Source organism: Emys orbicularis, chromosome 2 (assembly GCF_028017835.1).
Source record: "Emys orbicularis isolate rEmyOrb1 chromosome 2, rEmyOrb1.hap1, whole genome shotgun sequence".
In the NCBI taxonomy this organism is placed as follows: domain Eukaryota; kingdom Metazoa; phylum Chordata; order Testudines; family Emydidae; genus Emys; species Emys orbicularis.
The window spans coordinates 113,689,458-113,960,404 of NC_088684.1; the positions used below are offsets into that span (position 1 = coordinate 113,689,458).

The 270,947-nt window shown below is 42.9% G+C and overlaps 6 protein-coding genes across 15 annotated transcripts; 4 read left to right on the forward strand and 2 right to left on the reverse strand.

The window, feature by feature from the left end:
* The first annotated feature begins 3,373 nt into the window (after positions 1-3,373).
* CAP2 (cyclase associated actin cytoskeleton regulatory protein 2) lies at positions 3,374-82,628 on the forward strand. 4 transcript variants are annotated; one of them, XM_065399016.1, is made up of 13 exons: positions 3,374-3,468; positions 4,557-4,576; positions 7,392-7,492; positions 35,502-35,579; positions 54,792-54,935; positions 55,447-55,532; positions 57,531-57,636; positions 74,818-75,007; positions 75,984-76,159; positions 77,544-77,667; positions 77,904-77,986; positions 80,646-80,786; positions 82,545-82,628. In XM_065399016.1, exons 1-13 carry the CDS (start codon positions 3,374-3,376, stop codon positions 82,626-82,628), a joined length of 1,428 nt encoding a protein of 475 aa, XP_065255088.1. The 4 variants fall into 4 exon arrangements, with proteins under 4 accessions (XP_065255088.1, XP_065255087.1, XP_065255089.1 ...); XM_065399015.1 differs by lacking the exon at positions 4,557-4,576 and having other exon boundaries at positions 3,374-3,497; XM_065399017.1 differs by lacking the exons at positions 4,557-4,576; positions 35,502-35,579 and having other exon boundaries at positions 3,374-3,497.
* An 11,719-nt stretch (positions 82,629-94,347) lies between these two features.
* On the forward strand, positions 94,348-114,762 carry FAM8A1 (family with sequence similarity 8 member A1). Its single transcript, XM_065397828.1, has 5 exons — positions 94,348-94,726; positions 97,754-97,874; positions 108,953-109,076; positions 110,129-110,268; positions 110,800-114,762. The coding sequence occupies exons 1-5, from the start codon at positions 94,348-94,350 to the stop codon at positions 110,942-110,944; spliced, it is 909 nt and encodes a 302-aa protein (XP_065253900.1). The 3' UTR covers positions 110,945-114,762.
* A 2,700-nt stretch (positions 114,763-117,462) lies between these two features.
* NUP153 (nucleoporin 153) lies at positions 117,463-184,686 on the reverse strand. Its single transcript, XM_065397743.1, has 23 exons — positions 184,582-184,686; positions 181,814-181,819; positions 162,555-162,771; positions 160,310-160,558; positions 158,806-158,945; positions 158,595-158,723; positions 153,788-153,904; positions 153,614-153,658; positions 153,468-153,521; positions 150,476-150,622; positions 144,988-145,040; positions 139,775-139,907; positions 137,592-137,729; positions 136,229-136,321; positions 135,907-135,994; positions 133,182-133,301; positions 132,161-132,784; positions 127,854-128,048; positions 126,498-127,346; positions 123,934-124,302; positions 121,158-121,448; positions 120,004-120,163; positions 117,463-119,396 (listed from the first exon to the last, which is right to left on the reverse strand). Exons 1-23 carry the CDS (start codon positions 184,684-184,686, stop codon positions 119,312-119,314), a joined length of 4,407 nt encoding a protein of 1,468 aa, XP_065253815.1. The 3' UTR covers positions 117,463-119,311.
* Positions 184,687-192,512: 7,826 nt separating this feature from the next.
* On the reverse strand, positions 192,513-205,918 carry LOC135873241 (tRNA selenocysteine 1-associated protein 1-like). Of its 6 annotated transcripts, none has more exons than XM_065397628.1 (10): positions 205,849-205,918; positions 203,985-204,169; positions 201,269-201,338; positions 200,056-200,132; positions 199,826-199,965; positions 198,974-199,105; positions 197,792-197,911; positions 194,684-194,876; positions 194,042-194,087; positions 192,513-192,910 (listed from the first exon to the last, which is right to left on the reverse strand). In XM_065397628.1, the coding sequence occupies exons 4-10, from the start codon at positions 200,083-200,085 to the stop codon at positions 192,774-192,776; spliced, it is 798 nt and encodes a 265-aa protein (XP_065253700.1). In that variant the 5' UTR covers positions 200,086-200,132; positions 201,269-201,338; positions 203,985-204,169; positions 205,849-205,918; the 3' UTR covers positions 192,513-192,773. The 6 variants fall into 6 exon arrangements, with proteins under 6 accessions (XP_065253700.1, XP_065253701.1, XP_065253703.1 ...); XM_065397629.1 differs by lacking the exon at positions 205,849-205,918 and adding an exon at positions 205,538-205,609; XM_065397631.1 differs by lacking the exon at positions 205,849-205,918 and adding an exon at positions 205,364-205,441 and having other exon boundaries at positions 199,826-199,962.
* PAK1IP1 (PAK1 interacting protein 1) lies at positions 205,568-218,975 on the forward strand. 2 transcript variants are annotated; one of them, XM_065397625.1, is made up of 10 exons: positions 205,568-205,761; positions 207,218-207,380; positions 208,076-208,196; positions 208,288-208,362; positions 209,855-209,907; positions 210,873-211,018; positions 211,104-211,201; positions 213,184-213,283; positions 216,254-216,380; positions 217,645-218,975. In XM_065397625.1, the coding sequence occupies exons 1-10, from the start codon at positions 205,636-205,638 to the stop codon at positions 217,791-217,793; spliced, it is 1,158 nt and encodes a 385-aa protein (XP_065253697.1). In that variant the 5' UTR covers positions 205,568-205,635; the 3' UTR covers positions 217,794-218,975. The 2 variants fall into 2 exon arrangements, with proteins under 2 accessions (XP_065253697.1, XP_065253698.1); XM_065397626.1 differs by lacking the exon at positions 205,568-205,761 and adding an exon at positions 206,098-206,159.
* An 8,074-nt stretch (positions 218,976-227,049) lies between these two features.
* Positions 227,050-238,002, forward strand: LOC135874008 (transmembrane protein 14C-like). Its single transcript, XM_065398681.1, has 5 exons — positions 227,050-227,130; positions 228,381-228,457; positions 232,257-232,358; positions 236,835-236,922; positions 237,163-238,002. Exons 2-5 carry the CDS (start codon positions 228,382-228,384, stop codon positions 237,218-237,220), a joined length of 324 nt encoding a protein of 107 aa, XP_065254753.1. The 5' UTR covers positions 227,050-227,130; position 228,381; the 3' UTR covers positions 237,221-238,002.
* The last annotated feature ends 32,945 nt before the right edge of the window (positions 238,003-270,947 follow it).

A 270,947-nucleotide genomic window follows, 5' to 3' on the forward strand; every position in this document is an offset into this window, starting at 1 on the left:
ACACAAACTCACCGCCCATACTCTTTTCCTTTTCTTCCTCCTACTCTTCTTCCCTCCCACCCCTTTTAAGGTGATGGAACTAAATAGGTTCTGCTGCACTTAATTAGTCCCATTCTTCCTCTCCCCTTCCCCCGCCCCTTAGTGTCTCTCTGACTGGGAATTAATCGCTAAAACCATAAGCCATTGGTTGGCACAGTGGGGGTCTCATTTTATGAACAACCTGTGCGTGGGGAGCAGCAAAGATTTGGGTTCCTCACCAGGCAATACCAACACACCTGTAACAATTTAAAGGAGGTTACATGTCAATTACAGGGGAAAGTAGCTATTTTTTGTATTTCAGCTTACATTGGCTGTGTTTTATGACAATTAAACTATGATTGGATGCTCCTCCAGTTTGAGAAGAATACCAGGAACATGTTGTGATGTTTCTCCTAACTTAGTATATGCTATACTGCTTTCTTAGCTAGCAGATGAAACAAGCCTTCCTGATATAGATTGCTACATACTACTCTAAACCTGTAATACCTTTGTGGTTGGCTTTAAGATGCTACCTTTTTAGAATACTGGAGGCTTGTTTTTTGTATAGTTTGTAGTGCAGTTCCATCTTATCAGAGAGCAAATGCATGGGTCACTATAATTTGGAGACTATGATAGTGATTTTTCCAAGCAGTGCAAGGGATTTAGTTGCACAACTTCCAAATTGCATCTCATGAGGTTGCACTGGAACAACCCAGGGCAGAATTTGCCCTGCACTATCTATAGTGTGGTGGAGATATGTGAGAAAGAAAGGACCCAGCTTGACTTTCAGATCCCAAGCTCATTTTGAAGGGGCTGGCAGCTAGGGGGGGAAAAAAACATCTTTGTAATTTTAAACTGAGTGAATATGGTAAGGAATCAAAAAGACCCACTAAACAAGGAACCCTATGATACTATTTTTACAGTTACTTTTCAGAGTAAAACTACACTTAAGAAAGGACCACCTTTCTTCTGTTCAAAACTGGAATCTTTGCTCTTCTGATTGTCATCATATTTTTTCACTTTTTTATTTTCTTATGTCACTGTGCTACTTACCCTCATGGACTCATTATAGCTTGTTTCTACTTGAGACAAAGCAATATGGTTTTCTCCCATCAGCCATACAGAATGATAGCAGGAGCAGGCCCATTTGTGCTGCTCTTTCTTTGTTTGCTAGGTTGGCAAATATTTGAGATGAAGAGTGTCAAGAGAAGTTATTCTGCAGTTTTGTTCTTTCCTAGGTTACAGACATAAGTATATTTGTAGGTAGAGTCAGATGGGGGTAGTGGAAGGAATGGTGATTCTATTTTAAGGTCTGCCTATAAAATATGCTCTGCCCATGTCTACATAGGCTGTGCTAGGCTCCTTGGGCTTGGAGAAAAAATAAATGGTGACCCCTTGCCAACACCACCCACTCGTGACACCAAAATGAAATATCACAGTAAATTATGCAGGTCTATGATCCCCCTCTCCTTTCTTACATGCATGAAATAGTTAACATTGTTGGTATTTAATTATCATCATTGGGCATCTGAGTTAACACCCTAGTGAGCACCTTTCAGAGATATTGTTCCAGGCTTTTTCCAGGCTCAGGTAGGCTATGTCTTTACTGGGAAGAAAAAGAAAGCTGTGTTTTTTACATCAGATAGTTGTCTTGACTTAGACTGTAGATGGTCCTTATTTCAAGATAATGAGTCAGCCCAACCTCACTTTAGAGTATTTTACAACTTTACTTTTAGACCTTAGCACATGAGATTTGTGTAGAATGTGGAAGGAAGAGAGTCTGTAGTTTTTTTTAGGGGTAAACAATACTCATTTTAAGAAAAAGTTCTTATGTTTTCACAAAATCTTGCACATTGTGGAATCTCTCCTGGTGCCATCTATCTTATGTCATTCAGACAAAATACCCGGTATGTTAAAAAACAAACAATTTTTGGAACGTTTATGTCCAACTCACTCACTGGATATGCAGATTAAATTTTGCAAAAAGAACAATGCACACATCTATTGTAAGCAGGTTGAGTTCCCACCCTGCACCTAGCACAGTACACACGCACAGTGGATCTAATCCAAGCTTACCCATGTCCAAGGATTTGCCTTTATTGCTAACATAAATAGGAACAAAATATAAACCTCAACCAACACTTTTTTCTGAAAATGTCTGTTCCTAGGGTTTTTCCCTGTAGAATCCACTGGCTTTGCTTCTAGTTCCTTGTTCCCCAGTCACTCACAAACCTTATTAAACTACTAGGGTTGAGCTAAAAGGACCCATTAGCCTGACAGCCAAGTTGAATCAGCAGAAGAGCTCTGCATCTCTGTGTAGGATCCTAATACCCTGTTACATCTTTTTAAAAAATTTAAAAGATGTAGTAATAATAATGGTAAAAACCCTCTTTGCATATTTGGCTAGTACTTTAGACACTCTTCCCACAGTATGGGGACCGGTAAGTAGCACAATGGTGTTTGTTCTGGTTGCTAGTGTAGCTTAATAAAATGTAGTTTGTTGGAATCTAGTATTACACATGTGGTATCTCTGAGGGATTAACACTTTTAGCAATTATGTTTATTAGGAAATAACATACGCATACCCTGGATGTCACTTACTAGGATAAAATGTTCACAACCTTAAATGGAACATGTGTGCATGAAACCTGCTAAGTAAATGATGAAGGGGGAGGGGTTCCATGCTTTGAAACCTAGCCGTTTATTTGATTTGTTCACATCATGTACTTTTAGAAGGGAAAGAAGACAACATTAACTGATGAGAGGTCAGATCTTAAAGAAGCAAATACAAGACCTTCTTGGTTTCTTGAATTGAAGCTGTATAGTCATTAGTAAAAACAACCAAGACAGAATCTTACCACAGTATATACAATGATTGGAAAGATCTAGGAAATCCAAGGAGAGAATGTACATTCACAACCTAACTTTTAGTCCAGACTTAACTGCGTTCCATATTGTATCTGTAAATAGCAGGTACAAATGATTGCAGGCACAACCTTATGCCAACAATTATTTACAACTATATTTCAGTCACTTGGATATCCAAGTACCTAATTTGCAGGTGCTGTCAGGCTGTGCAAGTAACCAAAATTGCACTGACAGTCATTTGTACCTGTCATTTGGAGATGTAAAAATAGAGACCACTCCCTTAAAATATAACAAATGTACTGGGGAGGAGATTGTTTTTCTAATGTTGCGATGATGCAAGCTAAGTAGTTTTTATAAGGGAGATCAGTAAACCTGTCCTTAGCCTAGAAATTGATGAAAGTTAAAATCACCAAAAACTACAGAAGAATGATAGTGCTGTAAAACCGTGCTCATATGCAAATATCTAACATTGCTTTTGTCTTTCAGAATGGCGGAGACACAGGTGTTGATGGAAAGGCTGGAAAAAGCTGTAATTCGACTTGAATCATTGTTTTCAGATTCACACAGATCCATTGGAATGGAGTGTGGAGCTGTAAACGGAGTCAATGGAGGTATGAGTGGCTCTTTCAAGAACTGCATGCCTTTTTTTGGAATGCCAGATATATAGCCTGTAAGTGGAGCATGTTTTTTGTTCCAAGAGAGAAAGAACAATCCCAGCCCCTTGAGAGCCGCACATTAGCAGAAAGCAATTTTTTTCTTTTTCTAGACTCAGTTGGAAAATGTCAGGAGGCAACCTTAATCTTAATCTTAATCATACATTAGCATGCCCTAGAAAATTCAAGATTTGAACTAGTCTTAAATATATAGTCCATATTTCAAGCTTTATTGCTCTTTCTGTTTTACTGTTTATATTGTTACAGAGCACTCACCAGTTGAAAATGTCTGCTGAGGCTAATTAGCAGAAGACATGAGTGTTCCTGAAAAGTCAGAACATACATTTTACTGAAGAAATCAGCAATCAGGATTTATTTTCCAGCTCCTGAATTGAATTTCACTGTGCGGAAACACTGCATTGAATAGCTTGATCCCCTTAATCACAGCTGAACTTGTTCATAAGCATTTGCTCACTAATTGCTGCCACCATCGCAGCATTGGCCTTATTTGACACTCTCTTTCATCCTCTGCCCCCAGAAGTGCATCTCCAAAGCCCTCCAAACAGAGGAAGGAAGGCTAGGATCCCAATCTACCCACGCTTGTCTGTACCATGTTGCCAAGCCATACTTACTCACATTGTGCAGATCTTAAGTTAGACTTTTGGTTGTCTTTGACATTTCCAGGTTAAGCAAAACTGCATGAGCGAATAGTCAGACAAGAACACATGACCCACACAGAAGCTGGGAAAATAAGTAACTATTAAGAACTATGTATTTTCAAAACATAGGCTCCAATCCTGCAATGAGCTCCATGAGGGGAAGACCCCTGCATCCACAGAAAGCTCACTGCAGGATTGGAGCCATTGTTACTAAGGTCCCTGTTCTGATTATTTTAATTGCAAAGCCACATCTACCCATTACATTTGCACAACCCTGTGCCTATGGGGCCAGCTACATCAGATGGAGGATTCACCGCTGGGGAAAGTGCTGCTTTTAAATCCTGGCTGGGCTGTGCAGGAACTCAACCAGCAAAGCCTGTCTGTGAGAGGTTGTAAATCAACACATCTCCCAGCTGGTCTGGCCCTGCCTGTTCTGGAGGCTGCATCTGTCAGTCCCAAGTTTCCTGGAGGAGCAGGGGCTACATGATGTTCCCTGTATGGCACTCCTGCCACAGGCAATTACCACAGATGTGAGCCCAGAACCTAGGCTGTGCTGGCAGAGTGCATAGAGCCCACATCATGTGCAGTGTCTCACTCAAGCAGTCCATGAGTTTGGAGAGATGTATCAGTTCTAGCAATAGTGTTCATTTTAGGCCATTGTTATGTGTGTAGTGCCATGAGCATAGCTATAAGTTATATGCCTGTGGTGGTATGTTTCAGGGCAGGTTCTCACATTCCAAATAGTCTCTATGGCTAAACATGATGGCCCAAGTTCCTCACCGGGGATGAATGTGGCTCAGTAACATGACACATAGAGTTCCCTGTCTGTATTTATTCACACCACTTTCCTTAACGGTGTCCCTCAAAGATGGAGGCTCTGGGCATACCATGTTTTAAGCCACGTTATCGCTCAATAGTCAGAGCTTTACAGCTGCACCTGTTTTATAGGCTAATTAGCAGAAGACATGAGTGTTCCTGAAAAGTCTTTATTTCCTTTAAAACAGGAACTCATGTAAAAGAGTATGTGTTCTTTCATAGCAATGACCCAAATAATTTACCATTGCTTACTTCAGAATATATGTGTGATCATTTAGGCTTGAATGTATATTGTATTCCATCTTAGTTGGTTAATATTTTTATCATACATGGCACGGGGGAGGAGAGTACACATTTTGGTCCTGAAGATCATGGTGGCAGGCTTGCAGGAAAAACATGCAGTTTCTGAATTACAGAGAGGTCCACAGCAAACTCTAGGATATGGTCTCAGAAATCAGCAGCTTTGCTTCCTAAAAATAGGTATAGCTGTGTTCTGACTTTCTACAGTGTTAGTGCACTTGATGGGCTGCTCTTTGAGTCTCTGTGCTCCAAAATAAAAGCTTAAAATGAGAGCCTTGGAGACTGGCATGGATTTTTACAAAGAATATAAATGGGCTTTGGAAAACATTTTCTTCTCCACCATAAAAAACTTTGTGCGGTAGGTCCCACAAGAAACTTACACATAAACATTTCAAATGGATGAAAGCCCAGAAATTCCTTAGAATTAAAGGTGAGAGGAAAAGTAAGTGACATAAGGAGAACAGGACAGCCTAGGCATTCCATCAAGCAGCTTAAGCACAGAACGCTAAACACAGACAATTCCAAGTCCTCATTGTCAAAGCTAGTGTTTTCTGTCAAAGGGCCAAAATGCTGTTACTGCAAAAAGAGCTTTCAGGGTTATTAATCAGGGTTCTGCAGTAGTGCAGTGCCAACTGGTTAAGACAGCATTGGGCAAAGCCTGGTGTCCCTTCAGAACAGGCTTTACTTTTTACCAAGTAGAGGGGAAGCTCAGGGAGAAAGGAAGGGGAGAATTTTGACCCTGATTCTGCAAAGCACTTGAGTGGCTTAAATTTACACATGTGCTGGATGAGGGCCATAGAGAGGATATATCTCCATAGAGAGGATATATAGACGGCATATCAGGGAGCGAAAAAGGGACTGGAAAATATCCAAGAAAAGATTACTTTCTCTGGCTTAAATGATATATAAGGCTATTCAGAAAGTCAGTTTGGTGTAAGAAACTGATTCTTACCTGGGTTTCCCAATAGTCAAGACAATCCACGTCCAGTTTAAATAGAATCCATTGTATCAGGATACAGTAGTATACTCTATATCAAAAATCGTGCTTGTACTCATCAGCTTGGTATGTTAAAGGTCACATAGTCATTGAGATTAATGATTTAGGGCACGTCTTCACTACCCGCCGGATCGGCGGGTAGCAATCGGTCTATTGGGGATCGACTTATCGCGTCTAGTGAAGACGCGATAAAATCGATCCCTGATCGCTCTGCCGTCGACTCCGGAAATCCACCGCGGCAAGAGGCGGCAGCGGAGTCGACGGCGGCGCGGCAGCGGTCGACTTGCCGCCGTCCTCACAGCCAGGTAAGTCGACCTAAAATACACAACTTCAGCTACGCTATTCACGTAGCTGAAGTTGCGTATCTTAGGTCGACCCCCCGCTGTAGTGTAGACCTAGCCTCAGTAAAGTTAGATTTTTTTCCAGTGACTGGAGAAGCTTTTATCATTAATGGAATTTGCAGTTTTGCAAACTCAGACAATGAAACAAGGAGATTCCAATGCTGTGCTGATACTGATCGCTTAGGAACTGGTTTCCTCATATTGTAGAATTGCACTATTGCCATATTGAAGCCCCATCTTCCTAGAAATTGACTTATTGTTTTTTAATGTCTGCCAAACAATTTATAAAGCTTCAGGAATGGGTGTGTGGAATAAACATAGCAGTGGTTCAGTACAGATTCCTTTAGGAGGATGACACTTGTTTTATGTATATTAATAGCACTGTGTCAATAAAAAGGTCTAAATCATGCTTACCTGGCCATTCTGACTTTGCAATATTGAAGAATATTTATTTTAGCACCTGTTATTTTAGCACAAAGGCAGCTAGCCACATACAGTATATAGATTACATTATTTTCAGGCGGCTAGCCAGGTTCCGCTGGGAGCAAAATTGTTTGGTTGATGCTGGAAATAATGGTTATGCATTAATTTTTACTGATTTTACAAGTCAGTGAATATGGCAAAATATTACAACAATTTTTTCCCATTTCTACAGTATTTTTCCCTCCAGCAGCAAAGGACAGTATTACAAATTACTCACTTTATGAACCGGTTGTAATGAAATGCCTTTCTCCCAAAGGTGTAGCACCGTACGTAGAAGCCTTTGACAGACTGTTAAATGGGAGTGTGGCTGAGTTTCTCAGGAATAGCAAGATCCTTGAAGGTGATGTGAAGATACATGTGAGTATTTTCCCATTTCCCCCCAATATAACTATGGTTGTCTCTAAATACACAAAACCTCCTCTACCAGTCTTGATTGTGGAGAGGGCGATGGAATTCTCATTTCTGTTGCTTTAATTATTATTAGTAGTAGTTCCCAGAGATCTCTATCAGATAGAACCGCATTGTGCTAGTGGTCGTATGAACACAAAATATGATACAGTCCCTGTCCCAAAGAGTTTACAATCCAAGGCACTAATGTAGAAAAAAAAAACCTTACACATATGCCTTAGCATACACAATATGAGTAGTCCCATTGCATACAGTTCAGCAAGAGCATGAATATTTGCAGGATTGGCGCCTAATTAAAGACAAGGTGCAACAAATGAGTAAAAAGCAATATGAAGTAAGGAGGATCCAGCACCAGTAAGATCACATGAGTACAGAGGGTATTAATGTGCACAACTCGGTTCTGGATCTTAAGTTTTTTCTTTTTTTTTTTTCTTTTATTCCTCATCTACTTTCTTTATTTTCAGGACTTTTGCCTATTTTGTTTTAAATTATTAAATTGTTTTTAATCTGCCCAATTTTTATATCTATGCCTGTTTCTTTTTTCTTTTGCAATAAATTTTGTAACAAGGAATTTTTATAAAGACAAAGTTAGTTCACACTGAATGTGGTCATGTTATGTGCTGACACCTCCCTTTTGTGATCTGGGTTTTAATTTTTTTTAAACTGTCTTTTCTAAAATTCAGTGACAATATACTCCTATTTATCTGAACCCTATTATCCAAACCTCCACATTATCTTAATCCCTCCTGGTCCCCCAGCATGAGATACATAACTCTTTGTAGCATGTATCTCATGCTGAGGAACAAGGAAGGGATTCGGATAACGAGGAGGTTCTGATAACAGCACAGAGACTCCTGGCCACGACTGCGAGGAGGAGCAGGAGGAGGAGCCCCCTGGCATGCTGCTCATGGGAGTGAGGGGAGCCCTCTGCAGCCCTGCTGTCATGGGAGTGAGTGAGCAGCACTGCAGAGGACTCCCTGTGCAGCTGCAGGGCCAGTGACACCCGAGCCCTGTAGGCGCAAGGTACAGGGAAGGCTGCGGTCCTGGCAGGGCAGAGCAGAGTCCTGTATGGGGATCTCTGCTGTGCCCCACCAAGACCGCAGCCTCCCTCCCTCACCTTGCACCTGCAGGGATCAAGTGTCACCCGGTCCATGGCAGTGCAGGGAGCTCCCGGCCCTGGGGGAGACCACCCTGCTGCCGAACGACTGAATGGCTCCTGCCCTCGATTATCTGAGATAAAATCTGTGTCCCCCACGCTGTTTGGATAATCAGGAGTATACTGTATTTTCTGTGGCAGAGGGACAAAGGATGGATTCATCTGATCACAGCTTGCAACATCCTGTCTATCCTGGTAATGTCATAAAGCTACATGCAAATGGGGGGCTCATCGCTCAAAGTCAGTTAGCTGATCTGAGTTGGGGGTGAAAGAGTGTCAGGAATTTTCCCTCATCTCAATAGAGCTGTGCGTCCATGCCTTTCCCCGTATGAATTAATCCTTGCCTAATTCATTGCTGCTGCTACTCTACCCCACAAACCCTGCAGCAAGGAAAACATGCAGCTTCCACTGAGTTTGCAAAGCAAGGGTGTCTACTTTACCCCCACCTTACCGGCTGAGAGCATCACCTTCAAAAGACCCTTACACCCAGTCTGCTCGAGGAACAAGAGTTCTGAGGTTGCTCTCTGAACTGGGTCTCTTGTATGGTTTTATACATTATTGTCCAATAGGGTTAGAGTGCCTCGGTCAGGAAGCTCTAGCATATTGGAATGGGTCAGGAGATCAGGTGGATCCAGAGTCTGATTGTCTTTAGAAATTGCTGCAAAACTTTGCTCTTCGAAAAAGTCTTCCTACCATAAGAATGACACTCCCAACACTTCTAGCCTGAAGCCCCTACCAGCAAAAAATAAAACAAAACGAGAAAAAAAGAGAGGGGACTCCTAGGTGCTATGGGAATACAAATTATAAAATAATAATAAAATATTTTTAAAAACAAAAACCAGGCCCTAAGCAGAGATTTGACCTCAAAAATAGAGAAGTGCCAGAGCCACCATGAAGTTCACTATGAACTTCACTGTTGCAATTGATGGGCAGCAGTATAAAACCCCATGATAAATAGGAAGACTTGGTATTGCATCCTAACAAACAAACAAAACAATGACATGGGCTAATTTACATATGGAATCCCAAATCTCCTCTATGGTAATGGGTACACTGCAAATCCAGCCACAGAACTCTGCTAATTGAGTAAATCCACTCTAATCTGGCCACCATTTGACATACCCAATTTAGTCCACTTAAAAGAATACTTAAATGAAAAGATTTAATCTTCCTGAATGTGTGGGCAGTCCTGGCATATTGTGGGTGCTACTGGAATACAAATACAATAATAATAAAGAGTGTTTGTTCAGAGCTACAGAAACGATTAGCAAGTTTCCATCATATAAAGAAAATGGGATTCTGTTTGTAACCTATTAAAATATTCTGAAATTTTAGTCTCTGAATTTACTAAATGAAACGCAGACCATAGTTGCCTTATGTTTCTACTTGCTGCTGCAACAACATCTGTGCTTTACCTTAACAAGCAGAACGAGGAGTGTTTTTCTTCTGGGTGTCTTATAGACCATGTGTCCTAAGCATTATGCTTGCAGCTGCTGTCTCTTTCACATAATGAGCTGAAGGGAAGGTTGTATTTTGTTTCAAAAAACACCTGTTGCCTAGAAAACCTCACATACCTGATTGATCAGGATGGTAATATGAGAGAGAGCTCATAGGGGATGTTATATTATGCTAAAGAAATAAGGGATTTAACGTGATGCATTTCTTGTTAATTTCTGTAAGAACGGTGTGGTTTGTGTTTCTGATGAAAGGAAGAGTACAGCTACATCTAATGTCCGCTGCAGTGCCCCACTCCTATGTTTTTCTGAGCTTACTGTATGCTAGTCTTTGGAAAGAGAACAAAATAAAAAAGAGGACTGATAACTAGCTTTTGTAAGCCATGCTGAACATAACAGCGCAGTGGATTTCAGAAAGATTAGTTCACTAAAGAAGAGTTTGGCATAGACCCAAGCCAATTAGTAGTAGAATGGTTTTGAATTCAAACTATAGCATGTCTAGTGATGATTATTTTGGGAGGTCAACTGCATTAAAATAGCTAACCACATTAAAAACCAAAAGCTAGGATTTTTGTATAGCCTATTGAAAACAAGCTATATTAAACGTTTATGGCCAGATCTTTGGCCTTGCTCTGCTCCTGTGGTGATGCATATTGGCCACAAAACTACTGTAACTGTCTATCTGGGTATTTAATCCATGCCTCTCAGAGCCCCTGACATAGTGAGGCTGCTCTAACTTGAGTCCAAGGATGAAAAGATCCAAGGAATCAGGGGAGTGCAAAGGTGGCCTCCTGGTTTAAATTGCACCTGTGGAGATATTCCAGCAGCTACAGATAGCCGGAGCAGAGGTGCATCAGCTATATCCCCTTTTGCCTGGCCATATCCCCTCCTCCCAGGACTGTGATGAGGGTGACAAAGAGCCAGCTATGCCAGATCTATTCTACCTAGTGATTCTGTTACATTGAGGAGACTGGTCAAGCAGTACAAAGGGGCCGAGGACCTGGCTTTGTCAAATGTTCAGTAGGAGTCAGTTTATGTTGGTTATGTGGGAGTCTGATATCCCAGGCTACGGGATGCTTTGGCTCAAGCAAGTTAGAATAATGATGTACAAGATAAGATGTACAATGTAATGATAAGAATAGAACATACAAGTAGAGAAGTCTTCTGAGGTAAGGTGTGCATACCGTAAGATTGGCATATGACAATATTTTGTAGGACACATGATGGAAAAGAATTACAGCCTCCTTGTCAAACACATTGTATGATATGTGTTACTGTATTCAAAGAATTGGTTATCTGGTTAACTCTAATCATAGTTCCCTTTCCTCACATTCCAACTTATTTAGTCCATAGAGGAAAAGGTTACTGGTCTCTCTTCACTTCCAGGTTCTATTGTTTCTGCCAGAGAAACAGTCTGCAGTCCCTGGTGGCACAAAGTGTATCTGAAAAGTGGCTGCAGTGTCTCAAGACACTTCCTCCACCCTCCTCCCCCCCCCCCAGCAGGGGTCCTGGAGCCATCCGGGAAGAGGCATGGAGTATGCCCACAGGCTGTGCTGATTTAGCCAATCCTTTGAGCAGCCTCTGCTTGTAGGGCTCCTATGGAGCCCTGGCTGTCCTTCAAAGCTGCCTTCCCTTGGCAGTACCCCTGGGATGAAGCTGTCCCTGCTGGCACGCAGGGGAGGGGATGGGGTGATTTTTATACATACATACACGAGCAGAAATTAATCAACCCCCCTGTATATTGTGTGTGACATTTAAATTGGGTTTCTATGTAGTTTCTTGAGAAGAAAGATCTTGAAGTCATTATGGATAGTCCTCTGAAAACATCCACTTCATGTGCAGTGGCAGCCAAAAAAGCTATCAGTGTTAGGAACTGTTAGGAAAGGGATAAATAATAAGACAGAAAATATCATAATGCCTCTATATAAATCCATGATACTCCCACATCTTGAATATTGCATGCAGTTCTGGTTGCCTCATCTCAAAAAAGATCTATTAGAATTGGAAAAAGTACAGAGAAGGGCAACAAAAATGATTATGGATATGGAACAGTTTCCGTATGAGGAGAGATTACAAAGACTGGAACTGTCCAGCTTGGAAAAGAGACGATGAAGGAGATACATATCCAAGGTCTATAAAATCATGAATGGCATGGAGAAGATGAATCAGGAAGTGTTATTTCCTCCACATCACACAAGAACTAGGGGTCATCCAATGAAATTAATAGACAGAAGGTTTAAAACAAACAAAAGGAAGTACTTCTTCACACAACACAGAGTCAGCCTGTGAAACTTGTTGCCAGGGGGTGTTGGAAAGGCCAAAACTATAATGGTATTCAAAAAAGAATTAGATAAGTTCATGGAGGATAGGTCCATCAATGGCAGTTAGCCAAGATAGTCAGTGATGCAACCCCATGCCCTAGGTGTCCCTAGCCTTTGACTTCCAGAAGCTAGGAGTGAACGATGGGATGGATCACTCGATGACGGTCTGTTCTGTTGATTCCCTCTGAAGCACCTGGCATTGGCCACCGTCGGAAGACAGGATACCGGGCTAGATTGACCATTGGTCTGATCCCGTGTAGCCGTTCTTATGTTCTAGGAAGGTCTTGTAGTTAAGACACTGGCCTGGGACTTAGAAGATCTGGGTGCAGTTCCTAGCTCTGCCACAGATTTTTTATGTGACCTTGGGTAAGTCACTTAGGCCCAGATTCTCAAAGGTATTTAGGTGCCTAACTCCCAATAAAAATAAATGGGAGTTAGGTGCCTACATACCTTTGAGGATCTGGGCCTTAATCTCTGTTCCTCATCTGTAAAATGGGGATAATAATCCTTCTCCCCCACATACTTTCTCTATTTAGATTTTAGATAGTTCAGGCAGGGACTCTCTCTTGCTGTGCATATACACAGCACTTAGCACAATGGGTCCCCAATCTCAATAGAGGCCGCTAAGCACTACTCCAGGGCTGGAGCACCCATGGAAAAAATTAGTGGGTGCTCAGCACGCACTAGCAGCCAGCTCTCCCTTTACCCCCAGCACCTCCCGTCTGCTGGCAGCCCTGCCAATCAACTCCTCCCCCTCTCTCCCAGCGACTAATGCGAGAAACATAGTTATGTGGGAGACAGACAAGATTGTCCATGATCTTTGCAGGTTGTTGTATCCTTGCTTTGTGCTGTTCGCATTTTTCACAGAAGGTATTAATGCGCCTTGCTTCAAAGCAGTTAATGGTGACATGACATATCTGCAGCCATCTTGCTCTGTCGTGGGCTGTTGCTTCCCAGTTGTTGGAATCAAACTGATATACTTTCACGTTTGACTTCAGTGTGTCTTTATATCATTTCTATTGGCCACCATGAGAACAGGTACCTTGCATTAGATGACCATAAAATATGGCCCTAAGTATTCTCAAGTTGACAATAGAACGAGATGCCCAGACTAACGCAGCTGAGCGTTTATGAGCATGCTTTGAATGCCAGACATCTGACAACGATTCAAGATTTTGAAATTGGGAATCTTGTCCCACCATTTGCAAATGGACCAAACACAGCACACGTGGAACTGATCAAGTTTCCAAATCATTAATAATAATTAGACTAAGATAAGGTAACTTTCTTTTTCTTCATGTTGGTAACTACTATAAACAAAATAAGTAATAATCTACATCTGTTCATGACAAGCATTTTACTGAAAGATAACACACTCCCTGTACTCAAATCATCTGTCCTTTATAGGGAGATGTGTAGAAGTAGACAATGGACTTTCATGGTCATGATTTTTCAACAGGATCTCCTCTCTATGATGGGCAGAAAACACTGTTACAATTTATATTGCCTAATTTAACCATGCACTATCAAACCTATTATTTGGCTGATTCCTCATTAACAAGGCAATGTGCTTACAGGGCAGCAGAATGCACATGTGTACTCTCGTGTTGATCTTGCTGTGCCCACAGGCTGTGTGGTTTCAGGCATTGTGCTAAAAGTTGAGTCAGGACTCAAAGTAGAGAATGATGTCAGTCTGCCCAATGAGAAGCATGCAGCGGGGCTGTCTCTCAGCTGTTGAAAGCAAACACTAGATAGAACCGTTTTTAGGGTAGGGAAACAACAGAGCAAAAGAAAAAATAATGAAGCAAAAATATTTTTAAAATATCCAAAATACACTTTCATAAAATAAAGAGAAAATTAAATAAAAAATAGTCTTAATGTAATGTTGACTGAAAAAAATTAAATATTAAAAAAATCCAGAAATTCTCAAAGTTCCCAATGCAATACCAACATTAACGTTTGGAATTTCCTGACTTTTGATTGCTTGGAAACAGCTCCCATGGAAGTCAATCAGAATCTTTCTGTTGATTTTAATAGCAAATTGGATTGGGTTCTTTGTTGGAAGGGTTACCTTAATGTTGCAGTAATGCCAGTTTTATCTTAAAAAGGAGGAGAAAAAAAGTCCAACAGACACTGCTTAAAATCTTGGGAAATGGTGCCCAGCATGCCTAGCTGTGCATTGCTGGCACCAGAAGCATGCACCTGTAAATTTTAAGAGGGGGGGGGAATTCTACTGGGAGTGCTCCAGATGGCATTTAAGTCAAGTCAGAACATTAAGAACCCAAAGACAAAAATAGTCAATCTATCAACAATTCTATACAACAATCTGCTTCCTTAGGCTTGGATTCTGCATAAATTTACACACATGCTTAAGCATTTACATTGTCCCACTGAAACCACTGGGACTGCTTGAGGGAGGCAGTAAGGTTAAACACATGCATAAGCGTTTGCAGGATCACGACCTTAGACTGTAAGCCTCTCAGGGTAGGGACAGTGTCTTCTTCTGTGTTTGTACAGCACTGGATATTGTGGGATCCTTATCTCAAAATGGATATTGACAAAATAGGGAAGGTTCAGACAGAGGCAGATTAAGGTTTTGTGGGGCCCTGGCCAGAGCAAGTGGGGGGGCCCTCCCAATGGTCCCGCCCCCGTTCCGCTCCTTCTGCTTGTGGCCCCGCCCCTGGCCCCACACCATTCTGCCCCGCCCACTGCGGCCCCTGTTTGTTCCTTTCTGCCACCCCCCACTGTGGCCCCAAGACTGGAGAACTCTGTTCCCCCGCCACGGCCCTGGGGCCGCAGTGGGGAGTGAGAACTCCCCCAGCCCTGAGGCTGTGGCAGGGAGTCAGAGCTCCTCCATCCCGGGGCTGCAGCCAGGGTCTGGGTGCTGGGCGCTTCTTCTGTCGGGGATTAGGGTCAGGGTGTTGGGGCTTCCCCTGCCCCGTCCGCCCTATGGTATCTGCTGGAGTCTGGGCGCTGGGGCTTCCCCCACCGCCTTGTGCTTCTGCCAGAGAGTGGGATTGGGGCATGGGGGCTTCCCCCCCCTTGCCAGGGCTCCGGGCTTCTGCCACCCCACAGCAGATGTCTGCTGGGGCGGGGTGACCATTTTCCAGGGCCCCCCAATTGGCTGGGGCCCCTGGACACGGGCTCTGTCGGCCTGTTGGCTAATCCACCACTGGGTTCAGAAAAGAGTTACAAGAATGATTTGAGATCTGGAAAATCTGCTTTACAATAAGAGATTAAAGAAGCTTCATCTGTGTAGTTTATCCAAGAGAAGGTTAAGAGGTGACTGGAAGCTAAAGTAGACAAATTCAGACTAGAAAGAAGGTGCAGGTAACAGTGAGGGTAATTAACCGTGGAAAAATTTAGGAGGGATGTGGTGGATTTTCAGTCACCTGAGGTCTCTAAATCAACATTTGAACTTTCAAATTTCAGCAATTTTTGAGGTATCTCTTATGATAAAAATTGGGGGTGAGAATAGAAAATAATGTCAAGTTTTTTTTGTAAGTCCCAAAACAGCTGAACATAATCAGCTTCAGTTTAAAACAAACATCTTCTGTGCAGAAACCAAGCATGTAAAATATTAGCCGATAAGAAGAATTTTGGGGGAAGTCACAAGTGAGTAAAAATAGGGGTTGGGTGGGATTATGGTGTTCTAACTTGAGCCTTTTCTGCATTCTTAATTCTAGAGGTGGCATCCTCAACCCTGCTCTGTCTCCTTTTTGCTTGGTTAAAGGGCCTGAGTTTCATAAAGGGGTCCTAAAAGCCCCGGTTGCAGCTGGGGGAGGGTTCCTTTGGCACACGCACTGCAGAAGACAGCTGTAGGGTTGCCTTCCAAGGAGCCCATTCTAAGCCCCAGGATAGGGGGCTTGTCAGTGGTGGCACTGCAGCAGGCAGACTTTGGAGGTTCACAGCCATTAGACAACGGTTCCCAAACCTTTTCCCTGCATGACCCCATTTTCAGATGTATTGTTTCCTATGACCCCAGACAGTCTGAAGGATGCCATTTTAAAACCGTGTCCTTGAACAGCATCACCTTGTAGGTGCAAGATCAGGCTGCATGGAGGATGCCATTTTGTTCTACGCACCAATGGTATCCACCATGGAGTCTGATCTCGCATACACCATACATACGAGGTCATGCTGTACGGAGGATTCCATTTTACAATCCTGCGCACTCAGGATTGCTAACGAAGCGACCCCACTAGAGGTCACGGCCCATAGTTTGGGAGCCACTGCAGTAGGGTAATCCTCCTTAAAGCTCTCCTTTGCTGTGATGCCTGTCAAAAAAAATTGACAATGGTGAGGCTGCTTCGAGTTCTCAGACCACTGCATATCATGCTGACCAATACTGTCTCATTGTTTCCTTGCACTCCCCTATCTGTCTGTATGTACCTATTGCTTGTTTCTTGTCTTATACTTAGATTATAAATTCCTTGGGGCATCTTTTTTTCCCTGTGTTTGTACAGCGCCTAGCGTAGTGGGGTCCTTGTCCATGACTAGGGCTCCTAGGAGCTATGGTAAAATAAATAATAATAAGTCCTGAGAGGCCATACCTTAGACAGCCCCAAGGCTAACTTATGCTGGGGACCTCTTCAGCCCCAGACAGCCCAAGATTGGGAGAGTGCAAAGGTGGGTTAAAGCCGCCATAGCCATCCATCCTTCTAGGATGGGAGTTCTGTGCCTGTCACAGTGCTAGCAGACTCCTGTGGAGTCCTCACCAAAATAGAAGCTGCCCTGATCCAGCAGAAAATCTGAGGGAGAATGGCAGAATCAGTATTACCTGCCCTCCCCATCAGGGCGAGCTCCCCGCATCAAGCTATAGTTGACAGCTTCTTGCACCATTGAATCTGTCCCGTGGTTTTAATTTCTCTCACAATGAAGGAGAATGTATTATTATTTTTTCATCTCAGAGCTGTAGTGCTACAGTACTGAGCCCAGTTTTTCAAGTTGAGAATAATATACCCCTCAGTGTCCATTTTTACAGCTTTTCCTCTGATGCTAAACAGTGGTTCCCCTCTCTTATGTTTGATTGAAGTTATTTGTTTACAGGCTGTGAACAAGCTTTTTCATTAATTTTCAATCTCATTTTCTCCAGGAACCACGTGCCCTCACTGCCCTGCATAACTCCTCTCTCCCCTTCCCCCCCACCCCTTTTTTTTTGTAGTTGGTGGCTGCAACTGTTTGAATCGCCTAGAAATGCTGGGTTTGGAAACTGGGGGTTATTCATTGCAGTCAGCAGATATGCAAACAATGAGTTCAGAATCTGGCTCTTCAGTCAGTTTCTAGAAAAAAGGAGTTCAGTGAATAATGAGCATTAACAAGGCACAAGAGAAACTGATGTGCAGTTTGAATGTTGTTTTAAAAAAGCTGGGAGTGATGTTGCAGGAGGGGGGAGCGACTGGTGTTGTAAATGTGCATTTGCCTCTCTTTGTTCAGATTGAAGCATATTATCAGTATGTCCAGTTTCATGAATGCTGGAGAGTTAATTTGGGTGGAACAATCCTGTTGTTGCTAACTTCTGTTATCATATGACATCATAAACTAAACTATGTCACTTCATAATCAATCTGAACTATGCACACATACACACAAAAACACCATTGGGTAATGCCAGAATTTATTTAGTTATTTACAAATTTAATTTCACATTTCTCCCCAACTCCTGGAGGTGCAGTAAAATAGATTGGTGCAGGGTCTTGAAGTCAGTAGTTAAGTCTGAAATCTTTTTATAGCCTCCTGTTTAAAGAATGACCTTAGGCCAAATTCTGCTCTCAGTTATATCACTGTGAACCTGGAATAAATCAATTTAATTCAATGGAGTTACTTTGAATTTACATCTGGTATAACTGAGGACAGAATTTAGTCTCATGAGCTTATTCTTATAAAATACCTGTTTAACAGAGACCAAGGGTGGTTGCAAAACTGCATATTTAATACCTTTCTTTGCAATCGATACTGAAAATTAAATCAGAGCCCAAAATATTCAAACATGATGCCTAAAAGTAGACCCTACATTCATAGTTAAATACCTAGGGCTGGTCTACACTACAAACTTGCATTGGCACAGCTGCATTGATGCAGCTGCACTGCTGTAGCACTTCTGGTGAAGACACTCTACGCCAGGGGTAGGCAACCTAGGGCACGCATGCCAAAGGCGGCACGCGAGCTCATTTTCAGTGGCACTCACACTGCTCGGTCCTGGCTAACGGTCCGGGGGGCTCTGCATTTTAATTTAATTTTAAATGAAGCTTCTTAAACATTTTAAAAACCTTATTTACTTTACGTACAACAATAGTTTAGTTATATATTATAGACTTATAGAAAGAGACCTTCTAAAAACGTTAACATGTATTACTGGCACACGAAACCTTAAATCAGAGTGAATAAATGAAGACTTGGCACACCACTTCTGAAAGGTTGCCGACCCCTGCTCTAAGCTGACGGGAGAGAGCTCTCCCATTGACTTAAAAACTCCACCTCTGTGAGAGGCGGTAGCTATGTCGGGAGAAGCTCTCCCACCAACATAGTGCTATCTACACAGGGGTGTTAAGGTCAATATAACTATGTTGCTCAGGGGTGTAGATTTTTCACACCCCGAGCGATGTAGTTATACCTAACTAAGTTTGTAGTGTCGACCTGGCCCTAGATAACTGGCCTGCTTTAGTGCTTTTCAGAGATCCTGAGCACCCGCAACTCCAAGTCAATGAGAACCCTGGGTACACAGCACCTCTGAAAGTCAAGCCACTCTTTAGCAGAAGGTACCTAAATATAGTTTTAAATGTCTTAACTTTACACACCTACGTTTGTAAATTTGGGCCTGGGCGTCTTCCAAAACCATATAAATGGAAATCAAATACAAAGGAGCCAGGATTCTGACACCATTACTCACTTTGAATGGTATCACTGATTTCAATAGGACAACTCACAGAGAAAGTTGGGTAAGGGTGTCAGAATCTAGACCTAGGTATATAGAAAATATAACATACACATGACTGAACAACGTAAGAATTCATTTGTCGTGGATTTCTTTCTGAAGATAATACAAACGAGAAAAAATGAGCAATTATCTATTCTTTGTACTGAGGCATTTTGACAGATTTGTGATTAAATAGAGAAAACCTCATCCCCTGTGTGTTGTCTTTCAGTTGGGCCTTTGGCCATCAGGAAGCCCAGTGAAGGTAGCAAAAAAAATATTTACGAAGAGAAACCTCAAAGAATGCTGTAACCTTTCAACTTTACACACATAATAGCTGAAGTTCACAGAACTTCTTTTGACTAAGTCTTCTCACAAAGACATGTTAAACTACAAATACAAGTGTCTGCAAATCATCTAATATTGCATTTCAGAGAAACCAATTGATCTGGGAAGCAGATCACACTGGGGCCACTGCTATTGCATATCATTCCCCACCTGCCTCCAAAACTCATTGAAGCCCCTCCACGGGAGTGTTGACTGTTGACCTCATCTTGGAGGGTCTATAGGTTTGGGTGAAATATCTATTTGCTAAGGATGCTTCTGGAAGTCATAATGGAGGTTTCTGAAGCTGTAACAGCAAGTAGAAGAACTAAAATATATGTACTAAAAATAGACTTGGCTATAGATTTTAATCATTTAGTGTTAGAGACTTAGTAGAAGTCGCCTAGTAGAAGTCGGTATTATGTGCTTTCCAGAAGGTCATGAAATTTAGCAATATGTATCTTGTGATAGGTAGCAATGTATTGTATAGCAAACAGGTAAACTACAAAAGAATATATGATAGCATTTTAGGGGCTTTTTGCAATAAGAGCTAATGGCATTGCTATATCGAAACTATGGGAAAAGGGACTGACACAAATGGTTGGGTTAACTGTCTGAAATGTAATTAGGGTCAACTGGAATACCAAATATGCATAGGGGTCTGAGTCTTAATGAGATATGGTCCTGGATATATGTGGGGGGTGGAATTGAAAAAGGTGTAGGAAAGGTTGTCAAACTTATCCATAGCTGGGACACCAGGATGATCACATGCGGTAACAGGGTAGGAAGCCTGGCCCAGCACCATCCTCTTGTGGAGAGCTCCAATGATGGTTTCTTCCATCTTTGTTTCTAATGGTCTCCTCCCTAAGGTTGTAAGTGTGCACAATGTAAGATTGTAAATATGAACTATGTAGGAAACCACTTTACTGTACTTATTCTTATGTGCATTGATTTTTCTGTTATTTCAATTATATTTGTGTATATTAACTAAAGCTCAAAGTTTCCGTGTGCACTTCACCAATTTCATCTTCTTAATTAACTCTAAGTAGCCACCTTAATAAAGAACTTGTTGTTTGTGATAGTTGCACATTGTACCCTAGATTAATCCCAGGCTACAGGGAGTTGGCCTGAATGTGTTGGAAGGGAGCAGGCTGGAGGTGGGAGCACATAGAACAGAGGAATGGCTGCTCTTCACATCAGCATTACCCCTCCTGAGTTTCTCCTCTACGGGTTGGAATCTTCTCTTAGGCCTGGTCTACACTAGGAGTTTATGTCGAATTTAGCGCCGTTACATCGAATTAACCCTGCACCCGTCCACACCACGAAGCTATTTAGTTCGACATAAAGCTCTCTTAAATTCGACTTCCGTACTCGAAAACGAGAGGAGTAGCGCTAAATTCGAAATGGCAATATCGAATTAGGCTAGGTGTGGATGGAAATCGACGGTAATAGCTCCGGGAGCTATCCCACAGTGCACCACTCTGTTGACGCTCTGGACAGCACTTCGAGCTCGGATGCTCTGACCAGCCACACAGGAAAAGCCCCGGGAAAATTTGAATTCCTTTTCCTGTCTGGGCAGTTTGAATCTCATTTTCTGTTTGGACAGCGTGGAGAGCTCAGCAGCACTGGCAACGATGCAGAGCTCTCCAGCAGAGATGGCCGTGCAATCTAATAGAAAGAGGGCCCCAGCATGGACTGATCGGGAAGTCTTGGATCTCATCGCTGTGTGGGGCGATGAGTCCGTGCTTTCAGAGCTGCGCTCCAAAAGAAGGAATGCAAAGATCTACGAGAAGATCTCTAAAGCCATGGCAGAGAGAGGATACAGCCGGGATGCAACGCAGTGCCGCGTGAAAATCAAGGAGCTGAGACAAGGCTACCAAAAAACCAAAGAGGCAAACCGACGCTCCGGATCCCAGCCCCACACATCCCGTTTCTACGAGGCACTGCATTCCATCCTAGGTGCGGCCGCCACCACTACCCCACCAGTGACCGTGGACTCTGAGGATGGGATATTGTCCATGGCCGGTTCCTCGTCGGAAATGTTAGCGGACGGGGAAGATGAGGAAGGAGATGAGGAGGACGAGGCAGTCGACAGCGCTTGCACCGCTGATTTCACCGACAGCCAGGAGCTCTTCATCACCCTTACCGAGATCCCCTACCAACCGTCCACAGCCGTTACCCCGGACACCGAATCAGGGGAAGGATCAAGCAGTGAGTGCTTTAAACATCTAAACATTTAATTTTAACATAACTGGAATATTTATAATGTTAAGAATGGCCTTTTCATTCACTCATTTAAACATAGAAACTTTTATTTATAACAAAACAGGAATATAAACTATATCAGCAATTTGGTGTTCATGATTTCTTTGGCTTAGTCAACTATTTAGTCCCAACTATGTACAAAAAATCAAATAATGTCCGGATATTCATGATTAGGCCACCACAGGAGGCTCCACTCTGAAGTCCCTTCTACTGCAGTTAAACGAAGAGACGGTCAATGTGCCCGGGAATGGACAGACAGTCCTCCTGGGAGAGCTCAGCATAGCTCTCCTGGAGGTACCGCTCAAGCATGCGCATCAGGTTCCGTGGCAGGGCGATCTTGTTCGGTCCACCGTGGTAACACACGTTCCCACGCCATGAGTCTAGTAAGTAGTCCGGGATCATGGCACGGCACAGCATGGCGGCATACGGCCCTGGCCTCTGCATGCTCTCCCGAAGCATCCGTCCCCTCTCGCTCTCCGAGATCCTCATCAGAGTTATATCGCACATGACGCCCTGCTTTAAATTAGGGAGGGGAATGTTAGTATTGGGACTGCTTTACAGCCACGCGGTGGAGGCGGCAGAGGGGCAGCATACAGGGATCTTTCCCGGGGACAGCCGCGAGGTGGTGGGACAGGGGCAGAGCTCATGCTTCCCTGATTGCTGCCAGCAGAGAGTGGCCTTGCTTTCAGTGCGAAAGGAGACCAGTGCTACTATTACATTTTTAAGCTGCCACAAGTCTACGGCTTACCATGTTTTCCTGCAACAAAAGTAGAGGTGTCCTGCAACGCTTCTCTGATCGCAACTGCAAGACCCCAGGCACTGAAGGCGAGGGCCGAGAATTCGACCTTGTCCTGAGTGCGCATGTGAAAGGTGCAGTGCATGGTGTTGTTCACAGAGAAAGACTATGTTCTTTGTTAGCAACTTCATTTATCTGTCTCAGGAATTCACTCCCTTTTTCCCATTCCTACAGACACATCTGCGACTGTCTCCCAACCCAGACTGTCATCACACTCCCAGAGGCTAGCGCAGATTAGGAGAAGGAAGAAGAAGACGCGTGAGGACATGTTTTATGAACTTATGGACTGCTCACGAGAGCAGGCAGCCCAGACGACACAGTGGAGGGAGAACTTGTCACAAATGCACAGAGCAGTCATGGAACGGGAGGAGAGGTGGCGCCAGGAGGACCAGCAGGCTACTCAAACCCTGCTTGGACTAATGAGGGAGCAAACGGAGACGCTCCGGCGCCTAGTGGATGTTCTGCAAGACCGGAGGCAGGAGGACAGAGCCCTGCTGCTGTCTATCTCTAACCGCCCTCCCCCGCCACCAAGTCCCACACCCCCCTCACCAAAAGTCCAAAGAAGGAGGGGCGGCAAGGGCCGTTAAAACTTTCAGTCAGCCCCTGCACACTGCTGCAGCAATGTAAGGCTCTCGTTCCACAAAGTTTGAAAAGTCCTTTCCTACCCATCTCACAGAAGCCCACGTCCAAGTTTCCTCCCCCCCTTTTCATGTGCGGTTCATAATAAAACATCTGTTTCTGTTAAGTACTGTTTCCGAGAGTGTCTTTTAGAGGGGATTCTGTCTGAAGGGGGGGAAGGGGTTTGTTACTTGGACAGGACAGTCACCTTTAGCAGGCTACAGAGGCGGGGGCAGGTCCAGCATCAGGACACATACACAGTGCAGTCACCAGTTACCCTGGTCAGTCTGGGAGGTGGTTTTCATGTTCTGGGGTGCGAGGGGGTTGATCTGTGACTTTGTGGCGGGGGAGGGCAGTTAGAGATCTTATGCCGCGGTCCTTATCCTGGATCACAGAGCCACGCAGCAGGGGGTCTGTTACCCTCCGCCCCCTGCCAGAAAGTCACTTGGCCGACACATACACGCAGTCCCGCCCAGGACTGCTGGCAGGCTGCGTTGAAACAACCAATCCAGCACTGCGGAGCCTGTCATTCCCGGAGTTTAGAAGCATCATTTGCATCAGAACAGTAAACCCGCCCCCCGCCACAGTCTGCGTCCCCGGTTTAAAACATTCCCGCGAAAACAGTAAGAAAGAGAACCTTGTTCATTAACAAAACGGAACAGATTTTATTTGTTGGGAAGGTGGTGAACGGGGTATGTAACTTGGAAGGATAGTGAACAGTAACCGGGTAAAGAAACGGGGGCAGGTTCAGCATCTGTGTCCACAAAGTAAACAGTCACTGGAGACCCTGCTCAGTCAGGAACCTGGCTTTCAAAGCCTCCCTGATGCACAGCGCGTCCCGCTGGGATCTTCTAATCGCCAGGCTGTCTGGCTGGGCGTAATCAGAAGCCAGGCTATTTGCCTCAACCTCCCACCCCGCCATAAAGGTCTCCCCCTTGCTCTCACACAGATTGTGGAGCACACAGCAAGCAGCTATCACAATGGGGATATTGGTCTCGCTGAGATCACAGCGAGTGAGTAAGCTTCTCCATCTCCCCTTGAGACGGCCAAAAGCACACTCCACCACCATTCTGCACTTGCTGAGCCGGTAGTTGAAGAGTTCTTTCCCTGAGTCCAGTGCGCCAGTGTAGGGCTTCATGAGCCAGGGCATTAGCGGGTATGCAGGGTCCCCGAGGATGACTGTAGGCATCTCCACATCCCCAACAGTTACTTTGTGGTCCGAGAAGTAAAGACCTTCCTGCAGCCGTCTAAACAGACCAGAGTTCCTGAAAACCCGAGCGTCATGAACCTTGCCAGGCCATCCAACGTTGATATTAGTAAAACGTCCCCGATGGTCCACCAGTGCTTGCAGCACCATGGAAAAGTATCCCTTTCTGTTTATGTACTGGCTGGCCTGGTGGTCCGGTCCCAGGATAGGGATGTGAGTCCCATCTATAGCCCCACCGCAGTTTGGGAATCCCATCTCGGCAAAGCCATCTATGATGAGCTCCACGTTTCCCAGGGTCACTACCTTTGATAGCAGTAGCTTGACGATTGCCTTGGCTACTTGCATGACAGCAACCCCCACGGTAGACTTGCCCACACCAAAGTGGTTAGCGACTGACCGGTAGCTGTCTGGCGTTGCAAGCTTCCAGAGGGCTATGGCCACTCGCTTCTGGACAGTCAGGGCTGCTCGCATCCGGGTGTCCTTTCGCTTCAGGGCAGGGGACAGCAACTCACACAGTTCGAGGAAAGTCCCCTTCCGCATGCGAAAGTTGCGCAGCCACTGGGATTCATCCCAGACCTGCAGCACTATGCGGTCCCACCAGTCCGTGCTTGTTTCCAGGACCCAGAATCGCCGTTCAACAGTATCCACAAGACCCAGTGACACCGAGATGTCCTGGGCGCTGGGTCTCATGTTTTCTGAGAGGTCGGAGCAAGTGTCCGACTTCATGCCGTCACCGTGGTGCCATAGCCTCCTCTCCTGATTTATCTGCCTCTGGTAAAGGTGGATGAGAAGCTGCGAGGCGTTGAGAACTGCCACAACTGCAGCGATGGTCGCAGCGGGATCCATGCTCGCACTGCTGTGGCGTCCGCGCTGTCAGTAATCAGAAAAGTGTGCGAACTGATTTCCCGCCGGCGCTTTCAGGGAGGGAGGGAGGGCGGGAGTGACGGACGGATGACGACAGGCACCCAAAAGCACCCTCGACACATTTTTTTACCCAGAAGGCATTTGGGGCTCGACCCAGAATTCCAATGGGCAGCGGGGACTGCGGGAACTGTGGGATAGCTGCCCACAGTGCACCGCTTCCAATGTCGACGCTTGCCCCGTTAGTGTGGACTCACAAAGTCTCACAAAGTCGAATTACTGTCCTTAGTGTGGACACACACGCTCGACTTTGTAATATCGATTCCACATAGTCGAATTAACTAAAATCGAAGTACTCTCGTAGTGTAGACATACCCTTAGAAAGGTTTCTGCGGTAGTGGCTGGTGAGGGATTACATAGCAGCACAGTTCTTGTGGAAGCTAACCTGTCAGGAAATGATGAGAGCCATAGAATCGTAGAACTGGATGGGATCTCAAGAGGCCATCTAGTCCAGTCCCCTGCGCTCATGGCAGAACTAAGTATTATCTAGACCATTCCTGACAGGTGTTTGTCTAACCTGCTCTTAAAAATCTCCAATGATGGAGATTTCACAACCACCATAAGCAATTTATTCCAGTGCTTAACCACCAACAGTTAGGAAGTTTTTCCTAATGTCCAACCTAAACCTCCCTTGCTGCAATTTAAGCCCATTGCTTCTTATCCTATCCTCAGAGGTTACGGAGAATAATTTTTTCTCCCTCCTCCTTGTAACACCTTTTATGTACTTGAAAACTGTTATCATGTCCCCTCTCAGTCTTCTCTTCTCCAGACTAAACAAACCCAATTTTTTCAGTCTTCCTTCCTCACAGGTCATGTTTTCTAGACCTTAAATCATTTTTGTTGCTCTTCTCTGGACTTTCTCCAATTTGTCCACATCTTTCCTGAAATGTGGTGCCCAGAACTAGACACAATACTCCAGTTGAGGCCTAATCAGCATGGAGTAGACCGGAAGAATGAACCAGTGCAGAGCACAGGGTCCCTGTGCGAATGACTCTAGACCCTTTGGTTTCTCTGAGATCTCTGTGGATCTCAGGTGATCTGCTAATTTTGGGGTCCATGCCCCTGTTCATTCTGCGGAGGTAAGCCCAGCCCCTGGGAAGGATACCACATAAACATTATGAGGAAAAGCTCATCGGGTTTTCAATCCCCTACATGAGTAATTCCCTAATACAGGACAATCAGGCCCTCAAAATTAAAAATAGAAGTCTGCACTCAGGTTTCCATGGGGAAGTGAACTGGAGTTAATGATGCTCATTCCTTCTGCTTAAAGTCTTTGAGCTGCTTGGAACTGGGGCTGAATGGTTTTTTTTAACGACTTGCTTTTAATCTGTCCCCTGCGTGCACATGATTTTCATTCACTTCAGCGGGAACTGCATGCTTGCATGTGGGGATGGAATTTGGGTCCCTGTAATGTTATATACTAAACTATTTGAATATTTGTGGGAAATAAGAAGGCATTGGGTACAGCAGTTTCCATTCCATATTGACCTGTTGGGGTAGTGGTAGTTTTTTTCCTCCCTTTATTCCCCTTTCACTGAACTGGCTGCCATTCTAGCCCACAACATCCAGTCAGAAGGAAGAGAGACATAACCTTTCCCAAGATGCTGTCTATGCTGCTCTGTTGATGTATTTGCAGGCTGTGATGCATCTGTCCATCCATCCTTTTCTACCTGCTATCCTCAGGAATGATTCCAAACAAATCACACTGGTGTCATGTTTGCTCCCTATAACCTTTGACATGGGGTCCGGAGGTTATTCCTTCAAAGTCACTTTGTTAAATGATTTCTGCTTGGAAAATCACATGCTATTCTTGGTGGTCACTATTTTATAGCATTAGCATTTCACCTCAGGAATCTTGGTGTCAAATCGTAGGTGGGTCACGAATGAAATAGCTATTTGCCCTTATCCACATCACAGAACTCATATTACTTGCCATGATAGACAGACTTTCTTTAGTTAGGAAAAACTGAGGACTAGAATGGCAGGATAGTGTATATTAGTAGTGAAGCAATCTCTTGTACTGTGTGGGGAAGCACTGTAAGTGACTCTAGCTGTTGCCATCAGGTTCAGTTTTATGATCATCAGAAATTATACATTGTATAATGTGACTTTCAGAGCACAAACTTCTGCAAGGTTGAGAATTAATTTTGAATATATCAACCAAAATATTACCTCAGTAAATAAGCCTCCTGGGTCAGATCCTGAGCTGGTGTAAATTGTCATACCTTCATTGGCTTAAACTGAACTACAACAGTTTACACGAGGTGAGGATCTGCGCCCTTGTACTCTGCAGCGAGATGAATCTAAATCCTGTAACCAGGCTCCTGCAGCATGCATGGTGCTGAACTTAAAGAGCAAACTTAAATTCTGCAGCATTTTCAAACAAATTGAAAAATAGAGGGTATTTTTTTTAAAAGTACTTAAAAAGTGAACATGAATCTTAATTACGTAAGGATCCCCCGGGCCATTTATTTTCATAATTAAATTTTATTTATTTTGTTTGCTGCTCTAGAGTTGTCATTTATCGATGTGTTGCAGATTTTTGTATGGACAACTTAAAATTTCATTGTAGAAGTTGAGGAGACTGGAGGTGGAGAGATCTGCAGATTGCTATTGTGCAAGGGACATTTTGCAGTCAAGAACTGTAAGAGAGGACCTGGGTGTTAGGGGCCCAGGAAAGAGTTGAGACTTTTGGCTCTGGTTTTCTCATTCTCCCTAGTGAACAGAGGCACAGGCCATTTGAATTGTTTTGGGAGGGTTTGGACTCCTTGTTTCTCACCACCGCAAGACTTGACAGCAATCAATTGCCCCACTGTTCCCCCAGCCAAGTGTTTGCCACTTGTCATTCCTTCCCTATTTGAATGGGCCTTTTAGACAGCCAAAATTTCCTCTCTCTTTTAAACATATATACACACTGCTCCTTTGCTCCCTGTATTTGTATACAGACCTTCCCTTCTAGGGGCCCCCACGAGTCCCTCTCTCCCCTCCCCCTGCAGGGAGCTGCTCCCGCCCCAAGTCCCTTTTTGGCAAAGCTGGGCATTTATCCCATTTGCTCTTGCCAACCAATGATGGACAAATGCCCAGTTTTGCCAAAAAAGTCAGGACGTCCAGGGCAGGGCTTAAAAAAGGGACTGTCCTGGCCAAAATAAGACGTATGGTCACCCTAGACTGTAATAAAAGCTGCCCAAGGACCCTCCACCTGCCCTGGGCGAGGAGCCGGGGTGCCTGAGAGCGGCCCCCAGCCCATGTCCCAGCCTCCCAGGGTGCGCTGTTCAGGACTCCCCACAGCAGACCAGGCTCCCTGGGCAGCTCTTACCACAGCCCAGCTTCTGGCCAGGCCAGGAGGCAGGGCCATGGGGGGAAGGGGAGGAGCAGGGGACAGGGCTCCATGGTGTGGTGTGTGTGTGGGGGGCAATGTTATTTGTGCCCAGGGCCCCAGTAAATCTTAATCCACCTCTGTCAAGGCCCCAGATGACGAAGGTGAATAAATAGCTTCCAGACATCCTGGGCCTAAACAAAACTCCTATGCAATCAGTGTCTGCCCTCCCTCGCCTGGGCTTAAACTCCTAGTCCTTCCCCAGGACCCTGTCCCTTGTACAGGAGAGCAGGCTCCAGGGTAATTCCCTGACCCTTTTCCCCAGTAGCTCTCTACTGCTTCCCTCACCAGGGGACTCTGGGAAGCTCCATGCAGCTCTCCCAGAGAGCTTCCACCAGTACACATGTACAGCCACGCATTCACTGTCCTAACTACTGCAAGGCTCTTTATAGAGGCCAGGTATTCTCTCTGAGGCCCCATTGAAAGACAGCTAATTAATCACAGGTGAACTGTATCCATTCCCTCTTAACGGGGCCAGTCATCCTATGACAGGATCCTTGCTATCCCTGGCCGGACAGGATATATAAGGAAGAAAAAACTGGGTCATAGGGGAAGAAGACTGTGGCCTCTTTCTCCTTGGCTGGTTGAGGCAGAAAAAGCCTGGGGATGATGAGCAACATTTTTCAGCTGAGTTGTTATTTTGTGTTAAACTATCTACCATGCAGGGACTGGGGCATGGAGTTTGCTTCCCTTTCTTGGCTGCTGGAACAGCCCACCAGCCTACAGCACTCATATTCCCAAACTCAAGGTGCAGGTATGAAATGTATACAAATACAGAATTTATAGTTTGCAAAGATAATAAAGAACAAACATTGCCCCAAAACAAAATGAATTACCACCACCACCCCCAAAGCCTGAGAGAAGGGATGGACTTACCATTCCCTAGGGCCATGTCTGCACTACAGAACTGAACTGTTCATAACTGAATTGGTTCAAGCACAAATGGCTCAGCGTGACCCTGTCAGTTCACATTCTGAACCAATGAAGCTTTGCCCAGTGTCCAAACTAGCACTATTCTAACCAGTTCAATTGCAGCATACTCCCTAGGCATCACTCCCAGAGTTCCTGGCACCACTACTAGAGCAGTGCATTCAGGGAGATGTCAAAAAGCCAGTGGTGGACAAACGTAAGAAAGGCCATGCCGGATCAGGCCATTGGTCCAGTATTCTGTCTTCTGACAGTGGCTGGTGCCAGATTCTTCAGAGTGAATGAACAGAATAGGGCAATTATTGAGTGATCCATCCCCTGTCATCTAGTCCCAGCATCTGACAGTCAGAGGCTTAGGGGCAATGAGTTCCACAGGTTGTCTTTGCATTATGTGAAGAAGTACTTCCTTTTGTTTGTTTTAAACCTGCTGCCTATTAATTTCATCGGGTGACCCTTGGTTCTTGTGTTATGTGAAGGGGTAAATAACACTTCCTTATTCACTTTTTCCACGCCATTCATGATTGTGTAGACTTCTGTCACATCTCCCCTTAGCCATCTCTTTTCAGACAGTCCCAGTCTTCTTAATCTCTCCTCATAGGGAATCTGTTCCAAACCCCTAATAATTTTTGTTGCCTCTCTCTGTACTTTTTCCAATTCTAATACACTGCTAACTCGATATAACGCGACCCGATATAACACGAATTCGGATATAACGCGGTAAAGCAGTGCTCCGGGAGGGCGGGGCTGCGCACTCCGGTGGATCAAAGCAAGTTCAATATAACACGGTTTCACCTATAACGCGGTAAGATATTTTGGCTCCCGAGGACAGCGTTATATCGAGGTAGAGGTGTATATATATTTTTTAGATGGAGTAACTGCACGCAGAACTGCATGCAGTATTCAAAGTGTGGGTGTACCAGGGATTTATTATCTATCACTTTCCTAATGGCTCCTAACATTCTGTTAGTTTTTTTGACTGCTGGTTCACATTGAGCGGATGCTTTCAGATAGGGTGACCAGATAGCAACTGTGAAAAAATGGGACAGGGAGAGGGGGATAATAGGCGCCTATATAAGAAAAAGTCCCAAAAATGGGACTGTCCCTATAAAAACGGGACATCTGGTCAACCTACTTTCAGAGAACTATCTATGATGACTCCAAGATCTCTTTCTTGAGTGGTAACAGCTAATTTAGACCCCATCATGAGGGTGCACTGTGGGAGAGTGGTTTGAACCACTATGATTAGGGCAGTGGTCTCCATCTACACTGGCACTAAAACAATGCAGTAGTTTAGACTGGCTAACAGGAAATTTAATCCAAAATGGAAGTTTAACCATTCGGAGCACTTTTGTATGTGGACATGAGATATTTTACAAGTCTGCTAGGGGAACTAAACGTTCTTTGAACAGTAAAATTCTCTAGAGTAGACAAGGCCTTACTTGGCTGGATAAGGGAGAGAAGTGAATTCCTTAATCAAGGACCCCCTGCTGAGAACACGCCGCCACCAGCCACTGTGAAAATACATGTATCCTCCAGATGTTGCAAACATATGTACTGATGACAGCCTTCACTAAAGCCTGAATTTTAGCTAGCATCAGCCCAAATATATACCTATTTGAAATTGTAGAGGTAGCTTCAAAACCGTTTCTCACACACACACACACACCCATATAGTTTATTTAATCTCTTTAGTCAGCTGTCATGCACAGAGCTAAGTTTATGCTGTGGCAGCTAGGATGATACAGGTATGCTGTTTTTCCATCATGCTTTCTCCAGACAAGGGGAAGTTCTGGCCAGAACTAGGCCACAGTGCTTTTTAGATGCATAGTTTACTCTACTGTACTTGTAGATTATGGAGCAGATTTTCAAAACTGCTAAGAGCTCAGCAGCTCCCATTGACAGCCGTTAGGACCTGAGTTCTTTTTAAAATCCAGCCTCTTATTTAGGATCTTAAATGGGAGCTATTGGGTGCTGAGCTTTTTTGAACATATGGTTCTATGTATAATGTTCCTGTACAGCAATCTAGCCAGAATTCTGCAGTGACCTTTTGTAAGACAAATGCAGTGTCACTGTCTGTAATATGCCATTGCTCTTCCTTTTTAAACACCTCACAGCCTTTGGGACTGTTTCACACATTTCATCGTTACCTATGTGTTATCTACCTAAACAGACAGCATTCTTTTTACAGGGAGCTGGTCCATGAATAGGATTCTTTATTCAATATGCAGCCAGCAGAGTGAGTGGAGCATAGGGAGGAGGTGTTCACAGTGACCTATGCGTCACTATTGCGAGACCTGGGTATTGATAAATGTTACTGAGAATGTACAGAAGGACTCACTCCTTATCTGATTATAGTCAATGGAAGCACTATAGACGTCCATAGGAAAGGAATTGGCTTCATTGTTTGTTTGTTTTTAATGCTACTTGTCATTATAGCAATTTTCATCTTCAGAGCACTGTATAGTCATCAACTAATTAGTCCATACAACACACCCTGAGGTTGGTATGTAATAATATAATGTGTCATCATCCCCATTTTATTCTTGGGGAAACGGAGGCAGAAAAGTTAAGTGCCTTGCCTAAGGACTCACATCAAAGCCAGGATTAGAATATAGGCAGACTTTGGCATCCTGGCCCATAATCTGTTAATCATGTTGCCTCACCTCTTGCTATGAAGTGTTTTTTAACACCTGTAGGGCAGATTGCTAGGAAGAGAGAAGTGCTTTGATGAACCTGCTTCCTCTGTAACATACACCTCAACTGAAGGCACCTGCCCACTAATTGTGAAATCTGTGCACCAGCCTTGAACAGACTAATAGGACTCCCAAAGATTTTGCATGCCCAGAGAGCCATGGCTGCAAAATATGTGCATTGGCACCCGCAGATAGCCAGACGTTGTGCCTCGTCCTGTAGGACACAAATCTAGCCATGTTTACCCATGCATTTATGACCTCCAGACTGCATTTCATATCTGGGAAGGAAGCCAAATAAAACTTAAAAAGCTTCAGCTGATACAAAATGCAGCAGCCCATCTGCTCAGCCACAAAAGTCACTGTAAACACATCACCCCTGTGCTCACTGTCACTACACTGGCTGCCTATTGAATAAAGAGTCCAATTCAAGGACCAGCTCTCTGTAAAAATAAATGTATCTGTTTAGGTAAATAACTAGTTTGTTAGAACCAGGTAGGTAGAGGCCTGCACGGATACAAAATGTGAGTCCGCATCCAATCCGTGAGCTGCAAAAATGGTCCGCGGATATAAAGTGGATATCCACGGATTTGCAGGGCTCCTCAGGTAGGTGACAATGAAATGTGTAAAATAGAGTTCCAAGCCTGTGAGGTGATTAAAAAAGGAAGTGCAGTGGTAGATTACAGCCAGTGACACTGCATTCTCAATGTGAAGAAGCATTTGTGTTACTTCGCAGGGACATGGTGGAATGAAATCAACACACCTCCAGAAACATTGATTTGCAGTAGAACTCAAGTAGGATCATCTTTAAATATTATTGCCAGGAGAAGGAAGGAAACAGTGACAATAAAAGGCCTTATAAAAGTATACTATATTAATTGCAAAGGCTATGTTAACGCAACCTTTCGGTCAAGATTTAAATACTCATGCCAGGAACATGAGCATTCTGGTACCCGCAGCAGCCTGTAGTATCTAAAGCCAGATTAATTCCTGGAACAGGAAATCAGCAACATTACACCACAGACATGAATTCGCTCACAAAGTATCTGAGATTACTAGGTATGATATTAAAGGTAACATTCATGTGTGCAAATGTGTCTGATTTACTGTTGCTATAACTTTGAATTTCCTGACTCTCATTTAAAATCTCAATCAAAAGTTATATTCCCATGGACTTTTTTAATTTCCTTGTTTTATTTTTAGATGGGGGGGGGCAGATAAATAGAGGAAAGACAATGGGGAAAAACAAAAGGACCAATATGTACATTCCCATTTGAAACTACAGTTATTAGGTTAATTTAACCTAGTCATCCTGTTTTTCATTTATTGATATTATTACTCAGTTGTAGTATCATAGTGCCCAAGAACCAAATTCAGAAACCAAGACCCCATTGTGCTAGGTGCCATAAGATGGTCCCTACCCCACAGAGAGCTTACAGAGACAATGGCTGTATGCAGACAGACCAACAGGGGAGTACAAGGAAACAATGAGACAAGTATTAGTCAGCATTATACACAATGGTTTCAGCACACCAACAGCCTAGCTGTTGTCAAGCTTTTTGTAGGCTTGACGGTAAAGGAGAGTTTTAAGGAGGGTTTTGAAGGTGGATAATGAGATAGATTTGTGGATGTTTATGGGAGCTCCTCCCAAGCATGAGAGACAGTGTATGACTGGGGGGAGGAGGGGGAGACAAACTACGGCCCGCGGGCCATGTCCAGCCCGTCAGACCTTTTAAACCAGCCTTCGAGTTCCCACCGGGGAGCGGGGTCGGGGGCTTGCCCCACTCCGCGTGTGCCGTGACTCCGTGCGGCTTCTGGAAGCAGCGCCATGTCCCCCCGCTGGCTCCTACATGTAGTGGCAGCCAGGGGGCTCTCCAGTTCTCATTGGCCGGGAACCGCGGCCAATGGGAACTGCAGGGGCGGCTCCTGCAGACAGGGCAGCGCGCAGAGCCGCCTGGCCATGTAGCTGCGTAGGAGCCAGAAGGGGGATATGCCGCTGCTTCCAGGAGCTTCTTGAGGTAAGCGCCGCCCAAAGCCTGCACCCCTGACCTCCTCCTATGCCTTGACCCCCTGCCCCAGCCCTGATCCCCCTCCTGCCCTCCGAACCCCTTGGTCCCAGCCTCCTACACCTCAAACCCCTCAGCCCCAGCCCAGAGCCCGCACCCTCAGCTGGAGCCCTCACCCCACCCCACGAGTCCCAGCCCAGACTCCTCAGCCCCAGTCCGAACCCCCTCCGCATTACAGACCCCACCTCCTGCACAGCCCCAGCACATTCCAGACCCCTCAGCCCCAGCCCAGAGCCCCCTCCCCCACACCCAACCCCCCTGCCCCAGCCCAGAGCCCCCTCCTGCACCCTGAACTCCTCATTTCTGGCCCCACCCCAGAACCCGCACCCCCTGCCAGAGCCCTCAACCTCTCCTGCACCCCAACCCCCAATTTTGTGAGCATTCATGGCCCGCCATACCATTTCCATACCCAGATGTGGCCCTCAGGACAAAAAGTTTGCCCACCCTGGCTAGGAGAAAGCACAGATATGCTTGTTTGAAAATGTAGCTATATGTATTTATGAACTGTTTGTTATCTTCTATGCCTGTATTGGATTCTCCTGATCTGCAGTTGAATGAGGATTAGATGGTACATTCTAGCCCATGTCAAGTTTTGTGCTTGTTTGTGCATGTTCAAAAACACAGAGGACCCATTGCTAGCAGTAGCTGAGCACCTCCTGTAAGTCCTGCTGGACTCCCCTACCGCCACTGTCTTGTGGCCAGTCTATACTGCTGCAGGGAGTTAGACTAGAAGCAGAAAGAGAGAATTAAGTCATAACACTTGACTTGGAGGTACCAACTAGAAGAATGAAGGCTGTAGGGGGGAACTAGGGCATAAAGAAGGAACAGAATAATTGTTAATGCTAAAAAGATGAGGTTAATGTTACTATTAACAATTATTTTCCTTCCAAGATTAAAATTTAATTTGTTTTCCTCTTCTTATAGGCAGAAATGGTACGTGCTGCTTTCCAAGCACAGAGAGCCTTCCTGTTGTTAGTGTCTCAATATCAAGAACCTCAAGAGGTAAGAAAATCAGTATAACATTTTGGGAGGCAACCTGCTAGAATGTCTGTGCATGTATAAATGGCAGGACTCAAGCTCTGGTGCATTCACTGCTCTGTATTTAGAGCCAATATGTGAAGGTGTGGTATAAATGCTGTACTGACATGAGTTTGGGATGGGAGCAGTACCAGTGGCAAAGCTAGAAGTGGGTGATGCGGCTACTCTTAAATGAGTGCTGATATAACCACACTATTATTTATGCTGTTTGTCATACGTATGACAGAACATTTAAAAAATATTTTAGAGAGTTTTAGAACTTTTTTCCTAGGACTAGTTTTTGCAGCCCTCCACCTGTAAAGCAAGGTACCTTAGTAGCTAGAAATTCCATTGCACAGGGATCAGAGTAAGCCATAAAATCCCCCAAATGCCCTAAAACAGTTTTTCCATGCCTAAAAGTGTCACAATACTAACGGGACCTTTGGACCTTCTGGGAGTGGAAGTGAGTGCTGTGTATCTCATTGGGAAGCTGGAAATCTCCTGTTTCCCATGGAATAAAACTCCCATTTCTAGCCCTGCAGGGACACTAGGTAACAGACTTGAAAGTCAGAACATTTTTTATGTATAGAAACATTATTATTGGCCCAGGGCTGACTCATGCCCTGCCTAAAGCCCAGATTACACTAATTTTGGGAGGAAAATACTACGAGGAGGTAGTATTATGAGGAGAAGGAGGAAACATTTCTCTGTCAGGATGATTATTTTTTTAAAGGGGAGTTATTTGAATCCTTCTTCACAATTTGAAGCTAGGGCTTGGAGCAGCCATGCACTTGCTGTGGAGCCTCTATTGCAGATTCTGTAATACACTAGGCTTTGATTTGTCTGTATCAAATATCCCAGTCTCTCCACTGGCCCACCCTCAAATCCTCCTTCATGGAGCATGCAGGGAACGAAGAGTCCCTGTGCACAGTCTGTCCGTGGCCTGCAATCTCAACCCCCTTGTTTTGGCTCCTTGCTCGATAAATTGTATAATCCAGTAATCCCTCAGCAGGGCTTCTAGTCACTAGTCTGAATTAGCAAGGTTCTGCTGTCACTGACATTCCTACAGATACAAATAAAAAGATATTTGAATCAGTACTTTTAATGGTGTGGGCACTCCAGGAGGAAAACAGGGCCGAACCTTGACACATGCAAACTCCAGGCCAGACCTTTGATTTACACAGCCCAGAGCAAGAAGGGATCAGGCTGTGAATTGTATCCTCATCTGGCCTTGCGCTCAGAGGGTAGAAGTGGGTCATGATTCCCATTAGGGCATGGCCTCAAGCAATCATTTGTCCTGCTTGCAAGGCCAGCCCTGCACGAAGCTATAGAAACTCACAGGTAGATCAACCCTTTACAATAGACAGATTCCAATTCATTGTTGTTATATAGGCATCTCTGACAGGAGTAAAAAGTTGATTATTTGGGATTGCTATTGTTTGCCTTTTTAGATGTTGGGGTATCAGAATTATTTTCTCTGTGCTTTGCTAGTGAGAACTGTGGTGGCCTTTCCCTACATTGAGCCATAACAACTTTCAGGCAGTGCTCTATAGTGCTCCATAGTGCTCTACCATCCTGAAGGGCCCTAGAGATTAAACCTGCCCATGGCCTGCATTAACTCTATTTCAGTTTTAAAAGCTTTTTACTGAAGTCAGAGCCATACAGTTTATACAAATCAGCCTGACACACACTGACAAGATACATTCAGCTTGTGCATAAACTTTGGACTTCTATTTTTTCTTACCTTGTGCTCTTGTGAATAAGGGGACAGGTATGCAATGGATTTGAGACTAATTTCCAGCAGCTCCCATTGGCCCGGAGCGGCGATCCGTGGCCAGTGGGAGCCGCGATCGGCCGGACCTGCAGACAGGGCAGGTAAACAAACCGGCCCGGCCCTCCAGGGGCTTTCCCTACAGAAGCGGCGACCCCTGTTTGAGAAACCCTGTTATATAACAACCAAGGTAGGTATGACCCTTTCCAGGTTACCCTGGGTTGTGAGGCACCTCATTAGCATCTGCACTTCGCGTGAGGAATCCTTGTCTGTACCTGCCAGGGGTCAGCTCCCTGAAACCACCAGCCATAGGTAGCGCACATCCTCCCCTCTCAGCCCACGCAGGCTGCACTGTCTCCTCTGCGGGTTAGCGATAGATAGGCACACGCCAACCCCTGAGTCCTCTGAGCATCTCCATGCAGTATCCAGGCCCCAATACACTGGGCACTCACAGAAATCCTAAATCCTCTGCTCCCAAGGGAACAGTACACCCAAGCGTACCCATTACACATTAGATCACAACTTATTACTGTCCAAAACCACCTCTCCTGACACCTCAATCTGGGACAGTTCCTCAGATTTGTCACCTAAAAATAATGGCTCATGTGTGGGAATCTCCCTCACATTGTCTGCAGTTAAGACCAATGCAAAGAATTAATTTAGCTTCTTGGCAAAAGCCTTGTCTTCCTTGACTGCTTCTCTAGCACCATGGATTGTTTAGCAGGCTTCCTGCTTCTGATGTACTTTAAAAAAATTGTGCTGCCTATTTATACTTTTCCACTTGACTTGCCAGAGTTTATGCTCCCTTCTATTTGACTTCTTGTCCTTTTGTCTCTAACTGCCTCTTTTACTCTCTTGTTTAGCTATTTTTTGGTCCTTTTACTGTTTGAGGTATACATATAGTATGATGTTCTAAAAAATTTCCTTACAGGCATTTCATTCTGCTGACTGTTCCTTTTAATTTCCATTTACGTATCTTCCTCATTTTTGTGAAGTTCTCCTTTTGAAGTTAAATGCTACTGTGGTGGGTTTCTTTGGAATTTCCTCCCCTACAAGAATTAGGGTGACCAGATAGCAAGAAAAATCGGGATGGGGGTGGAGGGTAATAGGCACTTATATAAGAAAAAGTCCCAAATAACGAGACTGTCCCTATAAAATTGGGATATCTGGTCACCCTAACAAGGATGTTAAATTTAATTACATTATGGTTGCTATTCCTGAGTGGTTCAGCTATATTTACCTCTTGGACCAGATCCTGTGCGCCACCTAGGACGAAATCAAGAATTGCTTCTCCCCTTGTGGGTTCCAGGACTAGCTGCTCCAAGGAGCAGTCATTAATGGTGTCCATTAACGACTAACTTCCATTGTAAGACACCTGATACACAATGGTCAGCCAGGGAGATAAGTGTCTCCTATCCCTTGTCTGAACAGAAGCTGTTTATCAGCTTCTGGTGACCTGTCTTACATACCTTAAGAATGCAGTTTTCAGTATATATACACACATTATCTCTTCCATATTATCTGTAATATATTTTGCAGTGATTGTGATGAACAGTGTGAGACAGGCTTTCAGTAGAGACCTTACATGACATTCTTTGGCACATTATTATCCATATAACTGATTCAGGGGATCCCTGTAAAACTCTATGAACCCCCTTTGCCCTCTGCCAATTGGTTGATTGCCAGTCAAGAGGTTCCTGGGTCACAATAGGTTAAGCACTAGGCGTGCAGTATTGCTAACCTGAAAAATGATGAGTCAGGCCCACCCAAAAGTTCATGATTGGCTTTAAAAAATAATGGATTTGGGGGTTCTTTTTGTTTGTCTTCTTGTTTCTGAGCTTTTAGCATAATTGAGTCACATTTTCAGGCTTTTTTCTAGCCCTCATGGTTGCTGAGAATTTCAATTAAAAAACAAACAAATAAACCCCCCCTAAGATTCTCATGTAAATCACCGCTTTCCAGGAGCTGGGACTTTAAGGAACACACCACATATTGCAGAACTTGCAATACAATCACAAGACTTGGCAACTTGGTGCATAATTTTACTTGCACTTTGGCTGGCGTGACACAGTTTTGTTTACCTTGTTGAAACCTACACTAGGACTTACATGGTCAAGGCTGGAATGTTATAGCTAAAGACGGAGGTCCACATAGTAGGCGAACACCATTGGAAAGTTAAAAATGTCATAAGTATTGAAAAATCAGTAAGGGTTTTTTTCTGATCACTTTTGAGGGAGACCAAGCCCAGTGCATTTGTTGGTTTTAATATCAAGAGCATTAGACAGCATTGCTGATATACACATTTATTTTGGTGTGCCTTCATAAAAAGGATATTGCTGTTCATTCTGATTTTTTTTCAGACCCAGTTCTTTGCATAGCTTTACACTCAGCTATCCTGTGGGCAGACCTGAACACTGCTGACTGCTGCTTATTCTGTGCAAAATGTAGTTTGCATGGCAGCAGCTTGAATAGTATTTTCCATTGCAGTCCATGCAATTCCAGGCACTACTCTGTCTTTTCACATCTACATGTCAGTGGTAGAAAAAAAAAGTGTTACTAATTCTACACAGATTAATGGATTTGCAGATTGTTTTCTGCACCACATATGAAAACTGGTGAGCATAGAATAGCCCAAGAGAGGGAAGGAAGGGGAGACCCCCCATGACTATATCAATGTGATGTCATCTGGGTCTGCTTGTATTTATAGCCTAAAGCTACAAAGTCAGTGTGGAATCCAAACAGGAAAGCTAATCATTAGTGTATCGGAATGCACAGGGCAGAGAAAAGCAAATGAAGATAACAGGGTATCTGTAAATGCAAGAGAAAAGCGAGTAATTCTGTCATTCAGCTGTCTAGACTGTTTGCTTTAGTAATGTAAAGCTGTGAATGAGCCAGTGAGTTGCAATTATGGCATAGTAGCTTTGTAGATATTCAGAGACAGCGGTGTGGAGACTGAGAGGATTTACTGAGTTCCTGTGGTGTTGGGATGTCGCACATGGTGACTTTTTAAGAAAAAAAAAAATAAAGAGAAAAAACCCTGAAAAAACAAATTAGCTCAGCTGTCTTTGCTAAAGAAACTAATGAATTAGGCAATCAGCATTAAAAAGATGCCTGTTGTGGTGATAATATTATAACTTTGAGGGTCAGAAAATAGAAATACATAATGTGTAGAAGCTGGGATTTTTCTCTCTTCTCCTTTTATTCAAATGCTGAGGTCACTAATTAATTTAGTTCTTTAATATCTGTAGTCAGTGTGTTACTATCAAATGCTCTTCTAATAGTTAAACTCATTTAGCTTGGTTTTGTTCAGATTTGTTTCTTAATATTAGCTTCTAAATTTTTTCATCTCGGAGCTTGTTGTGGTGCACAGCCTTCATCATCTGTATATGTGAAAATAGCTGTTCCAGATAGCATACCAATCCTGCAGCAACTGCAATAAATTACTTAGCAGAGTGCACGTTCTCCTTACTTTTTATGGTCATGTTCTATATTTGGAGGTGCAGTGGAAAAGATCACATGACAAAACTATCATTTTATATCAATGTTTGTCTCCCAACTAGTGGCTGCTGGATACAAACTAATTCTATAATTCTTACATTCATCCACTTATTGGAAGTAATTTTCTGATGCTACATTTTAAAATGTTATAAAATGTAAAGCGGTCTACCATAAATTATTTATATATGGGAATGGAAGGGGGTGAAGAGAGAGCAAAAGAGGCGTGTGTTGTGTTCTGTGAGAAATTATTTTAAAGGCATTTTGAGTACTTCGATTTATATGTTTTTTGAGCTGTTCAAAAAATTAAGATAACAAAACATTGTGAAACAGTTTTGAACTCAATTTCCTATTCCACATATTCTACTCCAAATCTAATTCTGAATCAAACAGCATATTATTTTGTGGCATATTTAAAGTTATTTGTTTCCTTGAGTAACTATCTTTTTAACAACATAATTTTTTACTTGTGATCTTCAAGAAATGCATTCTTGTTCCAGAATGGTACCATTCAAAGTCATAGCAGTAAATATTCTATGAATGATAAATTTTATGCCACTGCTTCTTCAGTAACTGTTTCTTTTCACTTCAAGAGTTTAAATATCTTAAGAAACTGCTTTGTCAGTTTGGTCTTCTATTTGTACCACTGTTCCCACAAAGGGGATCATTAATACGATAAATTTGCCCATGAATTATTATAAGTATAAGCAGTATCAGCTTTAGATCTGTGTCAAACGCATTGCTGCAGATAGTACTGGACTGAGATGTTGCAGCCCATTTTATCAGGAACCTCTCATATTAAAGTTTATTCCTCAGATATGTTGTGGGAGACAGAGGCTGCTTCTTTCATGATGTAATGAATGGACTTGCCATTATGTCCATTCATTTAAAATTGCACCACAGCACTTCTGAGGTTAAGCCCTTTACATTCAAAATTTAGTGTCCATACAAACAGGCACAGCTAGAAATGTAAGAAACTGTTCATAAGAGATTATCACAACTAGATTCAGATGACAGATGCAGTTCAGACTATAAATGGTGCTAGAATATAATTCCTCACACACACACACACACACACACAAAAAGTGCTGATTGAATTCATATGTCTGCCAGTCCCCAGCTGGTCTGATATTAACATTCTGTAGACAAACATTCCGCTCAAATACCTGCCTTTAATGTGCAGATACTATAACCCAGTAGTTCTCAAACTTTTTTTTTCGTAGACCACTTGAAAATTGCTGAGGGTCTCGGCGGACCACTTAATGATCTTTCCAAATGTTGTTTGTACCGTTAGCTAACTATTGTAAAGCACTTTGGATAAAAGCGCTATATATAAAAATAACTTAATTAACTTTTTTTATTCTACAAATAAAAGCACACAACTCATATTTTAATATCAGTAGTCTAATGTGATGGATCTGCCCTCTCTTCCCCGCCGCGGCAGCCCCTGAGCTGGGGCTGGGAAGGAGGGAGGTCTCCAGGCACCTAATTAGTGGAGCCAGGCCTGCGTGGCTCCACTAATTAGGTGGGTGTCCCTACATTCTCTCATGTGCGGCCACCCAGGCACGTACCTTAGAGGGAACTATCCACAGACCACCTGAATGGAGCTCGTGGACCACAGTTTGAGAACCTCTGCTATAACCAATTTGGGGGTGGGGAATGGGAAGGGCTCACCTAGAAAAAAAATAAATCACAGTAACCTGTACTCAAAACCCCACAAAAACTAGGGAAGTTAGAGTAGAATCGTAGGAGCAAAATTTGAGGTTTTAAAGGGCCCTTTACTCCAGGCAAATTCCCACTGACTTTAATGGAAGTCATGCCTGAGTAGAGACGGAATAAATGCGTCAAAATTTAGTCTATAGAAATTAGAGATGAATGTTTCCAGCCAGCTAGTTCCTGCAAGTGCAGGATTGTTCGCAGCATCATATTCTTACGTTTTTCTCCAGTCTATTTTGTTCAGATTGAAAAGAAGTTGAACACCATTCAGATGAAGCTAGCATCTCAGAAACGTTCGAAAACATCAAATGGTATGAATTCAAGTCAATTGAAGAAACCCGTCTTCCAACTAAACAGGTCCCACTCTCTTGGACGGTCACCCAACATTCTCTAAGGTGGTATGGTCATTTGCTTCTAATGTCCACCAGCTTCCCCTGAGAGAATTATTTTCAATTTTATCCAATGAAAGCAGGATAGAAAAGACCCCTCGGAAGACCTAAAACAAAATGGCTGGATAGTATCAACCGAAACCTGTTGCTCATAGGCATCTAATCCAGTAACCTGCCAGATTTGGCTCAGGACAAAACATTATGGAGGCATATAACTTGTTCGGTGGCCTCTATGCTCTCCAAGCAGTAGCATGGGAACTAACCTATTTTAAAATGACCCCAGTGATAGGATGGCCACTGTGTCCCATGGGAGACTACTGCCTCAAGTAGGAGATTTTTCCTATTACTTATGTAGAATTTCTCTTTGTTGATTGTCATTCCATTACTGATTGCTCCTAGATATACTACCCATGGACCACCTATTTTCTAAATACATCCCTCCCTCTTCAGTTATTGCTCAGCCAAACTAAATATTTTAGGTCAAGATCTGCTGTCGTTTTACTCATTTGGTTGACTTCAGCAAGGCTGCACCTTTGTAACTAGAAGTAGAATTTGGTCCAATTATTTTTTCTTCTTTCTTAAATCTTTCTAGACCCTCAGGGCACAATCTTATAAAAAGTGTGGAGGTTGAAGTGAATGAGAGTTGAGAGTGCTGAGCACCTAATAGGAGACACTCAGTACCTTGTATCATTAGACCCTTATTTCTCCCCCTGCCGCCCCCCCCCCACACACACACCCTCCCCCGGTTCTCTGAATTCCTTCCTGATTGTCAGCATGTTTCAGGTATGAATAAGCCTAGCACTGCGTGATACCTGTGGTCTCATTAATGCCATATAAAGAGGGTCAACAGGCAGCATACAGTTCCCAGCTCCTTCACATGATGCCTTTTTATATGCAGCCCAAAACTGCATGGGCTCTTTTTTTGGTCAGCATTGCAGACTTCATCCAGTTGTCCACCACCATCCTTGGTTGTTTTTTGGTAAGTATTATTGTTTTCCAAGTAGCTACCCACCACTGATTGCATATTTCTCACTTTTTTTCTCCAGATGCACTTTACCAGCTTCAGACTCATTTTATTTCCTGCCCACATAGCTAACCTCTCTAGATCCCCTTGTATGGTTTCTCTTTCCTCATTGGTGTCTGCACAACCTCCCAAATTAATGTCTTCTGCAACTCGATGGTTTGAGGTGTTTGAGATACAGCCCTGCATTGCAGGCAGGGCACTTAGCCTCGGGAAGGCATAATGCCACCTGGAGCTCCAGGGAGTACAGAAAGACTGTGATTGTTGTGCTGCCATTGAGGAAGTCCATTCTCTGTACCCTACCAGCTCTTCTGGCCAGTGCAGAAGGGGGGTGGGGCTACAGTCCTGCTTCTTTACACCCCTTTGAGGGGCAGACACCACCACCAGCACTAGCCTCTCACAGACCTTGCACTTCTCAGTGTGAGCACTGTCATCATGTACGCATGCAGGGGACCGACACAAGTAAGAGGGAGGCTTCTTCCATCTTTGACCCCCTAGCACATCCATGTAGCAGCTGAGCACCATCTTACCATTTTAACGGATATGCTAAAGGATCATGAGTGAAATAGTAAATGCCTCGGGACACAACACTAATAATCCCTGTAGCACCTTACTGGATACCTGCCTGAAACATTTCCTTTTAGGATTTATCCTTTCTCCATAGTCCTTCAGCCAGTTTTCAATCCCTGCAGCTATGTTCATACTCAGGCCCTTGAGCCAGATAAGCTTACATGAAACCATTTTGATGTAAGCATTCTGGTAAGAATCCCTAATCCACTAGGGACCATGTTCTTCATTTTTTGCACACCCAAAACTGAGGTAGCTCACTCCCTTGGCCAGCATGTCCACCCACTTCCCAGCACTTTTGGGCTGCACTTACCCCCACTACATCTTCTGGCAGGAGAGACAACGTGGCGATTGGGCACTGCTGCAATCTCCACCTCTTGCAAATTTGCTACCACTAGTGACCTGGGACTTGGGTTTTTGCCATCATAAACACAGGATGAATCCGGTTAGTGGATTTTAACAGTGGCAGACTGGCAGTGTTTAGAGAAGAATGATCGTCCTTCTTAAAGCCAGGGCTGGCTCCAGGCACCAGCCAACCAAGCACGTGCTTGGGGCGGCACCTGGTAAGGGGCGGCCAATCTTAGGGTGGCGGGGGGCAGCTCGACGGGTGGGGGGGTTCCGACGGCACAGCGCTCGGCGGGGGGTGTTCGGCGGCACGGCGCTCCACGGGGAGGGGTTCGGCAGCTCGGCGGGGAGGGGTTCGGCGGCGCTCCGCACAAGGGGGATTTTCAGCAGCACGGCACTCGGTGGGGATGTTCGGTGGCGTGGCGCTCCGCGGGGGTGTTTGGCAGCGCGGCGCTCCGCAGGGGTTTCGGCAGCGCTCCGCGCCGGGGGGGGAGGGGCGGTGTTCGGCGGCAGTTTCAGCGGCGCGGCGCTCCGCGGGGGGCGGGGGTTTCGGCGGCACGGCGCTCCGCGAGGGGTGTTTGGCGGCACTCCGCGCGAGGGGGTTCAGCAGCACGGCGCTCGGCGGGGGGTGGGGGGTGTTCGGCAGCGCGGCGGGGGGCGGGGGCTGTTCGGCGGCGCAGCACTCGGCGGGGGGGGTATTTCGGCAGGGCAGGGCGGTGCTGGGGGGGGGTGTTACGGCGGGGCAGCACCTTTTTTTGCTGCTTGGGGCGGCAAAAAAGTTAGAGCCGGCCCTGCTTAAAGCTGGAGTGTCCATGAATGCCCATGGTGGAGTGGTACTACAGCATGTGATTGCTTTTTAAAACCTGAGAAGCTTATATAGCTAGTCAGCTCAGTCTTCCTGCGCACTTCTGTGTTTTCAGTTAGTGCACGTGCCCTTCTGCAGCCATTCTCTGTCCTGAAATTTGCTTCAGTGTATTGTTAGAACATACAACGTAGGGCATACCATGTAACAAACAGAACCCAGGATTACCTCGAGCAGCAAAAATTAGGAGCAAATCAAAAGCTTGATAACTGCTCTTGCCTGAGTATCAGCCCACAGTTAGGAGTGGAATCTGTTCAGTTTGCCTGGGGTAGCAGAACACCTAGATGGGTCTGCACAGTTTGACTGTAGGAGTGTCTCTTTGTTGGATATACAGTGCGCTGCCTGGCCAGAATGGCCGCAGAGGGTAACGCGGTATGCAGTAGCATGCAATTCTAATTATAAAAATTGTCAGACTGACTCCAGGCTCCCAAGATAAATATATTGGGCCTGATTCTCTGTTGGTGTAACTTGGCACAGCTCCACTGAAATTTACACCAGCCCCAGGTTTCTTCACTGATTAGGAAGCTATTGATCTTTCATGTTCCTGGCTGTTTGCTTTCCTAACATTTTATGCATAAAAATAAAAACCACAAGTGACTAAAATAGTAATTTGTCAGTTTTGACAGAACACCTAGTAGTTATTAGGTTGGGATTGCTGTGGTTTTTAAGAGAAATACATCAATTGCCATTTAAGTCACTGCTGAATCACATGCTTCTGTCAATAGACAACTGACTTGGTAAGGCCAGGAATTTTTCACCACACTTTTGTCGCACCTTGTTAAGGCCCTCGTCCTGCACTATTAAAGTCAATCGGAGCTTCGCCATTGACTTCTGTGAATGCAGGAACAAGCCCTAAATGTACAACTGTGTTGGAGACACATTTAATTTAAGAAAATCAGAAAATTCACTTATATATGGAGGGTCTGCACAAGGCCCCCTGCATGGAAATATTGCTCTAGCCCTCCGAGTGGATTGGTCACACAGGGTGATCTCTGAAGACAGATCTGTACTGATTCCGAATAAGCTGGTGTGGTGAGGGCCTATAGGCCCAGGGTGGGGGAAGTTCTACTGAAGCTGCAGCTGCACATATTTAGCAGTAACCTACTTGCTCCCCACTGCACAGGGACAGAGGATGCTATTCTGGCCCATAGGCTGAAGTAGCAGATGCAGAGGGGCTGAAATTTCTTCCCACTCAAACCTCGCACAAGACAAAGCCCATTTGTGCAAGGAGGGGTGAATCATCTCGTTCCATGGAGGAGGAGGAGTGTGCAAAAGGAACAGTCGGGCAGCTGCCTTTGAAAGCTGGATACATTTTTGCTAGGAAATAAACAGAAAATTGTAACCATTCAAGGGATCCAGATATTTCCCAAGCAGCAAGCCCTGGAGTTTCAAGGCTGTTTAGCAGCTTGTTTGGGTTCTATTTAGATTCAGCTCTGAAAATCATTGGCCAGCCTAACACAAGCACCACCTCAGTTGAGTTCAGATTGTTAATAAAATAGAAAAATTATTCCATCACAGTGCTGACATTCTTGAATGTCAAAAACAAAACAACCTTTCATGTCTTCCTTATGCATAATAAAAGAAGGGTCCAAGTCCAATTAAAAAAAATGCTCTTTACAGATTGCCTTTAAAAGAAACACACACATTTGAAAGTATGGAAAAGCACAGTTAATGCACCCAAACTCTGCAACTGTAGTTAGGCCAGAAACTCTTAGATGATTTTATCCATCCATAACAGAGTTTCATCTCATCAGCGATAACAGAAACTACAATGCCTTATTCTTCAATACACGGTGATATCACTAACTCTGGCCTACCTTATGGCCATACACAATTCACAGTAAAAGAAATACTGTACTGCTTGGTGGAGGTGCAGGGAATTATTCTAACTTGGAATCCGAGGTGGGAAGGATCTAGGCTGACCAGATAGCTGTGAGGATGCAGCATCTCAGGTTACAACTCATCAGATGCTAATCCAATCACTCTGTGTAGCTCCAGCATTGTTTCGCAGTGACCACTCTGCTCTCACTCAAAGTCAGGTAACCTGGATGCTGTAACTGGAATGTACTAACTCAAGCTAACTGTTGCAGTGTGGACAAGGTTGGAGAGAACTCAGGGTATGTCTACACAGCAGCTGGAGGGTGCTTCCAAACACAGTTATATAGACACATGCTAGCTCTGCTGGAGCTAGTGTGCTAAAAAAATAACCGTGTCCCTTAGCAGCACGGGCAGTGGCTCAGACTCCCGCCTGAATACAATCACACCCAACCCCACGGGTATGTAGTTGGGTGGCTAGCCTGAGCCGCTCCTGTGCTACCCCTGGCTATGTGGTTATTTTTAGTGTGCTAGCTCAAGCAGAGCTAGCATGTGTCTGTCGATCCATGCTGGGGAACACCCTCCCAGTTGCTGGGTAGATATACCCTAAGTATTGCCAACCCCAAGCATTTTTTTTTTTAAATGAGTCAAGCCCCAAAACACTATGACATTAGCTTAAAGTCATGAGACTAAAAATAATACGTTGGCTTCTTTTTATTTGCCTTGTGGTTTAGGATTCACATTTTCAAGCTTTGTTCCACAACTACTGCGGGGGTGGGGGCAGGGAGGTAGAAACTTACTTTTGTTTTTAAATTAAAGCTGAAATTTTCAAATAATCACCTTGATTCAGAGGCTGGAGCTTTACAAAACCACCAAATATTGCGAGACTTGTGCTAAAGTCACCAGAGTTGGCAACACTGATATATGTAGATCCCATTCCTGCAAGCCAATGCAGCTATGGGACTTCTCACGTGAATAAAGTGAAATGTTTCCAGGAGCAGTGACCTGTTCAGCAAGGTCTGCTGAAATAAACAGTGCATCATGGATGTGCACTGCAATTTTGTAGGACTGGGGCAGAGTATGTTAAAATAAACCCCTGAAGCCAGTGTTTTGCGTTCAGTGACTTCTTTGGAGTGTTTTCAGCTACACTAACCAATTCAGTAGCCTTATCACTCTGATTTAGTTTTTTAATGCAGAATTATATGGAATGGATTAGTTTGGTTTAGGTTAGATTTACTAATAACGGTAAGAGATTCTTGTCTGGCATTACTAATTATTATAAAGGCTGAAGGGTAAGAGAGAAGCTAAGAATTATATTTGGTATTTTTCAGTTGTTCTATTCTGCATTTTTAAAATTTCAGTAAAATGATGTTGTAATAGGAATGTATCTAGTGTTTATGTACCAAGAGTCCTAAATTACCTTGAATAACTGTGCCGTCTTACATGACAAGAAATTTAATGTAGCACATGCCGAAGATATGTTGAAGATTTTTTCCAACTAAATTGGTCAGATTAATCTCTTTGAATTGATTTTTTGTTACAGATACAGTATAGAGATTCACTTTATTGCAATGAATATTAAATCAGCTGGTTCTTTTAGAATCCTGAGCAGATCCATATTGCTCCTATTGTAGAGCCAAATCAAGAGCTATTACTGCCAGAAGTAAGAGTCTTTTATTAATTAATTCCCCCTCACCATATAGTCAAATGCACTATATATCATTCGTCTAATAGTACATTTAATTCATTTAAAGACATTTGAATGCTTAGGGCTGGATTGTGACAGACCCTTGCCCAGATGCATGAGTAACAAGAAGACACACACACACAATTCCTTAAGAGCTGCATCATTTCTTACGAGCAACACAAAAGTGATGGAACAGGGCTGAGGATCTAGCCTACTGTGGCTGCTCTGTTTCCATAGCCACTACGCTATCAGTAACTCATTATTTTGTAGACTGCTCTGAGACACTTTGAGGATGAATATAGCTGCTGTATGAATCCAAATTCTGCTCCTTTCAGTTTTTCTAGCACTTAATATTTCATCTTTAAAAGCCCTACGATGGGCTTAAATAACTCAACAGAAAATGTAAAATGGACTACATTTTTAGAAATATTTAATATGTAGTGAAGTAAAAGAAAATATCTCTCTCTCCCTACATTCAAAGCAACAGAAATACTCTAAACACACGTAAAACGAATGGACATAATCTTTTACTGAAGTCATGGGAGCTTTTCTGTTGACCTTAGTGAAAGCAGGACTGAGTCCCCTGCCCCCAGTAATAATAATATTTATCTCTTATTTAGGGCTTTTTATCCTTGGGTCTCAAAGCATTTTACAAATGAAGGTAAGTATCATTAGCCCCATTTTACATATAGGGAACTGAGGCACAGAGAACTGAAGTGACTTTCCAAAAGTCACACAATAAGTCAGTGGCAGAGCCTGGAAGAGAACTGAGGTTTCCTAACTACCAGTCCTGTGCCCTATCCTCATGACCATGCTGCCTCGATATGCAAGGCCTTTCTGGAGCTACATGTTCTACTCCTGACATTCTCTTGGGTTGTTTGGATCTGGGCCATGAAGGTTCATGATGAGCTAGAGACTGTAAACATTCCTTAGACTCTAGGGGCAAATTGGCACAACACAAAAGCAGGGCAAATACTTTATTTTTTTAATTTCATTTTTGCTAACCACTGTTATACTCAGATTCCTGAGTGTTGTATGAAAAAATAAAAATTGTAAACAAACAAACAAGAACTTTCCCAAACTTGATATTATGGTCACGCAACCAATTTTTAAGCGATCGCAGGGTCTTTTTAGACTTAATGACTTGTAGTTGGGGAGCCAGAGATAAACAAGAATCCTTTCTGATCCAGTTAATATTGTAAATATATTTTTTCCCTTTGTGGAGGCAGGCCAGATATCACCAACTTTACAGATGCACTGGTCTTTCTCAATGTGACAATAATAATGTTTGAGACTGACTCCTTTAAAATTTTTGAAACCCTGATTTTCCCCCTGTTGCTGGGAAAGCCTTTTGACCACGTGTTGATTTATGGTAACTTTGACGCATTTATTTTAAGAAGGGGGAATATTTTAAGAAGCTTAGGTCATGTGGAATGGCTTGAAACACATGTTAAAGAGGAGGGAAATAAACAAGCAAAGCTTACTGCTGCGTGTTATTTTTTACAGCCATCAGAAGTCATGAGCTATTGTTACCCAATCAGAAGTCATGAGATATTTTAATGGCAAGGGAGGAAGAAGGTCATCCTGTAAAGGTTTTCCTCAGCTGATCTGAGGAACATTTGAACTTCTCTATGTTACAACTCTCCCCCAACACGGAAAAGAAAAACGTGTAGCTCTCAAGAGGCCATTTAGGAGCTTTCACCTTTTCCACTAATCCCACTTTTGGATACATCTTTTGCAAATGAAGCCACTTACAATCAATCTTTTTTTGCTGACTGGAAAGTCTTTCTGCTAATTAATCTCTCTGTTACACTATCTACCTATTTTAGGAATTGTATAGCATCCATCACTGTAGTACTTAAGCACTCTGATATACCAATTTCTTACTACAGAATGCACCTGCACCTTGACTGGGCAGGTAATTGTACAATAACGTGGCATGGTAATGCTGGTCCTCAAAGTATTCTGAAAAATGAATTTTCTCCAATAAACAGTTAAGTCAGTCAAACAGTTACACTCTTAGGAAAAGTGAAAAGAAATATCTGTCTCAGACAACTTTGTCCGTAAATACTAGTGGCCAACTTCTCCCCTCAGTTATATTTGAGGAAAAAGCGTGGGCACTGAGGAATGGTGCTCTCTCAAGTCGGTCACATGTCAGTGTGTGGCATGTGGTAGGTGACTGAACTTTCAAAATCAAAAACTGAGCCACTTTTGTGGCAACATATTTTAGGGTCGCAAGATAGTTTATATTACAGATAAGAAGATGCGGATAGATTCTCACTCTGCAGCAACATGTGTATATTACTGAATGTGGTAAATTTTCCAGCAACAATGTTCTGAATGAGTTTACCTGATACTTGTCCAGTGTATGATTAATATTCACGCTGAATAAAAGAATAGCTTAAATGATGTCTGTGCTCGTCCAGCTTTTCTCTTCATTGTAAACGCTGTTCATCGCACTGAGTACTCATTCTATTGGACTGTTTGATGCTGGTAAACACAGAGCAAATTCTACTTGGTATAGCAATACATCAAAACAAATATTTTGTACTTCTAAAAAACAAAATCAGACAAAATACATTTTGATAGATAAAATGAAAACCCAGGGCATTCCAAATGTCCTAAAGAAGTTTCTGGAATATCATATGGAAAAACTGTCACAGTAACTCCAAGATGTAGAGTCATTTTAGGAGTGGGGTCCTGTGATCCAAGAATCACTTAATGCCAGCTGATAAGGTTATGGGCATATCCTGATTCTAGTATGTACATTTTGGTTCACCAAAGAATATCACGTGAGGTCTCAAGTTAAAGTCAGTGTCACACTGGTCATTACTATCATAGTGAAATGTATGAAGAAGTTATGTATATATACACTGAAAATATGTTTAAGTCTGTATGAAGATATTTGTCACCAGCAAAGGTGAAAAACAGGTTTTCCTCCAAACGGGAGGTAAGAAATATGTCTCTCTCTCTGTCGGGATGTAAATTAAGCATTGTAAACTAACACAATGGCTGCCCATTTACATATGAAGTCAAATATTAATGAAGAGATGTGAAGCAAACAGGGGAGGGGCACACAGGAAAAAAGACAGTCTGTGGGAGGTTACCCTGTCTGTGAATAAAGACCATGAACTTCAGGGTATATCTAGAAGACAAAGAAGATACCCCTGTGAGGGTTCAGCCACAGAGACCCCCTTGGGACTGTCACCTGATGTGCTGAAATTACCTCTGAGCCCGTTTTCCCTGCCAGCTTGAGACTCCAGAACCCTGCCTTGTTGAGCCAGACACGCTAGCCTCCTGCAACACAGACTCAGGGTCTGGGCCATGCCCCCAAAGCTGCAGACTTTAACCAAAACCAGCTCAGCAGGTTACCTCTTCAGCACCCAGACACCCAATTCCCAATGGGATCCAAACCCCAAATAAATCCATTTTACTCTGTACAAAGCTTATACAGGGTAAACTCAAATTGTCCGCCCTCTATTACACTGATAGAGAGATATGCACAGATGTTTGCTCCCCCAGGTATTAATCACTTACTCTGGGTTTATTAATAAACCAAAGTGATTTTATTAAGTATAAAAAGTAGGATTTAAGTGGTTTCAAGTAATAACAGACAGAACAAAGTAAGTCACTAAGCAAAATAAAGCAAAACACGCAAGTCTAAGCCTAATACATTAAGAAACTGATTACAGGTAATATCTCACCCGCAGAGATGTTCCAATAAGCTTCTTTCACAGACTAGACTCCTTCTTAGTCTGGACCCAATCCTTTCCCCTGGTACAGTCCTTGTTAGTTCCAGCAGACATCTCAGGTGGTAAGCAGGGGCTCTCTCATGACTGGCAGCCCCCTTTGCCTTGCTCCACCCTCTTTTATAGGTTTGGCACAAGGCGGGGATTTTTTGTCTGTGCTTGGCCCCCACCCCTCCTTCTAAATGGAAAAGTACAAGATTTAAGATGGATTTCAGTATCAGGTGACATGGTCTCATGTTCCTGTGAGACCTCATTCTTCATTACCCACGGGCTGGCCCACACGTACACAGGAAGGCTTGCAGGTAAATAAACCCATTCACAGTTCATTGATTCTGAAGCACCCTTAATGGCGTCCACTTAATATGTTTACATCAGTGATACAAGTTTATATCTTATTCTCTTAACTCCAGACATAGAAATAATACATGCAAACAAATAGGATGAACACACTCAGTAGATTACAAGCTGTCTAATGATATCATACAAGAGACCTTTTGCCTAAAGCATATTCCAGTTACATCATATTCAGACTCATAAGCATATTTCCATAAAACATATGGAGTGCAACATCACAACCTCTTCATCTTGTACCTGGGAAGTAAATGAATATGTTTATATTCATGAAAATGGGATCTCAGCCAGCCTTGGTTGAAAATGCTGAAAATCTTTAGACAGGAGGTTAATCTGTTTCTAGAAAGTGTGTTATGATATTGTTTCATATGTAACCATGTCTCCAGTATCCTTGCTCACTATCTCCTGAATATCTACTATTTGATAATAAACTTATTCTTGTTTTCACTATAAATATATCTCAGTGCGCTGGTGTTAAGCAAATGCTGGTCCTGAGCTGAATCTTACAAGCTGGTGTATGCTTATGTGTATGTTTGTTTTCTCGGTGTGTGTTTTCTGAGTGTGAGTGTTCTCTGTGTCCTGGTATTTCTCTGGGTGTTTAGTGGATATGGGGCTAGACAAAACAGAAAATGCTCAGAGAGAGCTTGGCCGTTAGTGTGTGCCAACCTGCTCAGAGGGAGTGAAGCCTACAGAGGCCTGGAAGGCAGTGCTTGTACTGCCAGAGGCCATTGGTTTCAGGGAGCTGATCCACAGTGTGAAGGAGTCTTGTCTGTGTCTGCTAAGGGCAGGTAGTGGTGAGGTGCCTCACAACCCTGGGTACCCTTGGGGAGCATCACAGGTCTCAGGAAGCACAGGTCCCTGTTTAACTATATAGCAGGGTGGCCAACCTTACTGGCCCTCTGAGCCACATACAAAAAATCTTCAAAAGTTCGAGAGCTGGAGCACACTTGGCAGGAGCCGGGGCTCGGGGTGTCAGCCCCGAGCCCCGGCAAGTGCGCCCTACGGGGCTTCAGCCCCAAGACACCCCCCCTGCTGGACAGAAGCCCCTACCCCACTGCAAGGCAGAGGTCCTGAGCTCCCCCCCCAGTCTGGTAGGCAGAGAATGGGGGAGGATGTGGGGGGCTTGCGAGCCGCACTGTAACAGCTCGCAAGCCACAGTTTGGCCAGCCCTGCTATGTAGGTTGCACATATCTCAGACACTGCCGGTGCGGACTGTAATTTACGTTGAAATGCACATCAGTATTTAATGGGTGGATGTTTTGCTGTTGTAATTGGAGTGGGGCAAATGAAGCTGTGTGGTGAGCTTACAAGTGATACAAGACATTGACCTTTATTCCTTCCCTAAATCGATGGCACTACGCAGAGAAGTACTGAGCACAGAGTGCTTCCAGTCTGCCAGTGGTAACAATAGTTTCATGTTTTACTGCAGAGTGAGATGGCCGTGCTGCTAAAACCAATATCTGACAAGATCCAGGAAATCCAGACCTTCAGAGAGAGAAACCGAGGAAGTAAAATGTTCAACCACCTCTCAGCTGTCAGCGAAAGCATTCCTGCACTTGGGTGGATAACAGTGGTGAGTTACACACAGACTAGGGCATTTTTAAACACACTTCTTAATGGAACTCCATAAACAAATAATCAAATCAGAGCAGTCCCTAGTATTATTTAACTCTGCATTCCCATCTCCTTATCTCTACACTCAGGCCTTGTCTACACTAGGGGAGTAAGTCGACCTAAGTTACGCTATTCCAGCTACGTGAATAATGTAGCTTAGGTTGACTTACCCCAGTGTGTTCACTGCACTGTGTCGATGGGAGATGCTCTCCGGTCGACTTCCCTTACTCTTCTTGGAGAGCTGGGGTACCGGAGTTGACTGAAGAGCGCTCTGTCATCGATTTAGGGGGTCTTCACTAGACCCGCTAAATCGATCCCCCGCTGCATCGCTCGCAGCCCCGTTGATCTCCCCTGTAGTGAAGACAAGCTCTTAGTCTAAAATACTGATGGGGGGTTTTGACTAATGTTTTAAATCTTCTCTTCTTTCATTTTTTTCTTGCTATACTTGGGTGATGGTGCTGTTCTCTTAGTCTCCTAAACCAGGCCCTTATGTCAAGGAGATGAATGATGCTGCTACCTTTTATACTAACAGGGTGTTAAAGGACTACAAAAACAGGTATGTTGCCTGGTGTTAATGTCCACACTTTCTCTATGGATAGTTTAGAACTAGCTTTACTGAGGTGCTAGAGAGTACTGTATTATTTGCAAAAACATCACAAGAAAGTGTTTTGAAAATTAAAAAGCATTCAACACATGAACTTATTCCCCCCCCCCCACACACACACACACACAGAGGCAACTACAGCACTACCCTGTCTGACTGATACACTGCTGCAGAGATGGAATTCCCTGACTGCCCATCTTGCTTTTCTGCTTGAAAAATTGCACTTTGGCTCTATCACCTGGAGTCCAGCTCCATGCAGTTGAGACTTTACTGCCCCTTGATGCAGTGTTTCCAAAGGGGCTCTCTTTGCGCCAGTGCATGGCGATCTTAAGGGTGTGGGCACAGGGAGGCATGTGGTTGCAGCAGCAGATACGGTGCAGTGCTACTGGTGTTCTGTGGCCTGAGATAGAGAGAGGATGACTCCTTTTCTGAGCCCCTTTGGAGAACTCTTGCACAAATCCCATTCGCTTGGCCTTTGCAGAGGGGTCAGTTTTTAGCCGTTAGTACCATATTGTTACTAAAATACAATACCTGCAAATTTGTTTTTTTTTTTTTCCCTTAGCCATCATCTTCCATGACAAATTAGGCTGATTCAAAACCCATTTTTGTTCTTTTGTAGAACATACCTGATTTAAGTCCTTATATCAGGTCTGTTGCTACACATTTTCATCCACACTGGTCAGCAGAGGTAAAGCAGCTCACAATTTAATCTTTTGCCCAAGTAAAAATTAATCTGCAGATCTGAATTTTTGTGAAAGTTCTTTTAATTATAGTTATGAATTGCCTGCTGGAGCCCCAAATTATCTACTCTGGGTAATTGCTCCATTTCAGAATGTACTTTTTGAAGGGGCATAAGCACCAGTGGGGAAAGTGCACCTTTTTAAAAGGACTAAACTATGTGCATGATTTTTAGGGGTGAAGTTTGTTTAGTATTTCACACCAAGATATTTCTGAGTATTGGAGCTGGAAAAGTTATATAAAAATAAACAAGCAAGACACAGGATTTAAGTGTGGAGATTTTCCTCTGAGGCTTCATTTACTTTAAGACCTGATCCCACTGCCAAGCAATGGAATCAATGGGAGTCTTTTCATTGACTCCAGCAGGCCGTGGATCAGGCTTTTAGTGATCACTGTTATTATCTTTAACTAGATTTTCACCATTAAGGGCTCCATCCTACAAACAGTTATTCCCGTGCATATTCTTACTTCCACTCATTGTCCCATAGCAGTCAATGATAGCCATCCGGGTGCTTGGAGTCTAGGAAAATTAGGCCACTTATTTAGGTGCCTAAATAATAATTTGGGAACCTAACTTATTTTTGAAAATCTTGGCTTATAAATATGAGTCTAACAGAAATTATAATGTGACACCATATTATCTAGCCTAAAGATACACATAACCTTGCTTCCTGACCACCCTTCATTTATGACAACTCCTCCTTTTCTTTTGAGATTAATATTTTGGTTGCGTTTAAGAGTTTATAAGGTGCTGGTTAAAATGTTCCAAGGGGAAAGGGTAGCAGAGCACATGCTGGGTTGAGAGGCATAAAGGAGAGCGACAAGCTACCTTTGGACTCAGAAGCCAGGACACTTTACAGAATACGCTGATCTTTAATTTTCTAAAAATCAAAACACTGAGGGGAACCAGGTTTGAATTCCTGGCACAGGGCCCCATCTTGCTTTATTACTGCCCTGGTTCACTTTGAGCCTGGGCAGGAAGCATTCTGTCCTGGAGCCCTCTTGTTCCCTTATCTCTCCTCCGCAAGGATCTCAGTCTGCTAGGCCTCACCGTTTGCTGGGCTGCCTGTCTGTCAGCAGTCTTGTAACTTAATTGTCTGTGGCCAGTGACAGATGCAGTATCTAGTCCGCTTTAAATACAGGGTAGCAAGTATCTATATTTAAACACTATAAATCATACATAGAAATATTTCCTTTTTTTTTTCCTTACAGTGACTTACGTCATGTTGATTGGGTGAAATCATACTTGAACATCTGGACTGAGCTTCAAGCTTACATCAAAGAGCATCATACCACAGGCCTCACCTGGAGTAAAACCGTGAGTGCTCCTCCCCTTTCACTGTCAGAACAGAAAAACAACACTAGCTGATTCTGCTTTTACCAGATTCTGGCATTACTGCAGTGAGCCCAAACATTATCTCTGGGAGAGGAAAGGATTTAAAAAAAAAAAAAAAGACATTTCTGTATTTAACATTTTAAAAATATTTTAAGAAGGGGATAAGACAAATGTGACACAGGAAGAAGATTCAAAACAAAAGCTGACAGTGCAAAGCAGTGAATGTTGTAGTAAGCCTAAAAAGCTACCTATGTCTACACTACAGACCTTACAGCGGCACAGCTGTACCACTGCACTGTAAGGTCTCCTGTGTAGCTGCTCTAAGCCGGCAGGAGAGAGCTCTGCTGCTGGCATAATTAAACCACCCCCAATGAGCAGCGGTAGCTATGTCGTCAGGAGAGCATCTCCCACCGACATAGCCCTGTCTACACTGGCACTTTTGTCGGCGGAACTGATGTTGGTCAGGGGGGTGTTTTTTCACACCCCTGACTGACAAAAGTTTTGCTGACAAAAGCTGGTGTAGACAAAGCCTTAGTCTCCTAGTATGAAAGATCTAAAGTTGGTTGGGTGCATTGATAAAATAAAATGGAGACCTGAGCGGGCGGAAGTGGACATCGTAATCAAATAGTCATCAGACATGAACAAAGTAGGCTCAATGCCCGCTGGCTGCAGGACTTTTCTTTCTTTAAATCTGCATTTGTGGGTAGTGCCATCTCTACCCTCATCTTTCCTTTCACTTTGCCAAAGCATCACGACTGATGGGCCCCAGGGAGGTGAAGCCTCCCCAGAAATTTTATATCTTACAGAAATCAGAGACAAAATAGTGCTGGCTGTATTGCTGCACAACTGTGCTTCTCCAGGGCAGAGCAGGCAACAGTCACAGCTCACTGTTCTTAGCCAGTAGCAGAAGTGACCTTCTTTTTGCTCTCTGCTGAGAACAGCTGAAACATGTGCGAAAGATGGATGGAACGATGCTTCAGGACAGTTGTGGCCTAGACATTTGGGGAGGGGGAGAAATTCTTTGGGCTCCTACTTCTCAGCAGCAATGAGGGAGGAGTAGGAAAATTAGATTCTCCAGGTCCGGTGCGCCATTGCTGGGGGGGATAGAGAGCAGAAGAAAGATTAAGAAGGGGATAAAAATTAAGGAGAGAGAGTGAAAGGTGGAAGAATGGGAGGGAAAGACAGAGAAGAGGGCGGTTTAATAATGAGAAAAAGAAATACAAGGGACACGTACCACGTTATTATAGTATAGATAATTTTATTTTACTATGTTATACGAATATAAATAATTATTGAGCTCCATGCTGTGTGTATATATATTGTGTGTACATATATACAATATAAGTACATTTTCATTGTGTTACAGCTATGATGTGTAACCGCATGAGAGGATCATCTGGCAATCTGTTGTCTATTCTTCTCTTAAATAGGGTTAAACTTTAAGAATAAAGAATTTGCTGTGTTTGACACACATGCAAGGATTTTGATCCCCTGTCAATATAAAAATGTAAGAGTCTAAGATTCTTCTTGGGATTCTAAAGAATGTACTCACATACTTATTATCTAGTTAGAGGAATTCTTGATGTGAGTCAAAATGTCTTAGGCCCTGAAATGTCATTAACAGTTTTTTGGTTTTGGAGTGTCTTTTTTTTTTTTAAAAAAAGCACACACATACAATATTGTTCATAGTTTCTTTTGTGTACGCAAATAAAGACAGTTTTAAAATTTGTAATTAAGTGGGATGGGACAAGTCACCAGAATGTTACCGTTTCAGGCCAAAACAGTTTTCCAATCCAAAGACAGAGGAGCTAAAATAATATTTTATAATGGAGGCTAGCTTTAACTTCAACTATGAAGAGGATACCTCTCTCCTCCACCCCCAGTATATATGACACATATGTAGAGGTGAGATCCATGTGATAAACTGCATCTATTTCTAACCTTTGATGCCTGCATCCTAACCACTAAGCCACCTCTTCTGAGACTTATTCTAATATTACAAACCCATGGTTGCCAAATCACTACAGCCTAATAGTAGGAGTCAGGATAAAGGCCCTGATGCAACTTGTATTGTAGTCAATGGGAGTCTTTCCACTGACTTTAATAGGAGTTATGTTGGCCCAGAGAAAGAAACACGTATTAGGATGCCAAGGATCACACTTGACATGTCTCTTTAGACACATACATTCACTGCACATGCTTTGCACTCAAGGGGTTTGAAACTTACTTCTGTTCAGGGAAAACAGCTGTGCTTAGTACATCATGTTACTTGTGCCTAGGGATAGCCTTTGCTCAGATTTGTACTGGACTACAACTTTGCACTCTTTCCTGAGCACCATGCAAGACCTTGCAGCATAGCAAGTTCAAGTTCAAACAAAGAAGAAACTAGCATTTGCTGAAATGTGTGTACTTTTTGGTCTGAACCAAAGTAAAATATTAAACTTTTTTGAGGTGTCTGAGAAATTAGCTGCTTTTTTGTGGGGTTCTTTATTTAGCAAAGGTTTAAAATATTAAACTTCACTTTCTTTCTCAGTGTTTGGTATAAAATTACACCCTTGCTGCATCCTATTCTATTTTAATCCAGTCAGTGGGTGTGAGAAGAATTATCCATTTTGAAATGATTATAAGACAGGGCTAAGGAACTCTATTACCCTGTTAGCAGAATGATCATTAGAATAAGGGCCAATTTTATATCTGCTAATATATAAAAGAAATAATTTTAATTTTACATAATGGAATTTTACAAGTATGGAACTAATATTATAAGACAAAGCTATCTCATTTGCATTTTGTCAAATAGGAGTCATTTTTAGCTTTGTGGGCACCTGCAAGCTGTCCCAGAATAGTAGCTATTGCAGGATACATTTGACTGGTTGTAAGACAGCATCTCAACCTCCCACCCAGGGTCTCTCTGTTTCCTTTGGTTTAAATTGTCAATCAGAGTGCTGTATGCAAACAGACCGAGACCCACTATTTGTTCATATCAAATATAACTTCTCCACAGACAGTACTCAATCCATCACAGTTGGTTAAAGACGATTTACTTCATCCATAGTATTATTTGTTTCACTCACTTGAAGTATGTCCTCATATCTGAAGTGGGTTATCCTGAAAGTATGGTTCCGTTAAATCTCAGGTGACCTGGGACTCAAATGTCAAATTCTAAACATATTTTCTTATTGATGTGATATGTAATTCTTTTGACATACCAACAAGTGAACCTTACAAAGTCAGAAGTTTAATAAATTAGCATGTATCTTCTCTGTTTAGATATTTTCCACCTGTAACAAATCCATGAGTTATTAAAATGGTAATATGATTTTTCTTTTACTTTTTAAAGTCAGAATTAAACAGTCACATATCAATGTTTTTGGATAGTTTTCAGTGAATCCCTGAGTATATACTCAGGCTTTCAAAAGTCATATACCTAAGAGTGTCGGCCAGGCATAAAGTGACTGTATCATAAAGATACTGCATTTAAAAAGGGAACTTTTGACCAATTTAGCACAGGTTTAACTCCCAGTGAAATCAGTGGAACTATTCACAAGGCCTGATCCTGCACTATTGAAGTCAATGGGATCTTTGCCATTGACTTCAACAGGTCAGGACCAGTCCCACAGTGCATAAAGTTGGGCACATGCCCAGGTGTTTGCAGGATCAGGGTCTTAGATAGGTATTGTGGGACTATTACAAACAAAATTCTTAATCCTTGCAAGGAATAGGATCCACTTATGTGCATAAAAGGAAAAACTGGTAAGTTGACTAGGCATTGAGAAAGAGGAATGTTTATGGAAAGAAAATGGTGGTACAGAATTGCTATTGTGTATAGAAAAAACTTTTGAACAACTTGAATGCATATTTATAAGTACTATGTCATACAAATAATTTGCCTTTGGTATTTATAAAACTGGACAAGGAATGCTAGAAATCACACATACACACAAATAAAATAAATCAATCAGTGTGTTTGGGGTTTTTAAAGAGAGAAAAAGTGTCTTGGAAAATGATTAGCAAATTACTACTTTTTCCCCAAGCAGTTTGCAAATATCTTGGGAAAATGTACAAAAATCAAGAAGATAGGAGTTACCAAATTAGATCAGACCATTAGGGCATCTAGAACTGTATCTCTGTCTCTGGCACTGGCCAGTTCTGGATGCTTTAAGAGGAAGGGTCCAGATAGGTCTTAATGGAGTACAGTATAGAGGCACTAGTACAGGGCACATAAGGGTGAAAGCACACACAAGCAATCAGCCCTCATAATATAATCACAGGAACTCTAACAGCTTTTATTATTGTGCTTACACTGATAAATATAGATCTGTACAGACTGAAAGATTTTGATAATGTGCCCTGTTCTGTCACCCTTATTCACTTTGGTCTTGATTCTGCAACCCTGTTGAGTAATACCTTATTCCTCAAGCAGTCCCACTGAAATGTGTGTAATTATTTGAAGACAGGGATTGTTGGAAATTCCAGGGGTTCCTGAACCAAGGCAGGCTGCTCTTCCTGCTGTGCCCCCAATGTACCCCACAGACCAGACAAAGGTGGAGCTAATAGTCAGCCTGATTGCCTTTGAAGCATTCGATTGGGCTTCCCTCCTGTTGGAGCAGAGCAGACCTGTGGTCTCTGACTGTGACTCCTTCTTGCAAGCCTTCTCAACCATCTTTGATGACGCACATTGTGGCTGCTCTGCAGAGGCTGCCCTCTGGAAGCTTCGCCAGGAGCAAGGGCCAACCACTTATGTTGGCATTTCCAACAGTGTGCAGCGGACGTCCAATGAATGATGCTGCCCAACTACATCAATTCCGGTGGCGCTCAGTGAGTATGTAAAAGATGAGCGACCCTGCCCCACCTGCCTACAGGCCTCTACTGAACTCACATCAACTCTCAGCTGTGTGAGTAGCAGGAGGAAATGAGGGGTGGCTGGATGCCCCCATGTCCACCCTCTACACCAAAGCCTGTAAGACCCAGTCCTGAATCCATATAGGTCAACGAGGGTCACCAACACCTGACCTCAGGAGAAAACAGACAGCAGTGAAGCTCTGTTTTTACTGTGTGGTGCCAGAACACACCCTTGCCTCCTCTCCAGCTCAGAAGAGCTCAGGAAATGAACCAGACCAGGCCCAGTAGGGGGGTACAGCCTGGGCACCACCACACCTCATGCTCTGGAACCACCCCCAACCCTCAAGTAGAACCCAACCCAGAACTGGTGGGTGGGGACTAGAACCTGGACCATGAGAATTCTGGGCTGCTAACAATTCAACATCGTCATCGGGAGCTTAAGCTAGGTTTTCACTGGAGTGCCCTGTGAAGCTAGGCACTGCAGGAAATACTGCCCAACAGGGTCTGAGTGGCAGCCCCTCACAGCCCACTGATTGTCTCATGCTGGTATATAAACCAGGAAGCCATCATGGGGAATTGTCTGAGAAATGACAGACTGCCTGCTTGCTTCTTCTCCAGACCTTGCCTTGCTGTGGAACCTAGACTCTGGCTTCTGACCCTGGTTTGTCCCAGACTCTGCTCTTTGCCTGCTGTCTGTAACTTGGTGCCTGACCCTGACTCCCTGGTGTCCTTACCCAGTTTGACCCTGACTCATCTCCTGACTGCAACTTGGTAATTGACCAGTGCATACAGGCCGCCCACTGCTCAGCCCCGCTGACACCCATGAAATAAAATATAGAATTATCTTTTCATCATGATATGCATGATATGCAAGCATAACTTCAATGAATGTTAACTCAAAGAGGCTGTTCTTGCCAGTATGATCCAAAATAATTCAAAGTAAGGTTTTTGGGAGTCATTGAATTGATTGGAATGTGTGAAGTTTCAGAAATCACGTGAAAGGGTGGGAGTCATGATACCTGGTTCTACTACACATTTCCTATGTGACCTTAGGTAAGTCACTAAGTGTTGTGCCTCAATTTACCCATCTGTATAATGGGGATAATAATATTTATTTACCTAATAGAGCTCTGTAAATTTTAATTAATTAATGTTTGGACATTTTCAGATGTCAGAAGAGACTTGAAGTGCAAAGCCATTATTATAATGAACTGTTGAAAATGATCAGCATAGCATTTCCCCCACACAACAACTGCTCTGTTTTGTGACAGTTGCAACCATGTTTCCTTGTTACCACTTTTTGAACTCTAGACGAAATCTACAGCTGTAGTAATAAACTGTTCCTTCTTTCAGTTGTCACTGGTGAAATGCAAGAGACTACTGAACTACCTTTCTCTCCCTCCCCCCACCCCACTTTTCCCCCCTCTTTTTTGAGAAAAGGACTGAACAGCTGTAGTATAAGCTATCAGGAATGTCTCATAAAAGTTTTAGTTTGCTGGAAGGGTTGAGTGTGTTGGGAGGGACCAGGGAAACAATGCAGGTTTACTTTATGACCTGAAAACAACTGGCAATAAGGAGAGTTTGCTGTAGCTAACTGTACCTCAAATCAGTGCTAACAAACAAATACTGCTTGAGGATTATTTTCCAAAACATTAATCTCAAGTTACTTGTGTAGAGTTGGGATAAATTGTTTTTTGTAGACCATGGTCATTTGGGACAAAATTGGCCAGTTTTCGATTTGATGAAATAGTCTCAAAATAGTAGTGAATTTAGTGATAATGTTCTCTTTAACACAATCTCAAGGAAACACTAAACATTTTCCCCATTTATAAATCAAACACAGATACCTAGGAGAAAATCTTCAATTTACCAACAGTTTCAAAATTGAGATTTATTGACAGTGGCCCGATCCTACTCCCATTGAAGCCAATGAGAGTTTGATCTGTGTCTGCAAGTCTTACCTCCTAACACATATTTTTCTAAAATATTAATAATGGAATACATAATATTTTTAAATGTTCTTTAAAAAACTGAAATGTTGATTAAAACTTCCATAAGCATCTTCAGCGAGAACCAGAGATAGATCAAACAGTGGTAAGTACTGCAGCCCATAAATTAGCATGCCAGTCTGCCCGTATATTAGTCCCAATACAATCATTTGGCATTTCATTCCCAGCTACATAAGCCTCCTCTAGACATTCTCTCACGGAATCTCCACCATTTCCTTTAACACCTCAACATTTTCCCATAAAACTTTGTCTCGTCCCTACCATCTGCATGCTCAGATGAGGAGGCTGCAAAGGCTGATTTTTGCAACCAGCAACCTCATGCTATCTTTATAGTATATCTGTCATGCTAGGTTTAGTTTGACCCATTTATCGAGAAGCCACATAGCCACGTCCAGGGGGAATTATAAGTCTTGCATTCTTATGTGGAGTACAGTTCATATTTCTTTTCTGACCACCCTCTCAAAAGAAGAGATGTTGGGAAGGTATAAACACACGCCTGATGCAATTCCATGTTTCCAGCAAGAACTTCAGAAAATAAACGATGCACCCACCATTGCCAGCGACACTCATCTTTAATAAAACAAGGGGTTAACATGATCAGGCTAAATTCTACCCCGAGTTATAGCTGTGCAGCTCCACTCACCTCAGTAGGACTGCACAAATATAAGTAAGGGCAGAGTCTGGACACAGTGTTTTAATTCTCTAGGTCTTGGTAAGAGAACATGGCTTGCCCCGCCCTTCCCCCCTGCAAAAATCTTTTCTGGGACATCCTTCTGCCCCATGTTGTATTTCCCTCTCACTCATTTTTGCTGACCAGCTTGTATCACTTTAATGTTAGCCACTTCCATTTCACAGAACACGCTGTGCTCCGAGACTTGCTGGTGCAATGCCAAGCTGGAGATTGCCTGGCAGAGGTTCCTGAAGAAAACTTCAGCCGTCACCTTTCCCTTGTAAGACAGAGTCTCACCACTGAGACACTAACATTATAGAAACTGCCATGCAGGACATTCAATGTAAACATGGCAGAACACCACCCAGTGCTGAAATCAGTTTCCCCACTGGTGTAGATAGGGTCGGTTATATCCAACACACTTGTCCTTGCTCACTCTTTCTAGCAGGGGTTGGCAACTCTGTATACTAATTTGACCCCCTCTACACCATTGGCTGAACATTATTCAGCCCCGGTTAAGGGGAAGCCTGGGGAGACTTGTTTGACACCAGCCATCAAGTGCAGCTTGAGCTGTAGTATAAACACAGCCATAGTTTCCGGAAGCAGGGGGATGGAATGGGAGGACTGAACATACATAGAGGGAAAAGGAGAGAAAGATGTCTACTAATCAATGTAATAGGTTACAAAAAGTATTTCCACATTTTTTTACTTTTAAAAAAGAAGCAGCTTAAATAGGCCCATTAAATTACTTAATGATAGTACATCATCATTCAGCTCTGGGGTGATTTAGAGAACCCAGACTTTGTAAAGCGTCTCTGATTGCGTGATTGAATGGTACCATTGCTCCGTGGCGACATAGGCCCTATGTTAAATCCCGAACAGGTGATAAATGGCACAAATGCATAAAAGCGGCTTCAGAGCCAGACAGATAAATAATCCTGCCGAGCACCAGAAAAAGAGGATTTTTTTTTAAATTCACAAAGACTGCAGCCCCTGCACATCAGCTGTTTCATCTTATAACTTCCATATCATTGGGCAGCATGAATGCTTGCAGACAGGTGGCCTAACATGTTGTAGTTAATAGGGCCATAACATTAAGCCACTTTTATGGAAGAAACACCTTAACAAAAGATCTGTGTCTCTGTGTCATAGTCCACCTGTTCTCAGAGGCGGTTACATGATATTTTGAGCTCTACGATCCTCATCTTTGTGCCTGCATGTGTATGAGGAGAACAACACAGAGCAGTAATCATTTCAGGCATGTAACTAGGATTATAAAAAGGGAGGTGGGGTATCCTTTTATGAGGAGAAAGTGAACCTCCCCATTGGGAGTCCTATTCATCTGTTGCCTTGAAAAGGAAAGTGTTCAATGAATTTCAGGGGATTATGCCCCCCAAAACCACTTGTCTCATCCTCAGTTAGATACCTGTATCATGGAATAGATATACAAGGATACATTTTATTTCTAACTTATGTCAGTTATATACAATATAATTGTATGTATTATTTAGAAATGTCTAATTATACCCAATGTCTTTCCTTACTAAAAGCAATCAGTAGACTACAAAATGAGATGTGTTCCCATTTAAATGTTCCGCAGCAATCTCTCACGACTCTGGAACCCTCATCCTCCCATCTTCCTTGTTATTACACATAAAACCCTGCAGTAGATCACTAAAAGCTTGAACAAAAAGAGAGGCGTGCCCATGTCTTTATGTGTGTTTGTACAGCACCTAGCACAATAAGGCCTCACTTCTCATTGTGGCATCTGGATGCTACCATAAGGACAGATACCTTTCTGTGGCTCACTCAATTTGAACTCAATGAGTGACAGAAGTGAGATCCTTTCTGCTTCGAGCCCTACAGAAACTTCCTAGGAACTTAACCTTGGGAACTAGCAGCAAGAGTGACTGGGTAGGTTGTTGTAACGCCTGCGTTGGGACATAAAAATAAAAAAGATGAGACATGATTTAGATCTAAAAAGGTCATAACCAACACCTGGAATTGCCTGTAGCAGCAAACAGGTAGTGCCAGGGCAGCACGTGGAGCACTGATGGTATGTGCATACAGCATTTAACGTGACTCAAGAGATGGGCTGTTGCTTTGTGTTCTAGATGAATCCATAGGTGCTTTCCCCCAAGTAGAGAAAGTTCTTGTAATCAAGACCCAGACTCCTACAGGCATTGGGCCAAATTCATCTCTCATGTCATTTCACTGAATCAAAGGAGTTGCCGCAGGAATAAATTTGGCCCTCTGTGCCTGATGCCATTGTACTTGGAATGGCCAGGTTATCTCAGGCACATTACCTGGCTTAAATTACACTCCAAGAGCTACCATATAGAAGCTACTCAGAATAAAGAGCTTTGGGTCCAAACATCCCTTCCCACTGATCTGCACATTTGATCTCACCCCTCCAGCATGGTGTGGGGATATCAGCTTCTTCCATGCAACATTCTACTCCTTCTCCTTCCTGGCCCATCCGGGGGGGGGGGGGGGAGAGGGGGAAAGAGGTAGGTCAGGAGGAACATGTCGTAGCTCTGTGGAGCTAAGGATGGAGAAATAATACAGCCACAGTCTCTATTACATTCCTGCACCCCTTCCACAGCAGCATCCCCCTTTTACAGAGACTCCTGGGGCATGCACAAGCTGCTGGAGCTTTATAAGCATGACTCCACTGGAACTGTGTCACTGAGGTACAGGGGGCTGCTGGGGAGCCAGAGGCAGTATGGAGACAGGGCCTCTCTGCAGATGACTCTGACCTACACAGGGTCAAACCCTGACCCCAATGGAAGGCTGCAGAGGAAACACCATGAAGATAATCCCGTGGAGGTTACTGTCCCCTACATAGCTATTTCCACATAGAGCTAGGTTCTAGCCTTTCCAATGTTCATAGGATCTTACTCAGACAGCTACAAAGAATTCCTTGTCTAGTTATATAAATCTTCACTAAAGCAAGCTTTTAAACCACATTGAGATTGCTAGTACTGTATGATGAAACGTATATGGGTTTAAAGTTACGGATACATTCCCTTCTTCTCAGATGTCTTCCTGTATTTGTATAAAATTGTCATTTTAACTAGCTAGTGCTGAAGTCAGTCATTTCCCTAATATTTCTTACAAGGGGCACATTTGCAAGTGATGACACCATTTCAACAAAAAGGTCTTAATTACAAATGGAAAATGACCACCCAAAGATGCAAGTGGGAACAAACATCCCGGAGCATAATTTGAGTGGATGTATGTAAACCAGGGCACTGAGGAGAGCAGCTGTTACCAAGGAGAACAGCTGAAATGAAAATAGAAGACAGGGGCTTGTAGATAACAGCCCTCGCTAGTCAAATGGCTCTTAAATACTCTTTGTGTAAAGATACATTGTTGTGGACATCTGCTCAAAGTTAATGTAAAGAGTTGTTTGCAAATAGCAAGCCTTTTAAGCACCTGCTGTATTAGAAAAGATGAACTTTTGTGAGCGTATAATGTGCTGTTTTTCCTATTACCAGGGGCTCACACATACACACACCACGCAATACAAAGCACAAATAAATGGGCTTTGTGAAGGGAACTCAGTGGAAATTGGACAGGAATGGAATTCACCCCAATTCAGGGACAGGTCACCCAACCGTAAAATACCCCTTACATAGCTACTACTCCAGCTTGTATGGTGATTCCTGCCCCACTGTCATCCCTATGCAGCCATTCCTAGGTACTAGAGCAATTTATGGATCCATTGGACCCCCTAACCCAGCCCACTCCAAAACTGCCCTCCATACCAGCGTATTTGGAAGCAGCACAAAACCCATTGCCCTGGTAGGCTAGGGATGCAGAGACTTTCCTGCGCATCCAGTCTGCTTGCCTGCTCCCTGTCCCCTTGCCAAGAGGTATCTCAGGGATTCCACGGCATGAGGGCCTTTCATGGTGTGATGGTTCTCGGGGTACCCAGGACTGTGAGTCATCTCTCTTACCCCTGCCTCCAGCAAGGCGGAGTTTTCCTTCTGGTAACTAGGCTGGTGGTGTCAGGGAGATGACACCCGTCAGCCATTCAAGCACTCTCCTCTGGACTATGCCAGCCCTGTCTTCACCCTGCAGGGTAACAATAGGTGCACCCCAAGCCTTGAATCCCTTTGAATCATTCCCTTCTCCCATCCAGCCCCAGACACTGGCTACTCACAGAAATTCCAGATTCTCGGCACCCAGAGGTGCAGTGTACCCCAGTTCAACCTTAAACCACCACTCCTGTAAACCACACAGCACTTGTGAGCACTTACAATAAAACAAAAGGAGGTTTATTTAAGAAAGAATAAAGATTTAACTAGAAGTTAACTAGAGAGAAAGGGATGGAAACAACTGGTTACAAACACAAAACACTCGTAAAACACAAACCTGGGTCTGTGCTTACCAATAGTTACCTTTCCTATACAATCACGTAGGCTTCCCCCCAAAGCTCAGCTTGTTGCAGAGCTGGCTGGTTTCCCAAGAACTGGGATCCAAACGTTCATGAAAGCCCCCTTATTAAAGGGTTTCCTCAGTGAATGGGTCCAGAGCGCCTTTCCCTACACTCTGTTATACTGAAACAGTCTTTTGTCTTTATTCATAGCCAGGGCAATCTCCTGCCTGCTAAAATGTTCTTTTCCACCTCCAAGTGGTTTTGATTGTTGGCATTTGTCTTTGATGGTTTTCCATTGACTGTTGTGCAATGTGGCAAGGGTAGGCAATAGAATCTTGCATTACCTCACCAGCTGACGAGGGAGGGGTGACCACTCCTGCTTGAATATGTCATCACCAAGACTACCCTGGTGACTAATTTTTGCTCCAAGTTGATAAAGCCTAATTTCAATATAAATACATTATTCCTTAAATATTAGCCATATATATCTTGCAAAGATTAAGCACAGTTGCTAACTTTCATGTGGTAAATAAGCACCCTGACTTTCACAATAAGCCAAAAATCAAGCTAATCCCATTTCAAAACCAAGGCCAAAACAAGCCAATCCCTAAGAACCCCAGCACTCTCTGTGACTAGATCCCCCCGGCGTGCAGTCTGGGACTGTGGTGGCCCTGCTGTGCACCCCTGACTCTCTCGCCCTCTTGCCCCAGCTTGCCGGGAGCCGATCAAAAAAAGAAGCAACAAGCTACACGCCAAAAAACTAGCCAACAAGCAACTCACAAGCCAATTAAGCCAAAAACAAGCCCAATTTCTGCGTTTTTCCCCAGGGTTTGGCATGTCTGGTTATAAGCTTTCTGTAGATACCTTACATGTGGCTCTTTATGGCTAAATATCCTGTAAGACATGTGCTTCGTGTAGTGAGATTGTCAGGTTTGAGGTGAGATTGGTTTTAAAAGAACAGGAGACTCTTGGCCAAGGAGCCTCTGTGCTACACATGGGTCCTCCTCCATGGAATGAACTTCATGCAGCATGAATATTTACTTGATCTCAATTGGTCAACTCAATATTGCACAGGTTAAAAGAGAGACAGACACACACAGTACACACAGAGACAGACAGTTGACAGCAGCACCAGTGTTTGCAGTACGTTTCTGTATGCCTCCTAATTATTTAAATTTGTCTGTCTTTTTTCTTGTCATTCTATCCCAGGTGTGTTCACTGGGTGTGTTTGGGAACCTCGGCTGAGTCCCTCATGCCTTGAGATGTGTACGTACACTGGAGCAAACTCAGCCCTGAGTTATACCCCAGCAATCTCATTACTTTAGATTTGTTTTTAGATATCTCAATGGCCTAAATTATGACTGAAACTCACGACAGGTTAAAAAGTGGGACTGATTTTTGAGAATCTCTTCCTATGCATAAATACGGGGACAAATTCTGCTCTCACATATACCCATGTTATTCTGTTGATTTTTATAAGATTACTTGGCTGTAACTCTTCTTCTTTCTAGACCAGTGGTTTTCACCTGGGGTCCACAGACGGTCTAAAATTTCCAAAAGGATCTGCACCTCCATTCTAAATTTTTTAGGGGTCCACAAATGAGAAAAGGTTGAAAACCACTGTTCTAGACACTTCCCTATTCGGTGTCAGCAACTTTTATAGCCTTCTTCCAAAACCCATGATTGTACTCCAGGCTGTTGTGCCGATTGATTTCTCTGCGGTCTGCTGATATTCTGTCTATGTTGCTTGGCTGTAATTGAGAAGAGAATTTGGCACACAGGAAAAAAGTTTGCAACAGAAGTTCAACTTAACTCTTGAACTTCCTTGATTTCTGTTACAAAGTTGATTATGATTTTCTCTTCTCCCCTTCCCAAGCCACCTAAATGTGCATAAAAGTAAGAAACAAGAGAAAAATGCAGCTTATTTACCATTCAATCTTTGATGGCTCAGTGAGAGCTGCTATGAATTCTAGGAGAATAGTGGAAGTATAATGATTTTTGTAACCTCTATTGTTTACTTAGCCCACGGAGCAGGAGGAATACAAAACACTGGTAGTTTTACAGTGTTTAGAGTTCTGATCTTTTACTCACTACATGAGTCATAACTTGTATGCAACGATCTTATTCCAGACGGAAACGGTGGGAAAGTACATTACAGAGGTAATGTTGGTTGAATATATTATTAGGGTTAGGGTTTTTACTTCTGACACAATTGCCAGAATGCTTCCTTATTGTTATAGGGCCTGATCCAAGGCCTGCTGAACTCAAACGAAAGACTCCCATTGACTGCAATGGGCTTTAGACCAGGCCCATAATAGGATGTGAGGCAGTTGCGCAGCATGGGGGGGGGGGGGGGAAATGATCCCAAAACCACACAAAAAAGTTATCTTTTCTCTAATGGAGAAATTTACCCATCCCACATAAGGCTCAAGTATCTGTGCTCTATGGGAGTGGAGTGGCTGTGGAGGTAAAACCCACCTTCCCATCTCAGGTTTTGTGCAGCCCAGCCTAGCCTTCACCCTCTTGACTGCTATTCTAGTCTATGGGCTGGAATAATTCAGGGACTCTGCTCACATGTGAACCTATGGCCTTTCCAGCAGCCTCATCCCATTGTAGCCTTCCCCATTGGATTGTGCTGGACCCACACAGATGCAAGGTACTCTTATGAATCCATTCTCCTAGCAACCCGCTTGTGCAGCCTCCATGCAGGATATAATTGGTACAGAGGGCCTCATGCTACTTCCATATAACCAGCCTGGGCTGCTGCTTCTAGGTGGTAGTTATGCCTGAAACAATGAGGTTTTCAGGTATAGATTCCAAACGTCTGATCTTCCATAATGGATCCTATAAAATATAGTCTTTGTCCTCCTCCGCAGAGGTGCTGTCCAGATGAGGGATTCTTGGAATCAGAGTGACACTCAGTGAGTGGTCAGACAGAAAAAAGGAATCCCAATTCCTTTGATCCTTCCTGACTTTCCTGTGAGTCAGGCAAATTAGAAATCTAAGATCTGAATCTGATTTTTTTACTAATAAAGCCGTTCTGTTTCTTTTCATAGTGCACTGGCATAGACATATAATTCAGACAGACCAATACCGTGTACTGCTGATTATACAAACCAATTGCTAGAAAGAGTAGTTTATTCAAACTATATCCATGTCCCTCATTACAGTATGTGTCTATAACTTACATAAGAACGGCCGTACTGGGTCAGACCAAAGGTTCATCTAGCCCAGTATCCTGTCTACCGACAGTGGCCAATGCCAGGTGCCCCAGAGGGAGTGAACCTAACAGGTAATGATCATGTGATCTCTCTCCTGCCATCCATCTCCACCCTCTGACAAACAGAGTCTAGGGACACCATTCCTGACCCATCGTGGCTAATAGCCAATGGACTTAACCTCCATGAATTTATTCAGTTCTCTTTTAAACGCTGTTATAGTCCTAGCCTTCACAACCTCCTCAGGTAAGAAGTTCCACAAGTTGACTGTGCGCTGTGTGAAGAAGAACTTCCTTTTATTTGTTTTAAACCTGCTGCCTATTAATTTCATTTGGTGACCCCTAGTTCTTGTATTATGGGAATAAGTAAATAACTTTTCCTTATCTACTTTCTCCACATCACTCAATTTTATATACCTCTATCATGTCCCCCCTTAGTCTCCTCTTTTCCAAGCTGAAAAGTCCTAGCCTCTTTAATCTCTCCTCATATGGGACCCTCTCCAAAGCCCTAATCATTTTAGTTGCCCTTCTCTGAACCTTTTCTAGTGCCAGTATATCTTTTTTGAGATGAGGAGACCACATCTGTATGCAGTATTCAAGATGTGGGTGTACCATGGATTTATATAAGGGCAATAATATATTCTCCGTCTTATTCTCTAGCCCCTTTTTAATGATTCCTAACATCCTGTTTGCTTTTTTGACCACCTCTTCACACTGCGTGGACATCTTCAGAGAACTATCCACTATGACTCCAAGATCTTTTTCCTGATTTGTTGTAGCTAAATTAGCCCCCCATCATATTGTATGTATAGTTGGGGTTATTTTTTCCAATGTGCATTACTTTACAATTATCCACATGAAATTTCATTTGCCATTTTGTTGCCCAATCACTTAGTTTTGTGAGATCTTTTTGAAGTTCTTCACAGTCTGCTTTGGTCTTAACTATCTTGAGCAGTTTAGTATCTTCTGCAAACTTTGCCACCTCACTTTTTATCCCTTTCTCCAGATCATTTATGAATAAGTTGAATTGGATTGGTCCTAGGACTGACCCTTGGGGAACACCACTAGTTACCCCTCTCCATTCTGAGAATTTACCATTAATTCCTACCCTTTGTTCCCGGTCTTTTAACCAGTTCTCAATCATGAAAGGACCTTCCTTTTTATCCCATGCCAACTTAATTTACATAAGAGCCTTTGGTGAGGGACCTTGTCAAAGGCTTTCTGGAAACCTAAGTACACTATATCCACAGGATCCCCCTTGTTCACATGTTTGTTGGCCCCTTCAAAGAACTCTAATAGATTAGTAAGACACGATTTCCCTTTAGAGAAACCATGTTGACTTTTGCCCAACAATTTATGTTCTTCTATGTGTCTGGCAATTTTATTCTTTACTATTGTTTCGACTAATTTGCCCAGTACCGACGTTAGACTTACCGGTCTGTAATTGCCGGGATCACCTCTAGAGCCCTTTTTAAATATTGGCATTACATTAGCTATCTTCCAGTCGTTATGTATTATGAATGCACCTGGAGCTATTGTGTTAGAAACGTATAGAAATTTAAAAAAAATAAAAAGCAGTCAAATCAGAATTCTGAAATATAGTGTTGAATTTAACAGCCTGAGTCACCACAGCCTTACACCATGTTGCAAAGTATATGCAAAATCCGAATGGTAGCATTTTATACCCACTTTGCATATGTATAACTGGCTGGCCAAGTTCCACCCTATTATTCATTGTGTTATCATCACTGGAAATTAAAGTGAAATGCTTTTTTATTTGTCTGGCCTATATTGAATGTGCATCATTCTGGGTTTTATTTTACCTGGGTATTTGGGGAAAGAAGAAACCTTCTTCCTTACACTATGAATCTCTCTTAATATGCAAGTTCATTCATTGGTGCCCTCAATTTTTCCCAAGTCCACTGGTGGCTGAAGTCCAACTCCCAGCGGCATTCAAGGATGAAAAGTAGTAAGAGATTCCATAATAGAGGGTTTTCTGAAAAACTGTATTAAACATATTTTCCATCTCTCTCACACATAGGGTCCAACTGCATCAACAGCATCTGTGTTGTCCACTCTAACAAGTGGGCAGTGCCTCCCACCACCCCCACCTCCACCGCTGCCCCCAGGACCTCCTCCTTTCTTCGATACAGACAGTGGAAAGGATGAAGCAACCACGTCTCGCTCAGCCTTGTTTGCCCAGCTTAACCAGGGAGAGGCAATTACCAAAGGTTAGAGGGAAATAGTTCAACTTGTCACTCTTCAGCCAACTGATACTAGCTACTGCTAAACGTACTTAGCCAAATTCTCCCTTCAGTCACATCCGTACAGCCTAGGCATCTAAATTCATACTGAGGCACCCAAATAAATAGCCGGATTTTCAGAGATATTGAGCACTGGCAACTCCCATTGAATAATTAGGATCTCATAGGTGCTCAGCACCTTTGAAATTCAGGCCACTTATTTAGATCCCTCAGTGTGAATTTGGGCACCTTATTATAGGCACCCAAGTTTGACACTTTGGGTCCTAGTGACTTCAGTGGCAGTGCCCAGATGTCACTCAAACCAGAATTTGTCCACTCTGCATTTTCACACCCAGTACACTGATTTGTACGGAGACATTGGTTTAGATAAGCAGGTACCGATTGCTATACCGCTGTATAATGTTGTTGTAAGAACACCTAGATAAAGCTATTAAGCTTTTCTCAAGAAGACTGGACAATCTTAATTAGTGTACACAGCTTTGAGTTGAAATATACGCAGTACAGTAAAGTTCAGTCTTTGGCCCTAGGTATTCTGAGGATGGGTGCATTACAATCAGATTAGATAGAGAATCTAATTTTCACAGAGAACCTATAAAATGAATGGAGTGGCAGCATGCACAGATCACTACAGATATAGTGAACCTTTAGATCTATGTACAGAGAGATGCCAATAGACATTGCTAAGCTTATCTGTGAAGACATAACACCAGCCCATTCACAGTAAAAGAACTTTTATTTAAAAGTATGAGGCCAGACAGTTCCTTTTTGGCTAAATACCTAAAGCAGCATAAAAGCGTGTTGGACATTTTAATACAATTGTAATCAAACTAGCTATGGTATTCTCTTCCCTGTTTTAATATTAACCTCCCTAGGGGCCTAATGCTGTGAGAGAGACTCTTAGGCATATTAGCACCTCTTTGTTTATTTTTGTTTGGTTTTTTAGGGCTACGACATGTCTCAGATGACCAGAAGACCCATAAGAATCCCAATCTACGTGCTCAGGGTCCGCCAGTTCGTTCTCCTACAAAAAGCCATACTCCAAGCCCCACTTCTCCCAAAAATTCTCCTCAGCAGATCCATTCTCCTTTGTTAGAACTAGAGGGAAAGAAATGGAGAGTGGTAAGTTCAGCTCACATCTCATATACACGCGTACTTGTGCCTGGAATATCCCTAGAGGGATTGTACCTGCCTGAGGCACAATCTCTCCAGTGCTCCTCTGGGGGCACAGTGGCTCTGCACTTAGCCACAGCTTAGTCCTTAATATTCTTGTGGGATTTATAGCATGTTCATTTGTTGGTGAGAATAGTATAATAATTTACCTGAACTGGAAAATACCGTTATAAGGTTCAGAACCAATACTTTAGTTCTTAACTCAGTCAAAAAGTCCCTCAGCAGGAAACCCAGAGGGAGGTCCAATTGAGTAAGGTCCCATCGTGCAAGCCATTCTTACGTATGAGAGATATAGTTGTTGTGACGCAATGGAAGTTCTCATTTATTAGCCAGTGGAAGCACCGCTGTCTAGGTACAGTACTCATATCATCACAATATCATAGTATTTACAAATAGAGAGAATGATTGTTCTCCATCTTATTTCCCAGCCCATAGAAGAAATAGATTAAACTATCAAAGGGGTTTTTGGGGGGGAGGGGGGGTTGCATGTGCATGCAAAGAACTTATTAAATGGAAAATTACGTTGTTTATAAGAGGGGGGAAGACAAGACATGATTTAGTCAGTTGGTAGCTTACATAGGCCCTTGTTTGCATGGGTCACAGTGTGCATGAGGGACAGCCTTTGTTTACATGGGTTGTGCTATGCTAGTGTTAGAATATTCCAGGTACTCTCACTGAGACAGGAAAGTGCAGTAAAGGCAAAACATGGGAGAGCCCCTGTGTACATGCGAAGTAGACCAGCATTTTGCTATGAATTCTGTTTTACCATGCTGGGACAGGCAGCGTATAGCTTACGTACCTCAAGTCTCCCATTGAAATCAATTAGAAGTCTTGAGCACAAAATGGGCCCTCAGTGTCTTACAAATAGAAGGGAAGGTCTTCATGCACTACTCCTTGTTGGATAGTGCTTTGCTCACACCTAATCCTAATGAATTATATAACAGTATGGCACCAACAACTTGTTCTATTCCTGAAGGCGCCTACTTGTTCTAAAACTGGGTGGTAACCAAGCAACAACTTCACTGGAATAGTTTTAAATAGTTGAGTATATAAGAACCTAGTACCAAAATAAACATTTTTTTGTCTTGGTCAGTGTTAAGATCTTCACAACACAGACACTTCAGCTCTAAGTCATGCACACACAGCACTGAATATGTGCCCTCATAAACCCAATCAGTTAGACTCATCACAGGCGGAGATAAATGTGAATCTTTTTTCCCCCCCTTCTCTTTCTATGTGAAGATGCAATGACTGTAATAAGTTGTGCTTAAAGTCTACTTTAGTGCTGCCTTACTAAAGATAGTGAAACCAGTATATGCGTTTTTTAAAACAGGAATACCAAGAGGATAAGAACGACCTTGTTATTACTGATACTGAACTCAAGCAAGTGGCTTACATTTTTAAATGCAACAAATCTACACTACAAATGAAAGGAAAAATAAATTCCATTACAATTGGTGAGTGAACAGTCTCACATATGAGCTTTGGGGCAGTAAGTCCTGGAAAGATTTGCACATGCAGTTAACTTTATGGACATGAATAGTCCTGTGTAAAGTTACTCACATGTGTAAGTCATTGCAGGGTGGAAGCATTTTAGTTTTTAATGTGGTCGTGTAATTTTTTTTATTTTTTTTTTAAAAGACATCTTTTTATTTTGCCTTCATTTGTTTGGGGTTTGTTTGTTTGTTTGTAGACAACTGCAGAAAGTTTGGCCTTGTGTTTGACAACGTCGTGGGTATCGTGGAAGTGATCAATTCCAGGGATATTCAGATTCAGGTAAACATCCAGTTAGAAAAGAAGAAGAAAAGAACCAACAACTTCAAAGTGGTATTCGGCTAATCGAGATGATTTCAGCTTCCCTGGAGTATACAAAAAAATTCTATATTTCCAAAAGTTACCTTTTAGATGCACTAAATTCTTCTAACTTGTCTAGAAAAAGGTTGAGAGTTACTATTGTTTTTGCCTTTGAGTTTTCAAGTGCCACTGATCAAGGCTCCCTTTCGAGAACACCTTTCCTTAATGTTCTGGTGCCGTAGTTGAGATCAGCAGAGGTATTTTCTGATAGTCTGGGAACTGTTACTTCTGGAGAGTGGTGGTCAGGTTCTCTCAATGAACAGTCCCCAGCATCCTGGTCCATCAGTGCCAGAGTTTGGCAAAGCTTCATGGCATAGTGCCACTCATTTTTGCCTAATTGGTGCTAACGTCAAGAAGGTGGTTGTGAGGCTCAGCTAATTTTCTCCATTTGCCCACTGAGGATGTTGGGGTAGATTTTCAAATGGCACCTAACTCTCAATTACTTTAATTGAGAGCTAGGTGCTGCACCCTTGAAAGTCTACCCTGTTAGCAACAGAATGGAATTGAAATGGCTTCTCCGGCTTTGCTGGGAGAAGGGCAAACAATGGCTTTTCTTTAAAATATCAATAAAAAATAAAACCCTCGAAACATTCATCAGCTCATATCCTGCCATCAGTCTCGAGGCTCACATTCCTCACTGAAATCAGCGGGGTCTTCTACTTACATGTAGATGGGCTGATACAGCAGAGTGAGTGACATTAATAAAGAAGAATACTGTACCATGCTTCAGAAATGTGGCTCAAAGCCACCACAGGGAGAGGAACAGCAAGATATTTTGTATCTTTTAAATGTTAAACAAGTGGATGCCATTACTACTAGCTACGTGTCTACTTCTGAACATTAACCAATAATTTTATTGGTAATTACTACATTTCCTTTTGTGGGAAAGAGGCAGTTGGGAGAGAAAAAAGGGCATGATTATTTAGGAAACAGTGATCTTTTTTTCAATAAATAGAGGATTTTCATTGTTAGCACTAGAACTATTCACCAAAGCTGAAAAATCTATACATAATGAATAGGAATGCCACATCTTGTTAAAATTCAAATAAGGGGGAAATATATTTGCTAAAATCAAAATGCTTTTGATGATTCAGGCTTCATGAATGTTGCATAAGATTTCAGTGCCTTATAGCATGGCTGGTCTTGCACTTAAAGAAAAGTATGAGTCAGGCTGAACAACAGCTGCTTGAAGCAGGCTGCGGTCTTCTTTCTGAGGGTTTGATCCTGCAAGGTGCTGAGCACCTGAACTCTGTCAGCACTTCGCAGGTTTGGTCATATGAATGATATGTTCATGTAACAGATCACTGGAATTCACAAGCAGATCTTGCCATAAATAGCAATAATAGTGCAATGCTCTTGGCTCTTGACCCCCACCAGTATAACTATTTACTGATTTTTTTTCCCTGCTGGGTTAATATTTAATCAAATAAAATATCCCCAGTCATACATATGATCCATATAGGAGCATGCTTTCGCCTCAATGGAGCGCCATTAAAATCAATCTAGACACAGTGCTCCACTTGCATAGACTAGCCATAGAATCAAGGCCACGGTCACTTAACACTCTGTGTTTATCAGCATGTTGTTCAGGAACTGAATCTGAAATGTATTAATATGAATGATGTGAGCAAACACTCCTTTTTATTTACATGAGAATATATATCCCTTGCTGCTGCTGTCTTCTGACCCTAACTAACCTCTGTCCTTTTGATACCTTGGCGAGCATATACCATGGGGCTCTAGTTACTGCTTTTGGGGGGGGAGTGGGGCAGGGCAGAGAAGGGGATTCTTACTGACAAACAGTGACTCAACCACTTTGTCCTCTGGAGTTGTTTACAACCCCACAGATGCAAAGAGGAGTTGGCTTGTTTCCTCTTCTCGCCTCAAGTAAATCTTGCACTTGCTTTCAAACTGACTTAAAGAAATGTCTGTTTAATTTAAATTGTAATCAATTTCAGTACACTTTTAGAGCTGTACCATAGCTGGCAGGGGAAGACAAAAAAAAATCCTTTCTTACTATGTGCTGCAATACCTCAGAGACCCTTCAGGCTGCAGAATGTTTTATGCAGAAACTTATAGAGCATCTCTCTAGTGAAGGAGTATTTGCAGTCAGTCACTCTGTATGTGTGTGGGGGAAGGTGGGGGAACTGTTTCCCCATAAGTCCCACTGACGTACATGCAAGCTATGCACTAGTACTGGTGGGAGTGTGTGTGTGTGTGTGTGTGTGTGCCCCATGACCTTATCTCCTTTGGTAAAGAGTGCCACGGGGTAGAGAGAGAGAGAGAGAGAGAGAGAGAGAGAGAGAGAGAGAGGAGTAGAGGCTTGTAGTTTAAAAGTTGATGTTTTAGAACTTCAGGGCTAAAGAATAACATTTAATACAGTTAAACAGTAGCAGCCTTCCCACCATCTATTAATTGGTCAATGCCAGTCTGTTTAAATCCCCAAATGTAAATGCAGCTGCCATACATCAGAGGTTGGTGTCCAAAGCCAGGATCAGAAGGTGGATGGGGGTTTTGTTATCAACTGTTACTTTCACTGACACAGTGACATTTGGTATTAGGAGCATTTATTGTTCTTCAGGTAATGGGGAAAGTGCCAACCATTTCAATTAACAAGACAGAAGGCTGCCACATATACCTCAGTGAAGATTCATTAGACTGTGAGATTGTGAGTGCCAAGTCATCTGAAATGAACATTCTCATCCCCCTAAATGGAGATTATGTAAGTGGAATATTTTTTAAAGACTCAATTTTCTCCCTCTTAATCTGTGTAGTGATTAGCCTTTCATATTACTAGGCAATTAGGAGTTATAAAGTGCCACAATTTTCCCCCCAGCAAGGTGTGATTCAAACCATAGAAATAAACCCTCTTTCATACACCAATAGTCTCAGCTACAATCCATCAAAGAACACCTTTTCCTGGGGTGCAAGGTAATTCTGTACATTAAAAGAGCCTTTATCTCCTTCCATTGTGATGGAAAATAATTTAGTGTCTCCTATGTCAATTTAGTCTCTAGACTGTGTGAAACAGATTTCTAACTATAATTTCCTGCCACACATTATAAGAACATTAACTCAAAGGTCAGGAAATGCCAGTGTTAAGGTCAACATAATCCCATATTAATTCTCAAATAATACAATGTATTTTTAAATACTATACACTTACAAAAAGCTTGTATCTTGTAGTACTTCCTGCGCATGCCAGACAGAGTCCAGGAAAGCCATTCATACATAAGGTGCACGTTACCTGAAGCAAGGGCTCTGACTCTTCTACAGAGGTTCTCATACTATACTTACGACTGCAGTATCTCAGCACCTCCTGTGGAGCCGTGCCTCATTCACTGCAGGCAATACAGTAGCAGGTTATCCTATAGTTAGACTGTGTTGTAATACAGACACACAAAGGGGCAGGGTTAAAGTTGTGTATGCAACTTTATGGAGGGCTTAACCAGGCTACCTTAATGTTCTCTTAATATTTTTGTGCTCCAATTCCATTGGGGAGTTTTTTGTTAATTTAAAACAAAAACAAACAAAAAAAGCTGGACACTATACCCTAAATGTTCAGCAGTGACTAGTGGTCCTGGGTGCCCAACTTCAGACACCTTAAAAGGGCCTCATTTTCAGAGGATGGTTGCTAAGCACTTTCTGTAAATCAGGCCCCTTTAAACGTGTCTTGAGCTGGGTACCCAAAATCACTAGTCATTTAAGAAAATGTAAGTCTACTGAATGCCCTTGCAGGGTCTGAAGAAAGGAGCCCTCTCTTCCACATCTTAGGAGTATCACACAATTTTTACCATACAGGGTGTGCATAACCTGAGGCCAGGGCTCCAACAGAGTCCCTGGCCACCTTCACAAGTGCCCACTGAATGAGCTAAGGACTCCCGTGAAGTCCTGCATCATTGACTGTACATATTGTGTCTTTTGGAATGCTTCACTGTTAAAGTGGTAATGTGACAGTGTTTTTGTTACATGCACCTTTGTTCATCCACCCAAGACTGGTGAACAATTATCTTGATATCTGAGATTAAATCTGCCACCAAATTCTGGGGATTGACCATGGGTTTTGCTCTGTAGGACATCACTTTTCTCTTTAAAATTCCTGTTAGTCTTGTCATTACCTTACCAGGTTTAAGTCCTTCTTTTCTACATTCCCATCCAGTTAGCTTGGCTGCCTGGTAATGGAGTCCATAGTCTTTTTTGAAACAAGGTATATTGACGTAGTTTGCCCAAATAATGAGGAAAGGGGACTGTTACAAACTAGCACATGAACAAAGCTATATGAATTATGGTAGTAATGAGCTTATTTTCTGTGTGGCATTGAAACAGTTTCCTGCACGCAATGAAGAAGGCCTCTTTGTAATCCAGGCATGTCTGAGTTATAAATGCCTTGTCAATCATGCAGCACTAATAGTACTCCATCAGTTTTTATAAGATATCCACTGTTTATCTAACAATTGTTGTTGCTCTTTCCATTTACCAGAAAGAATTTCCTGTTCCTGAACAGTTCAAGACAGCATGGGATGGATCTAAGTTGGTCACTGAACCTGCAGAGATTGTAGGTTAACTTCCTAATGCCATACAGCACCTGCTGACTATGATCTCAGACCAAGGTCAACCTAAATAAAACAGCAACATAGAGAACTAGAAGTAACAGTAGCTCATACTGCTGCAGTAGGTCTTCAAACAGCAGCTCTGTACATTAGAAACAATGACATGTCTGGCACGCTTTTATTAGGCATTCTGTTATTTTTAAAGTTTCCACACAGTTTGCCTTCATTTACGGTTTTAATTCTACATGATGTCATGTGAACGTAAGGGATTTAAAAAAAAAAAAATACTCCATTTGCGTTATTGGCTATTACACTGCACACAACAAGCCAAAAATATTGCATGATATACTTTGTTACAATCATGTTTCAGTGCATTCCTTTTTACGTTTCTGCTAATCAAAAATAATCTTAAAACAGTTAAGATGTTTATTTTACCTTTTAGACAATTCATGTATGATGTGGTGAACATGTACCCCTAGGAAGTGTGTGATTCTTGTAGATCTGTTCTAATCATCATGGGGGGTTTTAAGATGCAAAAGTACAATTTTTCAGCAATACATTTTGCCAGTGGACTATAAAAACAGGATATTTTAATCAAACATTTTTCTAATATGTATATGTAGAGTATCCCTCAGCTTTCAGTTTACACAGACCTGTTGTATCCCTTTTGGTTGTAAATTATTAATCCTAATATCTTCTAGAAAACATTACTTAATGTTCAGCATATCATCTGAAGGTTTTTCACTTCTCTGATTTCTCTTGTGTTCCTTTATTTGGGGCTAGGGCAGGGTGGGAATTGGGTTTTTTTGTTTATCTTCACACAGTACCTCACAGCCTGCTCTGAAAACTGAGGGCAGGTCTACACTACAGCCAGGATCAATGCTCTGAAATCAATCCACTGGTGGTTGATTTAGGTGGGTCTAATGAAGACCCACCAAAATCAACAGCAGATCACTCTCCAGTCGATCCCTGTACTCTACCCCCAATGAGAAGAGTAAGGTAAGTCAATGGGAGAGTTTCTTCCATCGACACCCCGCGGTGTAGACCCCGCGGTAACTCGACCTAAGGTACATCGACTCCAACTACATGTAGCTGGAGTTGCATAATGTAGGTCGACTTTCCATGGTAGTGTAGACATAGCTTGAGATAGGGTTGTTTTATGATTTGGGGCACATGCTAAGTGTCAGATGCCCTATACCTGGTTTCCTTGCTGATTTTGTTTCTCTAAAGTATTCTAGTGTATAAGCCGTCTGTTGGGGATGTAGTCCCAGGGTTTGTTTTTTTTGTTTTTTAGCCACTTGCAAGATTTGCATACTAATCTTCAAATATGTCCATAAATAAAAGCCATAGATGTATTCCATCTGAATTCTGAACCCAAATTAAAGGGACTATTTCTTGTTTAAGACCCTTGATTCTACGTTACAGTTCTTATTTACATGCTTTTTTAACACTAAGGTGGAGTGTGCTATACGTTTTACGATTTCAGCGTGTAGTAGTCAAAATTCAGCATACATTTTTGATCACTTGTAATACTTTGTAAGAGTGAAATCATGGTTATATGGTTGCAAAGCTAGTTACAGGATATACATTGTGCCTACTGCACCTTTTCGGAGTACATAAATTCCTTCAGTTTTAAAGTATCTGATTGTACTACAACCAATAGTGCTCATACAATAAGGTTTTATTATCTGATGTTTTATCTGTATGTATAATGTTGTGGCTTTAGTACATACCATTTTTGAACAGTAAACCTATTCTGAAATAAAAAAAGGAGTCTGTACTTGGTTTAAATACAGCGAGTTCAAAGTGCACTTCATTTAAGTGTTTTCATCCATTTTCCTAAATGCCATTTCAAAAGGTTTGAATGAGGAGAGGCAGCTCTGACTCCCTGCTGTTGACCGAGTGTCCTTTGTACATCATATCCAACCCTCCCCTCTCCCAGAGGATAGCTTGGATAGAATGTATTAGTGATAATGGGCAGACTTATAGTTTCAAAATTAAAGCCTTAGTGGCAACCACAGAACTTCAGAGGCCCTCACTTTAAATAATTGCATTGTATAACATCACTCTCTCTTTTTGGTGCACCTGTATGTGCTATAGGTTATGTCCTGGAAATGACCATGTTCAAGTCGGAGTTACAGAAACTTTGTTTCTAGTCTCAGCTCTGCCACTAACTCATTGTGGGCCCATGGGCATGTCCCTTTTCGGCCGATTGTCAGAGATGCACAGCATAGCATCATCCACTAGTTGTGCAATGTATTTCACCTGGATGTAGAGCACATACCTAAAGAAACAGGCGGTCGGTGTAGGTCATGACAGAACAGTTTATTAACATTAAGAACACTAATAATTTCTGCCGTAAAACAATCACACATAGGAACATTCTAAACCTGAGCCACTGACTTCTCTTCTAATCCTGCATCTGATATTGATACTATGTATGTCATCACTCAGCAATATGATGCCAACCAACCCTTTGGACTGCTGAAGCAAAACAAGTGTTGAATACTCAAAAACAACAGGAAGCAGATATACATCTCTGACTTATGGGAGGCAGGCAAATAATTTCAAAATAGCCCCGTGAGGAACCAGGGATACTGATTCTCTCCTGAAATAAGTGGCTGTTTGAGGGGCTGTATACTTGTATGACTTTTCTCCTAAATATTTGCAGGGAAAACACCACTATGGTATGGCTTTCTCCCTATGGATTATGTTCCTGCAAATGTTTTACAAATATTGCAGAAAAGGCATTTCTAAGAAATTATCCTATTAACTGTTGATATCAGATACATGTGCCCTTGCTACACTTTTTTTAAAGTGCAGTTTAGTTTCCTTGCCATGCACTCTCATGTAGGATGGGCTGCACCCTGCCCTACAGTGGAAACCCATCTTTAACGTATATATGGGACGTGAAGGAAGAGGATCTTTTTTTAAAAATCCCAGCTTCTGACTCCACCTAATACACATCAATGTACAGATGCCTCTAAAGAATAATCCTCTACTGAAAATCATATATAAAATCATGTTGGTAAAAAAATGTACATGCCTCCATCCTTCAGGCATTCTGCATAATGACAATCTGATGAGTTGTGCCAACTTTAATCGATTGTCTGCAGGTCTGAGCTACACTTAATGCCTTCCCCAGTTCTGTTGCTACAACCAATATATCACGACTTTAGGTGAGGAATAAGCAGGAATGAGCAGCCCTAATGTGCAAAGATTGTTTTGCATTATCTTGTGCCGATTCCAGCTATCTGTGTCCAAGTCACACCCTCATTGTGCTTTTCTGTACCAAAATTATGGTTATTCTTGATATTAACTGTTGCACCAATTTAAATTGTACAGCACCACACTAGCTAGAACCCACTTGGGTGCATACAGTGATCTTGAGAGAACAATTATTTAAACATGTGTGCTATCTATGGGGATAATTGTGGCATGCAGGACAGTTATCGCCTTTTTGATGAAGAATTACACAATCAATGTAGTGTGATTTTCATGAAGTTTTGCACCCATGTAAATATTGGAAATAATGCAGAGAACAGCCCCTTTTGAACTTTAAAGCCTTTATTCTCAATGTTGTCATTCTCTGTATATTTTTGTTTGTTAATGGAAAGAGATGGGAGTTATGAGGTGGCCAAAATAGCAGCTTCTAGTTTCAGTGGCTGAAGAGTTGTAGCTTTAGGAGTGAAGAGTCAGCCTTGTATCCAAGGTAATAAATACAGGACACAAGGTTGTAACTTCTTTTCATCAGTGTAACTATAGATAAATGTGATTGTTATCATTTTACTCCTAGAGACAATATCTAGACTTTGGAACCACAGGTTAAAATCCTTCTGGCATCAATTCCGCCCTTTATCCTTCCAAGGTGTATAAACTGAGAACCATAAGTTGTTTACTGTGTACGTCCTTTTTTATTATTATCATACCTTCCCTGAGGGCCTGTCTGCTTTGCATGGATGTTAGAGATCCTATGACACTTTCCACAAAGTAGGGGGTTGCTTCATTGTTCTTAGCCAAAAGTGTCCCTTCTCCCAGGGCTGTCCCTAGCTATTCTGGGGCCCTATGCAGCTCCCCCCACCCCACGACTCCACGGGTTGTGTGGGGCTGGGCTCAGGCCTCCGTCGGGGAGGGGGGGAGCTGGCTTGGGGGGAACCACCCCCCAGCACTCACTGGCTGCGTGGCTGCGGCCAGGTCCCTGCACTTCCTGCCGCCGGTGAGTGCAGGCCTGACCCTGCTGCACTCCTCAGGGGCGGGAAGAGGCAAGGGGGGGAGCAGAGCAAGGGCAGGGACTTTGGGGAAGGGGTGGAGTGGGGGCAGAGGTGGGGTGGGGGCCATGGGGAAGAGGTGGGGCAGGGGCTAGAGCAGCACGCAGCTGTGCAGTGCACCAGGAAATTTGGTACCTCAAGTTTCCTGGTGCCCTACGCAGCTGAGTATTTTGCGTTTGGGTAAGGACGGACCTGCCTTCTCCACACTTTTGTGCCGTTTGTTGGCTGGCTAGCCGGCCACTGCCATCCACTCCAGAAGTGACTGCATTTCAGTGATACTGTAAGTATGTGGCCAAAAGGACACATGCAAGGTGTGTTGCCAAATAATGAAAATAATTACTGCATAATACAAAGTTTGCATGTAATGGTGTTAGAATGATCAAGTTTGTAGAAAGCCCCAAAATAATAAAGGTTTCATTGCTTGATACTGTGGGGCAACATCCCATATGAAGTTCATCACCCTTTGTTGACACTTAGCCTTTGTCTCTACTGCCTTGCACTTTGTGTAGTATTTGGGCCTAGAGAACCTGCTCTTGCCAAATTAAAAACATAAGTTTTGCCATGGATTTTAATGGGATCAGGATCAGACCTTAAGTACTTTAAGGAATATGCAATTCTAGAAATAATCCCAACATTATATAATAGAATCTGTGCCAATTTTTGATACAAACTGATGACAGGATATATCCCTGAAAGCAGAAACTCAGGTAGTAAATACAATAATTCCCCAACCGTTATCAAGAAACGGTGAATTGGCCCTTTGTTTCTTATTATCTTAAAAAGGAAACTCTGTAAAAATCCTGATTTAATTAATCATACTTATTAAAAATATAGGAAAACATAAGAGATTGTAAGTAGTGAGGTACTGACCCTATATATCCACCAGGTGGCAGAAAACTATTATGGTGCAAGCAATTCCAAGCTTTGTTGGTAATCAGACAATGTAGGAACTATACTATTTATATAGAATACATGTATTAATTTAGAATTGCAGCTAATCCAGGAATTAGGAAAGTTTACACTCCAAAAACAAGGCAAAATTAACATTGTTAAAAACAAGAAAAGATTATTTGATTCTGAAAATGATCATTTGAGTAAATCCAGAGTTATAAAAGGATTTATTTTTTTTAAGAAAGTGCCGGGGGGAGGGGGAGAGAGAAAACATCCAGTTCTAGGTATCAGTGAATAATTCAGCTCATCCATTTTCAGCTAACCTTCTATAATAACCATTTTAAAAATAGATGCAACAGGAAATACCTAGTTGGCTTAGAACACTGAAGTCTAGTGAGCAGGGTTATTAAAGAAGGTGACAGGGGAAATAATTTCCAGTCTGCATTTGAAATACAGAAATCTTTCCAGTGTGTTCAACCAAAGCATTCATGTTATTATTAATTATTAAGTGTGGTTAGGGTGCTCGGCTTTGTACAAGTCACATGCCCTGTAGACCTTGCATCCAGTATTTAATTTAGTGCCATTGTAATATATACATATCCCAGAAATACCTACACCTGAAACCCCAAATTCTACTCCCAAACATCAGTCCATATCATGTAGTCAATGGAGATCTCCAGCCTAAGAGCTAAATAGCCTACATGGGTGAAATGCTGGTACCATTGACTTCAGTGGGGACAGGATTTCTCCCCATATCCCTTGCACCTGCAGAGGGTGGGGATGAATGGAAGATCCACATGGTGGTAGAAAGACTCTGACTATTACTCCAGCCTCTGATGCCCTCTGATTACTTAGCAGGGTGAGGGGAGATGGCGTAGAGGATCCAGAGGGCAAGGGGTTCTCTGGCCTGGCCCAGGCTATCCCCAAACAGCTACTATGCATAGCCACTTAGCTCAATCCAGGGTCCTCTGCACCCACATAATAAAGGAGAGATATTGGAGTAGATAGTAGCATTTGTTATTTGGTCTATATAGTAATGATTAATAAGCTGATGTCTGTGAAGTATTTTAAACATATAAAACTTTATAGAAGTCACAGATACCATTATTAATAGCAGAGGCATAACTAGCACTATGTACTCAGCCCTCTTTCTACACAGACACTACCACTCCTTTCTACATTGGAGTTCTTCCTCCAACTAAAAAAATTAGTCTGGCATAAAAGGAAATTAAAGCATTTTAAATGTTTTTCTTACCTTGTCCTTAACTGCATTCAAGTGGTATTTTATGTGCCTCAAGTTCCATTCCAGATGAGTTACTACAGATCTCCAGGGAAAGAGTCCATTCCTTGTAAAGGAGGGAAAGCAAGAGCTCTCAATGCCTCAGCTCCCCTATCTGTACAATGGGGATAATTATACTGCCCAGCCTCACTGGGGTGTTGTGAGAAGAAATATATTAAAGAGGTGCTCAGATACTATAGTAATGAGGATCATATAAGTATTTAAGATAGGTAGAACCTAGTGTGAGAGACTTCCACTCCTTAGCTATTGCTACCCTGAGGAAGACAGAGACTGAGAGCTTTCCTCTAGGTCTCAGCTCTAGAGAAGAAAATAATAAGCTGTTAAAGGCCATCCCCTCCTATTTCTCTTCAAATGGCAGGTTGGGCTACCAGAGGCCACTTCCCCCTTTTGATTTTCCTTCACAAGAGAGTATAGCTAACCCTTAGACAACGGAAGTACTCTGTTATTTATGGATAAGGGGTTGGGTCCCAATCCTGCAAGTGCATATGTGTTTAACTTGAGTATCATGAGTAGTAATTTCAATCAGTATTCACAGTACTAAAGTTAAGCACCCGAGTTTGCAGGGTTGGTGCCTGAGAATCCAAAGACCAAGCTGAGCATTACAAAAGTGTTCCAGGGGAATAAAATTACTTCATATTAATAACTCACAACACTCAGAGTGCACCTGATTGTGAGCACCCCACAGTGCAGGTGAATTACATGTTTTCACCAAGTTCCATTAACTTTGCAAGCAGGGCCGGCTCCAGCATTTCTGCCGCCCCAAGCAAAAAAAAAAAAAAAAAGCCGCGATCGACGGCGGCAGTTCAGCGGCAGGTCCTTCGCTCCTAGAGGGAGTGAGGGACCTGCCGCCCCCGAATTGCCGCAGGTGCCGCCCCTCTCCCTTGGCCGCCCCAAGCACCTGCTTGTTAAGCTGGTGTCTGGAGCCAGCCCTGTTTGCAAGGGATTAGTGCAGTACTATTCTGAAAAGTGACTATGTAAAAATAGCACCTTCTTATGCAACAGATCTGTTCTCTGTGTGTATTCACAATCCTGTTTGCTCCCTTACATAACAAGAGGATGTTTGTAGCTGCTTTTTCAAAAAATTTTGTCAGCCCCAGAGTCAACACAACTGTGGGAAAGTGATCTGGATTCTGTTTCATGTTGTGCCTCAAGAGCAGAATTACGTACAAAATTCCAACCAGTTACACCTGTGTAAAACCCCTGAGGGCAATGGGATTGCACAGGTGTCACTGAGGGCATACCTGAAGCCTGGGAGGTTGCACAGATGTAACTGGAGGTCTAATTTGGCCTTCAGAACTCTTTATACAAGTGGTAATGCCCAGGAAGGAAAGAACTAAGTTGGACTTCTGGAGGCTAGTTGAATTTGCAGGGCTGGAAGTTAGAAAACCTATTTAAAGCAAAATTAAAAAAAAGTACAGTTAATATAAAAATTAGTGAAAAGTAATGAACAAGGGGCCCTATGATACCAATTTTACAGTCCCTTTCCAGAATAGATCTCCATTTAAGGATTAATAATCCACTTCAGGATCTCTTAAAAAAATCCCTGGTCTTGCTATAGTCATTCAGCAGCAGAGCAGCTCTCTACTGTAAGAGTTCCTGATCTCGCGGTCTTCCATCCAAAAGGTTACCTTACATGAATCACACTGTGCAGTTCTTGTCTTCTTTACCTCCTTTCTTATCTTTTCTCCTTTCCCTCTCTCAGTGATTAAAGTGCACTGGGTTAGAGGCCCAGAAATAAAATTTCTACAACTCAAGCAGGGTGACATTTCAGCCCTGCCTGCAGGGGGGGAAGAGGGGAATATGCCCTGCTTTCCTCTCCTGCCCAACTCCTGGGGCCACTCAATCAGAGCTGCTGCAGGAAACAAGCCATGCTCTCTCCCCTTCCTTTCAAGAGCCAAAGCCCTTCTCACTGGCGGGAGCACAAAAAACGCAGGGTAGCTCCACTCCCTCTTCCCCTTCTGTGAACCACCCTACCCCCCAACAAATGGGTTTCGAATGGAAAGTGTATGGGAGTGAAGAGCACCTGGAGCTGCTTCCTCCAAGGAGCTTGGAGAGGGGACCCCAGTGCAGCCCCTGAGCCTGGGAGAGATGGGCAAAGAACCCCAAGAGTAGGGTGACCAGATGTCCCAATTTTATAGGGACAATCCTGATATTTGGGGCTTTGTCTTATGTAGGCGCCTATTACCCCCCACCCCCTGTCCCAATTTTTCACACTTGCTGTCTGGTCACCCTATGCGAGAGCTGCAGGACCAGAGATGAGGCAAGGCGGGGGGAGACCTGATGTGAAGGGTTGGAAGGACAGAATTGATGGGCTGCAGAGAGACAGGCAGATGTGATACCACTTTCAGTTCTATAGAAAATAATAGACCCACACAAACACTTTTTTCATACCACTTTATGCATTACCCTCGTCTCCTCTTATCTTTCCCCATTATGCCAAACTTTGCAGTATAAGAAGGTCTCAATTCATCTGCCTAATCCAATCTCTACTTTTCATCTGGGCTATATTAGAAAACATGCACTAGTGTGGATCTTCTTACTACAGATGTGCTTAAACTGATTTAGCTAATGGGTCTATCCCACTCAGTTAAATCAGTTTAAGCATGATTTAAATGTGTTTCAATCCATCTGTATTAGGGACTTGCAACAAAGTAACTCAATCAATATGGTTTAATCCCTGTGAGGTTTGTTTTGGCTTTCTTATATAGACAGCTACTTCTCCAATATTGCTGAGCACTGTCACTTGGGCAGCAGGAAGATGTGTTTTTTCTTTGATGTACTGCCGCCAGCCCTGTTGAAGGTGGATCTTCGGAGGAAAGCCATCACTTCCTACTGAAGAGTGGCTGTCATGCTCAGCAAGATCTGGAAACCAACCAAGTAGTTTAAAAATGTAAAGTTAATTTTAGACAGCTGAATTGGAAGCTGCTGTAAGGCTCCCAATTTAGTTTCTTACACTTCAAAATTGTGCAAAGAGAGAAGAAGAGGGAGACAGAAGAGATGAGAGGCCGAGGACTCAAGGGAAAAGATACTGTCTGACTTAGATACCAAGGTGACAAGTGCCTTAGAAACAACTAGGATATATAGAAAAATGGCAACGTTTAGCTACCTCCCATCCTCCTGAGCCTTGATGCCCCTAGCTAATTCTGTGGCCTCTAGCTAATTTCAGTTTAGAAAATACAACTGCAAAGCTAATTCAGTTTTCAGAATAGAAAGTGATTTGAAAGTAGCCAGAGGCCACAAGCTGAAAGCAGATGGGCAATGGCAAGAACAGAGAAAATTCAATTTATCCAGCTACATCTGCTCAGAAATGTAGAGATAGGGTGAGAGCACATTTTAATCATGTCAGTAGCTTTATTGGCATGACAAGGTAGCTGTTGGTAAGACTGATTCATCAGTGATGTCGACCAAATTCAGAGGTAAGTTTATGGAAACCTGAAGTGGTAACTTATGCCCTGCCCCCTTAGCACATCTGTTATACCAGCTTAAACTCAGTTCTGAATTCAGAATGGAATTTCAACATGGTAATGGGATTTGTACAAAAGATCCACTCTATCTTTTACACCCCATGTAACACCATTGACTTCAGTAGAATTGCATGTGTGTGATGGAGGACAGCACTGGGATGAAAATACCTTAAATTATAGGAACAATGAAATGAAGTCATGCTTGCTTATCAACAGAACAGCCCCAAATGTCTCACTCATTGACTAAAGAAACTTGTTAACTAAGGAATACAGCTGAAGGCCTTTGGGAATGAAGGGTCTATCTACACGTGTTTCAGCTAGAGGTTAACATTCTCACATAAAAACAAAACAAAACAAAACAAAAAACTTTGTGCACATGGTCTCTGTGGCTTGCAATGCAGGCAGCCCCGAGACTAGGAGGTCATTTGAGAAGATATTAAAGGAGCTTAGAGTGTGAAGTTGTCTCCCTCAGAAACTCTGAATACTAAGACATTTGATAAAGAAATCAGAACTCAACTACACAGATTTCTGTTGAGAAATCTTTCAGCAATGCTCTCACCATCACATTTGCTGCACTCTGGGCTCTCACCAGCATTAGTGGCATTATTTTATCTTAAATGATTTACAGTGGAAATTCCTGTAGTCATTTCCCCGCACCTTTAGCTGCGGAGTACTGATCCGTACATAGACCTATCAGACAAAAAGACTACCTCACACTGCAGTGAAATGTGTTAAGACTCACGCGAACTCTAACCAAGTACAGTGACCATAACCTAGAGGCAGAAAGCAGGAGGCACAAGCAGTCTAAACCTAGTGGGGACCAGAGAAACACTTTTTACTCAAGGAGGATAGGTCTATCAATGGCTATGAGCCAAGATGGTCAGGGACAGAACCCTATGCTCTGAGCGTCCCTAGCCTCTGATTGCCAGAAGCTGGGAGTGGACAGGATCCATCACTGGATTATTGCCCTTTTCTGTTCATTGCCTCTAAAGCACCTGGCACTGGCCACTGTCAGAAGACAGGATACTGGGCTAGACAGACCATTGATCTGACCCACTATGGCCGTTCTTATGTACTCACTAGGAGGAAGCACGAGAAGGATATTTTTCTCAAATCAGCAGACACCACTAAAGACTTCTCCTCAAAAAGCAATGAGGCCAAACTGGAAAAAGGAGAGAGAAAGCTGAGGTGGCCACGTGCACCTGCCTCGGGACCACAAAGGGTCAGCAATGACAGGACACAGGTGACAAAACCCACTGCCAAGCAGGTCCGACCCTCCTCTGAGAGCAGTGGCGGGGGGAGTTAGGGGGGTGCGGGGAATCTCTCTTCTTTGTCACCAGGTGGGCAGGGCAGTCTCCTGGGGGCTCGCCATGAATTGGGTAACACGTTTCGGGAGGTGATTTCCCTAGACCCGCCCACCCCGGTGACCCTGAAACGCTCAGCATTAGGAACCATCCTCCCAGCCCCAGCCGGGTCACCTGATTTAGGGGCGGCCCCATTGCACTGAACCTGGGCGGATGGAAAGGGGTGTCGCTACAGTGCCCCGCCCCCCGCAATTCCATTCCCGGGACTCCGAGCTCCCGCGCTCCGCCCCCCCAGCCCCAGGAGCTCCTGCTTTATCCGCTCAACCCTGGACGATACCATCTCCCCGCAGTAGGGGGGGGGAAGGGGAGAGCTCTTCCGTTTTTCTCATGCTGCCCCCGTCCTGGCAAGTGGATTGGCTGGAGCGGCTCCCCGCGCCTGCGCAGTCAGGGCGGGAAGTCAGGGAACGTGTGTGCGTCACAGGGAAGGTAGAGGAGGGGACGGGGCTATGGCGGAGGTCGCGGCAGCCCCGGGCGAGCCTGAGGCGGCGGCGGGGGGCGAGGGCTCCGAGGCCAAGGCGCTGAGCGCGGGGGAGTACGCGCGGCGCGTGCACCAGTGGCTCTGGGACTCGTACTGCGGCTACTGGAGCTGGCAGAGCAGCCTCCCCGCGCTCCTCGCCGCCGCCCCCTACGGCAGCCCGGGCCCGCCCGCCGCCCCCGGCTGCCCCCCGCCGCCCGCCTACTACGCCCCCTGCTACCTCCTCGCCGCCCCCGCCGCGCCGGGACCCCGCGCGCCGCCCGCCTGGCCCGGAGCCGCGCGCCTGGCCGCGGTGCCCAGGCCCGGCCCCGCCGCCAGCAGCGCCCCGAGGGAGAGCGGCCGGCCGGCAGGTGAGATGTCGGGGGGGGGAGACCCAGGCCGAGGTGAAGGCTCAGGGGCAGCTGGGGAAGGAGCCTCCTAACGAGTGGTTCTGGCTCGAGCGGGTGGCCCCGGCGGGATCTCTGAACTGACTGGCCGGGGTGTCCTGGGAGTTCCGTCGCCCCAGTGCTGTGAGTGCAAAGCGCTACCCTTGCCACCTATCCCACGCCCGGTCCCCAGGCAGATTTTGGACCAGGCTTGTCAGCGATGGGGCTTTGCTGTTCTGGATTAGGTGGGATTATTGGACTGGCTGCTGTTGGGGGGAGAGACAAGTTACACAGAGCCCGTCTTCGGCTCTAATATTTAGCGTTTTATATTTTCGAAGCGTAGCGTTGTGGTTGGCCTGGGAATGGGAGCTTCTGTATTTCATTCCAGGCCCTGCCACTGGTTTATGATGTGTAGGCAAACTTAATCTCTGTGCTTCAGTTTCTTCATTTTACTACAGGGAACTATGACTAATGAGGTTTAGATGTTAAGGTTGCAACGCTTCTCAAAATCCTCAAAGGGCTTTGTAGAAGCACAGATATTATTGGGATTGTTTAGTGCCTCTGAACTTGGGTGCATGACAACCCCTTTAGCTGCCTAATGAAAGAAATGGTGATGATCCCAGGGGCAGCTCTATGTATTTTGCTACCCCAAGCACGGCAGTGAGGCAGCCTTCTGTGGCATGCCTGTGGGAGGACCGCTGCTAACGTGGATTCGGCGGCATACCTGCGGGAGGTCCACCGGTCCCGCGCCTTCGGCGTGCCAGCCGCCGAAGCTACGGGACTGGTGGACCTCCCGCAGGCATGCCGCTGAAGGCTGCCTCACTGCCGCCCCCACAGCGACCGGCAGGCCGCCCCCCACGGCTTGCCACCCCAGGCACACGCTTGGTGCCTGGAGCTGCCCCTGGGTGATCCAAATACTAAATAAAATCAACATTTTATTCTTGAATCAACAATTTTATCCTCGTCTTCAGAAGTTAGTACACTAATCTGCTATGCCAGGGGACAATGTGTGGAATGACAGATACTTGGTACTTTGTGTTCTACTGGCATCTGAAAGTGATTTTGAATATCAAGGATAGTTGTGACCACAGTCAGAATTTCATGGAAGCAATAAAATAATTCTTCTTAATGTACCATAGACAGTTATCCTCAAAGAATAGCATATGCAGTATTATATTAGTAGCACCATCCATGTTAATAGATTTAAGAATTTGAAGACACTTTAACAAGTGTGTCATATTTAAGTCCTGACTTTCACAGTCTTAACACTTACCGTTCATCTTAACCAGTTGTTGCTGCATTTAATATATTAGTGTGGCTATAGTCAGAAGAATAAAATGAGAGGTTCCATATCACTAACTTTCATATTAAACATGCTCATTTTAGAAAGTTCATTTGATTTCTACCTTCTGGTACTGCATGCTCAACTTGGTGTGAGGAAGTCAAGCTGTGTTCTTCACATTCTTGCGTCATCTTTGGTTAAAGATTGTACAATTAGAATTTATTTGACAACTATGACAATGCAAGAATGGGAATTGAATCTGTTTTGCTGCTCTTTAGCATTAATGAGAGTAACTTTGTCAGTGAGGTAAGCAGATATAAAAGGAAGATGCGCAGAAGCAAATATTAAGAAGGTGCCCTTCTTACCTAATCACTCTTCCAACTGTGTTTGCCATTTAAAAACAAGAACACAGAGGCTGAGAGCTTTGTGCTGCTCTCAAGCAACTTGTTGAGGCTAGTATTCAGAGTGCCATTTGTGCAGCTTCTGTGGATGCCTTGTGAAGATGGCTTTTTAGGTAGGAGAGGTTATTGTGGTGAAGTTTTTTATGGGGGAAGAAGTGGAATAGTAAAGGGTTCCTTCTCCCTTCCAAAATATACTTGTGTGAATTTTAACAAATATGGTTATATTAAGTCAGGTGGATGAATATTTTAAATTGTAATTGTTAGAATATAAGTTTCATACAGGCGCTTCTGTAAGTGCTGCTGAGGAAATACAATGTGGAGAATCAGCCTAACTACAATTCTTTTATATGACACTTGTCCTTTTGGTTTAAAAAAAAAAAGTTTCTCGTATTATTACTATCACCACCTGTCTACTTCTCCTGAAGTTTAAAAAAATAGACAACTTCTTGGTCTTTGGTTCTGTTTTTAAAAAAAAAAAAAAAAATCTGGTGCCAAGAGTGGCTAGGCATTTAGGATACCTGATTTTCAGGAACCTGACTTGAGATATCTAAAAGGACCCTGCCTGATTTTCACAGGGCTGGTGCTCAGCTCTTTCTGAAGTCTTCCTCTAAGGTAGAATGAGTGAGTGGTGGGAAGGAGGCAGTTTTAATCCCAGATAAAAAAATAAATTGCAGGAAAACATTCTATATCAAGTTCCTTGTAAATATCATAGTAGAATGCAAAAATGGTACACTACAAAAAGTAAGCTCTTCAAGGGTGGGACCATGTCTAGTTACTTAGGTGTAATATGTGACTCAAACGGAGCAGGGATGGGATGAGGAAGAGCAACAGCAAAGATATGTTACTTGGTTTAGGTACATGCTTAGGTAACTTGTCATCCAATTCCCATTGTATCAAAGTACAGTATTGGGGAGGGGGGAGATAGCTCAGTGGTTTGAGCATTGGCCTGCTAAACCCAGGGTTGTGAATTCAATCCTTGAGGGGGTCACTTAGGGATCTGGGGCAAAATCAGTACTTGGTCCTGCTAGTGAAGGCAGGGGGCTGGACTTGATGACCTTTCAAGGTCCCTTCCAGTTTTAGGAGATGGGATATCTCCATTAATTTATTTTATTTTTATTTACATGTTAAGGAGGTAATTGAATAAAAAGGATATGGGCTTTCATGGGTCAGAATAAGGATTTTAAAATGTTCCCTGCAGTGGGACAATGTGGAATACCATTTTAATATTGCCTCTTATTCTGTATAGCGCAAACTAATGTACGTTCAGGTTTAAGTTATAAATTGCTTTAGCACAGTGAAATTTTGGGTAATTAAATGTTTTTGTTACAGGTCGGGAATACATTATCCCATCCTTGGCACACAGGTTTATAGCAGAGATGGTGGATTTCTTTATTCTTTTCTTTATAAAGGCAACCATTGTCTTAAGTATTATGCATCTCAGTGGAATAAAGTAAGTTAAACCATTTAAGGCATTATTATATAAAGCTTTTCACTCTTGTGATTAAAGAATATATATATATAATGTGCATTTTGGAGTAGCTAGGGTTGCACAGAGGAGAAGCACATGCTGGAACCTTAATTGATAAGAGGCTCCTTTCAAACATATTTTGTCTTTTAAAAATAGATCTTTATTAAAGTGATACATTATACAGGTGTGTGTATTATAAAAAGTTACTGTACATGCCTAGAAATGCTCTCAAATGTTTACTTTTTTTTGTTAAGCATAGTAGTTGGCACTCACAATTTGTTTAAAAATGAAATTTCTGAGTACGAGCAGTTGGGAAAACACTTTAAACTAGCTTGTACTTTTAAAAGACACTATCAGGGTTTTTCAAAAATCTCACGTGCCCTGTTTAGAAAAACTTTGAAAGCTGATATATTGGAGGGTTTCCTCCATCAGTTGTTCTACACAAATTCCACGGTCTTTGGTGTGGAATTTTTATTTATTTATTTTAAAGAAAAGGGCTAAGTAGCATTTACTAAACAAAACACTTGTTTGCAATTCTTTAGTATGGGTAGGGGGTAAGATAAGTCAGATGTGGAACCTGTCAACCTTGACTGTTTTCTTTCCTTCTTGTATAAAATGTAATTTTAAATGCTACTTGAGAACATGTTGCACGAGAACATTCATAGATTATAAAGTCAGAAGAGACCACTGGGATCATCTAGCATGACCTCCTGAATTAATTTGTGTTTGAACTAGAAAAATTAGAAAAAACATCAAATCTTGATTTAAAAATTGTCAGTGATGGAGAATCCACTGCAGCCCTTGGTAAGTTCCAATGGTTATTACCTTTGCTGTTTAAAAACTTGTCCCTTGTGCCTTCTAGTCTGAATTGTCTAGCTTCAGATCTTCTTATACCTTTGCTAGATTGAAGAGCCCTCTATTGAATTTGTTTCCCGTGTAGGTAGTTTTAGACTGATGAAGTCACCCCTTAACCTTCTCTTGGTTAAGCTAAAAGATTGAGCTCCTTGAGCCTTTCACTATAAGGCATGTTTTCCAATAATTTAATCATTCTCATGGCTCTTCTCTGTACCCTCTCCAATTTATCAACATCCTTCCTGAATTGTGGGTATCAGAACTGAAAATAGTATTCCAGTGGGTGTTGCACCAGTGCCAAATAGAGATAATGCAGTCTCCCTAATTCTACTAGATATTCCTATGTCTATACATCCAAGGATTGCATTAGCCCTTTTGGCCACAGCATCTCACCTGGACCTCATGTTCAGCTGATCATCCATCAAGATCCTCAAATACTGGTTCATAATAAAAAAGGAGGAAAGGGATAACTCTGCCCCTCTTGTGGAAAGGTCTGCTTTCTTTTCCCTGATGGGCATCTGAATGGACTTGCAGTATCACTACAAAGGTACTGGCACTGGAAGATAAGTCCAAAGTTGGTGCCAAATGAGGAGTAGGTGCCGAGATGAGTTTTTCCTGCATCGTCGCCAAGACTTTTAGAGCCTCAGTAGACAGTGATGGTTTGGTCTTCTGTGCCACTTCTGATTTAGCTGCTGCTAACAATGCTGGATAAGGGATTTGCTCCTGGTATAAGGCTGAAGACATTCCAGTTTTGGACCTGTGAGAGACAGCAACACTAAGGCCAGAATGGCAATATCTGTCTTGGGTCCTGTGTCAGAGGACCTTGGCACAGAGGCTAGTCTCGGTTCCCTCAATGGCCCCATCTGAATATCAGGCTGTAGCCATGGAAAAACCAGATGAACCTTGAGCCTCAAGTGTCTCCCCCTTCTAGTACGGGTGGGAGGGAGTGAGGGTGTGGCAAGCGGTGCGAGACCCACTTGATAACCCAGACGTAGAAGGTACTGGATGTGTAAGGCATGATCAGTCAGGAGGTGCACATCTTGAAGAGCTTGGGGCTCAACTTGGTTACAGCGGAGAGTCAGTTGTTCCCCAGGACAAGGGCAGTGTGTGTACTCTAAACTATCCTATACTGTGCACTGACTCATTATATGAAAATAATCTAGAGTAAGGGAAGATCTAGCCTTAGGACAGGAAGGCAAGTACCATTTGCTGTCTGTGGCAGCAGAGAAGGAACTGAGGTAATTGAGGCTCCCCTCCCTTATACAGAGTTGGGTGATGAAGCTTTCTTCCTGTAAAATCTCTTGTGCGCCCCTCAAAGGATATTGCTTTTCAAGACAGCCCCTCAGCTCAACACCTGGGGCACCAGATTCTGCAAGTGGGTATACAGAGGAAGGATCTACTTTAATAAAACTAAGAGGCAATCTAGAATAATGAAGGAGGCATAATGAACCTGGTGCAGTAGCCCAGAAGTGGCCTGTTAAGAGGTCAAAATGGTTCTGTTCCTTGGTTGAAAAGAAGGAATGGAGGGAATCTGCTACAGATGACTGCTTTTTCTCAACTTAAAAGCCCTTTCTAATTCAGTTTGTTCCCCTATCTTCTGCACAAATGATGCAGATTTTTAAGGCTGATTTATCTGCTTTTGCAAACATCTCCATTCTTTCTGTGCGTGCCCTTATGCTTGGAACGCTGAATTAATCCATAAGACTACTGCTCTCTACAGACTCATTTCTGCTGTGATACTTAAGAGAGCCAACCAATGATGTCTGTGTGTGTGTAGCAGTTATGGGAAAGGTGAGTTAATTTGAAATAGAATAACTGGAATCACAAGGCTGCAACATAGCTAATCTATGTAACCACATGATCCAGTTTTTTACTCTTGTCCGCTTCTCCTTGCCTCTTTGAAATTTTTCTCCAAGTAAAGTAAACTGTTCAGGGCAGGGCTTGTAGCTACATATTTGCACAGCATGTAGCACAATGGGGTTTGATCTTGATTAGGAGCTATAGGGACTACTGCTATCCTAATCATGGAAAAACTTTTTTCTACTCAAAAATAACAGGAGTACTTGTGGCACCTTAGAGACTAACAAATTTATTAGAGCATAAGCTTTCGTGGGCTACAACCCACTTCTTCGGATGCATATAGAGTGAAACATATATTGAGGAGATATATATACACACATACAGAGAGCATGAACAGGTGGGAGTTGTCTTACCAAGTCTGAGAGGCCAATTAAGTAAGAGAGGAGAAAAAAAAAAAAAACTTTTGAAGTGATAATCAAGATAGCCCAGTACAGACAGTTTGATAAGAAGCAAGTGTGAGAATACTTACAAGGGGAGATAGATTCAATGTTTGTAATGGCTCAGCCATTCCCAATCCCTATTTAGCCCTGAGTTGATTGTGTCTAGTTTGCATATCAATTCCAGCTCAGCAGTCTCTCGTTGGAGTCTGTTTTTGAAGTTTTTCTGTTTTAAGATAGCCACCCGCAGGTCTGTCAAAGAATGGCCAGACAGGTTAAAGTGTTCTCCCACTGGTTTTTGAGTATTATGGTTCCTGATGTCAGATTTGTGTCCATTAATTCTTTTGCGTAGAGACTGTCCGGTTTGGCCAATGTACATGGCAGAGGGGCATTGCTGGCACATGATGGCATATATCACATTGGTAGATGTGCAGGTGAACGAGCCCCTGATGGTATAGCTGATGTGATTAGGCCCTATGATGGTGTCACTTGAATAGATATGTGGACAGAGTTGGCATCGGGCTTTGTTACAAGGATAGGTTCCTGGGTCAGTGTTTTTGTTCAGTGATGTGTGGTTGCTGGTGAGTATTTGCTTTAGGTTGGGGGGTGAGACAGACCTGTCCTCGCTTACAGACAACCCCCCACGTCAGAGCGCTCTACGTGGACAGGTAGTGAGCTAGTGCTCCCAGGGCTCCTTTATTGCGCTGTAACTCGCAAGTGTAGCCAAGCCCTTATTCTCCTTCCTGTATGGGAATAGCTATATCAGTATAAAGCACCTTTGCATTGCTGTAACTATGTCCATAGGAGTTGTACCGTTTAACTATATGATACAGTAACTCTTCACTTAACGTCGTCCAGGATAACGTTGTTTTGTTGTTACGTCGCTGATCTATTAGAGAATGTGCTCGTTTAAAGTTGCGCAATGCTCCCTTATAATGTTGTTTGACAGCCGCCTGCTTTGTCCATTGCTTGCAGGAAGAGCAGCCCGTTGGACCTAGCTGGTGGAGGCTTGGAACCAGAGTGGACCGGCAGCCCCCATATCAGCTCCCCTAACTTCCTTGTGTGGCAGCTGGCCAGCAGGCTGTCAATTGCCGGGCAGTTTAGGTGTCCCTCCCCCCACTGCTGTGTGCTGCTCCTGCCCTCTGCCTTGGAGCTGCTCCCAGGAGCCTCCTGCTTGCTGGGCAGGGGGGAAGAGGGGTGCTGATGTCAGGATGTCCCCCTCCACCTGCTCCTGTACCCCATCTCCACAGAGCAGGGGGTGGACACGACAGGGCTTAGGACGGCGGGAGCTTGCTGGCAGCAGCTGCTGTCTTGACTTGTATCAGAGGGGTAGCCGTGTTAGTCTGAATCTGTAAAAAGCAACAGAGGGTCCTGTGGCACCTTTAAGACTAACAGAAGTATTGGGAGCATAAGCTTTCGTGGGTAAGAACCTCACTTCTTCAGATGCAAGTAATGGAAATCTCCAGAGGCAGGTATAAATCAGTATGGAGATAACGAGGTTAGTTCAGTCAGGGAGGGTGAGGTGCTCTGCTAGCAGTTGAGGTGTGAACACCAAGGGAGGAGAAACTGCTTCTGTAGTTGGATAACCATTCACAGTCTTTGTTTAATCCTGATCTGATGGTGTCAAATTTGCAAATGAACTGGAGCTCAGCAGTTTCTCTTTGGAGTCTGGTCCTGAAGTTTTTTTGCTGTAAGATGGCTACCTTTACATCTGCTATTGTGTGTCCAGGGAGGTTGAAGTGTTAGTTACAGATTCAGACTAACACGGCTCTGATACTTGACACCATGCAAGGCACTGCATTTAGCCGTATGGAATGGAAATCTATCAACCTCATGAAGAAACTTGCACAAATACAGACAGATATCATCTTCCTTTCCAAATGCAAACGGATGGACATCATACCAAATGGACTGAAGGTGAAAAATCCATTGCTATCTACATACTGCACAGACCACAGTGAGAGATTATGCCATACACTATCAAAGAAACTGAGGAACCACCTGATCAGCATCCTATACAGCAAACAGAAAAACATCAAGGAAGAGCTCTCCAACCTGGAGACTTTCATAAATAACCAACCCTCCACACAAATGGACTTTACTAAAATAAGACAGGAGATCTACATTACACACTTCACCTCTCTACAAAGGAAAAAGGACCGTAAGCTGTCTAAAATCCTACCTGCCACATGGGGCCACAACAGGGGTACCCCTAACTCACCCAGCAATATCGTCAATTTATCCAGCTACACACTCAACCCAGCAGAAGAGTCTGTCCTATCTCGGGGACTCTCTTTTTGCCCCAGCACACCCACGAACATGATACAGTTCTGCGGTGATCTGGAAGCCTACTTTCGCCACCTCTGACTCAAAGAATATTTTCAAGATAACACTGAACACCGCACTGATACACAGATACCCTCCCACCAACAACACAGGAAGAACAACTCCACATGGACTCCGCCTGAGGGTCGAAATGACAGTCTGGACCTATACATAGAATGCTTCCGCCGACGTGCACAGGCAGAAATTGTGGAAAAACAACATTGCTTGCCTTATAACCTAAGTCGTGCAGAACGCAATGCCATCCACAGCCTCAGAAACCACCCTGACATTATCATCAAAGAGGCTGATAAAGGAGGTGCTGTTGTCATCATGAACAGGTCTGACTACCAGAAGGAGGCTGCCAGACAACTCTCCAATACCAAATTCTACAGGCCACTTTCCTCAGATCCCACTGAGGAATACACTAAGAAACTGCACCATCTACTCAGGACACTCCCTACACTAACACAGGAACAAATCAACATACCCTTAGAGCCCCGACCGGGGTTATTCTGTCTACTACCCAAGATCCACAAACCTGGAAATCCTGGATGCCCCATCATCTCGGGCATTGGCACTCTCACTGAAGGACTGTCTGGATATGTGGACTCCCTACTCAGACCCTACGCCACCAGCACTCCCAGCTATCTCCGTGACACCACAGATTTCCTGAGAAAACTACAGTGCATTGGTGACCTCCCAGAAAACACCATCCTAGCCACCATGGATGTAGAGGCTCTCTACACAAACATCCCATACACAGATGGAATACAAGCTGTCAGGAACAGTATCCCTGATGATGACACAGCACAACTTATTGCTGAGCTCTGTGACTTTATCCTCACGCACAATTATTTCAAATTTGGTGACAATATATACCTCCAGACCAGTGGCACCGCTATGGGCACCCGCATGGCCCCACAATATGCCAACATTTTTATGGCTGACCTGGAACAACGCTTCCTCAGCTCTCGTCCACTCACGCCCCTTCTCTACCTACGCTACATTGATGACATCTTCATCATCTGGACCCATGGGAAGGAGACCCTGGAAGAATTCCACCATGATTTCAACAGCTTCCACCCCACCATCAACCTCAGCCTGGACCAGTCTACACGGGAGGTCCACTTCCTAGACACCACCGTACAAATAAGCGATGGCCACGTTAACACCACCCTATACCGAAAACCCACCGACCGCTACGCCTACCTTCATGCCTCCAGCTTCCACCCCGGACACACCACACGATCCATCGTCTACAGCCAAGCACTGAGGTACAATCGCATCTGCTCCAACCCCTCAGACAGAGACCAACGCCTACAAGATCTTCACCAAGCGTTCTCAAAACTACGATACCCACACAAGGAAATAAAGAAACAAATCAACAGAGCCAGACGTGTACCCAGAAGCCTCCTGCTACAAGACAGGCCCAAAAAAGAAACCAACAGAACTCCACTGGCCATCACCTACAGTCCTCAGCTTAAACCTCTCCAACGCATCATCAGTGATCTACAACCCATCCTGGACAATGATCCCTCACTTTCACAGACCTTGGGAGGCAGGCCAGTCCTCGCCCACAGACAACCCGCCAACCTTAAGCATATTCTCACCAGCAACCACGCACCGCACCATAACAACTCTAACTCAGGAACCAACCCATGCAACAAACCTCGATGCCAACTCTGCCCACATATCTACACCAGCAACACCATCACAGGACCTAACCAGATCAGCTACAACATCACCGGCTCATTCACCTGCACGTCCACCAATGTTATATATGCCACCATGTGCCAGCAATGCCCCTCTGCTATGTACATTGGCCAAACTGGACAGTCACTACGCAAGAGGATAAATGGACACAAGTCAGATATCAGGAATGGCAATATACAAAAACCTGTAGGAGAACACTTCAACCTCCCTGGACACACAATAGCAGATGTAAAGGTAGCCATCTTACAGCAAAAAAACTTCAGGACCAGACTCCAAAGAGAAACTGCTGAGCTCCAGTTCATTTGCAAATTTGACACCATCAGATCAGGATTAAACAAAGACTGTGAATGGTTATCCAACTACAGAAGCAGTTTCTCCTCCCTTGGTGTTCACACCTCAACTGCTAGCAGAGCACCTCACCCTCCCTGACTGAACTAACCTCGTTATCTCCATACTGATTTATACCTGCCTCTGGAGATTTCCATTACTTGCATCTGAAGAAGTGAGGTTCTTACCCACGAAAGCTTATGCTCCCAATACTTCTGTTAGTCTTAAAGGTGCCACAGGACCCTCTGTTGCTTTTGTCTTGACTTGCTGATCTACTTAAAAAGGCATTGTACTTAGAGTGCGGTCAGCATACTTAAAGGGGCAATGCGTGTCTCTCTCATCTCTCACACACGCACGCATGGCAGTTTGGAAAGTGGGGGGAGTGGTGCGCTCCAGTGGGATAGCATGGGTTCATCATCATGTTCAGTTTCCGCAGGGAATGTTTGCAGCCACTGCCATGCGTCTATTGTCTTCTCCCTCCATTCCTACTGCCTTGTAGAGTGTGAGGCTATATTAACAACAACATGTTAACCCTTGAGGGCTCAGCCGAGTGCTAGTTCATCATTTAGCAGCAAGGCATTCCCTGGGAAATATCCCACCCTCTGACTGCACCACCTCAACCAAGCTTCCCAATCGTCATTGCTGTGTATAGTATTAAATTGTTTAAAACTTATACTGTGTATGTATGTATGTGTGTATATATGTGTGTGTGTGTGTGTATATATAATATATATGTCTTTTGTCTGGAGAAAAAAATGTCCCTGGAATCTTAACCCCCCCCCCCCCCCCCATTTACATTAATTCTTATGGGGAAATTGGATTCACGTAACATCATTTTGCTTAAAGTAGCATTTTTCAGGAACATAACTACAGTGTTAAGCGAGGAGTCACAGTAGTACCTATTTTTAAGGAAGAATAAAAATGATCCGAGAAACTACAGGCCTGTTAGTATGACCTCAGTTGTATGCAAGGTTTCAGAACAGATTTTGAAAGAGAAAGTAGTTAAGGACAGAGGTTAAAAGGTAATTGAGATAAAATGCAACATGGTTTTACAAAAGGTAGATTGTGCCAGACCAACCTGATCTTTCTTTGAAAAGATAACTGATCTTTTTAAGTATCAGAGGGGTAGCCGTGTTAGTCTGAATCTGTAAAAAGCAACAGAGGGTCCTGTGGCACCTTTAAGACTAACAGAAGTATTGGAGCATAAGCTTTCGTGGGTGAATGGCGTCTGATGAAATGGGCATTCACCCACGAAAGCTTATGCTCCAATACTTGTTAGACTTAAAGGTGCCACAGGACCCTCTGATCTTTTTAGACACAGGAAATGAAATAGATCTAATCTACCTAGTTTCAGTAAGGCATTTGATACATTTCCAGGTGGGGGAAATTATTAAATTGAAGAAGATGTGAATTAATGAGAATTGAAAGATGGATAAGGAACTAGTTAAAGGGAAGACTACAGTGGGTCATATTGAATAGTGAACTGTCAGACTGGAGGGAGGTTATTAGTGAAATTCCTGAGAGATCGGTCTTGGAACCAATCTAATTTAACATTTGTATTAAGGACGGTGACACAAAAAGTGGGTGTGCGCTAATAAAATTTGCGGATGACAAAAAGATGAGAGCTATTCTGGTCCTCCTCTATATTGGGAATATCATACAAGAATCATAGAATATCAGGGTTGGAAGGGACCTCAGGAGATCATCTAGTCCAATCCCCAGATAGATTTTTACCCCAGTTCCCTAAATGGCCCCCTCAAGGATTGAACTCTCAACCCTGGATTTAGCAGGCCAATGCTGAAACCACTGAGCTAGATCTGGATGACCTTGAAAACTGGAGTAATAGAAATGGGATGAAATTTAGTAGTGCAAGGTCATGCAGGTAGGGACAAACAAAAGAATTTTTGCTATAAGCTGGGGACTTCTCAGTTTGAAGTGACAGAGGAGGAGAAAGACCTGGGCGCACTGGTTGATTACAGGATGACTATGAATCGCCAATGTGAGGCAGCTGTGAAAAAGGCTAATGCAGGATGCATTAGGTGAGGTATTTAGAGTAGAGAGAGGGAGGTGTTAGTACCATTATACAAGGCACTGGTGAGACCTCATCTGGAATACTGTGTGCAGTTCTGGTCTCCCAGATTTAATTCAAACTGGAACAGATGCAGAGAAGGGCTGCTAGGATGATGAGAGGAATGGAAAACCTTCCTTATGCAAGGGAGACTCAGAGCTTGGCTTGTTTAGCCTAACCAAACAAAGGCTGAGGGGAGATAGGGAGATATGATCGCTCTCTATAAATACATAAGAGGGATAAATACCAGGGAGGAGAGAGAAGTTATTTAAGGTAGGTGCCAATGGTGACACAAGAACAAATGGCTATAAACTGGCCATCAACAAGTTTAGGCTTGAAATTAGACAAAGGTTTTTAACCATCAGAGGAGTGAATTTCTGGAAGAGCTTCCCAAGGGGAGCAATGAAGGCATAAAACCTAACTGGCTTCAAGACTGAGCTTGATACGTTTATGGAGGGGATGATATGATGAGACTTTACAGTGGCATGTAGCCAAGCTGCGACGGCTAGTAGCAAATATCCCCAACAGCTGGTGATGAGACACTAGATGTGGAGGGCTCTGAGTTACTACAAGGAATTCTTATCAAGGTGTCTGAATGTTGGGTCTTGCTGATATGTTCAGGGTCCAATTGACCACCATATTTGGGGTTGGGAAGGAATTTTCCCTTAGGTCAAATTGGCAGAGACCCTGGGGTTTTTTCACCTTCCTCTGCAGCATGGGGCATTGGTCACTTGCAGCTTTAAACAAGAGTAAATGGTGGATTGTCTGTAACTTGAAGTCTTTAAATCATGATTTGAGGACTTCAGTAACTCAGCCAGGGGCCTATTACAGGAGTGGGTGGGTGAGGTTCTGTGGACTGCAATGTGCAGGAGGTCATACTAGATGATCATGATGGTCCCTTCTGGCCTTAAAGCCTGTGGCCTGGTCTAGCCTACACAGTTAGGTCATATGCAGCCTTGCGTTGACCTAGCTGTGGAAGTGTCTTCACTTAAATTTGGCTCCCGCCAATGTGCTTCTCTGTGCCACTTTCCCCAAGTGGCATTGTCACGGTCGATGTAATTAGGTCGATGCAGTATCAGTGTAGACACTGCGTTGCTTATGTTGACTGTTGCTGGCCTCCAGGAGCTGCCCCGCAATGTCCCACCCTGACAATATAGTCCATACACCAAGCACTCCTGGTAAGAATGTGCACTGCTGACACAAGGAGCCAAATTTGTGCGCACAAGCTATTTAATAATTGCGCTGGCTGTATGTCCACGTAAGTTAGGTCGACATAATTTGTAGTGTAGAATTGGGCTATGAGGCTGAGTCAGCAAGCTGCATCTGCACTAGGGATTATGCTGACAAAGCTACATCTGTCAAGGGAGTGGTTTTTTCACATCTCTGATGGACATAACTATGCCAATATAATCTTTCAGTGTAGACCAGGCCTAGGTTCCAAAGGGGTGGCTGCAGGTATGGCAATACCATAATGAAGGTCAAATGCAATAGCCTTGTGGAATGGCTCACTTGTTAAAGTGAAGTCTTCTTTTGTACAGGGACATTTCCAAGTTTGCTATGCATTATATAATAGAAGAAATAGATGAAGACACATCCATGGAAGACTTGCAGAAAATGATGATAGTGGCCCTTATCTACAGGTTGTTAGTCTGCTTCTATGAGGTAACTAGTCATGAATATTAAATCCTAACTTATCAACTGGATGTCCAGGTCAAATATTGTTCCATGACTATCAGAAGTATTTGAAAACTGATCAGTTAACTGGTTAAGAAATCTAACACTAGTACACCAACTGGTGTCTGATCCATGAAGTTGTTGGAATTACTAATATAGGATACTACTAGAAATTCATTTAACCATAAATTCCTTTATTAAATCCAAAGGCCAAATTATACAATTGCTCTAAAAACCTAAATAACAATAAGCAATCAACACATATATACAATAGCAAACATAAGTTGATCAGTACACTTTCAAAAGGCCCATCCTAGGGACATCTCTCTCATCCTGACTGGCATCAGCTTGATCAGATAGGAATGGCAACTGCCCTTAGCAAACATGTGTGTTTGTTATACAGTGTAACAAACAAGCGATGTCACTGCCAATTGCTTACTTCAGCGAAGAACCAATTTTCGGCTGTCTGGGGCTGCTCGTTTCTTGGCTTTCCATTGACCTTGGCTAAGACCGGATTGGGCAGTGTGGGCCTTTTTCTTTGAATGTATCCGTGTCAAAGCTGGTCTTTTATCTCTTTACAAGGGCCCATATTTTAAGAGATTAAATATAAATTCATCACAACCATTTTGTCTGTAAGAACCAAGTTTTTGTTAATGAGAGGGTTCTCTTACCCATATTTCAAGAATAGCTTTCTCCCAAAACTTGTCTTGTTAGATGTTGCATTTTTTTTTTAGCATTTGAACCAATTATTTTTCAAGGTTTGGTTACATTTGCTTAGCTCTTTACCCAATTTACTGCACACACATGTAATTCTTACCCAAGCTAAACTAACTTTAAACCTTTTATTTTAAAACTATAAATGTAAACTTACTACATGAGAATAAATGTAAATTAAATATTCAATGTATTATGATTAAGACTTATACTTCTGTGCCATTTGGATTGCTCTTATTTATAGATCAGACTTACTAAAATTATATACATTTTGGGCAACCAACAGTGATGGATTGCAGAAATAAAATAGTTAATTTCTCTTGCAGATTATCTGTATTTGGGGAGCTGGTGGGGCAACCCCAGGGAAGTTTCTGCTTGGACTTCGAGTTGTGACGTGTGATACATCTGTACTTATTGCACCAAATCGTGTGTTAGTGATTCCATCCTCTAATGTTAGCATAACAACGTAAGTATTCTTCACTTAATTGTATCACTCGCAAATTAATAGGGTTGAAAGTACATGATTCGAAATAAGATTATTTTGCTAATTTTTCTTATTAAAACTGTCATGTACAATGAGATCTCTCAGTACGTACTTTGTAGCGAGGGGGTCTGCCTTTTAACATTAAAGAATTGAGGGGCTCTATTTCTTCTGAAATATGGGTTTATTATAGGAGTGGGTGGGCAAGGTTCTGTAGTCTGCAATGTGCAGGAAGTCAGACTAAAGGATCATGATGGTCCTTTCTGGCTTTAAAGTTTGAGTCTCTTTGGCACTGAGTCTTATCAGACTGCAGGATTCTGTGACCCAAGAATCATGTCCTGACTATTTAATCACTTAAACAGAAAGGCATATTTTAGCTTTGCATGTTAAAATACTTGATTTCTACATCCATATGTTTCACTTTGTGCTGCATACATTTGAGGTACTGGCTCAGTGGCAAAACTTCTCTGGGCAGGGACTGAAAATTAAAACAAACTGATTTCCTTCTCATTCTAGGTCTACAATACGAGCCTTGATCAAGAATTTTTCTATTGCTTCCTTTTTTCCTGCATTCATTACGCTGCTATTTTTTCAGCATAACAGAACAGCCTATGACATTGTAGCAGGAACTATTGTGGTAAGAAGAAATGGAGTCAGATGATACTAAAAGAAGCCCAGATTACCAAACTTTTTTGAACTCCTAAAAAACAAAGTAAAGAAGACCATCAGTATTGGTTGCCCAAATTAACTGGAGACAGATTCAGATGTTAAACAATGAGTCATTCCAGTACGGTGCCAGTGATTATCTTGAAAGTATTGATTTTTCTTAAATGCCAAAGACATTTCAGAGAAATAGTACCTATTCAATTTGGAAGTATTAACATTAGATTGACAGGAAGGAAACTGGTTATATTTATCCATAAAGACAGTTTCTCTCCATCTCCAGAAAGGAGATGCCTGGAAATATTGCCATCCTAAAAAGTACTAGTTCTACAACTTGATTATTTTATGGCAAAAATAAGTTGGAGAATGTAGTTGTGGTCTATGTTGGTGTTTACAAAACACATTACAGAAACTATCCCTTAGAAGGGATTGCAGTGTTTCTTGGGGGGGATGGAGGCAAAAATATAGCTAATAATGTGTTGCCATTAAACCGATACATTGTGCGGTGGTTGGGTATTCTCAGCCCCTAAAAGGCTTAGTGAACTCCTTCACTTCAAGCATTGTATTCCTTCACCACTTTTCAAATGTGTTCTTTAAACATGTATTGTGGCAGGTTTTTTGCATGATTGTGTTAAGCATTAAGTCACTATTTATGTCTATCCTAATGAAGAGGTAAATTAGGTTACCACTTCTTTGTGGGAAGAATAAATTACTGTGGTATTTGTGAAATAGGTTTGTGTAAATAACTTCAGAGCTATAAAATTAACAGTATAGATCATGGTAACAAAAGGTGAATATGGTTGCTTCCGTTTGTTGGGGAAGGAAAGTTTTTACTTCCCTCAAATTGTTGCATATAGACTATGTAAACTGATAGATGGAGTTTATATGCAGCATGTAGAAAATATCAACCAGAACACAAATTATGGCTAACTTTATAGATAAGTTCAAAAATTGGTTTTCACTTTATATTTTAAAATTCTGCCTAATCACTGCTATATGCAGAATAACTTGGATACCTACTGATGAATAAAGAAGCCTAATATTTTATTTTGCATGATTACATAGCTTTGATAACTTATGTTTATTCTTCATGTAATATTGACTGGGAAAGAACTTCTGAAGAACAGTGCCAACTTTTTGTTAAAACTTGATTAAATATGTCAAGTTTTTTTTTTTTAAATGAATTGGAATTCCACATTACTGTCTGTACTTGGCTTAGGACTAAATATTGACAAGTGGTTGCAGCAGTTACTCTTGACTGTCATCTACTTTGTGCAAGGGGGTGTTGTGGGAGGGTATTTTAAAATGTGCAATTTAAATATAGAACAAGCATTTCTACTGTTAGTGGCACTCACCTTCCTAAATTATTTCACTATCAACTTTCACAATAGTTTAGCACTTTAATGAGTGGTGCATCATTAGGGCTAAGTATTGAAGTGTTCCTGAGGGAGTATTCTGATCTAAGGAAGCATGAAGCTAAACTAATTTTCACCACAATGGTGTTTAATCTGCTTTTTGGTTACTACTTGCAAAAGGTTGAATGTCTGCTCATGCACACACACATGCACGCGCACACACACCTCTCCCCCCCAGCAGGAGTGAGCTCATTGCTTCTTGTAAACTTGGTTTCCACTTACACATGAGAGTCCTGTGGCACCTTTAAGACTAACAGATGTATTGGAGCATAAGCTTTCATGGGTGAATACCCACTTCGTCGGATGCAGCATTCACCCACGAAAGCTTATGCTCCAATACATCTGTTAGTCTTAAAGGTGCCACAGGACTCTGTTGCTTTTTACAGATCCAGACTCACACGGCTACCCCTCTGACACGTACACATGGTAATTTTAAAGTATTGCCTACTAACTGTAGAGCCACTGTTTAAAATTTGAACCTCAGCTAATACTCATTCCTAGAGCTAATGAAGTGGATAAACACGGAGTTCAGCCACAGTACAAAGACAACTGTATTCTACTTTCCTTTCTGGTTTCACTGTGCGGTAGGGCAACAGGTTTCACCACCACAGTGTGTGTGGTGTGCCCCCCTCCCCGTCCCTTAATAAGCGGTTCCTGTTCTGCACATGCTGTAAGCACAACCATTTGGATACAATACTAGCCATGAATAGGTTAGACAACAGAAAGCTGGGAGGTGAGCCTACTCCACAAACTCAAATAGCTGAGTTAGTCATACTAGTATAATTAAATGGTTTTGGGAGAATGACAGGTTTGCACACAGTAACAGTGAATATGAACTACTGCTAGATAGAAATGACGGGCTAACTCTGCTTAGGCCATTGCTTTTCAGTACAGATATGGCGGGGGCAAAGTATGGCCCACGGGCAGGATCTGGTGTGTCAGGGCTTTCAGTCTGGCCCGTGGGATTGCCAGCCCCGTGGCGCAGCGGAGCTAATGCAGCCTCCTTGCCTGCTGTGGCCCCGGGCGGCTCCCAGAAGCAGCCGACACCAGGTCCTGTGGGGCAGAAGGCTCCGTGCACTGCAGGCACCGCCCCCCGCAGCTCCCATTGGCTGGGAACAGGGAACCGCAGCCAATGGGAGCTTCAGGGGAGGTACCCACAGGTCTGAGCCCCCCCCCCGCCCTCTGCACCTCAAATCCTTGCCCTGAGCCCTTTCCTGCCCCAGCCCTACGTTCATGGCCTTCAGGCCAAAAAGTTTGCACATCCCTGAGATATGGGGTGGCTATTTAACTTGATGGGCAGCCTTCTGCCTGTATCTAAAATCAGGACACTGACCTAACCTTTCTCAGCTGGAGACCGAGATTCCAAACCTAGACCCATCAAAAGAGCACCTTTCCCCCTGCCCCCCAAATCATGATGGCACTGTACAAACAGTCCAATAATTCCTGTCCAAAGAAATTACAATCTAAGACGACAAGATTAAAAAAGTAGTGGGTTTATCTTACACTATAGTCATTGCAAACAAATGGAGATAGGCTTGCTATTTTAGGGGGGGAAATCATTAGCATTAAAAGGAGATGTATTTTGCACATGCTTTTTCCTTCAAAAATGTAAAGTTGATAATTGTACAGTTTTAATAAATTTAACAGTAAATAGTGTAGTTAAGGTAAAATCATTCCACCGGCTAGACAGAATAACTTCCCATTTAATCTTTATTCACGAAGGCTGTAATGTCTAACACCCCAAACTCTTGGGGGAATGTCTAATGGGTGTGGATCAAGCTTAATTGTACCAGCATAAAATTGTTCTAATGATGTATGGGTCTTCTCCCTGAAAATATGCATTTTTGAACCCTTAAGATTAGTCATAACCTTTAAAACTAACACCCAAATCAAAGATTTCTGAAAGGCTCATAGCATTCTAAACAAGAATCTAGTTTCCTCTATATAAATGAATTCATTCTATGTATCACAAAAGGCTGCATGTTACCTTATCAGTTGCCTATAGATGATATGGTGCAACAGACTGCAAAGTAGAGAGACTGTGCTAGAGCAAAACTTCAAAACAGAGATTATAGAATCAAGAAAAAGAAACTTGACATCTCATGTTAAGGTTCTGCTCTTAAGTGCTCAAGATGTCAATCATATGACCAGATTTATGGTGAATTGCTGCAGTTAACTGTGTACTTTCTCTTGTTTATATATTTAATCTTATCTCAAATAGAAGTTCGTTTTTACAAAGTACTTGAATTCAGATGTCACTGCCTCTGGCTTCAGTCTGTTTCTCACACTCAAATGGGTGCTTGCAGTTGCCACTTTGTTTGGAATTGGTCAGGGTATTCAGTTGTCTGAGAGGTCAAAGACAATTTATACCATTCAGTTCCTCAATAAAAATCTAAGCCCAGATGTGTCCTTTTATTTGAAGAGTGACGTTACCACAAACATTTGAGTTTTGAAATTAATTCCTTGGTCATAGCTGCAGTTAGTTAGCAAGTACATGTTTGGCTTCCCTGCTCTGTCTTTCATAAAAAAGTTCATTCACAGCTGTTTGCCTATTTAGAATATAAGCTTTAAGAAGTCACTTCTAAATTGCCTTTAGACTTTAGCCTATCAATTAAATGTGACCAAGTTATGCTCTAGTTATCCAGCTGGGAGGAGCTAGTTATCACAGAACTGGATAGCTCAGCTGTGCTTGTGGAAAATGAATGGCAAATTGCACAGTTGACAAGCCAATCAGTGACGGTAGGCTGGTCTGTATAAAATACAAGTACCTTTTTGTATTCCTACTTCAGCTAAAGCATTAGGTTATGAAAGATGCAAGGGAAAAAGGACAAGCTAATCATGGACTGAAGTGTATCTCCACTTTTGGAGAAGTGTTTTACTGTGTTGAGTGGGGAGCTGCAGTTGAATACTGAGGAGTGATTAAGATCAGCCTAGATATTACAATTCAGAGTTCTGTGAACAAGACTACCTAAAGGTGGTAGGTTGAAAAGTTCTCTTTGCAATAAGCATGTCCTGCTTCAGTCTTAGGGCATATTTCAGAAGAAATTACCTGTTAGGAGTGTGTGCTTTGCTTTATAACAAGGTTAACTCAGTCATGATGCAGAATCCTTGCAGCAATGGGATGAGTTGCAGCTCTGGAAGTTGGTAGTACTGTAGCTGGAGCGTTGCCACCTGTTGACATTTTTTTCCTGTAGAGCAGGGGTCAGCAACGTTTGGCACGCGGCTCGCCAGGGTAAGCACCCTAGCGGGCCAGGCCAGTTTATTTACCTGCTGACGCGGCAGGTTCGGCCGATCGCGGCCGTCCCGGGCCAATGGGGGCGGCGGGAAGCAGCACGGCCGCGGCTTCCCGCCACCCCCATTGGCCCGGGACAGTGAACCGCAGCCAGTGGGGGCCGCGATCGGCCGAACCTGCCGCGTCAGCAGGTAAATAAACTGGCCCGGCCCGCTAGGGTGCTTACCCTGGCGAGCCGCATGCCAAACATTGCCGACCCCTGCTGTAGAGCATCAGTTGCTCTTCACTGCAAGTATGGCTTGGCTAAGATAAAAGGGATGTTTATTTTAAAGGTTTAGCTAACACTTCAGGCATACTCTAGGAACTGCTACAATTTCCTTCCTTCCTGTATAGAGGCCATTTTCTGCCCACAGTGGGAGAGAGTGAAAATAATTCCTTGGTATTACACTAGTTAACTTTGAGGGCTTATCTTTACTGATGTGTTAACTCAACATACAACTTGTATTGCCTTAACCCAACTCCTGTCCATACACCTATCTCTTAGGTTTAAAGCACCTAATTCAAACTGAGTGAGTTAGCCCATCATCTCCTGTGAACTGTAGCTCAAAAAAGCCCCTCAAACAGATGCACTTATACCAGCAAAACAGTGCTTTTGCTAGTGTAATCTATTTCTCTCATGGGCGGCCAGGGATGTGGGAAACACCAGTAAAAGTGCACTTTTGCTGGCAAACTGTCCACACTAGGAGTGCTTTGCCAATGTGGGATGCTGATAGCTATTCCAGCAAAGCCTTCCAAATATAGAGCTGGCTTTAATAAACTAGTGGGACCTTGCTGCATCCTCAGTGTTATTTTGTAGTTTGGCCAAAGTCACTTGAGGTTAGCTAATGTGTGGTAATAGCTCAAGTGTAGACAGTGTAAACTAACTGCACTGAAGGCAGTTGAACCCTTGAAATAGGTAATTACTGCTTTCAAAGGTGATCAGTACAGTAGTAGTGAAGTAGGTGAGCTGCCCCTCCCAAGTTTCCAACTGTTCCCATCACCTGTACAGCTCCACCAAGGGGAGCCCTACTGGAAACAGACCAGCATAATTTTTATTAGGTCTTCTGATGTTGCTTAGAGCAATGGAGCTAGGTGAGACTACTACAGACCTACACCTTGTCTCCACTAGGCTTTTACAGCAAGATAAGATAGATGTCTCTGTCAAAAAAAACCAACCCCCCACCCCCCATTTTGGAAGTGAAGAGAAACTTGAGGTTCCAGCAGTCAAACTTCTGAAATGAAGCAGCTAAGAGTATGACTAAGTTCCCTGTTTTCAGAGATGACTAGCACATTTAACTACAAAGCTGTTTTCAGTTTTAAAAATATAATTTGATAAGTGATTAAGGCCACAGATATCTTAGCTATCAAAACACCTAACTTAAAATTTTTAGTACTAGCTTGTGCTTTAGTAATTCTAATAGGCTAGAACATTATGTAAAATGTTCAATGCTTTGATGAAAGTTAAGTGAGGAGTCTTCCTTGGAGTAGGCTTTGGATTTGTCTACACCAGAGAAGTTTGAAGTGTTAAGCACATGTAGCTCCTCTGCCCATATAACATAACTTAGATTATTAACACAGTAGAATGGATACCTGGGTTCCAGCAAATTCATGTTTCTGAACGTCCAGTTGGATAAACCTCTAAATGGATGTGTGGCAGATGCATACCATGCAACCTCTAAACCACCCTCATCCCAACAGACCAGTAACGATCTGAGGAAGCTTGTTTCCTCAGGGAAATGGATGCTCTTGTCAAGGTACACATAAGTAAGGAGGCATTCCTGGAACTATGTAATGCAACCACTGGTGTTTGTCCCACCAGTCTGTTTCTGGACCATAAACAATTAGCACTCCATGGGGTGAACAATCTTGGCAGCAGAGGTGGGTGTCTGACCATTCCCCAGTGAGCTCTGAGATCAGCTTGTCTTACACCAACTCACTGCAGGTACTGCTAGAACACTTACTGCTGCCTCAGAAGTTTTAATCAATACAGTGGAAGCCACCCAAACAGGTGACCTGGTGGTAGGGATTTTAGAATTTCCCTAAAATTATTCCAGGTTCAGAGGCTTTCTAACATCTTCACTAGAGTCTCACAGACCACCATCCCTTCTCCTATTTGCAATCACTTAAGAGCCCCATGATAATTACACATGCTTACATGGAATACTAGGAAAATATTTAACAGTTGGGAACAATGACAAGGAGCCAGCCTTATGTAACCAATCAGCCAGGTCACCCACAAGTGCTTTGCAGTTTGAGACACTCTAGGCCTCAGTCCCATGTGCTACAGCTCTCTGAATGCCTTGACTTTTTTGTTGGTTTTCAGTGCTGTTGAACTCCAAGCAGCAGCACTTTTAATTAAATCAAGTAAAATACGAGTACAAGCAAATATTATGGTTAGGTGCATTTATTTTGATTTTTAAAAGTATGTAAATGTATATGCAAGTTAGGTGCAGCCCTCAGGCTCTAGGTAAGTAGCCAGTTACAGCCCCTCTGGGTTGAGAAGTTTGGACATCCCCTTGTTTAGAGGATCCATTAAATCACAGAGCACACATTTATACCAATCTCAGTATTTCTGTTGAAAGCAGAAATGTTGCAGGGAGGTATGAGCTCTATTCTGATGGACACAATGCTTAATCTTACAGATAGGTTTCATTGTGAGTTAAAACTACAACAAACAATATTTCATAATTTTTATTGATGGCATTTATCCCATGGTTTAACATGTTAATTATACTGTAATAAACATGGCTTTAATATTAAACTTTTCCTTATTATCCAAAGTCACCACAGTCCATTTCTGTAAATATAAAAATATATACTTAATACTTTGTACAATACTGGTTTTTGGTCCAAACAAAAATGGATCAGAAAAGCCAATAAACTCACTTTAAGAATTCCCAATTTTATTTAAAGATTTTCCAAATGGATTTAGGCAACTTTGAATAATGGGATTTACATAATAAAATCTGAGACAATACTAAACAAAAATTGCCATAACACAAAATTAAAATTTCAAGTTCACAGATTTGTTATGCCAAAAAAGAGAAACAAAAAATGTATTTACACTTTTTCATAATAAAATAACAAAAAGGCGAGACAGGTGATAAAGAGCCGTAAGAATGAAAATATAGAAATAGCATATAATTATTAAATGGAGAACTACAGATCTAACAAGTCCTTAGCAGGGACCATCCTTTAATCAGTCTTCCTCTATCAGAAAATTTTAGTGCACAATACACCCAACTCACTCACTTCACACATACACCAGCACAAACTCAGCATAGAAATCATTCATTATCAACATTCTCTACTCTATACAGAATCCCTTCACTGATATAATTACAATTTTGAGGCGTCAGTAAACGCAAATGAGCGCACATAGTGGTGCAGATGAAGAGGTATTATACAAAGCTATTTGCTGTACGGGCTATATTCATGTCTATAGCCAGACCATGCCAAGTCTGAATAAAGAAATTGCTGGATTCTAAAAGAGTTTTGCTTGAGAACCTTCCTGTTGCCAACTCTACTTCTTACCAAAAAAACTAAATGGGGAAAAAGACAGCAGAGTTTTGAATTTCTTTAGGCAGATCTGACTTCAGCTAAACCCAGCATGAGGTACAATCCAATAAGTGCAGGGCACCAGCTGTTGTGAAAGTTGCTGTCTAACAACCACTGACAATTATTTTCTACGTCTAACTGCAGTCTTTATCTTCCGCCCAGAAACTGAAGATCCAGAAGCAGAGAAAATATTTTTCCCATTAGACCTGTCAAAAAGAATTCAGAAGTAGTCAAAAGTCTAGCATGCTGCCACTGCAAATCTCAGGATTTTTCTGGAATAATTTAAAATAACCATCTGCAATAGTATGTATTCTGACAGCAATTAGCCAGGCCCACAAGTCATAAAATCCAAAGCAAGAGAAGGATTCCAGAAACAAAATAAGCATCCACGTTTGCTGTATTACAGTACAGAACACACAGAACAAGATGAATAAGTAGCTGGCTTTAAAGTAGATGCAAGGTCTGCAAACGTGAAAGGTGGCCTAATTTTCATGCATAAAAGTGATTCTGTGCCTCACTTCAGACACTTTAAAAAGAACCTGATCTTCAGAGGACGGATGCTCAACATCTGAAAATCAGGCCCCCTTAAGATGATGTCAGATTTGGCACCCAAAACCACTAGTCGGTCACTTTTAACATAATTCTAAGTATTTATATGGAGGTCATTGTTCATAGATGTTCATGTGAACACCTAAAGTAATCATGTAAATGAAGACTGATTTGGGAGTTAGAAGCTGCACATACTCAACACTATGAATTAGGATCCTTATTCCTCCCCCCACCACCCTTTTAGTCACTTAAAGATATTCTTACCCCATTGCAAATGCTGGAGTCGGGTTAAATGGAAATCCTGAAGAGCCAGAAGGCTGGGTTGGTGGCGCTGGTGCACCAGGATTTCCACCAAAAGTAAACACTCCTGGGCTATTACTTGTGAAGCTGAAATTATCACTACGTCCGAACTGGAATACAGCACCTAAAAAAAGACAAAGTCTACGTTTAAAACCTCCAATGCACGCACGCACGCACACACACGCACACACACACACACACACATCACATTTCTTCCCCTTTGCCATTCTACCATATAAATTTGTGTCACAACAAGACTACAGGCTTCCCTAAAGCAGTGATACCAAAGTAGCTATTGCTGTAACTAACCTAAAATCTACACTAAAAATATTAACTCATTTAAGTTGGGCAACTTCATGGTGGACGGACTTTTAAGCCAACAGCTACTTCAGCATTGCTGATTCAGATAGAAAGTGATGGCCCTGTGAATGCAGCAGCTTTTAATATGTGCAGCACACACAAAGACAAGGAAGCTGGGAAATTTTCCCCTTTAATAACAAATATGCATTCTATTCTGAGAAAATACTACTTACGCTACCATAATCAAAACAATAATAAATAATAAACTACGGTGACAGAAGAGGATCCTCACGAGTGCAGGGCCTTGTCCAGGCTTAGACTATATTCATCTTCAAGTCACATTGCCTTCAACCTCATGGTGTGAGTTTCATATATTTCATACTGTGTTTTTCTAAGATTTGTCAATTTTAACATTAACATTCTTGAAAGAGAATAAACACACAAACCACTGATGTGCTTGCAACCTTAATTTCACCCTAATGAATTTTGTGGGGAAGTTTCTGATGAAGGTGGAGGCTAACATCTGACCTCTAGGAACGAGGCAAATTACTGAATAATTCTGTTAATGTACATTACAAGTTATAGTAATCAGATTCTATTTCTTATCTGTAATAAAGTGTTTAATATGCACTATGTTTGAGAGAAGAGATTGTTTTATTTTTTAATTTATTCCTTAAAAGTTGTAGCGTTTTACGAAAAGCTGGCAAGAAATCCCACGTAGCCTTATTACTTACTGAACATTTAAGGAGAATTCATCCTAGACACAATCTACATCTTGAGACCAAAATAGATGTCAGACATAAAGGGCTTGCACTCACCAGAATTAGGTGTTGTACTGGAGCCAAAACCAGGCTGTTGGCTTGCTTGCTGTCCAAACACAGGAGGCTGACTACTGCTTGACACAGACCCGAAGGCTGGAGGTGCAGGCTGAGAGCCAGCTGAAAATAATGAAGTTGATGATAATGATCCAAAAGTTGGAGCATTTGGCTGGCTGGCACCTTGACTTTGACCAAATGTTGGTGTCTGGCTGGCACCAAATGCTGGTGTCTGGCTGGGACCAGCAGCAGGTGCTGAAGACCCAGAGCCAAACACAAATGAAGAGGAAGAACCTAGAAAAGCAAGGAAGCAGACCAGAAACTTAAGTATTGCGTTCAGTTTTTTCGCAAGAACAAAACTAACTCAAGGCGGCTTTCATTTTTAAAGCATCGTCTTTCAGGATTAACAACCAAATGCTACAAAAGAAATCTGAAGTGGCTGAAATAACCCCTACAACAACTGGAGTACATAAAACAGAAAGTAGCAATTCAAGCACAGAAAAAAAGTGCAATTGGTACCATTATATTAAACATGAAAATTAATGTGGGAAACAGCACAATTTACTCTGCATAAAGGGTTACTGTCCGTTTTTTAAAAAGAGAATTTTACTCCTGGCCTAAATACCTGTAAATTGCATTTCATACTTAACATGAAATGGTCACTATATAAAGTAAATTGTTCAACACAAACACCACAATTATCTGATCTAATAGCAGGTACACACTAATGGTGAATTTTTATTCATATAGTTGTTAAGAGTTGTTTGTGTCACATCAAGCCAATAACAGAGGGCAGTTTGCAAACTTTTATTTACATTTATTCAGTTTTAGTAACTTTTCTGTCAGACATTTAAAGTGTGGTTCTACTCCTGTCTAGAAGTGGCGGGGTGAGGGTGCCCATGTTTATTGTCTTAATGATTCCATGTCAAATGTGCTCAATAAGGTTTGGGGTTTTTCCAATAACTGTGAGCCCACAAACTCAACCTGAGATCTGAGTTAAGCTGGGTTCCTTCCTGCTGCAGTCACAGCTGACTCACCAGTAATGTAAGTCCTGCAGGCCAAATTAGGCCTCCAATGACAATCTCACTTTCTTGAAATTGTGCATAATTTCACAATAATTAGAATTCAGTAAAACAATTCTACTGATGATCCATAGGAGAAATAGAACCCTACCTCGCTCACTCGCCTAGCTGCCTTTGCTCTGCTGTGCTAACAGAAATAAAATGCAGTAGAGAAACATATAACTGACATCCAGTAATAACCGAACGCACAGGGAACACATCTGCCAAGTAGAAAGTATCACTATTTCAATGACTTCTCATTTCGTCTAACGACATTTCAGGCAGCACTTACACAACTGAGAAAAAGAGCATGGTCTACTGCACTATAACTTGGAATGAAGGAAAACAGATTTGTTTAACTGCACATACAATTTTGGATTTCTGCATTAGAAATAATAGTAAATTCATATCATGTCATTTTTGTCTCAGATTCAGTGCAATTTATTCAAAGTGACACGCTAGTTTGTTGGCAAAGAAGCTGTAATTCAGAGTTAGGATATTATTTGTTCTTAAAAAATGTGGAATTCTTCATATGGCAATTCCAGATCCAAACTCTGAACTGTTGCGTCTGGCACAAAGAGTTCCTGAACATAACTTCTGGGGTTATGAGGGTTGGAGACAACCAAATTTAAATTCTGCTTCTTAATAGAACGAACAACAAAATAAATTTTACTTAAATCACTGGGTGGTTTGAGCCTTGCACTGTATCTCTGAGTTTAAGTTAAACTCATGGCAAATTAGATAACACATTTTAGGATTTTAGTCTCTGATCTTTAATTTGTTTGAATCAGTAGGAGATAAACGGGATCACTGTTCTTAACCCATTAACTTGGAAGAAACAAATCTGATCTTAAATGAACCTGTCAGTAGCAGCAGCAAACACATGAGTGTTGTGCTTAAACACGGCACTAACGAAGAAGGCTGCATTAAGGTAAAGAAGTCAAGAATTCTGTGCTTAAAAATACTAATGACATTTGAGGATTTTCACATGTGGAAGATTGAGTGGGAAGGTAAAAAATGAACCCTTTTCACTGAGAAACCTGAGTGCTGTCAAGTTGATCTGAGCTGCAGAGGAGGCGAATTGAGAACCAAGGGCTCAGCAACAGAACTATGACAGCAACAATATTGTGGCAACAAATGGACCCAGACCAGCCAACATTTAGTGAGAGCTTTAACTTTTCCAAGAGGTTTTTTTTTTTTTTTTTTGGGTGGGGGGGGGTGTGAAGCTCTTCACATTTTAAAAAATTGAGAACGGAAGCTGGATTTTCAAAAACTGGTTCTGGTACAGCAATATTCCATAACTTCAATCAAATTTCTCTACGGTTTCCATAGTAGAAGCAGAACTCTAGTTATATGAACTGGAAACCAAATAGGGAGGTTATGTGGTGCATAAAACAATGCCTGTGACACTTTGCTCTTAAACTGTTTCTAATACTTATGCCTTTTTCCAACAGGAATGCCTTATGACTTTTCCTAAAAATTTCTGTGACAAAGTCCTTGAGATATGCTGATGAAAAGTACTAAGAGCTAGGCATTTTTTTTCATAACAAGATAGCCCCACTAATGACAGTTTGACTCCTTTGTCGTACAAAGAATAATGAATAGCCCTGTACACAGACCATGTATTCTCCACGGTAAAATGCTGATGGAAATAAAATTGTGTTGGTCCTACATCTACCCACAACAGTGAAATTACCAGCACTAAATTGTATATATACCTGTAGAACTTGATGTGGTTGTGGCCCCAAAGTTGAAACCAGGGGTTGCAGTATTGTTACCGCCTGTTCCTGAACCAAAGAGAAATGAACCAACAGCTGCACCTGTGCTGGAGGATGTGGTTGCTGGTTTGTTTTCTTGAGAGAACCCAAATGACTGAGGGGCATTGGATTCGGAGGCATTGCCAAATGCAGAACTGCTCACAGTGTTGCTGGCCTGTCCAAACAAAAAGGCAGCGGCAACTGGTGGAGGATTTGAGGCAGAGGAGGAGCTGCCAAACACACTACTACTGTTAGCTGAAGTGCTTGGTATGGCGGTGCTGGAGGAACCAGAGCTCAAGAAACCAAAGGCTGGCTTTGCTGCCCCTTGATCTGAAAAGAAGGAAAGCAATTATAAACTACTTTAGAAATGGCAAATAAGGCTCTGAAGGCACAACATATGTTTTGTTTCAAGCACTGTATGCCAACAACAACACTGGATGACACCTAAGTATCAGAGCTTCTATCTCACCCATGTAAAACCAAGGTGAAATGCATAAACTAGTCTCTTTCCCAGGAAAAACACAATCCGGGGGGGGAAGGGGGTTAAGAAGAAGACTACAAAGCAGAGGAAAGGCACTCCTGTCTTGGCTCTACTTGTGGCTGGCAAGAGTAGGGGTGTTCGCTAAGGAAATATGAACTAGCATTACATATGTACAAGTACTTCAGGTTTGTTTTTTTGTTTTTGTGCCATCAGTAGTGGAAATGCTTGGTAGTAAATTATTCCAAGAGACATTAGAACAAATAGTTTCATGGCTATGCTAAATGGATCCTACTTCGGGGGGAGAAGGGACAGACTGATTTAGAGATATTTCTTCTCCAGCCCACTGTGAATCTAAGGACCTGATCCTGCTTCCCTAAGTCAGGCAAAACTCAACAATTAAAGTGAGTACTTTGCCTGTGTAAAGGCTGCAAGGTCAGGCCCTAGTTGCACTTTCACATAAATTCAAGGGTGCCCTGTTTATCCCTAATGGGGGTTAAAGTTTACTGATTAACCCCTGTGCTATCTGGAAAATAATTTAAAATTGTCTGGTAAAAGTGCATATATAAAATATGCATATTTAAGTAACCTTCAAGATTTCCTACAAAAGCAAAGAAGACTAACTCTCCTCAGTCTGATTTCTTCATCAACCATTTTGTTTTAAGACATTAAACTAAGTTTACTCACATTTTGGAATTAAGGCAAAGCTTTAAGCCAGTGGTTCTCAAACTTTTGTACTGGTGACCCCTTTCACATAGCAAGCCTCTGAGTGCAACCCCCCTTATAAATTAAAAATACTTTTTTAATACATTTAACACCATTATAGATGCTGGCGGCAAAGCGGGGTTTGGGGTGGAGGCTGACAGCTCGTGACCCCCCATGTAATAACCTCATGACCCCCTGAGGGGGTCCCAAACCCCTGTTGGAGAGCCCCTGCTTTAAGCTTTCTCTAAGTCTGTTGCTGTGTCCATTTCTCAGTCTTAATTGTCTGACATCTTGTTTTCATTTCTCAGTCTCCATTTTTCTATTACTTAGGCCTCTGTTTCATCTCCCCCTTTCTTTGGGGATGGAGATGGGGCCACTTTGAGGAATTAAGTTCCCCTTTCGCCATAAAGGACTGTCACAAATCTTTTCAGTTAGAACTAACAAGTCTCCTTGATGACACTGACTCTGGGATTAAAATAGCACTGTAAATGTGTGTGTGTCATGGTATTTCATCTCAGAACTCTGGGCCTTCATTCTCTTGTTTATCTAGCAACATCATCATGCAGTTTTATGATTTCGAACAACATAACACTGTGAAGAGACTAATTAAAACACTATTTTTAGTCAGAGTTACTGACAAAACTCTGCTAATCCTCTAGAGAAAAGAAGTCGGTTTTAAAATATGACAGGTAGTTGGGCACAACTGGAACTTAACAGCCAGAAAGCCCCTCTATGCAGCAACATCACTAAAAAGCTCATTTTCACCTGCAAAGGTGGAGATATTACCAATATATGGGCTAATGCGGGACAATATACTAGTACCAGATTTTGTACCAGTATAACTATTTCAGTTAGGGCTGTGATTTATTTTATCTTTTTTTATGGATATAGTTATACTGGTATAACTTCTCATGTGGGCACAGTTATAGCAGTATAGCATATTCCCCATCCCATACTGGAATAAGCTGCACAGGTATACGGCACCTTTACACTGGGATAACTGCACCCACACTGTACTGCTGGTATGGAAAGCGAGAGGTACAACTTTTGTATTTAGGCAAGGCCTACTAGAAAATGGTTCTTATGTGCAGTAAATATTTTGTCAACGTTTCAATCTGTGGTGTTCAACTCCACTGAAGTCCATAGAGAAATTGTAACAATTCTGTTATCCTCTAAGACCCAAAATTGTAAATTCATCTTCATGTAGTAAATAAAAGCTTTTCTACAGACCTAACACATGAACAAATCACTCAAATATATTTGTTTTCTTGGCAGTGACTTAATTTTGTTATTTCATGGACTTGACCAGACAACTAAAGTTTAAGGCAAGAGATTCTTTTACCTGCAGTATTGGTTTGTGCCCCAAATGTAAAAGCTGGCTTTGTTTGCTCAGTTTCCTTCTCTTCTGGTTTTGTTAAGTTGAAACTGAATGGGGGGTTTGCTGTGCTCTCTTCTTTGGTCTGCTCAGACTTCCCAAATGAAAAGATGGGTTGCGCCTTTGGCTCCTCATTGTCAACCGTCTTCCTGAACACTAATGAAGTAGCAGAGGTAACAGAGTCCTGTTTCTCCTCTGTCCTTCCCAAGACAAACTGTGAGGCAGATGCGGGCTCCATGCTGCCAAAAGTGAAGCCTCCCTTGGCTGAAGGAGTTTCATCTTTTTTCTCCCCTGACTTTTTAAATAAAAAAGGAGTTGCTGCAACTTCCTTTTCTGCCACTGTTCCGAAACTGAATCCACTCACTCCTGTTTTATTCTCTAATGTAGCTACGGGGGCAGTAGAACTTGTGCCAAAACTGAAACCCCCTAAAACAGGTTCCTCTTTCTTTTCCTGCTGTCCAAGATTGGATGTCCCAAACTGAAATGCTGAAGTAGATGGATTGCTTGTACCAGAGGGAAGTCCAAAGTTAAAATTGTTATTCTTACTGTCTTTTTTACTCTCCTCTGATTTAGAGTCTGAGGAAGAGACTCCAAATTTGAAGTCCCCTGAAGTTTTAGAGAAATTGAAGCCCCCAGTCATGTTGTTTGTTACAGATCCCGACTCTGATGTAATACCAAACTTCAAACCCCCTTGTTCTCCAAATTTAAAACTTTTTGTGCTTTCTAATGTCTGAGATGACTCAGAGGATGACGACTGAATACCAAATTTAAATGACGGTGCAGCAGCATCTGAGGACACAGCAGCAGTACCAAAACCTGTAGAAAGGAATAATAGACTACATTTGTAATACACACACATGCACTTAAGTCCTGCTCGGCAACAACACTGCTATTCTGGTCCTGATCCTCTCCTGAGCCAATTATATCAAAAACTCTTACTAGAAATGCCCTTTGTTTGTAGATTGTCAGTTACTTTAGCATACAGACCCTCTCAAATGAGTGGTGCTGTATCCGCAACTAGGATCAAAGAACTGTACTTACGACTCACTCTAAACCGAAGTTTGAAGTGTATATAAAAAGTTAACAGATTTGGTGATATGGAATACTTTAAGAACAAGAATATATTTCCCCCCCCAACAAGAGATATTTTCCCCCATACATACACACAAAGACAATGCTGAGCCCTAACAAGTCATTTGTGAATTATTTTTCCCCCCTGATATATAACACACACACTTTGGAAAAAATGTGGCAAATTTTCCACTACAACTGATAGAAAACAACTGAAAGAGTGCAATTATTATTTCCTTCATGAAGCATTACCTTTGAGCTCAGGCTTGGTGCCTGGTTTTGCATTCTCACAAGCTATGCACTTTGTGGCCTCTGCTTTGTTTTGTACCAAGCATGTTTCACAGTCCCAGCTTCCCTCAGGTTTCTTGAATTTGTCTAATCCCAGAAATCCTCCAGAAGGAGCGGAGAAAGAGGATGTGCTGCTACTAGTCACAGGCACTGAACCCCCTAGGAAACAAAGGAAAGTGTTAAAAGTCTATTTAAATTATAAAATAAATAAATATGACCATTTTATGAAGCTCTTAAGTTTCAGCTACACTTTCAAGATGTATAAACTGATCAAGCACAGGAGGCGGAAACAAAAGCTGCAGATTATCTTAAATATAATTTAGTATCTCTGAAGAATCTTGAAGAGCTTTACAAACTTAAAAGTAATATACAGACTACACAGAGGGATTACTTGAAGCACCCTAAAATGCAGCCAACACTAGGTTTAAAGGGCTAATGCAGTTCATAGGCTATAGCAACATACCTCAGCTATTTACAATATAAAGTGAAGGAGTCTGTATCGAACTGAAACTGCAGGAGAAATTTAGGTGGACAGAAGGTAATTACCAGAGTTGGAATTAATGCTGCCCCAACTTGTAAAATTACATGACGTAAGGAGTTATTTACCAGGCAGACTCATCAGCAAATTCCAACCAGATCTCTTCCTCCTTCGCCTCTGCCCTGCAAGCCTGAACAGAGGATAAAACACTCCTGCAGCAGCAGTGGCTCCTCCCCTCCTCCTCCTTCCTCTTTGCTGGTTGCTAAAGCTACTCCCACCCGCCAGAACTGTGAAAGGCTAGAGGAGAAGAGGAAAGGCTGGTGATAAGGCAGAAAGAAGAGACTTGTCTAAAACCACATACCCCTGTCAGTGATAAAAGAGCTAGATCTCATGAGCTCCACACTCCCAATGCTATGCTCAATCACCCAAACCAACTGTCTTCAACAGCAACAGAGGCTTCTTTGAAGAGACATGGAAGGCACCGTATTATCTGCAGCACTGGCATGCTCTCATTTGTAGCTGGCTCCTTCTGCCTGCCCTGCAACCTAGACCCATTGTCATCCCCCAACAGAGAGTGTCAGTGGATGCTGCTTCCGTAGCAGGCAGTCTGACTTCCATAACAAATACTCAGATTGAAGCACAAATCCAAATCCAGCAGGTATATAAAGGGTCCCCTGAACACCAGTTTAATCCCAGCAAATTTATCCCGATGAACTGGGTCTTCGAAGCAGCCAGATTGAATAACTGCCTGCCCACCTTCTACTCTTCTCCTTAAATTCACCCTCCTTTGACTTCAACTGTGGAAGACAGGGAAGATATTCACTGTCATCCCACAACTTATCTTATAGAATGATCAGATATTCTTTGCCGTCTCTCCCCCCTCTAATTCTCATCCTTGATGGATCTAGAGGCCATGCAGTTCTCTGCATCATGGGGATCACACTGTAATCTTTCTTTTATTTCCAAAACACTTCTCAGCAATACCCCAAAGCCTCACAAGCAACATCTAAAGGGCCAGCTCACACAAGCAAGTCCCTGAAGTAACAAGGTGTTCACTATGGTGCTGAAAGTCCACAAAAGCAACAACCTCTGGAATTTAATATATATTTGGAAGAAATTCCACTCTAACTGTGCAGAGTGGTTGGAGAGCTAGGTTCTAGCTCATTTTACAGTTGTCAGAATTTTTCAGGAAGTCTTTAAAAAGGCGATAGCACGTGACATATTACTAGAACAACTCATCCTTAAAGTCCATCAGGGGTCCTTTAGGAAGGGTTTTCCATCATTTCCCACCAACCTAGAATCTAGATTTTTACAGCTCACAGAAAATCTACAAACTAAGCCTTAGCCAATAGTCAGTATGGAGTCTTGGCTTAGCGGTCTGCAGACCCACCCCACTTCCAAACCCTTAATGTGATTCCCTTTTTCTAGCTCTCTGTAGGAGTGGCCTTTCTGGTGGCCATCACTTAGGCCAGGAGGGTGGGCGGGCTAGCTGCTCTCTGTGGATGCCTATCCCTGCAAAAGGTGCCCCAACTTGAAGATGTTCCTAGTTTTTTGCCTAAAGATAGATGGCCTTATTTCAGCGCATCTCCCTTCATTCTGTTTGTGCCCAGCTTTACTGAAAGTAGCCACGTGGCAGTCAGGTACATAAAATTATAAATAAAAATCAAAACATATATTAATTTTATACATATAAATACACTCCACACAAAAATCAGATGCATTCAGGGTCAAAACATATTTATAAAGAGCTCAAAGCTTCTGCAAGGAAGAGTGGTTCTCTTCAACTGTTGTAAAAATGAAAGTATGTGCAGGTAGCATCTCAGACCCAGAGGCCAGAAGGAGCCATCATGATCATTTAGTCTGACCTGCACATCACAGGCCACAGAACCTCACCCACCCACTCCTGTAATAGGCCCTGGCTGTGTTACTGAAGTCCTCAAATCATGATTTAAAGACTTCAAGTTATGGAGAATCCACCATTTACTCTAGTTCAGACCAGCAAGTGACCTGTACCCCACACTGCAGAGGAATGCAAAAACCCCCAGGGTCTCTGCCAATCTGTCCCGGGGAAAAGTTCCTTCGTGACCTCAAATATAGCAATCAGACCCTGACAGGTGGGCAACATGCAACAGACACAGGCAGAAAAGAATTCTCTGTAGTAACTCAGAGCCCTTCCTACTGTCCCATCTCTGCCTACTGGAGATATTTGCTAATAGTAGTCGCCATATGCCATTATAGGAAATGGGCCATATGCCATTATAGGAAACCTCATCGTACCATCACCTCCATAAACTCATTAAAGATAGTCTTGAAACAAGTTGGGTTTTATGCCCCCATTACTCCCCTTGGAAGGCTGTTAAAGAACTTCATTCCTCTGATGGTTAGAAACCTTTGTCTAATTTCAAGTATAAACTTGATGGCCAGTTTATATCCATTTGTTCTTATGCCAACATTGGCCCTTAAATAACTCCCCCCCTTCCCTGGTGTTTTATCCCTTTGATGTATTTATGGAGAGCAATCACATCTCCCTTCAGGCTTCGTTCTGTTAGGCTAAACAAGCCAAGCCCCTTAAGTCTTCTCTTGTAAGTTAGGTTCTCCATTCCTCTGATCATGCTAGTAGCCCTGCTCTGCTTTTGTTCCAGTCTGAATTCATCTTTCTTAAACATAAAAATAACAGGAGTACTTGTGGCACCTTAGAGACTAACAAATTTATTAGAGCATAAGCTTTCGTGGGCTACAACCCAGTGGGTTGTAGCCCACGAAAGCTTATGCTCTAATAAATTTGTTAGTCTCTAAGGTGCCACAAGTACTCCTGTTATTTTTGCGGATACAGACTAACACGGCTGCTACTCTGAAACCTTTCTTAAACATGAATTGCATACAATATTCCAGATGAGGTTTCACAAGTGCCTTGTACAATGGTAATAACACTTCCCTGTCTCTACTGGAAATACCTCGCCTGATGCATCCTAGGATTGCATCAGCCTTTTTCATGGCCACATAGTCATCCAGTGATCGACCAATGCATCTAGGTCTTTTCCAACTGATATGTCCCCAGCGTACAGCACAAATTCTTGTTATTTCTCAGTCATAGCAAAATAGTTATGTGCTTATATTAAGGAAGAATATATAGCTGAAGCTCTCCCTTGCCCTCTAGAAGTCAAGAGACATTCTACTAATGGACTGATAGCTACTTAAGCATAAAAGGAATGTGGACACTGCCAGGATATAAACTAGAAGTCCATTCCTACCTTCATTCTCTGATGAGTACACATTGGTACATCTGTAAATATGTTTTTGAAGACTTTTTGGAACCACAGTTCAAGACAATGTGGTTTCTTTCTCCTCTCTATAATGCAGTACTACAAAAGCCATAGGATAATGAGTCATTTGTCTTGCAAAAGAAGTTCAACTAAGTTATCAACTTGTGCTGGAAGATGGGTTACAGCTTAGGGAAGAGTAACCCTATGGGGCAGAACTACCTCATTCCAGGCAATGAGGAGAAGCAGATGCTAGTTCCAAAGCAGTGGCCCACAAGCAGAAACTTGGAAGAAATGGTAACCAGAAAACAGAATCAGATATTTAGTCACACAAGTCATGAGACAGATGTGTTAAAGAGCTTATACATTAATCTTAATCCTCAATTTTAAAACCAGAGTATTCAGTATTCTATACTTTAAGCTTCAAATTAAATAGAATGCTTTTTAAAGACCAGGGTTTTTTAAAAAAGTATTTAAGTAAATTTGCAAGCACGGAGAGCTAAAATACAAAAAAAAAAAAAAAAAAATCATACCTGGTCTCTCACATTGACAAGCTACACATTTACTGTCTTCTGCCTTATTTGACACAAGGCACACTGTACAGTCCCAAGAACCCTTCGGTTTTTTGAATTTGTCTCCAAACCCCAAAGTGACTGTAGTTTCAGTGCAACTAGGAGAGGAAGTCACTGTTATTGTATTTTCTGTGACCACTGGCAATGTTAGAGCAGGCTTTACTCCTGTTCCAGGCTTTGGTGTCTCACAGGCCACACATTTTGTAGCTTCAGGTTTATTCTGGACTAAACATGTATCACAATCCCATGTTCCTGCTGCTGTTTTAAATTTGTCTCCAAAGCCCAGTGTTCCTGTTGCAGGAGCAGTTGATTTAACAGTGCTGCTTAGAGTCAACGTTCCAGTCTGTTTAGCAGGATCTGCTGTCGGCACTTTAGCAGCTTGACAGGTTATGCATTTGTTGTCTGTTCCCTTGTTTTGTAAGAGACATGTGTCACAGCGCCAATATGATGATGCTTGTTTAGAGGTCTCTCTAAATCCCAATGAACCTGCAGAAAAATTACTTATTGCAGGCCGTGTATAAACTTCTGTGCTTGTTGAAACAGGCTGTGTGGCTGTAGGGGTGTGTGTCTTCAGAGAAGTAAAGTCTAGAAAAATATAAACACAAAATCAGGTACATTTACATTAGCTCCTTTGAGGAACTCTTTTTAGCCCTCAATCATCTTACCACACAACAGGAGATATATACAGGGGTCCTGGGGATGGGAGAGGTCTCCACTACCATAAAAACAGAAGTGGTAAAGCCACTGTAAAAAAGCTTTACACCATCCACCCCTGGTTTTTTTTCTTTTTCTATAGTTAATGTTGGAGTCCTGGACCACAGTGGACTACCATTCAGTATTTCAACACTGAGCCTGTTTTCAATTTGTCAGCAAAACTTAATCTTAGATGAATGATTTAATTAAAGTTTCTCTATAACTGCAACACTGCATACTAGTCCAGGTTTTACGGTAAATTCTTTTTAAATGGAACCCATTATCTCACCAGGGCTTTTTAGAAGATCCAGTACACTCCCTTCTTTCAAGACTTTTGCAGGCTTGAAGGCGCCATCGTACTCTTCCTTTTCTTTCTTCTTATTGCTGGTGCTATTTACAGCAGTGGTACCTTTAAACAGAAAGTTAACTACTTTCATGGAGAAACATGCTCAAACCAAATCAAAAGGTTATTTCCTTCTTCCATCCCTCCCAAAAATATAAACTCTTCAAAAAAGTCTTCCTACTTTCCAAGATTTGATTTTAAAAATTTTATGTTCACACAAGAGAGAAACTTATGTATGCATGTATTATTACAAGAACTATACAAGTCCAATCAACTTTTTATGTATAATTACAAGGTTACTTTCTAATTTCATGAAACATTTACACAACCTCCCACTTTCAACTTAGTTGACAAGCATAATAAAATTAATGCGGACTCCTACAAAGAAAGGTTGGATGTAGAGCTGGTTGGGAATTTTCCATTAAAAAAAACAACATTTTTTTTAAAAACACAGAAAATGCAGTTTCTGTAAAACTGAAATTTTTCATAGAAAAAAATGGATTTTGCTGTTGTTTTTTTAATTTCTATTTTCCCCAACAGGAAAATATTTTTCACTTTGGGTCGGTTCATCCCAAATAAAAATATTTCAGTTTGTTGAAATGAACCAAAACATTTGGTTTATAAAGACAGTTCAAGATTAAACTGCATCCTCCTATCCTGCCACTTTGCCCCATGAGAGTTGTAGTTCGGATTTATCATGCCTCCATTCTTTCCTATGCGTTAGACTCCCTCTCCAATGATGCTGATGAAACAATCTCTCCTGTGACTGGGCCATATGATGCATCATGGGAGTCACATGACTATTCATGTATCATGGGAGATGTAGGATGGCTAGAGAGCCCAGTCCCTAAGGGAGAATGGAGGCATGAGGCACCCAAACTACAAATCCAATGAGACAATGCAGCACCAGAAGATGCAACTTAACATTGAACTGAACTGAAACAAAAGGTTTCAATTTGGAAATATCAACGCATTTTGTTCTGATCAAAAATGCTGATATGTAAAAACATTTTGCTACTTCTGAATAAATTTTTCAGAACTTTTTGTTTCGCAATTTTTTTTTTTTTTTTTTGATATTTTAACTTTTTGTTCCACTTGAGGCTGAAAAGAAATGTAGAAATATCAGAATTTCCTGAAGAATAGAAATTCTGATTTTCATTTTACTGTAGTTATATGCTATAGTATTAACATCTACTGTTGCAATTTTCCCCAAGAAGATTTTCTTTCTTCCTTGCTATTATTGAAAACAAACTATTAGGGCCTTCAATTAAGAGAGGGAATGGGAAAGAGGAAGTCTCAAAAGGAGAGAAAAGAGTTGCTTTCAAGCTACCAACATTTTATACTTAGAGAATAATCTGCCTGTCACACTGCTATTATTGTGCCTGTTTATGGATAGAAGACTTCAGTCTCTTGGACTATAAATATAGCATTTGTATGATTGATCTGACACAAAGTGCATTGTAAACTACTTTTTAATATGTCAGATCGATTTTTATTACTTTTTGTTAGTTTTTGTACTGCTAGACTGGGGCCATATGTGCCAAAGTTCTGGGAAGACCATTTCGATAGCTAAATTATAAATACCCCGAGATAGGATTTCATCATTAAAATGGTGAGACAACCTGAGCTGTGGTGGCACAAATATGCAGTTTTAATAAATGACATTTAGAAAGAGTTCCTAAAAAATCTGGGAAGTTACCCCAGTTTTGATGGAATACAGCTATTAAGATTCAGAAGGGAAGGGAATAAGTTAATAACAGGACTTTCATGTGCAGTAACTACAGCACAGCAAGTGTTTTGAAATTCCTTAGTGTGTAAGATGTGGATTTGATGTATCATTTTAAACAAACAATCTGAAACAGTCAATTTAGAAAAAAATTAGTCAAATATACTTTCAGGGCCCTTGAGTCTCCCTGCCAGTTTTTGTAGTTTAAAAATCAGATTTTCATTTTTTTTTTTTTTTTTTTTTTTTTAATTCTAAAATTTGCTGCGTGAAAGACACCCACTAACAGGGGAAACGGAATATAAAAAAAAAATGCTATCAAATGCAGAAAGTTATACTAAAAGCTTTTTTTCTCTATAACCTTTCACTACAGTAATCTTAGGTGCTGCTTGTAACAATAGTATATAAAGTATTCCAACAGTAGTGTGGTTTAAATTTACAGTGTCCCCATAACTTATGCACAAATTAAAGTATGCTTTGCATGATAGCATTTCAGTGGCATTTTCATATAACACACTATGCCAGAAGAAACCCTGGCTATGTAAGTAAAAAACATCCCTTGCAACAGGGAAGAGAGAAATATTTAGGGTTGCGGTTGGGAACTGTTATTGCTTTCAGAAGGAACAAGTCAGAGAAATAAAATTTCAAGTCTCACAGTAAACCAAACACGCTAATGATCATTACTTAGGCATTGTGATTGAAACACAAAAGGATAAAATAGCAGCCTATAGGATTAAAGGTGAAAGGTTGAGAGTGAGGGGGTGGGAGGGTTGTTCTAGAAACTCCTCCTGGTGACACACTAGTTCCAATATCTCGTGGAAAATGATCCCCACCTGAGAGCATGCAAATGGTGGGGTTAGACAGTTCAGCTGGGATATGCCCACCAGCCAGATCTAGTGCTAGAAAAAATAAAACATTTCAGGTCTGAAATGCTGGAGTTTTAGTTACCTGGGCTAATCAGAAGTGGCACTGGAGTATCACTGGATCCAGAAGCTTGTGTTGATTTCACAACAGGAACACTAAACGTAAACCCAATCTGATAAAGAAAAAAAAAAATCTTTTCAATGCCAAAAGGAAAAAATCTTAATCCAGTCTAACACACAAGTACAAATTCAGATTTCAATTCTCTGGCATACAATTTATTTGGCATCCAACTGAATATCGAAACCTATGTTCCGTTTTCCATTATTTGCCACTAATGCCACTTTACTGTTTTGAAATGTTTTGCTAAGGCCACAGCAACAGCTGAGTTTCTACACGCATTACTTACAGACAGTGGAGGTAGCACTTCTGCCTCAGTAGATTTTACAATTGGAGATGAAAATCTGAACACAGGACTGCTAGCATTACTTGCTGGTTGCATCTAAATTTTCAAAATAAAAAAAATTAAGACTATGTAAAAAGAAAATACGTTGAAAGAAAAAACAGTAACTATTTAAGGCTATACAAATATAAGGAGTTCTGCAATGAACTTGGGAAAGCTAGTTTTGACATTTATAATTCCCAGACAAGAACTATGATGAAATGCAATTAAGGTTCAGAGTACACATCAGTAGTTTTTGGTAAAATATATTAAAGTCATGTTTTAATTATTCCAAAACCATATGATATAAACTCAGAAAATTCAGAGTTGAGGTTACACTGAAAATATATCCAAATATGTTAAGGTACAAAAATGCAGCCAAGGCACCTAAACAACCTTAAATTCAACTCAACATTTACCAGGCCCCTCCATAAATAAATGGGTATCTGATTCTTTTTTAAAAAAACTACACAAATATTAAAATGTGTCTAGACATTCTTAATGTTTATTTTTATTGCAGTTATATACACTAATTATTGTGATGACATTTCTTTCCTACTGATGCTTCCAATGCCATTTATGGTACTTCTAAACTGTTGAATAAATCTGGGCATATTATAACCAGAACAGGCTTTCCAGAGCACTTCCAGAAGCCATACATCAGTACACCTCTACCCCGATATAACGCGACCCGATATAACACGAATTCTGATGTAATGCGGTAAAGCAGTGCTCCATGGGGGCGGGGCTGCGCACTCCGGCGGATCAAAGCAAGTTCGATATAACGCGGTTTCACCTATAACGCGGCAAGATTTTTTGGCTCCCGAGGACAGCGTTATATCGAGGTAGAGGTGTATTATCCAATAATTAATCCATCCAATAATTAATCCGACAACTTTGTGAAACTACATCAAAATCTTTCTGCAATGTCATTACACATCAGAATATAATGGCCCTCATTTACTCAGCTGGCCATAAGCTAATACTACTTAGTCTACCCCTTAATACTACTAAGAACAGTGGTTCTCAAACTTTTGTACTGGTGACCCCTTTCACATAGCAAGCCTCTGAGTGTGACCCCCCCTTATAAATTAAAAACACTTTTTAATATATTTAACACCATTGTAAATGCTGGAGGGGAAGCGGGGTTTGGGATGGAGGCTGGCAGCTCGCGACCCCCCCCATGCAATAACCTTGTGACCCCCTGAGGGGCCCCGACCCCCAGTTCGAGAACCCCTAAGAACATATCTGATACGCAACACAGAGAACGAACAAGACAAACCAATTCTAATCCTGTAAAGTTTTAAGTACATACAATGTAAAAAATTACCTTGTTAATCACTGGTTGTGTATTAGTGATTGGTGATGACGACACAGTAGTACTGGCAAGGGAGCCAAAGCTGAAGTTAGGCAGTGATGTAGTATTAATTGGTAAGGGTATTTTGGGTAGTACTGGTGCCTCCACCTCCTAAAATTGTACATTTATTTAGTTATTTTTCTATTCTACATTAGAAATTACATTTCCCCCTCTAATATCTATACAAAATTAAAAGCAGCAATGCCAAATTTAAAATAAAATGATAAAAATATATCCAATCCCCCATCCTAGTCTACTAGAACATTTTTAACCTTTGGCAGGCACTTTCCACGGGTATGCTATGATTATCATGTGTACAGTAGAGGTAGAACAGGGAAGACTGTCTCAAAGTTGCTAATTCAACCATTGCCCATAGGATGTGCCATAAAAATAACATAAAATGAAAGATAGTCTGAGTTGTTCCTCTCCATTTAAAACTTGTTTTTGTTGTTAACATCATTTAACTTTAATAACTAAAATTCTAGAGAAAGGATAGTTTTGCTAGTTGATCTTCCCTATTCTTTAATTAAGATGTGGGATTTCAATACATGCTGAGATATGCAAGAAATCCTCTAGCAAAGCTAAGGAAGACCAGTCTTGAAGTTTCTGATATTTCTAAGGTAAAAAACAGAGAAAGCAAGTTTTGTTCTTTTTTTAAAAACAAACAAACAAACAAACAACAAATCTTTCAGGCCTTCTTTATACATCACAGAGACACAAAATGGAATAAGCCCTATTTTAGGAACACAGGAATTGTCACACTGGATCAGACCAGTGGTCAATCCGGTCTAGTATCCTGTCTGACTTCATGGTATGTCATATAGTTTAAGGTAAGGTGCAAGACAATTATGGAACAAACACAGAATCTACTGAAGCATAAAGACATTTCTTTTAAGGTATTTAGCTGCTGAAATTAAACTGGGTATTATTATAAAGATTTAACTAGTTTAATGACAACTCATTAGTGGCACTTGGATCTATGCAGAAACAATTAAGTGTGGATAAATTAAGACCTAACTTTCTCCCTGTGTTTATACCCAAAGGAATTTGGGTTCCCAACTTCTATATTGGTTCATTTCAACATATTTAATGAAAATTAGGCCCATCAAATCTTTATACTAAGTTCTCTTATTTGTGCTACAGAAATACCCTCCAAGATCTCCAATATCCAGCTGGATTTTCTCTCTACATCAGTTCAGTCAAAAGATTAGCCTAACGATTGATGACTCAATATTTAAGACAAAAGAGGCAGTGTATAGTTTATTGTATGATTTGGACTATACATATTTGAGACACTAAACACGGAAATAATTCTGTGGACATGTACTACTATTTATGTGTTTTATTAAATTGATTTTTTGATAAAAAAAATAAAGACTGAGTGGCTCATTTGTGCACCTAGGAAGCATTAGTCAATGTCACTCACAGATCTCTAACATATTTAATATTTTTGCATGCACATATAGTGTTATCTTCAGCTTTATTCCATTTCAAAATTTTGATTTGTTCTATATGGTTAAGTCATATAAGATAGAATTATGAATTTAAGTAATACTTTATTTGCTTACTGACACTTATTTAATATTTCAATCCTTTAAAATAAACCATACATATTACTCTGACATATTTACTCAGTGTTTCTTGTATAGATTCATTCAGCTTCTAGTAAGAAACTCTACAATACAATTGGAACACCACCTAAAATAATATGGCCAAAGTTTCCAAATGCAGCCTCTCATTTTGGGTGCCCAACTTCAGAAATCTAGGGCCTGATTTCCAGAAGTGATAAGCAGCTGCAGCCTCTATTGACTTCAACTGGAGATGGAAGTGGCTCAGCACTGATGAAAAATCAGGGTCAGGTGTCTCAAGCTGAGTACCAAAATTGAGGCATACAAAATCAGCGGCTCTTTGAAGACTTGGGCCTATATATCCAACAGAATTAACTATTATTATTATTTATTTGTATTATCCTAGCACCCAGGAGCTTCAATCATTGCCTAACACAATGGGGTCTGGGATATGTACAAACATGACTGGCTTGTAACTATTAATTTTTTGTGTAGTCTCTTAGGAGCCAAATATTTCAGTTTCACTGCATCCATGCTTTGAAAAATTCCATTGTGATAGAGCAATTTAGCTGAAGTATTTTCTCTTACCTGTTTTTCTTGTCCTGGTTGAGATACATAGTGTACTCCTCTTTCCCTTCTCATCTTGCCACCGCCACCACCTCCCACTCCAGAATATAATCCATTGGATGCAGGTGTACTGAATTTAGGGTATGTGAAATTGCTGGCACAGAAATAAACAGTATATGATTAGAGCGCACTCTTATTACTTAATTGTTTTAAGCTCTTATGCCCTCTGTCCGGGCTGGAACAGAAACATTCCTACCAAAAGTCTGGAAAAAGCAAAGTTCTTGTCCAAGTTATCTTGTGTTGGTCAAATAGACATCCCAAGCAATAAGAACATTGCTAAACAGAAAAAGCTACAACCAAAATAAAGAGTCAATCAATCAAAAATCAATCAATCAGAAACAGTCCCAACTCCACAAGGTGTGATGTCTGAGCCAGCAGAGAAGAAGATGGAAAAATTAAGTTAACTAGTAAAATATGTTATTCTCCCACATCCCTTATTGCTAGCCTGGACAGTGGACATTTCAAATGAAATACCCACCACCAAATGAGAGACCAGATAGAATGGGTATCGTGGGAGGGAGAACAGATCAGACTACATGCAAACACTGACACATCAAGATTTCAGCATAGAGAAAATATAAAAAGGATGTCAAGGTACCTATCTGCCACTGTTATGGAATGAACCTTGACAGAAGGCAGAGACTCCAGTTTCTGCAGCATGACAGTGAGAGACAGAAGCCTTAGAAGCTATTGCATCTTTCATATGGCCCTCAACAGAAGAAAGAGGTTTTCTGATTGTGTTAACATTCCAGAATTCTTTTCAGATATACATACATCAAAGGGCTTTATAAAGTGTAATGGAATTTTCTCTTTTTCATTCCAAAAGCCTGGACAGAACAAAGGGGAAAGATATCCTAACTCAAGTGGAAAGGGGAAAAACTACCTGAGGAAATTAAGGAAAAAGGAACACGATCAAGCATTACACCTTGCCCAGATGAAGAAAGACATAGAAGTGCCCAAAGGAAAGAAGAAATCCTATATTGAAGCTCTTCTTCTGGCCAAGGTAGGTTTAAGCACACGTGAAGGCTTTAAGCCCCAGGTCAAGTCCCCATGAGGACGAGGGCAGGGCCTTGGTTTAACCTTGTCAGGTGCTCCAGAATAATCTCTCCAGCTCTGATGGGAACCTATGGAAGAGCACTCTGTTGCCTCTTAAAGCCTAACTAGCACTTGGATGCTCAACCTTTAACTATCCAAACTTAAAGAGCAGCAAGAATTTTAGAAATTTCGTATTTTACTCAATTTAACTACTCCTGCACCAGAGCCTGACTCAGACTCTTATGCAAAATATGTAACCTTTTCTGCATACACCTGTTTGTCACTTATGGAGGAAGTCACTCCTCTGTCCCTAAAGGAAAGACTCTGACTTACAAGTCCTTACCCAGATTTCACATATGGAAAACTTCTGCAAAAATCCTAAGGGACTTCCCTCGTTTCTTATCAAGAGCCATCCAAGAACTAAACAGACCCATGGATTAGAGTGCAGACTCTCTTGATCAATTAATGCAACTGGATTGACTCTCTTGCAAAAAAATAATATCAAAAAGGGTGTGATTATCCCTTCTGCAGGAGAGTAGAAATCCCCAGAGGTCAGGCTTTGTATAAGTTCATTATCTTCACGCAGACGATATCTTGTGAGAAAAATTCTATTTCCGCTACAGAATAATCCATTTTGAGGGGGAAATGCTAAACTGAAACTGATACTGAGGCTATGAAAGTTGAGAGACTTATAAAAATCATAGAGGAAAGCTCAGGTAATCATTTCCATGGCCCACAGAATTGCTCCAAGAGGGTGAGGGCTAGCTCTGAAGGCTAACAGAGCCTAGTGACTCATCTAGGGATGAAGCAGCAATTTGTCCTGTATGTTACACGCAGCAAAGCATCTGATAAGGCCATACCGCCTTCCACAAAGAGCATGAGATACAACTAAGAAAATGGTACTGGGTCACACTCAAAAGAACTTCCATCAGACAGAACCTACCTTACTGTAGTAACCATATGCGTACAATAGAACTGATACATCAATTGATTGCTAGGTTAATATACTCTTCAATATCATGAGACAAAACTGAAGGTGAGATAGGGTAGGACAGGTGGAACCACAGAGGCTAGTGCACTGGGGGGTTACTTCTGCCATCTCATAGGAAGTGGTAGGTCAGCTTAGAGCACCTTAAACCAAGGTTTCACATTCCAAACTATTAGAAAAAAGTGAGGCTGCTACCATACAGAGTGCCCAGATGAACAAAGAGAAACATCTTCACTGCAAAATGCCTTACTTCTACAATATCTAATCCTGATAGAATTGCTAAAGGAGCTAAGGTAATATCAGAAATCTAGTTCAGCTAGCTGGAAAACTGTCCACTGTCCCTTCCTGGAGAAGGGAAATTACAATGCCTCACCAGCCAAACAGCCCCCTCTACAAGAATCATAGAATATCAGGGTTGGAAGGGACCTCGGGAGGTCATCTAGTCCAACCCCCTGCTCAAAGCAGGACCAATTCCCAACTAAATCATCCCAGCCAGGCCTTTGTCAAGCCTGACCTTAAAAACCTCTAAGGAAGGAGATTCCACCACCTCTCTAGGTAACCCATTCCAGTGCTTCACCACTCTCCTAGTGAAAAAGTTTTTTCTAATATCCAACCTAAACCTCCCCCACTGCAACTTGAGACCATTACTCCTTGTTCTGTCATCTGGTACCACTGAGAACAGTCTAGATCCATCCTCTTTGGAACCCCCTTTCAGGTAGCTGAAAGCAGCTATCAAATCCGCCCTCATTCTTCTCTTCTGCAGACTAAACAATCCCAGTTCCCTCAGCCTCTCCTCATAAGTCATGTGTTCCAGCCCCCTAATCATTTTTGTTGCCCTCCGCTGAACTCTTTCCAATTTTTCTACATCCTTCTTGTAGTGTGGGGCCCAAAACTGGACACAGTACTCCAGATAAGGCCTTACCAATGTCGAATAGAGGGGAATGATCACGTCCTTCAATCTGCTGGCAATGCCCCTACTTATACAGCCCAAAATGCTGTTAGCCTTCTTGGCAACAAGGGCACACTGTCGACTCATATCCAGCTTCACATCCACTGTAACCCCTAAGTCCTTTTCTGCAGAACTGCTGCCTAGCCATTCAGTCCCTAGTCTGTAGCAGTACATGGGATTCTTCCGTCCTAAATGCAGGACTCTGCGCACTTGTCCTTCATCAGGTTTCTTTTGGCCCAATCCTCTAAGTTGTCTAGGTCCCTCTGTATCCTATCCCTACCCTCCAGCATATCTACCACTCCTCCCAGTTTAGTGTCATCTGCAAACTTGCTGAGAGTGCAGTCCACGCCATCCTCCAGATCATTAATGAAGATATTGACCAAAACCAGCCCCAGGACCGACCCTTGGGGCACTCCGCTTGATACCGGCTGCCAACTAGACATGGAGCCATTGATCACTACCCGTTGAGCCCGACGATCTAGCCAGCTTTCTATCCACCTTACAGTCCATTCATCCAGCCCATACTACTTTAACTTGCTGGCAAGAATACTGTGGGAGACCGTATCAAAAGCTTTGCTAAAGTCAAGGAATAACATCTACTGCTTTCCCCTCATCCACATACCCAGTTATCTCCTCATAGAAGGCAATTAGGTTAGTCAGGCATGACTTGCCCTTGGTGAATCCATGCTGACTGTTCCTGATCACTTTCCTCTCCTCTAAGTGCTTCAGAATTGATTCCTTGAGGACCTGCTCCATGATTTTTCCAGGGACTGAGGTGAGGCTGACTGGCCTGTAGTTCCCCGGATCCTCCTTCTTCCCTTTTTTAAAGATGGGCACTACATTAGCCTTTTTCCAGTCATCCAGGACCTCCCCCAATCGCCATGAGTTTTCAAAGATAATGGCCAATGGCTCTGCATTCACATCCGCCAACTCCTTTAGCACCCTCGGATGCAGCGCATCAGGCCCCATGGATTTGTGCTCATCCAGCTTTTCTAAATAGTTCCGAACCACTTCTTTCTCCACAGAGGGCTGGTCACCTCCTCCCCATCCTGTGCTGCCCAGTGCAGCAGTCTGGGAGCTGACCTTGTTCGTAAAGACAGAGGCAAAAAAAGCATTGAGTGCATTAGCTTTTTCCACATTCTCTGTCACTAGGTTGCCTCCCTCATTCAGTAAGGGACCCACACTTTCCTTGACTTTCTTCTTGTTGCTAACATACCTGAAGAAACCCTTCTTGTTACTCTTAACATCTCTTGCTAGCTGCAACTCCAAGTGCAATTTGGCCTTCCTGATTTCACTCCTGAATGCCTGAGCAATATTTGTATACTCCTCCCTGGTCATTTGTCCAATCTTCCACTTCTTGTAAGCTTCTTTTTTGCGTTTAAGATCAGCAAGGATTTCACTGTTAAGCCAAGCTGGTCGCCTGCCATATTTACTATTCTTTCTATATATCAGGATGGTTTGTTCCTGCAACCTCAATAAGGATTCTTTAAAATACAGCCAGCTCTCCTGGACTCCTTTGCCCCTCATGTTATTCTCCCAGGGGGTCCCGCCCATCAGTTTCCTGAGGGAGTCAAAGTCTGCTTTTCTGAAGTCCAGGGTCCATATTCTGCTGCTCTCTTTCCTTCCTTGCGTCAGGATCTTGAACTCGACCATCTCATGGTCACTGCCTCCCAGGTTCCCATCCACTTTTGCTTCCCCTACTAATTCTTCCCGGTTTGTGAGCAGCAGGTCAAGAAGACCTCTGCACCTAGTTGGTTCCTCCAGTACTTGCACCAGGAAATTGTCTCCTACACTTTCCAAAAACTTCCTGGATTGTCTTGTGACATTGTGTTTATTTCCGGTCTTCATTTGCTGGTAGGACGACACCTACTGGCTAATAAATGGTTGTTTGTAAATCGTATTATTTTCATGTATCCTTTTTTCATTTAATATAATTACTGCTATCGTTATTAATGTATCTATCATCATTCTCCTCTTTTCTACTAAGTGTATATTAAGAGATTTCAGACATTTCATATGCCATTTCTGAGAAACAATTCTTAACTAAAGAGTCCCAATTTCACATTCTGTTGTGTGATCAAGAAATATTTCTTATGTCCTTTACAAAAAGGGTAAGCCCGGAAATTCCAGCGGAGGAAGCACAAAGCCACCACACTCCTCTCACATAAATAATATAGATTAAATCTAGGAGGTTTAACATACCTTTCAGGTGGCTCTACTTGCTGTTCTGCAGTCAAATTCTTCTCCCTCACTCCCTGCAAATAAAGGAAAAGGACTTCAGGTTTCTCTGAATTTGCTATTATTTCAAGCACAAAACAAGACTATAGTTATGCCAATTCTTACAAAATTTCTTCTGCTTCTTTTATTAGTTAATCTAACTAGAAAAATCTTACCGCATCTACTTAGACTTCAGAGTTAAATCAATATTACAGACACACTCAAATTAAGCTTTGCAGCTCCAATGGGTGTCATCAGTTTATCACTATTACTGATTAAAATTATGGGAGATGAAATTATTTTTATATTAACCAAATTTCACTAGCATAGCCTGCATACAAGACACATTAAGTACTAATCTTTACAAACACTGGATTCCAAATTATATATTATAAACTTTTTGGACCAAAATCTGGGCTGATTTACAAGTCCATGCACTCTTACTGAGGTAATATTTATTGAAATTAAGTAGTATATCATATAATACTAGCAAGGTTTTTATATTAGAAAGTGCATGCCATTTTAACAATCCCATTAATCATAGAAACAAACATCTATTGACATCAGACTCTCATCATAATCTTCTATCAGGACAAAACACAAACTCTGCAACCTAAACGATTTATGAATTCATAGATATTAAGACCAGAAATTACCATTATGATTATCCATTCTGATACTGCATAACACAAGTCCTATCATTTCACTCAGTAATTCCTACATCAAGCCCATAACTTCAATATGAGGTAACGCACATATTCAGAAAGACATTCAATCTTGATTTTAAGACTTCAAGTGATGGAAAATCCACCACATACCTTGGTAATTTGTTCCAACAGTTAATTACCCTATTTAAAATGTATGCCTTATTTCTAGTCTAGTTTCTTTTTCCAGACACTGGACTTGGTCATGCTTTTGTATACTAGACTAAAGACCCTTTAATCAGAAATTTTCTCCCTGTGTAGGTACTCAGGCCTTGGCTACACTCGCGGATTCACAGCGCTGCCACGGCAGCGCTGTGAAGCGCAAGTGTAGTCACGCCGCCAGCGCTGCGAGAGCTCTCTCGCAGCGCTGCAAGTACTCCACCTCTCCAAAGGGAATAGCTTGAAGCGCTGCGAGGGAGCGTGCAGCGCTGCAGGCGCTGATTACACTGGCGCTTTACAGCGCTGCACTCGCTGCGCTCAGGAGGGGTGTTTTTTCACACCCCTGAGCGCAGCAAGTGCAGCGCTGTGAATTGCCAGTGTAGCCAAGGCCTTAGACTGTGATCTTAATCTTCTCTTGGATAAACTAAATAGATTGAACTCCTTACATCTTCCTTTGCAAGGCAGTTTTCTGCACCTCTAATCATTCATCTGAACCTTCTTTTCTGAACCCCAATTTTTCAACATCCTTTTTGAAGCACTGAGACCAGAACTGGATGCTGGGCTCCATTAATGGTCTCATTAACATTATATGTAGACATACTGCCACCTCTTTACTCCTATTCGATATTCCTCTGCTTATATATACAAGGATCATGTTAGCCCTCTTAGCACAGCATCTATCATGACCCTCTAAATTGTTTTCAGAGTCACTGCTTTCTAGGATGTAGTCCCTCACTGTGAGACACACACTTTTTGTTCCTAAATGTATCTTACATTTGGCAATATTAAAATACAAGTTGTTCAAATGAGTCTAGCTTACTAAGCAATCCAGAAGGCTCTGTAGAACTGACCTTTTTTTTTTTATTATTAATCCACCAATTTTTGCATCATCTGCAAAAGTATATTTTCCTCCAGATCACTGAAGATAATGAATAGCACTGGGGCAAGAACAGATTCCTGAGGTACCCCACTAGAAACATGCCCCACTTGATAACAATTCCTCAATTACAATTACTTTGTGAGATCTATTAGCCAGTTCTTAATGCATTTAATATGTGCCACACTGATTATGTCATTTGCACAGAACTTTATATTCAAAACGAAGTGTTTACAGTGTGGGGAAACATTAGAACAGATACACAGATGACTGTGAAATACAGCTCATCTCTCTCCCCTTTAATATAACAGGAAGTCTAAGCTAATCACTAAAATACACATAATATTCCATATAAAACTCCATGTTAAGATAACATTAAGGTTAAAGAGGTAGACCCTCAAAAAATTAGAAAATTCAAAATTAAGCCTGCACATATAATCTTAGCTCTACCTCTTGCGGGTATGCATTATGATAAGCTTAAGCCATTTTTTCTGAGTTGCTATTGGAACATAGTATCTTTAGTCTCTTGCTGACTAAAAAGGCAGCCCTAACAGATCACAACCACTAGGTTTCTCTCTTTAGTTCCTTTTTATAACTACTTATTTTTCTTCTATTAAACACTTTTACTCCCCCCTCTAAAGTGCAATGAGTTTCTTCTCTAGGTTCTCACTTGGATCACCATGTAATCATCATTAGTTACAAGGGGCAGTTAAGGTCAACAACATAAAACAGATCCTCCTGCTCCCTGGGCCCTTCCAGACATGATACTTAAATCCAAACTGAAATGTTAAACACAAAAATGCTGAACTGAGGCACCCCCACATATGGTAGCTGTGCTGTGTTATTTACTAGCAGACATTTCCCATTTAGAGTTCAAAATTCACTGTATATTTTTATTTGATTCTGACAACTTTTGAGTCTAATGAAAATCATGATAAAATATTTATGCTATCTACATAACAGCTCAAAATTTCAGTTTAAGTTCTATATTGTAAAACTGAAAACCCTCAAGTTCTGTCCTCTCCCATCACTGCAGGTCAAAGTTAGGACTGCTTGGGTTCCTTACCTGGCATGTCCCCCATACCTTAGTACGCTTGGATTTCTTTTAAAGTGTAACCTTAATTTTGAATTTCCTGGGTTTGTAATGTTTGGTTGGGGGATACTGACTACATCCCTGTAATGCTTTTTATCCTGAAGTTACGGATACCTACCTCTCAACTTTAATTCCATCTTAATAATTATTTGCTTGGAATTTCCTTGGTTTCTAAGTAATTTAAAAAATTATACACAAACACTAAACAAGAAAACCCAAAAGAGAATGCTGCCACTCAATATTTCAAATGATTTGTAAGATACGTAGTATCAACTTTAAAAGTTAAAAGAAAAAAAGATTTAAGGGCAGATTTTCAATGGTACAACAAACAGCATCCTGACTATCGTGGCCAGCTAAGCTGGGTTTACAGCTGATTTGCATTACCAAAGTAGTGCAAGTCAGTCGAAGTGCAGTGATGATCCTGGCCCTTAATTTGTAAGACTGGCACTCTGTAAAAAGAGGGGCAGGGCAAGCCCAGTCCCTGAGTCCCCCAGTATGTCTACACTGCAATAAAAGATCCACCACACCGAATCTCAGAGCTTGGGTCAACCAACTCAGGCTTGCAAGGCTCAGACAGCAGGGCTAAAAATAACAGTGTAGATGTTCCGGCTCAGGCTGGAGCCAGGGCTCTGAGACTTTCCCCCTTTGCAGGGTTTCAGAGCCCAGGCTCCAGTCTGAGCCTGAACATCTACACTTCTAGTTTTAGCCCCACAGCCTGAGCTCCACGAACCCGAGTTAGCTGACCGTGGCTCTGCGACATAGTGCCGTGGGTTTTTTATTGCAGTGTAGACATGCCCCCAATGTCTCTGCACTGTAACAGCTCACTGTATGTTCCTGTCTCAGCTCCCCCAGCAGTGCTGCCTTGGTGCACAATGGGGAGTTCAAGGAGCAGTGCCACTGGCAGCCTTTCAGGCCTTAATGCCCAAGTTATGGCCACGGAACCTCTAAAAGTAGTGACAGTTAAGGGCCAAGTCATCTACCAATGAGAACTCTTGACACACAAGTCCTGTCTTCTCATGCCACTGACTCATTACAACCAACAGAACTGCTTCAAGCAAACAAACTGTAGCACTGTCACAAACTTGAGCAGTGACATAACTCTGTAGCCTCTAGATTCATAACAATTAAATACAATCATTAATTTAGCTTCATTACAACCTAATTTCTTCAAATACAGCCTATGCACAAAAGATTTCAATTGATTTTAAGTACTGCACATAAAAAAATGACAGACACTTCAAACTTCTATTAAGATCACTCAAGAAAACAAAAAGACTTGACAGATTGATTAAGTCTATCATTTCAGAAAGTTAACTCAAACTTATTAACAGATTTACTTGTAAATTCTCAGAAAATTCGTTTTGTAAAAAGAGCAAGTCCTGTAAGTTTAGGGAGGGTATGCTGTAGTTTTTTAATAACAAAAAGGTTAAATCCCTGCTTTTAAGGACAAAAGGGAACTGAGACTTAACTACTGAGCCATAACCAACTCCGCCATAATAGACTGTATTACAAATGTCTGTGGCTGGGAAATAATATGTTGGTGTGCTGCTTAAAATCCATTCAAGCTTTATTCAGTAGAGCCCAAGGGAGAATACTTAGTGAAAATATCAATACTTGCTCTGAGTTTTAACAACTATGCTTTCTACAGAAACGTAAATGGCACCCTCTTTCCTCCAAGCCTATTCCACTTGGTTGTTCAACCGTTTTACAACCCATAAACTTCACTTAACTTTCAAAAATATCCATAGGTTGGTTCCTCCCACTCATGCCAGTGCTACTTAATCCTCCTCCATAGACTATATCTGGCAAAACAGATAGCAGCACAGGCAGTGGGGTTCCCTCACTCTTCTGGTTCAACCATCTCAAAAGATATCCTCCTAACTTTCCAGTCCCCAGTACACCTCTACGCCGACATAACGCGACCCAATATAACACAAATTCGGATATAACGCGGTAAAGCAGCGCTCCAGGGGGGTGGGGTTGCGCACTCCGGTGGATCAAAGCAAGTTCGATATAACGCGGTTTCACCTATAACGTGGTAAGATTTTTTGGCTCCCGAGGACAGCATTATATCGGGGTAGAGGTGTATTTGCATAATAGAAAAGGACAAGGTACAATTTTTGTCTGGGAACTATGGTATATTAGAACAAACTGCAAAAGTTTATATGTTTTATAAGTTACCTATAAAATTTTAGAGTAACAAACTGAAATGCCACAAATTAGATCACTGGGAGACCATAGCTTAACTGAAGGGTAGTTTATACCCAGCTTAAGTGTGTTTATTTAGCATGACAGCAATCCAAGTTTTGCTAGATAATTATTTCAGCAGATGTTTCTTGTAAGACTATCAGAGAATTGATCATAACTAGGTCTCAAAATTTACTGCACTTCTGTGCTATCCTTTCAGTCCAAAATATAGTCCAATTTAGTAGCACATCATTACACTGAGGATGACCAACCAATCACATACTGGTCCATGAATACAATAAATATTGACACAAATTCAAATATTCCTTTTACAAGGATTCCTACTGTCTTAAGCATTACCCTGAATGTTCTATAAATTGTCTTGACAGGTAATAACATCTCAATAGGAGAACTATTTATAGCTTTTCCACTGTTAAGAGAAAGCGTACTTACTTTGTGCTTTACGTCTACTCTCTGTCTAATCTTGCCTGACTCAGCAGCTGGAGTCAGAGATGGTTTAAAATACTGTAACCGGCTCATTGACTGAGAAATTGTCTTCGGTGTCACTAATTTCTGGACTGGAGGGTGCAGGGATTCCACCTTCAAAAGATGCAGCAATCAATATAGTTAGTTTGGAGGCTTTGGGATCATTTATATTTACTTAAAAACCTGAATAAAACTAGCTAACAACCTCTACGCAATCACTGCACTCAGTGAGGTGTTTTCGTGTGCTATACAGGTATTTAATGCGCATGGGGAAATTAGAAAGTCAAGCAAGGTATCCAACAGTGTCTTGAATCTAAAATCAGGATTCCTCAGCTAATTTTAGTAACATTTTAGGAACATTAATTCACTGAAATCATTAGAGTATTATCCTGTTTTACACACACAATGAAATTTGTGCTCATAGTTGAAGCCAGGTAATAGATTTCTATGTCAAAGTGCTAATGGCTAATCAGTCAACCCTCTGGATTTGATTACTCCAACAAATCTCATCCTAAAAAAAATACAACAGCATTAGTCAACTAAGCCCTCGAACTATGCAGGCACTTTGAAAATTTTACCCCACATTTTAAAATGGGTCAGTAAAATAAAAAGAGACAATGTCAATTCAATTTTTGTCCAAAATTTTGGATTTTGCATAAATCAAGCTTCTGCAGAAGAACCAAAAAGACGAACATAAAAAGAATCTTTAATTTATTTTCTTTTTAAAAAACATTCCAATGTTAAGAGTTGTTTTAAACAAATACCACATGCACTATATTTGCAACATATACATTGCTACATTACATATCTAAAAATTAAACTGACTTCATTGGTTTTCATTGTCCTAACAAAGAAATGTTTGAATATGTAAATAGTGAAAATTAATCTGAATTTTATAATCTGCTTCACTTGCAGTAAACTAGTTTTGTCAAACACCAGTAGAGAAAATAATTTACAATATTATTTTTAAACTAACAATATCCCTATAACTCAGGATGGAGCCAAATTTTATTTCCCCTCGCGTAATTTCAAGGATTATTTCATGAAAAGGATCTTTCTAGAAGCTCATTACAATAATGCTTCTTGTCTCCTTCTGAAACCTTCCATAAAGTATGTGTTAAACTAAATTTAAGTTCATCAATCTAGTCCACGCTAAATGGAAGAATTTTGCACTGTGAATTTTAATGTGCATTATCAAAACATTATAAGGAAAGGTAGGCGGAATATTTTCTGATACTGGATTACAGATGAAAAGCACTAATGTGAGTGCTATTCTGGCCTACGTGGGTTTTTAAAATAAGAAATGTACTGCACCACTGGTATCAATTGAAACAGTTTTTACTAAGTACACAAGTGTTCTGTCAACAGTCCACTTACTCTGGCAGCTAAGCACAAAACAAAACAAAAATCGGCCAACAATCCTTGTCTTGACCAGCAATTACTATCATCAAGGGCTTCCCTTTTCTTGCCAAATATTGCAGTATGAATAGACAATTCCTTTCCTTTCAGCCAGTGACAGCTGTGTGCAACATTTGTTTAGTTTGACATCGCCAGGCTCTCTGTTGCGTAACTGCTACATCTTTTTTAATGCCTCAACACAGGTGTGTCTCTATAATTTAAATGAAAATGCTATACTACAGTTTTCTTTGCAGTGACACTTATGTTGAAGAAATTACACACTATACTTCGTGTTCGAGTGTCATCTTTTCAACAAATGCTCAACTACAAAAGATTTGGATTCTATAATGTTCTGCTAAACCGTCAAGTGAAATAATATTTCTAGTCAAAAGGTCAGTATAGAAATTTAAGAGACATTCTCTCCATTTTCTGTGTAAAACTTCACGTGGTGGATGCTATGGAAGGAAAACAATATTTTTATTTTTATAGTGGTCTCAGATCCCAAATTTATGCAATAATTAGAAATCTGAAAAACTTGAAAAATTCATTAGCATTTTTCACTTGTTAACACCATGACAGGAATCAGGATTTACTATACCATTATTACTAATTAGGGCTTCTTTAACAACAGTTTAAACTTATTCTTATGTGTAAGAACATTGGTTAAAATTATAGAGATGACCAGAAATTACAAAATTCCTTCCCTCCTCGACACACCACCATTTTTCAAGACAGAAGCATTAAGAAGCCCAGGTAACAAGTTTATATCGTTAGTTTAAACACAAGCCTGGCAAAGTCATTTAGCACCATTTATAAATATATATATATTTTTTCCCAATTCTGGTCACTCTTCCGGCACAAGACCTTCCTCAAACTATTGTCTAACACACACCTTGCTTGCCAACAAGTAACGGGAAGAAGCAAAGCTCCCTTTAGAGTTCCAGCCATGTTCCTTTTAGTAACAGATTGCAAGAAAGAGCAACACGAAAGTAGCCTACCCCAGAAGTGGAGTGGATAACCATCCCAGCCCTCCCAGCTATAGTGTGGACAAGAGAACATTTTTAGTCATTAATAACCCAAACAAAATATAATTTTAATGTTATGTGAGTTAATATCCTATTGCTTATATCCACTATAGCAGAGGTTCCCAAACTTGTTCTGCCACTTGTGCAGGGAAAGCCCCTGGCAGGCCGGTTTGTTTACCTGCCGCGTCCGCAGGTTCGGCTGATCGCGGCTCCCAGTGGCCGTGGTTCGCTGCTCCAGGCCAATGGGAACTGCTGGAAGCAGCGGCCAGTACATCCCTCGGCCCCTGGCCGCCGCTTCCAGCAGCTCCCATTGACCTGGAGCAGCGAACCGCGGCCATTGGGAGCCGCGATCGGCCGAACCTGCAGACGCGGCAGGTAAACAAACCGGCCCGGCCCGCATGGGGCTTTCCCTGCACAAGCGGCGGAACAAGTTTGGGAACCACTGCATTATAGGTTTGCAGAAACTTCACAGTACTTAAAAGTAATGAATATTTTAATTCAATTGATAAACCACCTGGGTATCAGCGAATCCTTACCTGTTTTCTCTTTGAATGAAAGCGAGTAATATCCAGCATGCTCCTGTCCACAGGCTGTAAGGAAAAAAGCCACAAGTTAGAGGAAAAATTCTTTACAATGAGGTTGGCAGCCAACAAAAGAGAAGACAGTTTAGAGACCAACTTACAGAAGACAGTGGAGAAGCAACAGAAGATGGAATCCTTTTAGCATCCTGTTGAATAAATATTACAGTAAGTTAAACTATATTAAGAAAGTTTTCACCAATATGGTGCAGGTAAGTTTAGAATGTGTTACATGCTCTTGCACTGAAACACAATAGAGTAAAATGAGAGCCACTTACTGCTAAAGGACTTGACATCTTCTCCAGAGATTGCAAGATGCGCCGCGCTGTGGAACTTGTCACTCCATAGGCTTGCACATTTGCTTGTTTAGCTTTCATTTGTCTTCTGACTGGTGTCTGAAAAGTTAGCATGATAAATGTTAAAATGTTGGACTTCAACATTCATATATTTATTTGTTTTGGGACAACAATGGGTTGGATCCCAATATTTTAGAAGAGATGTGGGGAATGAGCTCAATGAGGACCAACTGAAGAAAATGGGAGCCTACTGGCTTCACAGCAAGAGTTGGATTATCCCCCCATGTGCCTGAAAGATAGGTGTGGGACAAAGTGACATCTTAAATCACTTCAATTCCTATTCTTTGAATCAAAATGTAAAAGGCTGAAATAGAAGAAAATAATGGGCCTGCTATCTTTTTTGAAGGAGGGCAGGAAAGAAAATTTAAATAAAGGCTCATATTGCAAGTCACTTCTGAAGAATATACTTTGAGTAAGCAAGAGAAGTCAGATTTACATGACAGTATAGTGAATCATCTTAATCAGTTTACATCATGATCAGGAATTCCAATTTTTAGTTTCTCTTTTTAATTATTTTCAGAGTTTATATTTTGCTACTACAGTGCCTTGTAACTTCTTTATAAAGAAGAGAAACCTTTATATTTACAACAATACATATCAAATAAAACTATAAAAGAGAAGCAACAAAGGTCCAAAGAAGAATACTCGGAAAGCTTTCTTGAATACTAATTTATTGTTGGCATCCTATGTTCCCCTTGTGTAATCACAGATGAATGCTGTGTATCACACTGTTGCTATGTGCAGGCAGGAAGCAAAGCATAGAGGGTACAAGCAGCTAGTAATACTGGCTGTAACCCACAACAAATAGCATGGGCAAGGTGTGAGCTTAGTCCCTCCTTCAAAGGAAGCTTGCCATTTTAGTTTCCCTTCCCCAGGCCCAATTATGTTTATCTTTTAAAACTGATTTTTGAAAAATTGCAATCAATTTATTTTTGGCTGTTTATAGCATTTATTATATTAGACATGGTCTTAGTCTATAAATCATTCTCTGTCCTTAAGAGTTGTATCTTTGTAAAGTGCCATGTACATCCATTCGGATTATGTAAATGTTTAAAAGGATTGTGTTATATTGTCTATCTTGACATTGCATTTAGGATTGTATCCTAATCAGAAGAATAAAGGTCAGGAAAACTACCTTGTTTGTAAGTAGTATGTCACTTTAAATATGAAAACTTTCAAATAGGCACAAACATCTGTTCCTGCTGTAGTTAAGGTTACACTGGTCTACAATTTTTGAGAAGTCGTCTGCTTCAGAGATAAAATGTGCTATTTATTATGTATTTTGATGTGCTGAATTCAAATATGACAATTAAAACAACTGATTGGCTACTGTTTCTAAGATATTTAAGTTTTTACATTTTATGTCTATGTATATTGTGTAGATAGTAGAGTTTTAATCAAATTGTAAACCTAGGTCTTTTCGTGTGTTTATGGTTGCTTTACATGATAATATTTCACCTGTCCTGTTTATGTAACACTTTAAAAATCAGCAAAAGGGTTCTATAAATAAGATTTATTATGAAACAAAAGGCAAAAAACTATTATGTACATAGTTTAGTCCTATTCAGTGTCTACTCGGCGCTTCTTGGCTTGTCTCTTGTATTCATTAAATGGAGCATCTCTTGTCACTGTCCAGCAATAGTCTGCAAGCATTGATGGGCTCCATTTGCCCTGATAGCGTTTCTCCATTGTTGCAATGTCCTGGTGAAATCGCTCGCCGTGCTCGTCACTCACTGCTCCGCAGTTCGGTGGAAAAAAATCTAGATGAGAGTGCAAAAAATGTATCTTTAGCGACATGTTGCAACCAAGGCTTTTGTATGCCTTGAGGAGGTTTTCCACCAACAACCTGTAGTTGTCTGCCTTGTTGTTTCCGAGAAAATTTATTGCCACTAACTGGAAGGCTTTCCATGCCGTCTTTTCCTTGCCACGCAGTGCATGGTCAAATGCATCATCTCGAAGAAGTTCACGAATCTGAGGACCAACAAAGACACCTTCCTTTATCTTAGCTTCACTTAACCTTGGAAATTTTCCACGGAGGTACTTGAAAGCTGCTTGTGTTTTGTCAATGGCCTTGACAAAGTTCTTCATCAGACCCAGCTTGATGTGTAAGGGTGATAAAATCTTCCTTGATTCAACAAGTGGTGGATGCTGAACACTTTTCCTCCCAGGCTCCAATGACTGTCGGAGTGGCCAATCTTTCTTGATGTAGTGGGAATCTCTTGCACGACTATCCCATTCGCAGAGAAAACAGCAGTACTTTGTGTATCCAGTCTGCAGACCAAGCAAGAGAGCAACAACCTTCAAATCGTCACAAAGCTGCCACTGATGTTGGTCATAGTTTATGCACCTCAAAAGTTGTTTCATGTTGTCATAGGTTTCCTTCATATGAACTGCATGACAAAACATTGCCATTATGCAGTAAAACAGCTTTAAGACTCGTCTTCAATGAATCAGTGAACAGTCTCCACTCATCTGGATCATGAACGATGTTGAGGGCTGCCATCACACCATCGATGTTGTTGCAGGCTACAAGATTACCTTCCATGAAGAAGAATGGGACAAGATCCTTTTGACGGTCACGGAACATGGAAACCCTAACATCACCTGCCAGGAGATTCCACTGCTGTAGTCTGGAGCCCAACAGCTCTGCCTTACTCTTGGGTAGTTCCAAATCCCTGACAAGGTCATTCAGTTCACCTTGTGTTATGAGGTGTGGTTCAGAGGAGGAGGATGGGAGAAAATGTGGGTCCTGTGACATTGATGGTTCAGGACCAGAAGTTTCATCCTCTTCCTCGTCTGACTCAAGTGAGAATGATTCTGGTGCATCAGGAACCGGCAGTCCTTCTCCATGGGGTACTGGGCGTATAGCTGATGGAATGTTTGGATAATGCACAGTCCACTTTTTCTTCTTTGACACACCTTTCCCAACTTGAGGCACCATGCAGAAGTAACAATTGCTGGTATGATCCGTTGGCTCTCTCCAAATCATTGGCACTGCAAAAGGCATAGATTTCCTTTTCCTGTTCAACCACTGGCGAAGATTTGTTGCACAAGTGTTGCAGCATATGTGTGGGGCCCACCTCTTGTCCTGATCTCCAATTTTGCAGCCAAAATAAATGTGATAGGCTTTCTTAACCATAGTGGTTATACTGCACTTTTGTGATGCAAAAGTCACTTCACCACAAACATAGCAGAAGTTATCTGCACTGTTCACACAAGTACGAGGCATCTCTGCTCACTTTGGCTAAACAGAAATGTGTCCCTTTGCAAAATCAAACACTGACAAATAAGAGAGCACGACACTGCATGATTTCTAGAGCTGATATAGGGCAATTTGTTCAGCAGAGTGATGTAAGCTTTGTTATGATTGCATCATCCATGACTTCTAGAAATAACATGATGCAATTCATATCATGTATGACGCAATACCAGCTTCAGATTGCATCATTCGTTGTTTTGCCTAAAAAGCAAGTACTGTCCAAACCCAGTCATAGATTTATTCATAGATCCAGTCAAAGATGTATTTTAGTCATTTCTGGTTTAAATTGAGATCCCTTCCCTTTATAACTCACTTATCCTCCGCCATTCCCAAGTCAAGGGTCGTATATACTGACCCAATAGCATATCTTGAAAACTAGAGCCAATCAACAATTTTAAGCATCATTTTCGTTCTCAGTGACCCAGAATTAGTAAAGTTTGACTACATTTATTTCAGAAGCATTTTGGCTGTAGAGCGGTGTTACCTGATGTTTTACACACACACTATATACACATACATACTATGTGTATAGTTAAGCATGTGCAAATTATATATAAATTGTTATGCAACTTTAAAGCAATCACTACTGTTTCTGCTATAATATAAGTTTTCCAATTTAAAGATACATGATCAAGTATAACTTTGTTATAATACAGCTTGTCCCTGTCTCTCAGACAACAAACAACACTGTACCTATTCGTAAGTTTCACTGATCACTTCTACAACATTCCTGTTACACAAACAAGGCAGTTTGACTGACCCTTTACTTTTCTACTCAGCAGAGATTAGGATGCATGTAATTCATCATGGAAACCTGTATTCAGTGTTTCACTTATTCTGGTTTACATCCAGGAAGAACAGGAGAAGCACAGGTCTTCATGAGAGCCAAGGACTGAGTACCACTCCTCCAGTGAGACAAGGTGGGTGAGGTAACATTTCTTATTGGACCAACTTTTGTTGGTGAAAGACAATTTTCAAGCTACAGAGTTCAAGTTTTCACCAACAGAATTTGGTCCGCTAAGAGATATTACCTCACCCACCTTGTGACTCTCATATCCTGGAATCAACATGGCTACAACACTCCTTTTAGAGGCTGTTTGTTGAAATATAAAAACTGTGCAAGAGTGTGTATGCACACTGGAGAAGCAACGGTTGCTCTACAACAGTTTTTAAACTCAAAATCACTTTAATAAGCAACTGTTCATCACCAGTAGTCCCACAGGTTAATAAGTTCATGAAATTTACCTTTAAGACTGGAAGCTTTCCTGGTTAAAGACTTCTACATTTGACAGTTTCCTCCCCCATTACTAAATGTCAGTGATATCTCTATAATAGTATAGTCTCTACTACTGAAGTATTTGATAATAAAGTAAGTTTTTGATCTACCTTATGTGCACGTTTTCAAGACAAAATTTTCATTTTATATTTCAACTGCTCTTCCCTGCCCAGATCACCAATAGTTTTTCTTACCTGATAAGGAGTAATTCGTATTTTAGATTGCCTTGCTGCTGCAGCTGCACCACCATAAGTGGTTTTTCCAGGGTAAAATGGAGAATCCCCAAGCTGGCTTGTCTTAAGGACAGAAGCATTACCAAGTGACTGCAGAGAGACATATTAACAGGCAGTTAGCAAAATGGACACAAAACTAATGTGATTAAAACTTGTATTGTGCAGTACTCACAGGGGATAGGGCTCCAAAAGCAGATAAGTTGAATGCAGGTTTTTTAGAGCTGGTAGCAGAATGTTGTGTGAGAGAATGAGATCGTTCAGCCTCTGTGGACCAGAGAGGTGGTACTGATGTATTTTTTGAAACTGCTATATCTGACAAAAGGACAATTGTGTGTGTAAATCATATTATAAATTGTAAATTAGTTAATACACACAGAAAATTGGATATAAAACAGCATTAAGGAGACACATAATAAAATCCAATATTTAATCCTGCACTATTCTACCCCTAGGTTTCAGGGTTCTTTAAACAGACTAATATTGTGTATTATGGCAATATAATCTGCATCAAAAAGTAGGAGCACCAACATCATCCCTGAACCGAGGCCCTGTTTACAAAAGTGCATACACAACTAGCCCTTATAATGGAAATTCAAGGAACTAAACAGAACTGACCAATACTGATGGATTTACTATAAAAGGGTATTTCTTCTTTCTGACGAAGACAGGAGGAGACTATAACACATGGGGATTGGTAGATTGGTAATCAGACACTAAGTCCTTCACATGTAGGTTAATGGTTCAAGACTAGCCCAGGTCAGAAATGCCTCATTCATAAGTCTGGTAACTGTTTAGTTATCCATCTGAAATGAGATAATGCTCTTGTTCCCGTTACTATCAAATAGTCCATAGAAACCACCAGCATTCTTACTGGCAAATTCAGGTAGGCCAAGAATTGCAATAGCATGGAAACAACTATCCACACCCCTAAGGATTGCTCTCCCCCTTTCTGGAGGAGCTATGTTAGATGCACAGTATGTGGAGACCTGCAATATGGCTGCCTGTGCTGTCCAGCACTTATTCTGAAGATAAAGAACCTCAGTCTCCAAAGGTGTCAGTCCAAAACTTAAAATTTTTACTTTAAAATGTTGAGAACGTTTTTCCTTAGTGAATGTAGTATTCATGAAATGTGACAGACTTGTCAGTATTGAAAACTGAAGTCCTCTGTCCACAAAACAGATAAAGCACAGGCAGTGCAAGTCTCCCCACATGACCCTGACCATATGCCTCAACTTTAACCTGCAGAACACCCCAGCTCATTTTCAGGGCTGAATTACATTGGTGATTTTGATGTGAACATCTATTTAAGATTAAATAGATTGAGACCACCACCCCATTTCATGAGTACAATGAGCTGTCAGTCACTACTACCTCAATTTAGATTTGAGTATAACCTAGGTGAAAGGCTTCGTATTCCATCACCAAGTCCTGAGACATCCTAGCCTCATAACAGCATTTTTCAGAACACTCATCTAAAAATTACAATGTGATGTAATATTTCAGATACTTAAAGTTAAATTCTTAAATACCAGAAGATATACATCTAAGTAATTGGCACTAACAAATTTTGTATTTACTAAGATGACAGATGGCATACAAAGCAAACTCAATTTATTCATGTTGTGAAACACGATCATCATATAAGGCAGATATGACCGTAGTAAAATAAAAGTTACCTTTATCAGATGCTCTAGAGGAGAAGCCACTAGTAGTTGAGATGTTATCATCATCATGCTGAGAGGTAGAATCTTTGATTTCTTTTACAAGAGAGAGTCCAGAACTGCCAATTGCAAATGCAGAGGATGTGGAAGGCTGACAATGTGGTGATGGGGAATCCAACATGGTGCAATTCAAATGACTCCGATGAAGAGAGGGTCTTGTTAATATATCTGAGAAGTTTAATGCAGATCTACTTGTGGACGGTTCTAAAGAGGAATTAAAAAAAACACAATTAGGATTTTATTAGGCAAGGTGAGTGTACAAGCACACAGAAATCAAGAGCTGTTTTTTATCAACAGTCGTTCTACTGCCATGTATCAAGTACAAAATAGAGATAAGCCAAATTTAACTTCTTCCTCACCCATACAGTGGTGCTGATGACAGCAGCAGCACTATATGCAAATACTTAACCTACTGTGACATTAAACAAAATTTTAAACTACAAACAAGTTAGGAAATTCAGTGTCAAGGTTTCCTTAGCAGCCCTAATTTTGTCCCCTATGTCCAATTACTCTCAAATAGGGTCTTTCATCACACAAAACATATGCAAATTTACAAAATGCATGTATGAAGAAAATGATGAGATTCAGAAAGACAATTCACCTAATTAATACAATCTCTATTAGATAGAAAGTATTAATAGTCACTTGATTATATGTAATAAAGGTACTTTTTTTGGTATCTTCTCTAAATGTTATTGTACTGGCTCCCCCTACAGATGAAAAATGTTGGGTCCCTGCTATCAGTTATTGCTGGGATTTTAGCATACAGAGGATACAAACCTCTTGGTTTGTGTGAAACTGATGCCACCCTATAGTAACCAGATGAGCAACTTCTCAAATAAATCAAAAGGTCTGAAGTTCTGAAAGGCTATTGGTAGATTAGGTCTTATAGTTCTTGTGTGAAGGAGATGGCTATTGCAATATATTTTATCTAAAAGGAGCCCGAGGCCTTCCTCAGAAGTTCTAGGAAAGCAAATGCTATTGATATCAGCATCTATGGATTAGCTCAGTGTCCAGAATCATGGTGGGGTCACTAACCAGTCTGCCCAATCTCCAGCCGATTTTTATGACAACATCTGGAGAGGAATTATATATACCAGGCTAAAGGTCCAGCCTGGGAGACAGCATCTGTGCTTCAGGGCAATGGTTCCTGAAAGCTGATTATATGGAGTTTGTTTTTTCTGTTCTCAAGTCATTAAGATTTATATGTGGCATTCCCCATTCACACCATAACTGCTCAAAGGTTCTGGATAGTAGTGTAATTCCTAATCCTTTGGAGTTGTTTGAGTAAATCTGCTGTGTGGTTGTCCTTGCTGAGAAGTCCTGTAAGTACTTCTCCATCGAAGACAGTATGTGTTCCCCAGTCCTGAAGACATCTCCTATTCCTTTATGAAAACTTGCTCTCTAGTCAAGGACTGAGAGTGCTGTAAATGTTCTTATTTGCCCTTAAAGTCTTCTTCAGATGGTGTTGCTAGCAGAGGCAACTAACTTTCTCCAATTTGACAGTCATCTAAGGATAGATGCACACAAATGACCTCCTTACCCAGGCTAGCAGTTTTGGTGATCACCACCACAGCAAACATTTTTAATACATGCTCACAGATGGGAGTATCTGGATAGTCCTGCACTGCAAACCTGAGAAACTATTTCCATGTCCTGCCAACTTTGTCATGTTTATAGGTATCTTAATTTTAAGGTAATTAAGAACTAACCTGAATTTATCACCTCTATTACTGATCAAAGGAGCCTGATTAAAAAGGTCAGGACTCTGAGGAGGGTATCTTCCACTCATTCTAGGACTGCTCATCAGTATCACAGTTCCCAAAACAAGAACCATAACCATTGTTTCTATGGTAATGGAATAAGAGTTTTTCCATCTAGAGATCTTTTGTTTATAAACAATCCAGCTTACTTCTGACTAAAAATCATGACCATTTAACAGCTATTTAATGGATTACATGAAACTCATTGACATATAATTCCCTATAGGACACTCCTCAGAGAACACAGGAAGACCATGTTTCAAATGACATGTTTGCACTTAAAATTGAAAAAAGTTATTAAAACATTTGTATCAGATTTTGTAAAATCGCTTTTCCTTCCAATTTCCCTTAAGTTGTAATTAATTCGGAAATGTAAATCTATGAATAAAGATTATTCAACTAACTGGCGACAGTTTTGATTGCAATCTCCCACATACCTTCTAAATTAATTCTTGACGACTCAGGAGTGACCCTCCCATCAAACACTGGGGTGTCATCATCCGCATAACCATGATGGTAGTTTACTGGAGTTTCCTGCTGGCTTGTAGGTTCACTTGCATCTACACATTCATCTTCACTTTTATTGAAGTACCTTTGTAACCACCCTGGTACGATATTCTTCACTGATTCTGTAACTCTGCTAATGATTCCCTGCTTGAAAAAGAAAGTGCTTATATTTAACCACAAGCATGAACCCAAAAATATATTTTGACATGCAACATTACACACAGACACTAAAGACAGATGTCAGGCAAGAGCTGCTGACAAAATGAATACAACAGACAAGAATTTCAAACCCTTAAAGAAAGTATTATATTCCTTGAGGACAAATATGAAGCCTATTCATTGGACAATTTATTTATTTCCCTGTATCAGAGTTCTCAATCTCCCTGATGCCCTTCTCTCACCTAATTCTCAAAACTCTGATTGAACTTCAGGAGCCAGGTCACTAAGCTACGTTCTTCCTCCAGTGTAAGAAGACCTTCTTCCTACCCCTTCTCTTAGTGCTTGTTTAAACATGGAGTTGCTCCTGATTAATTCCATATGTGGATATTCTTTTTCTAGAATAAATGTGTTCCTATGTGGAGTTAATCAGGAACAACTATATATGCAAAGAAACCTTTAGTCAACATCTACAGTGACATCAAGTTACTTCGAAAAACCATGAGCCTCAAGATTTTTTGCTCATGGCATTTTAAACATTGACTTGTTGTATCAAGATCTATAAAATACTATGCTTTGAACAGATATCTGTATCCTCTGATGAACTGTTAATATGAGTGAGTAATCAATGCTGATTTATCATTGTTATATTAGTGTTATTGAAAAGTCATCAATTGGTTATTAATTTTTGAGGGCTGAAGACATTGTGCTCTTGAACTAAGTTGATGTTGAAAAGTACCTGGAAGAAACTTCATTCCCCAACTTTATTTTAAAATAACCCTTCTGGTCCTTTAGTTTACTTTCTTCATCTGAGACCTTGTCTACACTTGAGGTGGTGTGTAGGGTACATGTAACTATAGACTACAGTAAAAGGCAGGCTGCATCCACACTCACTACAGCGAAAGCCTGTGGTGGCAGGAAGCAATGGGGAAGGCCTCTGGCAGGGGAGAGCTGTTGGAACATTTCCCCGCTGCTTTCCCCCTTCTGGAACCTTCCCTCACTGCCGGAGTCTTTCGTTGTGGTGGGGAAAGGCTCCGGCAGCATGGAGGCAGTGGGACGCTACACTGCTAAAAGTAGCAGTGTAGATCCAGGAAGCACTGCTTGGGCAAATAGAGAGCCATGTAGGGTATATACCCTAGGGCACTGGTTCTCAACCAGCGGTCCGGGGACCCCTGGGGGGCCATGAGCAGATTTCAGGGGGTCTGCGAAGTCTGACTGGAGTTAGACTTGCTAGGATCCAGGGCAGCAAGCCAAAGCCTCATCATGCAGGACCGCAGCCCAGGACAATGAGCCCTGCCACATGGGGCTGAAGCTGAAGACTAAGCAACTTAGCTTTGTGGGGCCCCCTGTGGTGTGGGGCCCCAGGCAATTGCCCTGCTTGCTACCCCCTAGCACTGGTCCTGGTTTTTATATGCAGAAAAACCATTGCTGTGGCACACTGGGCCGTGAAGTTTTCATGGCATGTTGGGGGAGCCTCAGAAAAGAAAAAGGTTGAGAACCCCTGCCCTAGGGTTAGGCACGTAGGTCACTCTACTCATCTAAGCTGTGCCTCACCACCTACATTGCTATTTATACCCGTGCTAGCTGGGTGTGCAGTGTCTGTAAACGCAGACATACCATGAAACTACTTTATGCATGTGACAGTTTCACCTATTTGCATTGGCCTTTCACACAGCAATAGGAAAGAAAAAAATTTAAAAAGAAGAAAGCGTGTTTGTAAAACCACAACAAGTGGTAAGGGAACCCAGAGCAAGTGTGTTACATGAAATTACATTAAATTATTTTCTTTAAAAAAACTGATTAGATTTCAAGCCAATAGCATTAAAGAACATCAGCTGCAAAACTGCAATTTGCCTTAATGAACCGAGAAGCTAAAAGACTATGCATGAAGTTCAGATCATACCTTCAAATAGTCAAAGGTATACACTGACTAACGTAAATAACAAGTGGAAATTAGCCACCAATAAGCATCTTTATCAGGCTGTAAATGTTCACGTCCAGCCAAGTTCTCAAGATTTTCCTTTTTCCTGTCAGTTTACTCTAATTTCTTAGAATGCATGAATCTCAAAATGAAACTGCATATTGCTATGCCTAAGTAACAAAGTGATCTTGAAGTATTACTCCTGAGAGGGAATTCTGCACCACTGTGCAAGCACAGAATTAATGTCTCCCACAGATTCCCCTCTCCCCCACAGAATAACTGATTCTGATGGTGAGGTGAAGGGAAGTTGCAATTACACCTTTCGCTCACAGGGGCTGATTGGCATTAGAAGAGAGGCAGCTGCCTCATGGGCTGGAGCAGCCAGCTGTGGAGCGGGAGGGGACAGAGGCTACCTTCTTCACAGAGCCCTGCGCACAGGGCCTTTAAGGATGCACTGGATGGAAGGGGGGGGGGGAGATAAAGCAGCACACAAGGGGCTGCTGGGGGTGGGGTTCACACAGATGGGGGTTTAGAAGGGCTAGTGGGGGGCAGATTGGGGTGGGGGCACAGCAGCTAGTGGGGTGACAACATTAAGCCAGGGGTTGAATGGGGTGGGGGTGCAGGACCACACAGGGATAGAGGAAGTGGGGATGACTGAGTGGGGGTGCAGGGATACATGGGTACAGGGGCAGCTATGCCTGGCTGAATGGGGAGTGGAGGTGCAGGGACACATGGGGACATGTGCCAGTATGCCTGGCTGAATTGGATGCTGGGACACATGGGGACAGGGGCAGATGTGTCTTGCTGAATGGGAGAGGCTAGGGGTCAGCCAGGTTCTGCATGGAGGATGCTCCCCAACTCTCTAACAATCCTTCCCTCCCCCCCAAAAAACTGTTCCATACTTCTCACAGCTACACCCAACAACCTGCCAGGTTCACTCCCAGGCTCCTCTCGAGCAATTACTTCCCTGACCATCAGATCTCTGTTACCTCGACTTCCACAAGCCTTTGGGCTGCTTTTGAGGGGTGTGGGAAATACGTTTTGGTATTGTAGTTTTAGTGAATTATTACTCAAAGTTCTGTATTAACATGCCTAGTAAGGAATTTATTTGTCAAAAAACATTTCCTGAATCTTTTTTGTTGTCTGTGTTGTTACAGACATACTTGCAGACACATATTTTGAAATAAATTACCAAAATAATTGAAACTGGCATGATTATACACCTCTACCCCGATATAATGCAGTCCGATATAACGCAAATTCGGATATAACGCGGTAAAGCAGTGCTCCGGGGGACGGGGCTGCTTTACCTCGTTATATCCGAATTCGTATTACCGAAAGCAGTTCCTCTGCGCCTGCCCGTTACTTGCTGCGGCCCTCCCCAGGGCCCCCCCCCGCCCCAGCTCACCTCCGCTCCGCCTCCTCCCACGAGCGTGCCGCAGCTCCGCTTCTCCTCCCTCCCAGGCTTGCTGCGCCAATCAGCTGTTTGGCACGGCAAGCCTGGGAGGGAGGAGAAGCGGAGCTGCGGCGCACTCCTGGGCAGAGACAGAGAGGAGGTGAGCTGGGGCAGGGGGGCCGCAGCAATTAAGGGGGGAGGCGCAGAGGAACCGCTCCCTGCCCCAGCTCACCACCGCTCCGCCTCCTCCTCCCAAGAGCACACCACTCAGCTCCGCTTCTCCTCCCTCCCAGGCTTGCCGTGCCAAACAGCTGATTGGCGCGGCAAGCCTGGGAGGGAGAGGGGAGAAGCTGAGCTGCGGTGCGCTCGTGGGAGGAGGCAGAACGGAGGTAAGCTGGGGCGGGGGGGGGGCCGGGGAGGGCTGCAGCAAGTAACGGGGGGCGCAGAGGAACCACTCCCCACTCTAGCTCATCTCCGCCTCCTCCCCTGAGCGCGCCGCCGTCACTCCGCTTCTCTCCACCCCCCCCCCTTCCAGGCTTGCCGGGCCAAACAGCAGATTGGCGCGGCAAGCCTGGAAGGGAGGGAGGGAGAAGCGGAGCGGCAGCGGCGCACTCAGGGAGGAGGCGGATGCAAAGCGGAGGTGAGATGGGGCGGGGAGCGGTTCCTCTCCTTACCCTGATATAACGTGGCCTCACCTATAACACGGTGAGATTTTTTGGCTCCCGAGGACCGCATTATATCGGGGTAGAGGTGTATTGTGTTATTTTGACAAATAAAATATGCCGAATTTTAAAATATTGTGCACAGAATTTTTAATTTTGGGTGAAGAATTCCCCCAGGAGTAAAATATGACAGAACAGTATTATTGGTTTTATTTATTTATTTTTTTAAATGAAGCATCAGTAAATTTCTGATTTAATATCGGTATTTTGCTCCGAACAGCATGTTACTGGCATGCCACCAATTACATAATCCTTTGGAATGTTTGCTTCATTTAGGGCAATTGGAATACTTCCAAAATTTTGTTTCTAAAATCCCGAATGAAGGATTGTGTCTCTTGATACCAGCTTGTTTTTCTTTCATTATTTAAATTGAGACCTGGAAACACTTTAAAAAATATCTAGCTAGTTTACTAGATCCAAACATCTCAGAGAAGATACTTTAGTGTTCTACATTTTAGTACTGCTTGCAAATCTGCAAAGCAAACACCCAGCCTATCATTACCACCAATCCACAGTGTATACTCTGGAAGAGAAGTCATACCCAGCCATTCCCGGTTCTAAGGTATTCAGGGTACCAGTTGGTTAAAGCCTGTTCCTGCCCAGCTCCCCCCCAAGACTGAGTGTCTTTGTCTAGGTAAATATATTCTATCTTTATATCCTATAGTATATAGTGTAAACATTTCATAAAACCACATAAGAGTGGAAAATGTGAGACTACAGTCTGCATGCAAGCCTTAGTACTGATCAATGACAGGTACAACATATTACTATCAGAGCACATGCTAGGTATAACACCTTGAGATAGCCATCAATTACAACACTGGAAAGAAAAAAAGAAAAATATAAATTTAAAATACTAATATGCACCTTAACCACTATTATGGGCACTTCACTAAAATGCAAGGAAAAACTGAGAGGAATCCCTGGAAACCCTAAGAAGAGAGACTGGGGATTTAGCTAACTGTTTTTGTTTGCAGCAAGACTACTAGATTTACCTAGTGTAAAATACATCTACAATTGAACAAAAACAAAATTTAGAACTGTAATAATGGAAAGCCAGCTCAAAACCGATGGTACTGAGTCTCTTCATATAAAGAGAAATTGTTTCAGACTAAAATTAGAACTTTTATTTAAAGACAGGCATGACAGCAGGACGGCAAAGTAGAGTACAACACTCCTGACAAATACTTTGACACATACTGAATAGAAAATCATCCAGAAATACCTTTTCCAATCCATCTCATATTGATTATGTGCTTATATGGGCCCTTCACCATATTATCTGAACACTTACATAGTATTTAAAAATAGGAGTAACAACCCCCTCCCCCCCTCTCTTCCTTCCCAGTCTGTAAAAAAATAGCTCAACTTTTTAAATGTTTGCTTGTGAGTTCAGTGGAAGAGCTGTAAAAGTTCTGTCTCCACATTTACAAACTTCCACCTATTGGTCAACAATTTTATTCTTCCAGTGGAATGTAGCTATCATGCAAGGTCATCATAGAAAAGGCAATCTCTCAGGGAGAGGGGAGAGAGCACCACTCCCATGAAGAGCTTTGAAATTTAGGACAGATAACTTCTCTATTCAATGGGGAGACGGTGCAGAGAATGGACCACTGAAGTGATCCGTTTGTGACAATTTGCGTTGCTAAGCACACCCAAGATAAAACAGAATCATAACTTAACACCTTTGGCCAAAATACTTAGCAAATGAATGACAATCAGAATTTAAAGTCCTCAATTAGATGTCTGAACAATTAGCGTAGTCATACTTAATTAAGAACCGTGAAAGTGGGGCTACGTTACTGTGCAGAATAATATTTCAAATAAATTAAGCATGAAAATAAAAATATGAGACACTAGTAAGGACAAGTCCGTTGTGTTTTTGTTTTTGTTTTTTTAAATCTATAAAGGACTCATCCACACATGATGCACACTCATATATGATGAAGTCATAGACTATCCTATGGTAACCTTCTCCAAAATTGTTTAAATGTGATTGCATAACCCAAATATGTGTGTGCGTGTGTGTGTATGGGGGGGTGTTTGCTTTGTTTAATATATATGGACAGAAACGCCTTGTTTAGACTAGAAAAAGTAGGCCCCACAATTTATCAGTGGAACCACTCTAACACATGCAGTTAACAATGATATAAACTGTAGTGTAGACAGGACTTATGCATTTTTACCAATGTATCATCTAACCCTTGGAATGGAGAAAGAAAGGTTACTTATCTTATAGTAACTGGAGTACAAGATGTGTAGTCCCTATGGGTAGTCACTGTGGGTGTGAATGCACTCTGTACACCAGGGACCAGAAACTCTTCAACAGCAGTGTCCATTGGTCTGCACTTGTGCCTCCTTGTGCTTTCAACAGAGGGCATAAAGGGCAGCACAGACCAACTGCCTCTCTAGCTGTGATTCTAACATGGATCCCAGAAGGACCTGAGCAAAGGAAGGCAGTCTTGAATATTCATAGGGACCACACATCTCAAAGAACTCTAGTTACTATAAGTTAAGTAACCTTCCTTTCTTCAAGTGCTAGTCCCTATGGGTATTCACTTTGGGTGACTCCAAGCAGTGCTCATTAAGGAGGAGGGCACAAGGAAGTTTGTTACATCACAGAGTGCAGGATTGCTGTGCTAAAGGAAGCATTTCACAGCCAAAGTTTGGACCAGAGCATAGTGCCTGGTGAAGGTGAATACAGAGCCCCAAGTAGCTGCTCTGCATATCTCTGAGAGCAGGATTCCCTGTCATGAGAATACTGACAGCACTTGGACTCTGACAGCTTGAGGAGGATGGACTTTCATATGATCATAGCACAGAATGATGCAGGAGGAAATCCACTTAGAGACTATTTGGGAAGAGACAGCCTTTTCCTTCACCCTTTCAGCAACAGTGATAAACAAACCTTGGGGACTTCCAAAAAAGGTGCCATTCTGTGCAGGTAGAAGGCTAGAGCCCTACACAAGTCCAAGGAACAGAGTCAAGTCCCCTGCATGCTCAGGTTTTTGAAGGCGAACAGTCTAAGTAAGGTGAAACTCAGAAGGTATTTTAGGTATGAACTTTGGATGTAGTCACAAAGAAAACTAATTCTAGTGAAAAATTGTATAAGGCAGGTCCGCTATAAGGAACCCAAGCTCCCCAACCCTTTTAGCAGAAGTAACTGGCATCAAGAAAACGACATTCGAGGAACGTGCAGGAAGGAACAGAAAGCCAGAGTTCAAACGGTCATCTCATGAGAGCAGAGAGGATGAGGCTCAGATCCTAGGCAGGGACTGGTTTTGCAATTGGAGAGAATGTCCTTATGATATCCTTCAGGAACTTTGCAGTAATAGGATGAGTAAAGACTGAGGAGCCTTCCGCCACTGGGTGGGAAGAGCTAAGAGCTGCCACATGTACCCACTGGGACCTGACAGACAAGCCACATGTCTAACAAGAAAAGATACTCCAGAACAAGAGGAATGCCCGACCCCTCTGATGAGTAGCCATTTGACATGTCCGGGACCTATTTGTCCATTGTAATAGTGTGCCACATCAGAAGGAAATGGACCACATGGCCTCTGAAGGGGACAGCAGCAGACATTGTGGAGACTGGCTGGCAACCCTCAGGTGCTACGACACAAGAAGCAGCCGAGACTGTAAACTTGAGGATTGTGGTGCAGGGTGCCTATGCAGCTGGATCCTCTGTCATTTCCTTGGGGGTTCACACATCCTCTGTTGGAAGAAGATGGTGGTTGATGTCAAGGCAGAAAGGAGACCTGGAGTTAGGGTGACCAGATCATCACACTAAAATATCGGGACGCATTAGGGTGCCATCAGCCCCTCCCAGTCAACCCCCACTCTGCCCCCTCCCCGCTCGCCCCCCCCCACGCCCTTCCTCATCCCCCGGCCTGCCGCTGGCTTGCTGCGTCCCTCCTCAGTCCCCCACCACCGCTCGCCTCCCCACCCGCTCGCCTCTTCACTCCCTCGCCCGCCACTCACCCCTACGGCACTGACTTCTCCTCTGCTGGGTGGGTGCTCGCCCAGCCCCCGCCTCTTCCCGCCCCTGCATCAACCTTGCCCCGCCCCCATTCCACCCCCTTCCCCCAAGTCCCCACCCCTGCCCTGCCTCTTCTCCGCCTCCTCCCCCAAGCGCGCCGCATCCCCGCTCCTTCCCCCTCCCTCCTGGAAAGCGCTAAGCGCCGCCAAACAGCTGTTAGGCGGCGGGAAGCGCTGGAGGGAGGAAAGAGGGGGGACGCAGTGCACTGAGGGGAGGGGGGGAGAAAGAGGCGAGGAGGGGGGAGCTTGGCTGCAATTTTTCCTCGTGGGTGCTCCAGCCCCGGAGCACCCACGGGGTCAGCACCTCCCTCCCGCTCGCCTCCTTAGCTGAATATCGGGACAAATGGCGTCCCAATCGTACATTGATCGGGACGCGGGACAAAGGGTTAAATATCGGGACATCCGGTCACCCTACGTGGAATATTTTCTACAGGGTGCCGAAGAATAAGTACCCAGAGAGCAGAGAATATGCAGCGACTTGTTGGTTTTATCCCTAATGAGATTGTGACCTTCAAAGGGAAGGCCCTCAAGGGTGGTTTGGACATCCCTGCGGAACCCCAAGGCCAGAAGCCATGATACCCATCTCATGACTATGGATTGTGACACTGCATCAAAGGACACCTGGAGACAAGAACTTGACACTAGCTTTCTCTCATCCAGGATGGCCTGGAACTAAGGTCTGTTTTCCTGAAGGAGCTTGCTATAATTCAAGAAGTCATACTTAGACACTGAAGTTGGTAGTTTGCTATTCAGAATGCTAAACTAAGCTGACAAAAACATCTTTCTTCCAAAGAGGCCAAGTCCTTTGGTATTTTTATTCAGTGAAGTGGATTTGGGCTGAGGTAGCTGGCTTCTTTTTGTAACTGCTTGGACCACCAAGGAATTGGAGGTAGGGTGGGAAAAGAGAAATTCCATGCCTTTGGGGGGAGCAAAGTAACATTTCTTAGCCCTCTTTGGGGCACAGGTTGCAGTAGTATGCAAGATAACTCTGGCAGGTTCCATGATGGCCATGTCAATCTGGACTGCCATTTAAAATGGAGACGTAGCCTGGAGGATGTGCAAGAGCATGTGGGCTGGATCCTGGAACTCCTCTAGTGGTATTCGGAGAGCATCTGTGATTCTCCTGAGGTGATCCTGGTACTGTTTATAATAATCTGGGGATAAAGGAGATGCTGGTGATAGCGCCTCATGTGGAGATCACAAAGAGTTTCACTGGTGGATCCAGCTGCTCCTCCTCCATCAGCTGCTCCCTTGGTGACTATGGTTCTTCGTCTAGTGGTAACCACTACTGGATGCAGAATATAGGGTCCTCATATTCAGGTGCCTGGAAGTATGGTTCCCAGGGACCTCAACAGAGATATAGGATGGGGTGTAGGGGTACTGATGTGGACCCCCACAAGGAGTACCATTAGTCCCAGGACAACAAATGCTGTTGGCGAGGACATGAGGGAAAGCGAGTGCATTTGGAAGCATTCTGGGGTGATGGGTCTTTGTCGGGTAGCTGGAGGGACAGTCAGTACAAGCTCATTTTTGTTTGATGAACAGAATTCTTCATGTTCCAATGGTGGGGCTGGTGGCGTAGTGGGATGGTTCCTACCAATCAGGAGCAAGGACAAGCAGGAAGTGGAGAGGATCAAGCTGACCTCTTGCTCCAGCTGGTTCACAGTATTGGCAAATGAATGGAGAGTCAATGGGGTGGAGACCTCCTGGAGCAGGATCAGTTCAGAGAAAATCAGAGATGTCAGGTCTGCATATATAGCTAAATCTTCCAGAAGATGACAGGGCCTTGGGCTGATTGATGTCTTTGGCTCTGTCTACACGATTGGTGCTGTATTAGAGGAGGAGGATCTGTAAGTGGCTGGCACCACTGAAATGAAGGAGTGGGGGAGAATCCCTTCTGACTTTATGCAGCACAGGCGTTGTTAATGATCCTTCAATGTGTGGCATTGGGGCACTGGAAGCTCCCAGTACCATCAACACTGCCTTTTTAGTACAAGCTCTGAGTGCACCTGTTCCAGGGTGCAAAGTCTCAGGCGGTGCTAGAGGAAGAGGTGAGGGGCTTGTCCCACTCATGCTTCTGCCTCATGGAGCCCCTGTTCTTGGTGAATGACTTTGAACCACTGGTACCAGATGGCAGTGGAACACTGCCCAGTGACTCCAAACAGGTTGAAGAGGAGCAGGAGGGTTCAGGATACAAGCAGGGTCTCATGGAGAGCTACATGAAGTGTTTTCAGAGCCTGAGTTCATAAGACTACCTGGTACATGGAGGGAAAGAGCAAGAGATGCCACACCTCAAGGGCATGTGAACCTCCCCAAGGCAATACAGGCAGTTGTCATGCAGGTTGCTCACCAGGAAGACCCGGGGCAGGCCACGCAAAGCTTAAAGCATGGTACCTCGGGCATAATAGATAAACAAGACAAAGGGGAGGTAATGGAGGAGGACCCTCAATCCTCCACTAATTAGCACTAAAACTAGACTAAACTATCTCAGCTAAAATATTGTAGGTTCTAGGTAGGAGAATGAAGAAGAGGAGAATGGACACAGAAGGTTCTGGAGAGGTGGTCATTCTGTGCTGCCCCTTCTGCCCTCATTTGAAAGCATGAGGAGGTGCAAGGTGCAAACCAACAGACACTGCTAATGAAGCGTTTCTGGTCATAGGCACACAGAGCATTCATAGTGAATACCCAAAAGGATCAGCACTCGAAGAAGTGACAAGTCATTGGTGTAGACTACATACCGACACTTTTACCATCCTATCATGTAGACTGCTCTGATCCACTATAGCCACCGGGGCTGTCAGATGATGGGGAAAATTGCAGTGAGATTGTGTTAACATACAGGGGAGCAAGGTTTGTAGAGTATGATGTAGTGGGATTCTGGCACGTAAGGAGGGAGCAACCATGTTAGGGGAGATGCAAGTACAGGAAATGAAGAAACCAGGGAAGCACTAGAACATTATTGCTTTCTCCACCCACCAGATCTCAAAGTTTGCTGAGGAAGTAAGTCACTCTGCACTGAGACTTTGCACATCTCTTTACTCCTGGGGGAATTCTGCACCAAAAAATTAAAAATATTTTGTACACAATATTTTAAAATTCTGCATATTTTATTTGTCAAATAACACAATATAATCATGCCAGTTTCAATTATTTGGTAATTTATTTCAAAATACCTGTCAGCAAGTATATCTGTAACAATACAGACAACATAAAAGATTCAGGACATGTTTTTTGACAAATAGATTCCTTACTAGGCATATTAAAACTGAACTTGATGCATCTTTGTTGATAGTTATCTTCTGTTTCAGTGAAATTACATATTTCATTTAAACAAACTCATTATATAAAAATATGCTGTATAAAAGTACAGTGGAACCCTGATTATCCAATCTAATTGGGATCGGGGCCAGATTGGATAACCAAAAATCCAGATAAACTGGAGAATGGGCAACTGGGGCTCCCACCATCAGGCGTGGACGGCAGGGGCTCCGGCTGTCACAAATTCTGCATGAAAAAATAAAATTCTGCAGAGAACATTAATTCTGTGCAAATTCTGCATTGTGCAGTGGCACAGAATTCCAGCAGGAGCATCTGTTGGATGGAGAAAACAAGGAAACACTAGCCAAACCCTGCCTTTTTCTCGTGTTGTACCCCAGCGCTCCTTATATACTACCCCCATCATTCCCTACCCCCAAACTCCAAGCACCTCTGCTACCTTGACAAATTCTTTACCCTCAAACCCAAAACCTCTCAATCCATCACTTGCTGCCATTGCCTCCATAAAAATCCTTGTCATTTTCCCCCATGCTCACAACTTTCATATACAAACCTTATACCTTGAATTTTTAAGGTAGTAAAAACTCATTATATACTTGCACAGTGAAGCAACGTATGCTTATCTTAATATGTCTTGCTGAGGTCATAATTAAACCTTTGCATTTCTTTGTGATTTGGAGAAACTGGATGTGTGCTTTCTGGGTAGTTATATATGGGAAGCGAAAGTCTGTTGTGGAAGTAAAGAATCTATCGCTTTGTTTACAAAAGAATTTCCTATTAATGTTATTACACATTCAGCTGAACCCATGTTAGCAACAGTGGGAGCTTAAGCAAAGACAAGGCTCTAGCAGCTTTAATTAACATAGCAGTAAAGCCAATCGAAGCCACTAGAGCCTTGTCTACTAGGGAACCCCAACTGTGCCGATACCAGTTGGCATCAGCAGGAATTTCTTTGTTAGAGTTTTTGAAGGTTTGGGACTGGTGAGACTAGAGCAATAAATTACATGAACTGAAGCTGCTCTGGGTGTTAGTGTAGCCTAACTGGTGATTTCCTGGATTTTTTGTGACTGCGTTGAAAGGAAATGCACTTTAGTAAGCTTATGCTCAAACAAATCTGTTAGTCTTTAAGGTGCCACCGGACTCCTCGTTGTTTTTGTGGATATAAACTAACACGGCTACCCCGACTTTAGTAACATTCTCTCTCTAAAACAATTAAGTGCACGTGTGTGTGTGTGTCGGCATATCAACCAGGATTAAAACTTAGTTCAACATGTTATCTGTCCATGCAAGAAAGAAAAAAAGTTGCTATAATATGGCTTAACCACAATCATGTTTAAATGTGGTTAATTTTGTAGGCAGGTCCCAAATATTTTTTTTTCTCTACACTCTGTTTAGAATGCACATCAACAATATTAGCAAAGAGTGGGTTCTAGCACCATTACGCATACATAACGTAAAAGACCGCTATGCCCACCCAAGACTTATAATTTTTATTCTTTCATTACCACTGTTGCAGCAATACCAGCTGGGAGCATTAATATAAACTAACCAACCTTTTAAACACTGACTGTGTCATCTAACTGCCCAGAACTTCCTAAGTGTCTTCAGCATTGTAGCATGGTCTACTCTAGGAAAATTGCTCATTGCTTACAAGTGGTGTCAGCAGTTGGCTTGGTTTTGTTTACTCTCTAGCCATAGGGTTTGTATAAGACAAATACTCTTCAAGAATCAATGCTGTACTGTCTTTATCTCCCTTCCTTATTACAAACTGAGCTGATATATGATGGGGCTATTGTGAATCAAACACTGAACGTGCCAATCCTATTATGTATTCATCTCATCGTGTTCACAGGAGTCCTCCCTATTAGTGAAGATACAATTTTTGAATTAGACAAACTCTGTAGCGCTTCTCTATAGACACTACCTACACCAATGGGAAGGATTCACCCATTAGCACAAGAAGAATTGTTCCATCAACCTAGCACTGTCTATACCGGGGATTAGGTCGGCATAGCTACATCTCTCAGCGATGTGTACTTTCACACCAGAGAGATGTAGCTATACTCATGTAAAATCCTAATGTAGACTAGACTTAAGTTTGAAACTTTGCATGTATAGAGCCCTTATTTAGAAGTAGCACCTTGTTAAGTTTAGGTGATGAAATGGGAAATATTAAAGTAAGGTAAGTAACTAAAAAAATCACCTTTATTATGCTCCGTGGCCTTCTAAGATTTTTAGCATGGCTCAACAAAGCCCTATCAACTTTTAAGCATCATACAGAGGCCTTGTCTACAACAGAAGAGTTAGGACCCAAATTCACTTTTGGGTAGCAACAGTGGAAGGTGTAGTTACTTTGGTCAGGGCTCAAGAGTTTTTAAATCTACATTTTGTCTAATCCTGCTATGTGTTCTCTGACCAGTTTGATAAACACAAGAATTGCCACTTGGACAGTTTGCTTAAGGGAGATTGTACGTATCCACTGAAGCACACAACAAGTTCCTCTGAAGACTGATGGAACATCAGGGACAAGAGAAACCTGTGATTGCAAAAATGGCAGATTCTGAGGTTTCATCATGGTTGTCTACAATTCCTGATTCATTCTGCAGTGTTTTGTACATTCTAATCTTCTGTTAATAACATAAAGAACTGTTCTTCATTAGTTACACCAGTGCAATTTTTATAAACAGATTTAAAATTGATCTAGTTACACCAGAGTAAATCCCTAATATAGATACACTTGAATCAGTTTAAACCTTGTTTATATCAGTTTAGCTTAAATTGACTTAAGCTAAACAGATGTAAGATTGAAAACTGTTTAAGTGAATCTATACTAGGGGTTTGAATATGTGGGTGTACCTTGTCTAATGTAGACCAGCCCCAATTTTCTTTTTCACTGGCAAAGATTAAGGTGCCCCAATATGTTCTTAACCTATATGGAAGATGTCTGCAGCCAAATAGCAGCAAAGATGGTAATAACAGCTCTTCTGCTCTGTTAATTTCAATGAGGTGTGAACATCAAAACCAAATTGGAACTATTTAAATGCAAACACAATCAGTCACAAGCATTTTGTGTGTCTCAAAAAAACAAAACACAAGAAACATCAATTTAATATTATATATTAAGGCACTGTTAAGGTTGCAAAGTGGAAATCAAAAATATATATTGAATGTGGGCAAGTTAATGTCACTAATGTTAATACCCATTTCCCTACTTGTGTGTATTTATATCTGTAATTTTAAGATTTCATTAGCAGTTTTTTTATTTTAATTAACATGAAGCACACTGAAAGCCATAAGTAGCATCATATACACCTCTACCCCGATATAATGCTGTCCTCGGGAGCCAAAAAAATCTTACTGCGTTATAGGTGAAACCACGTTATATCAAACTTGCTTTGATCTGCTGGAGTGTGCAGCCCCGTCCCCCCGGAACACTGCTTTACCGCGTTATATCCGAATTTATGTTATATCGGGTCACATTGTATTGGGGTAGAGGTGTACTGTGAAGATTCAGGACATTGCTCCTTTATTGCCTAAATTTTCCAACACAGATGGTAGTCATGTCACTTAATGCACTACTGGAAGGTAATCAGGACTTGCCTATATTAGAAAAGTTGCACCAGTTTAATTAAGGCTATTAAAAACTGATCTCGTTAATACAGTGCAACTCATTAATACAGATATACTTAAACTTGTTTGACCCTTACTAAGCAAATTAAGTTAAAATAATTTAAAGTGAGGGTTAAATCAGTTTAAGTACAGCTATATTAGAGATCTGCACTAATTTAATTCACTTAATTTCAATTTTTTTAAGACAATGTAGACCAGTCTCCAACTGCATAGTAATAGCTGCAGTAAAAAAAAACATGAATGGAATATGTTAATTTGTATATATTTCTACACTTTGTATAAAGAATCTAAATGTTAACATGACAGCCTCCACCAAATAATTTGCATAAGCCAAACTGAAGAGAGATTCACTAAGGAAACCAACAGCTTGCAAATAATTTGTAAAGAACATGGAGCTAATATCTGTCTCAAAGGAAACACAAATTTTATGTGGGAAAAAAGTTCAAATTGTGCTTTATCCAAATATTTTGGAGTGTGTATCTATAAAAAATAGCCTACAGTATTCTATAATGCTTACTGCTACCAACCCATCAGTACACTTGGAGAACTGAGGTGAGCCAACCAACATCTTTTTAAAAATATGAAAAATATCTGTCTGTGCTTCTGAACACTAGAGCAACTTGTTATTTTAAAGTTAGAGAATTAAGATAGGCTGTTTTGTTAGCTCTTTTTCAAACTGCATGTAAAAATATTAACCTTTTTATTTAAGGGTGGAAGGAGAAGCTAACATCTTTTACACACACACCAGAATTCAACCACTATTTTAAATCAGCTCACAGACTCAGTGGTCTGGGTGACTTAGGGGACTGATAATGGGATACAGAGCCTTTCACTGCCAGGTCACTAGTTCAAGTCCAGTCCAGATTGACAGCAAACAATTCACTGCTTGGCGGACTCCAGGGTTTACTTCAACCAATTAACCTGTGTTAAAACTACAACTGTCTACTCTAGGATTTTAACACACATTAGCTAACCCTTGTTAAAAATGCAAGCCACAGTATACCAAGTTTACCACAAATATTTTAATTATAGCTATGCCAATTGACAACAGCATTGTAAGTAGGAGAAATATGGAAATGAGAGATGAAGTTTAGAGAATATTGAAGTGTTAGGCCCTGTCTACATGGGAAAGTTGCACTGGTTTAACTTACGATTTGTCTACACAAGAAAGTTTTACCAGTTATAATTATACTGGTATAGTTAAACAGATATAGTAAAATTGATATAACTCCCTGTGTGAACATTTACTCGAGAATAAAAACTTTATGTCACTTAGAAAGAGGCTTTAAGTTAAATAAACCTGGGAACACACACTTTTTCCAGAATAAAAATATCCACACTTGGAGTTATACCGGTTTAAGTTCACAGCTCAGTAGCTAAGAATATAACTTTCCATCACAGACCACCCTTTAAATAATTTTTAAATCAGTTTAATTAAAGTGGAGTAATTCTCTTTGCTTTCATTTTAGTGTAAGGGTATGTCTACACTACCCGCCGGACCGGCAGGTAGTGATCGATCTATCGGGGATTTATGGATCGCTTCTCGTCTAGACGCGATAAATCGATCCCCGAACGCGTTCCCCGTCAACTCCGGAACTCCACCAGGGCGAGAGGCGGAAGCGGAGTCGATGGGGGAGTGGCGGCCGTCAATCGCACGCTGTGAGGACGCGAAGTAAGTCAATCTAAGTCACGTCAACTTCTCGACTTCAGCTACGCTATTCTTGTAGCTGAAGTTGCATATCTTAGATCGATCTCCCCCCCCCCAGTGTAGACCAGGCCTAAGAGTCGCTTATTTCAGTTTATCTTAAACCTGTTCCCAACAGTCTTAAACTGAACCAGAAAGGACTGCTCTAAAACCAAAATAAGAGCATCCACACAGGGGTTTCTATCTGTTTAAAAATATTGATTTAAATTCCCATTTTTAATTAAATCAGTGCAACTTTGTGTGCACAAGCCTTCAATAAGCGTTTTGACAATGGGATAAAGAAGAAATGGCAGATATTTGAAGTGTCATAAAGAAATAAACCACTCAATCTGGTGAATGCCCAGACAATGGGACAGACTGAGATATATCTGATGGCAACGCATGAAAGTTGTCCAAATTTTTCATGGCTATTCTTGGAAAGAATCAGATTTGAGACTAAATACAGAAAGAGTGGACAAACTGAGGAATAATCCTAAAGTTCTGTTTTAATGAGTCAAAATTAAAAACACTGACTACAAGAAAGGGTTTCTGCAAAGTGGCATTTTGGAATACCCAGCATAATTATTACTTCTATAGCACCAGTGACCACAGAGGTGTATTATACAAAATGTAGTAGAGACCAGGGATTCTCAACATTTCATAGCAGATCATGCATTAACAGAAAGATTATACTGGGGACCACTTTTTCTCCTGTGTCAGGACTGTGCAGAATATCTCCCTTTCACAATTTGCAGTTGCACAAAGTTTATGCATTAATACAATATCAGAAAAATATTATGAACAATTCAATCAATTTTTAGCTGTCTTTCATGTGACACAGCACCTGGAAAAATAGAAGAGCCTGCACCACATGATCTGTCAGTTTTCCGTAAGTCAGCCATGGTCCACGGACCACTTTTAGACACAGTAATTTAAACAAAATAATTTAGGCATGTTCTTACTCAGAGAGAATCTCATGCTCTAAATTGATGGATAAACTACCTAGGATAATATACAAAAGCGGGATGTAAACATTATTTCTCTCCTTCAGAAAGGACTTTTCTCCATTACAAACTTTATTCTTCCATTGGGAATGAAAGAACCTAAGCCTTGAGACAGAACTGAAGTATATACCAATAAGGACTGTTATGAACCGACAGTCTCGTCTACATTTGTGCTGGAACTACATGCTAATATGAGGTCCCTGGGCAATATACACTAATGAACAGTGCTATAAATTGTTTCACAAAACTATGCTAAGCTGCATTTAAAGTGAGTTGAGATAGATGAAAATTGGTAAAAATGCCTGCACCCACTCTACATTGGCATTTCCAGTTTTACTGACACAATTGCTAGACTAAATGCGAGACAACTGCTAAAAATTCTCAGTGTAGATAGGCCCCTGTAGAGTAGGAGTCATTTTTTATGCTGATGGCAGAAACTGTGTTAATACCTGCTAACAAGAATCATAGTTAAACACTGTTGTTGATAACATGGTTGCCACTTATGTATAGATGGTACCAGAGATAAAACATGAGCTGAAATGAACTATAGCCCAATTCTTGAAAGAAAAGACAAACTTTAAAAACCGGTTAGTGTTCAGTTTCTTATGCCAGCCTACTACTGAACTAAAGCATGTAGAGACAGACGCACAAAATAGTCAAATGAACATTATTATTCTTAAACTAAAAAATCTCTGTCTCATTTGCAGAACATCACCAAATTATACGGTTGATTGCAAAATTCTAAAAGTTATGCCTAATCATGAGACATTTTTCTTCCTAGGATAATTCAGCAGCAGACAATCAGATGTTCCTCACAGAACAGAGCAGGTAGTTCAGATATATGACAATTTTTTTATTTCTTTTGGCTCTTGTATTTCATGTCACTCAGAAGCAAAACAACCAACAGTTTAGAATCAGGGATTGTTCGTGTGCACATGAAAAAATAATGATTTAAAGCACTGGTAGATGCAGGATTAGGTCTGAAAGAGCAACTGCTCTGCACACGCAGACCCAGGCATCAAGCCTCACTGACTTCAGTAGGGTTCCACATGCTCAAAGCAACTTGCATGACCAGGACTTGGGAGGGGGCTGCAATACTATAGCTCAGAGGTGGGCAAACTATCCAGCCCTCCAGACATTTTAATCTGGTCCTCGAGCTCCAGCTGGGGAGCAGGGTCCAGAACTTGCCCTGCTCCGCACGGCTCCTGGAAGCAGCAGTATGTCCCCCCTCTGGCTCCTACGCGTAGGGTCAGGCAGGGGGCTCCACACGCTGCCCCCGCCCCAAGCGCTGCCCCTGCAGCTGCCATTGGCCGGGAACTGCAGCCAATGGGAGCTACAGGGGCGGTGCCTGCGGGTGGGGACATGTCGCTGCTTCTGAGAGCTGCTTGAGGTAAGCAACGCCTGGAACCTATGCCCCGGGCCCCCTCCTGCACCCCAACCCACTGCCCCAGCCCTGATCCCCTTCCCGCCCTCCAAACCCCTCGGTCCCAGCCTGGAGCAGCCTCCTGCACCCCAACCCCTCATCCCCAGCCCCACCCCAAAGCCTGCACCCCCAGCCAGAGCCCTCACCCCCTCCCGCACCCCAACCCCCAATTTCATGAGCATTCATGACCCGCCATACAATTTCCATACCCAGATGTGGCCCTCAGGCCAAAAAGTTTGCCCACCCCTGCTAAAACTACATCAATGTAGTTGCACTAGTGCAAACCCCTTGTGAAGACATACTACACTGGTGCAGCTTACCCAGATTTCAAACACAGGTAAGCCAGTGCATGTCACTTTTTACACCATTGCACAAAAAGGTAGTCAAATCCTTAAAACGACAGATTAAAACCACTAGTCTGAACCTTAAAGTGAACATACAGGTTGGTGGCAGGCTTTAAAAAGCCTGGCCAGTAAAAATTGATTTACCCAAGGGGGAAAAACAAAGAATTGTGCTTTCAGGCTTTATAATTTTTGCCTGAAAAATTGAGTTTTAAAGCATTACAATAAAGAAAGCAATTTTCTTCTTATTACACCATGTTACATCTGTAAATTTGACCAGTACATTCAAGTATCTATTCTTGGGGCCTGATCCTCCAAATATTCCCAAACACATGCTTACTTCAGCACTTATCCAAATGAACCCATTGGGAATATACAAAGACAACACAACTGGTGCATTCAGACTAGAGGATTAGGTCCATAATTACTATTTAAACCTTTCCATACATCTCCTTCAAAGTCACTCCTCAACTAGCAGTGATCAACACATTCATTACTTGCTATTTCAATACTTCTTTAGCTTTTACACAAATGTTTCAATACTACACTTTGAGATGAAGAAACTCATTTTTACTGTTTAAATGTCAAACTACTATCTCCTAGAGCAGTGGTTCTCAAACTTTTGTACTGGTGACCCCTTTCACATAGCAAGCCACTGAGTGCAACCCCCATATAAAATATACAATAAAGTGTTTTTAATGAACACTATTATAAATGCTGGAGGTGAAATGGGGTTTGGGGTGAGGGGTCACGAGCTGTCAGCCTCCATGTAATAACCTCGTGACCCCTTCAGGGGTTTCGACCCCCAGTTTGAGAACCCCTGTCCTAGAGCTTCAGGGACAGATGCAGAACAGTGTTACGCAATTGTATATGTATACTTAAGGCTGTAGAAAAATTACAATTCCTTTCTATTATTCTGAGAAGCAGTATGTTATGAGATTTATGTTGGATAGTCCTTCACTTTATATACAAACAGAACATAACTGAATTTGTATTAACCTAGTTCAACAATTTACATAAAGACATTCCCAAATGCATACATATATACCCACACAGATGAGATTTGTACAGTACATAGGTATCTGAGCACCCTAAAACTCCTAGAAACACACACACTAATAATGAAGGATCTATTTGCCTGTCCACCAGCCATCCCACCTAGTTTCTGGATTTTTATCTATAAATGCCCTGCAATGTCAAGCGCTGTAATATATAAACAAGTTATTTTGTTATTTATCAACCACTTCAGCAAGATTAAAAAAAACAATTAAAAGTTTTTTTAAATACTGTTATTACTTATACTGCATTAGCACCCAAAATGTGCTAGCAACAAATATACAAAGAATGAAGTACCAGAACAATTTATATGAGGGGTTGAAGATTATGAACTATTCACCTACTGAAATTATCACAAGGACAACTAACTGCACACTGTCCTTACAAAGTGGTTTGTATGATGTTTTGAAACTTGTACATAAGAATTAAAAATTTGGTTGGTTTGATCTTAAAGACATTCAAATCTCAAAATTCACTGTATGCTAACTAAACACCTATTTAAGATAATGTCATTCTAGAGGTTTATCTTGATTGTGTATAATGTTTGCCCAAAAGTGAACCCAAATCATTCCTGCTAATATATAAATATCTTTTGGCAATCTGAGTTGGAAAGCAACCAGGAAGTTGGGCAGTATAGAAAAAGAAGATTGTATCAAGAGTGGAGCTACACCACCCCAAAGGCCCAGAGATATTACACGATGGGCAGAGTCAAAGTTTACATCTTGGGAAAATCTGCACCCTACACCAGCTCGTCCCTGTGACAGGAAACGCTCTCCAGATTTTTCCTTCCAACGCTTTTCTTTCCCCCGTTCCCGCCCCGTCAAAGCTGTTTGAAGCAAACTGAGACGGGGTTAATTCACACATGGCACCAACTGCTAAACACGTTTCCTCTTCCCTTCAGTGACCCCTCCCAGCTTCACCGAAAAAAAGGCAGGAAATCCCTAACTCCTGCCCCCCCGCGCGCTCCCAGAGGGAAATCCCAAACCCCTCCCCGCTGCCCGAGAGGAAACCCCCACACATGCATACCGGCCCCAGCGCATGGGAAAGCCTCCCCCACACGCCCCCAGCCCCTTGTCCCCCCCACCCCGGGCCGTGGCTCCTCACACACCCCCAGCGCCCTCCCGCAGCTCGGGCAGCCCGATCCCCCACGCGGCCCCGCCGCCCCCGGGCTCCACGTGGGTCCCCAGCCCGCGGGGCCTGGATAGGCCGGGGATCCTCCGCCCGGCCCGGCGGCTCCCAGACCCCGCGGGCCCCCGTGAGTCAGAGCCCCCGGCCTGGCAGAGCGGCGCGGCCCATCCCCGGCCTCTCACCTGCTTGTTTCTCGGGTAAGGCTTCGAGGCGCCCAGGTGGTACCGCCGGGTCCGAATCTTCCCCCCTCCGCTGCCGCCGCCACCGCCTCCCCCGCCCGAGGCCATGCTGGGATCCGGCCCCCCGGCGCAGAGCGGGCCCGGCCCCCGCTCGCTCCCCCTTCCCCCCGCGGCCTGACCGCGCCGCGCGCTCCCTCCTCCCCTCTGTGCTGTCACTGTCACTATGGAGATGCCCCCGCCACGCGCCGCAAGGCCTGTCTCGCGGACTCCGGGGCCTCACGCGCTTGCTGCTGGCTGCCGGCTCCGTCCCGCCCGCGCCGCGGCCGACTCCGTGCACCCCTCCCCCCCGTCCGACCAACCACACAGCGCCCTCCCGGGCAGGTTGCGTCACTAACTCGCGCACAACGGGATGCGTCATCCTGCTGCGTCTTACCCAGCAGCGAGGGCTCCCCACCTCAAACGCTCATGGGAAGTGTAGTTTCGGGAAGTGGCAGGGGCTGTAGGCGCTGCCGCTAGGGGAAGGGCAGGTAGAGACCGAGCCAGGTTCTGGCCAGGGGTGTTTTTTCCCCCAGCTCCAATCGCAGCTTGCATTGAGCAAAAACTCCTCACAGGCAAATACGCAGTACCTCACCATCGTGTGATTTTTTTTAAGGCTATCGCATGGTTTATTTAGCGTTTTTAGAGGCTTAGGTTGGCAATGGTGCTGTGTAAGTTCAGGTTACGCAAGCACATACTCTGGTGGATGATTTCCACTCTGCAGCGATCAAAAAGATTTGAAGCAATATAATCAGAAAATGTGGTAAAGAAAAGTAACATCTGCCACTGGATCCATAACTGCTTTGTTCCATAAACCAATGAGGGCCAGATTCTGGTTGGCTGTTATGAAAGCCCACAGTGCAAGTGGAGGGTCAGAGTCGTTTTGTTGTGGTGCAGGGAAGAGCAATGAGCATGGAGAAGCACATGATGTGCCAACGGCGATAAGTCCTTTACCTTTATACATGATTTGTAAGTGACACACAAGAGTCAGAACTATTTCTAGGTGAAGTCAGACCAACAACATGTCTAGCAAAAATGTAGCCACTACAGTTAAATAAGTGTTAATACAAACAAACACACAAAAAGGGCCAAACCTTAGCTGCTTAAAACAAGTCCATGAAGTGACGCTGATTTATACCAGATGATGATCTGCCCCATTATATTTATAAATCTATGCCAAGTATGCAGTAAAATATAAAAATGCCCTTCCAGATAGATTTATAGAGAAGATGTTGCCCCACAAATTGCCTTCATTGATCCCTGGAGAAGAAACAGTCAATCATTCGTGACATGCCTATTTATTCTTTCTGTCTGGTTCTCTCTCTCATTACGGAGAGCAGTTCACAAATATAGGATGGACTTCTTTACAAAATAGCCTGAATCTTAATCAATAAGGAACAAAAAGGCTGTGCCAGTCACTGAAGTTTTACTGAACTTATTCTTCACCAGATTTGGGGTTCTAGATGATTGGCACACAGATCAAGGGAAAAAATATGAATCAAAAGTATTTCAACAGGTTTATAAGATTCTAGGAATCCATAAGACTCACACCACAATTGTGTGGGAAGGTGGAATGGGTCAAAAAAAGTTAAGCAGGCTACCTTCTCAGAACAGCATCAAACAGACTGTAACCAGCATCTCTCATTATTTTTGATGGCCTATAAGATACCAGTCATTTAAAGTACAAAAAGAACCCCAGTTCACCTCATGTTTGGACAAACTAGGGACCCCAGGAAATCTCCTGTAGAGTTTCTGGGAAGGAGCAAAGGAATTTGGATCATTTGAACTATATAGATATTCCACAGCCCCAAACTGAAAAAGCACACATTTCCTTGGGAAAATTTGAAACCATTTGAAAATGAAAAAAAGACTTCAACCATAAAGTTCATATGGGGAAACTTTTTTGGGGGGGCGGGGGGGGGGAGAGAGAGAGAGACAGACAATCTGATTCCACATTCTTAGTGGAAGGAAAGGTAGGAGCCCTAAAACTGATTAACCTTGGGAGGGATTCTGTACAGTATTGACAAGAATAAATGAAGTGGTGAATAGCAAAACAGGTGGATCCCAGGACTAAGCCCAAAATTACCCAGAAGGTTCATCTGAGAAGATACCAGAGAGTCAGAATTCCAACTTGGCTACCCCAGAAACTGAGAACACTGTTTAGTTGAGGCTGAAAGACCAATGGATGCCCTGTTAAAACAGAATGGGCAAAGTCCTTCATTGTTGTCCCAGCCCGCAGACTTCACAGAAACAATGGACACACCACAGGAGTCAATGAAAAGCAGCCCTTCCAAACTGCTGAAAGAAAATCAATCAGAGAGCGACAGGCTTTAAATAAATTTGGATGGGAATAAAATTAAGTCAGGAGGAATGGCATGGAAAGTCCTGACAGGAAGAATACTATGTAAATCATTTAACCCTTATTAGAGGCAGTGCTGGTAGACTAGAATGAGCTGAAGAGAATGGGACAAGAAGCCAAGTGAGGGAGACTGAGGCAGGGTTGCTTGGGACAGTGGGAAGAGTTGTTCATTGTCTGTTAGCAGACTCCACAGAAACAGTGGAAATACTACAGGAGTTTGCCTGTGGCATGCACCAAGCATGCCCATTATGAGTTCCCATCACAGCCCCAGACTGTCGTGCACAAGTATAAAATCAAGTTGACATAAAAACTGTGTTACATCAACATTTTCTAACTTGGACACCAACATTTAGGGACTTATGCACCTCCCCATCCCTTTTGTAGAGCAGTGATCTCTCCCTTCTCCCACTACATATCTCATCTTCTCCTTCCCTGCATCAATTCCTTCTTCCCAATTGCCCTTCTCCTTCCTAAATTATTCACAGTCTCTATCCTCCGCCACCATCCATCTGGCTCCAACCTACCCCAAAGTCTTTAACCTTCCAAAATCCACTCACCCCCAATCACTTATGGGGTCTCATTCACTATTTGCAGGACACCAATAGACTTCTGAACAAGGAGTAGAAATTTTGGTGAGACTTTTTCACTAGCCTCCATGGAGGAACTGACCATCTGTTCCTTCCTCAGCCAGGATGGTGAGCCACAGGTGTCTGTGCTCCACTTCTAGATCCAGAGATCTTGTTTTTAATTCCTCCAGCTTGGGGTGCAGAAGCCTGTAACTCTTTTGCACCAGTAAATCCCAGTTGGAGCATGATCAGGCCAGTCCTTGGTCCCAGCTTGCAGATTGGATGGTAAGGCCAAATCCAAGATACCAAGGGGGAAGTGACAGAAGCTACTAGTTAAATACTTTGCATAGTTGCTTTATAAACCTAAATGAGAACTGGGACTGTTTCAGCCCCAGGATGGACACTCAACAGCAGGGATCAGCAATCTGCAGGAGATAAAAATCTTACATCCACTACTTAGATTCAGGATTCTTGAGGGACAGCTGCATAGGTGGTTGGAGAAACTACACAGTTATGTTATAGCACTTCTCCTGAATCAAGCCCTTAGTGGGTGCTAGTATAAGTTAATAAATAATAATAAAATGAAATAATTTTGGGGGCAAGGATTGTCTCTGACAATGTGTTTATACAGTGCCTAGCGTGCCTAGCACTGCTCTTGGGAAGGATGAGAAGGAAAGGAAGGATGGTTGGGGCCACTCCCCCTTTATATCATGGGAGCCCTCTGTAAGAGAATGGGAGAGGGGGGCAAATGGCCCAATGGGCACCACCCTCTAGAAGCTCGTGGTGTACGTGCCTTGATATTAACTATGTGCATCTGCGGAAGCTACACCCTTTATGAAGGAACTGCTCGCTTCCTTCCTCCTCCTCCTCCACCACCTGGCTCTGCCCACTACCCAGTCCCAAAGCTCCCTCTTTCCACCATGTTCTCAGTTCCAGGGCAGGGGACCCTATGTAGTTTTTTAGGGGCTCTGGGGTGATGGCTTCACGGGCTCTTGAAGTGGCACTTCCCTGTCCTGGAGCCGAGTGCTGAACATGGGGGGCAAGACAGGGGAAAGGTACATTCTACAGAAGCCCCAACCCAAAACAGCCCTAGCCTCATCCTCATACCACCTGGGAACACCCCCAGCCCCTCTCTCCAACCCAAGAGGAACAGGACAGTTTTACAGCCAGTTTGTGACTCAGGGAATGGAAAAGGAGGAGCAGCAGCACTCAAGGCCTGGAGAGCCTGAGTAAACAGCTAATCAGCTCAGACCCCCAGAGCCAAGGCCTCCTGGCCCAGGGAACGAGTAGGGCTGACTGGATAACAGGGAAAGGACACCCCTCCCCCCGTCCCCCAGCCTCTGGCAGGGCTGGAATGGGGGAGAGGGAACCACAGAACCATTGGTCCCTGTGGGGCCGAGATGCTCCCTTCTCTGGCAGTGGATGGAATGCGGAGTCCTGTGAGGTATCAAAGGCTGGAGCATTTTAGCAGGGCCGAGCCTGAGAGGGGCAAAATATTCTTCAGACCTTAGACCAGGTTGACTACGTCAGGGGTTCCCAAACTTTTTTCCCTGATGCCCACCTGTACAACTGCAATAGGCACTGTGGCCCACTATTAACACTTCTTGAGGAAAATTATTAATTTTAATGATTACTTACATAATAAACAATGTACATTTCCTTTTCATTTTAACGTAAATGATTGTATGCCCAAGCAATATGCACTCAAAGAAATGCTTAAAAATCTTTGAAACCCCATTATAGTAAAACTACATGTTAAAAAAAAATGTTGAGAGCAAAGTGTGGTGTTCGAACAGGGAAAACTCAATTTGGTATAAAACTGGAAATAAGCAAAACAACGGTTTTAACAAAATTGTTTTAAAAAAAAAAACACATTGTGTTGTCCAACTTTGAACACTATATTACATTTTCAATTTTTTAAAGTGTAAAATCTAAATTTCTGTGCTTTATAAGTAAAGACCTAACCCTACTCTCTGCTAATTAAAAAATAATCAAATATTGTAAATAAATATATAAAATAACTTACAGACCAGGAGTCTTCTTAATGGGATGGAAGTGCCTGCTTCTCCTTGTACAGTTTTTCCAGCTGGGGACACACGTTAGTGAGGCTCAACCATATCTCATCTTCAATTTTCAGCCCCTTGCTGACTCCAACCCTTGAGTGCAGCCCCATATGCTTTCCCTGCACAGGCTCTGTCAGGCAGGGCAAGTGGATGGGGCTGTGTGTTCTGGAGCTGCGCTGAGGGGCCAGGGTTGGGAGGGGAATAGAAAGATGCAGTTTGGGGGGGCAATGCCCCTACAAGCCCTCCCCCCCACCCAGTCTCTGCCCCTAACTTGATTGGAGAATGCAGTTTTGCTAGTGGACCACCCAGGACTGTGTTGTAGCCCACCTTTGGGCCACAGCCCACAATTTGGGAAGCCCTGGACTACGTGACTCACATTGGGGGCATTGGCCCCAAGTGAGAATCATGCATGGGCAGGGGGACTGCAGGGCACAATTGTACCAGGGTTTAGCAATGGCATGTAGCTACTGTATCTGGGGCTTACAAACTTCATAGAGGTTGGACCCCAAATTAGGTAGCTTACATGTCAGAGGTGTAGGGATCACTGCTACCAATGTACAAAATTCAAGCCACACACTCTAGAGCTCAACACCACCGGCAAATTATACCAATAAAGTGAGTTCAGTTTCCAGAGCTGCAAAGGTCTTGAAGTCCTTACCAAACCTTCTCCATCAAGCTTCGAGGGGCCTACACATACATCACTCCCCCCCCCCGTTCCCCTTGAGTCCATCAATTACTCTCCCTTCTCCTCCTCCTCACACACATCCATCAACTCTCCCTCCCACCCTCATCCACTCTCCCTCCAGGCCACCAGTTCCTCTTTCAGTCCCCTCTTCAAGGGGTTCCCAAACTGTAGGTCTGGATGCAAAGCTGGTCACTTCACACTATGAACTGACTGGGCAAGCTCTTCATGGGAGCTCTTAATAGCAAGGAGGAAGGTACTGGTGATGGCACTCTATGTTGCTGCGCCCCCTGCCATACAGGAGGCTCTTAGTGTTATGGGTCCTGTTCCACCCTCACAGGTCTATGAGAGAATTTATACTGGAAGATGCCTATCTGCCTAGCAGAGGCAGGGCTGGGAGAGCATCCAGCAGCAGGTAAGAGAAAGAAGCAGCAGTAGAAATTTCTGGTCAGCACTCAGAAAAGCCAATAGTGGCATAGGGCACATGGAGTAGTTGAGTGGAAAGATGGAGACACCGCATTGTGGGTGGACTGTGCGCTCATTGTGTTACTGTTGCATTCTTTAGCAGCCTGTTCTTCTCATCTGCTACTATTGGTCTGTACAGAAACAGCACAATAAGTGAAGTCTGCAAACTCCCACCAGTCAGACCCTTAAAGGAAGGAAAGCTATTTGAACCCCTTCTGGTTACACAATTGGCCCATTGCTTGCCATTTAGGCAGCCCTCCCAGATTTTGTTTTGGCCACTTTATTTTTAATAAATTATCAGAAAACTAAAAACTGTATCAAACTGAAGCTCTGAAATCAAGTCATAACACTAAATTTAAGCCCACTGCACTTCAGAACCAAATTCACCATTAGCTATAGTACAAGGGATTCGCGATCAATGATTAGGTGTTTGCATTATTAAAAAAAAAAAAAAATGCATTGATTCAACCACCATTGTATTTATCAGTTATTAAAAATGTGTATTGATACAGTACATGGTTTACAAACCTCACTTACGTTATGAATTATAATAGAGACTAAACAAGCTAGAATGATGACCTTCCCACCAACCTAACAAAACAAGCATGTCATATTGCTGGTGCCAGGATCAGATGTGAAAGTGAGGTCCTGATTACTTGTGATAGTTAAAAGACTCTATGGCATCTTCCATAGCTTTAATACTGGCAAAAATCAGTAATGACAGTAGTTTCTTTTCACGGGGCTCCTTAAGAACTTTATTCTTCAGTTTCAGGCTCAAACTACACGCACAGTGAAGGGATCCCTGTACCTGCAACATACTTTATTGTCCTTAAGAATTAAAGTCCTATATATAGGTAGTGAAGTCTTTCAATTGGACTCCTCCAATTCAGAGTCCAACTGAAAGAAATGGAGGAACATACACCTTCTTCCAGCTCCCCCAACACACAGGGTGTGAATATGAGAACAGTTAAGTCCCGATGGAGTCTCTGTATACACCCCTCCCTTTGCACGTTACAACTGAACTTGGCACAGAGTTTGAATGTAAGGAACCCTAACTAAAATTAACAGAAATCTGAGTTGGTACAACTTACTTGCATGCCAAAGGGCCAGAAAAGTGAAATGCAGTGAGGAAAGCAAGATACAGAAGAATGAGTTTTCACAGTAGAATTAAGGATACATAATATGGTATATATTGGGCTCTCTGTACATAAGTAAATGTCAGATGACAAGGATATTTTCAAAGGTTTCCTTGAACCTTTGGACACTATGCAAATAGAAGTGGACTGCTGATAGACATATTAAATAGGAGGACAGACGTGCCAGATGCCAACTGCCCCATCTGCACATCATTGCAGAAGTTAAGGATGCCTTTAACTAGTTTAAATCAGTTTATTAAAAAACTGAAACAATAATGGAGCAAGTGGCTGCCCAACTGTAATTCTTCAGTGTCAGGAGGCTGCAGGAGAGCCATGGGAATGAATGCTCCATTCCCACGTACGGGAGTCCCCAAGACTGATGGTTGCTAGCTAATTGAGCCAACAGTATCTTCAGAATATCTTCACATCTATATTTATTTTTCAGATATTTCTTTGGTACTAGATCTAGTGTTCACTCTAGCTATAGCCATTCTATAGCATGGTGTCAGTTCCAAAGTAGAAGTTAGAAAGTTATGGAAACAAGGAGACCATTTGGATTTTGCAAGCCCAAAAGAGAATGTGTACCAACTACTTACATGTGAAGAAGTGAAATTCCCCACTGACAGGTTTGCAGAAACGAGATTTTATTTACACAAGCAAGTCTATCTTGAGATTCTATTCAACTCTTTACATTTCTAGAATATTTACATGATTTCAAGATGCTTCATGAGTAGAGTGATGAACAAAAATTACAAAGGCTGTCAAAAGCTTAGCAAAACAACCACCCATCCTTGTGCTTTAAAACGTATGGTCTAGAGTAATGTAGAAGAAATGTAATGTTAGCACCTTGGTCATAACGGTCATGCTATATATTCATGTAAGACACTTTTAGAAAGCATTAGGGATTTCAGAGGTGACCGTATCCAGAGGCTGCCAATGACAATTCATGAGTGAGTCATAGAGTTCTTCACTTCTCTCCATAAATTCTCTGTTCATTTCATCAACATCCAGATGGAGCTGTGGATCTGTAAAAATAAACCCAGTAAATAAAAAAAAAAAAAAAAAAAAAAAAAAAATTGGCCCAGCACAAAAAGACCTACACAGGCACACAAAAAAGTAATGGCAAGAGCTTCATATGTGACATGTGGTTATTGTTATTCATTACACCAATCTTTCCACCCCAAAAAACGCTCTGCAAACTGGACTTTAAAATAAACCCCCTACACAACATTAAATTACATTAATGCTTAGGGTTAAAGTACAGAGATTACATTAGTACTTTGTGAAAAATTAAATTCTATTAAAACAAACTTGCACAGACTTGTTGAAGGTATTAACCTAAATTATACATCCATTGCTACAAATTTGTGAAATATCACTACCCCTACATTTAAAAAGGAGAGAAAATGCATGCCAGGATATGCTTTCCTAATATCCCAGTATCCAACATACACTTATTTCTCAGGCACAAGGGTGAAAAGTTGCTGAAGGACTTAGGTTCAAAATCTTACTTTGATGTCTGGTCAGGTTCAGACAGACAATCATGATAAATAGCAATTCAAGCAGGGAAAGAGCCCTCTGGCATAAGCTAGCATGCCATTATGGTTAGATAAATGATAGGGCATCCCACTTTGTTTGGGACAATGGGGGGGAAAGAGTTCTGTACAAAATGTAACAGATCTCTTTTGCTTTTCAGCATATGATTCTGTTAAGCAGTATGGATATTAAACATGCTGTAAAACATTTAAGAAACCTGTTTTCTACTGAGATATTTTTAAAACAGAGTCAAGGCTGTAAAGAGCTGGAGAAATTATGAGATGGAAATTAGCACATCGATAAAAATTAGCAGAGTGGGAACAAAAGACTATTTTACCTGCATGTAAGACCAAGTTAGAAGAAAGTCATTTGTTTTAAAAAAAGAGTGCCAAGTCTGAAAACTCCTAATTTTACATACAACGTAAGTTACGTTACATTCCCAACTTGCTGACCTCTGTGCCAGTATTTAGAATAGCTCATTTGGAAATGAAAATGGAATATTTGTACAGATTTTTTCCATGAACTAGCACTACTTTGTCGTCAGCAGTTCTGTATAGAAATTTTATAAAGCCAGACATTATTAGGACCAAACAATCGAAGTATGATAGCATTAGCGTTACCTTCAGTTATTAGTTCATCATTGCTTTCAGCCACAATTGGGGTCTCCTGAAATAAACAAGAATATGTTTGTGTTAGTTTTATAGAAGTGTAATCATTATTAATTCCAGGTTCTTCAGAAATTTTTACATTCCATTATCCGAAAAAAGGATTTTCAATGTATTCATGCATCTTCAAGGAAAGTCTTAAAAGCTGTAAAAAATGTTTTTTTTCCCCCCCAACCTCAATCCATTCCCTTTCTAAAAAAGAGACATTCAGGAGAAAGGCAATTTTATAGTTTAGTATGGCTTAGAACAACTAGAGAATTAAATTATGTGCATTATGGACAGACTGTTATTAGGATAAAAAGTTACATAAAGATAATGTTAGTCACATTTGGCAAAAAAAATGCAAGAACAAATGGTACACATTTAGAGGATTATAGCGGTTTAATGCTAGAGAAGTGTATCATGTAAAGGCTTGGATTTTCAATCTGCCATTTAGTCCTTATTTTACACATTATCATAGGCTTTAAGCATGGTTTCCATGTTAAAACTAAAGGGGGGGAAATGACATACTGCTCTGTTATAAATTATTAAACTCATTATGTAATTGAAGAGAAGTTCTTGCCAAAATCTTAAATGTAAATTCAGTAACATCAATACCTCAAATACAGCTGGAGTCACAATTGAGTTTCTTATGGCAGAATCTCCAACAGCTTGCATGTTGTCATAGGAAGGATAGCTATAGTTGTAATCAGCATAAGGATCATAACCCCACTGTGAGTAGTAGTTCTGATAATCCTGATAATAATCATTATAGTTATAGGACTGATACCGCTGGAATTCTGCTTTCATTCTAAAAACATTTAAAAGTGTATAATTAGAATTTAAGAACTGGATGTAAGACTGGTTTTAGTTTAAAATTAAACAATTCAGTAAGTCTTTGTATATCAAATTATGAAGGTGAACATTTCTCTGAAAAAAAGTTGCCAGAAATGAAAGGGTGAGGAAATCACTGCACAGTACTTTTCATCTGTGTTTATACAGAAGTAAATGGTCTCACCTCTGCCAATACCAATAGTAATTACTATCCTGGGTAAAATCCAAATCCATGAAACTACTACTACTTCTATCCATTTACTTTAAAGTAAGTTTCAGTGTCAGCATAAACACAGTTTCTGCAGCTAAAGCCTAGTGCTCTGCTATAGATTGGTTAAGTAGTACTTGTCAGACAGCTATCAAGTACAGCTGCTTTAAAGCTACATTCATTTCCCCCCCACACACACACAGTTCCTCACATCTTCTTGTCAATTGCAGGAAATGGGCCATTTTCATTACCACTACAAACAGTTCTTTTTCTCTCCTGCTGATAATGCTCACCTTAACTGATCACTCTCCTTATAGTGTGTATGGTAACACCCATTGTTTCATGTTGTGTGTGTGTCTGTCTATCTTCCTACTGTATTTTCCATTGCATGCATCCGATGAAGTGGGCTGTAGCCCACAAAAGCTTATGCTCAAATAAATTTGTTAGTCTCTAAGGTGCAACAAGTACTCCTGTTCTTTTTGCGAATACAGACCAACACGGCCGCAACTCTGAAACCATTCTTTTATTTAGCCCTTTGTTTTGTGTGGCTAATTACTAAATCTTTGTTCCGGGGGGGGCGGGGGGAGGGAAAACGAAACAAAAAATCCCAAAGAGATCCCAGATTATATTTTAAGGAGCATCTGACACTTGGGATTTTTTCTCTTTTTTAAAAAACAAAAACAAAAACAAAAAAAACCAAAAAAACCCCAAACCACTGCTCACACACATTTCCCTCCTCCCCCACACACACTCCACCTGAACTTGTTTTGCATAGAGACTGGTTTGGCATTCAGCAGCTGCCAGAGTTTATTTCCCATCTGAAGTTGTAATCCTGTTTATGACAATCATTGCCACAACAATTTATGAAGTCAGAGAAGTGGGGAATAAGCAGCAAAAGCACAAACTCTAAAAAGGAGCCAGATTCATTTACTAATAGAGAGTGAAGGAAGAAATGTAAAATAGTTGTTTGACAATTTTTTCTTCAAAAAAATTAGAAAACTCCCTAATTTAGATTCATCTGATACTCATTCATCATTATACAATATACAATGAAGTCAGATGGACTGATTGCACATTCCAGAGACATATCACATTTTCAATATTTAATACCCAATGCTAAATGTGGCCCTGTGCAGGCAGACTCCTGTACTTGTAGGGCCTCCCATTTACTTTGATAGTTCTCCACACAGACACAGAAAAGCCACTTGTATGGTCTGCCCCTTAACCAAGAAAGCAAAACTAAAATAAACCAAAATAAAGTAAAACCTCTAGTTTAAATCTAAATTTGAAACAGATTAAATGTTAGCTGGGTAATGTCTTCCATATTTTTTTTTTTGTAAAAGGCACAGAAGTCAACCAGTCTGTCATTACTAAATTAGAAATATAAATCACTATAGGACCTACACATAAGTGCCTTTGTCATGAAAGCTGCACCCACACTTTAATGACAGTTACTAACATAACAAGAGAATGGGATAATACTTAAACAAACTGAACCAAGTTATCTTTTCTCAGTTATTACACAGAGGAACAATCAAGTTATTTTTACCAAATGGAAAAGGACGAAATTAGCAAAGAAAGGCATTGACGTTTTTGAAAGGACCTTATAAACAATAAAGAGTTTGGTTTTTTAAGTATCCAACACTGATCCTGTTTTGGAATGTGAAAGACTTAAACATTCCCCACATCACAGGATCGCCAAAAAGGAGAAATAGACATTTTGTTCATAACCTGACAGTTTGAAGACAGTGGTATCTAGCTCTCAGACCAGCTTTGGGTAGTGCCAACTTGAATTAGAAGATTTATCTCCTTTAAAGGGAAAAAGGTAATATTTACAAGGTCTGGGTATACCTAGAAAAGAGCTTCATTTTTGGATATTTCCACTGACTAACAGGAATACAAGGCAAGGTAATTTAAGTATGTTTAGGAAGTTTCATCCTCTTTGTTACATGCTATTTCACCCATGTACTGGATGAGAGAGTATGTCAATTTGATATCAACCTACCCAAACCTAACTGGTAAAAGCGGTGATTGCCTCAAAAAGTGTATATAACTGATTAAGAGTTTAGGAGGCAGAACAAGGAACCTTTTAAGAGTGGTTCACAGTCCTCACTTGCATGTTAATAACTTCAAAGTCAGGAATCCTTGGACAACATTGATGGAAGTTGGTGTATTTTCTGTATATTGCATTTGGGATCTGGTTTTGGCTTTTGTACTATAGACTTTTTTGTTCTCCCTGCTTAAGAGTGCTCCTTCACTTCACCAGATCACTGTAAAATAAACCCTGTGCTATTTTCATTGGAAATTTTTTTTTTTTTATTTACTCTGTAAGGCCCTGATCCTGAAATCACTTATGATGTGCTTAACTTTGCTATTATGAATAGCCACATTGATTTCAATGGGACTATTCACAGTAGTAAAGTTAAGCACATGCTCACTTAGGTGCTTTTGAAAAAAAATTTACCCCAGGATTCTGGCCAGGCTCTAGGTACTTCACGGTTACCAGACAGGAAAAGCAGATAGAGAAGCACTAACTAGAAGAAATGCAAAACTAGATCCTTTATGTCATGAAATATGGGTTGATACCACCATTACAGTAGATGAGATATGCTTTGACAAGGTGAAGCTACCAGTGTTTAATGACTACCTTTAATTCCTGTATCAGTACAAGACTGATTCATTACCTTTTAGAAATTCCTATACTCAGTCGGATTCGTTTTCCACCTAGACCTGGTGCATTTTGGCAGTCTTGCAGTGCTCTCATCTGATCACCTTGTTCACCAAATCTGACAAAGCCATACCCCCTGCAAATTCCAAAATGTAGACATAGTAATTCCAGTATACACACCAATAACATTATAACAGAGTTAATAAGTTTAGTGTTTTCTTCGGCAGACAAAACCCTTATTTAGAATTGTAGCTACTATGGCTTACAGTACATATTTGCTTTCTACCTTTTTTCTTTTGTTTTTAAACACCCGTGCTAAATGCTTTCTCTCAGAGCTCAAAGTTGTGTCAAAAAGCAAATACTGACAGCTGATTGCAGTTAGATTAACAGAGCAAGCTTCTTTTAATGGTGGTTCTCAACAAAAGAATAAATAATTAAAAATAACAGTTACCTGTGTATCTAGGCAGACTCCATATTAATGGAGTATATGGCAACTGATTTACCCACATCCTCAATTAGCGTTAACCAAGAGCTATCAATTTACGGTACTTAGCATTTTAAGAAAAAAAGTTCACTTTCTCAGTACTTTGTGTTTCTTGCCCACAAAGTGTACTGTGATCTTAATAGGGAACCAGCAACAAAGAATTATAGTCCCAGCCCTGCCCCTGATTCATTGGGTGGCCTTGGGCAAGTCACAAACTCTCTCCAGGCCCTTTTTGCCGCTGGTATAAGCAGGTTCAATTCCACTGACTTCAGTTTGCGGCCCCTTGTCTATTTTCCCCATCCATCAAATGGGGATAATACTTAGCCCTCAGTACAGCTCTTGATTATGCATTAGGTGCACTGCTGGGCATGAGCAGAGCCCCATTAATTCAATGTACATCTCCTTTGCCTCCCCAGGTAAATTTTCTGGCATGCAAATATGTGCACAGTGAAATCACAATTTAGCCTATTACATGTGCAATCCAGACAAAGACTTGAAATAGCACAAGGGATTTTCCTCAAATACTGCTTTGTTCTTAGACTTTAACCTCTGTTCTACCTTCTCTTTGCCCCGGGGGGGGGGAGGGGGGGGAACGACGACACCACAGAAACAGGATACAGATTTAAGTCTGACCAAGTGGTTTACAAACAACAACAACAACAACAACTGTCTACAGTCCTTTTATAAGCAGCATTTTGATTGTGTAAAAATTACCTGGAGTATCCCAGTAGATCTGTGGCTATTTTGCAGTCAATGCATGTAGGGTACCTTTTCACAAAATAGTCATAGAGCTGAAAATCATCCACTTCAGGAGTTAGCTCTCCTACAACTATTGAGAAATCTGGTCTGAAAAGGATTGAAAAGAAATGATTAGATTGCAAAAATACTGAAATCTTAAGAGACTGGTCAGAAAGCTGTTAGTTATTGCATATAACAAATAACTATGGGACTAATCCTGCAAACACTGTGGTCTTCTATAGCACTACACACTGTAGTGATCGTTGCACTTGGTAGTGTACATGTCTGCAGGATCAGTCCAAATCTTGTAGTACAACCACTGTGGCGCAATATTCTCAAAGATAATGAGTCCAGCCTACTTCTCTAGCTAAACAGGCTTTATTTCTGCGTTGAGAGCAGATGTCCAAGTCAATCCACCTTTTACAAAAAAAAAAAAAAAAAAAAAAAAAAAAAATCTCCACACCCTCTGATTGGATTTTACTATCTCTTAGTAAGAGGAAAGAAGAGGAGCAATAAAAATACCAGCAAGAAATGAATAAATGCATATTGATGGATCTCAAAGTACTAAGTAAAAAGGTAACCCCAAAAAAATATACACTATTGGTGTCACTCACATCTCAGCAAAGATTTGACAGCAGAGTGGTGTAATGAAATCTCATTACAAAGACTATTACTTTTACAAAATATACTAGCATAAACAATACTTGGCACTTACATAAGAACCTCCATTTAAGAATCTCAAAGTATTCACTCACTGCTCACTATTGATTTAGATGGATTGTTATGGACAGGGGCTAGTTCTTCTGGTCTGTTTCCAGAGCTTTTTACCTGATTGGAAGATTAACAACACTAACATAGTCTGTTCTTCCTGCTTTTATTTTGTTCTTTTTCTTTCGTTTTTTCTGTGGTCCTCTCCACCAGCTATAGGTTTGCAGGGACTCTCTTTTGTTCTTTCCCATTGTATCCTGCTGGGATGAAAAAAAGCTTTATAGTACTTAGTCTCATTTAAATTCCTCCCACCCACTCCCCATCACCACAGGTGATTTCCCCATATTCACCTTGCCCTTGAAAGAAGCCTGGGGTCCCATCTCTCCCTCCGCCTCCCATGAGGGAAAGCAGCCTCTGGGGAAAACGCCTGGCAAAAATAACAGAGCCAAAGGATTGTATGAACAGCCATATTCCCCTGACTTGTCAATCTGGCTAAAGGATTGAAAGCTTCCTCTTGGAATTAAAAAAAAGTAAAATAAAATAAAGCAGTTATCCCTTAGATGCTGGCCAATCCTAAATGTTAATCACTTTAAGGACCGGACTGCGCCTAAATGTTCTGTAGGACTTGCTAGAGCAGTGTTTCTCAATGATTGGTCTGTGGACCAGCACTAGTCCCTGAAATCTTCCTGACACAGTTTAGGAAGGCAGCAAGCTGGTCGCTGGCATTAAAAAGGTTGAGAAACACTGTGCTAGAGCACTCTAGTAGTACTCTAGTAGCATTTTTTTGGGTGACTGAAAGGCACAGCTAGGTCATCACTCTTGCCTAAAATGAGCCTCAACTGGCCCTGCCTCCCTTTTGCTGGGAGCTCTTCCCTTCCTGCTGCTGTGAGACACCTCTCCTCACAGCTAGTTGTCAGTCACTCGCTCAGGCCAAGAACCAAGAGGAGGTTGGTAGATGGGATGCAAGGGGAAAGCAGACGAGGGACAGATAGACTCTAGTTTGGAGCCCAGGGGAACTCATGCCCAGATGCAGGGCAAAGAAGAAACAGACAGAGAGCATGCCTCACAAAAAAGAGGAAGGAGGTAGGACAACTACAGAGAAGAGAAGGAGGGAGACGGTTGTGGAGTTAACGCAGGTCACGTTCCTCACCTTAGAATCTTAAGAATGAGGATTCTCATCCTTAGGGCTCCAAGAGTTAATACATTTGGTATTTCTCAATACATTTTACTTACTAGAAGTAGAACATTAATGTCTGTGTGAGTGCTTGCATATATCCTGCTCAGAGAGTGTTACAGGCAAGCCCCTCCATGAGAACTCACTTTTAAACAATGGGAAGTCCAATGCTTCATGTCAGGTCCCACAACCTGCTTCAGTTGATATAATTAGGTTTCCAGAGCAGGGGAGAGTAATTAATTAGCAAATTACCTGAAGGAAGCACAGGGCTAGAATTCACCTACTCAGAGAAACTATTTTAGTTTTATATTTGCTAAGAATTCTGGATATGGTTTAGAATCCCTCCTAAGCACTGTGGACCTGGACTTGTTCTCACCAGATGATCTTACCTGGTTTGCCACTGTTCAGAAGTTTTCTTCACAAGGAATGCTGCACTGCTTCACAATTTATTCTGATCCTCTATTTAAAGAAAAAGGGGAGGAGGAGAGAAGCTTTTATGAAAAGTAATTCAACTTAAACTAAAAAAAATTGCTGCTGCACAGCTGAGAACTTGTTCACCTTCTTTTAAATCTGATTTAAGAGATTTAACTTGGGGAATTTTGAAAGGTTCCAGAGCTTAGACTTGCATTGCAAAAGCCTAACCATAATACACTTATGCAGACCACTGCTATTGGCAACCACTGACCACTTGTGGATCAAATCATCATTGCATCATATCGTGCCACAGCCTGACTTGGGGATAACCTGGAATGAGCACAAATATCCTTTCTATTCACCAAGACCAGTAATTATCTTTCAACTTCTCTATTCTAGAGGACAGTTGTGAGTTTTTGTTCTTATTCCACCACTGCCTCAAGGTTTTTTTTTTTATATATTTATTTATTTATTTGGCCCACACCCTACTATTATTTTAAATATGTGTTTGGTTGGTGGGGGATATAAGGTCAGCTTAGAAGTGAAGAAAGATCTATCATCCAAAAGATTAAAAAGATAGCTAGCTCATTTTTATGGGCCTTTGAGGTTTCCTTGGTTCTTCCTCTCTTTGGGCCAAACTTAAAGATGCCTTGGTTGTTGGTGTAAGTTACAAATCAATAAGAGAGTGCAGAGTGGTACATATGGAAGAGGCAGCTGTAGCGGTAAAAGCAACAAGACGGTATAAGGTAAAGAAAAGGGAGAATTTTGCCCTCCTGTATCTTTCCTAGCTACCCCCCTTCTGCCAGCTTGGTATGCAAATTTCACCCTCTTACTGACTTGTAATTTACACAGCCATTTAGCACCTCTGAATTTAGCCTCTCATTATTATTTGTATTACAATAGCGGCCAAAGGCCCATGCTAGGGCTACAGCTTTGTACAGTCATTTCATTAGTTTCAATGCCTTTTCCCCTTAGCTCACTCACTTGCTCTATACAATTTTTAAGGAAAATCTGAAATAGCTATTCACTATGTATTTTCTTTTAAATCATCTTGCTAGTCAAACAATGTTGGGGATAAAAGCAAGTCATTGCACACAGCACTTTCCCTCAACAATTTTTTTAAAACTCTTACTGAATGTAAAAATCATTTGCAAGAGTATTTTATACACATTAATAAATGCTTGCCTGATGAAATTTCACCCCGTATTATTCCACATAACAGATTTCTGTAACAGATTACCCCAAAGTGGGATCTATGTAGCAAAATACATAGTACATCTTTCATTCTAATGACCATGGGAACTATTGCAAATTTAGTAAATCACAAGAGTAACACAGTTTGAAAACTGTAAACCCCGGTACTGCAAAGACTTCGAGCTTGTCTACATATGGAGTTATTCAGGAACAGCAACTGGGCTTTAAATTCACAACCTTCCTTAATGCAAATTAATTTTCATGTATAGACAAGCCCTTAAACACACACATAACTTTGTAACAGGTGAGCAATCCCACTGACTTCAGTGGGACTATTCATGTGACTAGTAATTCACATGCTTTAATCCAGTAGTCACCAACCAGTTGATCGCAATCGACTAGTCAATCCTGGGGACTCTCCCAGTCGATCACGATCTCCGGTGGTGCAGCAGGGCTGTCACTAGGCTTGCTCCCTGCCTGCCTCAGCCCCACACCGCTCCCGGAAGCGGCTAGCACAGCCCCACGGCCCCTTTGGGGTTGGGGACAGGGGTCTTGGCACAATGCTCCTGCCTGCAAGTACCACCACTGCAGCTCCCATTGGCTGGGAACAGGGAACTGTGGCCAATGGGAGGTGAGGGGTCGGTGCTGGCAAAGAGGGGCAGCGCGTGGAGCTACGTGCCCCCTCAGGGCCACAGGGGCATGTTGGCCCCTTCTGGGAGCAGTGTGGGGCAGGGGGAGGCAGGAAGCCTGCCTTAGCCTCGCTGCACCACAAACCGGGAGCTGCTCGCGGTAAGTGCCGCCCTGCAGGAGGCCCCACCCCAACCCAACCCCCTCCTGGAGCCAGCACCCCAACCCCCTGCCCTGACTCCCCTCCCAGAGCCAGCACCCCATACCCCCTTCTGCACCCAAACTCCCTCCCAAAGCTTGCACCCCCTGCCCCAGGCTCAGCCCAGAGCCTGCTTCCACACTACGAACCCCTCGGCCCCAGCACAGAGCCTGCACCCCCTCCCGAACCCCAACCCCCTTCCTCAGGGCAGTTAAAGTGAGCGAGGATGGGGGAGAGCGAGCGACTGAGAGTGGGGGATGGAGTCAGCAGGGCAGGGCCTCGGGGAAGGGGTAGATCTTGGGTTGCCCTTAAATTCAAAAGGTGATCTTGGGCATAAAAAGATTGGAGACCACTGCTTTAATCTTTTCAGGATCAGCACTTCATTTTGAATTTCAGCAATTAATTTTTTAACAATATGGGAGACTTTACAACAGCACTCTACTATTAACTCTTTCCTGATAGAGATGGATGTCATTTTGCACAAATTATGAAGTGCACATATTAGCAAAATGTGCATCAGCAAGGTTTTACTATAGTTCTGCTATTTAAAGAGACAGAGCCAACAGAATTCCACTTTTGTATAAAAAAAATAAAATTCTAATACTAGGCCTTTCGATTAAAAGCTGTCCAATTTACTTTTGACAACTTATGCGGTTTGTTTTTGGACTTACCACTCTGTGTGCACATTTAATGCAAGCTGCAGCACAATAAAAAAGCAATTTGACCGCAGAAAAATTGTATCAGAAAAAAAAGTGATGCAATAATATCTTGATCACAGTTATCATGGTCTTCTATACGAAACAATATTTTTGGTATTTTATTCTCTGAGCTTGATAGTTGTCATTTGATCTTTTCACTGTAATTCAAACAAATTTAAAAAAAGTTAGAGGTATGCACATTGATAGGATACATTACTTTTTCATACTAACTTTACCATTTAGTTATTAAGGTCCCAATCCTGGAAAGACTTGCATGCTTAACTTCAAATATTTGACTCCAATAAGGCTACTCAATGGGACTACTCACGTTTAACCTTAAGCATGCATGTAAGGGCTTGTCTACACTGAAAGTTTTGTCTCTTTAATTATACTCATATAGTTAAAATGACAAAAATACCCTAGGGTGAATTTAATTATATTTGTATCAAAATGCTTAGACTAGTATAATTTATTCTGGGTTGGGAAGCAAAATAAGCTATACCAGCATAAAAAGCACCTTTATACATGTCTAACTGCATCCAAAATATGGCTTATAACTGTATAGGTAGAACATTTCACCCGCTGACAGTCCTATCAGTAAAACTTTTTTAGTGTAGACCAGGCCTAACTTTTTCAGGCAGTAGCATGAAGGAAAGATTTGTAAAGGTAAGCTAAAAAAAACACACCATTATGCGACTATTGGTGCATAAATATCCTTAATTCCAATTCTTTTTTCAGACTTTATAGTAAAATGGAAAAACCATGGCCAGTGAACCAAATATCCAGAGGCGTGGTTAAGACCTCGAAGCTGTATGTCACTATACAGTAAAACAGAGGGGACACTCTCGGGCTGTGTAAGGGTGGGGACTGGTTATAGTTGATGGGGGGGGGGGGGAAGCTGCTGCCTGTGGTTTGCGTGTGACGGTATTTGTGTTGCGTGGCAAAGGCGCAGAGCGCCCCCCGGGCAGGAGCGTTTAAAGGGTCAGTAAGGGGGGAATGGGTATAGAGGGGGGATTTTTTCACCCGCTGACCCAGGGCGGCCGTTTGACCCTGAGAGCAGCGACCCGACCCCCGATGGTCCCACGGGCGGATTCCCCCGGTGACTCTCCCCGGCCTCCTGGGGGTGCGGGGAGTCAGCGGGGGGAGCTGCCGAGGGAGGGGGAGTTGCGGAGGGGGGGGAGCCGCCCGCCGGGAGAGGGAGAGGCGGCGGCTCCGGGAAAGGCCCAGGGGAAGGACAGACACCGCCCCGGGAGCGTGGGCGATAACCCTGGGAAGACGAGAGAATCCCTCCCGCTCGGCCTCCCCCTGCTCGCGAGGCCCTCATTTCCCCCCGACCCGGTCCCGGCACTAACGTCTCCCATCCACGGCGTCGCCATAAGGAGCAGGACGGGTCCTACTTCCGCCCCCGCCCGGGACCTCACGCTGAGGCTGCCCCCAGCAACGCCTGTTACCCCAACCCCAGGGCCCTACCGCGCCCACAGCCCGCGCACTCCCTATCCGACTCGGGGACTCCAAGGGTTACACACCGGCTAGAAAACCCGAGGGGTGGGCCGCGAGCTCGGGGGTGTCCGGGCGTTGTCAATTCCTGCTCAGGCAGCGCCAGGACAGCCTGTGCGACAGGTGGATGGAAGGACCCCAGGCGTCGCCTCCGAGCGTGGGGGAAGGAGGACCGGGGTCGCGCCGGGAAATGGAGCTAGTCGGCGGCTGTTACGAGCAGATTCTTTTCGGGTTCGCGGTGCGGCCGGGGGAGGTAACGGCGCCGGGGCAGCAGCAGCAGCAGTAGCTGGTGGTGGTGGCCTTCCCGTCACTCAGGGGCCCGGGTGTCCCAGTAACTTACCGCGGAGGTGCGCGCGCCCAATGCTGCCCGCCTCCACGCGGGCTTTAAGCAGGGTGGCTCCGCGCGCGCGCGCGCCGCCGATGGGTTCCCCCTGCTGGGCGCTCGTGGCCGGTGCGGTGAGCGGCGCGAGCTGTGAGCCGGGCGTGGCTGCTCGCAGCTGATCTGATCAGCGCCGGGGCCCGGCTTGCAGCAGGGGATGCCGGGAGTCCTGCCTGCTGCACACGACGGGCAGCCAACACTGCGCCTCCCTCTCGCTGCACGTCGCCAGCTCCATGTCAGCCCTCCCTGCCCCTGGACCCAACCACATGCTGGTGCAACTCCGCATCCCTGGGGGCCTCGTCCCCTGCCGGGCTCTAAAAGCAGGCGCCTTTGCAGCCCGAGTTACCCGGCTGCAATGGGCATAGCCACACTCTCTTTGGCCCAGCCACCTCTAGAGGTGCACAGAGTGCCACGCTTTTTATGATTATTATTTAGTACGTTTATTGTGGTCCTTAATACCTAACAACCAACCGAGAATCAGGCCCTGTTTTGCTGGGCATTGCCCAGACATAGAACACTAGATGGTCTGTGATCTGAAGCGTTTACACCCTACCTAGAAAAGACAGATACAGCGGGGTGGAAGGCATAAAACATACCTGCAGAATAAACTATGTGATTGCAGCTAATGGCACATTAGTTCCACAATTTACCACCTCTGCTTCAACTACCCAGGGAAGCATCAAGGCTGCATAGTAAGGGTGGAGAGGGGAATGTCAAGAATATAGAATTGTAGAAGTGTAGTCTGGAAGGGCCCTCAGTAGGTCAGCTTGTCCAGTCCTCTGCACTGAAGGCAGGACAAAGTAATAACTAGAATCCCAGAATGATGTTTGCTTTTTTTGCAACAGTGTTACACTGTTGACTCTCATTTAGCTTGTGATCCACTAAATAACCCCTAGATTCGTTTCCGCAGTACTCCTTCCTAGGCAGTCATTGCCAAAGTGCTGAAGGAGAAAGGGCAGGACTGGCTTGGATTTTCCTAAGAGGCTCGACTTGTCTCTTTCTTCTGGAAGCCATAGAACCTCTTTCCACAAAGCACCAATCCACCCCGATCACCAGTCACAAGCGAAGCTCTGAAGACCGGAGAGTTGTTAGGTTGATGGTGTCATTCTAATCATACAGTGACCACTAGGAAACTTCCTTCACAGGGTCCCATTAGATTTGTAACAGAATATAACGGTTTTGTATGTTTGGCAAAATGAGCATGGCTAGTTTTTGCTATTTTAAAAATTAGTCTTATACTATGATATTGACAATCTAATCATAGACAAGTTAAAACATCACACTGGGTGTGTTTCTAAAAAGGTTCATTCGTTTTATATTTTGTTTTCAGAACTGGACGCCTATCCCTGACTTTACCCATCATGCCCACACTGCCTCATTATCAGCAGTAGCTGTGAATAACAGATATGTAGTCACTGGTAGCAGAGATGAAACAATCCAAATATATGACATGAAAAAGAAGATAGAACATGGGGCATTGCTGCATCATAATGGTAAGGGAACTTTTCTTTTTAGAGGTATTAATTACATGATTTACTGGTGGGTGTGTTTCTGTAACAGAGAACTGTCAATTTTTAATGGGGCCTCAGTTGAGATACATTTGAAATGGATTAAGGAATTATCAGATGCACATAAATAAATAAATGTGACTAACTTTAGAGAGCGAGGGATCAGATAGAATTCAAAATTGTATGCTACGACAGACAAGGACAATAGAGGGGCATCAGTGATTTAAATATGGTAGTTAAACTTATTTTCATGAAGAAATATATAGTAAGTAAGCCAGGTTTCATCTAACAAGCAGAACAAAAGGCTGGCATGTTTGGATGTTAGAGGCAGGCTGTTCTTTCACGGATAGAGAGGCATTGCTGCATGTTTTGTACATGCATTATTCTTGCAAATAATGTATGAGGTGTACTTATAATGTTGTAATTCCTAGACAGGTATTATGTAAAAAGGTATCTGTTATAGGTGTGATGCAGAATGACAACAATTTAAGTGACTTTCATTTTGCACTTCAAAATACAATTTCATATGTGTGCCTTTATTGGAAGTTATGCAATTAAGTTTTAAAATATTAGCATGTCTTTAAGTGAATATCTTGCGTTTTATATAAAACTATTTTTTGTGTAGTATTTTTATTCAGGGTGTCATAATATAGATTAATAGTGCTGATCTTGTTCTGTAGGCACGATAACTTGCCTGGAGTTCTATGGAAATGCACACTTATTGAGTGGAGCAGAAGATGGATTAATTTGTATTTGGGACACAAAGAGATGGGAATGTCTGAAATCCATTAAAGCACATAAGTGAGTCTTCTGAACTGCTTCTTTTTAGATATTTTTGGTTATTTGTGTGACAAAGAAAATACGATTAACTTTTTGTTGTTGACTTTATTAGGGGGCATGTGACATCTCTTTCTATTCACCCTTCTGGAAAATTAGCTTTGTCAGTAGGAACAGACAAAACATTAAGGTGAGTCAAAACTGGCTGAAAATCTTACTTAGTGAAATTTACTACTAAGTTCTCTTATTGAATTATAAGCAAGGATTATATATTGGGACTAGACTGTGAAGCAAGGATCAGGGAAGCATCTGTGACACTGCTGTCAGTTAACCTATGTAACAGTGTATGTTTTCACACTTGCAGGATTCCTGGTCTATCAAAATGTACCGTTGAATTTCACTTTGTTTTATACTAGGCAGAGATTATGGTTGGGATAAGGGTCACTCTAGAATCTAGACAGAGTACATCTGTGCCTTATCCTACACTTAAGTTAGGTCATCATAGCTATGTCAGTCAGGGATGTAAAAAAAAACCTGCACACCTCTGACCGACATAGCTATGCCAACCTAACCCCCAGCGTAGATGCAGCTATGGTTATGGTAGAGGGCTTCCGTTGACATAGCAACCATCATTCAGGGAGGAGGTGTTCCATCAGTCTAGTCTGCATCGGGATAGCTCAGTGGTTTGAGCATTGGCCTGCAAAACGCAGGGTTGTGAGTTCAATCTTTGGGGGGGTCATTTAGGGATCTGGGGCAAAAATCTGTTTGGGGATTGGTCCTGCTTTGAGCAGGGGGTTGGACTAGATGACCTCCTGAGGTCCCTTCCAATCCTGATATTCTATGATCTATGAATACTAGGGGGTCATGCTGGCATAGTTATGGTGATGTAGCTATACTGGTGAAGTCTCCATAGTGTAGCTGTACCTAGCACTTTGAAATTTCCTCTTAGCTCCATTGAAATATTAAAGAGTTAATATTCATCCTGTTGATTCTGTAGTATACAAAACTGGCCTTTTAACACAAAGAAGTAGGGAAGCCCATCTTTATCAAACTGCTAGATTGATGTCTTCTGTTAGCCTCAAGACTGATGTCGGTTGCAGGTGGAACAAGTGCCAACCTTTCAGGGAAGAATACAAAGCTAAGAGATTGGTGTTGGGAGGAGGACTGGATGGCCTGCTCTAGACGGGAGTGCAGACTATTACATTTTTTAAAATAGCAACAGCATTTTAAAGTATTTCTTTTAAAGAACAGTCCCAGTGGCAGTCTCGGGCACATGCTGCCACCCCCGTCCCCCCCGTTGTGCACCAGCGGCAGTCCCGGGCCGCGATGCCCCTCCTCCCCCCGCCCTCCCCCGAGCACCAGCGGTGGTCCTGGGCTGTGTGCCCACCCCTCCCCCCCCCAGCACCAGCAGGGTCCCCGGCCACGTGCTGTCCCCCTACACACACACAGCAGCGGCGGTCCTAGAGCACCTGCGGTGCCCCCGAAGGCCCTCCTCCAGAGCACCCAAGATTTAGTCAGGGGTATATAGTACAAGTCATGGACAGGTCTGTGACCTGTCCATGACTTTTACTAAAAATACCCGTGACTAAAACATAGCCTTACCAATGGTTAGTAAATGGTACTTTAATTTCTCTGTGCTATTTTAAGTGATGAATATTCAACCCCTTTTTGGTATTTTACAGAACATGGAATCTTGTAGAAGGACGATCTGCCTTCATCAAAAATCTGAAGCAAAGTGAGTGTGTCAATCTAATCTGCAAAATATTTATTAAAACTAAAATCAGATGAGTTCCTTTTATGTATGTGCATGTTTGTTTAAAAGGTACACTGGGGTAGCCTTTGGTTTGCAAATGTTTGACTTTTTAATCATGGTAATTCCCTCTGCTCTACCTTATACTAAATATCAAAAGCACATATCCTCAATACAGAAATTGCCATGGACAGGCTATAGTAATACTATGGCAGAAATCTTATTTCTTTCCTCAAATACACATTGTTAGGCTAAAAATCATTTTTTTTTAATTCGGTACCTCTTTTAATTATAACACTTTAGATTATCAAAACTGAAAAATTAAAAAAATTAGTTTGCTATTTATTCTGGCAGTAGTAGTAGTATTTGTATTACTTTACTTTCTGCATTTATTTCAGCTTGGACATTGAAAATAGACTAGACAGTTTCTAAAGATTTTCACTTTTAGATTCTTATGCACTAACATGAATTTGGGTTGCAAAGACTACAGAAAAATGTTTGTTTTAAATATAACTCTTTATTGGAAGTTTCTGTTTTTAGTTCTTTGGAACATCGATTTTTGGTAGGGGTTTGTAAAAGCTTATTTTTACAAAACCTAAATTTTGGAACCCAACAATGTCTTTAAAAATCTGTTTTGCTACTACTAGATTTATTCCAGTAGATATGAAGATTTGATATGATTTCCCCTTCCGGGTGGTAATATAATCTTCTATCCTGAAAAAACACATGCATATGCTTACATTTACTACTATGAGCATCGTTGAAGTCAATAGTACTACTCCTGATAATAAATTAAGCATTGGCATAAATATTTGCAGGATTGGGGTCATATACATTGCATGTTAAAGATTCCAGAGTGAAGATGTCAAGAATGAGATTCAGAGTTTTTAAATTATTATTATGGCAAAACTTATGGTCTTTCTGGTTGTTTTTTACTTAAAATTGTTCAGATGCACACATAGTTAAATGGTCTCCCAGTGGAGAGAAGTATGTGGTGGTCGTAACTAATAAAGTGGATGTCTACAAACTTGAAACAGCATCTGTCAGTGGTGCCATCACAACTGAGAAGAGAATTTCTTCAGTTAGATTTATAACAGTAAGTACATAAAAGAAGGGGGTGGGAAACTAAATTGTTTGAATTACTTTAGCCTCATCTGCATTTTCTTCTCTTCGTCTTCAAGGATTCTGTTCTTGCTATTGCCGGAGATGATGAAGTTATAAGACTGTACGATTGTGACTCACAAAAGTGCCTTTGTGAATTTAAAGCTCATGAAAACAGGTATTTTATATTTGTCCTGTTAAATTGTTTTAAAATTTATGGCAGTGCTGAATACACACTACTGCCTGGTTAGTGGCGACATTGAGAACATCTTGGCTTAATACAGTTTATTTTTATTTTTAAAATAGAAAGTAAACTGCCTTGTTTCTGATGTACTGAGTTGCAAATTCAATACAGATTTGTGCATTCTCACTGAGTGTGAGTGTACACCTATTGTTATATGAAACATGAAGGAATCCCTGTGTGAGATTTATTTTAATACCTCCCCACTGGATATATATGATGATCTTTTTATATATGTTACACACAACAAACTGTATTTATGTGATTTTAAATTGTCGTGGATATATTCTAAAGAGATACGGATTTATACCTCCAGATTATGATTTTTTTATCCATAAAATAGTTACAGCACAGGCACAAGAATTGCATAATGACCTATTTTGCCCCATCAGTGTGCCTCAAATCAGTTCTTGAGGAACTACTTTTTAAGAATTTCAGGTTTCATTTCTAATCTATCCTCGGCACGAGGGTGCCAAACGGTACTTAGCATTTTTTTATGTTGTTCCCAGAATCTCAACTTACTCTTTTTTGTTTTTGTTTTTAATTAAAATTTCAAGCCTTTGTGGTTGAGGAGAGAACCTTGAAATCAAGCAAAACAAATTAAACCGATGCAGAGATGTTTGCCTGCATCTGCAGAGAACTGGAAATTATAGCTCGGAGAGGTGTGAACTGTTCTGTTCATCTAAATGGTCTTAGCTCAGATGCCCAATGATGATAATTTAGTCATCTATATTGTTCAATATTTCACTAATGGTCAAAGCATGTAAGGAAGGAGAGGGAGGTGTGTTTGAAGTATAAATTGCCAAGAAAGGATGGAGACAGCGGAAAAAGAGGTGGAACAAATTGCATTGGAGGAATATGCTTCTGTTCTAAAACACAGTGGGTATGTTTACACTGCATGTGGGAGTGAGTCTTGCAGCTCAGGTCCACAGATCTATGCTAGCGGGGCTCGCACTAGCGCATTAAACATAGCTGTGTAGAGGTAGCTTTGACATGGCAGCTCAGGGTCTCAGTCCACCTCAACCCTCAAGTTTGAGAACCCGATCTCCAGCCCAAACCACAATGTCTATGCAGGTATTTTGACAGACATGTACCAGAACTTAGTTGCTTTGGTAGTGTCTGCACCTTTTCCATGGTCTTCCCCACAAAGCAGTCATAAGTCTTGCTCAACACCAGGTACTAACTCAAACAGTTGTCCATCAATGCTAATTTTTAGATTGGATATTTTTCTAAAAGATGTGTTCTAGGAATTATTTTGGGTAAAGTTATGGCCTTTGTTATATAAGCGGTCAGACTAGATCACAATGGTCCCTTCTGGCCTTAGAATCTATGAATAAAAATAGAAAAAAATGGCATAAGGAGTCTCTTATTTCTTTCCTGAATCCACATAAGCATTGACTAGCAGGCTGTTACCAATTTATAATCTTGCAGTGGTATCCAAATGGACACCTATGTAAAATAGCACAGTTGGACTCCATCCAGTCCAGTAGAAAGGGAATCTTATATGTTCCCCTTTATCATTAAAGAACTATCTAGTACTGTCTTAATTTAGGTGCCAATTCAGCAAAGCACTTAATCATATGCTAAAGTGCTGTTGATATCAGTGGGTGTTCAGCATGTGCTTAAAATTAAGCTTTCCTGAATCAGAGTCCTCTAACAGTCCTCAACATGTATTTTTCAAAGGCACATATTGCTCCCAATGGCAGAATACAAAACAGATTAGTCCTATGTATGAGCTGTATCTTACGTGCCTAAATCAAAAATATTCACATAAAGCATCCATAGTTTGTGGCTCTCTAAATGACGTGTAGAATGTTCTCTCTTCATTTTTAAATTCTGACAACTTCTTACCATTTGTCCTTATTGTTTGAAGCCACCTGTCATGGTATTAAGTATCCAGGTATTATATTTTGTTCTAGAATAAAAGACATCTACAGTTTTGAAAACCAAGGACTACAGGTTATTGTTACTGCATCCAGTGATGGATACATTAAATTGTGGAGTCTTGAACTCGATAAGGTTAGTACATTAACAACTCATGGAAAAATTCTGGAGAACTAATTTGCAGGTTAACATTAGGTTTTAAAAAGCATGCTGTGACAGGTTCCCCCTGGGGTACCTCCTGGAACTGGGGTACCACAGAGCCCCCCGACCCACCAGCCTGGGCTCCCTTTACACAGTATTGCTGTGACAAGCTCTCTCCAGGCTCCAGCCTGCACTTTCACCAGAACACATACGAGTAGGGACACACCCAGCTACAGTTACATGCAGATGCTGTGATCAGCCCTGCATGGAAAGGCTCCAGCTAGGAAACTTCCCAGCTACTCAGGCATGCACCCCCTCTGGAGTGTAAACCCAAAATTATACCGTCTTGCACTATGCAGGGAACTGTATAGTGTAAGCTCATGAAATTCGCCCCCTCCCTCAATGGGGAGAGGAATATACAACAGCTTTATGCCCCGAGTTATGACTCCCACACACTGGTTTTAGATACAGCAAAATAGTTTATTGACGGCAAAAGATAGATTTTAAGTGATTATAAGGGATAATAAACAGATCAAAGCAGATTACCTATCAAATAAACAAAAATGCAAACTAAGCTTAATATACTAACGAGACTGGATATGAATAGCAAATTCTCACCCTAAGTGATAATACAAGCAGGCTGCAGATTCTTAGGAGGTAAGTTGCACTTGTTTATAGCTTGGAATTCCCAGATGTTCCATTCACAGGCTAAAAATCCCTTTATCCTGGGTCCAACACTTCCCCCAACTCAGTCTTTGTTTCTTAGGTGTTTCCAGGAGTCTTCTTGGGTTGGGAGTCAGTGAAGAACCAAGATGATGTCACTCCCCTGCTTTATATAGCTTTTGCATATGGTTGGAACCCTTTGTTTCACAATTTGGTTCCCATGCCAGTTAGTGGAAAAATACTGATATCCCAAGGTGGAGGACCAGCACCAGGTGACCTGGTCACATGTCCCTGTCATAGCAGCCATTACTTGGATGCTGTCTGTAGCATCCTCAGTAAGGATCCCCAGGTGGAGATAAGCTTCTCCTAAAGCCTGTTGTTTCTTCCTAATGGCTCATTAACCTGAATGGGCCCTTCCCAGCCAGCCATCTAGACTGAAAGCATTTTGCCTAGTAGGCATTGCCCAGGAATGGCTACATGTGAAATAGATACATAGTCAATATTCGTAACTTCAGGTACAAAAATGATACATGCATACAAATAGGATAATCATATTCAGCAAATTATAACTTTTCCAATGATACCTCACATGACTTATCTTGCATAAAATCATGATGATGTCATAATCATATCATAATAATATCACTGCGAAGAATATGGGGTGCAGTGTCACACATGCATTTACAAATTATTTTTAAACATTGAATAAACCTGTTTGCAATCTAGAAATCCTGAACTTCCTCCACACCATGTTTATCAGAATTTTTTTATATATATGCACTTAGATCTTTTGGCTATCAATTCCTCTTACCATAACTTCAAAAACTTTTAATTTTTAGTGGTGATTTAAAAAAAAAAAATTATGAAATTCTCAAGTCACTTCACCCCTCCATCTTGTGCAAGGTTATGCTCTCCCTGATATCTAACTGGCCACACTTACAGCTTCCTAATCAATCTCTTATGCTTTGGTGGTTACTGTAATGTTGGTGACTAACACCACTCTTTAAAAGCACAAAGTGTATTATTTATTTTTTGTGTTCAAGAGGGGAAAAATACAGTCCTGATTGAAAAAAATCGAAGATGGTGATACATTAGGCATTTCAATTTTATACTGAGCACTTTTATTTCAGTATTTATTCCAAACATTTTATTTTTTAATGAAGCAGGGAAAAAAATCACTTCAGAATGTGTCTTTTTCATTTTTATCCCAATGCCTTTTTCCATGATGCAAAAGATGAACAGTTTTAGTAACTATAGTTAGCCAAGGTTTATAAATTATTCATTCTTCATTGAAATGTGATAGGCCTAGTCCTCACTACAATTTTTAACCAAGTTTGTAGCCAATTACTGCCTTGGTTGGCTCTAATTGTGGGTTATGTCCTCACTTTTGTATCGTTGTTATTACAGTAGCATTTAAGGACCTCAAAGAGGGCCTCATTGTGTTAGGCACTGTACAAATGACACAAAGACAATCCCTGATCCAAGAAGTTCACATTCCAAGATTTAAACATTATTGTTAAAGCTCAGCAACCCTGGCAGCTAACAGTGTTTGTTTGGCTTCAGCCAGAGACCTAGGCTGGCACATGGTTGTTTTACTGTTACTGGTTCAGGACGCTTTTCCCCCCCAAAGTGCTGCTGTCCTAAACATGTTTACATAACTGGTGTGCCTGCTCCTTCCTCCTCCCAGCTCTCTGTGTGGTAGGACATTCCAAAGTGCAATGCTTCATGGGCTGCTATTGCTATTCTGTGTGTTCTCAGGACACACTTTGTTTTGATGAGATATTATGGAATGTTTGCCCAGATTTTCCCAAAGCACAGTGATACAAACACAGTTAAGCAGTATGGTAGATGTAGATACACGAATGTGGTTGTGATTGCAGAAAAGCTGCTGTGTGCACATAAACTGAACCACGTTACTTGTAACCAGTTATAACCCTGTATTTGATTAAATAAATGGGGGGTGGGATATATTTCAGTCATGTTAGCTTAACACCACTGAGCCCCATTAAGTTGCAGACTAGCTAGCTTTGTTGTAGCCAAGATTCACCCAGGCTACAGCCAGCCAACTAATGTTTTCAGTTGTGTTGAGCTCTCTCAGTTGAACCAACGTGATTAAAAAACACACCCGTCTTGCCCCTCAAGATGTACCCTTAAGGCAGCCATGGCTCTGACAGCATTACAAAACCACAGTTAACAGTTGTGGCGTGGAGATATAAGGCCTTAAAAATAGATGTACAGGTTAAGTGACTTAAACTATATTGAAATAACCTTTTAATGAATCTGTTTCTATATTTGCCTCAGATCCAGGATAGACCATCTTTGCTATGTGAAGTCAATACCAAAGCCAGGCTTACATGTCTAGCAGTATGGCTAGACAGAACTTCAGAAACCAAAGAGAACCCTGACAATGCTACAACCTCTTCTTATGGTAACAGAGGTCGATCTTGATTATTTTATGTTGAAAATAATTCCTATTTAAGTGCTATTAAGATAGTGAGAAAATAGAAAATACGAGAGCAGGTGGGAGTTTTGGGGCTCAACATTCTGTCTCCACCGGGGACCAGATGCCATGTTAATTTTGCAGTCTCCTGAGATTTACAGTGCAAATGATATTCCTGCAATCTCCGATGCAAATGAATGGCTCATTGTCCTTGTCACACCTGGTTCAATCTGCAGTTGAGCTATAGAGGTGTTGGCCTTTCTCTTTTGTCTGTTTACAGCAGGGGTTCTCAAACTGGGGGTCGGGACCCCTCAGGGGGTCGCGAGCTGCCAGCCTCCACCCCAAACCCCACTTTGCCTCCAGCATTTATAATGGGGTTAAATATGTAAAGAAGTGTTTTTAATTTAAAAGGGGGAGTCGCACACAGAGGCTTGCTATGTCAAAGGGGTCACCAGTATAAAAGTTTGAGAACCACTGGTTTACAGACTCCAAATCATAATATCGGAATATCCATAATTTCACATACAGCATTATTACAACACATTTCACAGTGATATTAATGACCAGCGGGTTATTGGTTTTCCAGTGATATATTACAAGACACCTTTTAAATGAATATTATAACAAGTGTGTGAAGTTCATTGAGCTGGTCAGGCCAGCTGAGATTTACTGTTATATACTAGGGAGGCCCTGGCCATCTGGCATTGGGGTGCTCGGAGGGTCACAGCTAGTCTGACCAAAATCTTAATTCTCTGCAGTCTTCTCTAAGTACCTTTAAGTAAGAATTAGTGTGGTAATATTTATGTAAATAAAATGCTCAGGCTTTTAGGATACTGTTTTTGACTGGCAGATGCTGTGCATGAGTCCTTAAACCTGTTGGGTCAGATTTTCAAAATTAAACGTATGCAGTTTTGTGTACCTAATAGGTCACTTGCATGTCAGGGATGTATGCATAAAGTAGGTATGGACAGATGTATTTACCCATTGCATGGGCCTGCCTTAGAAAATCTAGCCCAGTATTGTTTTCTCGGCAGTCATGCTTGACCATCTAAAATACATTTACTTGCTCGCTTGATGTTTGGACACTGCATACCATGGCACTCTCATCTCTTCCGCTAAAATAGATTATAGAGCTCATGCTGTTTCAATTTCTTTTTAAAATGGGGGGAAATAAATTTGTACTTCATGCCATCAGAGATTCCAAATATTGAACTTAAAAACTCATGATGAATAACTTTCTCCTTTGTTTCAGTAAATGAAGATGAACAGCCATTGATAACTAGGAAAAAGAAAGTTTGTTGGACTGATAATAGTGATAAATCAGGAAAGGGAGATAGGCAAGTGATGCCCAAGAAACGAAAATCAGAAGGTGCACAGGAAAAGAAGAAAATGAAACTATAGAGCTCAAAATGAATGTAACTTCTTTACCATTCAAATAATAAGCTGATATCAGTAAATTTCGGTATCACTGTAAGCATTTTTTACACCTCTCACTTCTACTCCAGGCATTTTTTGCCATCTCAACAGGGGACATATCTCTGAAACTATCTTAATTTGGGGAGTAGAAAATGTTTCTACATTGATAAATGAAATGACCATTCAGAATTTTGGAAGGTGGCAAATCTGATGGTACTAACTTCTCTTGAATTATACCATTCAGAAGTAAACACATAATGTAGTATATCTAATGTATATTTTAATTATATCAAGTATAGTATAAAAATTCTCTTTGAGCAGTTCTGAAATTCAGTTTAAAACTACAAAAATTGCTGCAGTTCTGTATAATATACTTGGATTTTCTGGTTTTAATCATTAAAACTTGAAAATAGGTTTCAGTGAAATATACAATGAAAATGTCTGCAATTAACCATTTCTACAATGTTAAATTGTTTGCAACAGGACTGGCAGCCCATAAAGATCTTCCACAGTGTTTGGGCACTTGTATCTCGGAGGACTTAATTTTGGAGGGGGCTAGATTTTTATATAATTCAGGTTAAGCTGTGTTTTAAATACACCTACTAGGCTGGATTTTTGTACTAAAAAAAATGTGCCTGCCTTTATCACTTTAAGGGTTATTTTTAGACAATCTTAATATATACTCCATGATGTCAGAAAAATAGAACTACCAAAAATATCCTTCATATATTTACAAAAAGAAAACTTGTGTTTAACCCTTGAGACAGCAATGAAAAGAGGGTGTAAAAGCAAACAGTATATTTTTTGCCTTCTAATATTTCAAGTCTTTAATTTTAAAAAGACCTGTCTGTGTCCATAAATTCAACTCTGTTTATGTCCTCTTTTTCCAGGAGTTGGTTTACATGATTGAAACAAACACTTTGGTAACTTTTATGCAGGCATTTTACAAGTATTTACATTTACTCTTGAGCTGTTGAAATGCCAGTGTTAATAAGAAGTGGGCTAGAACAACTTTAAGATGTTCTATATGTTTTAAACCTTTATGTTCAAAGAAATCTAATATAAATTAGTTAAGTTGGAAAAGTTTATATTCATTTCTTTCCTTCTCCTTTTCTCCCCTAAAAATGTTTATCAAGTCTGTGCTCTGAGATTTATTGTGTAAAACGGACAAAGAGTAGTATTTATTATGTACGTAAAGTTGCCTCCCTGATGAACCATTATACCATTGTGCTAAGTGTTCGTACTGGGCATAATTCCACCTATCTTTAAAGGAAAATGAGCAGAGATTGTTCAGTAGTCAAAATAAGAATCATGGCTGACAATAGGCACTAAAGCAGAAATGTTCTGTACTCCAGTGGTTCTCAACCAGGGGTCCGGGGATCCCTGGGGGCCACGAGCCAGTTTCAGGGCACCGCCAAGCAGGGCCAGTGTTAGACTTGCTGGGGTCCAGGGCAGAAAGCCGAAGTTCCATCGCATGGGACTGAAGCCTGGGGCTCTGAGTCCCACCACCTGGGGCTGAAGCCGAAGCCTGAGCAATGTAGCTTTGGCAGGGCCCAGGCAATTGTCCTGCTTGCTACCCACTAACACCGGCCCTGGCTTTTATATGCAGAAAACCAGTTATTGTGGCACAGGTGGGCTGTGGAGCAGTAGCGTAGCTGGGGGGGGAGCAGGGGTAGTGGCCGCTACCCCACTAAGCATGTTGTCAAAAAGTGGTGCCTTAGGGGTTAACATGGCGCCAGTGGGGCCCACGCTCTGCTCTGAAGCTTGGTGCTGCAGGCGCTGGGCTCCTACAGCAAGGCAGGCTTTGCGGGCAGCAGCCAACCTTCTTCCCCCGCCCCGCCCTGCCACCGATCAGCTGTCTCCCAGCAGGAGGGAGCAGCTGATCGTGGCAGGGAAGGGAGGGGGAAGAGCTGAGCTCCAGCAAGCTGGCCGCTCCTGGGAGGAGGAGGGGAGGGGGAAGAGCTGAGCTCCAGCAAGCTGGCCGCTCCTGGGAGGAGGAGAGGTGGGGGCCCAGCACCAGTAATACTTGGGGTCGGGTGTCCCCCCTGAGGCCCCCCCACACCTTCCCCGAGTGTCCCCTGGCCCTGACTTGCTGCCCCTGCCCCGGAGCAGAGTGTCCCTGTGTATGGCTCCATGTTGCCTCCCGGCAGCAACTGCTGCCGCAGGGACCTAGTGTCCCCCATCTCCACTGCCAAGGCAGACTGACTCTGAGCCTCAGCCTGCCCTTCCCCCTCAGACCCTTCCCTTTTCCCGCAGGACCCTCCAGCAGCACAGGGGGGCCCCCCGCACACAGTCACTGCTCCCCCATGCTGGGCAAGGAGGCAGCCCCATCCCTCACCCCCAGTGAGGCTACAGTCAGGGGCAGCAGCAGGGGAGGCGGCGCATGCAGCGCCCCCCGGCACCCACCACGGAGGAGGCGAGGGAGATTCCTGGACCTGAGAGGGGCCCTAGGAGCACATGCAGTGACCGTGTGCTGCTGGGGGAGGGGGGAGGAAAGGGGGGCTCCTCCCCCAGAGCTTGCTGCTGCCGGCAGGGAAAGGGCTGGGGGGAGTCCTCTCTGGCCCCATCCTGGAGCAGCCTGCCTGCACCCCAAACTCATCCCCAGCCCTGCTCCACCCCAGAGCCCACACCCCCAGTCAGAGCTTTCACCCCTCTACCGCACCCTCAATCCTCTGCCTGAGCCCCTCCAGCACCCCAAACACCTTATCCCCAGTCCCAGCCAGAGCCCTCACCCCTACTCTCACCCTGAGCCCCTCCCACACTCCAAACCCCTCATCTGCAGCCACACCCGACAGCCCTCACCCCTGCACCCCATCCCTCTGCACCCCTCCCATCCCCAAACTCCCTCCCAGAGCCTGCACCAATCCCCTACACCAGCCCACTCCTGGGTCTGCTGCGCCCGGACTCCAGCCGCGCGCCATGCAGGGAAGGAGAGCCTGGCGCGAGCAATCTGCTTCTCCTTTGGAGCTTTTAATTTAAAAAAGGCAGAAATCTGGTGGCTCCAGACAATACGGAGTCTTTTTTTCACATGGGGGGTAAGCTCCCAGTTCCCCCACCCCCTGCCTCAGAGGCTGCCTGCTCCGCTTTGGGGGCTTTCCCCTTACAGCGCTCACCTGCGAGGAGGTTGCAATTTGAGGCTGGGGCTTTGGAGAGATGGACCCCTGGTGGTATCGCCCCCTACACACACCCCAGCTGGTCTCAGTTGATCCCTTTGCTACAGTGTGTGCACAGGCCAGGGAGTGGGGGCTGCAGGGGCTGGGCCAGCTTCGCAGTGCTTAGCTCTGGTGCCTCTCCCGAGCTGGCAGAGGGGTTTGCAGAGGGGGGGGGGGGCGTCCCCTCCCCCCCGCTTGGACCCAGCCTTGGGCTTGTGACACAGCAAATCTGGCGTTGTGGGGGGTATGGTGCGGGGGGGGAGGAAAGCCCCTGGTATCGGGCAGTAGCTTCCATCACATAATCAAATGTGGTAGAAACGTCGTCTGTACACTTGTAACACTTACCACTACAGCATTAGTCAGTCTGAATCCCTTGCAAGAGCCAAGAGGCCCACATTTTTTTTAAACATTTTGTCTTAGCCCTTTTTTAAATGCAAAATAACACACGTACTTATAAAACAATATCATTCTTGTGTTTTTATTTTAAGTACAAAATAAATATGTATATCGAATTTAAAAGTATGTAATTAGTAATTTGATATGTTGGGTGGCGCCTTTTTTTAATGTGTTCGCTTCCCCTGATGTTAGAACCTGGCTACGCCCCTGCTGTGGAGTTTTTATAGCATATTGGTGGGGGCCTCAGAAAGAAAAAGGTTGAGAACCCCTGTTCTATATATAAAAATTTGATGAACTTGAATATAGAGGATCAGATTAGTATTGAAGGGGTAGGAAAACTCAACAAAATGGATGGGGCCACACTGGTAAAGGAATGCAGTGTATCTTGGAGGGGACATAAAATAAAACCTGTAAAGTATTTTAGCACAGCAGCCTGACTCTGGCTGAGCACTAAAGGGTCCTCTGACACAAAAACAAAACAAACATCTTCTGGACTCTGCTAGGATCATTCACTTTATGGTGGCAATGTGCTCTTGGAATAGGTATCTAAGGCCTTGTCTACACCCAGCCGCTAGTTCGGCGGCTGGGAATCGAAGTTCCGGGTTCGATTTATCGCGTCTGGTCTGGACGCGATAAATCGATCCCGGAAGCGCTCGCCGTCGACTGCGGTACTCCAGCTCGGCGAGAGGAGTACCGCGGAGTCGACGGGGAGCCTGCCTGCCACGTGTGGACCGCGTCTGAACCGCGGTAAGTTCGAACTAAGGTATGTCGACTTCAGCTACGTTATTCACGTAGCTGAAGTTGCGTACCTTAGTTCGAAGTTGGGGGTTAGTGTAGACCAGGCCTAAGTTAAGCTTTTGTAATTTTCCCCCTTATTTAGTTGAACTCAACCCTGTCTGTCTTAATTTGATTTTTAAATCTGGTTTATATTGATTTAGCTTAGCTTCACAGGGGCAGTTTAAAGTCACACCTTTATTTAAATTTGCACAACTCTGGATATACATTAAGGCCTAAAATAGTTTTTTAGAAACTTCTGGTTTTATACATAGCTTCTACCTATATAAAATAAGCCTGATCCAGTTGAGGGTGCAATGTGAGATATATCCAATCAAACTTTTAACTGATTGCTAGTTGCTAGGCCATTTTAGTGGCAGATATTGAGAGATTTGTATGTTCTTTTAGAACTATATTTTGTATAGTATTTTCAGATATCTATTTTTATTTCTATTTAATATGTCTATGGGCTGAGGTGATGGATACCATTTATACATGTAGACTAGTAGATAGCAGTTGTGGATTTTTAAATATGTAGGATGAATTTTCACAAACACTGCAATACATGGAAATATGCAGATTAATCTCTACCCAAAAAATAAAGCATATACATTTTTAAGAATGTGGATCAAAAACGTAAGCGTTTCTTGGCTAAGACCCTAATCCTGCCAAGACTTTTGCACTTGCTTTCTGCACATGAGTAGACCTATTGTCTTCAGTGGAATTGCTTGCGTGTAAAACTTTGCAGGATGTAGGCCTAAAGAACTATATGACGTTAGCTCCCTTCCATAAATGTCTCCACAGCCAATTCTGTGGCCCCAGGTGCAAGTATACTCATGCTGACTATAGCCTGCTTCTGACTCTAATATTAGGGCTAGTCTACACTTACCCGGTAGTTCGACGGCTGCGGATCGAAGTTCCGAGTTCGATTTATCGCGTCTGGTGTGGACGCGATAAATCGAACCAGGAAGTGATCCCCGTCGACTGCGGTACTCCAGCTCGGCGAGAGGAGTACCGCGAAGTCGACGGGGGAGCCTGCCTGCCGCGTGTGGACCGCGCGGTAAGTTCGAAGTAAGGTATGTCGAATTCAGCTACGTTATTCACGTAGCTGAATTTGCGTACCTTACTTCGACTTGGGGGGTAAGTGTAGACCAGGCCTTAGTTAAAAGGTTCAGTGCTGTACAGTGTTGGTTTGGGACTGCTCACCTTTTTCCTTTGAAACCGGAAATGTGGTGTGCACTCTGAATTCCTATTCAACATCTCTCAGGTTCTTTGAACCCTGTAGTACCATTGAATTGAAGAAAGTGAGAAGATAGTTTAAGCACTTGTTCAGGTGGTTTTGTTTAAATCTTAGTTGTTTGTAAGAAAATTTTTTCTATATTCTTTGACATTGGGGATATATTTTACCTCACAGTACACAAGGTGTTGGCAGGAAATGTTAGTGCAAAACACTTCCTTCGCCAAATGTGTCCATTTTGCCAGTGTTGCATACCTACTATAGTGGAAGAAGCTGTTGCATTTACTACAGTTGTGAATGTATTTGATGAGGGCCAGAAGGATCCTCTGTAACTGGACTTTCAGCTAATTACTAGACAGAAGAAACATATTGGAAAAAACTACTAATCAATAACATCTGAAATGTACATGTTACACTTCGATAAGAACTGAGCTGCAATGGAATAATACTGTTAACTAGATATGATCCCAGTAATCAAGTTATTGTCTGGATCTGAATTTCCTAAGAATTTGTGGGTGAGGTTTGGCTCTGGTGTTTCTTCTTAGGCCCATCTCTACTTTTTACCTCTCTAATTGCAGAGGAGTATATAAACTATAAATCATTTTATGCTAACTATAGGCCCGAAGTTGGATATTGGACACAATTTCCATAAGTCAGGATTCAGTTATTACAGTGGCAGTTATCCTAGTTAAGTCTGAAATGCATCTCCTATTGTCAACTGCAGTCTCTCTTTTTATTTTTTTTACTATTAAATAGTTACTGATAACATTCTCAAACACCTTTTGGGCTGAAAAGAAATGTTTTTCATGTTTTTTTTAGGTGAGAGGTGATGTTTAAAAAACAACAACAAAAACCTTTCACCAAAATCTATTAAGCCTTTTTTTTTTTTTTTGAGAGAGAGAGAGAGAGAGAGAGAGAGGTGTATGCAGTGACAGACCAACCATTTTCTTCCATGTGCTCCTGTCAGATATTTTTAGCAAGTGTAATTCAGCAATAACCAGTGTGGGGGCTGAAGATATTAGTGTGTTTAAAAAAAAAAAAAAAGGTTCTGCAAGGTAAACAACACTTCTTAGCTGAAACATATGTTCCACACTGTACATTGATAGCATGTTCTTATCACAATAAGTACAGTCTATATGAAATCTATAGTAAAGACCTTTTGCTGTCTTACTGGGCAAATCCAGGAGAGAAGCCTCTGATAAGACAGACATGCTGAGAAGAGATCGGAAGCACCAGGCACAATGACCCATGATCTGTTTATCACAACTGCACCCATTGTGGCTGGTTGGTTTGTGACTGAGCTAAAACATGTAAAAAATTGACATACCCAGTCAGAAAGATTCTTGATGCATGCTCTGTCTCTCTTCCTTTGTAAAACCTGTGGGAGCTGGTGAAGAAGGAAATTTATGAGGTTCCCCTTGAACAGTTTCTCTCACAATGTCCTCTTAGAAGGATGATGAGAGTTGGTATCCCTGCTCTTCGCAGGTCTTCAAAACAGCTGGATCTCCAGGGATCTGTAGATTCCAAGGATCACAGGAGGCTCTGTGCCTCCACTAAGCTGTCTGCCCCGGCTATTCCTCCCCATCCCTGGCTTCTTGGCAGCACGGCTGTAATGGAGCTGCCCTACCAGGAATAATGCTGTAGTCACAGTTGCCCCTTGTCACACTATTAAGGGAGATCCCTGCCATGGAGTTGTTGTCTCAGGAGACAGCGGGGGAAACTGAGCAACTGACTGACTAGAGGAACAGTGAAACAGTGCTGTCAAAAATACAAATATGAGAGGCAACTTTTTTTTCCCTTTCATCTCTGTAGGAATCAGGTGTTAACTTGTAACCGGAGCAGGGACAAGCCAGGGGACCAGACATGTAATGTGTAACTTGCTGCTGTGGTTTAAAGGGTGGCTGTTAACGAAATACGAGACACACAGACACATATCTAAATAGGCAGCCCTAATTAATGACTTGCATTCTGTATCTGCATGTGCTGAGAGTCTCTATTTCTAAGGGCCTAAGCCTGCTTGCTGGGAATTCCCTGTGTTTGACAGCAGTGGCGCTTAGGCTGTGCGAGGAATGAGGGTAGGGGTGGCAGGTTTGTAGAAATTTTGGTGGTGCCCAGAACCCGCCCCTCCAAACTCCACCCCCCACCTGCCTAAGGCTCTGGGAGGGAGTTTGGGTGGAGGGAGGAGGTCTGGGGTGCAGGGCCTGGGCTGGGGCAGGGGACTGGGGTGCAGGCTCTGGGAGGGAGTTTGGGTGCAGAGGGGGTGAGAAGTTGGCATCTGGGAGGGAGTTTGGGTGGGGAAGGGGGTCTGGAGTGCAGGATCTGGGATGGAGTTTGGTTGCTGGGTGCAGGCTCCGGGCTGGGGCAGCGGGTGGGGATGCAGGAAGGGGTGAGGGGTGCAGGCTCCGGGAGGGAGTTTGGGGGCAGGAGAAGGTGTGTGGGAAGGGGGTGGGTGTGCAGGCTCTGGGATGGAGTTTGGGGGTGGGAGGGGATGTGGAGGGAGGGGGTGAGGGGTTTGGAGTGAGGGCTATGGGGTGGGGCTGGGGATGAGGGGTTCATGATGCAGGAGGGGGCTCAGGGCTGGGGTACAGGGTTAGTGTGCAGGGGGATGAGGGCTCTGGCTGGGGATGAGGAGTTTGGGAAGGGCTCAGGGCTAGGGCAGAGGTAGGGGGGGTGAGGGCTTGGGCTGGGGATGAGGGGTTTGGGATGTGGGAGGGGCTCAGGGCTGGGGCAGAGGGTTGCAGGGGGGTGAAGGCTCTGGCTGGGGGTGCAGGCTCTGGGGTGGGGCAGGGCTGGGGATGAGTTTGGGGTGCAGGCAGGCTGCCCCAGGGCTGGGGCCAGAAAGGACGACTCCCCCAGCCCTGTCCACGCCGGCAGCACACTCACCCTGCACCACTGTCACTGCACATGCTCCTAGGGCCCCTCTCAGGTCCAGGAAGTCCCCGGGGGGGGGGGGGGGGCTGAAATCACATATGCGCCTCCTCCCCTGCTGCTGCCCCTCACTGTAGCCTCACTGGGGGTGGGGGATGGGGCTGCCCCTTACCCAGTGTGGGGCAGGCACGGTGACTGCGGGCAGGGGGGCCCCCCTGTGCTGGTGGAGGGTCCTGCCAGAAAAAGGAAGGATCCGAGGCAGAAGCGCAGGGGCAGGGCAGGCTGGTTGGGGGGTTCCTAGGACCCTGCGGGGGCAGTTGATGCCAGGAGCCAGAAGAGTGGAGTCAGTGTGGAGCTGCAGGGGAGAAGGACCCCAGGGAGGTGTGTGGGGGCTGGGGACACTCAGGGGAGGGGCAGGGGGCGGGACCCAACCCCAAACATTGGTGGAGCCGGCCCCCCGGCCCTGAATATTGCTGGAGCACGGGCACCACGGGCCCAAATAACTCGCTGCCCCGAATGAGGGGGTCAAGGCCGCCCCTTCTCTGAGCTGTCCCAGGGACTGTGGGAAAGGAGCCCTGGCATAAGATGCAATCGCCCCGCTAGACCCATACGTGCCCCGGGGCCGGCCCCCGGCCCCGCCTCAGGGGGAGGAAATACATGGATGAGGCGCTCAGCTGCTGGGGGGGCGGGAAAGGGAGCCAAGTCAGCCAGTCCCCTGGGCAGCGAGGGCGGGAAACCCCGAGCTACGGGCTGCTTAGCTGCCCTCTCCCCGCCCTGCTACTGCGGGCGCGGCTCTGATTGGTTGCCCCGCGCCGGGAAGGTTCGGGGGTGGAAGGTCGGGACTGCCCCGTGCCAAGGTTTCCGCTGCAGCGCGGCTCCAGGCCGGGGAGGGCAGGTCAGTGCGGCGGGGGACAGGGAGCCTCGTGGCCGCGGGCCTGCAGGGTACTGGTCTGCAGTCCCACACGCCCGGCCCTGGGGCTCCCTGGGTGGGGGAAGAGAGGGGGCAAGTACCTGGCTTTGTACCTCTCGCTTGGTGCTGAGCCGAGCTGTACGCGGGCAGTGGGGCAGGGGGTGAGCTAGGCTGTGCTAGGGGGGAGGAGGTGCTAGTATTTGGGAGGGAGGTGTTTTCTGTGTGTTGCGGTTGGGGACCCCAGACTCTGGAGATGGTGACGTTCCTCTCTGGTCATGGCCGGTTCCTCGCCCTGCTAGGGCAGGACTGTTCTCTATTTGCTTCGCGGACTGCTTTCCTGTAGTCACTCTGCATCCCTCTGGGGTGATCGCAGGGGTCTGTCAACCCATCTTACAGAACCGAGCCTGAACCAGCCCCCACCTCTGAGTTTCCCCAGACTGTGGGGAGGTTTGGATCCAGATTTGTGGCTGGCACCTGTGTGCGTACTGGGCTGAACCCAAACCTAGATCTGGACATCCCTGAGCCTGGAGAAAGTTCAGATCCAGATCTGATCATGGCAACATGGCCCAGTCTCTGGCTTTTCAGGGAAGTTCTGGGCTAGAGCTATTGTTGGACGATGAGGTTTTTTTTACCCCTTATGTTGTCATTATAGGGACTTGCTTAAGATGCTTGACACGGAAACATTACCAATGGCCTCTGTTAAGGAGCAGCTTCAGTGCATCTGTCTCAAACCATTACACACTGAACCACCTTCCTAACACATTGCTTCTCCTTGGGCTTCAGGTTCAATGTTCATCAAACCCATTTAAAATCTATTTTTATATTCTGTACTTAATGTGTGTGATATCCTTTCACTTAGTCCAGAACTGTTAATTCATATGGGATGTTTCTCCCTCACACTTGCATCCAGATACACTAGTATCATGATATATGCTTTCATGTTCTTAGGATTTTAAGTTTGTGGTGTATGTTTGTTCTTGTTTCTCAGTGATTGCCAATAATTGTCTAAAAACAGAGCCGTATAGGGAAGTTTGCATTACTGTTGCCCAACCTTTAGTCATGATACATAATCTATACATTATACATAGAGGACTTTGTTTCAAGTGTTATCAAGCTAATACCTTTGTGAGCATTAAAGTAAGTTAAAAATAAATTTAAATTGTATAAAAACTGTGTAAAGGAAGGAGGGGATGAAAAGAATTAATATAACTCTGATTTCCTTGTTATGTTCCCAGAATGGGTTTGGACTGGATCGGTTTTGGCTATGCAGCATTGGTTACATCAGGTGGAATAATTGGCTACGCAAAAGCAGGTATAGTTTTGATAAATTCTCAAACTCTCTGGTGCATAATTGAATCAGATGTTGGGAAATGGAACCAGCCCCCCCACGCCAAAGCAAAATATCAAGTTTTCTGCACAGTGTAACTTCTTATAAAAACAGGCTATCTAAATATTCATGCTGTTCTTAACTTTGACAGTTTAAGGCTTATGCAGAACTTTCACTGTAATTGGGAGTGGAGGGCTGTATTATTTGAGTTGGTGTTCTTTTGTGATAAGCTCACAATCAGGGCATACCAGTCGTCTCCTGATGGCCTTTATGTTCTTTGGGTGAATCGCAGTAAGCTTACTTCAGAAAGGCTTTATTGCTGATGTCTTGAATATCAATGACCTACTTATATATTTTCAGAGAACATATAAAAAGGTTATTTGTTAGTAGTTTTTAATTTTGTTTTTTATAATTGATACTAGCACCATCTTGTACACTACAAATGGTCCCCTATCACTTCTACAAATGGTACATTTAGAAGAGTAACTGCAAGTATTTAGAGAGCTCAGCTTTCCATTTTAACCTTTCTGTAAGTAGTGTGACTTGTTTGTGCTGTGTCAGAATTATTTAGCAATATTTCTTTGCAGAGCTGCATTGAATATACTTGCACTTGGAACTTTATTCCCTGATCTGCTTGCTCCAGTTCTGCTTTTCTTGGTTTTCATTCCTTCATACAGAACTGTGGATCATCAGCTGTAAAATTCTTGCAATGGGAGGCCTCAATTCATGTGGAAACCCTCATTAAATTTTTAGGATAGACCCATGTTTAATATGGACGGAGGAGTTTGCTGTTACCCGAGGACCTGCTCCTATATCACTGAATTCAGTGGGAGTTTTGCCCACAAATGTGAATAAATTGGAGCTCCAGAGAGCTTGTTAATGTGCTTCTACTAGCTTGTTTCATCCTGTAGATGACCAGTCAGGATGGAGGTAATGAACAACATTTGGAACTTACACTGACCTTTTGATCAGTATTTCTCAGAGCACTTTACAAACTGGTAAGCATTATTATCCTCTGTTTCCAGATGGGGAAACGGAGACCCAGAATTTAAGTGACCTGTTTGAGGTCATGTGGTAATTCAGTGGCAAAGCCAGAAATGGAACCCAGGTCTCCTGACTCCCAATCTGAGAGGAAAGAGGATTTTTTTTTTTTTTTTAGGGGAGGAGTAAAAGCAAGTGAGGTGACTTGACAGGGGAATGAGAGACTGCTAATAACAGAGACCTGTCTGTGCCAGTAAAAGTACAGGACAGCATGTTAAAAATAAAGGAAGAGTAGCTGAGTAAATGGCCCTGTCCATCATTATATTCACTATATTCTATAGCCATCTACTTCTAACTTAAACCTGAAAATGTTCAACCAGTCAGATCACCAGAGGTGAAAGTAAGCCGGTACGGTACGGCGTACCGGCAAGAGCCAGTATGCCATGCCGGACCGCACCGGCTTCCGCGGCGGGGATTTAAAGGGCTCGGAGCTCCCTGCCGCTTCGGGGAGCCCAGAGCCCTTTAAATCCCCCCCACAGCTCCGGCAGCCGGGCTGGGGCCGGGATTTAAAGGGCTCAGAGCTCCCGCAGCTGCGTGGAGCCCAGAGCCCTTTAAATCCCCCCTGCAGGTCCGGCAGCCGGGCTGGGGCCGGGATTTAAAGGGCTCAGAGCTCCCGCCGCAGCGGGGAGCCCAGAGCCCTTTGAATCCCGCCCGCAGCTCCGGCGGCTGGGCCGGGGCCAGGATTTAAAGGGCTCGGGGCTCCCCGCAGCGGCGGGAGCTCCGGGCCCTTTAAATCCCAGCCCAGCCCGGCAAGGCTCGGGGCTCCCCGCGGCCGCGGGAGCTCCAGGCCCTTTAATTTGCCCCTGAGCCCCGGGGGCTCCCAGCCACCTCTGCAGCTGGGAGCCCCGGGTTGATTTAAAGGCCCTGGGGCTCCCAGCCACAGCCGGTGCCCCAGGGCCTTTAAACCTTGAGAGGCCCCGCCTCTTCCGGTTGAGGCTACGCCTCTTCTGGATGAGGCCACGCCCCCCTCAGGACTCCTGCAGTACCAGTAAGTCCTGTAAGTTACTTTCACCCCTGCAGATCACTGACCATTCTGATATCCTTGCAAAAAAGAGAGGCCTTATATAATGATGTCACCATTGACAGAGTGGGCTCTTTAATCATTTTTTTTCTTTTTTTAAAAATGTTCTGTCTAAATTACTTCTACTGTATATTCCTGGGTGAAGATTCTTATGATCTTGCAATATTACATTCATATGTCAAATCTATTATTGTAGTGCAAATCTAGGGAGCATTCTCTTTCTTCATCTCTTATAGGCGGTGCTCCTACCTGACTGTTCATATATTCAGAATGTCCAAATGTGTATGTAATAACTTAAGGTTTTGTTTGGCTTCATCACAAGTACTGAAACATATCTTGCCTATGTTGTATTCAATGGGGTGCTCCAAAACCAATCTGCAGGCATGCCAGGGAAATCTTGGCATCATGCCGCCTAACCTGCTCCCCGCCTCCCACCCCCTGCCCAGTTGTGTCATGGAATAGGGGGGGAAAAGCAGGTACCATGTGTGAGTAGTTGTGGGCATGGGCATCTCATTACTGTAAATCATTGAGGCAAAATTCAGGTATGTCGTGGCCATTCTGCAGAAAATCAGTTATGCCACATTTGCAGGAGAAACTGTAGCTACGCTGCTGAGGCTGCTGAACTGGATGGGAATAGAGTAGCCACTTGCTAATGTGCATGTCTTTTCCTTACACAAATGAGTATATCCTGCACCTTCTCTCTCTCCATCCCCTGCTTTATCCTAAATGTGGGATCTGAACCAATAGTGCAGCTGATGTGTTGATGACTAAAGAATGATCAGCTTCCTACAGCACTAAGTGCTCATCATTCTGGTACACTTGGAGTAAAGACTTTTATCATACTGGCCTGACGATTTCAGATCATTTTAATGGTGACCTGCAAATGGAACAGACGGAATGCTATCGCCATTAGCAATAGGTGTGGAATGCTCCTCTTAGCATGGTTGATGAAGGCATTCAGCACTCATTAAAGGTGATGACATTTTGTCAATTCCATTTACAGGTTATCTACAAATCACTGAGGATAGGACTGGAAATAGCATCTATCTTCTGTCAATAGTGCAGGGTTATCTTTTGCAGTAAGGACCAGATCTAAAGCCCACTCAAGTCCATGGAATCGTTTTTTCCATTGTCTTCAATGGTTTTGGATTTGGGCCTTATGTGTGTTTAACCTTGAATACTTCTATTGTTGGTGCCTTCTAGCCCTTCTTGGTAAATTGTCTAATCGTCTTGCCTGGCTAGTTTAAACTCCCTTTTTCTAATCTCAGGCCATTACTATGTGAGATCTGTACCACCCAACATAGTTAATCCCTTTATTTCATGCTAGTACCTCACAAGAGCTTCTGGAAACTTTTTTTTGGGGGGTGGGGGGGAAGAGGGGAGGAGTTCTTTTACCCATCAAAGGTCATGCTGATGCTTTTATTCTAGTGACTCTTTTTGTGTTTGTAATTTATCAATGACTTATTTGCATGTTAAAGAACTAAATGCTGTAATGTTACCTGCAACTAATCTAGAGTTATTTGGTACTTTGTTAGGATCTGTATAATGACTTTCTTAATAAAAGCCAACCTATTCAAATATTAACATCCTCTCACATTTGATCTAAATTCTAGTCTACCGTATAACAGTGAACAGACATGATTATTTTGTTTGACTGCTTGGTTAATAGACCAAGTTTATGTCTGATCTTCTAATAAATGCAGTATGTTTGATTTATTCAAGGTAGTGTCCCATCTCTAGCTGCTGGTCTTCTCTTCGGGAGCTTAGCTGGACTGGGTGCTTACCAGCTGTCTCAGAATCCAAAAAATGTGTGGCTTTCTCTGAGTGAGTCTACTTTAAAATATCTATGTAAAACAAACTTACTGTTATGTTAATAACACTTCAAGGGTGTATATTATGGTGCAGCAGTAGTGTGCACCATAGTTAAGATTGTGCTCCAAAGTTCAATTTTAACAGGGCATTTAAAACCTTTATTTTGTAAAACTCTCACTGAAATGGCAAAAAGCAATGCATAGAATATAAACTTAGAGCACTATTTGAATTTTTCATGATGGTTTCATGAAAAATGAATTGATAGAGAGAATGAGAGCTTTTAAAAATTATTCCCTTTGGTGTGTCTCCCCCATTCCCTCCCTGCTAGACTGTCTCACTTTTCTTTGTTCTCCTTTTGCAATAAATTTAAATCACTCCAGGCTCTGGCTTTTAGCCACATTGGTGTCTTCATGTACTGATTCCTAGAATATCAATTATACTGTACATCAGGTGTGTTTGTCTGTAGAGCATTGTCTGACATTTTAGCCTTAATGGAAAACATATGCCAAGCCAAACCTGCCAAATTTCAGTTTGAAAAAAATCTGCTGTGGGTATGAATGGTCATCACTTCCAGAAATAGTGAAAGAGAAACCCCCATCAAATGCTGCCAGTAGCCTAGAGAGGAAAGAGGAGACTGGGAGGGAGTTCAACTTTCACCTCTTCTACGTGCTGTTTAAATTCCTCTGCAATTCACTATCCCTATTATTGACTACAGCCATGAACCCCTACCTAGAAGACAGTTAAGAAAGAGCTGTTGACACCACCTTTTTTCCCCCCAGCCCCTTTTCTTTGTAAAATAAGTTAATAATTTATGCAAGCTCACTGCAGGTCCAGACCCCAGCTCTAAGATAACAAACCCTAATCTTCTCCACTGCACCACACTGTCTTTCAGAGAGACTAAAACTGTTTTGGGTTATCTTGTCCTTAACAGCTGTAAACCACATTCTTTTCCCAGAGCCAGGGGTTCTGTTCCCTAGTCAGCAGTAGAACACTGAATTCGCTTGGAAGTGTGTGTCAAGTCCTCCTCCAGTGGCTGGTCTAGAAAGGAGGTGCTCCTGTAGCTCAAATAATAAGAGCCTAAGTTAAGGGACCAGAAGGTCGAGGAGTTCAAACTCTGCTGCTGCTGGAAGGTGGGGGGGTGTATGGTTGCATGCAATTCACATAGTGAAAAAACTACTTTTGGTCAGGGTTTTTTGGTTAAAAATTACAATCTGTAATATGGTGTGAATCATCAAAATACATGTTTTGTATTGCAGCCACTTGTCACACATTTTGTTTGTGTAACCCAATGGAGGTAGGGAGTGTTAAGCGTAACCCTCTGTGTCTGATCCACAGAGGATGTCCCTCTGTGACAACTCTCAGCTTGAGGGCATACCTCTTCAGAACAAGCTGTAAAAATGCATGCTTTTAGCTCTAGAGGCCATTGGTTCAGTCCCGGGGCTTGGCCAAATTGATGGTTGTCACATGTGCTGGTGTCTCACATTGAGCCATGTGCTTTATACTGGCTGGGAGGAGGGAGCACAATAGGCATATCTGCTATAATGCAGGGATGATACCCTGCTGCTGCAACTGCTCCTTCACAGAGGTTCTCTCCAGCTGACAGGTTATGTTTTCACTGCTAAATGTGATGGGTTGCTCTTTGTTGACTTTTTAATAATTTATAAATGGGGATAAAATGGTATAGGCACCCAATTTACTGAGGAACATCACAGCCTCTCGCACTCTTCATAAGGGTCAATATAGATGCTGCTTCAACAGTGCAATTTATTACTTTGGTTCCCAGGCAGGTGCAGCTTCCTTTCTCGCTGACTCTTGGGAATTACACACCCAAGCTGTAGTAAAAAAAACCCCAGGAAGTTCGCAAACAAAAACTAATTTAATGGCAGTTAAAGGTGTGGCCCTCCACCCACTCAGAGCTTAGAACTATGGAAATAAGTTATGGGGAAAGACTTGTGTATTCCTTTTCACCTTCATATTGCCTATAGCACTGTTGATATGTACTCCAGGGCTCCATAAGGCTTTCGCTCCCATCTGCAATTGATGCCCAAAAGCAGTACATACTCCACCTTCATTAAACTTGCAGTAACACAAACCTTAATGTCAGCAGTGTTAAGGCAAAATAACTTCCCAAACATATGGAATGTGTGACACTCAGATGTGCTGATCTGTTGATCTAAAATGGGGTGGGCAAACTTTTTGGCCTGAGGGCCACATCTGGGTATGGAAATTCTATGGCGGGCCATGAATGCTCACAAAATTGGGGGTTGGGGTGCAGGAGGAGGTGAGGGCGCCAACTGGGGGTGTGGGCTCTGGGGTGGGGGCAGAAATGTGGAGTTCAGGGTGCAAGAGGGGGCTCTGGGCTGGGGTAGGGGGTTGAGGTGCGGGGGCAGGGAGTGAAGCTCCAGCTGGGGGTACAGGCTCTCGAGTGGGGCCAGGGATGAGGGGTTTGGGGTGCAGAAGGGGGCTGGGGGTGGAGCAGATGGGTTCAGAGTATGGGAGGGGACTCCAGGATGAGGCAGGGGGTTGAGGGGCAGGGGGAGTGAGGGCTCTGGTTAGGGTTGCAGGCTCGGGGATGGGGCTGGGAATGGGTTTGGGGTGCAGGAGGGTGCTCCAGGCTGGGATCGAGGGGTTTGGAGGACAGGAGGGGGATCAGGAATGGGGCAGGGGTTGAGGCGTGGGAGGAGGTCAGGGGTGCAGGCTGGGGGCAGCGCTTACCTCAAGCAGCTCCCAGAAGCAGCGGCATGTCCCCCCTCCAGCTTCTATGTGGAGGTGCGGCCAGGCGGCTCTGCACGGGGCCCCATCCACAGGCACCGCCCCTGCAGTTCCCATTGGCTGCAGTTCCCGGCCAATGGGAGCTGCAAAGCTGGCGCTTGGGGTGGGGGCAGCATGCAGAGCCCCCTGGCTACTCCTACGCATAGGAGCTGGAGGAGGGACATGCTGCTGCTGCTGCTTCTGGGAGCCGCGCGGAGCCATGGCAGGCGCGGAGTGGGGCAAACCCCTGACCCCGCTCTCCAGCTGGAGCACTGGAGCAGGGCAAGCCCCCGACCCCACTCCCCGGTGGGAGCTCGAGGGCCGGATTGAAAGGTCTGATGGGCTGGCTGTGGGCCGTAGTTTGCCCACCCTGATATAAAAACAAAGTTTTTCCCCTTCACATATATCCATGTTTGTAAGGTTTTGAGTGGAGGTGTCTTAACTGCCACTAAATATAATTTTTGTTTGATTACGTTTATGATGATCAATCCATTAGGTCTTAAGGCAGTTTTAACAAAATATTTGTGAAAGGCAACAAGGTTAAATGCTAATTCTGATCAGTATCCTAGACTATAGTTATATAGGTTTCAGAGTAGCAGCCGTGTTAGTCTGTATCCGCAAAAAGAACAGGAGTACTTGTGGCACCTTAGAGACTAACAAATTTATTAGAGCATAAGCTTTCGTGGGCTACATCCGAAGAAGTGGGTTGTAGCCCACGAAAGCTTATGCTCTAATAAATTTGTTAGTCTCTAAGGTGCCACAAGTACTCCTGTTCTTTTTATAGTTATATACAAACTAGGGATCCATCCTGCAAACCCTAACTTGAGTAAATAGGCCCATTAGAATTATTTGTAGAGTGTTGAGAAGTGGATCTGTGCACAGATGGATCTGCTAATCAAACCCCCATATAGGGAGGTGGTGACAGATGTCTGCCATTCTGCTCACTTTTATGTTTTGCAGTTGTTGCTATGGGCTTGGTACTCCATGATGGGGCTAAGGATTTCATCCTCCATATATCTTCTGTGCTGAGGAATGAGCTCTGCACATTTTTCTAATAACTCAGCTCTTTAATTGGAGGGGTGTAGTATCCCATGGTTTGGCCCTTCAGTTTTAGCAGCTCTATGAACTTGGATGGATACTGTGCCAGGAGTAATTGATCAAGATGGATAATGCTCACTCTTAGCTCAGCTAATGGAAGATAGTGCAGGTTCCTGAAATAGGTTAACAATACTAAAGGTATATTTAGCATGCTTCATCTTCAAAGTCTTTTACAAACACAAATTAACTAATCCTCAGAACATCTCTGAGAGATAGGTGAGGAAATATATTTCACTCTCTCACACACACGCACGTGCGCGTGCAAGAATTGGGTAAACAGGTGCACAAGTTTAGTGATTTGCCCAAAGATTCAGAGGGAGTCAATACCTGATTTGTGGCTAGAATAACTTATTTCTGATCAAAGATACATCTTTACCAAGGGGACTTTAGGCATATACAGAATGTGCAGTGTGTAAAACCTGAGTTTAAAGTATTACCCCTTACAGAACAATGTGGGTTTAAAAAAAATTTTTTTTAGAGTTTTCTTGATTTTTTTTTTCTGTTATATGAAATTAATCATTTTTCACAATCTATTTGATCTTACTTATTACTCCTTTTTTGCTTGCTCTGAGTTAGCATGTCTCTCTTGCGCACATACCTCTGAAATAGTTCTGACTGGTCATCTGATCTTTCATTTAGTTGCATCTGGAACACTGACTGGAGTTATGGGAATGAGATTTTACAACTCTGGAAAAGTCATGCCTGCAGGTTTAATTGCTGGTGCCAGGTACTACACCACATGCTGTTTCTAATCTTACTCCATACGTTTGAGTCACTCCTATTTAATTACATTGGGGTTAAATTACTGTATTCTAAGATTATAAAATATTTAAATAAGAGTCCATGTGTCTCTTTAAAACCAGATCATTTCAGTTTTCTACTTGCTTATGTTTCTTGGGGGAGTATTTGGAAGTTTGCTCTGCACTTTTTAAAATTCAGTGAACTTACAATGTTTTCCTTTAAACAGTCTGCTAATGGTTGGGAGACTTGGATTGAAGATGATTGAAAAGCCCCATGACCCATAATGGTGAACATCATGTGACTTAATGTGTCAATAGGAAGCCTGAAAATGCAGCTGCCTGAATGTACAGAGAATACACAACTGTTCTTACATCAAATTTTTTTTTTTTTTTTTTAAGATTGGGGGAAATTGATGGGATGGATGGGTGTTAAGTATACAAAATGTCATTTGTTTCAGCAGTCAATATTTATCCCTACTTTGTCCTGAGAAGTTGGGTTAGTGTTAATTTAAATTTCTCCTAATACATCTTTCATTAACCACTCCCATTTTGAGCAGTCCAAAAAAAATATATATAGACAACATATGAGGGAGAGAGGGAACTGGTGCCTAACATCATGATAAAGAAAATTCCCACTCTGGGCCAACAGGAGTACTTGGTCAAATACAATATAAATATATATATGGTTACTCTGCATGCAAACTATCAGAATGCTTTACCTGACTGCAGTTTGGCTGTAAGAATGTGTCTAACACCAGCTGAATATTTTATTGCAAAATTATGTTGAGCAAAATGTCATTTAAAGGAGATTGATTTTTATACTAATAAAAACTGAGAACTTATATTGCAAAACTATTTCCTTTATTGGGCAAGTCTGGGTTGGGGCTAGTTTGTGCCCTTCCTGTGGCTTACCTTTTCTTTTCTTAAGGAAATCTTTTCAGTGTACTGTTCTCCATATGCAGTCTTTGATCATGTAAAGAAAGATAACTCTTAAATGGAGGGGAAGAAGACAGAATTAAGCGTGTACATTGTGTTAATACTGCATTAAAGACTCTTTAAAGAAGAAACCTCTATTGTGGATAATTTCAGCAAGATTTATGCAAGAGTATTTGAACAGTTGAAGTCAGCCTAAAATACACATCACTTGCATATTCTATTCTGAATATAAAATTAGTTCTGGTCTTCCCAGGGCCGGTGCAACCACTAGGCGGACTAGGCAGCCGCCTAAGGCGCCAAGTGGTTGGGGGCGCCAAAAAGCGGTGCCCCAAACATTTTTTTTAAACAGCGGAGCACAAGGCTGCCACTGCTCCACTGCTCCCCACCTCCCGAGGGCAGGGCCGGCTCCAGGGTTTTGGCCGCCCCAAGCAGCCAAAAAAAAAAAGAAGCCGCGATCGCGATCTGCGGTGGCAATTCAGCGGGAGGTCCTTCGCTCCGAGCAGGAGTGAGGGACCGTCCGCCGAATTGCCGCCGAACAGCTGGACGTGCCGCCCCTCTCCTAAGTGGCCGCCCCAAGCACCTGCTTGGTAAGCTGGTGCCTGGAGCCGGCCCTGCCCAAGGGGCTGCCTGCGGCACGGCCAGTCCCTCCCCCCGGGGGAGCAGCCGGTGGCGGAGCGGGGAAGGGGAGGGTCTAGCGCTAGCAGTTGCGCCTTCTTCCCTGCGCCGCGGGCCGAGTCGGGCTCCCTGCCACCCCCAGGGTTCTCAGCGGCGGCGGCAGCAGGCTCGGGCGCGGGGGGGCTGGCTGCCTGTGCTGCCGCTGAGAGCCCCGGGGGCAGCGGAGAGCCCGGCTCGGCCCACGGCGCGGGGAAGAAGGCGCAGCTGCACTCTGCTCTTCAGGCGGAGAAGCTGGGTGTCTACTCTGCCTGCAAGATACCTAGCCGGGCTGCAGGGAGCCGCACGGGCCCGCGGAGCGCCGGGGGGTGGGCAGGTCCAGTCCCTGGCCTGGGGAATGGTGTATGTGGGAGCAACCCGGGCACCCCTCCCCCAGCCAGCGCCACCCCCTCCAACACCAGCCGACTAGCTACCTTCTCCCCTGTGCACCCCCTGCCCCAACAACCCACCCTGTCCTGCCACTTTTGCCTCTGGGCAACCTCCACCCAGAAACACCCACCCCCAGCCAGCCACGGTCACCTTCACCCCGGAATCAACCTCGGGACCATTATCCCCACCTGCCATCTCCCTTCTGTCCACTCCTCCCTTGTGCAAACTCCTCCCTGCCACCTTCACCCCCCTGCAACAACCCCGGGCACAGACACCCCCCCTCCTGCCCACTTCTCCCTTATGCCACTCCCTCCCTGCCACTGCACCCCCTGCAACGAGCCCCTTTTGCCTCTGTGCAATCTCTTCCCTGCCACTACACCCCCTCCACCTCTTGGCCACCTCCACCCCCTGCAACAAACCCATGCACCCCCCTCTCTGCCACCTTCACCCCCTGGAAGAGCTCCCATACGACCCCCCTCTTTGCAGCCTCCCGTGCCCCCTGCACTTTGTGAACATCTGGGCCCCTGGGGGGAATTTGGCCGTAGGAAGGTGGGGGCTGGACATCAGAGGGGGGGGCACAAGGTGGAAAGTTTCGCATAGGGTGCAAAATATCCTTGCATCGGCCCTTGGTCTTCCCTACTCACCCTTTATTTTCTAAGAATGCTTGAGCATTTATAGCATCTCTTCAGTTAATGGACACAAGTGTGACTTTATTTTGTAATCATTAACATACCTCTGCTTTGTGTGCAGTCTACGGCTTAAACTATAGTACAACTGTGGAAGATAGGGTTGATCTAGTACAGTCCTACAGTTTAACATCTTAAATAACATTATAATTACTATAATGCTGACCTGAAATATCCTAAAGTGTTTTACAAGTACCAGTATCCCTTCACCCAGTAACAAAGTGCAGCCACTTCTTGGGTGGAACTGAGCCCCTGTTTAATGATACATGGCAACAATGTGCAGTGGTTTTAAGCAAAAAAACTAAGTGCTGTACTGAAGGTGGATTTAGGTCACCAGGATCTAACGAGTTAGAATCTGGCCATGATTCCGGGATTAAAACCCATTACGCTGGGGGAGAAAGTGATGGGGGAGGGCATGGGAAGGAGATCTTTAATAAGCATTAGTGTTCAGAACCTTAGGTTTTATCCCAAAGATAGTGCCTCTAGCAGCAATGACCACTGCTACCATAGTGAGGTACAAAGACAGCACTGATTTGGAAAGGAGAGGGCTACTACTGACTCAGCAGCACCACTACGTGCAGCAGCTGATGTTTTCCCTGAATTCCAATAAATTAAAAGATTACATCTTCAAGTTACCAAAACCCATTTCACTGTTAGCAGAAATAACATGAGCAGAGAACTCAGCTTTGAAAGCAACCTGCTGAGGAGGAGAAAACCTTAGTTAGTTGGGGAAAAAACTGGTTAAAAGAGAAATGGTTTTCAAGATATTACCAAGGATCTGCCCTGCATTACCCCTTGCTCTAAGAACATAGCACATGACGCCCTGTTTTGAATGCAAAGCATCCACCAAGTTATCATTCTGATGGAGCCTTTAAAAGTGCCATTTGCCATGTCCTAGTTCTGTCATTGTGCTGTGAGCTGACAGCACCCTGGCATCTCCGATGAAGGATCAATACCTGCTCAGAAATATGGCCTGAGGTATTAAGCAATATCATTTTATGGTGCTAAACTTCCTAGCTTGCTAGCTTTGCTCGCTGGTTGAACATTTTAATCTCCGTGAAAAGAAGGGCCAGAGACCCTCCAGGCAGTTATTACATAAGATGGAAAGTCTTTGTTCCTTAACATTCCCCATCACATGGTGTATCTGTCCTATAGCACTCCCTTCTGGTCAAGTGTGATGCTATAGGTGCTTGCTTCCTCAGTTTCCCCCAATGTCATCAATAAATTAAGATGTTTTACATAAGGAACAATACCCCTTCTGAAGGATTTATCTTATTAACTAAAGGCCCAATGAAAAGCAAGCCTTCACAATAGCGTCTTAGCTGGGAGATGGAGTCAATCTCACTTTATCCATTCTCATCTGGGTCCACCACTCCTCTTCAGCAAGGTTCTCTCAGCTCAGGTCCTTTCCCTGGAGTAGGGTCTCTTACCATTAAAAAATCCTTCCCTGGAGCCAGGGCTGGGCAGAGATCTGTCAGCTGCTGCTCTTCTATGGGGCAACATCTAGTTTCTGACAGGCAAGACTTCCTGCCACTGTTTGGGAGTTCCCTGTCACTCAGAGCAGCGGTTCTCAACGAGGGGTCCACCAAGCAGGGCCGGTTTTAGACTCGCTGGGGCTCAGGACAGAAAGCCAAAGCCCGAGCCCTGTTGGGCTGAAGCCTGAGCCTGAGCAACTTAGCTTAACAGGGCCCCCTGTGGCATGGGGCCACAGGCAATTGCCCTGCTTGCTACCCCCTAACGTCGGCCCTGGCTTTTACATGCAGAAAAACAGTTGTTGTGGCACAGCCAGGCTGTGGAGTTTTTATATGGGGGGAGGGGAGGGCTCAGAGCACACTACAGGCCCCTTCCTTTGATAAGCTCCTTCCCTCAAGAGCTTCTTCTAGGAACCACCTCAGCTGAGCACTGGTAATCCTTTATCAGACTAATTAACTGCCAACCAGCCTCCTCAGGATTTAATTACTTCCAGGATCCAGGTGTGTCTGAGTTGTCTTGTGCTCCCTTAGAGGAGACTGTCTGAGGTAGGCTGGTCCCTGACTCCTCTGCAAGGGCCAGCCCCTGTGCCACCCACTAAAAAAATAAAATGTAAAATGCCAATTTAAGAACAGGCATAAAGGGATGTGGGAGGTGGTGACAACTCCACCCCTCCTGCTTTTCAAATGTGCCACAATGGAGTAGATCAAATGTCCTTGTGTTTTGGTGCCAAATTCCCAGCTCTGCCAGATGTCCTGTGTGATCTTGGGCATGTCACTTATTCTCTCTGTGCAACTGCTCCCAACTGTTAAAATGGAGATAATCATATTTCCTCCCATAACAAAACTTGCCTTGTTTCCAGTCCTGCCCAATATTCCTTCACCTAACATCTGGCAACAGAAACAGCCAACAAACTCATCACTAAGGTCCAGCAAATGCCACACTTGCCACTGTTCAGGAGTAGGTGAAAGACACCCTGCCACTGACTGCGTAGCAGAAATCCTATCTGGACAGTGCTGCACATTTTCCATCCAACAGATAAAACAGCAGCCCACTGTGGTAGACCAAATGGGAGAGGGTCTCTGCCACTACCAAAAACTCCCATGTCACAGGCCAGTAGAAAGACTACCTGACTTTGAGCTTTCGTGCTGCCTCTGGAACCAGCCAGGTTCAGGTGTGGCGCAGGTCACTGTCCCAACGCCGACCATGCTTGGGACACACACATGCCCTTTGTCCATTTCCTTTGTCTAGCATGTCTATTTGGAGTGTAAGCTCCTAGGGCACTGACTGACCCTTATTGTGTGCTTGTACAGTACCTACAACTGAGCCTCAATCTCAGGAGCTAGGACCTCCAGCTGCTACTTTTTTCCTTCTAATAGTCAATATAGTTTTTATTTTTAATTTGGTAGAGTATTAATCTAATGGAAGAATCACAGCAGGACAAATGTATATTTGGTGGAATCAGTGTCACCGCTAGGTCACCTGACAGAGAGTAATGTGGTATATCACAACTGTGGCTGTATTTTGGAGATGTCAGTATATTTTAATGATTGCAACATAGGGGAGAGCAAGGAGCTCAGGGTTCTATTCCCAGCTCTGACACTGATCTGCTGTGTGACCTTGGGCAAGTCATGTAACCTTTCTGTACCTCTAATCTCCCATCTGTAAATGTGGGAAGCTTATTCTATCTACCTCGCAGGGGCTCCAGGAGGCTTATTTCATTAATGTTTGTAAAGCACTATGAGGTCCTCTCCTGCAAAGTGCTGTATAAGTGCAAATGATTCTTACAATTTTATTTTTAAAGAGAAGAAAAGATGTTACAACCTGGACCTGATCATACCCCCTGGGATCAGCATATGGATAGTCCTTTCCATCAATGGATCTCATCCTGTGTCTCCTGGTGGAAGATGGGTGTCAGGCATATCTGTGGCATCATTCCCCCCTGCCTTTGCTGAGGGTCCTTGTGGTGATGGGAGATCTTTGGCTAGGGAGCAATGTGCCAGAAGGGGGGTTGCATTTACATATGCACCCTGACAGCCATGCTGCCCAAACAGGGAGCCTGGGAGTAGTTGTGGTGGTAAAGGACCTCTCTGTAGAAGAGGCAGCTCAGTGTACTTTCCCAGCTGCTTCTTAGTCCCACAAGCTTCAAGGTGCGTTGTGGGAACTAGAGTGAGACTGTCAACGTCATTTCCATTGCAATCAGACTTGAATATTTAGTCAGTTCTATGCAAACACCCAGGAGGGAGGTATCAAATAAAGGTACAGTGCTAGTTCTTTACTTTAAAGTTGACCTGCAAAACAACAAAAATATTGGGCTTGTGATTTTTTTGGCTTCTTTAGGATGTATAAAGAAGGACTGAGCTTTTTTTTTGTCTGTCTGTCTTTTACATTAGAAATTCAGGTCCTTTCTAGGCTGGAAGAGTCTATGATAAATGGAGCACTAGTGAAATGATGACATCACAAGAGCCCTGAGACTGAAAGCTATGCACTAGAAAGGGAAAGGAGTTTTAGTCAGATGGTTATATATTTCTGTTAGCACCCGCTTAACTCCAATATCTAATTAACATTTTGGAAAAAGGAAGCCTTTATATTCATGATATTTCTAAGAGATAAAGCAGCAATAACCAACCCTCCAGGTCCCTTTATAAAGAAGCACAGAAAGGCACATGCCCATGTTTAAAAAAAATCATTGCAGGTCATTTTTAATACTCAGACTCAGGGATTGTCTACACAAAAAAGGTGCATGGCCTTAACTAGTATAGTTAAAGCAGTACAACCCTCTGCCCCAAGTGTGGGCACACTTACACTGCTATAAAGGTACTTGTTCCTGTATAGCTACATCTGTATGGGAAGGGGAATAAGTATTATAAAGCACCTTTATACCGGTATAACTGTGTCCACGCTGGTGGTTCCACCATGAGAGCCATGCTGCCCGGGAGATGGAGTAAGACTTGTGACATGTACATAAATTATGCTGTAGTCAAACACAATTTATTGGGCTTTAAACCGGGGTAGCTGGGGGAAATGTAATGGCCTGGAATATACATGAGGTGAGATTAGATGATCTAGCAGACCCTTCTGGCCTTAAACCCTCTGAATAACCACCGTTTCATGCTCTCTGTATGTGTATATATATATCTCCTCAATATACGTTCCATTCTATGCATCTGAAGAAGTGGGCTGTAGCCCATGAAAGCTTATGCGCAAATAAATTTGTTAGTCTCTAAGGTGCTACAAGTACTCCTGTTCTTTTTGCGGATACAGACTAACACGGCTGCTACTCTGAAACCTTATATTGCTAAAAAACTTGCCCCTAACTGAAATAGTTATACCAGTGCAAGATGTGTGTGAAGATCAGGCCTTTGTGTATTAAGTAAAGGTTTCCAATGATCGTCGAAGAGGGGATAGATGAAAAGCTCATAGAATCGTAGAAGATTAGGGTTGGAAGAGACCTCAGGAGGTCAGCTAGTCCAACCCCCTGCTCAAAGCAGGACCAACACCAACTAAATCATTCCAGCCAGGGCTTTGTCAAGCCATGTAACCTACTGCTCCATGTACCTCCTCACCTTGCTTCCTGGGATTATGAAGATAATACACGGACACAGAATAATTCATACAGGCTTTCTATTAAACTTGAACTATGTTTTTACGTGTAGTGTTCTGCCCTTCAGAAATGGCGAGGGTTTGTTGAAAGTTTGGGCAAGTTGCAGCAACACTTGTTTTAGGGGTTTCACAGAACTCTTCTATATATGCAGTGCATTTTCTTTGCAGCTGACTTGCTCATATTTTTGATTAAGTGGGACAACAGAGGGCACTAGAACTGCAGCTATGTTTATAATAGGAGAAAGCAAAATATTTATTATCAAAGACAACAGAGTGAAGAGAATTCCTTCAATACCCTCCCCTTGTAAAGGCAGGAAATTGATCATGTGGGAAATGCTTCCATCCCTCGATCCTAGTGAACAATCCCCTGCTCAGAGCTGCAGAGGAAAGCTAATAATAATTATATTAATAAAGAAAATGCAGTAGAAACCCTGACATTCTTTCCCATATGCCCTGCAGAAAATTCCTTCCTGATTTTATATTTGAAAATCAGTTTAGCTTTGCTCATGTGAGCAACATCATGGTAGTTAAGCATCTAATCCTACTAATACATGGAGATAATACTGATATGTAGGCAACTGGCAAGTTGAATTAGGCTCTGCTGTACCATTAGCAGAAGGGAATTAAAAATACTGGGTACCCTATTGAAACCATATAAACAGCATAGTCTAGTCACCTGTTCAGTGTATAAACAGGGAGAGGATGTAGGATATCTTTGTTCTTTAAGCAAGGACATTATCAGATAATACTAGGCAATGGCTGGAATCAGCTATCTGCTGCAAGTAACATAAAAACATCCCTTAGTTAGTTAGGGTTATTGGATCTGCCAAAATTATCAGTCCCCTTCACATCCTCCCCAGTAAATATGAACAGCTTCCTTTGGGCTTGAACCAAGTATTGTTTCATTAACATTCAGCACCACAGCTAGCAGAGAAGAAAATTACACCCAGAGAAGAGAGGAGATAGATGAAGAGCAGTGGGAAGAAAGTGAATGCTTCTAAATTCTAAAGTGAATTTTTTTTTTTGCTGACTCCCCCTCCTCCATCCTTACCTTATATAAAGAAACTGCCACGTGACATGTACTGCAGATGGATTACAAGTGGCTTAGAAGTGTCTAAGTGTCTCATTGCCTTTTTCACACTGCCCTGCCCGTGCTGGTTTGCCGAAACTCTACCTTTCTCTTCACTCATCTCCCTCCTGAAAACGTGATTCCTATGAAAAATGAGTCAATAATAGTCACTAACTTCTAGCTCTACTTCTGCCTAGATCTAGAAGTAACTAAACAGAGTTGCCCATGATGTGCACATGATTGTCCTGAGTATCCACCCTGCTGTATTGCTGTAACCCTCCGTCTTTCCTCACCCCACTCCAGCCTTGCTGCGTGTCAGCCTTGCTTCCTGTGTCACATCTACAATGTAGGCCCTGATCCTGCAAGCTGGTTCACGGCTGTGAACACCATTGAAGTCAATAGTTTTCAGGGTTTGGCCCAGATGGTTCAGCTTATCATAGAATCATAGAATATTAGGGTTGGAAGAGACCTCAGGAGGTCATCTAGTCCAATCCCCTGCTCAAAGCAGGACCAACACCAACTAAATCATCCCAGCCAGGGCTTTGTCAAGCCGGGCCTTAAAAATCTCTAAGGATGGAGATTCCACCACCTCCCTAGGTAACCTATTCCAATGCTTCACTACCTCCTAGTGAAAAAGTTTTTCCTAATATCCAACCTAGACCTCCCGCACTGCAACTTGAGACCATTGCTTCTTGTTCTATCATCTGCCACCACTGAGAACAGCCTAGCTCCATCCTCTTTGGAACCCCCCTTCAGGTAGTTAAAGGCTGCTATAAACTCCCCTCTGACTCTTCTCTTCTGCAGACTAAATAACCCCAATTCCCTCAGCCTCTCCTCGTAAGTCATGTGCCCCAGCCCCCTAATCATTTTCGTTGCCATTTTCACTGGACTCTCTCCAATTTGTCCACATCCCTTCTGTAGTGGGGGGACCAAAACTGGACACAATAGTCCAGGTGTGGCCTCACCAGTGCCGAATAGAGGGGAATAATCACTTCCCTCGATATGCTAGCAATGCTCCTACTAATACAGTCCAATATGCCATTGGCCTTCTTGGCAACAAGGGCACACTGCTGACTCATATCCAGCTTCTTGTCGACTGTAATCCCCAGGTCTTTTTCTGCAGAACTGCTGCTTAGCCAGTCGGTCCCCAGCTTGCAGGACCAATGCCTCAAATTGTAAGTTCTTCAGGGCAGGGCAGAGACTATGTCTTCTGGAAACACCTACCACACTTTTGAGTAGCATAAAATAATAAATAGTTAGATACAGGAGGTACATAGTGGTCCAGATTCTCAGGTGGCAGAGAGGGAGCAGAAACCTCCCCTAAGTCCCCAGCTGGGAATACTTCCAGCAAAGGAAAGTCCCTGACAGGCGTGGAGCCAGCTCCCACAACTATCCCCTTCTGGCCCAGTGTGTATTGAGGATGTGGAGGTATGTGTGTGGGAGGCACAGGCAGAGTGAGTGGTTGGAGCACTAAGCACTCTGGCAAGCCCCATCTAGCACATGGTACCTACGTGACCATTGCCAGGTGTCATGGTATATAGCAGGCTATGCAAAACTGCTCCATGGCCAGGGCAGAATGAGGGTGCAGAAACTGGCTCCCTGCCACGCCCCTGCCCCACTCTGCTATGTCCAGTGTTAGCTAGCTGCAGCAGAGAATCTGGTCCAGCATGTTTAGTGCTTTTCTGCTTACGACAGTGGGAATTTTATCACAATGTTGTTTCATGATGCTCACACACACACACGCAATGCACGCACACGCTTGTGTACTCTGACAGGCATCTGTACACACATGTGCAAGGACATCCACACTGCTCCCTCTTTGCTCATATTTTTCTTCTTTGTTAGTGGCTGCTGCCACCCATTACTATTTTCCTGCCCTCTTGCACAGTCTCTGATCAACCAAATGCTGAACAGCAGCTCCTCCAAACAGCCCACGGAGCAGTTGTGCAGAGGTGGCAGTGACATGCAGTTATTCCTATATTGCTTAGAACGTTAAACATTAGACTGTTAACATTTTTTACAGAGAGGGGGAAAGAGAGAGAGAGAGAGAGATGGGGTAAAGGGAAATAGGGACAGGAGCCATGGATTTTATTCAATGTATTTGATTTATAGAATATGTCCTACTGGGCTTCCTGCAGGGCAAGAGCATTAATCATAAATCTGCATTAGATCTGAAACTCAAGGCACATATACTGTGTTGGGTCTTCCCTACAGAGCCAGCACTCTCTACTCAGCATAACTGGAAGGTTGGAGTTATAGATCCGATAAAAAAAAACCCTTTAAAATGTGCTAACCCCTCCTCCCTACCCTGAAAGGGGCAAGTTATGAAAAGGAAAGGTCAGCCATACACTCATCCAAGACACAATACTCAGGGTAAGAACCAAGCTAGGAAAGGAAAGGGTTAGCTATTTAAACAGCCTTGTTAAACAAGACCTAATTAATGCTAATCTCTCCCTTTCCCTCACCACAAGATTAGCACATCCATACTAGAGTGTACAGGAAGGAGAGTTTGGAGAGAGGAGCAGGAGAGAGGTCAGACTAGCATTAAGTGTTTGTTATTTAGCGGGGCCATTTCAAGTGACCTCATTCAAAGCTTTCATTGCTTCTTGTTTTAAAATCCAAGATGGCGACATGGTGAAAAAGCTCTCCATAAGTCACTCTTTACCTCAGGAGTGTTCGCTGTTCTCTGACTCTTTATCAAACATCTCTCTGATCTGGAGGTGGACACTGAAATTCTGGTGCAGTCCATTCCAGAGATAGAGTGAATCCAACTGGCTACTGAGCTGCTCCACTTCTGAATGGTGTGGGGAGGAATTAAGAACTAGAGCAACAGAAATTGACATAAAAAGCCAGAAGAAAGCAAGCATGACAAGTGTGTTCTCCCCTGGGTTTTAAGTCTCCTGCTTTGAGAATTCAACTCTTACCTTGTGAGACAAAGAAACCTGCAGGTCTGTTTCAAGGTAGCTCTTTTACAGGAGTCATTCCTTGCCTCATGGCTGACTTTTTCCTTTCCCAAAAGAGCTGTTTGTAAATGAGCTGTTTGTTTAGTACAGGCTTAAGAGCCTGACTGTGGAACTATTAGACTATATCTTCATTGTAAAAAGAGAGTTTTTATTATAGTGAGATAGCCAGCTGTCTTGATGTAAAACCCTAGCGGGGACAAGGCACAGGTAGTTTTAGCTCAGTGTGGCTAGTTAATCCTAGGTGGAGGGCATAGGGCTGAAGTCAACTACCACTATTGAGCTATACTGATTTACACCAACTGAAACTCTATCCCTTTATCTCCTTTTCCTACCTAGTGATTTAGAATGTGCCTTTCCCCTTTAAATAGAAAGAGCTACAGAGAAGAGGGAGTTTTTTAGGGATTGGAGATTGCTAGAAATGCACACACGCCCTGGCTTCCTGCTGATGCTAAGACATCTCCAACATGGGGGCATTTCCTCACCGAGGGTGTATTTTTGTGTTCATTTCTCATGAGGCTGCTGTGAAATGTATTGAAGATGAGAAAGCTGTGGCAATAGTTTCCTCTGGAGAAGAGACTGAAGCAGACCATTTTAATCACCATGCACTTTGTAGACTACTGTTGTATAATCCAGTTACAATTTGTAATTGAAAATAACGCTAGGCCAGATTGCACCTGTAGGACCCAGGAGTGGAATTCCCCCTCCCTGCATAAAAGGTGGGGACCAACTGTTTCCAAGGCCCCAGATAAGGAGTGAGGAGGCTTGTGGTGGGATAAATGGGATGGGTTTGGTGAGGGAAGCACACTGGCACCCGCACCTACTAACCCCACGGGACACTTAAGACTTGAGTCTGTGGCAGTGCAACTGCCAGGTTGCTTGGGGCCCATAGCTGGTACTGAAGCACAAACACCTCATAACCCCCAGCAGATCCCTGAGATCTCTGTGGATCTTGGGGGATCTGCAGTGTTTGGGTGCTGGACTCCCAGGGAAGATTTCTGAGGACTCTCTGTGAGGTGAACATCAATGAGTTTCCTGGCCCCATCTGGATATTTCCATGTAGGGGTGTGAACTAAACCATTGTTGTTTCCTTTTGTTCTCCTCAGCATGGTGAATGAAGCTCCATGCGGTTTGGGCTTGTTAGTGCATTGCTCAGTGTATATCTATATCTATCTATATATAAGAGAATGAATCTGAGTAATTTCAGTCACAGGCCTATATTTCAGCTGCATCTATGGGCACAGTTGAAGGAGCGGGGAGCCCACAAAGGAGTGACTTGTGGCTCCCTCCCCCTGAAGGTGGTTCTAAACCACTCCCGGCGCTAGCATAGTTTAGAGCAGCCTCAGGACTCTTTTAAAATATGTTGGTTGTGTGTATCCTGCAGGGGCCAATATGCCAGCTGAGAATAGTCAGAGTGCTGTAGCACTTCAGTCACAACTCCAAGCCTGCTAAGGCAGAGGCCACAGTGTGGGTGGCATAGGAGCTAATTAAACAGCTCTATGTCACTTGTGGACTCCCCCGTGTCAGAAGAATTCCCAGCTAGGGAAATCTGCGGGCTTTCCAGCCCTTTGCGGTCCAAAGAATTACAAAGCGGTTGAATCAACAAAGAGACTGTAACCTCCATGTTTGGTGTTCTCTTAGTCTAGTTTGTAATTGAAAATAACAATTGTTTTTCTCTTTTGTGTAGACATATTGAAAAAAATGGTATATGGGTTTTGATATCTTTATAAATATGCTTGGTGTATGTCTAAGAAACTCACACTCTGATGCCAAATAATGTTCTGCTAGCATGTTATTTATTATTACTGTATTACAGTAGAGTCTAGAGGCCCTAACAGAAATGGAGGCTCCATTTTTCTAGGCACTGTACAAACACAGTAAGTCCCTGTGCCAAAGACCTTACAGTCTAAACAGATGGGGGAAGGAGTGAGAGAAAGGGAGATTTGTTTTTAATGTTTACCAGTAGATCTATAAATTGGTACTAGGTAGGGTTGCCAACTTTCTAATTGCACAAAACTGAACACCCTTGCCCCACCTCTGCCCGGACTCTTCTGAGGCCCCACCCCCACTCACTTCATCCCCCCCCCTCCCTCCGTTGCTCACTCTTCCCCACCCTCACTCACTGACTCATTTTCACTGGGCTGGGGTAGGGGTTTGAGGTGTGGGAGGGGATGAGGGCTCCAGCTGGGGGTGTGGGTTCTGGGGTCAGGCCAGAAATGAGGGGTTCAGGGTGCAGGAGGGAGCTCTGGGCTGGGGCAGAGGGCTGGGGTGCAGGGGGGGGTGTGAGAGCTCCAGCTGGAGGTGAGGGCTCTGGGGTGGGGCCAGGGATGAGGGTGTGGGAGGGGATTCAGGGCTGGGGCAGGGGGTTGGGGTGCAGGAGAGGGTTTGGGGTGCAGACTCCAGGTGGCGCTTACCTCAGGCGGCTCCCGGGAAGTGGCTGGTATGTCCCTCCAGCTCCTAGGCATAGGCGCAGCCAGGTGCTTCGCACACTACCTGTGCCCGCAGGCACCGCCCCTGCAGCTCCCATTGGCTGTGGATCGTGGCCAATGGGAGCTGCGGAGCCAGTGCTCGGGGCGGGGGCAGCGCATGGAGGCAATGGGCAGTGGGCTCTTCCAGAGGGAATCCTTGGTGCACATGCCATATGTTGGTAGAGGGGACCTTTTTGGTGTAAGTCTTAAGTTGCATACACAGCATTTGTATAGGGGGGGAAATGGGACGTTAAGGTATATTTTACACCAGACAGACACCTGGAATGCTATAAGTGCTCAGCACTGTGATGAGTGCAGGCTCCTTGGTGAGATAATAGAAGTAGGCAGAATATCCCAGGTGCTGAATTAGACACTAGAGGGAGCTCTTTTGGTCTCACTGATGGCAAAGAACCAGACTGAAATCTGATAAGGAAAAATTGTACAAAGGGGCCCTAAAGTGCATTTCCTGGCTCATCACAAATTCTATAAGCATGAGAATTAGACTCGATCACTACAGGTTGTATCGCCTCACTTCTAGCCCTGGGAGGTGGCTCCAAGGGTGAAATCTCCATGAGGATGACTTCCCTCATTGTTCCATTGGTGGCGTGGCCCCCCGGCATAGTCTGTAAGGCTCACCCACAAATCCCTGGATCCCAAGGAATCTGCAGGACAGTGGGGCTGTCCACATGGAGGCTCTGGACCACAGTGACAGCTCTATGCTTCCAGCAAGCCCATCCCACTTCCTGTAAATATGTCTCAAATTCAACAAAACTATCAATGATATGCCTGGCTGTGGCTGATTCCCCAAGAGGGGAGAAGGAGCAGGAAAAGACAATACAGTTTGGAGCTATTACCTTTTGCCAGAAATGTTTGCAGAGCCCAAAGGAAGGACGACAATTCTTCTCTGTTGGCCCTGCCTCCACTCAGTCTGGGCCTGCCCATTCCCTTGGTGTCCTGCCTAATTCCTTCTTCTGTGCTGATCTGGCCTTTCAACCTCTCTGTGTCCCAGTTTTCATCTCTATAAAACGGGCAAATGCTATTTGCCATCCCTTGTAAAAGGCTTTGTAATCTATGGACGAGAAGCACCCTACAAGTGCTGAGTATTATCATCATCCTCATTTTGCAGAGAGAGAAAGGGAGGGATACGTGTAAACTGACAGACAGGTTTCGCTGCTGATCTCCACACTGCAATTTTTTGTGGTCGTGCCCACAGGCTCCATCTCCAAGACTGTCACTCTGCCCTTCAATGAAATGATGTCACAGAAACTGAGGTCACACATTTTTCTTGTGTAACTTCTCCATGTAGCTTTTTATGCTAAATGCTTAAAATTCTGAAGTGTGCTGTGGCGCATAACGTAACAAAGTCGTGTGATATCTTACAACTTCTCAGTCACTTTTGTTCACTGTCCCTTGCTTTTAATTTCTTCAGGATTCTTGACATAGTATTTTCATTTAAAAAGAAATTAGAGGGCAGCAGTAAGTCGGTAGATAGCAATATACCCAAGCTCTGTGGTGTCATCCCTTTGGCCAGTCAGTGACACCTTATATTGTGGAGTCACTTTATTAGATGTCACAAAATGAGTGTCTGATAATGGCTCCAAATGAACAAATTACCTACAAAATTAATTTTGAAAGCCCTCAGGAAAGTCAATGAGAATTAGGCGCCAAATCTGCTTAGGCGCTTTTGTAAATCATAAGGAGTACCCATCTGCATTTTTAGGTGCTGAAATGCCTTTGGAAATCTGGCTCCTCCTCCATTTCTGTGCTATTCATGTGCATAACATGAAACCCACAATGAGTTATTTTCTTTACACTTTCCTAATTCAAAAATCATGTCAATAAATAAAAACCATCTACTCTTGCGCTAGACTGAATTATTACAACCAAGAGGTAAAGCTCTGAAAAGGAAGGTTTATAATGAAAATGCAGAGCCCACATTGTTACTCCTCTCAAAAACCCATTTCATATGCAGTATACTCCCATTTATCCAAAACCCTGTTATCCGAACCCCCGCATTATCCAAACCTCTTCCCTTGCCCCCCAGCATGTGATACATACCACAGAGGGCAGGTATCTCATGCTGGGGGACAAGGGAAGAGGTTCGGATAATGAGGAGGTTTGGATAATAGAGCAGAGACCTCCCAGCCAGGACTGTTAGGAGGAGAAAGAAGATGAATCCTCACCACTGGCCATGGGAGAGGCCACCCTGCTGCTGAATGGCTCCGGCAGCAGCTCAGGGAGCCTTGTGCAGCCCCACTATCACAGGAGTGAGTGAGCAGGGTTGTGACAGCAGAGCTGCAGAGGACTCCCTGTGCTGCCACAGGGCCAATGATACCAGATCCCTGCAAGGTGCAGTGGCGGTGGTGGTGGGGATGCGGTCCTGGCAGGGCAGAGCAGAGACCCTTGGCCAGGACTGTGAAGAGGAGACCCCATCTGCAGAGGAAGCCAACCCACTGATGAATGGCTGAATGGATCCTGCCCTCTCGATGATCTGAACTCCCAATTACCCAAATAAAATCCATGTCCCCTGCACTATTCGGATAAGCGGGAGTATACTGTAAGCCTAAAACAAAGTGCGTGAATGTCAACATGCCATCTCCTCCAATTAATGAGCTTTTGGCAACAAAACCAAATCTAATTTCTATCCTTAGAATCAGAAAATGAAATAAATGGTCAGAAAATGACAGCAGTGCAGTACTGTGGAACGGTCATAACATCTTATAGACTTAGGACAAGATGACAGAGGAAAGAAAAGTTATGGCCAGGTCACACAGCGAATGCAAAATGCATGCCAATAAGCTTGGTTTTGCTAGATTTTCTCTATAGTCAAACAGGCTTGGGATGGTAGCTCTTTGATCCATAGTCAACTAAACTATTTTATAAGTCTTACAAGTCAGTACATAAGGTCGCTGGCAAACTAACATCTTTCCCAATAAAAATGGTGTAATGAAGATTTAATCAATCCATCACAGAATCAGAGCCGGTTCTAGGTTTTTTGCTGCCCCAAGCAAAAAAATTTTTGGCTGCCCCTCACCCCAGCCCTGGGCTCTCCCCCCACCTACACCCCCTGCTGGCCCAGCACTGGGCTCTCCCCCCCCACCCCACCCCACCCTCACCACCTGTCGCCTCAACCCTGGGCTTTCCCCCCCACCCCACCTGCACCCCCTGCCACCCCAACCCTGGGCTCTCCCCCCCCCGCACCTCCTGCTGCCCCAACCCTGGTCTCTCTCCCCCCCACACCCCCCCTGCCGCCCCAACTCTGGGCTCTACCCCCCACCCCACCCGCACCCCCTGCTGCCCCAACTCTGGACTCTCTCCCCCACCCCACCCTACCTGCACCGCCTGCCGCCCCAGCGCTGGGCTTCCCCCCACCAGCGCTGACTCCGCCCACTCCCCCCTCACCTCCAGCCGGTCCAGCGCTGGCAGGGTCTGGGTAAGCAGCGGGGCTCCCGGGCCGCGCCTCAGCCCAGGGTCCTTCCAGCCGGGGCTCCCGCCTCCAGGACTGGCCTGGACCCAGGAGGACAGAGCCGGGGGACCACCCCGGCAGGGGGCTGAGGAGCCGGGGCAGGGCAGCCCCAGAGGGAGCGGAGCCCCGGAGAGCGGGACGCGGGCCCCGCACGACAGCGCCCCGCCCTCTATGGCCCCGCTCCTGCTGCTGCTCCTGGCCGTCCTGCCACAGTCCCTGGGCGGCTCAGGCTGCTTCGCCCAGCCCCGGCTGTGGCGCTGGGGGGCGGCTGCCTGCGGCACCTGCAAGCAGCTCTGTGTGCCCCGAGGGGCGTCCCCCAGCCCGAGTGTTCCGCGCTCGGAGCCCGCCCGGCCATAAGGTGCGGGCGCTGCTCCCCGACGCGAACCGCAGTGGCCCCAGGGCGCCCCCGGTGCAGGACGTGCTGCTGCTGCCAGGGCTGGCTCTAGGCTTTTGCCACCCAAGCGCCAAAAAAAAAAGAAAAAAAGAGGCTGGCTGAAATGCTACCCCTGAAAATGTGCCGCCCCAAGCACCTGCCTGGAGCCGGCCCTGCACAGAATGTCACTGAGGCAATTTGCCCAGTACTGTCCAGACATGTAAAAACACTGGACTGAAGATCTGGGTTCAGTTCTGGGTTACTGACTTCCTGTGTGATAATCAGTCTCTTTGTGCTGCAGTGTCCCATCTGTAAAAAGGGGCTAACAGCATTTCTTTTCTCCCACCCTTTGTTTAGACTCTAAACTCTTCAGCACAGTGACTGTCTCTTAGTATCTGTTTGTACCGTGCCTCGCACAATGACACCCCACTCTAGCTGCTACAGTAATAACAATAAGTATTTTTCCCCTTTTGGCTGCAGCACATAAATAGGGATCTATAACAATGAAATTAATGTCTCAGCACTGTGATTTTTACATGCATTGCTGTAACTGTATCCCTAATCTACCAAGGCACTGCTGACCCATTGAAGTTGCCCAGGTGTAACAGAGGACAGAATTTGGCCCCAGCACGGTTCAGACTGAATTCATAAAAGGACATTTCAATTCTCCTGTCTTCCCTTTTTGTTTGCCTGTCACACTCCTACCCCCTGACCCACACCGCTCCACCCTAAAGAAGCAGGAAAGTGGCTGCTTGCAGAAAACATGGGCTCTGATCTTCAACCACTTATGCACTTATATAAAGTTACTCACATGTTAGTGAATGACTGGAGTCCGAGTGAGTAATCTAACTGCTTTCGTTCAGGAAGCTGAGGCACGTGCTCCTATGAAGCATGAGCAAGAGTGAACTTTCCGTGAGCCAGACTGTTCTGTGGTCTCCAGACTAGCACAATGTAACACATCCAACGGTCACATGAAGCCCTGTTTCAAAGTCAACATGTAACTTTCTGTAGCACCAATTCCTGTTGCATTTTATTTATTAAGCTGTTTTATTTATTCTTTCCATTGGCTTGCTGCACCGTCAGCAAGTCTCTGGACCCCACATGCATACACTATTCAAATCCTCATCATGCTAAAGAGACACTGAAAAGATCGCCTACCCCTGCTAAACAAGCCCATCCAAACTAAACCCCTCCCTTCTAAACCCACTTGCTTGGATCAACCTTGCAGCATGCCACAGAGCGCAACAGCCTGGTTCTGTCAGGCAAAGTGGAAGAGCTAATTACTGAGTCAAGCGCCCTCCACTGAGATCTCCAGCTCACAGCCCTCATGGAAACCTCTTGGAGCTCTAAGCTCGAGCATCCCCATAGATCCCAACTGTTGGGTACTTAGGGCACTAAAGGCCAAATCCTCAGCCCACTGCCTAACCCAAGGAGCTGGGCGGGATAATGGGCTGATGCGTGGGGGTGGGGAAATCTTTCTCTCCATGCCATCAAGTCTGTTTTAGCTCCCCTTTCGCCCACATCCTTCACAAGAGCAAGCACAAGAGGATCTGTACTGTGGGGGATTCCCTGGCCCTGATGCCAAACATCCCCCAGTCTGCCCCTGCATGGTGCAGAACACAGATTCCATGCAGGGGACTGTGCAGCAAACATGGTGTGCACCCCATATCTGATCCCTCAAATTCTTTTCCTCCCAGTGCCACCAAGCTATGCTGGCAGGGGACCTTACACAGCCATGGAGGAGGTGGCTGGAATTGCCCCAGAGAGAAATGTGGCAGCATCTAGACACCTGGGACATCAACCACAAAATGTTTTCGAGAAGAACATGGACACTTTGAATTGCATCTGGAAATGAACAGGAAGCTAATTATTGTTAGCTATTGTTACTGTCATTTCTTAATACCCGCACTGTTTAAAATATTCATACTTTGCTTTGCTCTAGTTGCAGTCCAGCTGAGGACTCTCAATGTGCTTTACAAATAGTAGAGAATTAAGCCTCACAGCAGCCCTGTGAAGTGGGGAGGTATTTTGCAGAGACAGAGAGGGACTAATGACTTGCCCAATACATGCTCTTTGTGTGTCATGTCCTCTAACCTGGCTCTGCTTGGTTTTTAAGCTTGACTCATGCGGTGACGAAATAGCAAATGGACCTCAACAACCACAAGTGTACAGCTCCTGCCCAGGGTGGTTACATTTCCTGTGCAGCCTGAAGGCATGTCACTCTCATTTTCACTAGGGTAAACAAAACCCTTTAAAAGCTCTCTTGCTTTAAAGTGTTTCTCAGATGTTTGTGCAAGGGGCCTGTCTAAAAAGTTTAAAAGAGGAAGCAGGAGGGTGGGTAAAGAAGAGAGGGGAAAGGAACACGGGATAAAATCCAAAGGCAGGGACCACTGGGACAGGCACTTATTGTCTTTATTTATATGACACTGAGGGCATGTCTTCACTGCAAAGTCAGGCTAGGCTCTTACTTGGGTATTGCCCCTATTCCCCTCTCATCCACGCACCAAACCCTCTCACCCAAGTTTGGTGCTGCTTTATACCCAAGCTACCTAGCACAGAGAGGAGCCTGGTTCAGAGCTCGGGTGCTCCTTTACTTAGGCTGGTAACCGGCCCACTATTCAATAAGGATACAGGCTGAATCTCTCGAGTGCTGCTGACAGCCCTCCAGCGCCTTCCCACAATTCCCTTATGTGTCCAGAAGGACAGGCAAGTTCTCCCACAATTCACTGGGAAAAATCATAGAGTGGCTCAGCTTGCTGCAGCACAAAGAGCCGTGGAATATGCTCCAGATCTCCTCAGGACACATACAGGGGAGCGCAGCACCAGTGAAGAGGATACAGTAACTCGGATAGGGCTTTGCAGTGTGGCTGCTCATAGCCAACCCAGGCTAACCTGGGTGCTTAGATCTGGGTGCTGATATCAGGCTAATTTTGCAGTGGAGACACACCCTGAGAACAGATGAGTGTGTAACCAACACAAAAGGTGGGACACAGCCTGACAAAACCAGGAAATTCTAAGGCCAGGCTGAGATTTTGTCTTTTTAACTTTTGCCAGGGCATAGCGGTAGGGGAGTTCTGTGGGAACAAACTGAGAAATTAGAAGCCCAACTGCCTGACTTACAGAGGAAGGCGCATATCTGGGCCCCTGGTTTATGTCACCACTTCAGCTTGTTTGTATTTTTTCCCTTTAAGGAATTAATAATATATATGTAAAAATCTATAGTATATTTGAGCAAACAAATCTCTCCAAGAAGAATATAAAATGGGCATTTATTCATCACATCAGCCCAGTTTCTCAGGTAAATCTCTGATTTAAACACAAAAAAAGAACAGAAGGCATTTCCCCCAGTCTAAAAGTAGCTATTCTGGTCTCCCAGTTGAATATTGGACATTAACACACAATTATTACATACATTATTAGGCTCTTTCTTATAATTGTAACTCCCTCCCCCATTGTAAGCGATATCAGAAATCCCAGTGCTTTGTGTGTGGCAATGCTAAACCATGGACAGAGACAAAGAGAATTATCTAGAGTAGAGGACAAATGAAGGATGTTCTTGAAAGCGTGCTCTCTTCCTCCTCCTTTTGACACAGATCCTGCAGTCCTAACATAGGCAAATTGCCATTGTAAAGATTTGTCTGCATTAGCACTTCAGGATCAGGCCCTTTGTGCTTTAGATGGCTGCCTTTTGAAATGTCTCTTCCCACTCTGTTCTCCCTTGAACATTTTCTTTTATCAGAGTTTCCCTTGCTCCATAGCATGGACTCAAAAATGCAGCAATTCCTATATTTAGGCAATCTCCTAAAGCTTCTTTGGCTTTTCCTAAAAGAGCAGGTTGCGCACAAAATGCTGTTTAATCTTCTCGCACTTTCATATTTCACAGCAAAAAAGAGCTAATAACGTTACAGCTTCAAATTGCCCCTTATTCATGGGAGTGATATTTTTCACTCTTATCTTCCCTTCTTAGAGCAATGACTAACAGCACTGTCGGCTTTTGATCAGTGTAGAAATCATATATGTTTTAGAAAGAGAAAATTGATCATTGTTGGCTAACCCAAAGAGCTTAGTAATTATGTACTTTGCATTGCCATGGAGAGAAGGATAGAGCCTACAACATGAGGCCTGTGGGGCTTAGGGAAGAGATGAAAGTGGGTCAAATGGAGGATTAGCAGTGCTGCATAAGGAATTCTTAGGGGAGCAAGCAGTGGACTCGAACTCAGGAGATCTGGGTTTTATTCCTGGCTCCACCACTGGCCTGCAGGGTGACCTTCGGCAAGTCACTTCATTGCTCTGTGCTTCGGTTTCCCCATCTGTAAAATGGGAATAATTTGTAAAGTGCTATGAGATCTACTGATGGTAAGAGCTAGGTATTATTATCTGAAATTTAGTTTCTTCCTTGTTATTAGATGGATCTTAAAACAATGAGCCTTATGTATTCATTGTAAACATATTTCTGCACCTGGCAAAAAGCACTGGTAAATATAAAGAGACACTTCAATCAGGCTTAGTACAGCTCCTTCTAACTTGTCTGGAGAGAGTCTTCATTTTGGGCAGCTGGTGGAGCTGCTGCTTAGAAACCACAAGAGTTTCAGCTAGGGTAATGTGCAGGATGAGCGCGCACACAGCCATTCAACGGGGGAGCGGTTTCTAACGGAACAGATCTGCTCAAGTGTTGATTTACCAGGCAGTGGACCTATCTCTCAGCCCCAGCTGATGGCCTCCTCATACAGTTATTGCACCTTTGACTCATTCTTGGATTCGTTTATGTCCACGTGAAAAATTATTTTTCAGCTCACTCTTCTAGAATTACAAACACTGGTGCTTATACTGGTAATTGTGCTGTCTTTGACTCTGTGGCACTGGGGGATGTCGGATAAGTTTTGCTGTGTGCTAATGGGAAGTGTTCACTGTGACCCTAAGAGCCCTTCAGTGCCAACTAGCAAAGGGTCCCCTGTTCTGTTACAGCCACTCCTATCAGATCTGACAAACTCACTACACATAATACACGGCATTTACAGTATTTAACCATAAAGGGTCATGTGGGGTGTCAGATGAAAGCTGATGTCATACTGATCCTCATAATTATTGTGTGATGTATGTACGGGTGATATTTAAGAAGTTGTAGGTATGTACTGAAAATATATTTGACCAACGAGGTTTTCCTAGACAAAGGAATGCTGATTTATCTATGTTCATTGTAAATTAACATTGTAAGCCAATATACTGCAAACCCATTTATATAGGGAACCAATAGGGGGATGTGAACTCAACAGGGGATAGCACAGCGGAGTCTGTACCCCAGGGGTCAGCCTGATTGGGAAACAAAGACAATGGATTTGGGGAAGTATAAGGAGAAGCAAAAGGACATTTTGGTGTCACTGAGGAACACCTGTAGCAGGGTATGTGTGGGGTTGTTATTTGTGAATGTTCTGGATGCTGGACTGAAAACCAGCAAGCTCTACAGAAAAGGTTTAGGTGAGATAAGACTGCTTTAGATATGGATTGTAGCCAGTTAAGTTTTCATCTCTAGGAAGGGTGTTATACTTTGTTTTATTTGTAACCTGCTGTTCTTTTTACTCTTGCTCACTATCTCTTAAATCTTAACCTTTGTTAATAAACATGCACTGTATTTGTTTTCACTATAAATAGATTACAGTGCTGGGTTGTTACACTGGAGCTGACAGTTGACTCAAACAAGCTGGTGTGTGGATAGTATATTTCCTTGGGAGTAGTGAACCTGGTAATTACTGTGAGTGCCCTGTGACAGGGGCTGGACGCTTCAGAGGAACACTCTTCAAGGGGGCTCAGGACGCACCTGTTGCTAACCTGCAAAGCAAAGTGGGACAGGCAGAGTCCTGAGGAGAGTGCTTGAAAGACTGGTGCTGTGCAGGCACTGGCACCCAGCTCCCACAAGAAAGACTCCCGCACACTGGAGGCAGGGGAATAACTCTCAGTCCTGGGCATCCCAAGGAAGTGTCATACCCACATTTATGTGATACCTGGAAATTTATCAGCCTAGCTCTTAGTAAAACCTTTACCAGCAATGTTGTCTTTGCTCTTTACACAACATAATGAATATGAGGAAACTACAGGAACACAGTTCCAAATAACTGTGTTTACTAACTATATACAAACATACAAGGCCTAGCTAAGTACGCATACTGGTGGTTTCTGCAGTAGAAGATCAGGAGGCCCACTAGAGGGCTTGCAAATTATTTGAAGAGAAACTACCCAATTCCAGTCGTCAGGAGGATTATGCTGTCCTAGTTGTTCATATATCATGTGTAAGGCCCTACCAAATTCATGGCCATGAAAAACGCATCATGGACCGTGAAATCTGGTCTCCCACTGTGAAATTTGGTCTTTTGTATCCTTTTACCCTATACTATTCAGATTTCACGGGGGAGACCAGTGTTTCTCAAATTGGGGGTCCTGACCCAAAAGGGAGTTGCAGGAGGTCACAAGGTTATTTTAGGGGGGTTATGTATTGCCACCCTTACTTTTGCACTGCCTTCAGAGCTGGGGGGCTGGAGAGTAGCAACTGTTGGTCAGGCGCCCAGCTCCAAAGGCAGCACCCCACCAGCAGCAGTGCAGAAGTAAGGAGGCAATACCGCAAACCCCCCCCCCCCCCCGCCGCCAATAACCTTGCGACCCCTTCCAGAACTCCTTTGGGTCAGGACCCCTACAATTACAACATCGTGAAATTTCAGATTTAACTAGCTGAAATCATGAAATTTACGATTTTAAAAATCCTATGATCATGAAATTGACCATAATGGACCGTGAATTTGGTAGAGCCCTAATCATGTGGCGGAAACCAACATGGCTTGCTAAGAGCCGGCCTCACTCTATGAAACCCAATGTTCCTAGGGGGGTCTCTTAGCCTAACAGGAGCTTCAACTGTTGCAAAGGGAGAGAGAGCAACTTATTTTAATTTAAGATGAAAAAACAAACAGTTACAGAGGCCTTCTCTGCTGTCTGGTGAACGTGGGGTTAACTCCAGTTTATTTTCCTGTTCCCCTTGTTTAGGTGTTCAGAGGAAGTTCTATAGCAGGGGCTTTCAATCTTTTTCTTTCTGAGGACCCCCCCAACATGCTATAAAAAGTCCATGGCCCACCTGTGCCCAAACAACTGTTTTTCTGCATATCCAGTAGATTCAAAGCTGTATTAAATTGATAGTTCTACAGTTAAACACACATATAAAATATTAAAAAAAATAAGATATGTACTAAAATAAAAAAATGAATATTATGTTGAAGTATTAATATGCCCAACCCGCACCGTGTGGGCTGAAGCCAAAGCCTGCGCCCTGCCACCTGGGGCTGAAGCTGAAGCCTGAGCCCCACTGCATAGGGCCCCCTGTGGCATGGGGCCCCAGGCAGTTGCCCTGCTTGCTACCCCCTAATGCCAGCCTGCTGAAGCCAATAGGTTTCAGCATATCATGCAGGAAAGTTAACACAAGCTCTGGTAAAAAAAAAAAAAAAGAAAAAGAAAAAGCAATGTGACCAAATAGCGTGAGGTGAAACGGCTTTTATTTTTTGCATGCTCTCTGGTTTATTTTGGTGGACCCTTGCTGAAACCCAGTTGAGAACCACGGTTCTATAAGACTGGCTGCTTCAGAGACAAAAGGAGAAAAATGCTTTTGGGAAGGTAAAGCCTCCAGACCCTGAGGTATACCATGAAATAACGGACTGAATACAAAGTGGAAGCCCCCTGTCTTTGTGAGGCATTGCAAGGAGTGGGGTGTGTTTGTAGAGGGGATTTGAGAGCAATTTGTTCCTTTATTTTAAAAGAGTTTAAATCTTTTTGCATTTTGGTTTTCAGGGCCCTGTTATTGGTAGCTGTGAGAGCTGCTTTTGACTGAACAAATGAAAGATCTTGTGAAATTCTTATGCTACATGTGACTTCTGAAGCCAAGGCAAGATATCCAGAATGTTTCCAAGTGTGACAAATTGCACAAAAACGGTTTTGAGTTTTGCCCCCAGAAGCAAACAGATGCCAGACCGTTCACCCAAAGAACTCTGGGGTTTGGTGCTTCACTTTTCCTTTGTCATGCTGCCACTCTCTATAGGGAGCTCCTCTGAATAAGTAATGGTGGGGTTTGTTTGTTTTCTAAGTTACCCATTTATTCATTTCTTTCTTGACATTTCTCCTAAAGGTCTTCATCTGCCTTTTCCATGGTAACAAACACCGTTTTGCTCTTTTCCCCGCTCCCTTTTCCTGTTTCTGCATCTTCCTCAGACTGATGCAATTCAAAGGAGTGCTTTTGTGAACCGAATTCCGCATGCTAGTTGTATCTTTTGTCTCAGGTCTGCTTCTGAGTCACTGTTACCTCAGCCAGTCATTGCCAATATTGCTATTCCACCCCAAAGGGCCTTTGGATCACGGCAGTAGAGAAAATTGATTTACTGTTTGTTGTCACTGAACACTAGCTTCTTAGTACCTATGGAGGAGAGAAGAAACAGCTCATAAATATTGTTCCATAAGCACTTATTAGAAAGGTGAGATAATTATAATCTGAGTGGTGCTAAATAGAAGGCTGTGCAGAACCAGTGATCCCAACATCCTGCAGGTTTCAATGGATGTTCCAGGAAATGGGCAGCTGAGAATCCAAACAGAAAACCAATGGGAAGGAATTTTTTCCCCTGGCATTGTATTTGTTGTACACACAGCACAGGTGCACATGGGGTCTGATCCAAGATGCATTGTCTTCAATGGGCTTTGGGGCAAGCTCATAGCTGGTAATATTTGTTCTGCTGAGGGAGAAAATAATCACCTAGAAATCCCTTCAGTTTAAGGCAGGAAGATGCTGGAATGGGGAAACAGAGAACTAGGAGGACTAGGCCTCCCTTAATCATGTGGATCATCCCTTCTGCTCCTGCTCCAGTTTTAAGGAAACACTACACACATCCTCACTCCTGCAATAGGAGTGCCCCCATGGGCTTACCCGCTGTCTGTGGATCAGAAGAAGAGTACTTTCCTAGACTTATTGATTGATCAGTAGAATCCATCCTGACTGGCTAATGCCTGTTTCCTCTTGTACAATCCAGCAGTATTTGGTGATTAAAACTTAATGACTATGCATACTGTGTAGCTTCTTAAGATCTTCCCCTCTCATCGAAAGGTATGTTTGCATTAATATATGGCTAACTTCTGTGCATGGCAGAGTTTTCCCAGTCTCCTAGAGGTATTGAGTTTGAAATTTCTTAGTTTAAACCACAATCCAGATATCTCCAGCCTCAAACATCTATTGGTACAGAAGCTGAAAAGATTAAAATTGAACAGTTTGGTAATAACCTGCTTCACAGATTACATTTTTGTTTAGTCCTGTGGTTATTTGGAGACTCCTGGAGAGATCCCACGTAGCAGAAAAATGTGACTTTAAGAAGAATTGACACTGCTGTGCAGGACTGGGGAAAAAGATATAGGCCCAGGCCCAGGCCCAGTCCTGTGATGTGAGGAACTGACATGAAGTTAGGCAATCTTGGGGTTTGTAAACTTTGTTCAACTTGTTCAAAACTCTTAGGTGTACTCATCTCTCAAAGGTTGTGTAGACATTCATTCTGTTTCTGCATTTAGTAAAGTCAATAAGCACAGCACTGAGGCTGAAAAATTTCACCTGAAACAGCAGGGTTCACTTGCCATATGATAGCAGGCCATAATAATAATAATAATATGATCAACCTCATATATAGCTTACATTTTCATCTGTAGATCTCAAAGCACTTTACAAAGGAGGTCAGTGTCTTATTTTATGGATACGGACTCAGGAATTTAAGTATTTTGACATGCATATTCCACATGCAATTTCTCAGGTGCACAACTCACTTTATGTTTTGCTGTAGTTAGCCTGACAGCAATGTATAACGCGAAGGGCTAAATACTGCCCTGATTTGCATCCCATGGGTAAGACAGGACAGAATTAATACTTGATTCCCTCCATTAGTGTGCAGTGGTATATATACTTGAGGTATGATTGAAAAGAAAGTTACATGTTATGAATCATTATCATTTACTTATCCTGGTGTAATCAGAACAATTATAATGAATAAATTATATAAAGGAAATGTCTTGTAAGCATCCATGCAAGGGACTGACAAAAACCGGCTGCTTACCAAAGGTGGTCTAATAAAGGAGTAAACTTGCACTCAGTAGCGATGAGGATACTTTGGCCATGTTGTGTAAAACAAGAAAGGGTTGAATACAGATTTTGCTGTGTTTCTTAATTATATAGCCAATGAAACTTCATTTTTCCAAATGGAACAGGGATGTAAAACTAATTTAGATGACAGGAAGCGTAGAGCACTGGACTGAGACTCAGGAGACCTGGGTTCTATTCTTGGCTTTGACACTGGCCTGCTGTGTGTGACCTTAGGAAAGTGTTTGTCCCTCTGTTTCCCATCCCAGCCTGTGTCTTGGGCCAGAGGCCATCTCTCATTAAGCACCTAGCACTGAGGGGCCCCAATCTTTGCTGGGCCCTCAGGGCAATACAAATAATAACATGATAACAATGAATGACGGTTTGGATAAGCAGGGGACTTTTCCATGTATACAGGCCAGACTTTCACATTTGGGTGCCTAAAGTTACTGCGATAAAGGGGAGGGGATATTGATTGGGTTTTGATTTAATCGTTGCTAATTATTTTCTGGTTTTGGGGTGCGGAGCAGCTGTAAATTCAATCTTTTTATGCAACTGTATTTTTAATTTGTGGACAGCCACTCAGAGCCTGAGACAGGTGTCTTTTATATATTATACATCTAAATGACTAAGCGGCCAGATTTTCAGTGGTGCTGAGTACTGAAGTTAATGAGAGTTAAAATCAGGCCACTTAGTTATGGTAGATGCTTACCTATGGACTTAAATGCTTAAATTTAGTCATCCAAGTTTGACAATATTGGCCTTAATGCACACTAAGAGGACATGATCTCATTTTAGATAAACAGGGTTTTAGAGAACCAGCATTCAGATAAATGAGTATCCACTGCAGTAAACTAACTACATGTTAGAGATCTAGTACAAAAAATCCTGCTTTGTCTCATTCCTCAATCCTCCTAACTTCACTTCTTTTTTATTTGATACATTCTTCTGCTTCCTTCTTCCACAGGGCTGTTTGTCCATCAAGGGCCTTCTCCTACGTCCATTGAAGTCAATGAAAGTTTTGCCATTGATTGCCAAGGGAGAAGGACGGGCTCCTAAATAAGCTCTTCTGACGTTAAGTGACAAAGTGGAAAAAATGCCTAAATCCTGTTTACAATACAGTGCAACTTCCAGTGTTGCTACCACTGGTGGAGCTGTGCTGGTGTAGAATGAGGGGTCCAAAATTTCCCATTGCAGACACACTCCAACTATTAGTTCTGAAGTAATGATTCAACATGTGGAATAATCAGCTTTGGCCGCAAATTGCTTAGCAGGCAGCTTGGCAACAATAATGAGAAGACTATCAGAATAAGTGATCTTTTACAAGGAGAAGGGATAGCAATAGAAGTAGACAAGTATATTAGCTTATTCTGGGTAGTTCTCCTTTCACTAGCCAGCTCTCTCTCTCATAAGCACTGTTGTGCTTGTCTTTGAGTGCTTTCCCTTCTGTCTTGGTGTCAAAAAAAGAAATCTAAACAAGGCTCTTCCCTTGCCCTTAAAAATGTAGGTAAATTGACAGAAGGCCTGGCTGAGTGATCAGATAGTATTCCCCTTTGTGTTGTGCCTGGAGGAAAAGAAATCCTTGATGGACTGCTATTAAAATGGTACATCCCCTATCCCTCCAGGACCTAGTTGTTCTCACAAACCCAATGCGTGAGGGGGCAAGAGGCCAATCTGAAATTTGAATTTTGCATGTCCTGCATATAGTGCTACTGCTTGTGTACATGGCTAGGTGGCGTGTGTGTCATGACATAAGGTAGGAAACACACTCATTCAGGAGGATTGTGTTTTCTTTCATGAAAGCCTATCAGCTGTGTTGTTTCCTTGAGTGGTTTCAGTTCAGATTAGTCACCCCAAAACTTGGATGCTTATCCAGAATGTACTCTTTCCCTAGCTTTTGCCTCCCTTCTTCTCTTTCTCTCTCTCTCCAAGCTAAATACCTTACCCTTTCCTCCATTGTACCTTCCCCTCACCCTCCATGCCCTCCCTGTCTCATTATCCCTGCTGTTACCCTTTTGTGATCTCCAACAGATCTCACATTGGAGGACATCCTCAGTAAGAGACATCTCCGAAGGCATTGTGTACCTCTGACCAGGGGAGCCCCAGAGAGCCTTAGGTTTCAATACAGCAGCAACTCAAGGCATAGCAGACATATTATCAGACTTCCCACATCCTGCAGAATGCCTTTTAGAAGTTGCAGGGAGGGAGGGAGCTGGGGTCTATTGGAGTTTATAGGGAGAAAAGTGGACAGTTAAGGGCTGCAATAAGGATTTGGAGGATAGGGATTGAGATGGGAATATCCATAAAGGATTCCATTTGGTTTCCATTCAGGAAAAGAACTGGTGTTCATCTTTGGTCCTTATTTCTCTGAGCTAGTTTGCTCAATGCTTACTCTCTTGATTTTGAACTCATTATAACGTTATTAGGCCTGTGCCAAATTTGGCATTAAATTAAACCAGCAGGAACCCAGCGTAACTCCACTGAAGTCAGTGGAGTGATTCTAGATTTTATGCTGTATAATTGACTTCAGAATCTGCCCCAGTGTTTTTATAGTTAGATCTTCCTTCAGGAATAGGAAGGAATCAGGCTTCTATGTTTCCAAGGTGCAGTCCAGCATTTTCCACTGTGATGCTGCTGTGTGTGTGAAGGTTATTGAACTCTGTAATCCCAGCCCTTGCTTCTGAATTATTCTGAGACCGTTTATAATTGCCTTTGTACCTTTGTAAAAAAAGTAAGGCATGCTGGCAGCCCTCAGCATTCAGATCAAATACCACTACATGATGCACTGCCTATGATACAAAGGGAAATAGAAGACGGCAATCAGTGACAGCTAAAGCCCATTAGACACCAGTTAAGTGTAGTGTAAATCTGACAGGTGGAGGGAGGAACCACGCCTAAGCAAGTTTATTTGTTTTAAATTAAAAAAATAATTTCAGAATTTTAAGTCTCGTGTCCACACTAATTCAAAGCATTAAACACAGCTGTACAGCAGGATTTATATCATCATGATGCTATTTTGAAACTGTGATTTAAGCTGGTACTAGAACAACAGCAAATATTTTTTCACTACTTGTCTTGACAAATATTCACAATTTCATTGCAGGCCATTTCAGGCCCTGAATTCATGGTGGTTTTTGCATTAAACTATGTGAAACGATCAAAACTTTCAGGGTAAAAATGGTTCTTTGTCAAAACAAAATATCATGTTCCAAATTTCAGAACATTGAGATTTTTTGCTCAGAAATTAGTCTGTTTTGAAATTTCAGATTTTTTTTTCTGTGTGAAATTAGACCAAATAATAACAAAAGTGGAAACCTCAATTTTCAAGGTTTATGTCATTTCACTGTGATTATTTCACCCAGCCCTGTCCAGTCCATGTTTGGGTATTGCTGGGGGATAGACTCAAACATGGCTCAGCTTCTGACTAACACCGTAAACTATGTCTTAATGGAAACAAATCATGTCAAATCTATTGGGTGAATGTGGATGCGTTAATCTGATTTTTGAATGTGGTTTGACTAATGTGATTAAAAGCAATAGCTTTCCACTGATGTGAGTGGGGATTTAGAGTGCAGAAGTGGGGCATTAAGGTAAATAGTTAGTTGCATGTTCTCATTTCTTGCATTACTGTATCACAGTTTCCTCCTGCTTCATTATTAGAACAATAGGAGCCCAGTCATATGTTTTTCAGTGTCCCACATCCAATATGTGAGACACAGCTCTTGTGTACAGTATTAGATTCATGATTCCATACTGTCTTTAATAACGCTGCCCTACTTTCTTTGTGGGTATGATTTACTAATATTAGCAGTGCTGAGCCCTGAAACAGAAGCCTTATTACCTTTCAGAAAAACATTCCCACATTATTGGGTACTCCTTGTTCATTTGATTTTGGGTGCTTATGCTATATTAAAAGTCTGTGTGTCTTTTGCCTCCCATAAAGCATCAATGTATGTAACTGGAACATTATAATGCTCAATTAGATTTGTGGTGATTAAAGGCCCATCCCTTTGTTAGGTGAGTTGTCCCACTGAAGTCAATGAGATACTTCCATGAGAATTACTTTGTGAGTCAAGGTTGCTCAGTCAGTTACTATAGTAGTAAATATTAGTGGATCCCTATTAATTAAAGTTCTAAAGGTAGACCATATATAGTTCTCTGGCCTACTGAACCAGTTTCCCTGGAACATTTCCCACCTATATAAAGTACCTATTAAAAAGTATTTTCTCATGTTGACAGGGACATTTAGGTGCATAACTTGCATAATATTAACTGGAGTTACTGATGAGAAAATTATCCTCAATATTGTGATGGGAGTCAGTCTCTGGCTGTTATGGTTGCAAAGAAACGCTTTAAAATGTGACCTCAGTGTAAGTGATGCGTCAATTCTGCCTGCTGAGTTTGTGGAGAGCCTGAAGCAATAACGCTGCCCAGTTCATTTAAATGGGTGCAAACTCAGATTCCAATGCCACTTTAAATGTCAACATTGTTAACTATTTTACTGTTCATCAAAGGAGATAAGAAAGAAGAGGAAATATAATGTTTTGAAATCTATACAATCGATTCTGAGTGATAGCTCATTTTGGATAGGCCTGTAACACTACATGGAGGGATAGAAGGGGGTTGTGATTAGCTTCATTTTCCTGAATGGGGGCTCAGCTTTGAAAGGTTTGGGAAACTTTGCTTTTGGCCACTAGAACTGAAATAATTAAAAAAACCTCATGTGCTTTCACTTTATCAGCTGCTTATTTGTTTTTTACATTTACCTTTATTTGGACAAGGGAACTAGACTTTTGTCTATAATCAGTTTTGTGTGCTTTAGCATAATGTTATTGTGTATTTAGAGGGGCGGGGTTCACAGCACTGCAGGAGAATGTGAACACTTAAAATCTTTTTTGGGGGGGCTGAATTAAAAAAAACACTTTTTTGTTCATACTAGATTTGGTAAAGCCCCTCTCCCCCCCCCCTTTGTTTTTTTACATAGTCTAACTTTAATTCCTAAATGATGCTGTGATCTTCTAATAATCCAGTGTGTTTAAATGTTTTTAAAATGGCTTATGTGGCACTTTTAATACAGTAAGAACTTGTTATGTGTCTTGATTGACTGTTCATGAAGGAATTATGTCAGATATTCTAAATATATGTATGTTTAACTGAGAAGCATGTGAGAACAAACCAAACAGGCTTGGCAATGTTTACATAATAACAGTAATGACTAATATGTATCTATAGCACTTTTATCAAGGATCTGAAAGTGCTTTACAACATTAATCCTCACCTCAACCTTGTGGGGTAAAAAGAACTGGAGTACTTGTGGCACCTTAGAGACTAACAAATTTATTAGAGCATAAGCTTTCGTGGGCTACAACCCACTTCTTCGGATGCATATAAAGTGACTTATATGCATCCGAAGAAGTGGGTTGTAGCCCACGAAAGCTTATGCTCTAATAAATTTGTTAGTCTCTAAGGTGCCACAAGTACTCCTGTTCTTTTTGCGGATACAGACTAACACGGCTGCTACTCTGAAACTCGTGGGGTAAGTAATTAGTATAACAATTATTTTAAAGATGTGTAAAATGAGGGCTTGTCTACACGGTGTGGAAAGCGCACTACAGGGTGTCATTTCTAAAGCACACTAATGTGCTGCACATTAACTGGCCTCTGTAGTTTATGGTGGTGAGCACTAGAAGTTCCCTAGTATGTTTTAATGTAGTATTGTTCGGTCCTATGTTAAAGTGCACTAGGGAATTTTTAGTGTGTACCAGCATAGCCTACACCACAGATACTCAGGCCTGGTCCACA

Excerpts from the sequence above, each read along its gene's own strand:
- CAP2 (XM_065399015.1), top strand. The coding sequence starts at position 3,374 with ATGGCGGAGACACAGGTGTTGATGGAAAGGCTGGAAAAAGCTGTAATT. Across the intron at positions 35,580-54,791 it reads AATATCAAGAACCTCAAGAG|AGTGAGATGGCCGTGCTGCT; the intron begins GTAAGAAAATCA and ends GTTTTACTGCAG. Across the intron at positions 75,008-75,983 it reads GGGAGAGGCAATTACCAAAG|GGCTACGACATGTCTCAGAT; the intron begins GTTAGAGGGAAA and ends TTGGTTTTTTAG.
- FAM8A1 (XM_065397828.1), top strand. The coding sequence starts at position 94,348 with ATGGCGGAGGTCGCGGCAGCCCCGGGCGAGCCTGAGGCGGCGGCGGGG. Across the intron at positions 94,727-97,753 it reads GGAGAGCGGCCGGCCGGCAG|GTCGGGAATACATTATCCCA; the intron begins GTGAGATGTCGG and ends TTTTTGTTACAG. Across the intron at positions 109,077-110,128 it reads TGTTAGTCTGCTTCTATGAG|ATTATCTGTATTTGGGGAGC; the intron begins GTAACTAGTCAT and ends TTTCTCTTGCAG.
- NUP153 (XM_065397743.1), bottom strand. The coding sequence starts at position 184,686 with ATGGCCTCGGGCGGGGGAGGCGGTGGCGGCGGCAGCGGAGGGGGGAAG. Across the intron at positions 160,559-162,554 it reads GTCAAGAATTAATTTAGAAG|AACCGTCCACAAGTAGATCT; the intron begins GTATGTGGGAGA and ends ATTCCTCTTTAG. Across the intron at positions 158,946-160,309 it reads CTCTAGAGCATCTGATAAAG|ATATAGCAGTTTCAAAAAAT; the intron begins GTAACTTTTATT and ends TCCTTTTGTCAG.
- LOC135873241 (XM_065397628.1), bottom strand. The coding sequence starts at position 200,085 with ATGGGACCCCAGGCTTCTTTCAAGGGCAAG. Across the intron at positions 197,912-198,973 it reads GATCTACTGGGATACTCCAG|GGGGTATGGCTTTGTCAGAT; the intron begins GTAATTTTTACA and ends TGGAATTTGCAG. Across the intron at positions 192,911-194,041 it reads TGATGAACTAATAACTGAAG|ATCCACAGCTCCATCTGGAT; the intron begins GTAACGCTAATG and ends TTATTTTTACAG.
- PAK1IP1 (XM_065397625.1), top strand. The coding sequence starts at position 205,636 with ATGGAAGGACCCCAGGCGTCGCCTCCGAGCGTGGGGGAAGGAGGACCG. Across the intron at positions 208,363-209,854 it reads GGAACAGACAAAACATTAAG|AACATGGAATCTTGTAGAAG; the intron begins GTGAGTCAAAAC and ends GGTATTTTACAG. Across the intron at positions 213,284-216,253 it reads GGAGTCTTGAACTCGATAAG|ATCCAGGATAGACCATCTTT; the intron begins GTTAGTACATTA and ends TATTTGCCTCAG.
- LOC135874008 (XM_065398681.1), top strand. The coding sequence starts at position 228,382 with ATGGGTTTGGACTGGATCGGTTTTGGCTATGCAGCATTGGTTACATCA. Across the intron at positions 232,359-236,834 it reads AAATGTGTGGCTTTCTCTGA|TTGCATCTGGAACACTGACT; the intron begins GTGAGTCTACTT and ends TCTTTCATTTAG. Across the intron at positions 236,923-237,162 it reads GGTTTAATTGCTGGTGCCAG|TCTGCTAATGGTTGGGAGAC; the intron begins GTACTACACCAC and ends TCCTTTAAACAG.